The sequence below is a fragment of the Mixophyes fleayi genome, chromosome 3 (genome assembly GCF_038048845.1).
Source record: "Mixophyes fleayi isolate aMixFle1 chromosome 3, aMixFle1.hap1, whole genome shotgun sequence".
In the NCBI taxonomy this organism is placed as follows: domain Eukaryota; kingdom Metazoa; phylum Chordata; class Amphibia; order Anura; family Limnodynastidae; genus Mixophyes; species Mixophyes fleayi.
In genome coordinates this window covers 242,642,961-242,931,318 of record NC_134404.1, presented here as the reverse complement: position 1 = coordinate 242,931,318, position 288,358 = coordinate 242,642,961, and the positions used below count along the sequence as shown (strand labels likewise).

Here is a 288,358-nt window from a genome sequence, read left to right as displayed (position 1 = left end):
CGTTTGACAAGGTGGGCCACCACAACCAACGAGAAAGAACCTCAATAGTCCTACGGATTCCCGGATGGCCAGCAGAGCAGTTGTTGTGGCCTTCAATGAGAATAGATTTCCTTAAATGGACGGGGACAAATAATTTGTTGACCGGTGTCTGAACTGGAGCGATTCTCTGGAAGCGCCGGATGGTTGCTCCTAGGTCCTGGGTGAGACCAAGATGAACAGCAGTTGTAGGAATAATAGACAATGGTTCCGGAGACTGAGGATGATGGGCCAAAAAACTCCGGGACAAGGAATCGGCCTTAGTATTTTTTGAACCTGGACGGTATGTAATAATGAATTTGAATCTGGTGAAAAATAGGGCCCAGCGGGCCTGCCTAGGATTCAGAGTTTTAGCGGTCTGAATGTATTGAAGGTTTTTATGGTCCGTGAAGATGGTGATGGTATGGGTAGCTCCCTCTAACCAATGCCGCCATTCCTCCAGTGCCAACTTAATGGCCAACAATTCACGATTGCCGACATCATAATTACATTCGGCCGCTAGAAATTTTTTAGAAAAGAATGCACAAGGATGTAATTTTTTGCTCCTTGGGTCTTTTTGAGAAAGGATAGCGCCAGCACCGATGTCAGAAGCGTCCACCTCTACAATGAATGGAAGTTCCGGATCAGGATGTCTCAGCACTGGAGCAGAAATGAACGCGGCTTTGAGTGCCGAGAAACTCGCCAATGCCTCCGAAGGCCACTTCGCTGGGTTAGCTTCCTTCCGAGTGAGAGCAGTGGTAGGAGCTACTAATGAGGAAAAAGAGTCAATGAACCTACGGTAATAATTCGCGAATCCGAGGAACCTCTGAATCGCCTTCAGATTAGTCAGGAGGACCCAATCCTGGATTGCTTGAACTTTGGCAGGGTCCATGGCGAATCCTGTTGAGGAGATGATATATCCCAGGAATGACACGGTGCCCACCTCAAATTCACATTTTTCCCTTTTTGCATAAAGGTGATGTTCCTGCAATTTCAGCAGAACTTGTCGAACATGCTGACGGTGCTGAAGTAAAGACTCCGAGTAGATTAAAATATCATCCAGATACACAACTACCGTTTTACCCAGGAACTCTCGTAAAACGTCGTTGATCAGGTCCTGGAAAACCGCCGGGGCGTTGCATAACCCGAATGGCATCACGAGATATTCATAATGTCCCGACTGGGTATTGAAGGCAGTCTTCCATTCATCCCCTTTCCTGATTCGAATAAGATTGTACGCCCCTCTGAGGTCAATCTTCGAGAATATAGTGGCAGATTTTAATTGATCAAACAACACCGAAATCAATGGTAACGGATACATATTCTTAATAGTGATGTTATTCAGTCCACGGAAATCGATGCACGGTCTAAGACTGCCGTCTTTTTTTGACACGAAGAAACAACCTGCGCCTACGGGAGATTTAGAAGGACGTATGAATCCTTTTTTCAGGTTTTCCTCCACATATAGCTCCATGGCCTGAGTCTCTAGAATGGACAGGGAGTATAACCGCCCTTTGGGCAACTTGGAACCCGGGACTAAATCAATGGCGCAGTCATACTCTCGATGAGGTGGAATGGACTCAGCTTTTCTTTTGCAGAACACATCAGAGAAGTCCTGGTAGGGTACCGGCAACAAGTCTGGACTAGGCTGTAAGATTCTAAGCGGCAGGTTCAAGCAAGACGTGGAACACTCGGGACTCCAACGAGTAATCTCTCCACTTTTCCAGTTGATAAGGGGATTGTGACTGCGAAGCCAGGGATACCCCAATATCAAAGGAGCAGAGGGACAACTAATGAGATAGAAGGAGAGCTCCTCTGTATGGAGAACTCCTACAGTCAACCGAACCATTGGAGTCCTAGCGAGAATCCGTCCCCCAGGCAAGGGGTTACCATCCAAACCACATGTGGTGATGCTTGATCCTAGCCCGATATGCGGAATATCAAGCGTGTGAGCCAAATGTATATCCAGGAAATTACCAGCCGCACCACTGTCAAGAAAAGCTTTCAGGTCCATGGATCTCCCACGGAAAGTTAAACGTCCCGGGACTAATAAAGAATTTTCTGAAGAGGTAATCTGAAAACCCAAGCGCACCTCTTCACCTGCACTTAGGCTTTGGAGTTTCCCGGTTTATTGGGACATGAGCGAACTAAGTGGCCTGTCTGACCACAATACATACACAGGCCTAGTGAGCGTCTTCTGGAGCGCTCCTCCGGAGGCAAGCGGTAAGTGCCCAATTGCATGGGTTCAGAGGAATCGGGCAGAGTGTTGTTGGAGCTAGTGAAAACGTCCATTGGAACAGAGGACTCCCGTTCAGCCTTCCTCTCTCTGATCCGACGATCAATTTTTATGACAAGTTGCATCAGGTTCTCCAGCGTGTCGGATATCGGATACTGGACTAAGGAGTCCTTAATTTGCTCGGTAAGTCCTAAGCGGAATTGACTTCGCAATGCGGGGTCGTTCCAAGCGCTATCCGTGGACCATCGCCGAAACTCCGCACAATACTCTTCCGCTGAGCGACGTCCCTGCCTTAGCGTACGGAGATGAGCCTCAGCTGAGGCTACCCTGTCCGGGTCATCGTATAATAACCTCAACGCTTGAAAAAAGGCATCCACAGACTGTAAGGCTGGACTTGTGGAAGGCAAGGAGAAGGCCCAAGACTGAGGGTCGCCCTGGAGTAAGGAGATGATGATCCCTACCCTCTGTTGTTCGGAACCAGAGGAACGTGGTTTCAGACGAAAGTACAACTTGCAGCTCTCTTTGAAATTACGGAAAGCTGGCCTGCTTCCAGAGAATCGGTCAGGCAAATTCATCTTAGGCTCCAGTGTGTCACCAGCGGGAACTTGCTGGGGCTGCCGGCCTCTGGAAGCCTCTTCTTGGACTGCCAGGCGCTGGGATAAAGCCTGCACCACTTGAGAAACCGCCTGTATCTGGTTAGCCAGAATCTGGGCTGGGGACAGATTCGACTCCTCTCCGTCCATGGCCGTACGATACCAATCTTCCTGGCCGGTTATAATGTTAGGAACTCCCAAGTCAGTACAGTGAAACTCGGGAACTACTCAGAAGGCCAGGTGTTCGCTGGAGCCCCTAGTGGTGGGGACAGACTGGGCTGCGGGCCGACTGAGGGTCGAGTAGCGTATACTGACTTAAAGGAGTTTCCCAGAAGTGGAGTGATTGGTGGACTGTAGTATGAGAGAAATCCAAGGTCCAAAGGTCACAGGCACAGAAGCAATATCCAAGGGCAAGCAAAAGGGTCAAACTCACAGGCAGAGAAGCGAAATCCGAATTCCAGGCAAAAGGTCAGGGTCAGAAGAGAAGGGTCAAAGGTCCAATAACAAGCAGGGGTCAAACACGGGTGGTCAAATCTAAGGTAACAGGAACCTAAATGGATAGCACAAGCAGGCAGCAGGACTGAGGACAGAACGCTATAACCGGCAATGAGGCAGCAGACCTCATTGCCTTAAATACATAGTTGGCCCAATCAAAACTTACATGCACCCCTGCAGACTAACGAGAACATAGCACCAGACCAATCAGGGCTAATCCCTGATAGGTGCACCCAGATGCAGGCTAATGCCTGTAACTATTCACCTAATTAGCCCACAGGCTGTGTCCACTTTTGCGCATGAGCCCGGCTTCCCACAGCGCCGGGACTCAGCGCTATGTAACAGGCGTCCGGCCGTTGCCTTGGCAACGGCTGGGTAGGAAGGGGAAGTGACATCCTGGTCGTCATGGTGACGGCCGGGACACTGGAGCAGGTAGGAAGCGAGCCGCGGCGGCTGTGAGTACCGCCGCGGCTCGTGACACTTTATGTGCAGAAGTTAAGTGTGCAGAACTTGTATGTGGTTCTGAAATCAGTGTAGTGTCTGTGCCAGAAGCACATGTTAGCATACTACTTGAACCACTAACATCATCATCAAGAACAATAACAGTTAGATTTTCATTAATTTCAAGTTCACTTGTTATTGTTGAAGATCCAGCCACCTCCTTCTGACCTTCATGCTCAGACGAATGAGAGGAAATAGTAAATCCTACACTTTCAAGAGTTCTCCGATCTTCACTGGTCCTTTTCTCTCTTGCTTTTTTTTCTTTACGTTTCTGTGCGCCAGATTTATGATGATACAAATCCATGGCAAAGTTTCCCCTAAAATGAATATATATAAATATTAGGGGTATGTAGGAGGGATTGCTGCTTAGTTTCTCTCTGTCTCATCAAGACTTGGACGCGCCAAGTGAGCTACCTGGAAGCTCAATGGGGTCTTAACGAATTGCAGTATACACATGATAATGGAAGAAGCAGTCATGGGTTTGGATCGGATCTCTAAGTATACCTCTAAGCAACGCAAATATCTTATCCTTTATAATTAAACAGCTTACCTTGGTTGTGTTTGAGATAAAGTCTCTCCAGCCTTCACCGGTTCCCCCTGAAGTCACCGAGCTGTGCTCTTCGTTGTAGTTGTGGATGTCAATTCTAACCGGACAAAAAGAAATTGCATTTTTTGCATATATAAGCACCTACATACACAAAGACACAGTTGTGTCAGATTTATCTGCGTGCTGTATCTTGCGTGAATAAAGGTCTGTGCATGGTCTATCCTACCTGTTATTGCAGCTTTCACAATCTGCTGCTGGTTTCTTGTCCGGTCCCTGGAATGTTGGTGTCTGTTTGGAAAATGTATAGGTACATTAAATATACAAAAGCAGAGCAATAACTGAACACAGTACATAACACATATCACGCAGTATATGATACATGCATGATGCATCCAATCTTCCAAAAAAACCTAAAAAAAATTGCACAAAAATGGAAAAATTTCAATTATATTTTCTGTACACTACAATCAGCTGTGATGCAATCTATAAGCAACATGCATATTTTCATTACAACCTTTGATTAAGCATAACATTTACTAATCTTTGCAAAACATGATGTTTGAGGTGAGTCGCACAAACAGGTGTCTAAGGAGGCATTATATTCATTGGGGCACTTATGTATGGCAAAAATTGGAGGCGCTTATGCATGGCATAATGTGAATTGGGAGCACTTATGTGTGACATAAAATGATCTGGGGCCATTACTGTGGCATAATAAGAAGTGGGGGCACTTCTGTGTATCAGAATATGAATTGGGGGCACTTACGTGAGCATAATGTGGATGTCCTCCTCCAGTCTGCATATAACCATTTTAGTTACACTAACCTGGATTTAGCCTCTTTAGCAGGCAAAATGTTCATGTCCGCCCATCATAGCCTGACACAATAATCTACAATTCAATGGGTTTATGTGTGACCTGCTAACAATTCATGTAATAACAGATAACTCTACTAACCTCTCTCTCTCTTATTGAATCATACATGCAAACATTGCTGTTCAACCTATTTATTAATTGCTTAAAGTTATATATCATGCCTGTGCTTTATTGCAAATCAAAGCAGGATATCTGAGACAGAGTGTGTGCGCCACATTCTGTGGGGTCATCATTGTTCTGGCCAGTGACACAGCCTGCACAGCTTCTGCATTCTGTAAATGTGTGGGGCTGAGGGCACAGGAGTCTGCTCACCCTGATAATGAGAGGGTTAAGGTGAAGGTTCTGCAGACTGAGGCTGTTATTCACAGCTTTTGGCAGTTTCAAAATGGACCTTGCATTTTGCTCACTTATACACATGTACAAATCAAATAGCAAGAATATTTCCGATGTTATTCTTTTATTTAAAATTATGGCAGCTTATATATTTGATAATTTTCAGCAACATCCTCCAGTTTTACTCACCTCACATTAGCAGATGTCCCCAGCTGCAGCCTGCACTGAATGAAGGCAGCCTCGTGACTCGCGCTCCTTATAGGCGCGGTCACAGGCTGCAGTAAACAAGCAGCACCACTAAGTCACGCAAGAACACAGCAAGGCGCTCTCGCGTGATGTCATCTGATCGGCGGACCCACAAAAAAGACCGGACGGCCGGAACAATCACAATCGCAGCCGTCCCCCGTGCCGCCCCGCCCCAAACTACCCACTCTCCCCCCCAGCACAAAAAAAAAGTGTTCAAGAAAAAAAAAGACACGTCGGCAGGGCAGCCCAGGGCCCCCTGGCACACCTGGGCCCGGGTAAATAGTACCCGCCCCCACCCCTCGCGGCCACCCTGATTTTAAGTTGATGTACGCTATGCTCTTTTGATAATTTTAATAGGACCTCATATATTTCAAATTAACCTCCCCTCTTCAATGCAAGATGGTTTTAGGAAGGTGTTATTTTGATTTGCCATTTAGCATATACCTTTCTTAACGATTCAGGGCCCCCGGGCACCTTATGTGTATGACATTACTACGAATGGCCTACCTTTTGGAGGGGTGGTGTGGTTGTGAAATGCAATTAGCATTAGCATCTGTCAACCTTGTTTTTTCATCTCCTACTTGTATGTTATGTCCCCATCTGGTAAAGAAAAACAGTACAGCCAACACTGGGTCTGCACGGTGGCTTAGTGTGAAGCACTTCTGCCTTCCAGTGCTGTGGAGTTAGTGTTCTCCACATGTTAGTGTGCCTTTCCTCCCAAAATCCAAAGTCATACTAGTAGCTTCATTTACTGCTAACAAATTGACCAGTCTGTTTGTGTTACAATTTTGACATTGCAATCTCTGTTGGGATAGTAAGGCCTTCTCTGTACAGTGAAGCAGAATTAGTAGTGCTATATAATAAATGTTGCAAATGATGATGTTGTAGTAAGAAAACAAAAGACCTTAAATCTTTAAAAAAAAATTTTTGGGACATCTACATTCGTTAATGCCCTAATACCCACATGTTGCGCAAATGTACTATATTAATAAAGACACAGACGCCAATGATTGTGTTTGAACTAATATATTAACAGAAACCTATAATACCAAAAATTATATAAAAAATACAAAATAAAAACTTATTAACCATACAGGTCATCTAATATTTTTAAATCTTTTTTTTTTTTTTTTTGAATTTATGAATTTTTTTGTTATTTCGCCCGATGCGGGCATATATTTTACTCGGTGAAGGCGGCTGCCGCGACCTGATGGAAGTATATTCGGGAACTGAAAATGAAAAAAAAAAAAGCAAAAAAATTGGACTACTTGATTACCGAATGTTGAAAACACGGAGTTAGCTGAGACGTATCATGTTACATAACGTTTAAATTACAGCAATGTCTAATGGTATGCAAAATACATTAGGAGCAAGAGGCCTAAGGCTTTTTGGTTGCAGATTATATATATATATATATATATATATATATATATGTATATATCATACTTACCAACTCCCGGAAACTGGAGGGTGGGAGGGGGCGGGACGAGGCCAATTGTGTCATTTTGGGGGCCAAAATGACGTGATTGGACCCAAAATGGCGTGATTCACTAGAATCGTGTCAAATGACGCGATTCTCGGTGAGATTAGGATGCGGGAGGAATGCCAGCTCGCCCGGGAACCCGGGAGACTGACCCGAATTTCGGGAGTCTCCCGGACTTTCCGGGAGAGTTGGCAAGTATGATATATATATATATATATATATATATATATATATATATATACACACTTTTTTCTGTTGAGCCCATGTAAGAAGGAGGGTGAAGAGTTTATTTTCAATAAATACTTTGTATGGCCATCATAATGGAAATCTGTGACATTTTTAAGCCTTTCTACTTTATTTGACCATGTGTGAAATAATGTTTTTTTAAACAGTACTATGGACGTCTAGATGTTAGAAAATTATGTCAATCCTTTTATGTCAATACTTACCATCTACCAAGGCATCCGCGTCTTGGGTGTCTGCTGCCACCTCGGCTTCCTCCACTGCCTCCAACACCTCCTCCTCTTTCTCAGCCTCCACCACATCCACCCAGTCCGCTGGGGCACCACGGCTCTGACGGCCTGTTTGAATAAGTAAAACACATTAGTTTCTTCTTTCGTATTCTCCCTGTTGCACAGTTAGCTAAAGGTAGTCATATAATAATGTGAACTAACATTGAGCTCCTCTCCAAGGCTGTGATTTGCGCCTCCGTAAATAACTCCACCACCGCTGCAGTTGTACTACAGTCCTGCGACAGTGTAATTGCAGCAATATGAAGCGGCAAACCATCCAGTAGGTCCGCAGCTTCATTTCATTAGTCACATATTTTCACTGGGCATGACCTCTGCCAATACATGCAGCTCTCTACTGGCAAAAGTAGCAAACCTCATATTCCTTCTTGGCTCTACCTCTTGGTTCTGTAAGTACGTGTGGGTGTGCGGTTCTCTTTGCAAAATGTCGGCTTCTCATTTATTCCTCCTATCCAAGCAAACAGGGGGCGGCGCAATGGAAATAGTACTCCTCTATTTGCAATTACTGGCACTAGATTTATAAGTGTACTAGTTTTTGACAAAGCTGAGTTGTAAATGCAAGTGTATGAATAAAATGTAACATTTTGAGCTAACTACCAGAAAAAGCACACAGTAGTTTACTTTTCTACTATATAAATGCCTAGTGGTGTGTGTGAAAAAAAAAAAAAACAAGCTGCAGCGCCACCTGCTGGGCAGAGTTATACACTGACCTATATATTTCTTGAAGGAGAAGTGACAGTTGGGAGTGGTTGGTGGTTGCCGGGCGTGACAGTGGGGAGTTTTTAACACCTTAAGTAGCTTGATGAAGGATGTGGCGAGGAAGATGAAGGATGAGGTGATGGAGAAAAATGATGAGGTGGTGACATGTGGACAAAACCACATTAAAAAAGGGCGCTTGCGTCGGGAAGTAACGCTCTTCCCCTGAGGAGGCCTGGGCTAGGCCCAAAATGCATGACAAGAACCTTTTTAACACCTTAAGTATCTTGATTTGACTAGAATGCATGAGTATCATGCACGGGTTAACTTGTATTTAAAATATGTTTCTGAAATTTAAAACATAACTTGGTTATATGGTTTTGATAAGGTTCAAAGTAACACATTTTGGGGGCCCTAATTTGCCTCATGAATCTACTCCTCCTATCCTCATCACAAACTTACAAAAATAAATTATTTTAGGCAATACACAGGGTACAGTGGTGTTATTTACATCTATGAGACAAATGCAGAAAGACAGTGCTTTTCAACGGATATTGCTGAAATAAAAAGGGCAAAAAAAGCAATGTACATTTGGGAGTCCTTGGCGTAGAGATGGTATTTTAGGGCAAATTACCAAATTAGTACCCCAACACAAGAGATGTACATTATTAAAGTACAACATTTTGCCCAAAAAGGAGCCTTGTGACACCTCAATAGAGAAAGTGAAAGGGAGAATGTGCCAGAGGTGGGTACACTACAGGAGTGGTTAGAGAGGCAGCAAGTGACCCAGGAGAGAACTGTGTCTAGATGGACAATGGAGTGAAGGATGTGTAGGAGAAGAGGGTGTTAATCAGTGTCCAAAGCAGCTGAGAGTTACAGGCAGGGCCAGAGTGGCCATCTGGCACCTCTGGCAAATGCCAGAAGGGCCGTGTCATGGTTCAAATACAAAGTGCAGCTCAGGAGCCAGGAATGAAGTGAAAACACACAAAGTTTATTGCTGAATACTGAATATACAGGAACATGCAGGAATAAATACCGGATAGATGGCTGATGAAGGTAAGTGGTAATATGGAGAGATCCAGGCAGCATGAAACCATAAGCACAGCAGAAGAAAGGAACAACAGGATGGGACAACAGGTCAGCAGAATGTATGTTGAGATCTCAATGCAACATAATCACAGGAGCAAAGCAGGAGGAAGAATCCACAGGGTGTAACATCAATAACCAGCCCTGAATGCTGGGAGAGACAGGTATAAATGAAACACACCCAGGTGCATGGGATAATGAGTGAGGCAGTGTTAACTCCTTAGGAACTAGGAGCAGGCACAATAGCAGCACCTCTGGTGATCAGAGGTACTGCTGCTAACACATAAAATGAACACTAATAATAAAGTCTGATAGTCCAGGTTAGGAGCTGCCAGGCAAAGCAGTATGCTGCAAGCAGATCGTGACAGGCCGATGGTCATATGGGCCGGTACCGGGGGGGGGGGGGGGGGGCAGAAGAGAAAGAATGCTGTATAGTCCATAATTATTCCTAATGAATATTTATATAAACTCACAGTTTATACAAATATAATTTAGTGTTGTTAATATGTTCACTCTGTGGCATAATATGATTTGGGGGCATTACTGTATGGCAGGGGTCAGGGAACTTTTTTTACCTTTTACCCCAAAATATATTTAGATACGCTGACGATACCCCCTTGATTTGAAATAAAGGAAATCATATATTATTAATTATTAGAATTCAAAATTTCATTGAATCTATTCGAAATTCTTTGAAAGCTCCAACAACTTCAAAACTTCAGGTTTTGGAGAAATGATGTTGCTTCATTTTTGATATGAGAGCATCAATATTGGGGTATTTTGATGTCAGAATACTAATATTTTAATGTTGAGGCTGGAGGGAGGCCTAATTATAAAACATGGGTTGTATTGATTAAACACCAGGGCTGGTTGGAGTTTTCTAAATTACATGTACCCATTTTTTTTCCAAATAGGGCCTCCAACATTCCAGGATATAGACAAGCAGCAACTAAAAACACCAGCAGCCACAGGTGACGATAGTGACAAGAACAGGTAGAAGAGAGCAGGACTGTCTGCCAACTGTCCCGAATTTTGGTGATTGTCTTGTTTAATGAGATTTGGTCTGACTACAAGGACAGTTGGGAGGTATGTCCCGCTTCACATTGTTCTGCTTGTGAAGGCACAGCTGCGTGCAACTAATAGTATTGCACACAGTATTGCCTGTGCATTTGTCTAAAATGATAACCATGTTACATAATAGGGGCCCCCTGTCATAAATACCCCAGGCCCCCCGAGCGTTAATTCAGCTCTGGTTAGCAGGAGGGAGCAGATAGCTGCTCCCAGTCCCTGGATAGGACACAGCCTGCAGAGCAAGCCGAGGAGCTCTAAATCTCACAAGATTTGGTAATCTTGTGAGACTAAGAGCTTCCGTGCTCACTCTACAGAAGTTCCCACCCTGATGGATGTCAGCAGCACCAGAAGCATAAATATGTACAGTGGGCAGGGGTGTCATAATGTGCCTGGGGGAATGGCGTGATGTGGCTGGGAGGGCGTGATAAATGTAATGCATTATTATAATGTACCGTATTTGCCGGCGTATAAGACGACTGGGCGTATAAGACGACCCCCAACATTTCCACTCAAAATTATAGAGTTTGTTATATACTCGCCGTATAAGACTACCCCCTCTTCCGCACACCTTCCACACACACACTGTATTAAATCACTGGCCCCCACACACACTGTATTAAATCACTGGCCCCCGCACACGCTGTATTAAATCACTGGCCCCCACACACACTGCATTAAGTCACTGGCCCCCACACACACAATGCATGAAGTCACTGGCCCCCACACACACTGCATTAAGTCACTGGCCCCCACACACACACTGCATGAAGTCACTGGCCCCCACACACACTGCATTAAGTCACTGGCCCCCACACACACACTGCATGAAGTCACTGGCCCCCCCACACACACACACACTCATATATGCTGATCACACACACACTCATATATGCTGATCCCACACTCTGCATTGACATGACATAACATAAAACAAACATAACATAACACATACTAATAACACTTACCTTCTTCTGCTGTCACTCTCCTCTGTCCCCCTCCTGTCACTCTCATCTGTCCCTCTCTCCCTCTCTCACTTTGCCCCCCAGCCATAAAAAAAACCCCAGAAACACTTACCAATCCGCGCGGCGCCAGGACCCAGCATCCTCCTCTCTCACGCAGCCTGTCACTGATATATGACAGGCTGCGTGAGAGAGGAGGATGCTGGGTCCCGGCGCCGCGCGGATTGGTAAGTGTTTCTGTTTGGGTTTTTTTATGGCTGGCCCGCGGCACCCCTGAGACGCCTGAGTTTGGCACCCGGCGTATAAGACGACCCCCCCACTTGGAGGCATGTTTTTCAGGTCAAAAAAGTCGTCTTATACGCCGGCAAATATGGTATGTATCAATGCCCCATGTTGGCCACACCCACAACACAATGAGGTCACGCCCTTTTCGGTGCACAGTTTTTTCCTGATGGAACTAAGGTGGGCCTGTGTACTTTAAATGTCAGGGCCGATTGTTAGTCTCAGTCCGGCTCTGGTTACAGGAGAATAAGTATTGCAACAAAAAAATAATAAAATGTATTTATAGACACAATTACAGTTATCAAATAAAACAACATGATAATAAACTGAAAATAACAACTCCTTTGTAAATTAAAAATTATAAACAGATGCATGTTGGTTTAATCCCATTGGTTAGAAGTGTTGCAAGGCAGGTCATGCTGGAACCCATAATGCCTATTTTCTTTCTCTGTTTAAAATATAAGAGAAAAAGCAATCAACCTTAGTCCATTTGGAAATCATAAATTCATTGACTATATACTTTATACACACCTGTACTTTCAAGCAGTAAAATCTACAATTTGTTGCCTTAACTGTAACACAGGTCCCCCAATAACCAAAAAGGAATAACATAACTAGATACTTACAAGCTGCAAAAGGCAACTCTTCCATGTCTTGATCCTTCTGTATGAAATTAAACTTGCCAATCCTCCTTGATTACTGAATATTTTTCAGGTGAGCCAGACATGTCCCAGCTAAGGCCTGGTAGTAGATAAAGGAAAGGCTTTAGTTTGTTCTATTTTAAACAAAAAACTCTACCAATCAAGCTTCATTATTTTTCTAAGTGCTATGGCTATAAAAGTCACATCTGATAATCTCAGCAGGGGCAGAGGCAGCCATTACAGCACAATTTCAATTTTGCACATCTGATAATCTCAGCAGGGGCAGAGGTAGCCCTTTCGGCACAAGTTCGATTTTGCAGAATTCAAAGGTACACTTTTGTTGAAAGTGAGACAAAAGTTATAGTGGGAGTCTGAAGATGTCGTCATATATCTCCATCCATTCTTTCTCCTGGTGTCATCTCATGGATAGCAGATGGTTGCACAGTAGAACAACTCTGTGCCCTACCTCACACGTATTCCACACAAAGTTTAAAATTTGTGCAGATAGTGGGATATTACAGGGTAGTACTGAAGAGTATCATCACACCAAGGACATAATTGTTTCAAAGATCTACTGAATTACAATCTCAAGTCAGCTGCTGGACTCGTAAAGTTCAACTGCCATTGAGTTGAAATCTGGTATTTTATATAGAGGAAAAGAGAAAGGGAAAGCCTGGCAAATCAGATGAGGCACAAGGAGTCTGTCATTGGAATCAGTGATTCCAGATTTATATCATTAAACACACAGTGAATAGAGGTGCCACATCGAAAGATCATGACAAGGTATCTCAGAAATTAGTAAGTGAAATCATTATCCAACGGGCTCAAGCTCCGAAAAAAGCTACGCTTTTTAAAGTTTGTTAAATAGCCCCAGACCATAGTCCACATTGAAAATTATGGGGACTGCAGTCTAATGCAAAACTTAGCCTGATGCAGGCTTTAGGCTTCGTTATTGTCACGGGCACTAGGAGTCTTGCCCAGGATTTCACCAGATGACTGGGCTTACCAGAGTCGTGAAGTTCACACAACGGTCCTCTGGTAGCAGGGTGACTAGCAGAACATATAACACAGCAGATGGAGAGAGAATGCCAATCAATAATAGGAAAGTCAGTGACTTGCAGCAATCTTTGGTCAATAAATCAGCGACTAGCTGATATAGTGGAAAGGTAGATTTGAACACGGAGATCAGGATGGACGTGAGTAGATGCAGGGAGGTAGCAGGGAAGTCAGTGGTCTGGGTACAGCAAGTTGTACCACTGCTTATGGTGAAGAAGACTTGTCCAGGTGCAGGTAGGTAGCGGGAAGTCCGTGGTCTGCGTATAGCAAGTTGTACCACTGCTTATGGTGAGAAGACTTGTCTAGGTGCAGGTAGGTAGCGGGGAAGTCAGTGGTCTGCGTATAGCAAGTTGTACCACTGCTTAATAGGTGAGGAGGTGTACAAGTGTTGATGAGTGGAAGCATACAAAGATAATAGGATGCAGACACTGAGAGCACAGAGGAACTTGATCCCAATAGGTATGCAGCGTATCCAACAAAGTCTATATAACGGCATGTGTGGCGCTGCTTGGTAGAGATTTGCTCAGCACAGATATGCAGGCCAATAATGGATAGTCAATCACAGTTATACATATAACGACTGAGTAGTGCAGTTAATTCCAAACAGGTATGCAGCGTAACAATAACAGTCTATAGCGGGTATGGATACCGCTGTTGAGCGTGGAAACTTGTCCTAGCGGATATGCAGAGTAAACGAAGAAAGTCAATAACAGATAGGCATACCGCTATTCAGTAGAACAGTCTGTCCACAGGGAGATGCAGGAACAGCAGAGACGCTGGACGGCAGAGACGAGTGTAGGAACCACAGTTGAGTAGATCCGGTAATCAAAGTCCAGCTGAGGACACAGGCAGGAAACAGAAGACTGTAGCAGGTATGGAAACCAGCGATGAGTAGCACAGGGAATCCACAGGAACTGAAGACACTAGTAGTACATGGGAGATAGTAGCGGGTATGGAAACCAGCGATGAGTAGATCAGGAATCAGCAGGAAACTGAAGACACTAGTAGAACACAGGGAACACCTTCAGAGACTCACAGGGAATGAGACTCCAAGATCAGGCAATGAGGTAATGCACACAGGTGCCTTAAATAGGGAGTTGCCTGATCAACCAATTTGGATTAAAAGCAACAGTCACAAGAGTTCTTGGGAGCTGCGCATGCGCAGACCATCAGGTTGGCGGACGGCCGCGGTTCAGGATAGGTGCCGGCAGGAAGGCTAGGGAGCCAAGCACCAGCGCAGAGGCACTCACGGTCCGGTGAGTGACATTACCCCCCTTTTAAAGGTGGGCACAGAACACATGGAGCCGGGTTTGTCCGGATTCTGGGAATAGAATTTTTTCAAGAGAGCTGGGGCGTTGAGATTATCAGCCCGGATCCAGGAACGCTCCTCTGGGCCAAAGCCCTTCCAGTGCACAAGGAAACGAAGAACTCCTCGCGAAATTTTTGCGTCTAATATATGAGTGATCTCAAACTCCTCCTCTTGATGAACTTGAACTGGCCTAGGTGCTGAAGGAGGAACAGAGAAACGGTTGATGATAAGAGGCTTGAGTAATGACACATGGAAGGCGTTGGAGATACGAAGGTTCTTGGGAAGTAGAAGTTTGAAACAGACTGGATTTATCACTTGAATGATTGTCACTCACCAGACTGTGAGTGCTTCTTCCCGTGTGTTTAGGAACCGTGGCCGTCCACCATCCTGAGGGTCTGCGCATGCGCAGCCCTTTCAAAACCTTCAGTACCTGTTCCTTTAACTTAATTGGCTGATCAGGCAACACTCCCTATTTAAAGCACCTGCTGTCCATACCTCGTTGCCTGATCTTGGAGTCTCATTCCCCATGAGCCTCTGAAGGTGTTCCTGTGTTTCCTCGTGTATTCAGCGCTGCTGATTCCTGTGGTTTCCAGACCACTTCTACTCCTGTGGTTTCCAGACCACTTCAACTCTCCTATGTTTCATCGTGACTGTTAGCTGATTCCTATCCGCTGCCTCCGTGCACTACAGTCTTCAGACCACTTCAACTCTGCTGTGTTTCATCGTGACTGTTAGCTGATTCCTATCCGCTGCCTCCGTGCACTACAGTCCTCAGACTACTTCAACTCACCTGTGTTTCATCGTGACTGTTAGCTGTTTCCTATCCGCTGCCTCCGTGCACTACAGTCTTCAGCTCATCTCAACGCTCCCGTGTTTCCTCGAGACTGCTACAACTGATTCCTATCCGCTGCTCTCCGTGCTCAACAGTTCCAGCTCAGCTCTATTCTCCCGTGTTTCATCGTGGCTGCACCTGCTGGTTGCTATCCGCTACCTCCGTGTACCTGCAGAGTCCTGCTGGCTGCTACTCCTCAGTTCTACTCGTGTCTGCAGCAGCTGATCCGCTCTCCGTGCTTCTCAGTGTTCCTGCTGGTCTCTACTCGCCAGTCTGCATTGGATCTGCGCCTCACTGCTTTCATCTCGTCTAGACCATTGCTACTCTTCAGGGTCCTCCAGGAGTCCAGTTCTACATACTACTGCTTCCTGAGTATTTGTTCCCCTGCTGGTCTACCTACCTGTGCGCTGCACCTACTTGATTACCGCTTCACCCTCCAGGGACTTCGCATCCTGCCGGCCTCCAGCCGTTCAGGTATCTCTGCACTCCTGTCTGACAGCCTGCTCCTGAACCACGGTATGCATACTTCTCATTGACTGTGCTGGTGTATTGCATATCTTGCTGGACTGAGTTGTTCTCCTCTGGAGCTCACTATCCGCTGAGACTTTTGCCATCATTGACTGTGTTATCTTTTGCCCGGATAGTTTCTATGACTTTGTATTATTACAGTGCTGTTCAGTCATTACGATATTGTGCATGTCATTGTGGATCAAGTTCAAGGTGCCCGTGTATCCTCTGTATTGCAGTCTCTCCCCGTGCTCCTCCTCACTTATATATTCAGTGGTACAACTTGCTAGAGGCAGACCACTGATTCCTGTTTCCAGTGTCACCTGTTCCAGTGTCCTCTCACATAGCAGTGGTACAACTTGCTAACGCAGACCACTGACTTCCCGGATACCTTCACCTGGATCCCATTCCTTCACCCAGACAGCGGTACAACTTGCTAAACGCAGACCGCTGACTCTCATCACCTCCTCGTTTCTGTTGGACATTCCTCCTCACTATAGCAGTGGTACAACTTGCTACCGCAGACCACTGACTACCCTCACGTGTCCTTTGTCCATTCAGTTCCTCATGTATTACTACATATATATTACCAGTGCTGTTAGTCATAGACTTTCCCGAGCATCTCTATCAGCTGCTGTCTCCTGTTCCGTGATCACCCCGCTACCAGAGTACCATATTACCACCTATACTGCTCTGGTAAGCTTATCACCTGGTGATCCCTGGGTAAAGACTCCTAGTGCCCGTGACAGTAAGATCAGGCCATGACAGACCCAGATACGGAACCTACAGCCAAAGAGATGCTGCAGCATCTGGTCACCCGTGTGGAGCAACAGGATGCTCGCCAACAGCTGTTACTTCAATGCTACCAGTCGTTAGCCTCCCAAGGAACATCTGGACAGACCGTTACAGCTAATGTTGAAGCTCCTGTGCTTTCCTTCGTTTCCCCAGTGCCATCCCAGGTGTCTACAGCTCCCACGCTACACCTGCCTACTCCGTCAAAGTACGATGGAGACCCCAAAACTTGTAGGGGTTTTTTCAACCAATGCTCAGTTCATTTTGAGCTCCAACCTCAAAATTTTTCTACCCATCGTTCCAGAGTGGCCTATCTTATCTCATTGTTTTCTGGACAAGCTCTGGCTTGGGCCTCCCCTCTGTGGGAGAGAAACGATCCTGTATTACAAGATAGTGCCAAATTCATTTCTATGTTCCGAAGTGTGTTCGATGAACCAGGTCGTGTGACCTCCGCTGCTTCCAGCATTCTTCGTTTACGTCAAGGTTCTCATACAGTAGGCCAGTACGTCATTCAATTTAGGATATTAGCCTCTGAACTTCAGTGGAACACTGAAGCATTAATTGCCGCCTTCTGGCAGGGGCTCTCCGATAAAATTAAAGATACACTGACTACCCAAGAGCTTCCTACGTCATTAGAAGATTTGATCTCTCTTTGCCATCGTGTAGACATGAGGTTTCGTGAAAGAGAATCTGAGAAAACAACTTCAGTTAAAGCACCTCTTCGCTCAACCCCTCAATTTCGTCCAGCTTCACCTTCTGTGATTCCCATGGAGATAGGACGTTCCAAATTAACTTTAGAGGAGAGGAACCGAAGAGTAAAGAATAGACTTTGTATCTATTGTGCTGATTCCACACATATGCTCAGTTCTTGCCCTAAGAAATCGGGAAATGCCAGGCCCTAACTAGTTCTGGAGAGGTGAAGTTAGGGTCCCTGGAGTCCTCTCCATCTTCTACGAAATTAAAAGTCTGCGCTTTTGATGTTACGATTTCCTTTGCTACCAAATCCTTTGAGTCTCAAGCACTGATTGATTCTGAAGCAGCAGGAAATTTCATTTCTAAATCCCTAGTGAATCAATGGTCCCTACCAGTGATTACTTTGAAAACACCGATTACTGTGACTGCTATAGATGGATCACGTCTCATCAATGGTCTCATCACCCAGAGTACGTCTCCAGTAACGCTTCAGATTGGTGTGCTACACCATGAAGAGATTTCGTTTTTAATTCTTCCTGTTACGACAAGTCCGATTGTCTTAGGCCTTCCATGGCTTCAATGTCATTCTCCCCAGATTGACTGGCGCACTCCTCAAGTTACATCTTGGGGAGCTGAATGTCATCATCGTTGTCTTTCTCAAGTCATTCCTCTTAAAATACAGCAATCTTCCATCTCATCTTCCTCACCGGGACTCCCTCCTCAGTATACTTCATTTGCCGATGTTTTTGATAAAGCTCAGTCTGAACGTCTTCCTCCTCATCGTTCATGGGATTGTCCGATCGATCTTCTACCTGGCAAGACTCCTCCTAGGGGTCGGGTCTATCCACTTTCATTACCTGAAACTCAAGCTACATCTGATTACATCCAGGAGAATCTCCAGCGAGGGTTTATTCGACCTTCCACCTCTCCCGCTGGAGCCGGGTTCTTCTTCGTAAAAAAGAAGGATGGCTCACTACGCCCCTGCATAGATTTTCGTGGACTCAATGCCATTACTATTAAAAATCGGTATCCCATTCCGTTGATCACTGAGTTATTTGATCGCATCAAGGGAGCTCGGATCTTTACCAAGTTGGATCTTCGTGGTGCCTATAATTTAATTAGAATCCGGCCCGGTGACGAATGGAAGACAGCGTTCAACACCAGAGATGGGCATTATGAATATCTAGTAATGCCTTTCGGGTTGTGTAATGCCCACGCTGTTTTCCAGGGCTTCGTTAATGAGATCTTTCGGGACTTGTTATATGTATGTGTCGTTGTCTACCTGGACGACATATTGATCTTTTCACAGGACCTGCCTTCACATCACCAACATGTGGCAGAGGTCCTTTCCAGACTCCGGAAAAATTCATTATTCTGCAAACTAGAAAAATGTTCATTCGAGTTGCCCCAGATTCCATTTTTGGGGTATATTGTTTCCGGAGTTGGCCTGAAAATGGATCCAGAAAAGGTGAATGCTGTATTACATTGGCCTCAGCCAACTACTCTTCGTGCTACAAGGAGGGTACCACTGCACTAGGTATCGCTATTCCAGTATCAAAATATAATTACAAATGTTAGAATAGTTTACTGGGTGGTGCACTATTACACAAATAGCTATTATTGAAGCATGAAGAGGATAGGAAGAATTGTGTATTGGAAGGCACTCAGCGATCTACTTGTTAAAAATAAAAAACTTGTACTTTATTAATATACTTAAAATAGACCTCCTAATTGAATAGCGAAATATTAAAGTGACTAAAGTGAATTAAAATAGCAAATTAAATTGCTATGCCCTGCTACTTGTTATCAATATATATAAAGCTAATCTATATATAATAGTCACTCCTCTTCTAATTATATATGACTACCTAAGATACCATTGCAACTGAAAATGTATGCTGTGTGTACTGAGGTTATCTTTATTGGAACCAATGGTCATATGATTATAGTTGACACAATTTATAAGGTAATGAGCTTATATATTGACTCAAACCTCTGGTGATGTAAGGAACATTTTATTATATAAGTATATTCCAATGTTTATATAAGCTCACACCAAGTTGAGTATTGATATATGTTATTATTAAGTAGTATTTCTGGGGCTAAAAGGAACTCTGACTAATGTTGATTAGTTTGTATAATCTAGTAATCCTTTGTCCCTGTAATATACTACTGAACTGCTAACAAACAGGCGCTTGATATGTCTGTAGTTCTCCTGCTAATATTGATAGTGCCGTTTGTGCAGTCCTGCATACACACACCAGTGGACTGCTACCAATCAAGCACCTGATATATCTGTTAGTTCACCTACTAAATAGCGGTAGTGCCGTTTGGCAATCATACACACACACATACATTTAGATTAATAAATGACCCATACAAGGGTGAGTGATAGTTAGGTTAATACAGGTAGCAAGGAGTGAATATTTGCAGCAGCAGGGTAAACGCCAAGTAGCAGGGCATAGCAATTTAATTTGCTATTTTAATTCACTTTAGTCACTTTAATATTTCGCTATTCAATTAGGAGGTCTATTTTAAGTATATTAATAAAGTACAAGTTTTTTATTTTTAACAAGTAGATCGCTGAGTGCCTTCCAATACACAATTCTTCCTATCCTCTTCATGCTTCAATAATAGCTATTTGTGTAATAGTGCACCACCCAGTAAACTATTCTAACATTTGTAATTATATTTTGATACTGGAATAGCGATACCTAGTGCAGTGGTACCCTCCTTGTAGTAAATAGATTTTTATAGTGTGTTTATCACTATCTTTTTCCACTAGCACAGGCAGATCATTATTGGACTATTATATCCTCCTCCGACTATATACCTATTTTTAAATCATATACAATGGCATCATTCAGTATTAATCAGGAGTTGAGTCTTAGACAACAAAAGTGGTTAAGAGACACTGAAATTGATTTCCTTGATGGTAACTCTCTAGAAGGCAATGAAAACAGAAGTTGGTCTGATTATCTAATGGAATTAAAGAACTTATTATTTAAACAAACCAAGGTGCATTGGAACAAAACAATGTTTAACAACTACATCAAACAAAAAATGATTCCGAGAGGTCTAAGACCAAGACTCTATCCGGCCTTTGAATTAGCTACATTAGATTTAAAAAAAGAGTGGGAGTCGATTTTGACAAAATGTTCCACCGATTTGATAAATGTATTATTGAAACACGATAATCTATTGTTGGAACAATATACAAGTGATCTTACCAAATTAGGAGACAAATTAAAGGAGTTTGAAGGATTAGATCGCTTCAAGAAAGCGTATGAAAAAGTTAAGGAAGATCTAGATGAATATGACAAATTTATAATGGAGAAAAAACGTACAAAATTCTTACGAGATAAAAACGATTATGCCCAGAATAAAATATTTAGATGGGATGTGCGTAAGTCCATTAGACCGACTACCTCATTTAGCACCTCTGAAATAGAATCATCTGAAGGTGAGACATCTGAAACCTCTCCTGGTAATAGAGACCAATTATTTCAATCTAGAGATTTTTTAGGTCGAGGTTCAAGGGACACAGAAGTAGGGGGTCATGTACCCACAAACCGATACGAAGGGGGAGGGGCAAGATCCAAAGACAAAAAGAGGAAGCAGATGGAAGGATTAGAAGGTCTTCAAACATTTCGAAGGAACAACAGACGACAGAGATAATGGAAGACACTTTGAGAATTATAAATTTGTCAGACAAACCACTTGATATTGCACATATTCAAGTATTGAGTAAGGGTTTAACCTTCTCCCCAAATAAAACGTTCAACAGATTTGAATGGGAAAAAGACCTTGCGTTTTTTACTAGAAAACTTCTCCTTAAAAAATTCTTTGGTAATAAAGAGAGACTCAATCCTGATATGAATGATGCTACTGTACAAATACTCAGTCTAGAAACTGAGGAGGAGAGACAAGCTTTACAAACTCTGCAAGAATTAGACACCAATTCTGGTCAATGTTTATTAACAGTCACAAATACAGCAAAATTACAACTGAAAAAGAAATCTAGATTTTCTCCTGACCTGTCAATATGCCCACAAGTTAGAATATACAGGGATCTAGTATCAAGGGATCTTGACAAATTAATGGGTAAAATCAAATATTCACAATCTAAATGTAATCTCACTGTACAAGAGAGGAATGCTTTAAGGGATTTAGAATCTTGGAAGGACATAGTGATTAAACCCTCGGATAAAGGGGGGAATATTGTCCTATGGCCAATATCAATGTATAAGGCTGAGATATATCGCCAATTGGATGATCCCTTATGCTACAAAAGACTTATCTTTAACCCCACTGCCAACTTCTTGTCAATGTATATGAATTTAATAAAACGAGCTTTCAACAATGGAATAATATCGAAAATGGACTTTGATTTTCTTGAGGTAGCAAATCCAATTATTCCAACCTTATATGCTCTACCGAAAATTCATAAAAATGACAAGGTTCCACCAGGGAGACCCATAGTCTCAGGGGTTGGAAGTCTGACTGAAAAAGCCAGTCAGTTTGTAGACCAACATTTACGTGAATTTGTAACGAGTTTGCCCTCATATACAAGAGATACTTTGGATGTACTATCCAAAATTAATGATTTATCAGTTAATAGTAAAACCATGTTGGCATCCCTTGATGTGGAATCCCTGTATACAAATATATTACATCAATATGGCATCCAGGCAGTTCGACATTTTTTAGACATGAAGATCCAGAGTGAATTCAATACATTTCTGATTGAACTTCTTGATTTTGTTTTGACAAAGAACTATTTCCTATTTGAGGATAAATTCTATCTTCAGATCAGAGGGACTGCGATGGGCACATCTTGTGCACCGACGTATGCTAACATCTTTCTCGGCTGGTGGGAACAACAATTTGTATTTAATGATGAAAATGAACAATATACGAACCATATACTATTATGGCTTCGCTATATAGATGACATACTAATATTATGGGATGGTCAGGAAAATATGTTTCAGGAATTCATTGAAATTCTTAATGACAATAATCTCAATTTGAAATTGACTTCAGATATTCATAAAAACACTATAAATTTCCTTGACCTACAAATACAAATTAATAGAGAAGGTAAAATTTGTACTGATGTTTATAGGAAGTCCACAGCTACGAATAGTTTGTTACATTATACCAGCTCCCATTTTCCCCCTGTCCTTAGAGGTCTCCCTAAGGGTGAACTTCTTAGGACTAAACGTAACTGCTCAGATGACAATACTTTTCAAGTAAGATCTCAGGAATTGCAGACTAGATTAAAACGGCGGGGGTACAGTAATAAAATTATACGGAAAGCAGTACACTCGGTCCAACAAACAGATAGAGAATCATTAATATATCCATCTGTAAAAAATAAAGTTCAGGACTCTGGAGTTAGAATGATTGGATCATTCTGTAACGAATGGAAGGCTATTTCAGAGATCTTTCAGAAACACTGGAACGTATTATTATTAGATGAGGATCTAAATCAGATTTTGCCTAACAAAGTCTCCATATCTTGGAGAAGATCTAGAAATCTTAAAGACCAATTGGTACACAGCCATTTCAGTTCCCACAATAAGATTCCTAAGACAACTATAGGATTCTTTAAATGTGGCACATGTAAGGCGTGTGAATATTGTATACAAACTAAAGAATATACTGACCGCTACTCTAAAACTTGGCGAATAACTGAGTTTCTGAATTGTAACTCTATCGGTGTGATATACTGTCTAACTTGCCCGTGTGGGTTGAAATATATTGGTATGACAAGTAGGCCGTTCAAGAAACGCCTCTTAGAACACGTAAATAATATTAAAAATGCCTCTCGGGATAAAGATAAATTTAAACCTTTGACAACTGTGGCAAAACATTTTTTATTACATCATAGCAGTAACCCCAAACTATTATCAGGTTTTGCCATGGAAAAGGTCTCATTGGGAATCCGTGGTGGCAATTTTCAACAGGAACTCCTTAAACGAGAAGCAAGACAAATTTTCATGATGAATAGTTTGATCCCAAATGGACTCAATGATTCCAATAACTTTATGGTCTATTTATGAGGATAATTATAATGCTTGTTGGGTGTCTATCTTTTTATACAAGATTTGTCCATATTTTCACAAACTGTAGGTATAGTTTTATACCAATCTTTAATCACTTGAAATATTTGTCCACTTAATAGAGTAACTATATTATAGGGACCATATGTAGTCCAAATGTCTCACCTTAAATGCCCTCTTCTATGTTTTAACATGGGCTCATCTAACCGTTAATTTCACAATTTATGAATTAATTTTAATAGCTTAATTTTTATGGGCTTCATATTTATCACTTTTATTTTATTTATTTTATTTTCACTATATATCTTTTTCACTTTGATCCATTCAGATCTTGAAGGGTTTAATATGGACAAATCTCAATCTAGTTTAATCTAGAATGTATAAATACAATAAGAGTTTCACACATTACAAAATGTATGCACAGTGAATATATCAATTGAGTTAATGGGATTAAGCATTGCTGGATTATGGTATTAGCTTAGTAATTATCAATAACATACTCTACATAATCTGTGTTATCTAAACACATATGTATAATAAGCTTTAATTTTAATCCTTATATGCATAGGATCAAATACCATCACATAAACACATATGTATAATAAGCTTTAATTTTAATCCTTATATGCATAGGATCAAATATCATCACATACTTACCATATTATATGGAGATTCATTCCCTTATTTAGACTGCTGTAGTATTTTAAATTAACTGAAACAGTTCAAGAAATCTCAATTCAGTATTCACATAGTGTTTGTTTACATGCTGACAAACGGAAAACATAGATCCCCCAATCCTCTATCATTGGGAATGGCTAAACATAAATTCTATCAACAGGATAGGTTACTTTAACTATCAATCACGGAAATCATGAGACACGGAGTTTCCGCCTATTGTAGAGTGACACGTCAGAGCAGTGGGCGTGAACAGCTGCATAAATACTCTCAATCTTCCTCACTTCTGGTTGCCTTGAAAAAGCATGTAGCGAAACGCGCGTTGGCGTTTACCCTGCTGCTGCAAATATTCACTCCTTGCTACCTGTATTAACCTAACTATCACTCACCCTTGTATGGGTCATTTATTAATCTAAATGTATGTGTGTGTGTATGATTGCCAAACGGCACTACCGCTATTTAGTAGGTGAACTAACAGATATATCAGGTGCTTGATTGGTAGCAGTCCACTGGTGTGTGTATGCAGGACTGCACAAACGGCACTATCAATATTAGCAGGAGAACTACAGACATATCAAGCGCCTGTTTGTTAGCAGTTCAGTAGTATATTACAGGGACAAAGGATTACTAGATTATACAAACTAATCAACATTAGTCAGAGTTCCTTTTAGCCCCAGAAATACTACTTAATAATAACATATATCAATACTCAACTTGGTGTGAGCTTATATAAACATTGGAATATACTTATATAATAAAATGTTCCTTACATCACCAGAGGTTTGAGTCAATATATAAGCTCATTACCTTATAAATTGTGTCAACTATAATCATATGACCATTGGTTCCAATAAAGATAACCTCAGTACACACAGCATACATTTTCAGTTGCAATGGTATCTTAGGTAGTCATATATAATTAGAAGAGGAGTGACTATTATATATAGATTAGCTTTATATATATTGATAACAAGTAGCAGGGCATAGCAATTTAATTTGCTATTTTAATTCACTTTAGTCACTTTAATATTTCGCTATTCAATTAGGAGGTCTATTTTAAGTATATTAATAAAGTACAAGTTTTTTATTTTTAACAAGTAGATCGCTGAGTGCCTTCCAATACACAATTCTTCCTATCCTCTTCATGCTTCAATAATAGCTATTTGTGTAATAGTGCACCACCCAGTAAACTATTCTAACATTTGTAATTATATTTTGATACTGGAATAGCGATACCTAGTGCAGTGGTACCCTCCTTGTAGTAAATAGATTTTTATAGTGTGTTTATCACTATCTTTTTCCACTAGCACAGGCAGATCATTATTGGACTATTATATCCTCCTCCGACTATATACCTATTTTTAAATCATATACAATGGCATCATTCAGTATTAATCAGGAGTTGAGTCTTAGACAACAAAAGTGGTTAAGAGACACTGAAATTGATTTCCTTGATGGTAACTCTCTAGAAGGCAATGAAAACAGAAGTTGGTCTGATTATCTAATGGAATTAAAGAACTTATTATTTAAACAAACCAAGGTGCATTGGAACAAAACAATGTTTAACAACTACATCAAACAAAAAATGATTCCGAGAGGTCTAAGACCAAGACTCTATCCGGCCTTTGAATTAGCTACATTAGATTTAAAAAAAGAGTGGGAGTCGATTTTGACAAAATGTTCCACCGATTTGATAAATGTATTATTGAAACACGATAATCTATTGTTGGAACAATATACAAGTGATCTTACCAAATTAGGAGACAAATTAAAGGAGTTTGAAGGATTAGATCGCTTCAAGAAAGCGTATGAAAAAGTTAAGGAAGATCTAGATGAATATGACAAATTTATAATGGAGAAAAAACGTACAAAATTCTTACGAGATAAAAACGATTATGCCCAGAATAAAATATTTAGATGGGATGTGCGTAAGTCCATTAGACCGACTACCTCATTTAGCACCTCTGAAATAGAATCATCTGAAGGTGAGACATCTGAAACCTCTCCTGGTAATAGAGACCAATTATTTCAATCTAGAGATTTTTTAGGTCGAGGTTCAAGGGACACAGAAGTAGGGGGTCATGTACCCACAAACCGATACGAAGGGGGAGGGGCAAGATCCAAAGACAAAAAGAGGAAGCAGATGGAAGGATTAGAAGGTCTTCAAACATTTCGAAGGAACAACAGACGACAGAGATAATGGAAGACACTTTGAGAATTATAAATTTGTCAGACAAACCACTTGATATTGCACATATTCAAGTATTGAGTAAGGGTTTAACCTTCTCCCCAAATAAAACGTTCAACAGATTTGAATGGGAAAAAGACCTTGCGTTTTTTACTAGAAAACTTCTCCTTAAAAAATTCTTTGGTAATAAAGAGAGACTCAATCCTGATATGAATGATGCTACTGTACAAATACTCAGTCTAGAAACTGAGGAGGAGAGACAAGCTTTACAAACTCTGCAAGAATTAGACACCAATTCTGGTCAATGTTTATTAACAGTCACAAATACAGCAAAATTACAACTGAAAAAGAAATCTAGATTTTCTCCTGACCTGTCAATATGCCCACAAGTTAGAATATACAGGGATCTAGTATCAAGGGATCTTGACAAATTAATGGGTAAAATCAAATATTCACAATCTAAATGTAATCTCACTGTACAAGAGAGGAATGCTTTAAGGGATTTAGAATCTTGGAAGGACATAGTGATTAAACCCTCGGATAAAGGGGGGAATATTGTCCTATGGCCAATATCAATGTATAAGGCTGAGATATATCGCCAATTGGATGATCCCTTATGCTACAAAAGACTTATCTTTAACCCCACTGCCAACTTCTTGTCAATGTATATGAATTTAATAAAACGAGCTTTCAACAATGGAATAATATCGAAAATGGACTTTGATTTTCTTGAGGTAGCAAATCCAATTATTCCAACCTTATATGCTCTACCGAAAATTCATAAAAATGACAAGGTTCCACCAGGGAGACCCATAGTCTCAGGGGTTGGAAGTCTGACTGAAAAAGCCAGTCAGTTTGTAGACCAACATTTACGTGAATTTGTAACGAGTTTGCCCTCATATACAAGAGATACTTTGGATGTACTATCCAAAATTAATGATTTATCAGTTAATAGTAAAACCATGTTGGCATCCCTTGATGTGGAATCCCTGTATACAAATATATTACATCAATATGGCATCCAGGCAGTTCGACATTTTTTAGACATGAAGATCCAGAGTGAATTCAATACATTTCTGATTGAACTTCTTGATTTTGTTTTGACAAAGAACTATTTCCTATTTGAGGATAAATTCTATCTTCAGATCAGAGGGACTGCGATGGGCACATCTTGTGCACCGACGTATGCTAACATCTTTCTCGGCTGGTGGGAACAACAATTTGTATTTAATGATGAAAATGAACAATATACGAACCATATACTATTATGGCTTCGCTATATAGATGACATACTAATATTATGGGATGGTCAGGAAAATATGTTTCAGGAATTCATTGAAATTCTTAATGACAATAATCTCAATTTGAAATTGACTTCAGATATTCATAAAAACACTATAAATTTCCTTGACCTACAAATACAAATTAATAGAGAAGGTAAAATTTGTACTGATGTTTATAGGAAGTCCACAGCTACGAATAGTTTGTTACATTATACCAGCTCCCATTTTCCCCCTGTCCTTAGAGGTCTCCCTAAGGGTGAACTTCTTAGGACTAAACGTAACTGCTCAGATGACAATACTTTTCAAGTAAGATCTCAGGAATTGCAGACTAGATTAAAACGGCGGGGGTACAGTAATAAAATTATACGGAAAGCAGTACACTCGGTCCAACAAACAGATAGAGAATCATTAATATATCCATCTGTAAAAAATAAAGTTCAGGACTCTGGAGTTAGAATGATTGGATCATTCTGTAACGAATGGAAGGCTATTTCAGAGATCTTTCAGAAACACTGGAACGTATTATTATTAGATGAGGATCTAAATCAGATTTTGCCTAACAAAGTCTCCATATCTTGGAGAAGATCTAGAAATCTTAAAGACCAATTGGTACACAGCCATTTCAGTTCCCACAATAAGATTCCTAAGACAACTATAGGATTCTTTAAATGTGGCACATGTAAGGCGTGTGAATATTGTATACAAACTAAAGAATATACTGACCGCTACTCTAAAACTTGGCGAATAACTGAGTTTCTGAATTGTAACTCTATCGGTGTGATATACTGTCTAACTTGCCCGTGTGGGTTGAAATATATTGGTATGACAAGTAGGCCGTTCAAGAAACGCCTCTTAGAACACGTAAATAATATTAAAAATGCCTCTCGGGATAAAGATAAATTTAAACCTTTGACAACTGTGGCAAAACATTTTTTATTACATCATAGCAGTAACCCCAAACTATTATCAGGTTTTGCCATGGAAAAGGTCTCATTGGGAATCCGTGGTGGCAATTTTCAACAGGAACTCCTTAAACGAGAAGCAAGACAAATTTTCATGATGAATAGTTTGATCCCAAATGGACTCAATGATTCCAATAACTTTATGGTCTATTTATGAGGATAATTATAATGCTTGTTGGGTGTCTATCTTTTTATACAAGATTTGTCCATATTTTCACAAACTGTAGGTATAGTTTTATACCAATCTTTAATCACTTGAAATATTTGTCCACTTAATAGAGTAACTATATTATAGGGACCATATGTAGTCCAAATGTCTCACCTTAAATGCCCTCTTCTATGTTTTAACATGGGCTCATCTAACCGTTAATTTCACAATTTATGAATTAATTTTAATAGCTTAATTTTTATGGGCTTCATATTTATCACTTTTATTTTATTTATTTTATTTTCACTATATATCTTTTTCACTTTGATCCATTCAGATCTTGAAGGGTTTAATATGGACAAATCTCAATCTAGTTTAATCTAGAATGTATAAATACAATAAGAGTTTCACACATTACAAAATGTATGCACAGTGAATATATCAATTGAGTTAATGGGATTAAGCATTGCTGGATTATGGTATTAGCTTAGTAATTATCAATAACATACTCTACATAATCTGTGTTATCTAAACACATATGTATAATAAGCTTTAATTTTAATCCTTATATGCATAGGATCAAATACCATCACATAAACACATATGTATAATAAGCTTTAATTTTAATCCTTATATGCATAGGATCAAATATCATCACATACTTACCATATTATATGGAGATTCATTCCCTTATTTAGACTGCTGTAGTATTTTAAATTAACTGAAACAGTTCAAGAAATCTCAATTCAGTATTCACATAGTGTTTGTTTACATGCTGACAAACGGAAAACATAGATCCCCCAATCCTCTATCATTGGGAATGGCTAAACATAAATTCTATCAACAGGATAGGTTACTTTAACTATCAATCACGGAAATCATGAGACACGGAGTTTCCGCCTATTGTAGAGTGACACGTCAGAGCAGTGGGCGTGAACAGCTGCATAAATACTCTCAATCTTCCTCACTTCTGGTTGCCTTGAAAAAGCATGTAGCGAAACGCGCGTTGGCGTTTACCCTGCTGCTGCAAATATTCACTCCTTGCTACCTGTATTAACCTAACTATCACTCACCCTTGTATGGGTCATTTATTAATCTAAATGTATGTGTGTGTGTATGATTGCCAAACGGCACTACCGCTATTTAGTAGGTGAACTAACAGATATATCAGGTGCTTGATTGGTAGCAGTCCACTGGTGTGTGTATGCAGGACTGCACAAACGGCACTATCAATATTAGCAGGAGAACTACAGACATATCAAGCGCCTGTTTGTTAGCAGTTCAGTAGTATATTACAGGGACAAAGGATTACTAGATTATACAAACTAATCAACATTAGTCAGAGTTCCTTTTAGCCCCAGAAATACTACTTAATAATAACATATATCAATACTCAACTTGGTGTGAGCTTATATAAACATTGGAATATACTTATATAATAAAATGTTCCTTACATCACCAGAGGTTTGAGTCAATATATAAGCTCATTACCTTATAAATTGTGTCAACTATAATCATATGACCATTGGTTCCAATAAAGATAACCTCAGTACACACAGCATACATTTTCAGTTGCAATGGTATCTTAGGTAGTCATATATAATTAGAAGAGGAGTGACTATTATATATAGATTAGCTTTATATATATTGATAACAAGTAGCAGGGCATAGCAATTTAATTTGCTATTTTAATTCACTTTAGTCACTTTAATATTTCGCTATTCAATTAGGAGGTCTATTTTAAGTATATTAATAAAGTACAAGTTTTTTATTTTTAACAAGTAGATCGCTGAGTGCCTTCCAATACACAATTCTTCCTATCCTCTTCATGCTTCAATACTCTTCGTGCTATCCAGCGTTTTTTAGGTTTTGCCAATTACTATAGACGCTTCATTCAAGACTTCTCGTCCATTGCATCTCCTATTGTGGCCCTGACTCGTAAAGGGGCCAATACTAAGCAATGGTCATCCGAGGCCCTCCAAGCCTTTCAATTTCTTAAAGAGTCCTTCTCCTCTGCTCCCATTCTTCGACAGCCTGATGTGACACTTCCCTTCTTCCTAGAAGTAGATGCCTCTAATGTGGGCTTAGGAGCCATTCTCTCCCAACGCTCGGAGCAACAAAAATTCCATCCTTGTGCCTTTTACTCTCGGGGTCTCCTGCCTGCGGAGAAAAATTACACTATCGGGGACAAGGAGTTGCTGGCTATCAAAGTTGCATTAGAGGAGTGGAGATACTTATTGGAAGGAGCTCGTCACCCTGTGACGATTTTCACGGATCATAAGAACTTGTCATACCTACAGTCTGCCCAATGCTTGAATCCTCGTCAAGCAAGATGGTCTCTTTTCTTTTCCCGTTTCGAATTAATCATAACCTTCAAACCAGCTGCCAAGAACAAGAAAGCTGACGCTCTATCTCGAGCTTTTGTGACGTCCTCTGACGTTGAAGAGGTTTCCAACCATTCTATACTAGACCCCAATTGTATCTCGCTGGCTGCTTCTTCCACTAAAGTGCTACCATTTAGGAAGACCCTCGTGCCTCCTACTCTTAGGAGGAAAATCCTTTCGTGGTTCCATTCTTCTCGTTTTTCTGGACATGCTGGTGAACGCAAGACTTTTGAGATTCTCTCTCGAAGTTACTGGTGGCCCTCGATGAGGAGAGACGTCAAAGAGTTTGTTGCTTCTTGTGAATTGTGTTCTCAGTTTAAATCCTCCCGCAGAACTCCAGCGGGGTTGCTGCAACCACTACCCATTCCGTCCAAGCCCTGGACCCATATTAGTATGGACTTTGTTACTGATCTGCCATCTAGTAAAAATTGTAATACTATTTGGGTAGTGGTAGACAGATTTTCGAAGATGGCTCATTTTGTCCCTTTGTCTGGTTTGCCTTCCTCGTCTACTCTGGCTGAACATTTCGTTAAGGAAATCTTTCGTATTCATGGATGTCCGTCTGAGATTGTGTCAGATAGAGGAGTACAATTCGTTTCCAGATTCTGGCGGACCCTTTGTAAAACCTTGGGCATACGATTAGCACTCTCATCTTCTTACCATCCGCAATCAAACGGACAAACTGAACGGGTCAATCAAGATCTCGAGACCTTTATAAGGATGTTCTCATCAGCCAATCAAGACAACTGGGTAAAATTGCTTCCTTGGGCTGAATTCGCTCATAACAACATGTACCATGAGTCATCGTCCAAAACTCCATTCTTTGTGGTTTACGGTCACCATCCGTCTTTTCCGGAATTTCCTGCCCTCCCTCCCACCCAAGTTCCTGCTGTAGAGACTGTTTGTCAGACCTTCAAAAATATTTGGTCTCAGGTCAAAACCTGTTTAAAGAAGACATCTGCCAAATATAAGTCTTTCGCAGATAAGAAGAGGCGGGCTATTCCACCACCGAAAATTGGAGATCGTGTCTGGTTATCTACCAAAAATATTCGTTTGAAGGTTCCATCTATGAAATTCGCTCCCCGTTTTATTGGTCCATATAGGATCATTCAAGTGATAAATCCAGTTTGTTTCAAACTTCTACTTCCTAAGAACCTTCGTATTTCCAATGCCTTCCATGTGTCCTTGCTCAAACCTCTCATCATCAACCGTTTCTCGGCTCCTCCTTCAGCACCTCAGCCAGTTCAAGTTCATCAGGAGGAAGATTTCGAGATTACTCATGTATTGGACGCAATAATTTCGCGAGGAGTTCTCCGTTTCCTCGTTCATTGGAAGGGCTTTGGTCCTGAGGAGCGCTCATGGATCAAAGCTGAAGATCTCAACGCCCCAGCTCTTCTTAAGAAGTTTTATTCCAAAAATCCGGACAAGCCCGGTTCCAGGCGTTCTGTGCCCACCTTTAAAAGGGGGGGTACTGTCACTCACCAGACTGTGAGTGCTTCTTCCCGTGTGTTTAGGAACCGTGGCCGTCCACCATCCTGAGGGTCTGCGCATGCGCAGCCCTTTCAAAACCTTCAGTACCTGTTCCTTTAACTTAATTGGCTGATCAGGCAACACTCCCTATTTAAAGCACCTGCTGTCCATACCTCATTGCCTGATCTTGGAGTCTCATTCCCCATGAGCCTCTGAAGGTGTTCCTGTGTTTCCTTGTGTATTCAGCGCTGCTGATTCCTGTGGTTTCCAGACCATTTCTACTCCTGTGGTTTCCAGACCACTTCAACTCTCCTATGTTTCATCGTGACTGTTAACTGATTCCTATCCGCTGCCTCCGTGCACTACAGTCTTCAGACCACTTCAACTCTGCTGTGTTTCATCGTGACTGTTAGCTGATTCCTATCCGCTGCCTCCGTGCACTACAGTCTTCAGCTCATCACAACTCTCCCGTGTTTCCTCGAGACTGCTACAACTGATTCCTATCCGCTGCTCTCCGTGCTCAACAGTTCCAGCTCAGCTCTACTCTCCCGTGTTTCATCGTGGCTGCACCTGCTGTTTGCTATCCGCTACCTCCGTGTACCTGCAGAGTCCTGCTGGCTGCTACTCCTCAGTTCTACTCGTGTCTGCAGCAGCTGATCCGCTCTCCGTGCTTCTCAGTGTTCCTGCTGGTCTCTACTCGCCAGTCTGCATTGGATCTGCGCCTCACTGCTTTCATCTCGTCTAGACCATCGCTACTCTTCAGGGTCCTCCAGGAGTCCAGTTCTACATACTACTGCTTCCTGAGTATTTGTTCCCCTGCTGGTCTATCTACCTGTGCGCTGCACCTACTTGATTACCGCTTCACCCTCCAGGGACTTCGCATCCTGCCGGCCTCCAGCCGTTCAGGTATCTCTGCACCCCTGTCTGACAGCCTGCTCCTGAACCACGGTATGCATACTTCTCATTGACTGTGCTGGTGTATTGCATATCTTGCTGGACTGAGTTGTTCTCCTCTGGAGCTCACTATCCGCTGAGACTTTTGCCATCATTGACTGTGTTATCTTTTGCCCGGATAGTTTCTATGACTTTGTATTATTACAGTGCTGTTCAGTCATTACGATATTGTGCATGTCATTGTGGATCAAGTTCAAGGTGCCCGTGTATCCTCTGTATTGCAGTCTCTCCCCGTGCTCCTCCTCACTTATATATTCAGTGGTACAACTTGCTAGAGGCAGACCACTGATTCCTGTTTCCAGTGTCACCTGTTCCAGTGTCCTCTCACATAGCAGTGGTACAACTTGCTAACGCAGACCACTGACTTCCCGGATACCTTCACCTGGATCCCATTCCTTCACCCAGACAGCGGTACAACTTGCTAAACGCAGACCGCTGACTCTCATCACCTCCTCGTTTCTGTTGGACATTCCTCCTCACTATAGCAGTGGTACAACTTGCTACCGCAGACCACTGACTACCCTCACGTGTCCTTTGTCCATTCAGTTCCTCGTGTATTACTACATATAAATTACCAGTGCTGTTAGTCATAGACTTTCCCGAGCATCTCTATCAGCTGCTGTCTCCTGTTCCGTGATCACCCCGCTACCAGAGTACCATATTACCACCTATACTGCTCTGGTAAGCTTATCACCTGGTGATCCCTGGGTAAAGACTCCTAGTGCCCGTGACAATGATCCTATATGGACCAATGAAACGAGGAGCAAACTTCATAGATGGAACCTTCAAGCGAATATTTTTGGTAGAAAGCCATACACGATCTCCAATCTTTAGTGGTGGTATTCCGCCTGCCTCTTTTTATCCGCAAAGGACTTATATCTGGCAGATGTCTTTTTTAAACAGGTTTTGACCTGATACCAGATATCTTTGAAGGTCTGACAAACAGTCTCTACAGCAGGAACTTGGGTGGGAGGGAGGGCAGGAAATTCCGGGAAAGACGGATGGTGACCGTAAACCACAAAGAATGGACTTCTTGAAGATGACTCGTGATACATGTTGTTATGGGCGAATTCAGCCCATGGGAGTAAATCTACCCAGTTGTCTTGGTTGGCTGAGGAGAACATCCTAATGAAAGTTTCAAGATCTTGATTGACTCTCTCAGTCTGTCCGTTTGATTGAGGATGGTAGGAGGATGAGAGTGATAACCGAATACCCAATGTCTTACAAAGGGCTCGCCAGAATCTGGAAACGAATTGCACTCCCCTATCCGAAACAATCTCAGAAGGACATCCATGAATTCGGAAAATCTCTTTGATGAAATGATCAGCCAGAGTAGATGAAGAAGGTAAACCGGTCAAAGGAACGAAATGTGCCATTTTCGAAAATCGATCCATTTTCAACGTCTGAGGACGTCACGAATGCCCGAGACAGGGCGTCTGCTTTTTTATTTTTGGCAGCCGGTTTGAAGGTTATAATAAGTTCAAAACGGAAAAAGAAAAGAGACCATCTTGCTTGATGGGGATTCAAACATTGAGCTGACTGTAAATATGACAGGTTTTTGTGATCTGTAAAAATAGTTACAGGATGACGAGCTCCCTCCAGTAGATATCTCCATTCCTCTAATGCTGATTTTATGGCCAACAACTCCTTGTCCCCGATGGTATAATTCCTTTTCGCGGGTAGAAGACCTCGGGAATAAAAGGCACAAGGATGGAATTTTTGTTGCTCCGATCTTTGGGATAATATGGCCCCTAAGCCAACATTAGAGGCGTCTACCTCTAGGAAGAAGGGAAGCGTCACATAAGGCTGTCGAAGAACAGGAGCAGAAGAGAAGGACTCTTTGAGAGACTGAAAAGCTTAAAGGGCCTCCGAGTACCACTGTTTAGTATTAGCCCCCTTGCTGGTCAGGGCCACTATAGGAGAGGCAATGGACGAAAACCCTTGAATGAAGCGTCTGTAATAATTCGCAAATCCTAAAAAGCGTTGGATTGCTCGGAGAGTAGTTGGCTGGGGCCAACGTAATACAGCGTTCACCTTTTCTGGATCCATCTTAAGACCGACTCCGGACACAATGTATCCCAGGAATGGAATCTGGTATAACTCGAATGAACATTTCTCTAGTTTGCAAAATAAAGAATTTCTTCGGAGTCTGGAAAGGACCTCTGCCACATGTTGATGATGAGTGGGCAGATCCTGGGAAAAAATTAATATGTCGTCCAGATAGACGACGACACAGACATACAGCAAGTCCCGGAAGATCTCATTCACGAAACCCTGGAAGACAGCGGGAGCGTTACACAACCCGAAGGGCATAACAAGATATTCATAATGGCCATCCCTGGTGTTAAAAGCTGTCTTCCATTCGTCTCCGGACTTGATCCGGATTAAATTATAGGCACCTCGAAGATCCAACTTGGTAAAGATCTGGGCTCCCTTAATGCGATCGAAAAGTTCAGTAATTAACAGAATAGGGTACAGATTTTTGATGGTAATGGCATTGAGTCCACGAAAATCTATACAGGGACGTAATGATCCATCTTTCTTCTTTACGAAAAAGAACCCCGCTCCAGCGGCAGAGGTAGAAGGTCGGATAAATCCTCGCTGGAGGTTCTCCTTAATATACTCAGATGTTGCTTGAGTCTCAGGTAATGAAAGTGGATACACACGGCCCCTAGGAGGACTCTTGCCAGGTTGTAAGTCAATCGGACAATCCCATGCCCGATGAGGAGGAAGGCGTTCTGACTGAACCTTATCGAACACATCCGCAAAGGAAGCATACTGTGGAGGGAGGCCCGGTGGACATGGTGAAATAGACGGCTGCTGTATTTTGAGTGGAACAACTTGAGAGAGACAACGATGATGACATTCGGGACCCCAGGAAGTGACTTGAGGAGTGTTCCAGTCAATCTGAGGGGAATGAAGTTGAAGCCATGGAAGGCCTAGTACGATGGGACTGGTAGTAACAGGAAGGATCAATAAAGAAATTTTTTCTTGGTGTAAGGCTCCAATTTGAAGAGTCAGTGGAGACGTACTTTGAGTAATGAGACCATTAATTATACGTGATCCATCAATAGCAGTAACGGCAATGGGAACCTTTAAGGAAATCACTGGTAGAGACCATTGATTCACTAGGGAACTAGAGATAAAATTTCCAGCAGCTCCAGAATCTATAAGTGCTTGAGAGACAAAGGATTTGATAGCAAAGAAAACGGTGAAATCAAAAGCACAAACTTTCACATTCGTAGAACATGGAGAGGACTCCAGGGACCCTAACCTTACCTCTCTAGAACTGGTTAGGGCCTGGCATTTCCCGACTTCCTAGGACATGAGTTCAGCATGTGAGTAGAGTCAGCAAAATAGATACAGACTCTATTTTTCACTCTTCGTTCTCTCTCCTCAGATGTCAGTTTAGAGCGACCTAGATCCATAGGTTCTACTGGAGGTGGAGAATGACGAACTTGAGATACTGAGCGAAGAGGCGCTTTGCAGGAAGTTATTCTCTCTGAATCTCTCTCACGAAATCTCATGTCTACACGATGGCAAAGGGAAATCAAATCATCCAAGGAGGAGGGTAACTCTTGAGAGGTCAGTGTGTCTTTAATTTTATCGGAAAGCCCCTGCCAGAAGGCGGCGATCAGTGCCTCAGTGTTCCACTGAAGTTCAGAGGCAAGTATCCGAAATTGAATGACATACTGAGCCACAGTCCGAGATCCTTGGCGTAGTCGGAGGATACTGGAAGCTGCAGAGATAACACGACCAGGTTCGTCAAAAATACTTCGAAACGTAGAAATAAACAAGGCACTATCTTGCAATAAAGGGTCATTTCTTTCCCACAAAGGGGAGGCCCATGCGAGAGCCTGTCCGGAAAACAAAGAGATGAGGTAGGCCACTTTGGAACGATGAGTAGAGAAGTTATGAGGTTGAAGTTCAAAATGAACGGAGCATTGATTAAGAAAGCCCCTACAGGTTTTGGGATCTCCATCATATTTAGAAGGAGTAGGCAGGTGTAGCGTGGAAGCGATGGACACCTGGGATGGCACTGGGGAAGGAGATGGAGACACTGGAAGCTCAACGGTTGCTGCTATATTTTGCACAGGGGTTCCTTGGGAGGCTAAAGCCTGACAAAATTGCAACAACTGTTGTTGGCGAACATCTTGTTGTTCGATACGGGTGACCAGATACTGCAGCATCTCTATAGCTGTTGGTTCCTATCCTGGGTCTGTCATGGCCTGATCTTACTGTCACGGGCACTAGGAGTCTTGCCCAGGATTTCACCAGATGACTGGGCTTACCAGAGTCGTGAAGTTCACACAACGGTCCTCTGGTAGCAGGGTGACTAGCGGAACATATAACACAGCAGATGGAGAGAGAATGCCAATCAATAATAGGAAAGTCAGTGACTTGCAGCAATCTTTGGTCAATAAATCAGCGACAAGCTGATATAGTGGAAAGGTAGATTTGAACACGGAGATCAGGATGGACGTGAGTAGATGCAGGGAGGTAGCAGGGAAGTCAGTGGTCTGCGTACAGCAAGTTGTACCACTGCTTATGGTGATGAAGACTTGTCCAGGTGCAGGTAGGTAGCGGGAAAGTCAGTGGTCTGCGTATAGCAAGTTGTACCACTGTTTAATAGGCGAGGAGGTGTACAAGTGTTGATGAGTGGAAGCATACAAAGATAATAGGATGCAGGCACTGAAAGCACAGAGGAACTTGATCCCAATAGGTATGCAGCGTATCCAACAAAGTCTATATAACGGTATGTGTGGCGCTGCTTGGTAGAGATTTGCTCAGCACAGATATAATGGATAAATAAATAATGGATAGTCAATCACAGTTATGCATATAACGACTGAGTAGTGCAGTTAATTCCAAACAGGTTTGCAGCGTAACAATAACAGTCTATAGCGGGTATGGATACCGCTGTTGAGCGTGGAAACTTGTCCTAGCGGATATGCAGAGTAAACGAAGAAAGTCAATAACAGATAGGCATACCGCTATTCAGTAGAACAGTCTGTCCACAGGGAGATGCAGGAACAGCAGAGACGCTGGACGGCAGAGACGAGTGTAGGAACCACAGGTGAGTAGATCCGGTAATCAGAGTCCAGCTGAGGACACAGGCAGGAAACAGAAGACTGTAGCAGGTATGGAAACCAGCGATGAGTAGCACAGGGAATCCACAGGAACTGAAGACACTAGTAGTACACGGGAGATAGTAGCGGGTATGGAAACCAGCGATGAGTAGATCAGGAATCAGCAGGAAACTGAAGACACTAGTAGAACATAGGGAACACCTTCAGAGACTCACAGAGAATGAGACTCCAAGATCAGGCAATGAGGTAATGCACACAGGTGCCTTAAAAAGGGAGTTGCCTGATCAACCAATTTGGATTAAAAGCAACAGTCACAAGAGTTCTTGGGAGCTGCGCATGCGCAGACCATCAGGATGGCGGACGGCCGCGGTTCAGGATAGGTGCCGGCAGGAAGGCTAGAGAGCCACGCACCAGCGCAGAGGCACTCACGGTCCGGTGAGTGACAGTTATGCTTTTATTAGATAGAAAGGATACATAAAAATGCCTAAACCATGCAGAAAAAGTTGTTTCTGAATGGTTTATGGCTTAATAAATAAACCTTTTAATTGATAGCTAGTTGCTGTACCAAACAAGTATGCTGTGTTTACAAGTTGATGATCCTTTGATATAGGGAATTAGGCTACATGCCAAAAAAGTCCAGTGTGAGCAGACAAATACCCTATGATCTGCACCTTGTGGCTGGATGCTGTACCAGTTAGTGAAATCAATCCTTTCAGCTAATTATTACAAATCTATGATTTTCAACTATTTCAAATACAAAATCGACACCATTCTACAAGATATTTCCTCATGCCAAATTCCACTCAATTCACCCACCCTACCCACCTTTACCTATACTCCCCTATAACCCTTATTTCATTATCTCCAGTAACTGAAGACAAAGTCTCTGCACTAATCTCATCATCTCACCCTACAACCAGTCCCCTCGACCCTATTCCCTTACAACTTCTCCGATCCCTCTTCTCCTACTGCATGCCCAACTCTATCTATCTTCAACCTATCTCTCTCCACTGGTACATTTCCATCCTTCTTTAAACATGCACTTATCTCACCAATTCTAAATAAACCATCTCTCGATCCAGCCTCTCTTTCCAACTACCGCCCCATTTCTCTCCTCTCCTTTGCGTCCAAATTACTGGAGTGATTAGTGTACTAAAGCCTGTTTCACTATCTCTCCTCTCATTCCATTCTCGACTCTCTGCAATCAGGCTTCCGCCCCAACATTCCACTGAAACTGCTCTCACAAAAGTGATCAATTATCTACTTACTGCAAAGTCCTAGGGTTAATTCTCCATACTCATTTTCCTGGACCTCTCTGCTGCTTTTAACAGTTTATCACCCTCTTCTCCTACACACCTTTCATTCCATTGGCCTTTGTGACACAGTTCTATTCTGGTTCACTTCCTATTTTCGAACTGCTCCTTTAGTGTTTCTACCTCTAGCACATTCTCCCCTCCACTCCCACTCTGCTGGGGTTCCACAAGGCTCTGTTCTTGGCCCCTTACATTTTCATTGAACACCTCTTCTCCTGGAGCACTAACCAGCATCATCATCCTCATCATCATTTACTGATTCCGCAGCGCTGTACAGAGAACTCATTCAGTCCCTGCCCCATTGGAGCTTACAGTCTAAATTCTCTAACATACACACACACAGACAGAGAGAGAGAGAGAGAGAGAGAGAGAGACTAGGGTCAATTTTGATAGCAGCCAATTAACTTATCACTATGTTTTTGGAGTGTGGGAGGAAACTGGAGCACCCAGAGGAAACCCAAGCAAACACAGGGAGAACATACAAACTCCACAAAGATAAGGCCATGGTCAGGAATTGAACTCATGACCCCAGCGCTGTGAGGCAGAAGTGCTAACCACCTAGTTACCGTGCTGCCCAATTTCGCTCATTCAGCCTCCAACGCCTCTATGCTGTTGACACCCAAATCTATATCTCTTTCCCTGACCTCTCTCCTTCTGTATTATCTTGTGTAACCAACTGTCTTTCTGCTATCTTCAAATGGATGTCCCAACGCTGAATAAAGCTCAACATGTCCAAATAAGATACTAAAAGAGCTTAAAGGGGTGTTGGTAACACCAGTAACAAAATTATAAAATCAGTCACTAGCTACAGGAGTAATTCCAGAGGACTGGAAAAGAGCGAATGTAGTCCAACTACACAAAAGTGGAAGCAAGGAAGAGGTGAGCAATTACAGACCAGTAAGCCTTACACCTGTAGTAGGAAAATTGATAGAAACACTCTTAAAAAAAAAGACTTGTATGGAGACTATAGGAGTCCCGTATTCCACGGCAGCCACTTCCCTGCTAGTGATATGGCGTAGGTGGCATATTTGTGTTACGGAGGGAGAGGGAGCCCTGGTCCTCCTGGGCTTTAACGTTTTTTTGGGTTTTTTTATATTAGAAGTTCACAGTGCTTAGGTTTAAGTACATAAAGGTCTGGTCTCCATACTGTATAAGAAAACGTAACTTATGTTTATGGTTTTAAATTCTAACTCAATTAGGCAACTGGCTATACTTGTATCTGACTACTCCAGAGAGATGACTGTGTGGATTGCCTGTGTATTATGATTTATTGTTGTGCTCCATATCCACTATGTATCCCTTTCCCCCTGATCTATGTCTTCCCCTTCCGTTCCCGTTTTTTTTTTCTGTACCCCCAGCAAATATTTTATAAAACTCAATAAACATTTTCAGTTAAAAGAAAAAAAAAGAAAGAGTTGTAGAATATCTCAAATTCAGTAACTGACAGGATCCCAAACAACATGGATTTACTGGGGGGAGATCATGTCAAACAAATCTTATAGACTTTTTTGACAGGGTGACTAAGGTATATAGATCAAGTAGGGGCTGTAGATATAGCTTACCTAGATTTTAGCAAGGCTTTTGACACTGTCCCACATTGCAGACTGTTAAATAACCTTGAAAGGTTGGGATTGCATTCAGAGATAGTGGAATGGATAAGATCTTGTTTGCAGGATAGAAAACAGAGAGTTATAGTAAATGGAGTACATTCACAGGAGGGAAAGGTTACCAGTGGAGTACCCCAAAGATCTGTACTTGGACCAGTGCTTTTTTATATCTTTATTGGAGACATTGCAAATGGTATTGAAGGGAAAGTATGCCTTTTTGCAGATGACTCAAAGATATGCAACAGGGTAGACACGCCTGGAGGGGTAAAACAAATGATTGGTGATCTATCTAGACTAGAGGAACGGTCAAGAGAGTGGCAACTACAGTTTAATGCCAAAAGTGCAACATCATGCACTTGCGTCTTATAAACCTAAAGGCTAAATACAGTATTAATGGCACTATAATGGTAACTACTGAGGAGGAAAGAGATCTAGGAGTCACTATTTCAGGTGATTCAAAGGCAGGTAAGCAATGCAACAGAGCAATGAGAAAGGCAAGTCAGATGCTTGATTGCATAGCGAGAGGAATCGGTAGCAGAAAGAAAGAAAGAAGTAATAATGGCACTGTATAGGTCATTGGTACGGCCTCATCTGTGTTCAGTTTTGGAGGCCATATCTCCAGAAGGAAATAAATACTTTAGAAACTGTACAACGAAGGGCAACTAAAATGGTGCATGGCCTACAGCATAAAACTTACCCAGAAAGACTAAAAGAACTTAATATGTATAGTTTGGAGCAGAGAAGGGAAAGGGGGAACATGATTGAAACTTTCAAATATATCAAGGGTTTGAACAAGGTACAGGAGGGAAACATTCTTTAAAGGAAGAGAAGTACTAGAACACGAGGACATGCACTGAAACTGGAGGGAAGTAGGTTCAGAGAAAATTTGAGGATAAAGTACTTCACAGAAAGGGTAGTGGATGGATAAGTGGAATAGCAGATGTGGTAGAGGCTAATACAGTAGAACAGTTTAAAAAGGCTAGGGATAGACATAAGAATATCCTTATAAAGAATAAGGGATCAAAAAAGGTTTAAGGTTACCATAGGTTAATAAAAACAATGGTCAGACTTGATGGGCCAAGCGGTTATCTGGCGTCAAATTCTATGTTTCTGACTATTCTAGGTAGAGTTTGTGGCATGTACAGAGTGCATTAGATACACTATTACTTGTGTGTGCTATTGAGATTTAAATTATTAAGTGCAGACCTACTGATACATGCATTCTAGTTAGCATGTAACCCCATTACTTTCCCTAGCACCACTGTTTTCTTCTTTTATGGTAATGTTATTGTGACTGGATCACTTATAAATAACTTCTGGTATAAATTTATTTAAAGGAAATAGCGCAGGGCGCTTATTTATATAATTGCACATGCACTTATTTTTTATATTGTGTATATTTTGGTAAGGGAAATCTTTAATTTCTGAGACCAGGGGGAGAAAATTAGTTTTTTTCTTTTTAACCTTTCTAGAGGAAATGCCTTATTTCTGATGTATATATCTGATACAATATGCCTTTGTTTTGAAAGCCTTTTGTTTATCTTGGTGTAAGGAAATGTCTTGTTTGGGGTTTACAACTTTTTCTGGGGAATTTTTCTTTGGAGGAAATGTGTATTCTGCAACTGTTGGAAGAAAGGACTCATGCTAATCTTATGCTAATTAGACCTTTTTGATGTGTGAGGGTCATAGGAAGATTTAAGTAGACTTGCTGTCCACTGTAAGATGCAGGATATCACAGAGGTGAAGTAATACAGATGTAAGTGAGAGCTGGAAGGATACTGGATGCCCATTATCTTTATATTTCCATACAAGCATTTCAAAAATTCTCACTTATTGCTTTCACTATGGTTTATCATATTTGCCATATAATAAATGCACCGTGGTGATTTCTGCAGCTAGCTTGTGTGTGCTCAGAATTTTGTTCATAGGTATGTGTTGGTACAAGGGATCTACCATGTTGCCCCTGGTGGTCCCCAATCACATCTCCACAGAACTGTGGAAGAAGACTTGGGTGAAGGCACATCACCTGGAGAACTTTATGAGAGGCACACGCAAGTAAACACTATACACCATATTGGTGTACCACAGTCCTGAAGGGGGTGTTACATATGTGAACATTCAGGGGCAGGCTAGGCTGGGGGGCCAGTTCCATAGTTGACTACCTTGGGCTAGATTACTGGGCCACCTGCAATTTTTCCTTTAAAACGTTCCCAATATGCTGCTGAGCCAACTGGCTAAAATTTGCCAGCCCTTCCCTGTGTACATTGGCAGCAAAAGTCCTGGCTCTGTATTCAACTTCAAGTATGATGCTGAAACAAATGTATTGGGCACACAGCTACTTTGAGCTGGCAGATAACTACAAACATTAATGTTAGCTATCATTTCTTATTGCACTGATAACAAATTATATAACGTACCTATTTATTAACATTGTTCAGCTGGGACAGCAGTTCCGATAGCAGCATGTCTTAGTGAATAGCTTAAAATAAACTTTACTTTACTTACAGGTTCTAATAGCCTGTGCAGAATTTGCGATGGGAAGGAGCATGAAGCCTGCCGGGGAGGGATCCGAAGATCCCTCTCCTGCAATGCTCTCCACATAGAATAGAATGGCTAACGCCATCTTCAGATCAGAGTCAAGCTCAGAATTTGATTAGTGCATAATCGCAGTCCCCATAGACATCTTTTGGGAATTGGATTTGTGAACAATGAGCCTGGGACCGCAGTAAATATCTCCGATTAATAGCTAATGCGGTAATCTCTCTTCGAAGATTACTAAATAGACCCCACAATATCCTCTAAAATCTTTTTTTTAGACTCTACCCAGTGCTAAGTGTTCCACAACAATGGTGCTGAAATCCATTCCTCAACAGCAACCAACAGGTCATGTTTTTGGTAAGGGTGTGCACCGGCCACTATTGGTGTTTTGGGTTCTGATTAGCTTGAGGTTTTGGGTTCTGATTTGTTTTGCCATAACACCCCACGAAAGGTTTTGGTTCTGATTTAGGGTTTTGGGTTCTGATTTTTTTTTAAAAAAGCATAAAAAGTGCTAGAATCCATATTTTGTTGTTTTTTTTTCACTCCTACACTATTATTAACCTGAATAACATTCATTTCCACTAGTTTTCAGTCTATTCTGAACACCTCACAATATTGTTTTTAGTCCAAAAGGTTGCACCGAGGTAGCTGGATGTATAAGCTAAGCGACACAAGTGGGCGGCACAAACACGTGGCCCAATGTAGGTGGCTGTGTAGGCTTGAATGGCCTTTTGCTGCTCCTCCATCCTCTGCAGCATATAGAGGGTGGAGTTCAAGCGCGTCACTACCTCTTGTTTTAGTTGATGGCAGGGCAGGTTCATGCTTTTTTGATGTAGCAGGAACAATGAACGTAGTTTAATATCTGCTATTAATATTTCTGCACTGCAGGAACAGTGAACGTAGTTTAATATCTGATACTAATATTTCTGCACTGCAGGAACAGTGAACGTACTTTAATATCTGATACTAATATTTCTGCACTGCAGGAACAGTGAACGTACTTTAATATCTGATACTAATATTTCTGGACTGCCTATTGAAGTGGAATTTCGACGGGATTTGCAACCAAGGACACAATACCTCCATCAACCGTCTAAATTCCACTGCACAGATGGCGGACACCGGATGCACGTCTAACACCAACATAGCTGTTACGGCTGCAGTTATCCGCTTTGCCATAGGATGACTATAAAGGAGTGGCACTGCAGTGGCAGACAGGATGGCAGTTTGAAAAACTAGGCCCCAAAGAGCACATAATGACAAAAAAAGAGTTGCAAGATGGAATTGTCCTTGGGCCCTCCCACCCACCCTGATGTTGCTGAAAAAGGACATGCGCACTTTAACAAACCAATCATTTCAGCGAAAGGGCCTACCAAACTGTGGCTGAAATGATTGGTTTGTTTGGACCCCCACAAAACGAGCTGGCAAAGAAAAAAAAAAGGTGCAAGATGGAATTGTCCTTGGGCCCTCCCACCCACCCTTATGTTGTTCAAACAGGACATGCACACTTTAACAAACCAATCATTTCAGCGACAGGGCCTACAAAACTGTGGCTGAAATGATTGGTTTGTTTGGGCCCCCACACAAAAAAAGCTATTCATCTCTCCCTGTACAAACTAAACTGGCTCTACTGAGGCAAGATGTCGTCCTCATCCTCATCCTCTGATTCCTCGCCCCCTTCAGTGTGTACTTCCTCATCCTCACACATTATCAATTCGTCCCCGCTGGACTCCACAACCACAGGTCCCTCTATAGTCTCTGGAGGCCAGTGCTGTACTTGATTGAGGAATTGATAATTCATTTTTATGAACATCATTTTTTCAACATTTTGCGGAAGCAACCTCCTTCGCCGCTCACTGACCAGGTTCCCTCCTGCACTAAAAACTCTTTCCGAGTACACACTGGAGGGGGGACAACTCAGGTAAAATATAGCCAGTTTGTACAGGGGCTTCCAAACTGCCTTTTTTTCCTGCCAGTAAAAATAAGGACTGTCTGACATGTCTACTTGGATGGTGTCAGCAAAGTAATCCTCCACCATTTTTTAAATTGTGACAGCATCCAATGCAGCGAGAGTAGACATGTCTGCAATGGTTGGCAGGTCCTTCAGTCCGAACCAGATGTTCTCAGCATCCCCACTAGCGGGTCTTTTAGGAAAACTGAGCTTTTTCATCGCAGCCACAGGTGTTGAAGAAAATGAAGGGGGAGCTGTTGGCATGTCACGGTCCTCTTCAGAGGACAATCTCCTGACCAGCAGGTCTTTGCACCGCTGTAGACTTGTGTCCGCCGGAAACAGAGACACAACATACGCTTTAAACCGAGGATCCAGCACGTTGGCCAGAATGTATTTCTCTGACTTTAAAAGAGTGACCACGCTCGGAACCTGGCAAAGCGTACGAAGGGCTTCATCCAGAAGAGCTACATGCTTTGTTGAATCGCAATGCTTTAACAGCTCCTCCCTCACTTTCTCCAGCTGCTTTTGCAACAGCCTGATCAGGGGAATCACCTGACTCAAGCTGGCAGTGTCGGAACTGACTTCTCGTGTGGCAAGTTCAAACGGCTGGAGAACCTTGCACAACACGGAAATCGGTCTCCACTGCGCTTGACTCAGGCGCATCCCCACTCCTTTTCCTATGTCATAGGTGGCTGTGTAAGCTTGAATGGCCTTTTGCTGCTCCTCCATCCTCTGCAGTATATAGAGGGTGGAGTTCCAGCGCGTCACAACCTCGTTTGAGGTGATGACAGGGCAGGTTCAGACTTTTTTAATGTTGCTCGAGTCTGCGGTAGGCACTGGCTTCTGCCAGTGCCTACCGCAGACTCGAGCAACATTAAAAAAATTGCTGAAAGTGTCCAGCAATTTTGCGGGCCACCGCAAGCATCTCCTGCACACCCCTGTCACTCTTCAGGTAATGCTGCACCACCAAATTAATGGTGTGGGCAAAACATGGGACGTGCTGGAAATTGCCCATATGTAATGCCCGCACAATGTTACTGGCGTTGTCTGACACCACAAATCCCCAGGAGAGTCTAAGTGGGGTAAGCCACTGCGAGATTATTTTCCTCAGTTTCTCTAAGAGGTTGTCAGCGTTGTGACTCTTGTTATAACCTGTGATACACAACGTTGCCTGCCTTGGCACGAGCAGCCGTTGTGGAGATGCTGCTACTGATGCAGCTGCTGCTGCGGAAGGCGATGCATCTACCCAGTGGGCTGTCACAGTCATATAGTTTGTTTGCCCTGAACCACTTGTCCACATGTCCGTGGTTAAGTGGACAGTGGGTACAACCGCATTTTTCAGAGCACTGAGGACAGTTGTTCGTACTTCTCTGTACATCCCGTGTATCGCCTGCCTAGTGAAGTGGAATCTAGACGGGATTTGGTACCGGGGACACAATACCTCCATCAACCGTCTAAATCCCACTCCACTGATGGCAGACACCGGACGCACGTCTAACACCAACATAGCTGTTACAGCCGCAGTTATCTGCTTTGCAATAGGATGACTACTGTCGTACTTCGTGCTCATGGCAAACAACTGTTGGACGGTCAACTGTTTGGTGAAAGACGTAGTGTTCTTACGACTTCCCCTCTGGGAAGATGACCGACTACCAGCAGCAACAGCAGCAGCGGCAGTATTAGGCATACCGCTGCAGGATTCCTCGGATGAATCCCGGATTGAAGAGGACTCAGTCATGCTGGTGACATGGCCTGCAGGACTATATCTGATGGAGATCGTGGAGGAAGTTGACGAGGAGGGTGTTTGTGGTGTGTATCCAACAGGACCAAGGGATTTAGGTGTCCCTGGACTGCTGACGGTCCTAGCCACAGGTCCTGAACTAAACACTGAATTATGAAGGTTCTTCAGGTGACGTATAAGGGAGGATGTCCCTAGGTGGCCAAGATCCTTACCCCTGCTTAGTTGAGCCTTACATAAGCTACATATGGCCATACATTTGTTGTCCGGATTGGGATAAAAATAACTCCAGACTGAAGAGGTGGATTTTTTGGTCTTCTGACCAGGCATGACCATGGACAACAACTGTTTCCCCCCTGGTGCCTCATTTAAGATAACCACATCAGCATCCTCCTCATCAATATCCTCCTCCCGGTGTACAACATTCACACCTTCATTAGCCAAATCTGTAACTGGACTGTGGGTGATCCTTTCAGCATATGCAGAGGGCGTGCTGCAAATGGTGGAAGGAGCCACCTCTTCCCGTACAGTGATGGGAAGGTCAGGCTTCGCAACCACCAACACCCTTGGACTCGCCTTGGGGATTTGTGATGTAATCTGTTTAGAAGGCAGAGTTGTTTGCTGTGTTGTTGATGACAGCTTAACTCTCTTAATTTTTTTTTAAGGGGGGGGGCGGAGGAGGGCTTAGATCCTTGGGTGAAGCTGAACCACTAGTCCTGAACACGGGCCAGGGCCTAAGCCGTTCCTTGCCACTCCGTGTCGTAAATGGCATATTGACAAGTTTACGTTTCTCCTCAGATGTTTTTAATTTCCTTTTTTTGGTAATTTTAGTGAATTTTGGGTTTTTGGATTTTACATGCCCTCTACTAGGAGATTGGGCATCGGCCTTGACAGACGATGTTGATGGCATTTCATCGTCTATGTCATGACTAGTGGCAGCAGCTTCAGCATTAGGAGGAAGTGGGTCTTGATCTTTCCCTACTTTATCCTCCAAATTTTTGTACTCCATTATATGCAGCACAAGAGAGCGTACCCCTAAACCACACACACTTTGGGACTGCGGAAACAGAAAACGTAGTAATATAGATTGCAGTACCTATTTTTTGGGACTGCAGAAACAGGGAACGTAGTAATTTAGATTGCAGTACCTATTTTTTGGGACTGCAGAAACAGCGAACGTAGTAATTTAGATTGCAGTACCTATTTTTTGGGACTGCAGAAACAGTGAACATAGTAATTTAGATTGCAGTACCTATTTTTTGGGACTGCAGAAACAGTGAACGTAGTAATATAGATTGCAGTACCTATTTTTTGGGACTGCAGAAACAGTGAACGTAGTAATTTAGATTGCAGTACCTATTTTTTGGGACTGCAGAAACAGTGAACGTAGTAATTTAGATTGCAGTACCTATTTTTTGGGACTGCAGAAACAGTGAACGTAGGTAAATTTAGCAGTACTAATATTTCTGGACTGCAAGAACAGTGAACGTAGGGAAATTTAGCAGTACTAATATTTCTGGACTGCAAGAACAGTGAACGTAGGTATTGCAGTACTAATATTTCTGGACTGCAATAATATATTGCTCTAGAATTTTTTTGTATACTTTTTAAATTATTTTTTTATATATTTTTTTATTTTTGTGTAATTTTTTTTTCTTTTTTAATTTTATGATTTGTTAATAATTATAAAATTACTATGGACTTAGCAGAACAAAGCACAGGCCAAAAGCACCACTGGACTCAGCAGGACAGACACTGGCCAAAGCACCACTGGACTCAGCAGGACAGAGCACAGGACAAAAGCACCACTGGACTCAGCAGGACAGAGCACAGGACAAAAGCACCACTGGACTCAGCAGGACAGAGCACAGGACAAAAGAATAAAGCACCACTGGACTGATCACGGAGCACCACTAACCTACAACCTCCCTCTTCCCTGATCTCAGACCAAATGAAGATGGCGGCCGCAAGCCGACGCGAGACTTGAATGTCATAGCCTCGTTTCGGATTTTTTTGCCCGGGCGGAAGTACCCGAACAGTGCTCGGATCCCGTCGGATCCGCACTGTTCGGGTGGGCTTGGATTAGCGGAATCCGAGCCCGCTCATCCTTAGTTTTTAGCATGTCTGACTCATGATAATAGATTAACTCACCTGTGGATGAATAGAGAAATCCTGAAAACATGAACTTTAGGTAGTTCTTGAGGACTGAGTTTTGGCAACTCGGTTCTACAGTATCTGTATTATGTCATTATCAAATCTGTAGCTGTGTGTTTTTTTGGGACCAATTTATCAATCCTATTTTTCATTAAAATAATGGAGCAACTTTAAGGATCGTTTACATTATTAAGGCATCGTAGCAGAAATTGGAGATATCTGCTGTGGTCCCAATGTCTTCGAACACAAAAGCAGTCCCCATGGCTTTCTATGTGGACTGCTATTTTGCATGACATAACAAGTTCCAAAAATCAATTTGAAGATGGTATCAGCCATTGAAGCCTATAGGGAGAACATTACGGTAGAGGGATCTTCGGATCCCTTGCTGCAGCTTACCAGCTCTCTCCGCTCCAGTCACTATCGCAAACAGTCCCCTTTGCAATAGTGACCACAGAGCAGATAGGATATAGGTGCACTTGTGTGTTCGCAGGTACTGCAGTTTACTGGAACAACAATTTTGTTAAATAGTCATGATTTTTCATTCCTTATCATTGCAATAAGGAAGGCAACTGATCATGTAAAAACACGATGGGGCCGATTCAATTAGCAGCGATGTGCTGTGCACATTTATCATTTATGCGGTAAAACGTAATGCTTATTTTTGCTCACGTCTCTATGGGGCGCGCGCAGAAGTGAGCGGATTTTTCAGTAAAAAAAAAATCGCTGCGTAGTGTCTTGCGTCCATGCCAGAATGCTACGAAGCAATTTTTTTTTTTTACAATTGAATCTGCCACAATGATTGTTAAATATGTCCCTTATATAGCTAAATTAAGAATTTTCCAGTACGCTTGCATGTTGTAGTGCCTATCTTGGTGCCGAGGTTTCAAAGAATAAGAAAAATGGAAAAGTGATAGGAAAAAAGAAGACGTGATAAAAAAAACCTCAAGAACCAAATAGTTAATAGAGCGAAAGAATAAATAAAAATACCGAACCATAGCACTGTCGCTAAAAGATGGCTACGCAGCAGTTACTGATGTCCACACAGCCTAGGCTTATCTGCGTGTGCATAAAGAAACGAACACATTGTAATTCATAGGAAGCTGGGAAATGTAGGGATGCCTTCCTTCTCCGTGTGTGGATCTGACAGGCTGCGATGCTATTTATACGATGGGGTGGATAGAGCGTGGGTGCGAAGAACAGCGCGTTTCTATAGTGAATCAATTAACAGCAGTCAGTCAAGCGCAGAAGCTGCCATGAGCAAATCCCTGTCGGCATTTCCTTTATATTTCTTTCTCTTCATCTGTTATATAAGCATTGGTTGCGTGTAGCATCCAAAATTACTTCGTTTCTTAGCGATTTACCTCTGCCTGTCTACAATGTTCCCCCTCGGTAAGTCTTGGGTGTTTGCATGCTTTGTGTAATATACTACCATCTATTCTCTGCTTTGCATATCAGCTACACAGGAATGGTGGAGACGGGCTGCAAGAGTGAGACAGGAGCAACCGGATGCTCCTCTCCGCTTGTAGCATCCTATGGATGAAGTGAATAATATGGTAGAAATGGATGATGCTTATAATAATCCAGATAATTAGACCACTGTGTGTATATATACATATATATATATATATATATATATATATATATATATATATATATATATATATATATACATATATATATATATATATATATATATATATATATATATATATATATATATATATAAAGACCACTTTTTATTTTGCTGAAATAGCACATTATTTCAACTTAAAATACATGTCTTAATAAGAACCCTTACATTTCAAATAGGGTTAATATTCCTTTTATCGGCATAGTGTACAATAGTTACTATATAATGTAATTATAATCAGCTGTTATATTGATTTCTGCCTCCACCATAATTGTGCCAACACAGTATTTCATATCTAGGTCATTGTGCAGTTGTTACAGTTTCAAAGCCTAACACATAACAGTTCCTGCTTTATATATGTGTTTGCAGGTCATTTTCTGTGGGTAGTATGTCAGTGTTGATAGAAGAACTAGTAAGCATACGAGACTTCCATGAAAAGGATTACGTTTTGGAGTACAGTCATCCAAGCCTGTATTCTGTACAATCCACACAGACGCTTTGGTGAGTCACACAGTATTGAAAACAGTGTCATAATAATGACGTTTGGATCGATAAACCTATGTATTGCTTGTTGTTTAACTAGTTCTGGTATATTAAAAGGATTGGTGCATGGCCTGCTGATAGCCTACATGATTCCTTCCCCCACAATGGCTTCAATTAGTGGTTTTGGCAGTAGAAGACTGAACAATATTACACCTTCCAGAGTAACTGGGTAAGAAGGTAATGGAGAAATAGCTGAATTTCCTGTCCATCACAGGTCGAGGATCAGTCATATATAAACAAGCAACTTTAACTGCATTTAGAAGAAAAATATCCCAAACTTATTCATGGCAGTAAATTCAACTCAGCAGCAAGGCATTCCATTAAAAATATAGGCCATTGATCAATTTCTACCTCCTCCAAGTACATTTAAAATCAAGTAGTTTGCAGGGGAATAAATGGATTTGTGGCCCACACTAAAATCTCATCCAGCAAAACAAAATTATGTTTTTGAATATGACCAAAATACCAGGTCTAGCCTAGCTCATCAGAAAATGATCAATTTTGAACCACTCTCAAACACTGCCATCTTGTCTCTCAGAGTATTGCCCTTCCTGTTAAAAAAAATGCAACCATGCACAATAGTCACAAAGTGCCATTCACAGTGAGAACTTGCATTTGTGCAGTTTTGAAAATTACATTCACTGAGGGTTAGTTATCAACATGGCACTTTGGTAACTATGGTTTTCGCATCTTCGCACCTATCAGACACATGATTTTATTGTCAGTTTGCTCTAGGAAAAAAAACACTATTTGCTGAACAGTTGCTATTCATTTCTGCATGTTTGCACCTATTAGTGGTGTTTGTAAAGGACCATGATTAACTTTGTGTCACAATTATTATTTATTCCTAAAATAATATGATACATATATTGTATTTTTAAAATCTTGAATTCATGCTACTACACTTATGGAAGCAATGGAGGGGATTGTCTCAGTTTGCAGTAAGCACTTTAGAGATAAGCTAAGTCTCTCTACATTTTATCTATATTTCCAAAATTACAACATACGAAATACAGAAAATTAAAAATATCTGATAATTATGTTAATCAAGGATATACTTCAAGCATTACATTGGTACAAGTTAAAACATAAAAAATAATTCCTTGGATGATAGACACTGAAGTAGAATTGAATTGTCAAGTAATAGATTTAGGTAACCCTGTCCATTATACTGGAACCATTGAGCAGGTACAGTTGATTACAGGGGTTCCAATCTTGTTCATTAACTTGGCCACACAGTCAAAGTGGAAAATGAGGTTATACACTCCACTTGCAGTAAATGACAAACACTTCTTTTGATCGTGATTGGCTAGGACAGGGGTCAGGATTTTTTTTTACCTTTTAACCCCAAATATATTTAGATACGCTGACGTTACCCCCTTGATTTGAAAGTAAGGAAATCATATACTATTAATTATAGGAATTCAAAATTTTATTGAATCAATACAAAACTTCTTTGAAAGCTTCAACTTCAAAACTTCAGGTTTTGGAGAAATGATGTTGCTTCATTTTTGATACAAGAGCATCAATATTGGGGCATTTTGATGTCAGAGCAATTTGGATACAGTCTTCAGCATCCAATCGATTTCTCTGCTTTGTTTTTATGTTCGTTAGAGTGGAAAATCCTTGTTCGCAAAGGTAGGTTTTTGCAAAAGGCAGCAACTTTTTGACTGACTTCTCATGTGCAATTTTGAATGTCTGTGCAGCAGTTGACATCCAAAATATGACAAATGTGCTTTGTTTTCAAATGCAATATGTGCTTCATTATGGTAACGAAGCTCAAGAAGTGCCTCTGCCAACCCTTGAGGCTCTTCTGGTACAACAGCAATTTCACATTTAAAGGAGTCTACAATCCAACTGACAGCATGTGAATCGGCAGCATTACCCCCAGAAATTTCATTTTTACCCCATTTGGGGTAATTTACCCCTGTTCCCTGACCACTGGGCTAGGAGAAGTTAAATGGTTGTGGTCAGTCAGGTGACGCAATCTACAGCACTGAAAACCCTAACCAGTAATTCCACTAACAGTTTTTTCTTTCCCACTGTGTTTCTGCCTAAATGTTTTATTTATTCAGTTTTTTCCCATCCTCCATTGTTACTTTTTCTCTTAAATTCATAATTTTACGTAGACCCATTGTTGCCTTTCCCTTATACTTTTATTATTTTATGTATGTACCACAGAGTTTTAAGTTGAAAGTAGAAATATAGCCCCTAAATCCTATTAACATTCTACCAGCCTAGCACTGTCAAAAGCAGTGGCCGTCATAATTGCAACAGAGCTAATGTCGACACTTAACCTGCCGACATTTTCAATTTAGCCGGCAGGCTAAATGACGACACTTGCGTTGTGTAGACCGGTGGTAGTCAGCATATCGATAATGCCATCCGCATGCTCAATGACGTCATCAGCTGCAGCCGCCTTCTTGCTTCATCGTCATTGGCTGCTGTCGGGTTGAAGAGGAGTCGTCATCGGGCAGGGTCGGGAACCAGAACCTTCGGAATAGTCACGTCGGGGTGAGTCTTGTCGTTCTTCTCGGCATCGATATGCCGTACCACACCCGTGCAGACAGGATTGTCGCCAATCACAACGCCGACATTATACGGCCAATGCCACCACATCCGGCAGCTATAGCCCTGACCCGGCAGCATTGCTCTTTTAATGACAACGTTGTGATTGGCGACATTGTCAATGTCGACAATCACACTGATGTCAACCTAAGTGTCGACATTTTCATGTCTGCAGGTTAAGTGCCGAAATTAGCTCTGTTGCAATTATGTACCTTACTCGTCAAAAACAGTAATTGGCAATTGGTGCAAGTATGGGTGTGTTCAACCACTTCAGTGTTTGCTGGTCAAGTAAGCAGTAATTCAGGAGAAAATTAAGAAAAGGTTCAAATTAAGTACAGGGTTGGCCTAAATGTGATATTAGGTAAAATGTTTTTTTTAAAGGCTTATAGCACTTTCAGTCAAAATTTATTCCCTTAATAAAAGCTTTGTTCAGAAACTTTGTGTCATCGTAGTGATTCATGCATTAATATGACATAAAGATTATTTTAGTGCGGTAGTTGGAGACTGTTTTTTACTTAAATATTGGAAAATAATTAGGGCTACTAGAAGTTGCTGTTACTATTTTGATTAGAGTATGAAATAATGTTAATTATAATGAAATCAGGTGGGTATTCCATAACATTCATAGTAGATAGTAGTAGTAGTAGTAGTAGTAGTAGACTAGTTCACATCTGTGGAAGCAAGAAAAATATATTTTAAAAAGAGAGAGTAATATGATTTGGGTGTGACACAGGGTTTCTTCTTCCTAGTGGATTTTAGACCATATTTGCCAGAACACGGGGTACACTGGCCACTAATGACTGCTGAAAAATCCATCTTTCATTAGCTGACTGTACCAATGGCACCCCATGGAATAAGGCATTTTGCCTCACTGCTGAAAAGCCTAATCTTGTGCATTAATGATTGAGCTGGGGGATAAGCAGGGTTTGTCCATACATTTGCATTTGCTGAGTTTGGGGGTGAAGTAATTTGGGGGTGGGGGGGGGTTAGATTGGTCTGGGAATGGCTGCTGCAGTTGACACTGTGTATTTTTAGCTGAGCGGAGAGCAAACGATAAGGCAGCTGTCTGAGCAGTTTTAAGAGGAAGGAGTGTGATTTTCTGACATAATCAGGCTTCTAAGTATGTGCAAATCATTAGGTCTTTGGAGTGCAGACCAGAGTGTTAAAATGGTAAAACCTGAGGAAAATAGTATACTTATGTCTACAAACATCATTGTATTGATATATTTTATTTTCACATATGAAATCATTAACCAGCAAGGTATGATGCTGCTAGAAGTCATAACCTGAGAGGAAAAGTGTACTTTGTGTCATCAGGCACTGTCGTGCTGTGTAACAGAGACTGTACTGAAAATGTTATCTTCATATAAATAATAAGTAACCAGTAAGCTATGATGCTTGTAAAAGCTATATAACCTGAGAGAAAAAGTGTTCTCCAAACATTTGAAGTATTATTATGTAATACCGTAAAGATACATAACATCAAGGGGCAGCACGGTGGCTCAGTGGTTAGCATTTCTGCCTTACAGCACTGGGGTCATGAGTTCAATTCCCAACCATGGCCTTATCTGTGTGGAGTTTGTATGTTCTCCCCGTGTTTGCGTGGGTTTACTTCGGGTGCTCCGGTTTCCTCCCACACTCCAAAAACATAGTGGTAGGTTAATTGGCTGCTAACAAATTGACCTTAGTCTGTGTATCTGTGTGCGAGATAATTTAAACTGTAAGCCCCAATGGGGCAGGGACTGATGTGAGTGAGATCTCTGTACAGCACTGCGGAATTAGTGGCGCTATATAAATAAATGGTAATAATAATATTTTGCTGTAAGCGGTGGGATAAACAGTGCAACATAATTTGCTGTAATAGTTAATTATTTATTTTTTTATTTATAAGGTGCTACAGACTCCCTAGCGCCAAACAATCTTATAAATACAAATAGGACATAATATAGTAAGCAAAATTACAAATACATGAGGCAATTAAGGATGAGTAGCACATGTGAGTGTGACTAAAACTGTACTGTATACGGAATTATGGTAGAGCGAAAAGATCAGTGACCTATCCGGCCACCAAAATTTGTGTGGAGAAGAAGAAAAAACTATCTACAAGCGGTGCCAGTGAAAAACTCTCTTGGGCCTGCAACACAAGGAGACAAGTTGTGTTTGGACAGCTTTGGATTTCAATTGCTTTTTTATTTCAAGTGCATTTCGTTTAAATTGTGGAGTTACATCCAGTAAGGAGTGTTGTGCTGAGAGAGTGAGATACATTGAGTAATTAATGTGCTTATTGAAGGGAATTTGTTTTTCTGTGTGTTTATTAAATGTCTCTTTACCTCTCCCCCTGCCCTGTTAGAACTAATGGGTGTGGTTAAATTGCATTAGGTGATACAGCTGATTAACTTTGCACCTTGGCAAAACCATGTTGCATTGGTGGGGGAGGCAAATTTAAAATGTGATGGCAGATTTATAGTTGGGGTAAGGCATGTTCTAGATCAACTTTAAATTTCAGTGTAAAAATAAAGCTATCAAGTATTTGTATGCTACAAGAAAAAACAGCCAGTATTTATCTTATGTGCAAAATAATAAACTGATTTACACCCCTTGCATTGTAACATGGTTTTGTCCAGGAGAAAAAGTACTCATTTTTTTGCCTTACTTTCTTTAATGAATCAGGCCCATTGTGTTTAAAGTGTGGAGTTGTTCAGTAAGGATTTTAATCCAGGAAGGGGTTGAATCTTGTAAGGTGCTATCAAAGGTTAGTAGTAGGTTATAAGTAAATTTAGTCAAAATAAGATGAGTGATAGCAGGATTGACGATCTCATATCTCAATGAATATCTTGTCATATGTATGCACACTTGGAGCACCTCTGTGAGAAATGTGAGCAATTTGTCTCTTTGGAAGCCCAGGTAACTGATCTAAGGCAGACCATTGCGATATTAAGGGAGATTGCCAATCTGGAGCACAGTTTACCGTGCACCATTGAGGCATTAGCTGAGTCGGGGGTAGCAAAGACAGAGGAATACACAGATAGGCAGTTGGGTAACAGTTACAAGGGCTAGCAGACCGAGGAAGAGGCCAGTTCTGAATTGAGCAATCCCAGCAGATTTGCCAGATTGGATGAAGATTTTGTGGAAGGCAGTTCAGAATTGGTAGAGTTGGTACCAAAGTTACTCAAGGACCTAGGTAGATTTTGGTTGTAGGTGATTCAATTTTTAGAAAGGCAGAAAGGGCAATCTGTTACCAAGACTGAGCATGCCGAACAGTGTGTTGTCTCCTGGGTGCTCAGGCTCGACAGATTACATATCAGGTGGACAGATTGTTGGGAGAGGCTGGGAATGACCCAGCAGTTTTGGTGCATGTTGACGCGTTAGAAGAAGATGAGGTGTCCTAATAAATGATTTCAGGGACCTGGGTCACAAACTTAAGGCAAGGACATCCGATGTAGTATTTTCGTGCTAGTTCAGGAGGGCAGCGTGAGATTAGGGAGGTTATTGCATGGCTAAAAGATTGGTGTAGGAAAGAGGGTTTTGGATTCTTAGAGTACTGGGTTGATTTCTCGTTTAGATGCCATCTTTATTGTCGAGACAGATTGCACCTACATGAGGAGGGGGCTGCTGTGCTAGGGGAGAGGATGGTTAGAAGGTTGGAGGAGATTTTAAACTAGGCATCGGGGGAGGGGCAATGAACTATTGATGGGTTAGGCATTGAGGGTAATAAGGTTGAGTTTGACAACAGTCAAGAGGGTGAAGAGGGGGGAAAGGGAAGCGTAACTGATAAGGAGAGGTCCTTGTTAAAGCCAATAAGAAAACCAGTCATATCAAACCAAAAAGAATTACTAAAAGGGGGCAATAGACTTAAGTGTTTGGTTGCAGATGCAAGAAGCCTTACAGGTAAAATGGGGGAGTTAGAACTAGTTGTAATGAACGAGCAATATGATATTATAGGGTATTACTGAGACAAGGTGGGATGATACACATGACTGGGCAGTCGACTTGAAAGGATATACTCTCTTCGGGAGGAATAGGGTAAATAAGTGGGGAGGAGAAGTATGTCTTTATATTAGGCCAGTGTTTAAATCAAGTATACAGGGGGCGTGGCTTGACAACCATAATGGACTGCTGCATTATCCTAGAGCTCCGTACCACCGACTCCCTGCTACACATAGGTAAGTGACACTAGTCACTACCTACACCACATCCTTACATTCTTACACTAATTTATATTCCAACTATATTGCTGTTCAGCGCTCATGGTTCTCAGGATCCTCTTCTTTAATGTGAAGGGGCTTAATAGCCCCCAGAAATGTGAAAAACTTTTTGCTACCCTCAGGCTTCACATGGCTGACCTGGTCTTTCTGAATGAGACACAGTTTTTGCATTCCTTCCACCCCGAACTGTGCTCCAAATCGTATCCTGAAACTTTCATACATGTGACCACTCTGGATTGCGTGGGGTCGCAATCCATTTTGCTTGCCATCTTGCTTTCGAACTTTTAACCTCTCTTGAGGAAGCTCAATAATAAGTTAAGCACATTGGTTAATGTTTATGCCCCTAACCAATGACAAAACTTCTTCTTTGCTTAACTAAATTCTCTCCTCTCACAACTTTGCCAAGGGGAGCTCATTGTTGCTGGAGTCTTCAATACTGTTTTGAATAGCACTGTGGATCGTTCTGTCCCTATAACCACGGCCCCTGTTCCGTCAGGACCATGACATTCTAAATCCCTCCTCAGTCTTCCCAGCTTCTCTATATCTCTTGAAGTCAGAGTGAAAAAAACATGATTTTTCCCTAAACTTCCAATTGGCCCAGATCCACCCTATAGTTTGGTGAGACCACGCTTCTATTTCTGCTCATCTTTCTGGCCTTCTGACGTGGTGCCTCAACAACTCTCTTCTCCACAATGTGAATGTCCTAACCCAACTCCATACACGTCTGGAGGAGTATTTTGATTTCACCACCTGGATATCTCCAAATCCACCTTTTGGATGGTCCACAAAGTGGTCCAGAGGAGACGCCTGATCAGCATGGCCTCTAGGGCAAAAAATGATATCTCACTAAAATTAATGAGCTTTCCATCAAGCTCCAAGAACTAGAAGTTAGACTGAAAGCTGCCCCCGACCTTGCTTCTCTGGATGCCCTTCGTACCACTAAGTCCGAATTTGACCTCCTTCTCTCTGGACAGGTAGCCAAATGACTTAAATGGCTCTGGCAAACATTCTATGACAGGGGGAACAAGGTGGACAGAATCCTAGCATTGCAACTCTGTGCGGCCAGGACCGACAAAGATATTATTTTGATTCATGACTCACGACCTGGTGGCTATCAGAGCTGCATTTCAAAATTACTACACTAAACTTTATAATCTGCCGACCTCTTCTTCTGCTTCCATACTTCTGATCACCACCACACTGATTACTGACTTTCTCGCCAACTGTAGACTTCCTAAATTTGTCTCGTAGTGCTCTCTCTCACCTAAATGGCAAAATCTCCATTGAAAAAGTAGAAGAAACCATTAAAGCGCAGAAACTCGGCAAGTCACCTGGCCCTGACAGTTTCGCAGCTGCATATTGCAAGAAGTTTGCGGGATTGCTTGCTCCCCACCTGCATTTCTTGTACAATAGCGACCTCTGGGGTGGCCTCTTTCCCCCTGAAATGCTGGAAACCCGGATCAGGGTGATCCCTAAAGAAGGCAAGGATCCACTTAGCCTTCTTAGCCAACTGTCTGAATACCTTTCTCCCCTCTTTGATCCATTATGACCAGGTGGGCATTATACTGGGATGCCAAGTGAGGGATAATACCAGACAGGCCAAATCACTAACTCCAGGAAATCATCCACTATTATGCTCTCTCTAAACACTGAGAAAGTGTTTGACAGAATCTCTTAGACCTTCATGAAAGCGACCCTTGAGGCCTTTGACTTCGCGGTTGATTTCCTCGCAGGCATATTGGCATTGTATAACACTTCCTCTGTGAAGGTCTTGATTACCGTTACACCCTCCGACCTGGTCACCACCAATAATGATACACGACAGGGCTGCCCCCTATTCCCATTGATGTTTACCCTAATAATCGAACCCAAGGCCGTCTTTCCTATTGGACACGCTGTGCAACTGCCCAGGGGCCCCTTGTGCAAGGGGTCCCCATAGGCAGGGCTCTGAAGTAAGCACTGAAAAAAACTCAAAACAAAACAAAAAAACGTTACCTTTTTGCAATCACGTGGTGGCGATTTGGCTCCCTGCCTGTTCCTCTCCTCTATGCTGCACTCCCACTGAATGTCGAGCGTGACATCATCACACCTGGCATTTTTGGTGAGGAACACACAAAGGAGCCACGAAGGGACAGACAAATAAGCGAGGAACAAAGAAAACAGAAAAGAAGAAAAAAGAAGAGAAGAAGGTGATAGAAAGGTAAGTGAAGGTAGCACAGTATCTAATACAGGGACGGGGGGGGAGGGGGAGACCAGAAGCATGGTGAAGGGGACAAATAGGAAAATAATACAGGGCACACTAACTGATACAGGGGAGGGGGGGGAAAGAAACATGGTGAAGGGGGACAAACAGGAGTATAATGGAGGGCACAGTGTGTGAAATTGGGGAGACATGAAGGGGGACAAAAGCAGCTGATGTGGATGTAAGGGGCATATGGAGAGACAAGTTAACCCGTGCATGATACTCATGCATTCTAGTCAAATCAAGCTACTTAAGGTGTTAAAAAGGTTCTTGTCATGCATTTGGGCCATAGCCCAGGCCTCCTCAGGTGAAGAGCGTTACTTCCCGACGTAAGCGCCCTTTTTTAACGTGGTTTTGTCCACATGTCACCACCTCATCATTCTTCTCCATCACCTTATCCTTCATTTTCATCGCCACATCTATCCAGATGTCTATCCAGACACAGGGATCTCTCTCAGCTGTCCTGAGTATCACACTCCTCTCACTCTCTCACCCCCGGCAACCACCAACCACTCCCCACTGTCACCCCCGGCAACCACCAACCACTCCCAACTGTCACTTCTCCTTCAAGAAATATATATATATTTTTTTTAAATCTTTATAAACACTTTTAACAATTAACAAATTAAATTAACAAATTAAAAACATCTTAGTATACCAAATTTCAGCCCTTTCTGAATTTTTTTTTCCACACACACTAAGAATTTAGTAGGTCAGTGTATAACTCCGCCCAGCAGGTGGCGCTGCAGCTTGGTTTTATTTTTTCCACACACACAGACAGACTAACACACGCCACTAGACATTTATATTATAGATATGATGCGCATGCAAAGGGCATTTAGTTAGGTTTGATGGCATGTGGAGTGGTGTTATGGGTTTGATGGCCATTTAAGAATTTTTTTTATCCTCACTTCAACAGTTCCCTCCACAGCGATTGTGAAGTACTGTGAAGAGAATATATGTAGCTCTTTGAAACCTCCTCCCCTGGATACAGCATCAAGGTAAAAGGTAAAAGTTGTACTGATTTAGTGATTATTGTGAACATTTAGCATTATTATGTGGCTTAATCTCTGTAGTAAAGCATGTTTTTTTAATGTTTAAATACTGACATTTTTATGCAGGTAACAATAAATATAAGCTTAATTTTATCAATAATTTTATTCCTGTGAGTGGTTGTGTAGGTAGGGGCCCCAGTGCACTGCTTGTCTCAGGGGCCCATAATGTTGTTAATATGGCCCTGATCGAGCCGCAAGCTTCTCAGATTATTATCATCATCATCATCAACCTTTATTTATATAGTGCCAGCAAATTCTGTTGCGCTTTACAATTGGGAACAAACAGTAATAAAACAATAGTGGGTAATACATACAGACAGATGGGACAATGGGATTTTGAAACACAAGGGCAGGTGCAACATCATATTGCACATTGGTCCAGCTAGAATGCAAAGGTAAATAGTATTGAGTGGGCTGTGTGATCAGTCACACACCAATGTTGGGCAGAGGGTTGTTCTCTTGTGTTAGCTGTGTAAAGGCTGGTAATAGGGTAACCTAGGGAGATTAAGATGCTAGTTGAGGAATATCATACGCTTGTCTGAAGAGGTGGGTTTTAAGAGAAGGCTTGAAAGTTTGAAGACTAGAGGAAAGTCTTATTGTGCAAGGGAGGGAATTCCACAAAGTGGGTGCAGCCCGAAAAAAGTCCTGTAACTGGGAATGGCAGGATGTGATGAGAGTGTAAGAGAGACGCGGATCTTATGCGGAGGCGTCGAGTTGGGAGATATTTTGAGACAAGTGAGGAGATGTATGTCGGTGCAATTTTGGCCTTGTAGGTTAGTAGAAGTTTGTTGAAAAACAGGCAACCAATGTCGAGACAGAGTGGGTTAGAAGAGGAAGAAAGATTTGCAAGGAAAATCAAGCTAGTCGCTGCGTGCAAAATAGATTGTAGAAGTTCAAGTCTGATTTTGGGAAGGCCAGTAAGGAGGGAATTGCAATAGTCGATGCGGGAGCTGATGAGTGCATGAATTAAGGTTTATGCAGTGTCTTGTGCAAGATATGTGCGTGTTCTGGAAATGTTCTTTAGATGTATGTAACATTATTTAGATATAGAGTCAATGTGGAGAACAAAGGATAGTTGTGAGTCAAGGATTACACCTAGGCAGCGAGCTTGCAGGGTGGGATTTATGATCATGTTGTCAACAGAAATAGAAATGTCAGGCAGGAAGCTTCTGTTTTTGGGTAGGAATATTATTCAGTTTTTGAAAGATTGAGTTTGAGTTGGCGAGAAGACTTCCAAGATAAAATGGCAGAAAGACAGTCAGTAACACGAGACAACACAGATGGTGAGAGATCAGGAGAGGATAGATAGATTTGTGTATCATCCGCATAGAGATGATACTGGAATCCAAAAGAGCTTATTAGTTTTCCAATAGAAGTGGAGTAGATAGAGAATAGCAGAGGACCTAGGACTGAGCCTTGTGGTACTCCAACTGATAAAGGAAGTGGAGCAGAGGTGGATCCAGAGAAATGAACACTAAAAGAGCGATTAGATAGGTAGGATGAGAACCAGGATAGGACAGTGCCTTCAAGGCCCAAGAATTGTAGCTTTTCTATAAGAATTTTTTTTATCCCCACTTCCCCAGTCTCAAATGCACCAGAGAGATCCAGGAGAATTAGAAGAGAGTATTGGCCTTCAGTTTTTGCTGAAATCAAATCATTGACAACTTTGGTCAGCACAGTCTCTGTGGAGTGTTGAGAGTGAAAGCCTGACTGAAGAGAATCCAGTAGGTTGTTTGCTGTAAGAAAGTGTGTGAGGCGAGTGTAGACAATTCTCTCGAGCAGCTTCGAGGGGCATGAGAGCTGAGAGATGGGGTGGTAATTTGAGAGACTTTAGGTCATAATTTTGTTTTTTCAAAATAGGAGTAATCACTGCATGCTTGAATAGTGATGGAAAAATACCAGTAGAGAGAGAGAGAGAGAGAGAGAGAGAGAGATTACAGATTTTAGTTAGAAGTGGAATGAGCACAGGAGACAAGGACCTACCTATTTGTGAGGGTATGGGATAAAGAGGTCAGGAGGTAGAATAGGAAGATAAAAAGAGAGTAGAAACTTCCTCTTCATTTGTGGGATCAAATGAAGAGAGAGTGTCAGAATTGAGAGGCAGAGGAATTGAGCTGATTGCTTGTCGAGGGAGATGATACCATATCAAGTCTGATCTTATCAATTTTGTCCTTGAAATAGCAAGCAAGATCCTGGGCACTGATGGCAGTTGGAAGGTTTGGGGTGGGAGGAGGGGTTTAGAAGAGATTTAAATGTGTTAAAGAGGCGTTTGGGGTTAGAAGCCTGAGCATAGATGAGAGATTGTGAGTTTGTTTTACAGTGTCCAGAGCATTTCTATAGGAATGGTAGATAGCAGTACATGTGATGAAATCATTAGAGGTACAAGATTTACGCCAGTGACGTTCTGCTTTACGAGAAGGTTTTTGGAGAGTTTGTGTTACTTTAGTGTGCCACATTTGATAATGAAGTCTGCGCGGAGTTGCTAGAGCCAATTGATAAAGAGCAGTTGCTAGGGTTTGGTGCATTCAGATATATGTGTGTGGGTGAAGTGAGTGGGACCTGGATTAGGTGATATATCACCTGCTGATAGAAGCAGGGAGGAAGAAAGTTAGGAAAGATGATTGTAGGATGTGTGTCCTTTTATTTTCTAGTGCCAGGGTGAGGCTGTTAAAGGTATTGAATTGAAATAGGAAAAGAGTTCATGAGTGTTAACTAGGTGAGTGAAGTAATGAAGGTGCAATTTGGATAGAGGTGTGTGTTGCAGGATGGGTGAAGACCTAAAAATAATGCCATGAAAGAAGAGGAAGAAAAATAATTTGGCAAACATTGGGCTTTATGAGTGAAATAGCAAAAAATGACCGAATTAAAAGAATTACCTAGTTGCATTGTCCTGTGCAATCAGAGAAGTAGGGACCGCAGGATATCCAAAATAGGTTAAACTTGATGGACTGGTGTCTTTTTTCAACCTCATCTACTATTTAACTATGTTTAAGTATACATCAGTTATGATCTTGTAAAAGATTGTTTTTTCTACACAATACTGATCCCAGTTTTAAAAGAGATCCATATACAACAATCTTCACTTCAATTCAGCAGGAACGCTATCTTTATTAACATTTAAATTTAGCAGAAATGTTATTTTTATTGACATTCTTTGTAATTTTATTTGCATCTATGAAATTACAAATTGGGTCCATTAGTTAAAAGGCTCAAGACCACTTTGGGACTAGATGTTATCTAACAACAGAATTTTATGGAGTCTACCAAGGAGTTTAGATATTTTTATATGTGTTACCAATTTATGCTATGGACTGCAATGGTGATTTAAAGTGTTTTTTTATACTTCTGATTAAAGTTTATTTGCATTATCTCCTAGTTATTGACTTATTCTCTCCTTGTTACTGTTTGCAATGGTGATTTAATATTTCTTTAGACTTCATACAAACGTTTCTTGTCATTATATCCTGCCTTGGCATACTCACTGTTTATTTGAAACACATTTCCATTACACTTTCAGTGCGCCAAGACTTTCTCTTCTTTTTGTACAATTTTTTTCTTAGAGGAAGAAGAGATAGCTCCACCCCCTAGTCTGAGCAGCACATACAAGCCTATCTATATCAGGAGCGCATAGAGGGTCCAACACATTATATGAGGGAGACTGACAGTAGACAGACATGAGGCAATAGGTAGAGAGGACCCTTGTTGTGAGAACTTGCATTCTAATTTGGGACCATAGAATTTCTTTGATATACTTATGACCGGATGGGCTTACTTCGCCATATGGTCTATTGGGGAGAGAGGATTAAGGGATGTTCACATTTTATCTGGGTTTTTTACCATCAGTAACCGATTGTTACTGGCCACTCCTACTGTTGTCACTAGGCACCAGATAATTACCGACTGTGAAGCTAACTGTGCAATAGTTATGGGACAGTCTTGCTACCACCACTAGTCTCCTTCATAGCACCTAGCGCCTAGAATAGCTGCTACAGTGCCTCTTTGCTGTTGTTTGGCTGGTACCTTCTGACCATTTACTATTGATTAGGACAGCTGGGTACCGGGCAGAGTGTTCGCATAGAAGTGCTGGGTTGAATACAGGCCAACAGGGGAATGGATTACTGGGTAAGGACTTATCTGATCGTCACAGGATATAGCAGGCAATTGGCATCAGGCAGAATCTTCAAGCAGTGATGTTTTATTGCTTAAGGGTCCTTACAAGGACATTTACACTAGTTAAATGTGCTAGTGATGTTCCAGAAGTACAGATGGTATCAGGGGCGGATCTAGACTATTGATATACCCACACAATCAGAACAGCCGTGCAGCACACTGTCACTACTGGACGGAGCTGCACAGTGTGCAGCTGTCTGCAGCAAGCCCCTGCTAGGGGGGGCGATCGCCACTGGATGGTATACTACATCACATGGTTAAACAGAGCTCTTTTTTTACTCTTTCTGACACACATGTTGACAGGGAGTAACCCAGGCCCTTGATCCTAGCTGGCACTACAAAGTCTGAGATATTCATTCAATATTTAGCATCAGGATGTAATATTTTCTTTAAACTTGGATTTAATACAATTTAAACTTAACTAAATTCACATCAATCTGTGATTACCTGAATTACTTGCTGTTCCCTATCTCTCCAAGACACAGGATGAAAGGCTAACAGCTCCATCCTGTGTGTTCAGGCTAAAAGATGTTTTGGTCACTCACATGCAAATACTTCCTTTCTTCCTTTTATAACAAAAACAAATTTCATCCTACATATGCCTACTGCATTGGAAATCAGTGTATTTCCAATACAAAAATCAGTGCATTTGCAATGGTATGTATCGGCGCATTGTGCCACTAATTTAATTTTTACAATATGTTATTTATAAGGGATTCAGGCACAATACTCATTCATTCCATTGAATGATAGAATGAAAGTAGTGTCTCAATGCAGGTGTTAGGAGATACGACTAAAGTAGCTGAAAAGGTCAAATTAATAAAAATGATTCAGTAGGAGGTGCAGCTTCAGTGAGGGGTATCCAAGGGAGGGCTGACAAATTTTAGCTCGGGGAACAAGACTCTACACAGCAGCCCATTAGGAACATTTTAAAGGGAAAAAAATGCGGGTGGCCCCATGACCCAGCCCAAGGTAGCCCTCTATGGTACCGGCCCAGGGGGCAGATGCCCCCCAGCCCAGCCGCCCCGGGGTGTATCACTAAAGAAGGTTCAAGGGTCTATTTAGCCATAAACCTGGAGAAAACAGCTCTTTTCTTCGGACAATGGCCATCACTCATTTTATGAAGGGGTTAGCACAGGAGTAGTCAAAGATTTCTCCTGCATTAACTTACCCTTCTATGAGGGTAGCAGTTATGCTGCCCCTCATGTTAGGTCTATGTTAGCAGTTAACTAAGCAGCAATAAATATTGGTTTTCGCTGCCAACTAACGCTATATCAGGATGGCTTTAACTTACCTGTGTCTATGGGGTCCACTGAAGCCAGAATGGTGAAATCCTATGCGCATGCGTAGTTCAGATTCAGCATTCGCCGTCAGAGTTAGGTTGCCGGTGTAGACCTCAAGAACTTCATGTGGATGGGTGTCCCTGAGTAGCCCCGGCATAGTAGCAGCGGTGTTTCAATCTGCATTGTTGCAATTTGCAACAATGCTAATTGCTTGACATTGCACTAGTTCATTAAATAGACCCCTCAGTGTACTTATATTCTGAAAAAAATTTAAGGGGTCATATTATAAAGCATGCATATGCAGCCTTCCTGGCAGTAAATTATAAGAAAGAAACTGTTAATGCTTACGTGTATAGATTATTATGTGCCAGAGGAGGACTGGGCTAAAATTCTGACTTTAATGCTGATGGAGGGGATGGTGATACTTATCCTGCCCTTTTTTTGAGGAACAAGTTGTTTGCAGAGAAGTGAAACAAGCCCTTTTGAATAGATATGGAGGTAAATGTATCAAACTCTGACTTTTTCAGAGATTAAATATCATGGTAAATTGCGGGAGACAACCTGCGAGTTTAATCGCCAAGTCGCGAAATGTATTAAGCTGTGTTTTTTACTCTGATCTTCAAAATTGCTGGTCATCTCTCGCAATTTGCTGGGATTTCAAACACGCCCATGTTTAGCCTCCTCTCCCGTGTTTAGCTAACTCTCCCATGTTTAGGTTAAAATTTCCATAGACAACACACTGCTTCCTAGCTGCAAGATTAGTAAACACATCATCATCATCATCATCATCATCATTTATTTATATAGCGCCACTAATTCCGCAGCGCTGTACAGAGAACTCATTCACATCAGTCCCTGCCTCATTGGAGCTTACAGACTTAATTTCCTAACACACACACACACAGACAGACATAGAGAGAGACTAGGGTCAATTTTATAGCAGCCAAATAACCTACTAGTATGTTTTTGGAGTATGGGAGGAAACCGGAGCAACCGGAAGAAACTCACACAAACACAGGGAGAACATACAAACACATCACTGTTACACTGCCTTCCTATGAACTTGCAGGTTCCGACAGCTGTGAAAAGTAAAAAAATAGATAAATGTTGGAAAAAAAAATGCGTGGGGTCCCTCTCTCCGAGCACTATTAACCCTAGTGCTGCCAGCCTACTGCTGGTTGTGTGAAAATCGGGGGAAAATTTGCATGATTTTCAAGCAACCAGCACTAGGCAAACCAGCCGGGGTGGTTGGGACTATAGCAGGGGGACACGCAACAGGGATCCCCCTGCCATAGTGACATACTAACTCCAGACTGCTCAGCACTGGGCTGGATTTCCTAGGGAGTGAGGTCCGCAAGAAAAACAAAACATGCAGGTCCCCCCTCTAGGAATAACCAGTCCCAGTGCTGAAAGCACTAGGGCTCTTCCTACACACCTTAGTGTTGGGTGTAGGGTAATAATGACGATTAAATTTAGAAAAAAAAGACAGCATTTTGTTTTGTGGAACTACAAGTCACAGCCATGCCAGGGTGCCATAAACAGTCTGGGCATGCTGATGCTTGTATAACTACAAGCATCAGCATACTCATGGCAGCCAGGTCATGCTGGCACTTGGAGAACCATAAGTACCAGCATGGCCTGACACCCATCGCTGTCTGCGAACTGTAATTCTACAAAACGAAATGTGGTTTTAATGAGGGTGTGGTGTGTTTTTTTAACATTTTGTTTTGTAGATCTACAGGTGAAGCCAGCCATGGGTGTTAGGCCCCCTGCCGCATGTCCCCCTGCTAGAATGACAACCACCCCGACTGGTTTGCCTAGTGCTGGTTGCTTGAAAATCTGGGGGACCCCACGCAAATTTTTCTCCGATTTGCATGCAACCAGCAGTAGGCTGGCAGCACTATAGGCAGGCAGTGTAACAATGATGTGTTTAGTAATCTCTCAGCAAGGAAGCAGCGCATTGTATCTAGCGATTTTTAAAGCAAACTCGGGAGAGTTTGCTTAATCGCAGCTTCATACATTTGGAAAACTGTATATCTTGAGTGGCAAACAGTTGCGACTTTAACAATTTTTGAAATAGCGATTGTGACAGAAACAGGCAATTTTACATGAAATCTCAGGTTAGTACATTGGCAAGTTTTAACTCTCCTGAGAAAATCGCGGGATTTTCAAAATCGGAGCTTGATACATTTGGTCTTACTCCAGAACTTTAAATAAACTTTTTGTTCTTTTGCGTTTTTTCTTAGAAAAAGGCGCCAAGAGAAATATTTAGAATTTGATACTAAATAAACTCAGTCCTTTGTAAAATGGAATGGAGGAAATAATGGCATTAGGTTTTATAAAACAACAATTTTTCAAATAACAGATTTTAAAACTGATGAACCCAGGGCGGGAAGGTGTGGGCGATGGACAGAAAACCACAGATTTTACTTGTACTGCCAGTTTTTGTTATCAGCAGCTGCTCCTCTCACAGCTGCTCACACTGATTCTTTGCCCCAGCTGTCATTTAGCAGCCGGGATCCTGCTTACTGTGTTTGGCCGCTTGTTTCCCAACTGGTTTCTAAGCAGCCAGAATACTGTGCTTTGGGGGTTGGCGGTCACTTAACTGCAATAATAAGTTAAATGGGGGGGGGCCTCAACCTTCCTTCATGGAGTGTTTTTTTTGGCCCTCTTCATTTTAAGTGGCAGGGAGGGCTTAGCCTCCCTGGCAGTTATAGAGTTTGTGCTCTGCCTGTCATGTAGCCTGCTGTTTTGTTGAACATATTACCTGCTGATTATTTGTTGCCTATTCTTTTGCCTGCCCCTGGATATTCTCAGTCTGCTGCCTTAGACTCTTGGCTTTTTTCTTGACCTCCTTGCTTGTTGCCCACTTGGACCTTGTCTCGGGGTATCCCTGCTCGCTACCTGCCCTCAACCATTTGCAACTTCCCTGTTTTGTCTTTTGTATACCGACTCAATATTCCATTGCTATCTGGTATGTAAGATAAACTCTTACTACTCTGTGTATAATTCCTGGAGGCATCAGAGTACCTATGAAAATATTGCTCTCTACGGGAAATGTGGCATGCTATAGGTAAAGACCTCTCACATGCACTGTTCTAAGATTTATTTGGTTGTATCTGGTTTCTAAAGCCTGATCCCAACCGAGGAAAGGGAAAAGTATGAGCAGCCCCCTAGGCGGGAAGGGATGAGTAGAATGACCTTTCATAGGAAAATAAAACATACAACTTTGCATGTTCCGGTCTTTCTTTTTTGCACCTAGATTCCCTAGCAACACCGATAGAGCTTGCTTTCAATGTAGTTCCTAAGGTCACTTACATGCCTTCTGCCCATTGAGAACATTTTGCTTGAAAAGACCTGGAGCTTCTGGATCTGTAGCTGAATAGTGCAGAATGCTTCAAATAATTCTGTACTCCCTACTAGGAGAAACCCCAGAGCTGACACTGACTCTATTTATTTGAGTGATTATATATATGACAATCCAATGTACGCTTATAATATTAGGAGTAAATCAAGGATGTCCAGCTAACAGACAGCAACATATTGTGAAAGTTTATTTAAATTAAGTACTGTTAAAGGATTTTAGACAGTGGAGCTTGAATTACTTTAACTGGGCCTCATAAATCCTCCTGGTGCTGTGTTACTGGGAAGAACAATACAGATAATTCTCACTGGAAGCATTTGAAAAAATAAATGTAGCCCATGTTACCTTGAACTGAAGTTGGACACCTTGGACATCTCTAGTTGAAGTAATGCAGCAGCTACCTGTTGACATTTTAATGGGCAACAATAGGGCTAAGTTTCAGTATCTCATTACTGGGGGAACTCCTATTTCTTACAGCATATTTTGCTTGTGCCCAGTGAGGTGTGATCAGAGGAAAGAGATGATGACTTATAAATGTAGCAAGTCGCTAACATTTAAAACAGCATGATATCATTTAAGCAACGCACACTTTAAGGGTGTGCTTTTGAAAGTGTAATATCAAAATTTTCAGCAGTACATTTTTGTGCCACCAAATTGCATCTTGACACAATCATACTATGTATATTAGATGAGCGAAAAATATTCAGGGCATGCTAACTATACTTTGTGAATAAAATTACTATGTTCGCTCAGACTGCTGATTCGTTAATTCAAGTTCAATGACGTGCATATAAAAATTCTTAGCCGAAAAGCTAAGAGCTGAAATTGATTGACGGTTACAAGAACTCAGACCACAGATGCTGCACCATTTAATAAAAATAAAAAATATTTTACACAGGCCTCATGCCCCGCTCTCCCAAATCCTAAATCAGCCCATTACGTTGGAATTGCGAAACGTAACTTCAACGTAAGCATAATTGCGTATACTTTACATGCATTTTCTTAATTACTCTTAATTACCTTTATTACTCCTAAAACACTGTAGTCTACTTACAATTAAATAATATTAACCGTTTAACTGAATTAGCTCATTAACATGCATTATTCAATGCTATTATTATTAGTATTATTATTATCGTAGATTTGTATATCGCCACAGTGCTCCGCAACACCGTACAGTAGGGAATACAGTACATACATAAAACAGTGACATTGAAGGTAGACAAAATAAACACTGACATGAAAACAAATGGTATGAAGGACCCTGCTTATTAGAGAGCTTACACTCTAAGTTGAAGAAGGCACAGCTGAAACAAGAGGAGCGGCATAGAGTGGAGATTGGGACAGTTGTGAGGGTGCATTAGTGTGAATAGTGTTATCGGAGATAAGGTCACCTCTAAAAAAGAGGTGGGTTTTCAAAGACCATCTAAAGATTTGTGTCAGGTGCCGTCTCCGCGCTCTCCACAGGCGCCGTAGACGGACACCTTCTCTCTGTAATCCACGTCCTGTTGCCTAGCAGCAGAACTCTATCTCTGCTCACCTGTCTGCAGCCAGCATGTCTAACCGCCTAAATCTCCCTAACCCAATCAGGAGGCAGTCTCTGACACATGTCTAATGCCAGAGTATTGGTTCTTCCAGCTCCAGCATGGTTGTTCCTGTGTTACTCCTGTGTATTGACTCCTTGGCTATTGTTTGACTTCTCTTCCGGATCATCCCTTGTTCTTCGCTGCCCGCACTGGTTTTGACCCTTGGACTGTTCCTGACTACGATTTGCCTTCTCTCCGTTGTACTGTGCTCCTCTGGTTTCGACTCGGCCTGTTTGACTACTCTCCATTCACTGCACTGGTAACTATCTGGGAGAACCGCGACCTGCGCATCACACGCAGCAAAGCCCAAACCTCCTTGCGGGGGTTCCTGGTGAACACCGGTGGTGCGTTAGACTCTGCGCCTCTCAGTTTAGTTGTGCTAATACCAGTCAGTGATAGTCCTAGTGAAAGGCGTGACAGAATACTCTGGCCATGAGTGGACTGGACAAATCTTCGGCCCACGATTTATTACTGCACCTGGGTCAAAGAGTGGATAGGCAAGAATCAAATCAGGCACAATCACTGCAATGTATTCTGGGAGTGGTCTCCCGCCTGAACTCTCTTCAAGCCTCGCTACCTACTTGTCAGACGCCGTCCCTGCGCCTCCTCGTTAGGCAGGGACGGATGTCTGTCTCTTCCTGAGCGCCCCGTTGCTAAGCAACGGGGACGCGTCTTCCGGCGGTGGGGTGCGCAGGCGCGCCCATCGCTATAGCAACGGGACGCGCTTCTGGACTTCCTGTCGGCGGTCAGAGCAGCTGACCGCCACTCTGCTGCCACCAATGAGGATGGACCACTTCCTATTTATACCCTGCTCTGACACCATTAGGGTGCCAGAGCAACTAGTTTATCTAGCCTCCAGCTTTCCTGTTACTCATACAGTATCCTGCTTGTTTGACTTCTGTTACTGACCCAGCTTCCTGACCTCGCCCTTGGATTCTCCTTTTGTCTTGTCCAGCTACTCTGGTTTGACCTCGGCCTGCTGACTATTCTCTGCCTCCTGATTTGGTACCTTCTCTGCCCGTTTGGATTTGACCCTGCCTGTACGACTACGGATTTCCCTGTTACCTCGCAAGTAGCTACCTGGGAGGGCCGCGACCTGCACGTCGCTAACCGCGAAGTCCAAACTCCCTTGCGGGGGTCCCTGGTGAACACAGGCGGCGTGTTAGACTCCGCGCCTCCTTGTGTAGTAATGCCAATACTTGCAGGTACTGAAGTCACCACTGTGACACTACTCTTTCCACGACCACTTCATCCTCCACTGCCTCGGCTCCTATCATCTCTTCTAGCACCGCAGCTGCCAGAAGCCTCCGCATCCCTCCTCCTGAGAAATATGATGGCGGTCCACTGAAGTGTCATGGTTTCCTTAACCAGTGTTCTATTCAGTTTGAATTGGCTCCCAAAAATTTCTCCACGGAAAGAGCTAAAGTGGCTTATTTGATCTCCCTCCTCTCCAGGCAGGCATTAGCCTGGGCTTCTCCTCTTTGGGAACGGGATGATCCTGTGCTACGAAATTCTGTGGTTTTCATTGAGAGGTTCCGAAAAGTATTCGACGAACCCGGAAGAGTTTCTTCCGCTGCCTCCGGTCTTCTAGGATTACGCCAAGGCTCCCTTACGGCAGGACATTATGCGGTACAATTTAGGACTCTAGCAGCCGAACTCCGATGGAACGATGAAGCTCTCATCGCTACCTTCTGGCAAGGCCTTAATCATCTCATAAAGGATGATTTAGTCTCTCGTGACCTCCCTCCCAACCTGGACGACCTCATATCCCTCTGTATCAAAGTGGACATTCGCCACAGGGAACGGGCTCTCGAATGGGATCGCACTCGCCGACTCTTGGAGGAGCCCATGCAGATCGGTCGTTCCCGTCTCTCTCCAGAGGAACGTGAAAGACGAATGAGGAACCGTCTCTGTTTATATTGTGGTGAACCAGGTCATCTCTCCATTTGTCCCAAGAGGCCGGGAAAACGCCACCTCCTAGGTGATAATAGGGAGGTCAACCTGGTACCCCAGTCCCTTCCTCCCTACTCTCGGAAGGAGTCAGAGTTTTTGATGCCTGTCACCTTGGTTTCCCCCAATGGCCCATTTCCCACCTGGGCCTTTGTGAACTCGGGGGCTGCAGGGAACTTTATTTCCTCCAAGTTAGTGACCGAACTCTGTCTCGATACGATACCGTTGACCCAACATTTGATGCTCACGGCAGTTGATGGGAATAGAGTCTCCAATGGCTCAATCTCTCTCTCTACTCCCCCGCTCCAAATGGAAGTAGGAGCGCTTAATTCCGAGCTCATAAGTTTTTTTGTTCTAACGCAATCCATTAACCCTATCATCCCGGGGTTACCCTGGCTTAAACTTCATTCTCCACAATTTGATTGGCAACGAGCACAAATCATCCGCTGGAGTTCCTCCTGTAACAACAGGTGCCTGAGATCCGTTTCTCCCTCGAAATCCAAGTTGGCCTGCCTCTGTACATCTTCCCTGGTGGGTCTTCCTGAAGCTTATTCTGGTTTTTCTGATGTCTTCTCTAAAACCGCTTCTGAAATCCTTCCTCCGCAACGGCCTTGGGATTGCCCTATCGACCTCATCCCTGGAAAAAACATTCCTAGAGGCAGGGTATATCCTCTGTCCTTACCCGAGACTCAAGCCATGTCCGAGTATGTTTCCGAGAATCTCGAGAGGGGATTCATTAGGAAGTCATCTTCTCCAGCAGGGGCAGGCTTCTTTTTTGTTAAGAAGAAGGATGGCTCTCTCAGACCGTGCATTGATTACAGGAGACTTAACGCCATCACGATTAAAAATCGCTACTCTCTTCCCCTAATTTCGGTACTCTTCGATCGTATCCGAGGGGCACAAATTTTTACCAAACTGGACCTCAGAGGTGCCTACAATTTGATTAGAATTCGTAAAGGAGATGAATGGAAAACCTTGAAAAAGACCGCAATTAGGTTGAAACCCGTTGGTTTTGAACAGCTGAGTTACCAGGATTGTCGGACACACGCATGGATGGATGGTATCGATTGGGGTGAGGGATACATCCACCTTGTTGTTGCACGCGAGAACTAATCCGCTTTCCGGTACGAGCATTATGTATTTATATTTTATTTGATTGTTTATAAAAGGTAATGCACCAGATTGGTTTTATTCTTCTTATTTTTGGGTGAAAATCGCCAATGAGAAATATTTGGATCAAGTGAAACATCGCTATATCCTCTGAGGGCCTGATTATTTCTACCATTGAGTAAGCGCATACCCTATAGGGGACCTCCACAGAGTGAAAACACGGGTGTTATGTGTACCATCAATTTCTGGCACGGGCATATATTTATATAGGAGTGTTATAGATTTATCAAGATCACACTTTTGCCAACATACTTCACCATCAGATTTTTCTGTGTATTATGTTTCATACTCCAGATTATTGAACTTTGGACATTGTTCCTATATGAAATATACATCCTTCTTCCCAGTGTGTGTGAAGACAGCGCCTAATGTATGTATCGATCTATATATGTGAATGGAAAACCGCGTTCAATACCAGAGACGGCCACTATGAATACCTGGTGATGCCTTTTGGGCTCTGTAACGCCCCAGCTGTCTTTCAGGACTTTATTAACGAAATATTCAGGGATCTACTCTATCAGTCGGTGGTGATCTATTTGGATGACATCCTAATTTTTTCACAAGATCTGTCTACTCATATTCTGCATATCAAAGAAGTACTTTCTCGTTTACGTTCCAACCAGCTATACTGCAAATTAGAGAAATGCCTCTTCAATTGCTCTCAAGTACCCTTCCTGGGGTATATTGTTTCGGGTTCTGGCCTTCAGATGGATCCCAGCAAATTAGAGGCTATTCGTAATTGGCCTCAGCCTTCCGGCCTCAAAGCTACCCAGCGTTTTATTGGCTTTACAAATTACTATCGCCAATTCATCAAGGGATTTTCCACGCTAATCTCTCCCATTACTCTGCTTACTCGGAAGGGTGGCCAATCTAAATCCTGGCCTCCAGAGGCAGTTCAAGCATTCCTGGCCACTAAGGAGGCCTTTATGGTTGCTCCGGTCCTATCTCAACCCGACCAAAGTAAACAATTCTTCTTGGAAGTCGACGCATCCTCTGTTGGGATTGGAGCAGTGTTGTCTCAGAAGAATGCTGCAGGTCTTCCCGTTCCTTGTGGTTTCCTCTCCAAAAAGTTTTCGGCCAGGGAGGCTAACTACGGGATTGGCGATAAAGAGCTCCTTGCCATCAAGACCGCATTAGAGGAATGGCGCTACCTGTTGGAAGGGGCACTATTTCCCATCACAGTGTTTACTGATCATAAGAATCTTACCTACTTGCAGTCTGCTCAATGCTTGAATCCTCGCCAGGCCCGCTGGTCGCTATTCTTTAACAGATTCAACTTGATTCTATCCTTCCGCCCTGGTACCAAGAATCTGCGTGCTGAAGCACTGTCCAGAGCATTTGACTCCTCTGATGCCTCGTTACCCATGGTAGCCAAACCTATCCTCAACTCCTCCATGATTGTAGCCTTGACCAATTCGTCTTTCAAGACTCCTCCTCCTGGTCGCTTGTTTGTACAGGAACATCTGCGCACCAAACTCCTGAGATGGGCTCATAACGCCAAGTTCGCTGGTCATGCCGGGGTTAAGAAGACTGTTGCCCTTCTATCTCGTTTATACTGGTGGCCCTCTTTGTCTTTGGACATCCAGAAATACATCCGTTCTTGTGAGGTCTGCGCCCGACATAAGATTCCTAGGAGACCCCCTGCCGGTCTCCTCCATCCTCTTCCCATTCCGGACAGTCCATGGCTCAGTATCAGCATGGATTTCATTACAGACCTTCCTGCCAGTCAGGGCTTTAACACAATCTGGGTGGTGGTGGACCGCTTTTCGAAATTAGCCCACTTCATTCCCCTCAAGGGATTACCTTCTGCATCCCAGCTGGCTCTCCTGTTCATCCAAGAGATTTTTCGCCTTCACGGCTGCCCGAGGGACATCATTTCTGATCGTGGAGTCCAATTTGTCTCCCAATTCTGGAGATCCTTTTGCAAACAGCCTGGGATCAGCCTAAAATTCTCCTCCAGGTACCACCCGCAAATTAATGGGCAGACTGAATGGACCAATCAGGACCTGGAGGCATTTCTGAGGTGCTACTGTTCGGATCAACAGTCGTCCTGGAGTGAACTTTTACCCTGGGCAGAGTTTACCCATAATAACCACCAACACGAGTCCACGGGTAACTCTCCCTTCTTTACCATCTACGGGAGACATCCCATTCTCCCCACCTTCTCTGATCTTTCTGATTCCTCAGTACCTGCTGCGCAGAATATGGTACACAATTTTTCTCAAATTTGGTCCCAAGTACGTTCCAGATTATTACAAGCTTCTGACCGTTACAAACACTTTTCAGATCGGCATAGAAGGAATCTTCCTGTACTTCGGGTAGGAGACAAAGTCTGGTTAGCTACCCGCAACCTTAGATTCAAGGTTCCTACTATGAAATTAGCACCACGCTATGTTGGACCCTTTTCCATCTCTCATGTGATCAACCCTGTCACCTACAGACTTCATCTACCAGCTTCTCTTCGGATTTATAATTCCTTCCATATATCTCTGCTTAAACCACTCATTCTCAACGAATTCTCCAGCAAAACCTCTCCACCTCCTCCTGTCAAGACCATTCGTGGTGAAGAATTTCTGGTAGAACGCATTCTGGAATCTCGTATCTCTAGAGGAAGACTCCAATTTCTCATCCATTGGAAGGGCTACGGCCCAGAGGAGAGAGCTTGAGTCCATGAAGAGGATATTCACGCTCCACGTCTGTTGGCAAGATTTCTGCGGGATTCCTGCACCACCCGTAAGAAAGAAGGGGAGGGTACTGTCAGGTGCCGTCTCCACGCTCTCCACAGGCGCCATAGACGGACACCTTCTCTCCGTAATCCACGTTCTGTTGCCTAGCAGCAGAACTCTATCTCTGCTCACCTGTCTACAGCCAGCATGTCTAACCGCCTAAATCTCCCTAACCCAATCAGGAGGCACATTAGGGTATATAAGGCAGTCTCTGACACATGTCTAGTGCCAGAGTATTGGTTCTTCCAGCTCCAGCATGGTTGTTCCTGTGTTACTCCTGTGTATTGACTCCTTGGCTATTGTTTGACTTCTCTTCCGGATCATCCCTTGTTCTTTGCTGCCCGCACTGGTTTTGACCCTTGGACTGTTCCTGACTACGATTTGCCTTCTCTCCGTTGTACTGTGCTCCTCTGGTTTCGACTCGGCCTGTTTGACTACTCTCCATTCACTGCACTGGTAACTATCTGGGAGAACCGCGACCTGCGCATCACACGTAGCAAAGCCCAAACCTCCTTGCGGGGGTCCCTGATGAACACCGGTGGTGCGTTAGACTCCGCGCCTCTCAGTTTAGTTGTGCTAATACCAGTCAGTGATATTCCTAGTGAAAGGTGTGACAATTTGAAGGCAGTGGGAAAGTCTGATTTAGCGTGGTAGGGAATTCAGTAAGTGGGGAGCAGCACGGGAGATGTCATGTAAGCATGAGTGAGAAGTTGTTACCATAGAAGTGACAAGTCGAAGGTCAGAGGTTGATCTAAGAGGGCGTAAGGGAGAGTATTTTAATATGAGATTTGAGATGTATGCAGGGGTAGTGTTGTTGAGGGCTTTGTAGGTAAGGGTTAGTAATTTGAATTTGATTCTGGAGGACACAGGAAGCCAGTGTAGAGATTTGCAAAGTGGTGCAGCGGATGTGGACCGGTGAGAGAGGAAGATCAGCCTTTCAGCAGCATTTTAGAAAGATTGAAGTGTGGATATATGGATGTCAGGAATGCTAGAGCTTGTAATAGTCAAGATGGGAGATGATGAGAGAATGGATAAGAGGTTTCGTAGCATGTTGAGTAAGAAAAGGGAGTATTCTGGCAATGTTTTTAGGGTGGGAGTCGAGAGGACTGGGAGAGAGTCTGGATGTGAGGAATAAAGCAGAGGGTGGCGTCAAGTGTGATACCAAGGCAGCGGGCTTCAGAGACTGAGGAAATTGTGGTGTTATTGACAGTGAGGGAGATTTGAGGGCAGGTCACTCTGGCAGGAGGGAAGATAATAAACTCTGTTTTGGACATGTTGAGATTTATGTAGCGTTGGGACATTCCTGTGGAGATAGCAGAAAGACAGTTGGATCAACAGTGTCAAAAGCAGCAGAGGTCCAGGAGAATGAGTATAGAGAAATGACGCTTAGACTTTGCAGTAAGTAATCATTGATCACTTTCAGAAGCCTAACTGCAGAGAGTCGAGAATGGAATGAGAGGAGAGAAAGTGAGACAGACGGTTGTACACTAATCGCTCAACTAATTTGGAGGCAAGGGGGAGGAGAGACATTGGGCGATAGTTGGAGATAGAGGCTAACAATTACCCCTTTATCACATCCCTTACTATCAAATATGTCTCAATATTATTTGCATTAAATGAATAAATATAATGTTTGAATAATCAATAGAATGTTTATGGAACAACAATAAAAATTAAATAACATAAACATGTAAAATCAAACATAAAAGAGTTTTTTTTCAGTGGTTAACATAGGTTTTATTTTTTTCTTGGTTTTTTTTCTAGTTGTATAAAAAAAAATATAAAGGCAAGGGGACCATTTCCTCCTGCTCTTCATCATGTATGAGCTGGGAAAAATAAAAATGAATTACTATGTTTAAACAGCACTACATGTTAGAATCATACTTTTACTCTATGGGTTATATTAGCAGGTGTATGCTACGGACACCACTCTTACATTACAGTGTTTCTTTGTTACTGCAGTTTGGGCCCACATTTCTCTGGCTCTACAGAGTTGAGAGGTGCTACATTGCTATAAATTATCATAAATATTCATCTTATTGTTAACACAGTTCTAGGCAGAAGACTACATTTTGGAGGCACATGCAGATGTAGTTATGGTTATGTTGTTTTATGCTAGGGCGGACAGTTATTATGCCCATTAATTCTTACACCTATACACCTCCCAACCGTTCAAAGTAGGTGGGACAGTCCCAATTTGATGATTCTGTCCTGCTATCATGATCGGAGATGCTTTGTCACACGGGTGGGAAGTATTCTGTTCACTGCTACTCTTCATGGCAGAAATGAAAGGTGTTGGGAGGGCAGGAGAGGATAGGCAGCCTAGCACTTTTCGCTAGGCAAGCCCCGGGGTGTGTGACCACACCCTGATCAGGACATGTCCCCGCCCCTGTCCCAATGCCACCTACCAGAATATTGGGAGAATGCCTGTATAATAGCAGCATTTGACTAGGCAAATACAGAATCTGCAAATAAATAATTTGTGAGGCCTATACTTTTTTACAGAAACACACTAAAATATATTACTTTATTATTAAATCAAGCTACTTACATTCTTCTTTTGGGATCCTGAGATTGGCTCCCTGCCTCCTCAAGGCCCTCCAGCTGAGCCTCCTACTGCTGACCACCACAATAACGGCACTCTGAAAAAAACAAAGTTGCATATTATATTTTAATAAATATTATCATTATAAATATTCTACTCATACACACAGAGTGAGAACTTTGCTTTATTTTTTTAAGGATTGCAGGAATATTTGTATTTTTAAATTGTGATTTTGGTATAACCATTTATTGTACACCACAGATTGTGCACTGGTGGAGAAATGTTCAATCTTTTAGAAACACCACACCTCTACACTGCTTGCATATGGACTTGACATAGGAGGCGTTTTTAGAATATAGTATCTTCAGTTGTATGTGATCACCATATGAGGATAGGTGGGCACTAAAAAGTTAAAAATAGGCAGGCAAATAAGTGCTAAAAAAGACCAAAATAGGAACTATAAATTCAGTATTTATAAATAAAATAACATAAAATAACAAATGTCTTTATCAATAACAATTTTCTTTATTAAAAATAAATCAAAACCATCACAAGTCTTACCAAAATGTTCTAATACACTAAGAATTACTATGAACAGTGACATACTTGTTTAAGTTTTTAGTAGTAAATTGATGCCTTTTATCGCTTAAGATATTCTTGAATCTTGGAAAGGTCCTCTCCACCTCGATTGAAGTGAGTGGTGAGTGTTAAAGAACAGTCCCCAGCAAGAACACCTGATATTTCTCACCCCCCCTTCCCCATCTGCATCACCTTCTATTGTTCTGATGGTTGCTCCATAAGTACCAGGAATTGCATGAAGGTCAGCCTAAACACCCTGGACAATTTCCACTGCCTTCAGCAGCTAGACATCTCTTGCCTCTTAAGATGAGAAGTGGGATTTGTTGATGGATAGTCTGTCATGTTGTTTTGATTTCCCACAGCAGCTTTTGCCTTGGAAATTAAATTGGCTTCCTCCTCATTAAGAGTTTCCATTAACTAATGTTTTTGCCACATGCTTGGCAAAAGATGACATCTGTAGTAAAATTCTCGTCTCCGTTTATACACTGTTTATAGAATATTGCTTTAGAAGACTTTTCTTTTGGCATAATATGCAGTAAACTTTGTTTCAGAGCAGACAAAATACAAACAACTTAAATTGCTAATACTTTTAATCATTCAATAATACCTGTTCTGTATCCACATCACTTCAGATATATTATGCTGTCATACTAAGATATATAATGATCATTACTAGTGTTTTGTGCATTCTTTTAGTTTGGCCAATCATCTGATATACAACCGTTTGGTCAGATATAGTGTTACTGTGTATACTTACATGATGAACGACAGTCGTCCCAAAGTGCCGATTGTCGTTTCATTTCGTTGGTCATACTACTTAATAATCTCATCCCAATCACCTTCCGATCATGTAGTGTGTATGCACTCATGTTCACAATTTCCAATAGAGTTTACAGAGTCATGGGCTTTTCAGCCTGATAGTGACAGCCCCTGAGCAACATCCAGCAATGATAGAGTGACAGCTAACACAGACCCTAGAGCCAAATCCCATGTGACAGCCCTTACCCTACCAGCACCCGGAGCTAGCACAGACCCCAGAGCCGCATCCCCTATGACAGCCCCTTTCCCTTCCAGCAGCTGCAGCTAACACAGATTCCAGAACCGCATCCCCTGTGACAGCCCCTTATCCTACCAGCACCTGCAGAGCACAGACCCCTGGGCCGCATCCCCTGTGAGAGCTCTTTACCCTACCAGCACCCACAACTAGCACGGACCCCAGTGCTGCATCCCCGGTGACAACTCTTTCCCCTACCAGCACCTGCAGTGCACAGACCCTGGAGCCGCATCCCCTGTGACAGCCCGTTAACCTTCCAGCACCTGCAGAGCACAGACCCCTGGGCCGCATCCCCTGTGACAGCCCTTTGCCCTACCAGCACCCGCAGCTAGCACAGACTCCGGAGCCACATCCCCTGTGACAGCCCCTTATCCTACCAGCACCCACAGCTAGCACAGACCCCGGAGTCGCATCCCCTGTGACAGCGTCTTACCCTTCCAGCACCTGCAGCTAGCACAGACTCCAAAACCGCATCCCCTGTGACAGCTCCTTATCCTACTAGCACCCACAGCTAGCACAGACCCCAGAGCCAAATCCCATGTGACAGCCCCTTACCCCACCAGTACCCGGAACTAGTACAGACCCCGTGGCCGCATCCCTTGTTACAGCCCCTTACCCTACCAACACCCGCATTTAGCACGGATCCCAGAGCTGCATCCCCAGTGACAACTCCTTACCCTACCAGCATCTGCAGTGCACACACCCTGGAGCTGCATCCCCTGTGAAAGCCTGTTAACCTTCCAGCACCTGCAGAGCACAGACCCCTGGGCCGCATCCCCTGTGACAGCCCTTTGCCCTACCAGCACCCGCAGCTAGCACTGACCCCGAAGCCGCATCTCCTGTGACAGCCCCTTATCCTACTAGCACCCGCAGCTAGCACAGACACCAGAGCCAAATCCCATGTGACAGCCCCTTACCCTACCAGTACCCGGAACTAGTACAGACCCCGGAGTCGCATGAAAACCAAAATATCCAAAGGTGTGGGCCATCTCTCCAGGGGTTGTGCTCTGACTTTCCCGCCAAGACTCCAGTTTCAACTAGTCTATTATTTTTCAGTCAGTATCACTTTAAGTATTTATTCCCTTAACATCGCTAACTAGAGTATGCAATGTGCGATCTCTTCGGTGAAAGGACCGGACAACTGCTGATGAATAGGGGATTAAAATGATACTAAACATGCCATGTTTCCTGTAACCTGAACCTTTAATAACACTAAAGTGTATATATAATCATAATATATAAATTAATAATAAACTAAATACTATCTGCTCTTAAATCACTTGTAGAATGGAACCAATATGAATATGAATTATATAAATAACTAAATGTTAGAGTAGGAGTGTGTGCGTGCGTATTTTACCGTGCGATCGCGCTATGCCACGTGTTACGTGGCATACTGATCACAATCGCACGGCAAAACAATATTAATGAATATACTTTTGTTTATCCAATTATACGACTTTAACAGTTCCACCCTTTGATAGTATAATAAACTATCACCTTAAAGATGTTATATGCAGGATCTCAGTACCACGTTTCATTGCTTTGTAATGTAAGTCCCCCTTGGTGTATGACCACGCTGTCTGTAGATCTAAACAAGTTATCATAATAGAGAGTCTTAATCCTCAAAACAATTTTTTAATTTTTTTGTTTTATAGACCGTATACCTCTGAGGCTTGGAGATAACCTTTTTGTATGCCCTTCAAGGGTACAATAAAACATGTAGTACATTAGTTGAAAGGGTACAGAGCACAATAGAACATATATCAGTTATACAGAATACTCTACTACAGTTCTTCATATCTAACAGGTTCATTTGTCCAAAGCAGGTCTTTTAGCTCAGACAACATTTAGATAGTACATGTACATTAATAACATCATCCTATGTCTATCAATAATGTCGTATACAATCTCCTTCAGCTTGCGTTAGTATATACACTCTAATAATGTCATCAGTTCTTTTCATCAGCATTTGTGGGGCGAGCTATTGTCTGTTTGTTCTTCCCAGTCTCACAATACTCAAGTTTCTATGTACATGAAACAGTGGTCAGCTTGCCAAATATTGGGAGACTACAGACTAAGGGACCTAGGTGTCGTACTTTTCCCCTAGTGACCTCCCACCCATAATTCAGGTACCTCAGGAATATTTAGTGCAAACAGAACTAGCCGTACTCAATATAATCTCTGAGGCATGTGAGAGCACATCCAGCACAGTTTGGTCTAATACCCTACCCACCCAAGAATGATCCTTTTTAAGGATGCCTGCTCAAGTCCGAATATTACTGGACTGGCATCGCTGGATGTACCTCTCTTCAACTATGGGGTCAACGTACTTACGGACGCAATACTACTCAGACTCAGCCCCTCGCATTTTATCAAAGCTCCAAGATTTCCAAATTTTCCTTTACCCCTGAATTGAATAGAGTAATTGGCTGGACCGATTGTGCTACCAACTTCTCCTTCATCCCCTTCTCAATATCTCTACCTGAACCAGCCTCTGTCACTTGTCCACAATTGAAAGAATTGACTGCCCTGAAAAGAGAATGAGCTGAGAGAAACACAGAACAGGAAAACTACAACTTCATGCTGGACACCTGTCTTAGTCTTTGGCTCAGGTGCTACTAACTGCATTTGAGGCCTCCCAGAACAGATTCATGAGTGCACTTGGACCCTTCTTTGGGTGTTGGCCCCTCTGCAGTGGGTGAAATGGGTACCAGTGTGACTCTGCTACCCTTGAAGTCGTGATTCTGGTAGCCTACACTTGGTACCTGTCTGTCAAATAGCCTGAGCCTAAGAAATTACTGTTCCACAACTTACTCTCCCGGTCCAACGTCCTGACAGTTAGTGTAATTTTTCAGGAGACAGTGTTTTGAAAGTTCTCGGTTGTTGTTGCACTATTTACCTCTCCTCTCATGGTCTAGACCAGTCTCTCAGTTACAAACTCATCACTAGAAAAGTCATAAACATTTCAAAAGTCAACAGGTTAGGAGGCAGCTCAGGAGTGATCTTGATAGTGCGGAGGACTAGTGGCCAAAGTTACCAGCCACTTCAATCAAGTTCCAACCCTCATTCTATTCAATTCGCTGTAACTAGTACTGTTACTTTATGTTTACACTGGTTTGTGGCTAATCAAAAGTATGTAATTTGTTACCACTACTCATACATTATACATTTATTATCAATAACATGAATACCCATATCACCTATTATAACTCTAGGGCTATCACATTGAATAATAAAAGCTTTGAGTATGACACAGTAATACATTAGACACATTTCAATAAACCTTTACCCAGATATATTTCATCAGTACACCTGTGTATACTTGAGGATCCTGCAAGGTGGTAATTGGATGACGTGAATTTGTTTTACCTGAAGAAAACCCCATCTGCAGTAGGGATATGGGATGGATCTATTGGTATCATCTTCCTGACATTCTCTCAATCAAGACAGGATGTTGCCATCCTATTAGCTTGAGAAGAATCGTCTGGTGCACCCTAATATACTCTTACCAGCTTGCACATACCTTCTGTACCCAGCTTAGCCAGACCATGAGCTGCCTCTGCTAGGTCTTGAAGATACACTCTGGGAGCCACTGGTCTACCTTGTCCATCTCTCCAGGGTCCGCCAGACTCCTAACCACATCTCTTCACCTTCCAGACAGTTTATTCTTCAGGTAACACAAATCTTCATATATTAACTAATATGTGTATGCATATGTGTGTGTGTGTGTCTATTTGACAGCTATGTTCACCCTGGTGTGACAGCCATGTATAGTCGTGTGTGTATAAGTGTGGATTTTGTTAGCAGCTACTTCAGTTGGTAACTGTGTCACTGTATCAAGTCCTCTATGTAATGTCCTACTCATGTGCTGGCATTGCTATAAAAAGATTTTTCAGTCACCTCAAAGTCGCCACCTAGGCTAGAAAAATGCTGAAGACCAATGTATATCAATCGATTTTCCCTCTGTCAACTCGGATACCATTTTCAATACCCTACATTCACCTACTTGGCTAAGTGAGAAGGGCAAAGGGGTCTATCTCTATAACACTTTCTTCAAATATAACAGTATCCAGTACATGTCTGTCTAACAGTGAAAAAATATAAAACATAAAAATTTTACATTTTCTAGGGTTTCACATTATGTCGTATCTTGTGGCAAAAATCCCACTTCAATGTTCTACACAGAGATGCATATCTGTATGTCTAACCTCCAGCAATCTCCTAACCACCTTTTGTGCATACATATAAAGGCACATTTTGTACAGGAGAGAGAAAAAAACAGATATGCAATCTATAAAACATGAATCGTATTTCCACAACCGAAAAAAACTTTTCTGTTTAAAATTAGCAGCTTCTATACACATAAAAACAAAACCCCTAGCTGTTTCTGTGACTTATGTCAATCTAGTGTGTATATCCCTGAGTCCATCTTATGTCAAAAATGCCTTAGCCCCATGAATGAGACCGTGTCTAAGTCTTTTTGTATCACTATACAAGAGAAGAGAGAGAGATACTAACAGGGATGTAAAGAATGAAGAATAGGAGAGCGATGAATAATAAGAATCGAAAGATTTAAATACCAGGGTTTGAAAACAAATAGAAATGCAGAAAGGGAGATTTTACAGCAAACATGATAACTGGATTGGGCACTATGGGAAATAGCTGTATTCATTCCACTAATCCCCTTAGCTACTTGCTAAACTATGACCCCTCCCCATACTTGACTAGGGGGTCTTACATCAACCGTGAAATCCAGTGTCGTCCGTCATTTGTTCATTAAGAGCTCGGTATCACCATAACTATATACCTTTGTGACGAACTTCCTGACTTATAATAGAGAAATGAAAGATTAACTCTTAGTGACTCATACTTATCTGAAATACATAAAATGATATTTTAGAGCAAAGTATGTACATACTTCATTTTTGAATAATGACTCTCAGCCAAACAAATTATCATGAGCCACTGCAGCCTAAAACAAAGAGTGTTCCAATAATCCATTGTTAATTTGTCTTTCAAGAGTAATTTTTCTACTTCTCTATCCCACCCCCTTAATCGCTAAGTTTATATTTCTTTTGTCTACCCTTATCTGTGAGAAGAAAAGACAAGACAATTATCTTTAAACAGCAAATGAAACAAACATTTTCATTCCTTACCATCGCCAGCGATCAGGAAAGCAAACACAAGACAACATAGAACAAACAAGCACTAACAACAAAATATACTTTTAAATCAGTTTCTTCCTAAACCTGCACACTGATACTTACCACAGATTAACATTTACTTTACCTGGTTGTAGGACTACAGGTATGACCTGACTTCTAGAGTTGACTATAGTTCTTCCTCAAAATATTTGCTGCTGTGAGGTGTGCAGGTAACTGTTGAGAAACCTCTGAGACTTGTGTGCATCTTCTCTGTGGGTGTCTATGTAATTCCCCCTTAGGTGTGCCAAGTCTATTTGTTTCCGCTCTTGTCCTTTCTGTACAGCCCTTTGCTACGTATCTTTGATCTTTTCTCTTTACAGTATCTCCTTATGTGTCCCTCTTTATTGCAGTTGTAACACTTTATTGTCTTATACCCCTTTCTGTGTGTACAGTCAGCTTGTGGTGGGATACTTGCCATTATTACCCTATCACTCAGTGGTATTCTCTTTTTACATATATTTTTATCATGTTCTACGGCATGCTCTCTAATTGCATTTACCGTGTGTCCTCACCAATTACGAAAAGAGGTTTGTATCCAGGTCCTTAGATCCTCCCGGAGACCATTCATTTGTACAGCAACAACTACTTCTCGGTGTTCCACATTTTCCTTTATATCTGGTATCCTTGTGTACTTAGTCATGGCTGCTAGAGCCCTAGCAAAATAGTCAGTTGTAATCTCACTACCTTTTTGTTTGATAGTGAAAAATTTTCCCCATTCCACTAACACTGGAAAATATATGGCCAACTGTGTGATTATACGTCTAATATTGTCCTGATTATCATCCTCGGTTAAGGATTTATCCTCCTCCAACATACAATCCTTAATGAACTTTTGTATATCAGTATCGAGAGGAAGACAGGCTCTAAACACCGCTCTCCAATCTTTATTAGTAGGCTCATGTGCATTGCCTAAATGTCTAAAACATTTCTGACACTTGGCCAAATCTTTTCTAGGATCAGGGAAATCAGACATAATTGTAAACAGTTCCGTCCTAGTCCATGGAAAATGCATTGCTACATGTTTCATGGGAACTACACCATCTCTGTCCGCCTTCCCATTGGGAACTGCTGTTGTGTGGACAGGATGCAGACCTACCAAATCACTACATTCTGAACTACTTGCTGGAATTGCTGTTGCAGTATAATGAACGTCCCCCTTTCTATTAATTTCTATATTATTCTCACCGATTTCAGCCGCTGCCCCTGCAGTGAAACCGTTCCCTTTCCTTGTCCGTGTACTGCTTCCTTCACATTACTAGCATGAGCAATGGCCGAAATGAGGGTGGGTACATCTCCTTCTTCTGAAACATTACTCTTAACACGACTTAATGCAACATACAAGTTACTGGTTACAGTTTTTAAATTTTTGGTATCGGCTGTACTTACCGCCCCGACCACAAATTGGTCGGGGCGTGCTTGCGCTCAGTTCTCCACGCTTTGCAACACACGCTTCCGGAACGATTATTTCCGGTACGCTTACTTCCCCTGAGCATGCGCTTCCTTGCCACGTATACCCTTCTTGTTGCCACAATTTTAAACAGCTATCATGTTTAATTCTCGTTTTTGTTGATTTAATCAACTGCACTTTATCTTTAACATTATTTAACACCTCTGACTCAAAACTACCTATGTTTGGGAAAGGTTCCCCACACTCCCGGGTCATCTTGACACATTTGTCACAGTAGGCCGTTGCATACGCATCATATTTATTATGCATAACATACTTTGCCAAACCAACCGGCCATTCATTAGGCAGCACACAATTGGCCATCTCTACTTGGCCCCGGACGATTTCAACAGCTACCTCCCCTCAAAAATATCAATGCTTTTTCCTAGTTTGAGTACTTTACAACTGTTAGCAACCGATATCAATCAAGAATATCAGTAGTTGCAGCGTATTTCCTCCCACATCTCCCAAGTCACAATCACGGCTGAACAAAATCAACCATGTGGTCTGATCGCACCGCTTACAGATACTAACTATCAGTAAGCTTTGCGATTACTATTGGGGATGCCACGAAAACCTGTTATTTTCGCTTCGAGTATACCTGCCGTGTATACTCTGTGGCGTCTCTTTTTCCCCTGCTCTTTGTTAGAACAGAACACCACTTCACACAAAGGTCTCTATATCCTGCTCACCCTTAGAACAGAACCTTTGTTGTCAGGTCACCTTTTTACCATGCCTCATCAGACACAACTGAACCATTGCGCTATCTCTTTGCAACTGTATACAAACTTTAACAGTATACAAACTTTTATCTGTCTCCTTTCAACAGTACATAAACTCTTATCCTTTAAACAGTAAACTCTTGTCTTTATGCAAACCATTCGCATACACACACAACGTTTTGTTTTCTGCACAGAAAATAAATTTCCCCAACAATAGTAATATCTTTTCAGAGGCTTTAACAAGTGATTATACTATGCATATATAACAGACTATGAACACGACTGTTTAAACAAGTGGCAAAAATACCGGAAGTACACATACGCTATGCAATGCAATACATTTAAAACGCAAAACGACAATAAAAATAAACATTTTTCGTTCTTGTCCCTAGATTCAAGTTAGCGTTCCTTCAGATTATGCAACAACGGACATTCGGTTTCGCAACACAGAATGAACAACAGGTTTTGAACACATTGCGTTCTTTCCTGTATGTGACGCGTCAGTCCACCCTTTGTTGAGGAACCGAAATCCGTAAGCGTTGCGTACCTTCCGGTAACGTAACCTCACCGCTAAGAGCCCCCCAATTATTAAAGTAATACTATCGTTTTCAAATAAGCATTGTCTAAGCGATTGTGTTGTGTTTCCAAAGCACAAAGTAATTTATTTTAGCAGAAGCAAAATTTAGCAGTTTAATACATAATTATAATTAGGGATGTGCACCGGCGACTTTTGAGGTCTCGTGTTTTGTGTTTTGGATCCGGATTTTCGTTATTTTTGAGGTTCGGATTTGTCTCGCAAAACACTTGACGAAAGGTCTCGGTTCGGATTTAAGGTTTTGGATTCGGATTTTTTTGCAAAAAAACATAAAAAGTTTAAAAATCAAGTTTTTGGGCTTATTTTCACTCCTAGGCTATTATTAACCTCAATAACATTCAATAACAAGTATTTCCACTAATTTACAGTGTATTCTGAACACCTCACAATATAGTTATTAGTCCAAAACGTTGCAACAAGGTATCTTTCTGGACTGCGTAGAGGAGTGGGTCACCACAATATATATTAAAAATGCTGAACTTTTATGAATCGCACCAATAAATGTACCTGGACTGCGTAGAGGAGTGGGTCACCACAATATATATTAAAAACCCTGAACTTTTATGAATCGCACCAATAAATGTACCTGGACTGCGTAGAGGAGTGGGTCACCACAATATCTTAAAAACCCAGAACTTTTATGAATCGCACCAATAAATGTACCTGGACTGCCTAGAGGAGTGGGTCACCACAATATATATTAAAAACCCTGAACTTTTATGATTCGCACCAATAATTGTACCTGGACTGCGTAGAGGAGTGGGTCACCACAATATATATTAAAAACCCTGAACTTTTATGAATCGCACCAATAAATGTACCTGGACTGCGTAGAGGAGTGGGTCACCACAATATCTTAAAAACCCTGAACTTTTATGAATCGCACCAATAAATGTACCTGGACTGCGTAGAGGAGTGGGTCACCACAATATATATTAAAAACCCAGAACTTTTATGATTCGCACCAATAAATGTACCTGGACTGCGTAGAGGAGTGGGTCACCACAATATCTTAAAAACCCAGAACTTTTATGAATCGCGCCAATAAATGTACCTGGACTGCGTAGAGGAGTGGGTCACCACAATATATATTAAAAACCCTGAACTTTTATGAATCGCACCAATAAATGTACCTGGACTGCGTAGAGGAGTGGGTCACCACAATATATTAAAAACCCTGAACTTTTATGAATCGCACCAATAAATGTACCTGGACTGCCTAGAGGAGTGGGTCACCACAATATCTTAAAAACCCTGAACTTTTATGAATCGCACCAATAAATGTACCTGGACTGCGTAGAGGAGTGGGCACTGGGCACCACAATAAAATATATAAAAAACCTTCAACAGGTCTGCATTACACTACACATACGGCTGCTCCTCCATCCTCTCCATCATATACATGTTGGAGTTTTAGCGTGTGACAACCTCTTGTTTTTGATAATGTCAGTGCATTTTGAATATTTTTCAATTTGCCCCACACCACTGAATGTACTTTATCTATGATACGCATCTATCTATCTTGACTGCGTAGTGTGGTGGCCCCGGTACACAATTTGGTACCGAGGCCACAATATAATTAAAAAACCCTCCACGTGTCAGAATTCCACCAAACAAGTATCTGGACTGCATAGTGGGGTGGCCCCGGTACCCAATTTGATACCGGGGCCACAATACCTCCTCCAAACATGGTACAGACAATTCGTCATTGAGATCCCAGACAGACAGGGTCGAAGTGTTATTGTTTGACTTTGTAAACCCAAAAAACTGTCCCTGTTGCACATAGTCGTGCAATGAAGACTGACTTTTTCATTTAAAGGCACGATCTTTCAAGTGTAGTGTTTGTAAGTCTAAGTCATATTATACTTTTGGTAAAATTGGTTTATTTTGTTCCTCTTTATGGTAATTAGTAATAGAATTAAAGTATGAAATAGAATTAAAGTATGAAATAGAATTAAAGTATTAAATAGAATTAAAGTATGAAATAGAATTAAAGTATGAAATAGAGTGGTATATAGAGTTGTAGTGTGGTATAGATAGAGTGGTCCACACAATATAATAATAATAAAACCCTCAACTGGTCTGAATTCCACCAAACAAGTATCTGGACTGCATAGTGGGGTGGCCCCGGTACCCAATTTGATACCGGGGCCACAATACCTCCTCCAAACATGGTACAGACAATTCGTCATTGAGATCCCAGACAGACAGGGTCGAAGTGTTATTGTTTGACTTTGTAAACCCAAAAAACTGTCCCTGTTGCACATAGTCGTGCAATGAAGACTGACTTTTTCATTTAAAGGCACCATCTTTCAAGTGTAGTGTTTGTAAGTCTAAGTCATATTATACTTTTGGTAAAATTGGTTTATTTTGTTCCTCTTTATGGTAATTAGTAATAGAATTAAAGTATGAAATAGAATTAAAGTATGAAATAGAATTAAAGTATTAAATAGAATTAAAGTATGAAATAGAATTAAAGTATGAAATAGAGTGGTATATAGAGTTGTAGTGTGGTATAGATAGAGTGGTCCACACAATATAATAATAATAAAACCCTCAACTGGTCTGAATTCCACCAAACAAGTATCTGGACTGCGTAGTGTGGTGGCCCCGGTACACAATTTGGTACCGAGGCCACAATATAATTAAAAAATTGGGCATCAACTGTCACCGTTGTTTAATATCTGATACACCTAAATATGGACTGCACAGTGGAGTGGCCCCGGTAGTAAATTTGGTGCCGGGGCCACAATACCTCCTCCAACTTCCAAGTGTAGTGTTTATAAAGACAGACAGCGTCGAAGTGTTATTAGTTGACTTTCTTAACCCTAAAATTGTCCCTGTTGCAAATATTCGTGCAATGGACAGTTACTTTTTTATTGAAAGACTCAAGCTTTCAAGTGTAGTGTTTATAAAATATAAACAACAATACAGTAGTTTTAGAGCACGTCAATACCTCTTGTTTTAAATTATGACACGGCATTTTACTTTTGGTTTAATTTCTTGTATTTTTTTAAATTTGGTTTTACTTTTTGAACATGGCAAACGACTGTTGATTGGTCATATAATGCAAAAAAAAAAGGTCCAAGATGGAATTGTCCTTGGGCCCTCACACCCACCCTTATGTTGTTGAAATAGGACATGCACACTTTAACAAACCAATCATTTCAGCGACAGGGCCTACCAAACAACTTTGGCTGAAATGATTGGTTTGTTTGGGCCCCCACACCAAAAAAGCTATTCATCTCTCCCTGTACAGACTAAACAGGCTCTACTGAGGCAAGATGTCGTCCTCATCCTCAACCTCTGATTCCTCTCCCCCTACAGTGTGTACTTCCTCCTCATCACACATTATCAATTCGTCCCCGCTGGACTCCACAACCACAGGTCCCTCTGTACTGTCTGGAGGGCAGTGCTGTACTTCATTGAGGAATTGATTATTCATTTTTATAAACATCATTTTTTCAACGTTCTGAGGAAGCAACCTCCTTCGCCGCTCACTGACCAGGTTCCCCGCTGCACTAAAAACTCTTTCCGAGTACACACTGGAGGGGGGACAACTCAGGTAAAATAGAGCCAGTTTGTACAGGGGCTTCCAAACTGCCTTTTTTTCCTGCCAGTAACAATATGGACTGTCTGACATGTCTACTTGGATGGTGTCAGCAAAGTAATCATCCACAATTTTTTCTATTGTGACAGCATCCAATGCAGCGACAGTAGACATGTCTGCAATGGTTGGCAGGTCCTTCAGTCCGGACCAGATGTTATCAGCATCCCCGCCAGCGCCTCTTTTGGGAAAACTGAGCTTTTTCCTCGCAGCCATAGATGTGGAAGAAAATGAGGGTTGAGCTGTTGGCATGTCACGGTCCTCTTCAGAGGACAATCTCCTGACCAGCAGGTCTTTGCACCGCTGTAGACTTGTGTCCGCCGGAAACAGAGACACAACATACGCTTTAAACCGAGGATCGAGCACGGTGGCCAGAATGTATTCCTCTGACTTTAAAAGAGTGACCACCCTCGGATCCTGGCAAAGCGTACGAAGGGCTACATCCACAAGAGCTACATGCTTGGTGTAATCGCAATGGCTTACCAGCTCCTCCCTCACTTTCTCCAGCTGCTTCTGCAACAGCCTGATCAGGGGAATGACCTGACTCAAGCTGGCAGTGTCGGAACTGACTTCTCGTGTGGCAAGTTCAAATGGCTGCAGAACCTTGCACAACACGGAAATCAGTCTCCACTGCGCTTGACTGAGGCGCATCCCCACTCCTTTGCCTATGTCGTAGGTGGCTGTGTAGGCCTGAATGGCCTTTTGCTGCTCCTCCATCCTCTGCAGCATATAGAGGGTGGAGTTCCAGCGCGTCACAACCTCTTGTTTGAGGTGATGGCAGGGCAGGTTCATGCTTTTTTGATGTGCCTCTAGTCTGCGGTAGGCACTGGCTGAATGCCGAAAGTGTCCAGCAATTTTGCGCGCCACCGCAAGCATCTCCTGCACACCCCTGTCACTCTTGAGGTAATGCTGCACCACCAAATTAATGGTGTGGGCAAAACATGGGACGTGCTGGAAATTGCCCATATTTAATGCCCGCACAATGTTACTGGCATTGTCTGACACCACAAATCCCCATGAGAGTCTAAGTGGGGTAAGCCACTGGGAGATAATTTCCCTCATTTTCTCTAATATGTTGTCAGCATTGTGCCTCTTATTAAAGCCTGTAATGCACAATGTTGCCTGCCTTTGCACGAGCCGCCATTTTGTAGTTGCTGCTACTGATGCAGCTGTTGCTGTTGCTGCGGAAGGGGATGCATCTACCCAGTGGGCTGTCACAGTCATATAGTCCTTCGTTTGCCCAGAACCACTTGTCCACATGTCCGTGGTTAAGTGGACAGTGGGTACAACCGCATTTTTTAGAGCACTGAGGACACTTGATCGTACTTCTCTGTACATTTTTGGTATCGCCTGCCTAGTGAAGTGGAATCTCGACGGGATTTGGTACCGGGGACACAATACCTCCATCAACCCTCTAAATCCCACTCCACTGATGGCGGACACCGGGCGCACGTCTAACACCAACATTGCAGTTACAGCCGCAGTTATACGCTTTGCAATAGGGTGACTACTATCGTATTTTGTGGTCATGGCAAACGACTGTTGGACGGTCAATTGTTTTGTGAAAGACTTAGCGGTCTTACGACTTCCCCTCTGGGAAGATGACCGACTAACAGCAGCAACAGCAGCAGTGGCAGTAGTAGGCGTACCGCTGCAGGATTCCTCGGATGAATCCCGTATTGAGGAGGACTCAGTCTGGCTGCTGACTTGGGCTGCAGGACTGAATCTGATGGAGATTGTGGAGGAAGTTGACGAGGAGGGTGTTGCTGGTGTGTATCCAACTGGACCACGGGATTTAGGTGTCCCTGTACCGATGAGGGTCCTAGCCCCAGTTCCTGAACTAACCACTGAACTATGAAGGTTATTCAGGTGACGTATAAGGGAGGATGTTCCTAGGTGGGCAAGATCCTTACCCCTGCTTATTTGAGCTTTACATAAGCTACATATGGCCATACATTGGTTGTCTGGATTTGGATAAAAATAACTCCAGACCGAAGAGGTGCATTTTTTGGTCTTCTGACCAGGCATGACGATGGGCTTTTTCATCCTATGGACATCAGCTGTTTCCCCCCCTGGTGCCTCATTTACAATAACCACATCACCATCCTCATCATCAAGTTCCTCCACAGCGCCAGCTACATCATCAATAGCCTCCTCCCGAGCCACCTCTTCCCGTACAGTGATGGGAAGGTCAGGCTTGACAACCACCAACACCCTTGGACTCGCCTTGTGGATTTGTGATAATTTCTCTTTAGAAGGCAGAGTTGTTTGCTGTTTTGTTGCTGACAGCATAACTCTCTTCAATTTTTTGTAGGGGGGGGGGAGGAGGAGGAGGGCTAAGATCCGTGGGTGAAGCTGAACCACTAGTCATGAACACGGGCCAGGGCCTAAGCCGTTCCTTGCCACTCCGTGTCGTAAATGGCATATTGGCAACTTTACGTTTCTCCTCAGATGATTTTAAGTTTCTCTTTTTGCTACTTTTTCTTAACTTGGGCTTTTTGGATTTTACATGCCCGGTACTACGAGATTGGGCATCGGGCTTGGAAGACGACGTTGATGCCATTTCATCGTCTATGTCATGACTAGTGGCAGCAGCTTCAGCATTAGGAGGAAGTGGGTCTTGATCTTTCCCTACGTTATCCTCCAAATTTTTGGTCTCCATTATATGTAGCACAAGATACTGCAGAATGTGTGAACTTGGTAATATTGCAGTACCAATGGACTTATACTGCTGTATTGGTTTTGCAAATTTGGTTATAATAATTATTATATATTTATTTTTTTTTACATTTTTTATTTTTTTTTACTTTTTTTTTATTTTTTAAAAACTTGGGAATAATGGGGAAATAACTATGCCCTTAGAAGCACAGAGCACAGGACACAGCACCACTGGACTGAACAGGACACGGCACAGGACCCAGCAGCACTACGGAACTCAGCAGGACAGAGCACAGGACACAGCACCACTGGACTGATACTGCAGAATGTGTGAACTTTGTAATATTGCAGTACCAATGGACTTATACTGCTGGATTGGTTTTGCAAATTTGGTTATAATTATATTTTTTTTTTTTTTAATTTTTAATTGTAATTTTTTTTTAAATTTTTTTTTAATTTTTTAAAAACTTGGGAATAATGGGGAAATAACTATGCCCTTAGAAGCACAGAGCACAGGACACAGCACCACTGGACTGAACAGGACACAGCACTAGACCCAGCAGCACCACTGACCTCAGAAGGACAGAGCACAGCACACAGCACCACTGGACTGATACTGCAGAGCACAGCACAGCACAGCACAGCACAGCACAGCACAGCACAGAACTAAACAGCACAGCACAGAACTAAACAGCACAGCACGAGATCTACCAGGACAGAGGACCACCTAACACACCCTCCCTCTACCCTGATCAATGCCCGAGTGAAGATGGCGGCGACTAGCGGGGAATTTATAGGATCCGAGTATCGCGAGATCCGACAACGGGATTATGAGTCAGAGCCTCAGTTTCAGATTTGAATTTGGCGCCAATACCCGGATCTGTCTCGGATCTGACTCGGATCGGCAATGTTCGGGTGGGCTCGGATTTCAGATATCCGAGCCCGCTCATCTCTAATTATAATACAGTACAGCCAATACCAAAAAGATACATACTTACCACTCCCGCATGCGCTCGCTAAGCTGCGCTCCCACTGGTACCAGCATACAGTACTTCACTCCAGAATACTGTGGTCAGAGAATGACTGACTTGATACCCGTTAGAGCTGTATTATATACACTCAGTGTTACAGTTAAAACAATGCAGATTATGTGGCTTGCTTCTATTGGTCCAGGTATCAGGAAGGTCCAGTGTGCTTCAGGTCATAGGCCAGTTCAAACCAAAATATCAAAAGGTGGGGGTCATCTCTCCAGGGGTTATGCTCTGACTTCCCCACCAAGACTCCAGTTTCAACTAGTCTGTTAGCATTTTTCAATCAGTATCACTTTAAGTATTTAATCCCTAACATCACTAACTAGAGTATGCAATGTGCGATCTCTTCAGCGAAAGGATCAGACAACTGCTGATGAATAGGGGATTAAAATGATACTAAATATGACATGTTTCATGTAACCTGAACCTTAATAAAGTGTATATAGGACTTCCGTGGGCGGGGCATCTGGAATGGCCGCTTTTTAGTCTGGCTCTACACAGTTGCTTGATATCTTCTACCATCAGAGGATCAGATCACACCAAAAATATCAGAAACAAGCTTAGACTAAGCCCAAGAGTGTGAGGATCTGTCTGAGGTCTGTATGACAGCTGAGAGCGCATTTTTTTCCCCGGAGTCCGGCTCCAAGTGAGAGCCATGCCAGTTTCCCGCCATTCGGAAACAAAACTTCACAGGCTGAAGCAAAACCTAACACCACGGGTGCGTGGATAACAAGGAAATTTGGCGGAGAAAAAGGCTATTAGACACTAAAACAACCAAACTTACCAAGTGGCTTGGTCCCTGGAGGGTTGCAGAGAGAGAGGAGTCTGGCGCTATTCGGGTGGTGAGCAGCGAAGTGGGGAGTGGTGACAACGCCCCCCCCTTTTTTTTCTCCCCGATAAGAGTGCCGGAGATCCGACTCCCCGTGGTGGCTGACAATCTGGGACTGAGTTCGGGCGAGTCCCGCGGCAGCAGTGGAGACGGGTAACGTGAGGAACGCACAGAAGTACCCCAGCAGAGGAAAACAGAGACCAGCTTGAGAGAAGGTGCGTGTTGGGAGGAGTTGTAGAGAGCCGGGAAACCAAGCTGGAGGGTCTGGTGCGGGTGAAGGATCTCGAGAGGTAGCTGTGCCTGGAGAACGGAGGTGCAGGAGCACAGTCTCAGGGAGATCGTGAGGCGGTGTCTGGTCCACAAGTATTAACGAGGCGGCTGTACTGGAGGCGCAGTTTGCTCCCCGAGAGGAGAAGAAAGAAGAGTCTGTGTCAGCAGTTGCAGAACTATCTTCTGGTGGAGGAGTCTAGCGCCCATAACTCCCGCTAAGTAGACCCAGGGAGATAATCTTATAATAACAGCCAGAGGCATTACACATTTTTGTATTGTATACTTATACCATGGCTAGTTAACTCAGGGAAAGATCATTATAACCAGTTGTGTATACTCTTCAGAGAATTATACGATCTTATTGCAGATGTGCCTCCCTCTTGATGTAGCTCATGTAATACTAAATGCCTTATTTGAGAGAATCAATCTTATGTATGTTGGTTGAAAACACCTATTTCTGTATTAGTTCTCAAATGTGAAGGAACTTTAATGGTTAATTCTGACTAAGTTGCCATATTGAGCCGGCACTGTTCTACTGACACCTAGTGGTAACAGACGGATAGTGTCCTTAAATATTACAGTCTCAAACAGGTTACAATCTATACAAGTTGAGAATCTACTGCCACCTTGTGGCAATAGTTGCTAAACATCTTCAACCTGAAAGCCAAAAAGTTTAACACAATTCTTGTATACCTAGGGCTAGATTTACTAAGCTGCGGGTTTGAAAAAGTGGGAATGTTGCCTATAGCAACCAATCAGATTCTAGCTGTCATTTTGTAGAAGGTACTAAATAAATGAAAGATAGTATCTGATTGGTTGCTATAGGCAACATCCCCACTTTTTCAAACCCGCAGCTTAGTAAATCTAGCCCCTAGTGTTTAGTTAAATAATATAAATGTAATTTTTCATGTAACTTCTTGAAAAAAGAAGACAACGTAAATTCTCATATCTAAAAGGTAATTCAACCATATTTAGGGACTTACTCACTCAAATAAATGCAAATGTAATCTCTCTGGGAGAGAAGTAAATGTAAACTTTTACCTAAAAACTGGCAACATAGGCACACCATCTTAACGGGGGTTTCCATTTTCCAGTTACCTTGTCCATCTCATGGAAAGATACTTACATAAACAAAAAACAGGCACAAGTGCACCCAAAGCTTCCCTCTCTACAATGGGAAAGCCAAAATCACAAACTAACAAACCTGTTCCCTCTCCCCCACCCCCCACAGTATCAGATACTACCCAATCGAACGATCCTGATCCCACAGTGACTTTATCACAGGGTATCTCTCCTTCCATTTCGGCAATGGAATTCTCGGCCATATTCATGCCTCAGATTGACAAACAGTTTCAGGCTTTGCATAATACAGTTGAGAATGTCTTGTCAACTATTGCGGCTAATACAACCCGCATTGCCGAATTGGAACAACGCACTAGTGATGTAGAAGATAAAAACCAATCGCTAGAGGTCAAGGTGGATAGTCACTCCCAAACTTTACAACAACTAATGGACAAGATTGATGACCAGGAGAATAGGAACCGAAGAAACAATCTCCGGTTCATAGGTATCCCAGAGACAATTAAGGGTCAACAACTTACTCATTACTTAAGTACCTTGATTCCCCTAGCGTTAGAACTTGAGGAAACAATGGAGAAACCCCAAATTGAAAGGGCACATAGAATTGGTCAAGAAAGAGAAGGAGACAGACCTAGACCTCGCCCAGTTATAGCCAGATTTCTGGACTATAGAGCAAAAGAATCGATACTTGGGGCATATAGAAAACAGGGGTCACTGATTATTGAAGGCACAAAAATTCTAATATTCCAAGATTTTTCAGTCATAGTATCACAGAAACGCAAAGAATTTTCAGCTGTATGTAAACACCTAATAGACAGCAATAAACGCTTTGCTCTACTCTTCCCGGCCAAACTTAGGGTAGTGGAGAATGGAAAGACCCTGTTTTTTGAAGACCCAGCAGAGGCCACTAGATACTTCTTACGTAAGTCACCATCACAAGGGACACCAACTGGAGACAGAGTGTCCCCTCACCGTTGAAACATTACATATAGATTCTGGGCCACCTTAATGAATATTGTGCCTCTTCTATGTTAATAGGTTGTGTTATGTTTTACACTAATATAATAGTTACATTTCTTCTCATTTTGATTATGAATAACAAAGTTATTGAAATGTTCACGTCTTTAAGGATGAGTCCCGACTACATGTCTGGGTCTCACCCTAGCTTGTTATTGGAAAAAAGGAAAAATAGAAAATGGTGGATGAAGATTGTTCAGATAATAATGCTTATATTTTTTTCAACATGTACAGCAGGGGTGTCCAACCTTTTAGCTTCCCTGGGCCACATTGGAAGACGACGAGTTGGTTTGGGCCGCACATAAAATACACTAACACTAATGATAGCTGATCATCCAAAATAAAATAGAAAACATAGTTAACATATTAAACTTACTTGGAAATGAAGTTAGTAAGAGTTAGGAAACCTGTTGCAGAATCATGATTAAAGCAGTAGTCCCATTACCAGCTGCAATTTATCTTACCTGCATCTGCCCCTTAGTGGAGTTCGGGGAATTAAATGACAAAAACTTTTTTTTCCTCTCTTTCTGCACCCATGAATCATTTTTTTTTATTGACCAGTTTGAAATGGTCACCAATATAGGTAGCATCAGGAGGACTAATAGAAAGCTACAGAGATTTAAAGATAGGGTGGCGGGAAAAATAGCTCATGGTCGCAGCCTCCGATGAGGGTAACAGTGGGTGATAATTTCACCCTACTCAGCACTGCACATTTAAAATGGTTTAAAATATTAAAAATACAATCATCTCTTAATATTTATATTAGATACATACAGAGAACACAGCGGGTTCATAATTGCATGGTGCAGAAAGTCCAAATTCAGAGTAACAACAATAAGATACTGGATAATCTTTCACTGCTGCCAGGGCCGGATTAACCCGAGGTCTAACAACCCGGCCCGATCAATGCTGCTGAGTACTGTCAGTGCAGTCCTCCGTCCCGGCGCGCTGTAGTCTGCTTACTGAGGAGATCTCGCGAGAATTCATGAACTCTCGCGAGATCTCCTCAGTAAGGAGCTTACAGCGCGCCGGGACGGAGGACTGCACTGACAGGTAAGTGCTTGGGGGGGTCCTCGCGGGGGGCGGGGGGGCGGTGGATGGCTCACATTGGTGGCCTCGCAGGGAATGGAGGGCCCCTTAGCCCAGGGGCCTCCATTCCCTTAATCCGGCCCTGACTGCTGCTGATAGTTCGCACGGGTGACTCCTCTGTGCTGCGCTACGCAATGGATGTCGGGTGTGATAGCGTCACCCCCGACATTCACTGCGAGCACCGCACGGAGGAGGAGACCAGGGAGGGAGCCGGAGCGCCAGCTGACGTGACCGCAAGGTACGGTAAGTATTTTCTTTTTTTTTTTTTTTTTGCAGGATATTTTTTCATTAACAGCGCTGCCCCCTTGCCACAACCGCTGGGCCACATTCACAGGCGGGCTGGGCCGCATGTGGCCCGCGGGCTGCGGGTTGGACAAAATCTGACTTAAATCTGCAAATGTATGGGGGGTGCGGAGGAGACCAGAATCTCTTTAAAGGACTGGAGACACGCCTTCCCGTCATCTTAAAAACATACCAAGAAGGACTGCAGTTCGTAAGTAACCAATCCCCGGGTGGGGGGGCGAGCTGACCATGCCGTTTACACATTCTGACATAGATTCATCTCCTCGTCCTCCTCCACCCTTGAAGGTAATTTCATGGAACGTAGACGGTCTAAATACCCCTATAAAACGAAATAAAGTTATAACACACCTCAAGCGTCATAAGCCCGATATCATCTTCTTGCAGGAAACGCACTGGAAGACGGGGGATGACTCTAGCCTTAAAGATACTTGGATTGCTGAGTGCATATCAGCACCATATAAAAATAAGTCCAGGGGAGTGGCCGTGTTGTTCGGGAGGAATGTGTCCTATACCGTTTCAGACAAGATAATTGATCCAAATGGTAGATATATACTACTTGATGTTCAAATCCATGACTATAAATATACGCTCCTAAACATATACGCCCCCAATGTAAATCAAAAAGAATTTTTTCATTTTATATCTCAATTGGTCTCCTCAAGAGAAACGCCGAATTTAATAATAGGAGGTGATTTTAATGTAGTAGATGATCCAACTGTGGATAACAATCCTGTTCCCCAAAACCTCAGATCAGAAATATGGAATCAAATTTCTACTCTAAAAATGGCACATAATCTCACAGACCCATGGAGACTACTAAATCCCTCAGATCTTTCACATTTCACTCGGGAGTGCATAATTCTTTTTCCAGGCTTGATTACATACTACTAGCTGATCCCTTAATAACTGAAGTCCTTAAGACTGATATCGGCCCTATACTTATATCTGACCATGCCCCTATAACAGTAACGCTCCGTTTGCCCTTGGAAGGTCAACGGAACTCAACTTGGCGATTCCCATCCTATTTATATACCTCAGAGAATTTTAAACAGTATCTTCAATACCATTGGTTGGATTACCAAGACAATAACATCGAATATTTTGATAACCCTAAAATATTCTGGGAGGCGTCTAAAGCAGTCTTGCGAGGGAATATAATAACATATATGGCCAATCGGAAAAAAGAATCAAATAAACTCTACCAATCCCTCTCACTGACAATGCGAACCCAGCACAATGCCTATCTCTCTGATCCGAAAGATATAACGTACACTAGCTATAAACAGGCAAAACAAACATTAGAAAACTTCTTACTGACCCAGGCTCAGTCTAAAATAGACTACACGAAAAATAGGTACTATAGGTGGGGTAACAGAGCTGGTAGACTTTTGGCGAATCTCTCAAAACCCTTCAGACGTAAAAGTCACATAGTGGCTATCAAAACACCAGAATCACCACTGCCCCTCTAAAGAAATAGCGGGAGCCTTCTTAAAATACTATCAGACACTATATACAGCTACCCCATCTAATGATGCACTCCTGAGTGAAATAATGCAGGAAGCTAATTTGCCAAAGTTGTCTCTTGAACAACAGGAATTATTAAATACAGAGATTTCATCTCAAGAGATCTTGGATACTATTTCAGATCTGAAACTTCATAAATCTCCTGGCCCAGATGGATTTACGGGGGAATATTATAAACTACTGAAAGTAGAGATAGTACCGACCCTACTGGAGCTGTATTGGACTATCCACCGTCACCGCCCTCATTACCCATCTTTTAACCAGGCATACACTACTTTAATCCCTAAGCCAAATAAGGACCCTATGTCGATGTCTTCATATCGCCCTATAACTCTGCTAAACCTGGATTTTAAAATTCTTTCCCGTATAATGGCCAAGCGCCTCCAGACAATACTGCCTTCACTGTTAACTTCACACCAACTAGGCTTTGTGCACGGACGCCATTCAGTACGTGGTATTCGTACTGCAATAGCTTCAATAATTGCCTCTTCCCAAGACCCCCGCTCACCTAATATGCTTCTCAGCTTGGATGCTCATAAAGCTTTTGATACAGTGTCCTGGTCTTTCCTATCTACTGTATTAAATGAGAGGGAGTTTGGTCAAGATTTCATAGCAGTGATAAATTATTTCTATGAAACTCCATCAACATCTCTAATCATTAATACATTATTAGGAGATACATTAGTGATGTCGAGAGGCACTCGACAAGGGTGCCCGATGTCCCCGCTGTTATTTAATTTATCACTAGATCCAATGCTAAGATTGATCCAGCAGTGGCCCCGGATGGAAGGTATCTCGGTTGGCACAGAGTGCACAAAAATTACAGCATTTGCCGACGATATTCTGCTTCATATCTCAAACCCACAGTCTTGTCTGGGTCCACTGATGGAGAAAATTATGGAAATAGGGTCTGTTTCAGGATTCAAAGTAAATCTTGAAAAATCAACGGCAATATATTTGGGGAAAGAGGTCCGACGGAGCCTCAGTGGGCGCGTTCACTTGGGCTGCAGTGGGCTAATGGGTCAATACCATACTTGGGGGTCCGACTCCCGAAGAACATGGCCACTCTTTACAATCTTAATATTAGCAAATTCATAACGGACATGCAAAGGGAGTTAGAGGGTTGGGAACGACTCAATGTATCCTACTTGGGCAGAGCAAACCTCCTGAAGATGATATTGTTTCCAAGATTACTATATCCACTGCAAACATTGCCACTCCTTCTAACACAAAAAGACGCTCAAAAAATGTATTATCTGTTCCGTAAATTTATTTGGAAAAAAAAGCGCCCCAGGATTAGCCTTATTAAACTTCAACAACCCAGGTCTAATGGAGGCATAAATTTCCCGGACATAGTACAATACAGCCATGCAGCACATCTGCGATACCTGAAGGATTGGGTAATGAATCAGAGCACTTTTACCAATTTAGCAGTGGAAAAACAATTTCTTTTGGACATCCATTTAAAGGCTTTTCTCCACCTACATGACCAGGAGTTGCCTCCTCATACTCTTGAAAACCCCCTTGTTGCTTCGGTTAGGAAAATTTGGCATATTCTGAGACATAAACTTCATCTTAATCCCTATAAATCTATACATCTACCGTTTATCAAAAATCCCGCGTTTCAGAACGGCATGGTGGCTCGCCCTTTCACTGTGTGGGAAAGGGAGGGGCTGCAGACAGTAGGACAGTTCCTGAGGACTGGGAGAAGGCCACTCCGCCACGTGGAGGCACTGGAGTTGTTTCCATTTTTGGGTCCATGTGGTCTCTCTTTCATTCAGGCCCAGCATTATGTTCGAGAGGTAATATCGCTCTTCTCAGCAGTGGATTGGAATAACCCTCTTGATACTTTATTATTAGCCGTTTCCTCCAAGAGGGGAGCGATCTCGTCCAACTATGCTTTTCTGAGAACTATAATAGATCACACCAAAATAAAGTCAGTCCTGAGTGGATGGCTGCGCCATTTCCCCCAATTAACAGAGCAGGTGTTGTTGAAAGGGCTGGCCACCTCGATGAAGCTTTTCCCAGCCTCCATATATGCAGAGATGTTCCTCAACATATTCCATAGAGGCTACCTCTCACCACATCGTCGAAATATTATTCGTCTCTCAGCTGATTCTAGGTGTCCTAAATGTGGTGACTCCCAAGCAGACCTATACCATTGTTTATGGGCATGTCCTATAATCAGGGCCTTCTGGAGGTTTGCAACTGCAGATTTAGTTAATTATTTGCCACTCACTCCCGAATGGGCAGTATTGGGTATTTTGCCTTCCGATGCACGAACCTCTGTAGGAGGAAGAAGGTTGATTATGGCAATATCTGCGGCTGCTAGGAAATCGATCCTCCATATGTGGATCCAGAACGCCCCTCAAACACTCAATCTATTTAAAGAAAAGATGTATTTTCTCCTGAGAATGGACTGGCTGGAGGCTTCTCTCCAGAAGAGTACCCTAACTCGCAAATTTTTTGAGACTTGGGAAAGTTATATTGATATCCTACCCTACCAACTATGAAACCAACTTTATGAATGCTTTCACCAGACACTGTGGTATGAAACAAGGGTACTTCTTCGAGACCCCCCAATTCTTGTATGAGATGATGGGGCGAGCCTGTCCTCTCCTTCTGGTCCCTCCGCACCCTGATGAAGGGTTGGGAGCGGGGAAACTGCAATGATGCGAACGTTCCTCTCATTGAAGGGGGGTGACATATTTGTTCTCATCACAACTGTTATCCCATTATAATAATGTCATACTTCATGCTACAGTCTTGTAGTAGACTAATATCAGATATACATATCCTGGAATATATGTAGCGGGTATTGTCAAACCTCCTCAAGTAGAATCTATAAAAAGTGTAACAATATCTATGTACATGTGTGTTGATTGTATTTAAAATTGAATGCTTCTTTTTCTTTAAGAATTGAACTATATTGTATGATCTGGACATCTTCAATAAAAATGTTAAAAAAAAATAAAATAAAGTGTATATATAATCATAATATATAAACTAATAATAAACTAAATACTATCTGCTCATAAATCACTTGTAGAACGGAACCAATATGAATATGAATTATATAAATAACTAAATGTTATAGTGCGTGTGCGTGCGCGCGTATTTTACCGTGTGATCGCGCTATGCCACGTGTTACATGGCATACTGATCCCAATCGCACGGCAAAACAATATTAACCAATATACTTTCGTTCATCCAATTATACGACTTCGACATAACAGAAACATTGCACAATGCTCTGTAAATGCACCTTCAAATTCTCAAACCTGTTTTAAAGAAAAAAACTGCACTTCTCCCAAGAACAAAGAATAGTATAAAATGAAAAGAAAATGTATTGCAGCAATAAAACTTAGTATTAGCACATATATAATGTTTAGTTAGGTCAATCATTCAGGTATGTTATGTCACAATTACCTCACCTGGATTACTAAAGAAGTGACTACTTTTTATATCAGCCAACATTATTTTTTATTGCAACCTGTACACCCATGGAGGGGAATAACCAGAAACAATATTAAAGGTGAAGTTGATATTTTTCTCATATATGATGAGTTCAGTAAATATCTTCTAACATAGAACAGACAGCATAGTTTATCACCACAGAATGACGAGTTTGGTTTATCTCTGAGACTGTCATGTCTCTTTCCGTGCTCTGGAGTCATTTCATACTATTGCAGAGGAAGAGTTATACTTTGCTATTCTTTAAGCAACACTTCATCTTCGTCTAGAATTAATATGTTGGATTTGTCAGCCATTAATAACATTGTGAAGGATCCCTCCATCCTCCAGCACTGAATCTGATTCTGGAAGCTGCCAAACAGAAGTTCCCTCGTAGTCTACATACCAGGGCACTGCTAAACTGAAAAAGATGTGGGGATCACTGGAGGGACTGCGGCTGAAGCAGTGATGGGATAGAGGGGTTATAAAAAATAATTTTGTGAATGGGAAATCTCTTTAAGCGTGGGTAGAAACACACTGGTGAGGTTGCAGCACTAAAAATGCTGTGTATAATGCTTCCATGGGCAATCTGGTCAGATTACAAATCTCCTTATTTTTAGCAATAGTTGTAATGATAGTTTTAGCCAGATGGTGTTGGTACTGATAGCGGCTATGCTGGTGGTGCCCTTATCCCTGAGCCTGAAGTACAGATACAAGTTTAGGAGAAGCCTTTCCTCTGCAAGCGAAAGATAAAGAATGGGGATATATTGCTGATTCACTTTGAAGGTTTCTGGAGAGTAGTGTAACACGTTTCCATTCATCCTGAGTATTAATCCCCATCCACATCATAAACCCATCTTATTATTGCTGAATTAGGAACTGATGCATTGTAAATAACATATGGAAATGACGTGAGCATCCCCCACTCAGGTGTCTCCAGTCAGAGGATAACTGACAGCCCAGGGGGTAATCACAAAAAAGCTCACATGAAAATAACCCACAGGAAAATTGCTCACCGCTAACATAAATGCCCACAAGAAAAATGCTCACAAAAAAAATTGCTCAAACCGAAAAATACCCACATAAAAAACTCATACAGAAAAATTACCCACACGCAGAAATGCACACAAGAAAAATGCTCACACAGAAAAATACCCACACATAGTAATTTGATATTACTATATAAGTGTTACAAGCCGCGACGGCTGACTCTCTCATCTGCGTCCTGGCCGTCGCTATGACGACCGGGACGTCACTTCCGGGTCTCGTCCCAGCCATTGCCTAGCTAACGGTCGGGAAGCTGTAGGAGATAGCGCCGCGTCCCGGCAACGGAGAACAGCCGGGCGCGTGCGCAACTTATTGACTAGCCTGTGGGCTGATTATGAAATAATTCATTAGGCATAGGCTGAGGGTGATTTCAGAGCTAGGCTCTGATTGGTCACATTTAGTATTTAAGGCAGGGAGGGCTCCGTCATTTCCTGGGACATTTCGTGGTAGTATATCTGGATGAAATACTGATATATTCTCAGTCTCTCCCTCAACATCCTAACCATGTCAAACAAGTTCTACTAAAACCCAGGGAGCATCATCTTTTCGCCAAACTGGAAAAGTGCAAATTTAATGTCCAAAGAGTGTCCTTCCTCGATACGTAATCTCCCCCGATGGATTCTCTATGGATCCTAGCAAAGTCCAAGCCATCCTGTAGTGGGTACGTCCCACGAATCTGAAAGGAATCCAAAGATTTCTGGGCTTCGCGAATTACTATCGGAGATTCATTCAGGCCTTTTCTGATTTAGTGGATCCCATCACCATCTTACCCGCAAAGGGGCGGATCCCAGTAATTGGTAACCGGAGGCCATTGTATCATTCAAAGCCCTTAAGAATGCATTCACTACTGCTCCGATTCTCAAGCATCCTAATCCGCAGTTGCCATTTATTCTGGAAGTGGATGCCTCTGAAGTAGGCGCTGGTGCTTTCTTATCCCAGAAGGCCCCCTGTGATCATTAAGTGCATCCATGTGCCTTCTTTTCACGTAAGTTTTCTGTAGCCGAAGTCAATTACGATGTGGGCATTCGGGAACTTCTGGCAATCAAGTGGGCTTTCGAGGAGTGACGTCACTGGCTTGAGGGAGCGGTTCCTACAATTTCAGTCTACACTGATCATAAAATCCTGTTGTATATTGAGTCTGCCAAACGGTTAAACTCCAGACAAGCTCGATGGGTGTTATTCTTTACCCGTTTCAACTTTGTCCTAACCTACAGACCTGGCTCTAAGAATACAAAGGCGGATGCTTTGTCCAGGAGCTTTCTACCTCATCAACTACCTACTGGTGAACCACTGCCCATTATTTTGGCTTCCATCATTCACGCTGGGATGACCTAAGACTTAGGAAACACTGTGCGTCAATTTCAGAAGATAGTCCCTTCTGAAACACCTGCGGGGCGCCTTTTTGTTCCAGTGCATCTACGTAGAGCTGTCCTCTCTGAGGCCCATGAGAACAAATTGGGCGGGCATCCGGGTATCTCATAAACCCTTGAAATCCTTGCACGTTCTGTATGGTTGCCTTTCCTGTCCTCGGATGTTGAGAGCTTTGTCCGCACCTGTGAAGATTGCGCAAAAAACAAAACCTCCAGAATCTCTTCTTCAGGTCCACTTATGCCTTTGGCTACGCCTACGAAACCCTGGACACATCTGTCAATGGATTTTATTGTGGATCTGCCATATTCTTTAGGAAACAACACTATTTGGGTGGTAGTGGAACGTTTCAGTAAAATGTCCCATTTTGTTCCACTGACCAAGCTCCCTAGGGCTCAAGATCTGGCTGTGCTAATTGTACAACATGTCTTTCGTCTTCATGGCCTACCCATCGATATCATTTCGGACCGGGGCTCCCAAACTGTTGCTCAGTTCTGGAGGTCCTTCTGTAGTCTCCTTGGGATAAGCATCAGTCTCTCCTCAGTCTATCATCCTCAATCTAGTGGACAGACTGAAAGAGTGAACCAGTCGTTGGAACAATTTCTACGTTTTTACACCACAGAGTTTCAAGACAATTGGTCATCATTGCTTCCGTGGGCTGAGTTCGCATATAATAATGCATCTCATTCCTCCACCCAAACCTCTCCATTTTTCTGTAATTTCGGCTTCCATCCAAGATCCAATTCCTTGTCCTTGCTCAAATTTTCTGGCCTTCTGGAGATCCGTTCCATGGCTTCCTACCTCAAATCTGTTTGGAAAAAAGTTCACACTGCACCGTCATTGAAAGGACTGTTCATTTAAGGTGGGGCAAAAAGTCTGGTTATCCACCCGCAATATTAAGCTCAAACAGCCCTGCAAAAAACTGGGCCCTAGATTTATTGGTCCATTCTTGATCATCAAACAGGTTAATCCTGTCGCCTTCAGGCTAAAGCTCCCTCATTCACTAAGGATGCCAAACACTTTCCACTGTTATCTCCTGAAGCCTGCTATCACTGCACGCAAGTCTAGGCTCCGTTTCTTACGGAAATCTCCGCCTTTCAACTTAGAACGCCATCGGGAATTCGTGGTGGAGAAGATTCTGGACTCCAAAAAGGTCCAGGGGCAAATCCATTTCTTAGTTCAGTGGAAAGATCGTGGCCTGGAGGAACGATCCTGGATTCCGTTGAGACGTTTGCACGCCCGCAAACTCATTCAGGAATTTTTCAAACAATTCCCTGGAAAACCTGGATGTTGGGGTTCCTTGACCCCTCCTCAAGTGGGGGGGTACTGTTACAAGCCACGCCGGTGCCCAGCCGCCGCGATTCTCTCACCTGCGTCCCGGCCATCGCTATGACGACTGGGACGTCACTTCCGGGTCTTGTCTCAGCCGTTGTCTAGGCAACGGTCGGGCAACGGAGAACAGCCAGGCGCGTGCCTCCCTGCCATTTATAGCTTCCAGTTTACTGCCTGCTACCTGCTCCTGTGCTGTTGGTGAATACCTTTTGGATTGTTTTGCTGTGTTTGACCCCTGCCTGTACCTTGGATTTTGCCTGTTTTGCCTGTTACCCTGATTTGTTTTTCCTGTGCCTTGGACTCCACTATATTGCTTGTGACCCTGACCTTTGGCGTGTTTCCTGATTATCCTGCTTTCTAGTGACTCCTGACACAACTTTCGTCTGACCATTCGTTGCCATCTACGCTGCCTCCTGGCCTGCAGCTACGGTTTTGTATCACAAACTCACACTACATCTACAGATAAGTCCTGGGGGCATCTGAGTATGGGTGAGCGTATAAAGCTCTTTTTGAAAGGCGGCTGCTAAAGGTGAAGACCTCCGCCAACTAGTTCTGTGAGTTTGTGTACTGACTGTCAGCATAACAATAAGTATATATTAATTCCTTGCTATACAAAAGTGCCCTGCGTATGAAGAGGACTTTAATGTTCTCGAGTGTAAATATTTGTAAGGTAAATACAGGAAATTGTGAACAGTTTTTTATTAACAAACCTTATTGAGAATGAAAAAAATTAATAAAAGAAACCAACAATTAATTAATAATACATTTTTTAACCCATAATGAGAGAGGAGCCCCACAGAAAGCCCCACCATTAAATACTAAGGGTCTTATTCAATTGTTGAATATGCGGCGTTAAAACTATTACCGTTATTACGGTAATAGTAAGCCGGAAAAGTACTGTAATAATGGTATTAACGCGCACTATTACCGTAAGTACGGTAATAGTGCGTGGGGCGCGTTAATTTTGGCTGTAATGCCAACAATTGAATATGCCCCTAAATGTCATAAATAATAAATCAATTAAGATTCTTTATTGGAAATTTGACAGTCTTCTAAGTAATTTAGTTTAACTTTCACTTGCTCATATTGCTGCACAGAAGTGGCAACCATGTCATAGTGTGCCTCATACTTCCTCTTTTTCACCTCTAGGTGACCTACCTGGGCATTAGCCAGTGGTAATTTGTGGCAATCCAAGTCCCTCTGCAGTCCATCAAATAGAAACTACATGCTGGGATGACTGCAGTGGAATAGGGAATTAAGAGCATTGTGAAATCCCTCTCAAAAGCTTGTAGTTTTTGGTGACCGATCCAGGGCTACATCATGATGATTTCATGTTGTTATAGTAAACTGAGGATCTCTAACTGCTGCACCCTCAAAATATGTAGAAAAAATGTATATGAGCACTTCATTATAGCTCTCTTCATCTGGAAATGTGGCGGCAAGGTTATCAAAAACCCTTCTGACATCATAGATTGGAACAACAAAGACCACACTTGCCCACTTTTCATAACTCTCCTCCAAGAGATTCCCGGAGGAGAGGTCATGTGACAGGGAGTATGAAGGGGTGTTGTGGCACTATTGCATCATAAAACCCCGCCTCCATCACTTCTGGGAGGGTGCCTACTCTTCCTATTCTTGGGGAGCGCAAATAGTATTTTGCGGCCTTATTGACTGCATTATTTCCCCATTTTGGACATATTGGGGTGCTGAACCCCAAAAATGGTCCAGAATTTTGGTAAGGTCCCACATCTCCAATCGTGGGAAACAGGTTAACTGCATGGTAACAAGTGAATAAGGCTTTCCACATTCTCACTGATTGACAGGAAATATATACAGGAAAATCAGAAGCATGCAAGGTTGACAGTTGGTGAATCCATGGCATTGTTGGACCAGCCAGTATTGGCCTACATGGATGAACAGCTGGTGCAGAATGTGGGACGTATCAACACTGCTGAAAGTCCTAACCAAGCCACACAGCAATCACCATCAGGTAAATATCATATCCTGATACATGCATTAACAATTCCCAAAACTTTAATCCTTTGAAGAAAGAAATGTAGCTACACTAGTAAACATGTGTTAAAAAAAGTAATAGACTTTGATGTCATGACGTGATCATACATTGCCAAGTCAAGACTTTAAAATAATCACATAGAAACTTTATAATTTTATCAACACAACATACATACATACATACATGTAATTATTATGGACTATCCATAAGTCACTGTCACTGTATGTATTTTCAGTGATTATTGCTCAAGAAAATACACAATTATAATGGCTGCATATGTAAAGTTTCCACAAGCACAGAATGATAATTTACACTTCATGGCTCTCATCAACCCATTTAAGTTTTGGTGTAATGAAGTTTACTAGTAAACAAATGATTTTAATATTTTTCTCTTTTTTCCCATTATGTGAGTTGTAAATGGTCAGGAACCCTGTGACAGTGTTGAGGACCAGCGACAGTGAGGAAGAAGATGAAGAGCCTCCCAAAAGCACATTTCCCCTCCAATGTTCTTAAATAGTGTTGTTTGATGAGATGAATGGTGTCAGGTGTGTTAGTGAATTCCCAATCTCCCCATTATGCCTTGTGTCGTCATCACTATCATCCATCAGTTACACCTGCCCTGGAGTGGGTGCAAACCATACAACAAACCCAGTGACACAAATGACGGGTTTTGAAGATTCGGATCAGGACCGTTGGGCTTAGCTGGCTTAGTAAACAAGAAGTTGAAACTGGGCGTCTTGAGGAAGCTCCTACTCATCTCCTACCCAGCTCAGTACTGGAACCAGACATGGGACACCCAGAACTGACTTGCACACAGGCGCACAGACCTGGAACCCACTACAGGGAACTCACCACTGGAATGAACCACAGGAGACTCAGAGCTCCATCAGAATGCCCCTGTACATGGCCTACGTTAGTCCGCCCCTTCCCTCCCCCATTTCTATTCTCAAGTCATAAGTAGTCGTAAGTGTCACTTGCTTACAGACATGAATTGCATGCAATTTCGTTCATTGGTGTTGTGAGGCGACCCCCAGGGGGAGGGGTGAGGGGATGTCCGAGCGCCCAAATGCCTCAGGAGGGTACTTTGTGTACAGGGCACTCGTTTTGCTGTAAGGGAAAGGGAGAATACGGGAGGGACAGCTCCACAAGGTGAGTGCACCAAGGGAACGTCCTCGCCGCGGCTATATTCACATATGCGATTCTCCGCCGATGCCCCCTGGACTCCTGCCTGCTACCCTGTCTTCCGATCAGCACCTGCACGACAAGAAAGACAACACAACAACAGCCCTTCCCCAACACCTCTGTTACTTACCCAATCCCGAGGGAACGCTATGGACCTCACCACACCGTACCTACCTCCGACTGACCACTCTCGCGTCCTGAGACGCTGTGCCCCCTCAGGCCTACGCCCGTGGCCCGAGCCCCGGCCGTTAAGCCCGCCTTGTCCTGGGGCTCAGGACTTAGGTGCCCTTCCGGACGGATGGAGGGGTTCTAAACACCGCTCCAGGACTCTACTTCGTACCTATGTAGGAACCAAGTGTTCCCTACTCTATGTCAGGACCTAGCATCCCGCTGGATCTGGGCTGAATGCCCACTGACAACTACAAGGGCCTACTGCCCGCTCACCGTCAGGGACCTTATGTCCCTCTACCAGCAAGGACCCGGAGTCCTTGCTAAGCTACAGGGCAGCCGCCCTGCTACGCTCACGGAAGCCTATCGCTTCCCTAACCAGAGGCCTATGCCTCCCTGCACTAGAGGGCCTTGCGCCCTTCTACCGTCCTGAGCCTTGCGCTCTGCTACGCTCAGGGCCTTGCGCCCTGCGGGGGAGCCGAGCTCCTACCTATTCAGGCCTACAGCCCAAAGCTACTTAAGGGCCTTGTGCCCTGTGGGGGTGGAGCCGCACTCCTACCTGAGGGCCTCCTGCCCTGTACCCACCTAAGGGCCTCCTGCCCTGTAACAACTAGGGCTTCGTGCCCTCTAAAGACCAGGGCCTGGTGCCCTTCTAACTAACTAGGGTCTGGTGCCCTTCTAACGCACTAGGGCCTGGTGCCCTCCTAACAACTAAGGGCCTTGTGCCCTTTAAAGACTAGGGCCTTGTGCCCATTAAAGACTAGGGCCTTGTGCCCTTTAAAGACTAGGGCCTTGTGCCCTCCTAACTAATTAGGGGCCTTGTGCCCTCCTAACAACTAGGGCCTTGTGCCCTTTAAAGGAACTAGGGCCTTGTGCCTCCTAACAACTAGGGCCTTGTGCCCTTTAAAGACCAGGGCCTTGTGCCCTTGCGAACACCTACAATGGCCGCCCCTACCTGCGCCACAGGCCTAGTGCCTGAGGGTGCCCCCGGGCCTTGTGCCCGACCTAAAAGAGTATCTGATAATCACTTGCTCCACGCAGGAAACTCCGCTTGTCCCGCCGTCTTGATTGAAGTCTTCTGACGGCAGGGTAGCTCACAGCCCTTACAAGGGCTCCCTGCCGCTTCAGCCGCTGGAGCTCTGGCCGCGACATCCTCCTTCTTCTCCTCCGCCACCGGACTTACCTCGTGTCGGCGTCATTAGCCGTCGCCCCGAGCCCTGATTGGTAGTTTGAATGGCCGGAGGCGAGCCAGAGTTGGCTCGCCAATCCGGCCGCTGATTGGCCAGCAGCGGGAAGTGAGCCGTGATTGGCTCACCCGCCCGCTGCCCCCGGACCCTGTGAAGAGAGAAGGATACTCACCGCTGGACTGGTGAGCAGCTTCTTCCAGCGTCTCCTTCTCGGTCATCTCATCGCCGGAGCATCCCTCCACAGTGTTACCTCAGTTTCTGGGCAAGAGCAGTGCAGAACAACTCTATGCAAACGGACATGTGTTCAAACATGAATTGGCCCATAGTCATTGGTCATGAGTATAATAGATTCATATTTCAGTTATAAATGTTGGTTTTCCATGCATTTTAGTTTGCAAAGCTTAGAGAATAATAAGTAATTTAATCAGCCAGGCTTATCTTAACTTTATTTATATGAAAACATAATTTTCATAGAAGCCTGGCCTGACTCTTGTCATTTCCTGTCTCCATTATAAGTGCTTTATCCACCAGCTTGTTCTCCACATAGGTGCTGTCTTTCTCCCTTTAATTGTATGTGTATGGTTCTTTAGCTTCAATTTTTATTTACACACATATATAATTTTTTGTGCATCTTTTATGTTGATGCTTTAAAAATACTGGATAATGAGAACTACAGTTTGTAACGTTAAACACTTGCACACAGTTACGACGTTGAATTTGAGCTTCCTTCTGCTCCACATACCATGTGCTCTGCGTGTTAATTAAAAAAAATATCCCACCTGCTGTTAGCCCTGCTCCAACAATGTGAATATGTAAAACACTAAAAATTAATATGAAGCCAACCCCTATTAGTATTAAGCTCAGTAACAGTAAGGCACTATTTTCCCAATTTATTATTAAACCTGGTAAATAAATATTATATTTCCCAAACCTAGCCTTAAGGTTTAAGTGGTTCCTGAAAACTCACCCCTACAAGGAATAATATAATATTCCCTTCTATTTCCCTTCCCTCCACAAAATGGCAATGTTATTGTTTTCTGTACTCAATCTGTTATTGCCACCCCTAAGGCAATTTATTTCAATGCCCAGAAGGAAAGCAGATATGTAGCCACTCCATTCCATACTTCTAAACATCTAATATTCTTCTATCCCTGTACATTAATATGAGGAAGGTCCTGCATTCCTTGCTTGCGTGCTTTTGTATCCATTCCCGTATTTCTTCTTAGCGTGTAAACTCTTCCATGCAGAGCCCTATTTGTCACATGTTAAATTTTTATACAATAAATAGTGTTTGGTTTATCTTCCAGCTGTGTAGTGCTGCAGAATGTTGATACATTAAAAATTACATACAAAAGAAACAAGTGAAAATGACATTTGTGTGCACAGGGCCGTAATCCGTCTCCTTTAACTTATTGAGATTTCCACTGGTAAAAGGCCAATAATATAATTGTAAACAATGAATAAAGCAAATATTAAAATGAATTGAAAAATATTTTAATGTTACATATGTCAATTCTAATGTTTACCATTGAAGCAGAGCTATACACAATCAAAGGAATTATTTATGCATGCATTGATATATCAATTGATCAATTAGAGAACAGATAGAACATAACACCTTCTCTTGTGTGTATAGAAACTGTTCTGTCTATTACAATCAAGATTACACATTCTTATAGCACTCAGAAAGTTGCCATCATATATCTAAAATAATTGGGGCTATAAATCTGTCATGATTTTAGCTCTGCAAAGTGAATTTCAAGACACTTCCTATTACAATGTTATCAAAAATAAACTATTTCTTACCAGCGCTTCTCTTATCTACCATTTAAACATGTTCCACATATTTCCTGGAACATCACCACGTACTCATTATGTTTCTTAAACCTTATATATTATATTTGAAGCAATCTTAAAGGCACAATACACATTATTAAATGATATCTATATTTGAATTTCTCAAAAATAAAAAAATAGGTGGCTCCAAATGTCCAAACTTAAGCATTTGCCTGTTTTTTTCTATATAACCTTAATGAAAAAATATGTTATGTTCTTCAAAATGTTACGTAAAGAAGACCCATTCCATGTTAAGGGTCTATTTATCATTGATGGCAGTGGGCAGCAGTAATAAGGATCTAATTGCAGCGATACAGACAGTTGTATCTCTACTATTCAAGAACTCTTACCTGGAGATTTTTACGACCAATCTGTTATCCACAATGATTGTACCTACTACTGAAGGTCCGACCAGTTGGGTAACTCATGCATACACACGACACACAATTTACCTTCAGATATGTGCTCTTCATCTGGTCCTATAGTCGTTTAGAGAATGACAGCACAATTTGCATTCATTCATTAATTTCTGTCACACTGATTAACCACCTTGTTATAGCTATCCACATGTCATAACGAATTTCGTTAGCTTCTGTGACTCTGAAACTAAATATTCAGTCTCAGAACGAATGAACAAATTATTCCATCTACAACACTCTCTACATTTAGTCACTGGGATATGTTCATTGCCGACATCGGCTGAAAAGACCACGACTCTATAAACTCTATGGAGATCATGAACATGAGTACATACACACTGCAGAATCTGAAGGTGATTGGATCGAGATTATCAAACACACCGACAACCAAATGTAACGACAATTGGTTCTTTGGGGCGACTGTTATTCATCATGTAAGTATACATACAAACTGTCGTATATCAGCTGATTGGCCCGCTGATTACCTGAAAATCCTCCAGTTTATACCTAGCCTTAGTCATTTGTTCAAAGTGTAATTAATAGGCAGATTCAGCAGGTTAAGCTCACAAATAGCTGTCTTCCTTGTGCCTTGTGCGTAGGCAAAGTGTGTAAATTACTACTGGTCACTATAGGTTCAAATATGTGTGTGAAAATGTTCATCTAAACAGTACACTGAAGAGGATAATTACACAGTAATACTTTTTTTAAATAGGAAAAACATTTAAATTACAAGTAGTTTGTATGATTAAACATGTGCTTTGATGATAGATTTCTAACAATTAAACTAACCATATTATTAGTTTTTCATTATAGTTAATTAAATGTAAAAATTAAGAGTTTCTATAGAAAGTGTTGTTATGCCTGTTGGCAGAACATACCATTTGCCAGAGTGCCATTGTTTATGTATCTGTCACTTTATTTCCTCCCATTTATCAATACAACAGTTGGGGACAGGAACTGATCTAAAATTATTGATGGTTTGTTATAAAATCCTTGGGAACATGACATGGGTAAAAGGCAAGGAGGAAAGATATACACAACTTCCTAAGTTTGTTTATAGTCTGCAGAGATCAATAGCATAAAACTATGTGTATCATATGCATATCTATGCAAAACAGAAAACTGATTTGATTTATTGTAATTATAAAATGTCCTTCTCACAACTTTGATTTTACTCACATGTTATCTTAAACCTTATGTCTTTATCATTAGGCTCATACAATGAAGGAGATAATGTCTAACAATAGCACAACTAGCATCTCTCAAGCACGAAAAGCAGTGGAACAACTCAAGATGGAAGCTTGTATGGATAGAATAAAGGTATTTATAGTTTTTGCATTCCAAATAATTCACAGATGTATGTGCAAATAATAGTATAGTTTAATAAAAGCAACAAAAAACTCTTCATCATAATTTATATTTTAGCAAGTCTCAAAACTCTGCAGCGCTGCATAGTCAGAGTTACAAATTGTATAAAAAATAAGCTCACATAAAAAAAGTACTGATGAGTTTGAATGACATGAGACAAAGGTAGAGAGACCCTTCTTGTAAGAGCTTACTGTCTTGAGGGAGAGGGCAATTCTGAAACAATTGCAGCTACTGGACTCAGAGTGGACATAGGATTGTAGCTGATAGATCATGCAGAGGGAGTAGTATCAAGTGGGGTAGGATAGGCTATAGTGAATAGGTGGGTTTTGAGAACGCTTAGGGTAGAGAGTTCCATAAGTATGGAGTAGCATGGGAGAAGTCTTGCAGGTGGGAGTGAGAGGTGGTTACCAGAGAGTAGGAGAGGTGTAAGTCAGAGGCAGATTTAAAAGAGTGACAAGGTCAGAGATATGTGAATGGCAGGAGTTGGTGAGGGCTTTGAAGGTGAAGGTGAGAAGCTTGAACTGAATTCTGGAGAAAAATGAGATGCCTGAGTAATGTCCTGAGAGAGAAAGGAGCATATTCTGACAATATTTTGAAGGAGGATTTGACAAGACTGTGCCAGTGACTGGATGTGTAGAATGAAGCTGACGGTAGAAACAAGGATAACCGACAATGGACTTGGGGAACAGGTGAGATTGCAGTATTGCCAACCATGAGGAAGCCTAGTTTTGGGGTAGTTCATTATCTCAGTTTTCAACATGCTGATCTTTGGTAGCCTTTCGACTTCTAGTGGAAATGGCAGAGAGGCAGTTGGACATACGGGGTAAGAGAGGTAGTTTTGTGTGTTGTCTTTATATAGGTGGTATTGAAGGCTAAAGGAGCATATTATATCACCAAGACAAGAGGTATAAATAGAGAACAGCATGGGGCCAAAAACAGAGCATTGAGTAACCCCAACAGAGTTCAGGATGTGTTGGTAGTAGAGATACTAAAGGAGCGTTCAGGTAGGAGGTGAACCAGGAGACAAAAGTTCAGCGAAAACCATGGGAGTGAAAAAGCAGCAGAGAGGTAAAGGAGGATGAGTAATGAGAAGTGACCCTTTGACTTAGTTGTTAGTACATCATTGATAATTTGATTGCGGGCAGTATCAGTGGAGTGTAAATTGTGGAAGCCCTATTTTCTGATTTTTAACTTACTTTATTTGGAGTGCAAGAGATGAGGTTTGGATAATGTGTGGTGGTTGCAGCTGCCTCATCTAGGGCTCTGGTGAGTGTTATGATGTAGAAAGAAACTGTAGGATTAGGACATGACAGTGTCAAAATATTTGAGAGTAGTGGTTCAAGTTAGACTGAGAAGACTGAAAAGAGATTCAAGTCCTGGCCATGTAGGTGTCACTGTATGAGTGGGTATTATCACAGCTACACAAGGACAACAGTCAGTATTCATCTGAAATTCCATATTTTACTCCTGATGTTTCCATCTCTCCCTGGCTACAAGCTTCACACCACAAGAAGACTGTTTTGGACTCTGCTCTTACTTTCTACTCAGTTCATGAAAGTTTGTTTTATCTGTCAGTTTATTTTCCCTGCAAAATCCCCTCTGTTTAATCAGCGTTATCTACTACTTGCTCATCCACTCCCTACCTATGCTGCAGCTATTTCAGTCCCCTATCTCATCACTGTGCTTTCAGTTCTACTCAAGGCTTTGTCTACCATCACAAGTAGGAAGAAATGAAACTAAGTTTGAACCACTCTCCTTTCTCATGACTCTGCAATAACTCGGTTACTCATCACCTGTTCTTTATTACTCTCCATTCAACACTTCCACCCACTCCCCCACATGGCTCCCCATTTCATTAGTACATGTTATCCAGACATCCAGGTTTAAACTACATCTACTGCAGCTTCACTTTGCACTACTTTATATAGCAACTATGTAATTCTTTTAATTCCCTAATTTTTTGCTATTTTACTCATAAATCCCAATGCTTGCCAAATTATTTTTCTTTCTCTCCTTTCATGGCATTATATTTAGGACTATATCATCCCTCACCCATCCTGCAACACAAACCTCTGTTCACATTGCCCCTTCATTACTTCAGTCACCTCTACTTAACACTCATGAACTCTTTTTCTATTTAAATTTAATAACTTTAACAGCTTTACCCTATCGCCATAAACTAAAAGGACACACATCTTACAATCATCTTTCCTACCTTTCTTCCTCCCTGCTTCTATTAGCTGGTGATATATCACCTAATCCAGGTCCCCCTCACTTCACCCACACACATATACCTGAACGCTAAAGAATCCAGCAAACCTCAAACGCATCACCTGCCTCCCCTCTCTTCTAAAGTCCTTTAAATGTGCCCTTTGGAATGCACCCTCTGTTTGTAACAAACTTACCTCCGTATACAATCTCTTCCTCTCAAACAACCTAAACCTTCTAGCAATAACAGAAACATGGTTCACGCAATCAGGCACTGCCTCACCTGCGGCCCTTTCACAAGGTAGTCTCCATTTCACCCACACCCCCAGACCTGGAGGCAGACAAGGAGGTGGGGATGGACTACTTCTCTCCCCACAGTGCACAGTTCACAGTTGTATCAAATGTCCCATCACTCACGTTCACATCTTTTGAAGTACATGCTGTTAGGATTTTTATCCCATTCTCTATGCGTGTTGCTGTCATCTATCGCCCCCTTGGACCACACCAACAATTTCTTGAACACTTCTGTGCATGGCTCCCTCACTTCTTATCTTCTGACATCCCCACCATCATCATGGGTGATTTCAACATCCCTATTGCTAATCTACATTCCAATACTGCTTCCAAACTACTCTCTCTAACCTCCTCACTTGACCTCTCCCAGTGGATTGAATCTGCTACTCATCACATTGCCCACTGTCTTGATCTTGTTTTCTCTAGACTATGCTCAGTTTCTGATTTCCTTAACACTCCTTTCCCCCTCACGGATTATCACCTTATTAGCTACTCGCTCACCCCCAGTTCTTTACCCTCTCCAGTGTCAAACTCTTCCAAGCCTCCTCACAATCGCAGGAATATCAACTCTATTGATCTTCAACAGTTTTCCATCTCTCTTCGACACCTTCTCTCCCCAATTTCTACATTCTCCTCCCCTGATAGGGCAGTACCCCATTTTCACCAAACCCTAGCAACTGCCATTGATCAAGTGGCTCCAGCGACTCTACATACTCCACGTAGACTTCGTTGCCAACCGTGGCACACTAAAGTAGCACAAACTCTACAAACACTCTCTCGTAAAGCAGAATGTCTCTGGCATAAATCTTGTATTTCTAATGATTTCATCACATATACTGGTATCTACCAGTCCTATAGAAATGCTCTGGTGTCAGGCGCCGTCCTTGTGTCTTCACTCCTACACAGGGACGGGCTCCTGCTTCCGGTCCCTCGTTCGCATCTGGTTGCTGAGCAACCAGACGCACTTCCTCCAGGGGCTCGACAAACTGTTCGGCACATGCGCGCCCCGATGCTGAGCAACGGGGCGCTTTCCACGTCACTGCCGCCGGTAATTAGTCTCCTTCCTTCCTCTATATATTCTAGGCTCTGGCACCAGATAGGTCCCCCCTGCTCCTGCGCTTCCTGTGTTCCTGCATTCTGATTGTCTCCAGTGTTTTGACCCGGCTATTGCTCCTGACCTGCTTGTGTTTGCTCCTCTTGACTTATTCTGATTCCAGTCTTTGACCCGGATTGTTGACTACATTTACGCATTCTCCTTTTGTACCTTCTTCGTCTGTGTGGTTTGACCCGGATTGCCTGACAACTCTTCCATATACACTACACTACTTCCTGCAGCTAAGCCCAAACTCCCTTGCGGGGGCCTCTGGCGGAGACCTGGGGCACTTTAAACTTCGCACCTCTCTGCTGTGTAGCGCTAATATCAGCAAGTGACCCCTCCAGTTTCCTAGTGTGTGACAGTATACTCTGGCCAGGTCCGTAGATGGAACAGGAGAGCCTTCTGCTCGCGGTCTTCTTCACCTCGCTCGTCGAGTCGAGCAGCAAGAGGCGCATCAGGCACGGCTGCTGCAATGTGTCCATGGGGTAGTTTCAAGCCTTGATTCCCTGCAGGGATCTCTGGCACTCTCCCAAGCAGCAGTTACCACTACTACAATAACCACCTCTTTGGCCTCCGCTCCCACTATCTCCTCTTCTTCTGGGATATGGATTCCGCACTGGAGAAGTATGACAGAGACCCTAAGAGAGGGTTCTTGAACCAGTGCTATATCCACTTTGAATGCAATTCTGTAGTCTTCCCCTAGGAACGAACCAAAGTCGCATTCATAATCTCTGCTCATCAATCAGGCTCTCGCCTGGGCTTCTCCACTGTGGGATCGTAACGATCCTCTCCTGGAAAAGTTGGTCTCCTTCATTGAGATGTTCCGGAAGATTTTCGATGAACCAGGACGAGTCTCTTCTGCTGAAGCAAGCCTTCTGAATCTCCGTCAAGGTTCCTCTTTGTCACACGGCGCCCATTCGGCTTCCACAACTGAAGACCAAGACACTCACCTGTTCCTCATTAAGGCATATCTCCTCTCCTGTCGTTGGTTCTGTGCATACGCAGACCTAGAACTTTTTTGTCCTCTGCAGGTTTTCCATTGGTTCTTAGTTCTGGCTCCAAGCTTGAAAAGGCGCTTCCTCTGTTCCTTCTGGGCCTGTTGAGCAAGTTACCTGCCTGATTAAGGCTTTGGGGTATATTTACTAAATGGCGGGTTTGAAAAAGTGGAGATGTTGCTTATAGCAACCAATCAGATTCTAGCTATCATATATTTAGTGCATTCTACAAAATGAAAGCTAGAATCTGATTGGTTGCTATAGGCAACATCTCCACTTCTTCAAACCCGCAGTTTAGTAAATCTAACCCTTTGTCTGTTTCCTGTGTGTCTACTTTGGATCGTCAGTGAATCTGTTGCCTTGCTGGCTGGATTATCCACGCTACACCTGTCTCCGCTGTGTTGCTGTTCCACGGGCTTTACCGCTCAAGCTGCACCTGCCTCTGTTGTCCTGCTGGCTGGATTATCCATGCTACATCTGTCTCCGCTGTATTGCTGTTCCACGGGCTATACCACTCAAGCTGCACCTGTCTCTGCTGTGTTGCAGTTCTACGGGCTATATCGCTCCAGCTGCACCTGCCTCTGCTGTTTTGCTGTTTCACAGGCTATACCGCTCAAGCTGCACCTATCTCTGCTGTGTTGCTGTTCTATGGGCTATATCGCTCCAGCTGCACCTATCTCCATTACCGAGCTGCCTGGATCATCTACACTGCACCTGTCTCCACTGTGCTGCTATACTACGGACTATACTGCTCAAGCTGCTCTTGTCCTTATGTACATTGTTGGCTGGACTGTTCATGCTGCACTTGTCTCTGCTGTGTTGCTGTATTAAGGGCTATACCACTCAAGCTGCACTTGTCTTTGTTACCCTGCTGGCTGGACTGTCCACGCTGCACATGTCATCACTGTGCTGCCATACTGTGGTCCCAAATACCTAAGCCGCACTTGTTTCTGTCACTCTGCTAGCTGGACTGTTCATGCTACAACTACTTTCATTGTGCTATTATATTACAGGCTGTATTGCTAAACTGTACTTGTCCCTGTTACTCTGCCAGTGGAACTGTTCATGCTGCAATTACTCTCATTGTGTTGTTACATTACAAGTTCAAGTTTCTAGCCTTCATTAAATCGCTACTTGAATTGTTCATCACTGAATCTGTCTTCACTCCGCTACTTGGTTTTAGAGCTCACATTCCATCTACTTCCAGTGTGTCTGCATACATCTTAATATCTACTCCCCTGGGTTCTCGCCTGACACTCCTGGTAGGGACTGCGACCTGCGGACAGATGCCGCTAAGCCCAAATCACCTTGCGGTGATCACTAGTGAATACCATCAGTCCGTTAGACTCCGCGCCCTGCTGGGAGTAGCGCCAAGTTGGGCAGGTCCAAGAATCCAGTGTACCAAACCATGACAGTATCAACAGGCCATAATGGATTTTACCTTGGAGCCTTCGGCCAAAGACATGCTTCAACATTTGCTCACCCGGGTGGAACAACAAGACACGGGCCAGCGACAACTACTTCAGTGTTTTCAAACACTGGCCTCCAGAATAGATTCTATTTAAGTTGCTGCTTCTACACCTCCTCCTGTCATTCCGGCACCGGAACCACCTGTTCTTGAAATACCCACTAATTCCAACTCTACTCTCCGGATTGTTTCTCCCTCTAAGTTTGATGGGGACATCAAGATTTGTAGAGGTTTTCTCAACAAGTGTTCGATTCAATTCGAATTGCAACCTCAGAATTTTCCTACCCAAAAGACTAAAGTTGCTTATCTAATTTCCTTGCTTTCTGGCCAGGCCCTGGCCTGGGCTTCTCCCCTCTGGGAGCGCTGCCTTTATAGCTACATTTCGGGAAATCTTCTGTGAACCTGGTCGTGTTACTTCTGTTGCATCAAGTTTCCTTAGACTCCGCCAGGGGCCACGATCTGTGGCTCAAAATGTCATCACTTTTGGCACTTTGTCATCTGAATTGTGCTGGAATAATGACGCTCTGGTGGCTACCTTTTGGCAAGGCCTGTCCGATAAAATCAAGGACGCTCTGGCCTCCCAGGAATTACCAACTACTTTAGATGCCCTAATTTCCCTATGTAACTGTGTGGACCTTCATTTCCGCGAAAGAGCTGCTGAGAAGGATAGTTCTCGTCATCCTGTGACTAAGACAACCCCTCGCTGTTTTTCCTCAACTTCTGAGGATGAACCTATGCAACTCAGATGGTCCCGCTTGACTTTGGAGGAGCGCGACCAAAGATTTAAAAATAAACTGTGTATATTGTGCCGATCCAGGGCATATGCTTAGCAACTGTCCCAAGAAGTCGGGAAACGCCAAAGCCTAATCTGTTTCGGAGAGGTCAAATTAGGCAATATTAAATCCTCTCTTCAGCACACTTTACCTAAAGTCTGTTCTTTCCCCATTATATTGTATGGCCCTTCAGGTCCTATTCATTCATATGCCTTATTGGATTCAGGAGCTGCTGGGAATTTTATTTCTCTTTCTCTCGTGTCTCAAGGTTTCTTGGCTACATCTTCCCTAGAGCATCCTGTATCTGTTACTGCTATTGATGGATCTTGTATTTCCAACGGTCTTATTAAGATCTTCACTCAGCCTATTCTTCTGCAAATAGGAGCACTACATAAAGAGATGATATCTTTCCATGTTTTACCGTCCTCTACTAGCCCAGTCATCTTGGGGCTGCCCTGGCTCCAACAACATTTACCACAGATAGGTTGGACTACTTCCCAAATGTTATCCTGGAGTTCAAACTGTTTCCAAAATTGTCTTTCTCGTGTTCATCCCCTGGCCTCTACTAGCATTTCGTCAGAAGTCAAGTTTGATCTCCTTCCAAAGCAATATACTTCATTTTTGGACGTTTTTGATAAAACTAGTTCTGAACACCTTCCTCCTCATCGAGCTTGGGATTGCCCTATTGACCTTCAACCTGGTCAAATCCCTCCTAGAGGCTGTGTGTACCCTTTGTCATTGCCAGAGACTCTAGCCATGTCTGAATATGTTCAAGAGAATCTCCAACGAGGGTTCATCAGACCTTCTTCTTCTCCTGCCGGGGCCGGATTCTTTTTTGTTAAAAAGAAGGACGGGTCTCTCCGACCATGTATTGATTACAGAGTCCTTAACGCTATAACAATTAAGAACCGATACCCCATTCCACTCATTACTGAACTATTTGACCGTATAAAGGGGGCCAAGATATTTACCAAGTTGGACCTTAGAGGAGCCTATAATCTTATTAGAATCAAAGCAGGCGATGAATGGAAAAACAGCCATTAACACCCGCGACGCCACTATGAATATCTGGTGATGCCCTTTGGTTTGTGTAATTCTCCTGCGGTGTTTCAGAGCTTTGTTAATTAAATTTTTAGGGACCTCCTCTATGACTGTGTTGTAGTCTATCTAGATGACATCTTGATTTTTTCTCAAAACATATAGTCATATCGGCTCCATGTGGCGGAGGTCCTCTCACGACTCCGCAAGAATCAACTCTTTTGTAAACTTGAAAAATGTTTGTTTTAACAACCACAGATGTCGTTTCTTGGCTATAGTCTCTGGGACAGGACCAGAGATGGATCAGGAGAAAGTACGAGCTATAAATGAGTGGCCTCTTCCCTTGGGTCTGAAACCTGTACAGCGTTTTTTGGGATTCTCAAATTATTATAGACGCTTTATTAAAGGGTATTCTACCATTGTGGCACCCATTGTCCCTTACTCGGAAGGATGCCAATCCTAAATCCTGGTCTCCAGGGGCCCTAAAAGCCTTTGAATTTTTTAAACAAGTATTCTCTTCAGCACCCATTCTTCAGCAACCCAATACGTCTCAACCGTTTTTCCTTGAAATTGATGCCTCAAGTGTAGGAGTAGGGGCCGTTCTTTCCAAAAAATCTCATCTTAATCAGTTTCATCCTTGTGCATTTTTCTCCAGGAAATTTCTACCAGCAGAAAAGAACTACGCTATCGGAGATAAAGAGTTACATGCTATCAAAATAGCTTTGGAGGAGTGGCGTTATCTGTTAGAGGGGGCTAGATACCCTGTCACTATTTTTACAGATCATAAAAATCTTTTGCACCTACAATCTGCTCAGTGTCTAAATCCTAGACAAGCTAGATGGACTCTTTTCTTTTCCCGTTTTGACGCCCTATCTCGGGCTTTCATTGTTGATGCTAATACTGAGGAGACAACTTCTCGTCCCATCCTGGATCCCAAGTGCCTACTAACATCTACTTTGACTTCTGTCTTTTCACCACCACCCGGGAAACTTTTGTTCCAGCTAATCTTCGAAGAAAACTTCTAACATGTTTCCACTCCACTCGCTTTGCTTGTCATATTGGAGTACGTAAGACCACTGAATTGGTTTCTCAGAATTATTGGTGGCCAAGGCTGCACATTGATGTCAAGGAGTTTATTTCCTTGTGTAATACTTGTTGTGACTGATGCTGGAAGAGCTGGCCAGTCAGTTGAGAGCCAGACTGAATATATCTAAGTCTTTCCTTCTTTTCTTCAGTGTCATTTTAGAACAGACAGCATGTAGGGAGGAGGTTAGCTGTGGTGCTCTGCTCTGTAAATAGCTTTCAGGGTGACATAGATGAATATTGGGACATAGAAAGCAGTAGAATCCTGTCATATTGTAAAGCAATTCTGTAGAGAATAGTCAGCTACTATAGTTTGCTTATCAATTGCTTTTAATGTCTATCTTAAATACACGCTATATACACTAGTGGCTACTGGTCATTATTAATCCATTGCATTACATATATAACAGTACTAGGCAGTATACAGACTTAGGGCCTGATAATTAAGGAGCTTAGGCAAGAAATTGAGTAATTTTTTTTACATTTTCTGGACAAAACCATGTTGCAATGCAAGGGGTGCAGATGAGTTTATTATTTTGCACATAAGGAAAATACTGTCTGTTTTTTCATGTAGCACACAAATACTTGATAGCTTATTTGTACACTGAAATTTAAAATTGATATTTGTGTGCTACATGAAAAACAACCAGTATTTAACTTATGTGTAAAATAGAAAACTATATTGCACCCCTTGCATTACAACATGGTTTTGTCCAGAAAACTTATTCAAATTCTTGCCTAAGTTCCTTAATGAATCAGGCCCTTGGAGTTAGAGTTAGATAGATCTCATTGTGAACTAACTAGTATATATTTATTTGTTTGAGAAAAACAGTGCTGTCAGGCTATTAACAGCATAATCCCCCCCAAAAAACAGATTTCTTTCTTTTAAACTTGAATGTTTTTCCAGTAAAAGTAATCTTGTGGAAGTAAACTGGGTGTTTGCGTGTGAGATTCAGCAGCATTTGCACACCCCCAAAAAACTCTATATATTCTAATCTTTTCTATTTTTCAATTTTTGATATTTTGGAAGGGTCAGTGAAATCTATATTTAAAGAAGACTTTTTGTGAGGGTCAGCACACTTTTGCACATCCCAAAAAAATGCCAAGGGAGTGGGCTCACTCATAATTTTGCCTAAGAATACAGCCATGAATAAAGAATGGTACCAAAACATCCTCCAAGAGCAACTTCTTACAACCATCCAAGAACAGTTTGGTGACGAACAATGCCTTTTACCACATAATGGAGCTCCTTGCCATAAGGCAAAAGTGATAACTTAGTGGCTCTGGAATCAAAACATCAACATTTTGGGACCATGGCCAGGAAACGCCCCAGACCTTAAACCCATTGAGAACTTGTGGTCAATCCTCAAGAGGCAGGTGGACAAACAAAAGCCCACAAATTCTGACAAACTGCAAGCATTGATTAGGCAAGAATAGGTGGCCGTCAGTCTGTATGTTGTCCAGAAGTTGATTAACAGCATGCCAGAGTGAATTGCAGAGGTCTTCAAAAAGAAGGGTCAACACTGCAAATATTGTCTCTTTGCATAAACTTAATGTAATGTATGAGATGCTTGTAATTTTACTTCAATATACCATAGCAGCATCTGAAAAAAAGATCTAAAAACACTGAAGCAGCAAACTTTGTGGAAGATAATATTTGTGTCATTCTCAAAACTTTTGGCCTTGACTGTATATTGTAACCTTTTCTATTTTCAATACTTTCATATTTTGGAAGGGTCATTCAGTGAAATCTATATTTAAAAAAGGGAGTTTTTATTAGAGGGTTTTTTCTGGGCATTTTTGACATTCAGGAACTGCATGTAGAACATTGCAGCTGCTGAAAAAAATGTAATCTGCCATGCCACCAACTGAAGCAAGCCTATTGGATAAATGAAATAACAGTGTAAGGTAAAAAAAAACTAAAAATGGTAAAATGCTATACACACACTACATTTGAAACATTATGTAGGCATAATGGAGAGTGAAAAGGTAATAACAATTGTCATTAGATGGACAGAGGCATCAGTAGATATTTACACAGGTAGATACCCAATTGTAAAGAGCTACCTAATTTGCTTCTGCTATAAAAATAAATGAGGATGTTGACATAAAAATGTGGCCTGAACCCCTACTACAACAATTGAACGGTTAACCACACAATACATTGCCAGAGTGTTCATTGGTTGCCAAGAGCATGGCTTTCATTACCTTGTTTTACTTATATGCCCTGTGCCATAATACTGCCCTTCTGAATCAAACCAGGGTTTTGTGTATATGTATGGGGGGGGGGGAGAGGGATAAATATGGAATATATATAAATTTTATTTATATGTTATATTAGTGTCGTTCAAGAAATATGTAAAAGACACAAAGCATGACTTGACAATGCAATTGAAAGTCCACATTCAGAGCAATTAATAGGACAGATTTTGGACCTGGCAAAGAATACATGTATTTATGGAGATATGATGGATGATGATTTATGGTATCTGATGGAGTTAGAGAACTGTAAAGTATGGTTAATAATTTTTAGAATTGAATTGGATAAAGCAAATGCACCAGTGGCAGATTTATAAAATCCCCCCTAAGGAAAACAGTAGACAACTACTGACAGCGGCATTAGTAGACATTTAAAAGATGATGAGAGGGCACAATGTTAAATGGTGCAAGTAAAGATGGCATTGTCCTTTTTTTTTTATTGAATTTTTAATTGAATCAGAAATAACACATGCAATGATGGCAAAGTTTCAAAATCCTTCATTATGACAGCTTGCTGCAGACTTTGTCCAACATTAGTGAAAATTGGGACTATTGTGAAGGGATCATTAGAAAATAGACTGGAAATGTTTGAAAATGAATGGTAATGCTATAAATAGTAATATAGGTGCAAACACAGCTCAAAATGACTTTATTTTACCTGTTTTTCACAATCTTTAATTAAATCCAGATCTGTTATTGTTCGACAAAATCGGTAGCCAAGCCGAAACATGAAGTTGGGTTAGAACCGACATCGGTTTCTAAACCGAAACACGAGGGTCAGCGCACATCTCTACTAAATATACCCATATATATATATATATATATATATATATATATATATATATATATATATATAAAAGAAAAATGGAGGAGGAGGCGCACAATAGTGTAGTATATTGGTATAATATTGGGATCACACAAGAACCCACAATAGGACCGGAAACACCAGTGGAGAGGAAACTAGGAAACAAAAACTGTAATATAACATCCAATGTGTAGGTGTAGAATACAAGTTACAGCTTATTCTCAAACAAAGTCACAGTGGGTGAACTCGCAGTATTTCCATATAGTATATGTGAAACACCCAGGACACACTTATGCAGATGTATGCGTACCAGATAGCAAAACTTTTAAGCTTTGTGTACGTAGATATCCTTCATCTGGTCACAAACGGGTCACACGACTGGATACATAACTGTCAGCCTTAATCCGGGGTCTCGCTATATATATATATTGTGACAAAGTCACTGGAATAATGCTAAATCACAGGGATATTTGTCCCAGGTCTCCTGCCTTGTATAACTAACAGCAGGGAGATTGTTTAGTTCTCTGGGGAAAAGCTTCCCTGAGTATGTTTCACAGCAGACTAATTAAAAGTTGCACCTACGTGCGGAAATCCTGCGTTTACGTGATTTATTGCAGTTGCTCAAAGCCATCTATGCCAGGTGATGGTACCTGTTCCCCTGATTATGTCACAATATATATATATTGTGGCAAGAGCCCGCTACTGCAGAAGCACACGCGTACAACTTCTTCCTTTTTATGGTTCTTTATTGTCAGGATGGTAATAATGTTTTGACACCGTATACTTGCACAGCAATTATGGAGACCTTCAACGCTTACTATACATAGTCCAGCTCTCTGTCCAGATCAGCCAGCTAGCCCAGCGTTGATCTCCCTGAACAATTAAACAAGCAGGGTTTTATACCTGACACTCCTCCCACAGGCCTAGCTTGATGGACAGGTGACACACCCACCTTCTCTTTAAAAGGATACGCCCATCCCTGGCTCTGTTTAGACTATCAGACACACCCTGTCTGTTTGCTGACAAGAAGCAGCTTTTAAATCATGTAAGTAAACCAATTTTAAACTACACATATGTTTTTACCTGGTTTAATCTCCACCTAGGTACATAACTGTGCCAATGTTTTACTCTACTTCCCTGCTTTCTCTGCATATTGCCAGCTAAATGCCTCCTTTTGTTACATATCCCTCCCCCTAGCGTCTCCAAGTAGGGGGACGCGGACTTCGTGAGGAGCGCATATTTTCGTGACAACGCATCTGCATTTTTGTGTAGAATCCCAGGCCTATGTTCTACTAAGAACTTGAAAGGTTGTAGTGCCAAGAACCAGCGGGTTACCTTGGCATTTACCTCCCGGTTGTTCTGCATCCATCTTAATGGTGCATGGTATGTTATTAGGGTGAACTCTCTGCCTAGGAGATAATAGCACAGAGCTTCTGTAGCCCATTTTATGGCGAGATATTCTTTCTCCACAGTGGCATATTTTTGTTCCCTTGGAAGCAACTTACGACTTAGGTACAGGACAGAATTTTCTACTCCATTCTTCTCCTGTGACAAGACTGCACCTAAGCCAACACCAGAAGCATCAGTTTGGAGGAAGAACCTCCGGGTAAAATCCGGTGCTTGTAGAACTGGAGAGGAAAAAAGAGCTAACCGAAGATCAGACCAGGCGGTTTCTGCAGAGTCAGACCAGGTTAATCTATCTGGACAACTTTTTTTTAACATGTCCGTAAGTGGAGCAGCTCTAGTGGCGAAGTGGCTTACAAACCGCCTGTAGTAACCTACTAAGCCTAAAAAGGTTCTTAACTGTGACTTTTTCTCTGGTCTTGTCCAATTTTTGACTGTCTCCACTTTGTCTAGCTGGGGTTTTACATGCCCTCGACCAATAATGTACCCCAAATATTTGGCTTCTCTCATGGCTATGGCACATTTCTCTGGGTTAGATGTTAACCCTGCGGACCGTAATGAAGCTAAGACCGCCTCAACTTTGGCTAAATGTGATCCCCAGTCTGGGGTATAAATCACTATATCGTCCAAGTAAGCAGCTGCATAAGCTGTGTGAGGTCATAGCAATTTATTCATAGCCCTTTGGAAGGTGGCAGGTGCCCCATGCAACCCAAAGGGTAGGACTTTATATTGATAGAGACCATCCGGGGTGGAAAATGCAGTCTTTGGCTTGGCCGTGGAAGTCAGGGGAACTTGCCAATAACCCTTTGTTAGATCAAGGGTTGTTAAATAATTGCTACCAGCAAGATTTTCCACTAGTTCATCCACACGTGGCATCGAATAGGCATCAAACTCCGACATACTGTTTAGGCGCCTAAAGTCATTGCAGAACCTAATTGTCCCATTGGGTTTCGGGACAAGCACAATGGGACTATTCCATTCACTAGTGGATTCTTCAATTACATCTAACTGGAGCATTTTCTTGACCTCCTTTCTCACGTCCACCCGTCTGGCTTCTGAAATACGATATGGCTTATGCTTGACATTGACTCCTGGCGCAGTGACAATGTCGTGTTCGATTAAGGTAGTGCGCCCAGGAATGGAAGAGAAGACATCCCTGTTCCGGCGAATCATTTCTTCAGTCTGTTGTCTCTGCTGAATGGACAAGGCTGGCTCTATGGGCACTTCAGACTTTTCAATGGCTGTACTCACTACCTGTGGAGAGGTTTCCTCATCATGCCAGGGTTTAAGGAGGTTCACATGATATATTTGCTCCTCCCTTCTCCTACCTAACTGGTGGACTCTGTAATTGACAGGACCTACAGCCTCCAGAAATTCATATGGACCCTGCCAATGGGCGAAAAGTTTGCTTTCCTGGGTAGGAACCAGGACTAGGACCTTGTCCCCAGGCTTGAAAGATCAAACAACAGCACTTTTGTCATAACTTTTCTTCTGTCGTTCCTGAGCCTCTTTTACATGTTGCTGCACAATGGGCCCTATCTTTCCTAGCCTCTCATACATTTGGGACACAAATTGTACCAGATTTGGCTCCCTGGGACCTTGCTGCTCCCACCCTTCTTTTAACATATCCAAGATACCCCTGGGCTGTCTCCCAAACAATAACTCAAAGGGACTAAACCCTGTTGAAGCTTGAGGTACCTCACGGATGGCAAACATCAAATAAGGAATAAGAGTGTCCCAATCTTTTTTCTCTTGAGCCACTGCTTTTCTGAGCATGTGCTTTAATGTGCGATTAAAGCGTTCCACCAAGCCATCTGTTTGTGGATGGTATACAGAGGTGTGAAGCGCCGTAACCCCTAGCAACTGGCACATGTCCTTCATCAGTTTAGACATGAATGGAGTACCCTGGTCTGTGAGAATTTCTTTGGGTATTCCAAGCGTGTAAACATCAATACAAGTTCTTTAGCTATGGTGCTGGACTTTATGTTTCGTAGGGGAATTGCCTCTGGATACCTGGTTGCATAGTCAAGCACCACTAGTATATATTGGTGCCCACGTGCGGATATTTCCAGGGGCCCCACAAAGTCCATAGCTATCCGTTAAAAGGGAACTTGTTATTGGAATGAGAGGTGCCCTGTACATGGGTTTGGGACAGGTTCTCTGACAAATGGGACAGGACCGGCAATACTTTTTCACTGCCATGTGTACACCGGGCCAGTAAAACCTAAGCAGAACTCGTTCCCGTGTTTTATCCTCCCCTAGGTGTCCCCCACAGACATGTGTATGTGCTGCTTTTAACATTAGGGTTACATGGACCTGAGGAACCATTAGTTGTTCTACTTTTTCCCCTGTACATTAGCAACTCTATACAGGAAATTATTTTTAACAATAAAATATGGTATACCTTCTGCAGGCTGGGCGGCTTTCGCTACCCCATTTACCTCAGTCACACTTTTAAAGGCATGTTCCAAAGTGGCATCATTAAGTTGGTCTCGAGCAAAGTCCTGCAAAGGAAGCAAAATTGGTATTGCAGACCAGTCCGTATCCTCACTGACAGGCGGGGTGGGCTCATCTGTGACATCACTGACACAGTTGGATGCTTTTGTGGAACTCCTGCTGTGAATCCCAGGATGGCATTCTGGTTTGGCGGTTCCCAAAGATCGATGTCCAGATGTTGTGGATTCTTAGGCGGTTTCTTTAAGACCGGGCTTCCGACCGTTGCATCAGTTGCCGGCATGTCAGGCCGGATCCGCTCACCGAGGACATCATTAAACAGTGGAAAGTCTCGCCCCAAAATGAGTGTATATGGGAGTTTAGGTGCTATGGCAGCTACCACCATAACAGTTTTGTCTTTGAGTGTGACTGGTAGTATTGTTCTTTCATACTCCTCTGTTGTGCCATGTACGCAAAGAACTTTCACTTTGGGCAACCGAGAAGTTATGGTTTCGGGTAAAGCAGAGCTGGAAACTAATGAGAGTTCACTCCCCGAGTCAACCAAGGCCAGAACAAGGTTTTGGTTGATTAGCACAGTCACCCGGAACAAACAAGGACTTCCTGATGTGGGACTCATGGTAAAACAGCTTAGAAATGCAGGTCCAATATGTGCTACAGAACAGTCCATGGGTTCCTGTAGTTTAGGACACTCTGCCTTAAAGTGGCCTGGCTCACCACATTCAAAACACTTTAGATTAGACAGCTTTGCACCTGGCCCTCTGTCTGTAGCAGTTTTGCCATTGGGCCCTGTGGCAAGTATTGTCAAACCTGGCTTTTGGCGTGGCAGCGACTTTGGCACAAATGCAGGTTCTTTAGTCATTTGCTGTAGCGCACAAAACCTTTCTACCACGGTGGCAAGCTCTTCATAAGTTTGTGGGTCTGATTGCAGAACCCACCTTTGCAAATCGCGGTTCAGCCCCCGGATGCAGTGATCTATCGCCAGAACTTCAATAATCCGAGAAGGCGAATTCTCCTCAGGCTGCAGCCATTTCTTTAAAATTTTAGAAAGCTCAGCCACTTGCGCTCTGACTGGTTTTTGTTTATCATAGCGCCATTGGTGATAGCACTGGGCTCGGCCTGGCCCGGAAACTCCAATGCGAGCCAATATCTCAGACTTTAGACACAGAAAATCAGAGGCCCATTCCTCATCTAGATCCATATAAGCTCGCTGAGTTTCACCAGTCAGATATGGCGCCAGTCTCTCAGCCCAATCTTTAGGAGGCCATTTTTCCCTTTTTGCAAGTCTTTTGAAAGACACCAGATATGCTTCTACGTCATCAGCTGGTGACATTTTCTGGAGAACAGGACCAAGTGGTTCATTTCTGTCATGCCTCACCTGGCTTAACTCTTCTCTTAAGAGCCTTGTGTTTTCCACCTGTGCCTCGGCGACTTGTAGCATCTGAGCTTGCTGCTGTTGCTGCGCAGCGGCCACATTCACGAGGGTTCTCAGTACTTCCTCCATGTTGACGTCTGCGCGGGTTGGGTAGCGGAAACTTGCTTCCCGGAGCATCCCACTTCTGACACCACTTGTGGCAAGAGCCCGCTACTGCAGAAGCACACGCGTACAATTTCTTCCTTTTTATGGTTCTTTATTGTCAGGATGGTAATAATGTTTTGACACCGTATACTTGCACAGCAATTATGGAGACCCTCAACGCTTACTATACATAGTCCAGCTCTCTGTCCAGATCAGCCAGCTAGCCCAGCGTTGATCTCCCTGAACAATGAAACAAGCAGGGTTTTATACCTGACACTCCTCCCACAGGCCTAGCTTGATGAACAGGTGACACACCCACCTTCTCTTTAAAAGGAAATGCCCATCCCTGGCTCTGTTTAGACTATCAGACCCACCCTGTCTGTTTGCTGAGAGAAGGCAGCTTTTAAATCATGTAAGTAAACCAATTTTAAACTACACATTGTCACGACTTGCACTCTGCAGCTGCTGTCTGCAGTGACTTTATTGGATTCATTATGTATTCTACTTGTAGTACCACAGCCCACCAAAGGGGCCACTGTGCTACCTTGATCATTTTCCTTGATTACTGAGAGTTGTATCACTTGCATGAGGCCTATATTAACCTGCCTGCTTCATACGGTCTTGGCCAGATCATCAGGTCACTCCTGTGAGCATTTCCATGTGCTCAGCTCCAGTCTGCATTACCAAGTTGTCATCTACTGTCTGCATTACCAAGTTGTCGTCTACTGTCTGCATTACCAAGTTGTCAGCTACTGTCTGCATTACCAAGTTGTCAGCTTTTATCTGCTATCTGGACTCCTGCATGTTTCTCCATTGAATTCACTACTGCTGTTACCTGCTACTGGACTCCTGCATCTTCAACCATTATACCTGGTACTTATAGTTCCACGCTGCGTGTTGAAATCTACTATTGCAGTTACCTGTTGTTTCTCATCTGCACATTGAACTGTCTCGTGAATTACCTTGTCATCTGTGTTTGTTAAAAAACTCATTATAACCACTTATCCCCTCTCCGTGGTCATACCTAGGAAATCCTGACACACATATGTTTTTACCTGGTTTAATCTCCACCTAGGTACATAACTGTGCCAATGTTTTACTCTACTCCCCTGCTTTCTCTGCATATAGCCAGCTAAATGCCTCCTTTTGTTACAATATATATATATATATATATATATATATATACACATATATACTATATGGACAAAAGTATTTTGTCACAACTGTTAATTATTTAATTGAGGTGTTTCAATCAGATTGTATGAAATCAAGCACCTAGCCCAGCAGTCTCCATTTGCAAACATTTGTGATGCAATATGGGTTGTTCTGAAGAGCTCAGTGACTTTAAGCGTGGTGCTGGATATTTCACAGTCAACTGCAAGTGATATTATTAGAAAGTGGATGCATTTAGGAACAACAGCAACTAAGCCACGAAGTGGAATACCACGTTAAATCACAGAGCAGGGTCAACAACTGCTCAGGCGCTTGGTGCAAAAAAGTTGCCAACGCACTGCTGAATTCATAGCTGAAGGGTTCTGCACCTCCAGTGGCATTAATGTAATCACAAAAACTGTACGGCGGGAGCTTAATGGAATGGGTTTTCATGGCAGAGTAGCTGAATCCAAGCCTCACATCACCAAAATCAATGCCAAGCGTCAGATGGAGTGGTGTAAAGCACAACGACACTGGACCGTGGAGCAGTGGAACCGTGTTCTGTGGTGTAACGAATCACGCTTTTCTGTTTGTTAGTCAGATGGGCGAGTCTGGTTTTGGCGGATGCCGTGAAGACATTACCTGCCTGACTGCATGGTGCCAACTATGAAGTTTGGTGGAGGAGGGATAATGATATTGGGCTGTTTTTCAGGGCTTGGGCTTGGCCCCTTATCTCCAGTGTAGGGCAAACTTAATGCTTCAGCATACCAAGTAATTTTGGACAATGCTTTGCTCCCAACTTTGTGGCAATAATTTGGAGAAGACCCTTTTCTATTCCAACATGAATGTGCCCCAGTGCACAAAGGACTATAAAGACATGATTTGATGAGTTCACTACCTGACCTCATAAATGCTCTACAGAATGAATGGCCACAAATTCCCACAAGAATAATCCAACATCTTGTAGAAATCTTTCCAAGAAGAGAGTAGGGTGTTATCACTGCAAAAGGGGGACCAACTCCATATTAAAGTATATGTATTTGAATACAGTGTCATTACAGTCCCTGTTGGTGTAATGGTCAAGCGTCCGAATACTTATTACTTATACTATTTATATATATTTAAGGGTTTTTGTGTGCCTCTCAATTTTTAGCATGCAGTATATAATATATACATTATAATAAAACATAACATTTAACACGCCACCCCCACAGCCACATCACGCCACCCCCACCATCACATTGACCCTCCCACATACATAACCCCCCACACACATCATAAGTCCCCCCCCCAGACACATCATAAACCCCCTAGACACCGCACGCCACCCACTGGTGGGGGACACAAATAATTAAAAAAAAAAAAAGGTAATAATTGCCTGACTGTGTGGGGCCCGGGGTTCCCCGGCAGGTCTGGCCCCAGTATTTTGTACCTGCACCCTCCCCCCCTTTCAGCGTCCCTAAATGCACCTAGTCTGTACTGTACAGTACTAGGTGCCACCTCTGCCCAATGCCACCCCTCAATGTGCGCATGTATATTTCTCCTCCACACATTCTGTCAGCTTGCACTTCAAGCTAAAGTCCCTTGATATGAAGCTGGGTGCAAATGTGCAAGTTGAGGCATATGGTGTATCCAAAGGTAGATCTGCACTGTACAGCAGATGTGAAGGTACATTGTTATTTATATCATAGAAAGGTACTTTGTAATTTTTTTATTGTAGAGATAGTAATCTCATCATGAGATCTTGAAACAGGCTATACTTGTTGTGACAGGAAGGACCGCCTATGCCACCCTGTCTGTTGTTGATGTAAACCGGCTGGGCTTACTTTGCCACCTTTCCCTTTCGTTATCCCAAATGCGCTCTCTTGCCACACTAGGATGGGCTTACAAAGGCTGTCACCATTGGACTCCCATACCGGCATCCAGAACAGGGTTTCTTCTGGGTAACTGACGCTGCGAGTGTACTCCGTTACTGGTGTACCTGGGCTGGTACTCCTGACCTCTTACTATGGATCAGGGATGCTGTGGATGGATCCCCCCTGTCCTTTCACACTGACCAGGGCTGCAGGGTAACAGGCAGAGCGGTGGTACCGGAAAAGCTGGGTCCAACCTCAGAAACAGCCGGAGAACGGATTAGATTTAGGGTCTAATCTGCAGGTCACAGGAATACTGCAATATTGAAGATGTTTCCAAGCAGGTCTTTGAAGCAAGATGTTTATTTGCTCTCACACTGGTTGGAGGTACCAGGTGATCAGGTCAGATGAAACAAAAAGAACAAGTTTTCAATACAAGCCAGTGCCTTTTATACAGTTTAGACACAGGCTTTTTTTAGAATCAGGATGTAACCTGTTTACCAAAACATAGATTTACATGCATTGCAAAGCTAACAATATTTACACTTATCTGTGAAATTCTAGAAACACTGTGATGTCCTGCATCACATGCTGTTCACAATGTTCAGAAAGGTTTGAACACTCTGACAAAAGGCCACACAGTAACGACCCCCTGCTGGGCCTTTGGCCAGAGCAGGCATTTCCTGCTATCAGACTCCATATGCCTAATTGGAGGTTTCCACTAGCAACCTTACAACCTAAACAATGACACATCCATACAAAACACATCCCAATACACAAACGACCTCCATCCACAAAGGCTCATTGTATCAGATATATACATCAGAAATAAGGCATTTCCTTTGGAAAGGCTAAAACATAAAAACAGATTTTCTACCCTGGTCTCAAAAATAACGATTTCCTATCTCAAAGTATAAACAATATCAATAATAAGTGCATGTGCAATTATATAAATAAGCGCCCTACGCTATTTCGTTTAAATAAATTTATACCAGAAGTTATTTATCAGTGATCCATTCACACTTTTATTCTAGTGTATCCTTCAATCCCAAACTTTCTTATTTTATTTAGAAACCTTATTTATCAAAAGGTTTGAATAGAGCACATTTGCATAAACATATTGGGCCTGAGTCATTAAGGAAAGCAAAGCATAAAAAAGGAGTAACTTTGCATCTTGGCAAAACCATGTTGCATTGGAGGCGGAGGAACATTTAAAATGTGAGGACAGATTTATAGTTAGGTAGGCCAAGTCCTAGATCAGAGGTGGGCAAACCAGTCCTCAAGGTCCATCAACATTTCATGTTTTTAGGATTTCTTTAATCATGCACAGCTGAGTTAATCTATTTGGCTGGGTCAGTAATTATCCCAGCTGTTTCTACAGACAGAAATCCTAAAAACATGTAGAAACAGCTGGGATAATTACTGACCCAGCCAAATAGATTAACTCAGCTGTGCATGATTAAAGAAATCCTAAAAACATGAAATGTTGGTGGCCCTTGAGGACTGGTTTGCCCACCTCTGTCCTAGATTAACTTTACATTTCAGTGTAAATATAAAGTTATCATGTATTTGTGTGCTACATGAAAAAGCAGCCAGTAGTTTCCTTATGTGCAAAATAATAAACTAATTTACACCCGTTGCATTGTAACATGGTTTATCCAGGAGCAAACTTACTCCTTTTTTTTGTTTTGCTTTACTTTCCTTAATGTCTCAGGCCCATTTTGTCTATTATGTTTCAATGGCACAATATTTACAGAAAGTTGACTATTTGTTGATCAACAGTTCATAAAACCTAATTATAAAGTATATACAACCAGGTTTTACGGTATTGCGAACAGAGGGACGTTAAAGGAGTGTGAGGACAGCGGAGTAGTGGTCCAGTACAAGGAGAAGAAGAAATGAAAAGAGGCAGAATCTAGGACAGAAATATATCTAGACCTAAATTTCTTCAGAAAACATTGGATTACAGTTGAAATGCATAGACTAGAGCTCCAATGTTTTAAGAAATAATTTCAATGAGTGAAGGACACTAGTCATCATGTCTATTCTGTAGGTGTACCATACATACCCTTTGAAAACTTAATGCAGTGAAGGAGGATTAGGTTGGTTCCAATTTGTAGTCCAATGACAAGATGCATTGGAGATTATATTAATTTGCATTAATTTGTTCTGGTGATGCATGGTTGAGGGGATTCCAAATGGTAAGAGGAAGAATCTGGGATATCTAAAAGTAAGATTGACTAGATCAGATTCTTAATTTCTTTCCAAAAGATCTGGATCTTAGGATAGAGCCACCAGACATGAAGTTACAAGCGTTTTGCAGATTATCCCTTGCAGGTGGCAATAGAGACATCTTGATTGAATTTGTGGAGTTTCAAGAGTATATAATACCAGCAATATAAGAGTGTTTATGTATTTTCTTTCATTTTCACATAGACGGAAATAAAAGTCATGTTTTCACAGATTTCTTGCCAGTCGTCATCATTCAATATCTCTCACAGATCTGCCTCCAGTGCCATTTCGTATAGATCTTTAGAGGTTGGTCCAATTGACTTAAACTCAGGATATAAAGTGGACACAAGGCTTTTTGTAAATGCTTGTCCTAAATAGAGCAATTCAAAAGTGGAGAGTGGTCTACAAGTCATTTGCTCCCTTATATTGTCATGGAAGTGCCTCAGTTGTTCAGAATCAGTCAAAAGTTTGGACATATGTACTCCTACTGTAACGATTTTGATAACTGGTGGTATTATCTGAAGCCCAATAGCTGAGTAGATAACCAGCGAGTAATCATCCATTTGCTGGGTCGGTACACAAGAGGGCAGTCAGACATTTGCCGGGTCGGTAAACAAGCAGAGAAGTCAGACGTTTGCCAGGTCGGTACACAAGCAGGGTAGTCAGACGTTTGCCGAGTCTGTACACAAGCAGGGTAGTCATAATGCAAGGAAGTGCAGCAAGTTGCAGGAGCTAAGCAGGCAGAATACTCAAGCACATGTCTGATCCAGGAAGTGCTTATTATAGGTCCAAACAGGAGACAGGATCCAAGATGTTTTCTCCTTGATGCCATTCTGACCATCTTGGATAAGGGCAAATCTGAGGGCAAGTTCACAAATGCAGTGACCTCTAGTGGTCGGAGGAGCAAATATCAAAGTAATTCCTTACAGCAGTGGTTCCCAAACTTTTGCAGTTCTCGGCACCCTTAGAGTCTCCAAATTTTTTCCAGGCACCCTTCCAAAATAATTACTCAATTACTGAGCAGTCCTGTTTTAGAAGTAGTTGGGTCATAAAATTGTAATAAGTATTTAGGTCACGACAGAAATACTTATTTAGTTGTATGCAAAAATGCCCCTCTGCTTCCAGACATTCTGCCCCCTCTGCATCCAGGCACACTGCCCCCTCTGCATCCAAGCACACTGCCCCCTCTGCATCCAGGCACACTGCCCTCTCTCACGCTGTCCCCTCCTCTGCCCTCTCTCACGCTGTCTCCCCTCCTCTGCCCTGCTGTCCCCATCCTCTGCCCTCTGTCACGCTGTCCCCCTCCTCTGCCCTCTCTCATGCTGTCCCCTCCTCTGCCCTCTCTCACGCTGTCCCCTCCTCTGCCCTCTCTCACGATGTCTCCCCTCCTCTGCCCCGCTGTCCCCCTCCTCTGCCCTCTGTCACGCTGTCCCACTCCTCTGCCCTCTCTCATGCTGTCCCCTCCTCTGCCCTCTCTCATGCTGTCCCCTCCTCTGCCCTCTCTCACGCTGTCCCCCCTCCTCTGCCCTGCTGTCCCCCTCCTCTGCCCTGCTGTCCCCCTCCTCTGCCCTGCTGTCCCCCTCCTCTGCCCTCTCTCACGCTGTTCCCTCCTCTGCCCTCTCTCACGCTGTCCCCCTCCTCTGCTCTATGTCACACTGGCCCCCCCTCTGCCCTCTCTCACGCTGTCCCCCTCCTCTGCCCTCTGTCACCCTGTCCCCCTCCTCTGCCCTCTCACGCTGTCCCCTCCTCTGCCCTCTTTCATGCTGTCCCCTCCTCTGCCCTCTCTCACGCTGTCCCCCTCCTCTGCCCTCTCTCACGCTGTCCCCCTCCTCTGCCCTCTCTCACGCTGTCCCCTCCTCAGCCCTCTCTCACACTGTCCCCCTCCTCTGCCCCGCTGTCCCCCTTCTCTGCCCTCTGTCACGCTGTCCCCCTCCTCTGCCCTCTCTCACGCTGTCCCCCTCCTCTGCTCTCTGTCCCCCTCCTCTGCCCTCTCTCATGCTGTCCCCCTCCTCTGCTCTCTGTCCCCCTCCTCTGCCCTCTCTCACACTGTCCCCCTCCTCTGTCCCGCTGTCCCCCTCCTCTGCCCTCTGTCACGCTGTCCCCCTCCTCTGCCCTCTCTCATGCTGTCCCTCTCCTCTGCTCTCTGTCCCCCTCCTCTGCTCTCTGTCCCCCTCCTCTGCCACGCTGTCATGATCCCTCTCACTCTGCCCCGCTCCAGCCATAGAAAAAAGAAAGAACACAAAAACTTACCAATCCGCGCGGCGCCGGGACCCAGCATCCTCCTCTCTCCCGCAGCTTGTCACTGACGTCGATATTTAGTGACAGCTGCGGTTCCCGGTGAATGCTGGGTCCCGACGCCGCGCGGATTAGTACGTTTTTGATTTCTTTCTTTTTTCTATGGCTGGCCCGAGGCACCCCAGTGACAGCGCCGCGGCTTCCAGGCTCACACTTTGGGAACCGCCGCCTTCCAGTATTCACCCCTTTCAATAACTGAATCGTTCTGAATCGTGTCTTGCTGGGTTTCTCTGGGTATCTTTGATGAAATTCATGAACAATTGAGGTGCATGGACATTTCTTTCTGGTTCCCCCATGAATTGTCTTCTGGACCATATCCCTGCCATTGTATCAAATATTTGTTTATAAATATTTGTGAAATTAGTATTTTCTCTACTAGAAATGCTTCATGTTCATCAATTCGAACTGAATCCGGAGGAGGTAAGGTGCGACCAGGAAAAAGGATTTGGAATTACTGGCTTCAGTAAAGAAACATGGAAGACAGGATGAACCTTCATAGATCCTTGAGATTCAAGTCGTAAGGCAGATGAACTGAATTGTGACAAAATCTTAAAGGGATCAATATATTTTGGTCCTAGTTTAGAAGTAAGCACGCTTACTTTTAGATTTCGTGTGGAAACCCAACATCGTCTCCAATGTTTAAAACTTGTGCAGTTTTACGATGCCTGTCTGCAATTCTTTTAGAACTGTCCTGAGCATGTTGCAGTGTCTCTCCTAATACTTCAAGATTATTTTGTAGTGAGTCTAATCTAGATGTAACAGCAGGAATGAAAGAATCCTGTGTAAAATTGGGTAGTAGGTTTGGGTGATATCCCAAATTGTCATAAAAAGAACTTTGTCTTGTAGATGAGTGTTGTGAGTTGTTGTATGAAAACTCTGCCATAGGCAGAACATTAATCCAGTCATCTTGTAGTAAGTACTGTTCCAGTGTCTGGTTGGTGTGTTCTGTCTGTCTATTGGATTGGGGATGGAAGGCAGTTGAAAATGTAATATTAATATTAAGAGCACTACAAACGTGAAGTAAATTGCATCTCAGTCAGAAACTACATCATCAGGAACTCCATGTAGACGAAAAACTTCCCTGATTAGTAATTTTGCTGTTTCTTTTCTAGAAGAAAGTCCACGACAGGACACAAAGTGAGCCATCTTTGTGAGTCGATCTACAACCACCAGAATTGTAGTTATACCCTTGGATGATGGTAAATCCACAATAAAATCCATGGAGATTGAATCTCATGGACGAGAAGGGTGTAAAATTCCAAGTGGAGCAGTGCGCGGAGTCTTAAACCTGGCACAAGTGCTGCAGGATGATACAAATCTTTTAACATCCTCCGTGTATTTTGGGCACCAGAAGTAACAAGAAAATAATTCATGAGTCTTGAAAACACCCCTGTGGCCTGCCAGTCTAGAGTCATGAACAAATTGCAGTACTTTTAATCGTGCTGCTGCTGGTACATACAAGCGATGTTCATTCCATATGTTATCTTGATAGGTTAAGTGTAAATTTGTAGGGGGTTCTAAAACGATCGGATCCATTCTGTAACCCTCTTTGATGTCAGAAAATAGGTCACCAGTGCCAATAGCTCCCAGGAAATTTGACTTAGAGAGGATTATCTCTTTTGGCTCAACCTGTTGTGTGTCTTCCATATATGCTCTGGATAGAGCATCAGCTTTCCCATTTCTGGATCCAGGTCTATAAGACATAAAGTCAAAATAATTTAAGAACAAATTCCATCTGGCTTGTCGAGGAGACAGTCTTTTTGCAGACCAAACAAATTGTAGATTCCAGTGGTCAGTAAACACAGTTATTTGATGTGCAGCACCTTCAAGCAAATGTCTCAATTCAGTAAATGCAGCCACAATGTCTAATAATTCATTATTTCCTACATCATAATTCCTTTCTGAAGCAGTCATTTGACGTGAAAATAAAGTACATGGATGCAAAAGCATCTTCTCTCCTATTGTCTGTGATAATATTGCCCCTACTGCTGAATCTGAAGCATCTGCCTCAAGGGTAAAAGGGATGGGATATATTAATATAGTATCTGAAGTAAACCTTGTCTTAAGCAGAGAGAAAGTACTTTCAGTCTCTGGAGACCAATGGAAAGATGATCCCTTCTTGGTTAGTTGAATGACTGGTGTCACAATTTTGGAGAAATCTTTAATGAAACGTCTATAGAAGTTGGCAAACCCTGTGAACCTTTAAACCTCTTTAACATTTCTTGGGGCTGGCCAATCTACTATAGCCTGGCCCTTGCTAGGGTCCATTCTCAAACCTTGAGGTGAAATGATATAGCCCAAGAACTGAATCTGTGTTTGGTGTGTCGAATCTAGATCAGATTGTTCACCTGTAAGTGTCAGATTATCAGTTATGAGCTCATCAACTGGAGAGAATTAAATACACTGCATGGTTTGAGTGTACAATAAACTCTGCTTTATTAGTTACAAGTCCCTATCTATATAGCACAGATCACGTATTACAGAATACTATGCCCCAAAAGGTTTTAACCACTCATGTTCCCTTCATACAGATGTTAGTATATTCTCTCATTATCAACAGGAGAACTCCCCAGGGGGGCTGGCTTATCTCCTGTCTGGTATGTCCAAGGTTATAAGCACAGCCTTGCAAATAATGAATTACTCCTACAAAAAAGGTGCATCTAATTTGTATTTAAGCTATAACAGAACAAAATGGCTATAAGGCAACAAGATGGCGTCAGCTTAGCAAAATCACATTTCTCATTTAACATATTTTTTTATTCATTATTTGCCCTAACACTACCTATCAGAGATCACATTCTTGCTGTCGCTTTTAATGGGTACTTATACACATACACCCTTCTAGCAGAACATATGAATAGGATTGCCTAAAACTGGATACATAGAACAACCCATCCCCTACCAAGAGCAAGTCCATGATCCCTCTTCTAGCTGATAGATGGTCAATGAGTCGACACTCGTCTTGCACCCACTATATGTCCTGATGTCAGATCTTCACATTTATCAGTGAACATGAGAGGCTCTGGGGCCCCGTGTGCTTCCTTTTTGTCTTTTAACTATGGATTTTTTTAGGGAAGGAAAAAAGGAAAGTGAGGGCGAAAATACACAGTGCGTTCGGCAAGTGTTATATGTCACTTTTTTCACAATAGAAGGGATTGTCCATTGTGCTGTATATCTTCATAAGGTTAAACTTCAGTAATGAGCATGTGGATTCCAAGGAAAAGGTTCTTGGTTTCTGCACTGATCACAACTGGCAGTAGTACTGAGAGTTCCACAAGGTTCACACTCATTAGATGGGGTGTACAGTACAGCGGTTAAGCCAGATGTGGTAACTTTAATTTTTCTGGAAAAGTAACACTTAGCTTTAATACACTTTAATACACTTGCTAGTAAGCCACATCATCAGTTTTATACTAATAAAACTGATGATGTGGCTTACTAGCAAGTGCGCCACCGTGCTGCCCTACATGTTGTACTTCAAGGACTGTTACTAATCCTTATTATAATATATATATACTAATATATATATTATAATAAGGATTAGTAACAGTCCTTGAAGTACAACATGTAGGGCAGCACGGTGGCGTAGTGATTAGCACTTCTGCCTCAGCGCTGAGGTCATGAGTTCAATTCCCGACCATGGCTTTATCTGTGTGGAGTTTGTGTGTTCTCCCCGTGTTTGCGTGGGTTTCCTCCGCGTGCTCCGGTTTCCTCCCACACTCCAAAAACATACTGGTAGGTTAATTGGCTGCTATCAAAAATTGACCCTAGTCTCTCACTCTCTCTCTGTCGTCTGTGTACGTATTAGGGAATTTAGACTGTAAGCTCCAATGGGGCAGGGACTGATGTAAATGAGTCTTTGTACAGCGCTGCGGAATCAGTGGCGCTATATAAATAAATGGTGATGATGTATAAAACCTGATAACCATCCTCCTATACCCTTGAACCAATCGGCCAGGTACAGCCATGAAAGCTATCTTTCTAGATAAGCATCTCCAGTGTACTTCTTTAAAGATTTATATTTCATGTCTTCATTTTTTGTAAGTGTTCATCAAACATTTTCTCTGGATCATCTGCATCACTAGTTAAAAAGGTGCAATCCTGGGCTTCAATTTACATATTTAGGATCAGGCAGTACCCTCCAGACTAAAATGTCAGGTAGTCCAATATTAACCTATTGTCTTGTGTAAATGTAATAATGTGTTGGGCCGCAATACTCACAAATACATTTCTGTATTGGGTGTAAACCCCTACAGTCATGGGTTGCTCTTTTCTTATTTGGTTGGGTTAAACTTTCCTATTAGAATTTTTCTCATTATGTATAATGATCTCTACATTACTATTGTCATGAGTCTGGTTCTTCCAGACCTAGCTTTCCTTTCTAGACTAGTACACATCTACAGCGTACAGCAAAGGAAAATAACGTGCAATCTATATTCCTCCTAATATCAGTGAACTCCACTCTCTAGTGTCCCATGGACCTTTCAAATAACTTGTAAAATTCATTTTACTCAGACTCCCCTTGTCTGAAGATCTTGCAGTGGGATGCGTGTATTCAGGTGTCATTTCCCTGTACTTCCACTACCATGGGAGTCGTCAATAAGACCTGGAAAGGACTCTCATATCTGAGTTCAAAACTCTTAAACTCTTCCTGAAGTTCTTTTTCACGACCACCCAGTCCCCCGGTTGCAGTTTATGGGTACCTGCATCAAACTTTGGGCCTGGAATGAAAGAAATCACTTGACCATGTAGTTCAGTTTTTATAATAAAGCAACATAGTTCAACAAATCACCATGTACATGCTGTAGTTGCTATGGGACGTAACAGCCTGTTCTGTGTGGTGTGCCAAACAGTATCTGATTTGGTGCTAAACCTGTGTCTTTCCTAGGAGTGTTTCTTACTGAGATCCATGGCAGGCCTGTTTCAGCCATTATTTTCTGCATTTTCAATTGCAGAGTACCATTAAGGCGCTCCACACATCCTGAACTTTGGGGTCTGTGAGGGGTGTGAAGGACAGATATGATTCCCATGTCTTTTAACAGTTCTTGAATCCTTGCTCTGTAAAGTGTATCCCTCTGTCACTTTCAATGACCTCTGATACCCCATATCTGCAGATTACCTCACTCGTAAGTTTCATGGCTACTGCATTAGCATTTGCTTTTCTATACAGCCATGTCTCCAGCCAGTGACTAAAGAAGTCGACACAGACTAGCACATTCTCAAAGCCCGAGCATTTGGGAAGTTGTATAAAGTCTATCTGTAAAGTCTATCTGTATCCTCTTATTGGGACAGACTTACCCAGGATATTCTGTGCAAATATTTAGGGATCCTGCCACTAATGGCTGTGCTGCTTGGACAAACCCTGGTGCTATCCATAACCTGTTAGTGAGTATAACCTTAGTATCTTTCCTCAGATGTGCCAATATAGCACACTTTCTCGTGTGCTATATTGGCCATAATCATGCACTCTTAAAAACACATAACTTGAATCAATGTAAATGTTTACTCTTTGTCCTTTTGCTTATATGCATGCAAGTGTCAGGGCCTTTAATTCAGCTTCTTGTGCTGACATGTGACTCGGTAGATTCTGTTGAATCACTCTTTCTGTGTGTGTGTGTGGTTACAGCACACCCTGTATAAGAAACACCATTTATGTGGTAGCGTAAGATGTCTGCATTTGGTAGTGGTGTATCTTTAATGTCAGATAAAACCAAAGATCCTTGTCTCATTAGTTCTACACAATCATATTCAGAAAAAATTTGTGTTTGCATTTTTTTCTTCCTGTTCAAGCTGGGATGGGATTCCCCCAAATTCCTAGGGGATCCCTGATATATACAGGTACTTCTCCCATCTTTTGAAACTTGCTGCAATAAGACAGCAGGATTCAACATTTTGCACCACTTAAATGTAACGTTACAGGGAGTTAGCAGTGCTAATTAGTCTGGCTGCTGAGAAGTGTTTTGTTTGTGCTTGATTTAAAATTTCTATTACCGCATGTGGCAGCATTAGGGTTACTGGGTGCCCTAGCACAATATCTGTACTTTTTCCAAACACTATGGCCGCTGCAGCCATTGCTCATATGACTGGGTCTAATTGTGCAGAGTAGTATGCAAGTGGCCTTAGCTTGCGACCATGTATCTGTGTCAGTACTCCTTGTGCATGTGCACTTACTTTATAACAAAATAATGTGAAAGGCTTGTCATAATCTGGCAAAGTCAGTGCTGGCGCTGAAGTTACTTCAACTTAAAATTTGTTAAACATTTGGCTCTGCTCAGAGGAGAGTATTAATGGCTTGCTATCATCCAAAAGTGCTATTGCAGGAGCACAGATAAGAGGTCTTAAAGTCTTAAGGCTTTTTCATTTATGTACAAACATTGAAATCCCATCAATGCATTACCATACCCATGATACAAAGAGGTATTTACAGTATATGATGATTATAGCACAGTAAATAAGGGCACTGAATGTCTTTACAACACTGATTGACTCAAAACTATTATGAGGATAAAAGAATAAACACCTTTGTTATCTACCATAATTTGACATTACATTGCATTACTTTCTTTCAAACCATCTGATATAAAATTTGGTTAAAAAAAAACAAAAATAAACCTAAACACTATTTCATATTCAACTATGTTAGTCCATTTCTCCTTTTCTCTTTAAAAACATATTCTCACCTTCTACAACATACAGAAAAACCACCTAGTTCATGCATTTGCTATGCAAATAGCCCATAAACTCTAATATCTCTTTCCAAAACAAGGTAATCATTACTCAGTAGAGTCTACGTTCTTTAAAACCTTCATTAGTTTATACTTATGTTTGTTGTGGCTGTAGACCAAAACATATTGCAAACTTCTATTCATTGGAAGTTGGATCAATGCAATCTGGATTGCCTAAAGGGTCTCTTTTGCTGGAGACCTTCTGTGAAGAAAAAACAAAAACTTTTGCATAGAGATTAACATTTATTCACTAGGAATTACTGTAACTGTAACATGCGTGTACACCGTTATCAGGTAACCAGTAAACATTTTTGTGCATTGAACAGCTGCTAATAAGACTCTATGCGTTCCATGCCATGATTTCCTCAATAGGGCAGTCCCTAATCTCACAAACAGGGAATGTCAAAGTGACGAGACCTGGGCGTTCAAAGCCACTCCTTTCTCGTCATCTCTTAGTACAGCCCTCTTGAATGACACTAATATGTTTTCCGGGTTTACAAACATTCAATCTGTAATCTTGGTTCCAGGCATTCAGCCATTTTAAAGCAACATTGCTTCTCTTATAAATCAGAGTACTATCGTTAGACACCTCACATTGTGTCTGTAAATCACTCAACATTTTCTCAACATAATCTCCTGTTACCAAATATTCACACATATTTCAAGATTCTGTGATTTCCAGGTTGAAACTAAAAATATATATATTTAAGCAAGTCTCACTCTGACGGCATTTTATCTCATAACATTTCTTTAAAAGCATAACAAACACTCCTGATTTCTGAGAACATTTATCAGCGCCATTTTAACACAGATAAAAGCAGCTTTTAATATCTCTGCATATAAAAGCTCACTCCCACAATTCTCAACTTCATTAAAGAGAAAGCTATTTTTCTCAACTTCAGAAACAAAATTATTTTGTTCAAATACAGAAACGGCTTGTTGGATCCCAGCCAGCTTTATTCTGACACTAGTAATAATAGTGATAATGTACATTATTTACAGTCTTGTGACGGACCAAAGATTTTAAAACTTCTTTTGTATCTCTTCAAAAGCTTATCATTAAGGAATGAATGTACAACTTTTTTAACCTTGAAACGTGTCTCTTGTAAAACGGTCAAGACGGACAAACAGGGATCTTCCTCACACGCGGTAAGACAGAGATAAAATTCACATACAGAGAAAGAAAAATTAACTGTTATCTTCCAGCCTACTGCTGTGGAACTACAAGATCCAGCATTAGACTAAATACACATTAGCTTCAACATGTTACTATCAATCAGCACTCAACATATTTTTCCTCTTGAATTATTAAAGTATTCTTGAAGAACCTTTTTATCAATGTTACATACATTGTCAGATAGCAAAAAACAGAGTGCTTCTTATCTCAACACACTGAAATCTTTTACACAGAATAAGGGAGGGGCACATCTCACTCTTCAGCTGCGCAGCATCAAACATACATTTTATAATACACAACCTACTTGCTTCATTATTTTAGTCATTATATCATTTAGCTTGTGATACATTTAGCCTATCTACATATTTTGCGACTTTCCAGTTCTCTTAACTTTTCTGTGCCACCTCAAACAATCTCTTGGGGTTTGGGCTCAATACCCCTTTGTTTTTGTCACATTACCACTTCCAACACCCTTGTTTCTCCATTAACACATATCAATTTCTTCTTTGCTTATCCCCATTTTCTTGACAAAATTACTTGCAGACCTTCTACTCCCCACACATCCTAGAAATCTGTGCATCATTTCTATGGGGGGATTTCTGTCATCTATCTGCTTACTGTCTATATTCCCCTATATTGACAGTACTTTTGAGTCCCAATAGAGACTCTGGTCTAGTTTCTGTGGGTTGCCTCAATAGTGGACGTCTAATTCTGTGGACTCCTAACAGTGAATGTCCGGTTCTGTGGGCTCCGTACACTAGATGCCCCTTTTGGGCTCCATACACTAGATGCAACTTTTGGGCTCCATACACTGGATGCTCCTTTTGGACTTCTTATACTGGATGTCCGGTTCTGTGGGCTCTGTGCACTGGATGCCCCTTTTGGACTCCTTACACTGGATGTCCCTTTTGGACTCTTTACATTGGGTGTCCGTGCAAAATAGCCTGACAGTATCTGGGATGAAGGTCTGAAAACTCTTTCTAAACTTCTTGACAAAGTCCTGGGGATGGTGTATCACATGTCAAAGTCAGCAAATTGGATAAAGTCATTTCAATTAAAGTCGAGCAAACTTGGTTGTCTTTGTCTGAAAAGATGCGTACGGTACGCTACGGCGTACAAGGGCACGCTACGGCGTGAAAGGGCGTACGCATCCACTACACGTGGCAGCAACAGTAATTGGTCTTTTACCATACATTCGCACAAACACGCATACTAACAAAATAGTACACATTAATGGTAGTTGCAACACATAGTCAGTTATGTCGAAACATAGTAGTATTTATATGTTATATTAGAGTTACATGCATATTAGTGAAATACACGGAACAGGTTGAAGGAATCATATCATGAGTGTTATCATAATAAACCTCTTTACATATCCTACTGTTTGGTTCACTCTGCGAGGGAATCGCAGAGTGCATACACAAGTTATGAATGATAGGGAATTATGAACTACTTAAGACTAAGGAATCTTGGCGGGAAGAGCCGAGCATACCCCCTGGAGAGGTTACCCTCTCCTTTGGATTCCTTAGGACGAACTAGCCAATGATTGACAACCCCTTGGACTTTCCTGAGACCTGGACCAATAGATGCAAGCTATACCACCTTCATTGTATTACTGTATTTCTGTTGTTATGTGCGTATTGTCGCTAACCAATAACGATTGTCGAACCTCGAGTTGTGTTTCCAAAGCACAAAGATTTATTAGCAGATAAAAGAATAAACATGCTCAAGCGAAGTAATAGTAAATACAGCCGTTACTTATCGCAGGCGCTCTGGATCCAGTGCAGTCATTCAATCCTGAAATCTGGGGACAAGATGTCTGCCCTCTGGATCACAAGCTGCTGCTTATATACACAATCAAATACAGTAATACAATGAAGATGGTATGGCTTGCATCTATTGGTCCGGGTCTCAGGAATGCCCAAGGGGTCGTCAATCATTGGCTGGCTCATCCTAAGGAATTCAAAGGAGGGGGTCATCTCTGCAGGGGGTATGCTCTGCTCTTCCCGCCAGGATGCCTTAGTCTTAAGTAGTTCATAATTCCCTATCATTCATAACTTGCGTATGCACTCTGCGATTCCCTCGCAGAGTGAACCAAACAGTAGGATATGCAATAAGGTTCATTATGATACCATTCATGATGTTATTCCTTTAACCCGTTCCGTGTATTTCACTAATATGCATGTAACTCTGGTATAACATATAAATACTACTATATTTCGACATAACTGACTATGTGTTGCAACTACCATCAATGTGTACTATTTTATAAGTATGCGTGTTTGTGCGAATGTATGGTAAAAGACCAACTACTGTTGTTGCCACGTGTAGTGGATGCGTACGCCCTTTCACGCCGTAGCGTGCCCTTGTACGTCGATGCGTACCGTACGCATCTTTTCAGACAAAGACAACCAAGTTTGCTAGACTTTAATTGAAATGACTTTATCCAATTTACTGACTTCGACAGTTCCACCCTTTGATAGTGTAATAAACTATCACCCAATCACCGTTTCAAGTTCAGGATTGTACAATACTTCTCCACAGACCATGATCTCGGTATCTGGTACCACCCTTTCAGTCTCTTTCTCAGTGTTACTCTTATGAGACCGTTTTCCACACTTCAACACAGTAGGAACACATTTGACAACTAAACCAATTGCTAAGATGACACCCAGTATAAGGAGAAGGAGCTTACCTACACTCGCAATCATTTCCTGTACCCACTCCCCCAGACCGGAGAACCATTTTGCTGGGTTCAACCATGAGAACCAACCCGCCACCTTTACCCCGACCTCATATAACGAAGAATTATGGCTCTCATCCATCTTCCGGTCTATAACCTCTTTAGGGTCATCCGTATTATTAGTAATGTACGTGCAACATTTGACACCGAACTGGGGGGCCAGTGTCACACAGTACCCACCAGTAATAGAGGTGAGATAATTTAGTACCAGTCTATGTTGCACCAACTCTTTCTTGTACGCTTGTAGCTCCCTTCCAGTATACCTGAAAGTGTCATCATACATCTCGGTGATATTATCTATTAGTTTGGCTAGGTCTTGGATATATTTGAAGTTTAATGTTCCCCGAGCGGTCCTGGTGAGATCCAGAGCGCCCATAACTTGGAAACCAGCAGTTTCACTAATCAATTTTGTAGCTATGGGTTCCTCACCAGGAATCATATTTCTCTTGCCACGGTGTTCATACTGTGTGTGTATGTATGGTGGTGATGTAGTCTTGTGAATACCAACCATTTCTTCATGAGTAATAGTCATGATTTCAGGAACCAGTTTAGCTAAGAAACACAAGCCCTTGGAACTCGGAGTCACCCAGGAATAGGCTTTCCTTCCACAAACAAAATACACATCATCAGGGAGAACATAAGGAACAGTATGCCCATGAATTATGTCACACAGAGTTTTGATAAAACTACCCATGCCTAGTGTCTCCATCTGCTCTAGACACGTGTCGGCATTAATGACATTTTCACATTTATCTGTAGAGACTTTTCCAATGGATACCTTCTTATGTTTGGTTATACGCCCTAACTTGTGACTTCCATCAACATTCCTGCCTAGTAGTGACCTTGTGATTCTCTCTCTAAAATGAGTGTGGCGAGCCATTGTCTGATCTGATCGGTCAGCCTCCCAATTCTCCAGGCGCTTTGCATGAGATATGTTTAGGCACAGCAAAGATCTGCCTACGGAGTATTGTCGAAGCGTCAGACTAGGGGACCTAGTGTTATTGTACCTCCCTTCTATGGGCCTCCCACCCCTTAATTCGAGTACTTCGGATATGTTTAAAGGGAACGGCACTAGTCCTATGTTATGCTGCCCTTGAGGCACGTGAGAGCACACCCAACACTCGGTTTGGTTTAGTACTTTACCCACCAGGGAGTGATAATCCTCCAAAGGATGCCCGCCTATATTCAGAGTACTGGGGGACTGGCATCGTTGGATGCATCTCTCTTCAACTAGGGAGTTGCAGAACTTGCAGATACAATACTCATCAGACAATAGCCCCTCACACTGCCTCCGAGTTCCTGAGCTAGCCGACCTTTTCATAACCCCTGGACCAAGTTTGATAATGGGCTGTTAAGGATATCCTATTAACTTTTCTTCGGCCTCTATTTCATCCGTATCACTCCCAGAACTCTCCTCCGTCCTCCATCCTCCTTCACAAAAATAGAATGTCCTAGAAAAAGTAAAAACAAGGAAAATCCTGGAACAAAAGAAAAACAAAAACCGCCACTCCATCGCTGGAAAGATAGTTCTGAGGCAACGTCTCTGGTTCAGGTGTCTCAACTGCAGGCTTTAGGTCTCCCGGAACAGGCTCACAAGTGACAGCTCTATGTCGTCGGTCTGAGTCTTGTCTTGCACTTTCTCCGGATTATGGACTCTCCTGCAGTGGGTGGAATGGACCCAAGTGTCTCTCTCTGCAACCTTCAGTGATGTAGTACTGGTCAGCAGCACTTGGTACGGGCCTTCCCAACGGTCTGTTAAACAACCTGAATGTAAGAAATTGCGGATCATAACATAGTCTCCAGGTTCAACATCATGACAGTTCGTCTCTGGCATACCAGGTGACAGCATTTTTAGTTTTTGTTGTTGTTGTTTCAGCTGTCTACTCATTCTTATAAGATATTGTACAGTCACTTCATTATTACACTTTAAGTCGTCTTGTGGACTCACGATCAAATGAGGTTGTCGTCCGAACAGTATCTCAAAGGGGGACAGATTAAGAGGAGGTCTAGGAGGGGTTCGAATGCTGTGGAGGACCAACGGCAAAGCCTCAGGCCATGCCAACCCAGTTTCAGCCATTATCTTACCTAGTTTGTTCTTGATAGTACCGTTTACTCTCTCCACCTTACCACTGGCTTGTGGTCGGTAAGGGGTGTGAAGTCTGCTACTGATTCCCATGAGTTTACACATATTTTGGAAGATATCACCAGTAAAATGGGTACCCCTATCACTTTCAATGATTCTAGGGATACCGAACCTACACACAAAGTCTTATACAATTTTCTTTGCAGTGAACACAGCAGTATTAGTGGCTGCCGGATATGCTTCTACCCAACCGGAAAACACATCAATACACACTAACACATACTTTAGATTCCTGCACGATGGTAATTGGATATAGTCAATTTGTATTACCTGGAAAGGTCCGTCTGTAGGAGGGATGTGGGATGGGTTAGTTGGAATAGTTTTCCCAACATTTTTCCTCAAACAAGTAAGACATGACATTGCTTTGTTACCAGCTTGAGAGGAAAATCCGGGAGCACACCAGTATGCTCTCACCAGTTTGCACATACCTTCTTTACCCAGGTGAGTCAGGCCGTGTGCTGCTTCAGCCAGGCTTGGATAGTATGTTCGGGGAGCTACAGGCTTACCTTGTCCATCCCTCCAGAGTCCTGAGGACTCTTGACCACATCCCTTCGCCTTCCAGACCGCCTTCTCCTGCAGGGAACACAAATCTTGCATTTCAATTAGTTTCTTCGTGTCTAATGTCTGAAAAACCATCATAGTCTCGGTCGATACAGTCATAGGTTGCCCTGCTGCCCATTTAGCAGCTTCGTCTGCCCTGTTGTTGCCCAATGACACTGGGTCTTCTTCAAAGGTATGGGCTTTGCACTTTATGACGGCTACTGTTCTGGGTAACTGTATCGCTGTCAGAAGTCCTTTTATGTGTTGTGAATGTGCTACTGGTGTACCTGCTGCTGTCGTAAAGTTTCTAAGACGCCAAAGGGCCCCAAAATCGTGCACTACCCCAAAGGCGTACCTAGAGTCAGTATATATATTGGCTGATTTACCCTCTGCCAATTCACACGCTCTCCTTAGTGCTACTAGTTCCGCCACTTGGGCTGAGTGAGGTGGGCCAAGGGGTTCAGCTTCTACCACATCCTGATCGTCTACAACAGCGTAACCAGTACATAGCTCTCCCATCTCTGTCTGTCTATGACAACTTCCGTCTGTATAAAACGTAAAATCTACATTTTCTAAGGGGGTGTCACGTATGTCGGGCCTTGCAGTAAAGGTCTGATTCAGGTGTTCCATACAGTCATGCGTGTCAGTATTCTTGCCTAACTCATCATCAACCAGGGTCTCCTCACCTCCCACCCTTTGTGTCTCTTGAGACACATATGGAAGGTATGTAGCTGGATTTAAGGTGCTACATCGTTTGATGGTGATGTTTGAGGGTGCCATCAGGGCTAGTTCCCACTTTGTGAATCTAGCTGAAGAAACATGTCTGGTTTGGGCTGAATTTAACAGAGCTGATACAGCATGGGGTGTATAGATAGTTGAATTATGTCCTAATACTACGTCCTCGCTCTTACTTACCAGAAGAGCCGTTGCTGCTACACTTCTAAAACATGTTGGGAGTGATCTTGCCACATTGTCTAATTGTGCACTGTAGTATGCTACCGGTCTGCTAGCGTCACCATGTTTCTGTGCGAGGATACCTGCTGCACAACCATCAGCTTCTGTACAAAATAGCTCAAAAGGCTTTTCATAATCAGGTATTCCCAATGCAGGTGCTCTTGTCAGACTATCTTTAAGATTAAAGAATGCTTGCTCTGACTCTTCTGTCTGTACAACATGTTCTGGTTTTGAGGAAGAGACTAGCTCCTGCAATGGTAATGCCAGAATAGAAAAACCTGGGATCCAGGACCTACAGTATCCACACATCCCCAAGAAAGTACGAATCTGCTTCTGGCTCTGCGGCAGGGTCATGTGTTGTATGGCCTCAATTCTGTCGGTTGTCAGGTGTCTTAGCCCCTTAGTGAGGCAGTGTCCTAAGTATTTTACCTTAGTCTGACATGGCTGTAATTTATCCTTTGCCACCTTGTGCCCTGTTTGTGAAAGATGAAGCAACAACAATTTAGTATCATGTAAACATGACATAAAAGAATCAGAGCACAACAACAAATCATCCACATATTGAATTAGAACAGACCCATTGTGGGGTTGAAAGGATTGCAAACAGTCATGTAAGGCTTGGGAGAAAATACTGGGGCTGTCAATGAACCCCTGGGGTAGTCTGGTCCATGTGTATTGCACTCCCCTGTAGGAGAATGCAAAAAGGTATTGGCAGTCAGGGTGAAGAGGGACTGAGAAGAAAGCAGAACATAGATCAATGACAGTAAAATGACTGGCAGACGGTGGAATCTGCATGAGGATGACAGCTGGATTCGGCACTACGGTGAATTGGCTCTCAACAACTTTATTAATTCCCCTTAAGTCCTGGACTAATCTATAGCCCCTCCCCCCATTCTTCTTCACAGGGAAAATGGGACTATTTGCTGTACTGGCTGTACGAATTAAAATCCCCTGTTGTAACAGCCTCTCAATAACAGGATATACCCCTAGTTCCACCTCCGGTTTTAATGGATACTGTGGGATTTTTGGAGCTATCCTACCACTTTTTAGGTTGCCCATGACAGGGGCTACGTTTGCCATCAGTCCAGTGTCCTGTCCATCTCTGGTCCATAGGGAACCTGGTATTTCCAGCAACATCCCCTTTACTTGAGGTGGACTTTGTTCTATAACAGGAGAGTGTAACATTAACCTTTGAGGGGTGTCCAATATGTCCTGTACCTCATGTGCAACCTTCTCGGGTATATCTAGGAACACACCATCTGAAGTACAGTATATGACACATCCCATTTTACATAACAAGTCTCTCCCTAGTAAGATAGTAGGAGCCGCTGCAGCTAAGAGAAACGAATGCTTAGTATGCAGAGGGCCGATAGTAACTTCAGCGGGTTTAGTTAGAGGATAATGTAACACTTTTCCTGTCACCCCCATAGCTGGAATGGTTTTACTGGTCACCTGTAGATTGAAAGGAGAGGTTATCACAGATCGGGCCGCCCCTGTATCTACAAGAAAAGTTTGTTTCCTACCAGCTATGTCAACTATCATTGTTGGTTCTTCACTCTGACTCTCAGTTAACCTCACTGGCTGTAGACTACAGGTATGACCTGACCCCTAGCGCTGACTATTATTTTCTCGCGCAGCATTTGCTGCTATAATATGCGCGGGTAGCTGTGTGTTCTCTTGCCTATGTGTGTTTCTCCGTGGAGGATACCTATATGATTCCCCCCTTGATGTTTCTTTCCTTGCTTCTGGACAGAATCTCCTTATGTGTCCCTCTTTCTTACAGCAAAAACATACCATGACCTTTTTACTTGAGTTGTATGCTTGGTATGATTGTGGTTGTGTGTGTATTCCTTCTAAAGCCTGAATACTCACCGTCATCAACCTATCACCTTTCTCTTCTTTTTTCCTAAAGATATTTTTGTCATGTTCCACAGCAGACTCCCTAAGAGAGTCTACTGTGATACCTCTCCAGTTAGGTAATGAGGTTTGTACCCTGGTTTTTAAATTTTCCCTAAGACCATCCATTAACACTCCTACAGCTACTTCCCTGTGATGTGGATCCTCTCTTATGTCAGTTACTCCGGTAAAGTGTGTTATTGATGCTAGCGCCCTAGAAAAATAGTCTGCTGCTGTTTCACTATCCTTTTGCTTAATGGTGAAAATCTTACTCCAATTTACTACTACTGGAAAACAGATGGCTAAGTGTTTGACAATTTGTTCTATATTCTTTTGGTTAATCTCATCAGTCAAGGTGTCATCTTCCTTCAACAAACAATCTTCAATGAATTTTTGTATGTTAGTATTGGGAGGAAGACACGCCCTCAACACTACACGCCAATCCTTATTGGTTGGTTCGTGGGCATTTCCTAAGTCTTTAACAAATTTCTGACACTTAGCCAACTCTTTTCTAGGATCTGGGAATTCCGTCATAATGGAACGTAAAGGAACTACACCATCCTTGTCCGGTTTCCCATTGGGAACTGATATTGTGCAGAGTGGGAACGCACCCTCTGGTACACTGACTTCAGGGGACACTACAGGATTTGCTGGTTCTAGATTTAGAACGCTTTCACTCCTAGTGATCACGCTACTCTCACCTATCTCAGCCATTTTCTCATACTTGTGCTGAGCCTCTAGTACACTAACAGCATGGGCAATGGCTGAAATCACAGTGGGTTCATCTTCATTTTCAGATACACTTGGTTGAAACTGGCTTAAAACAGGGTACAACTTAGCAATTTTTCTATTTTCAGTTTTAACAACGGCTGTACTTACCCCTCCCGCCACATAAGGTGGCGGGGGCGCGCTTGCTCTGAGTTCGCCACGCTTCGCAACGGTTACATCCGCCTTGCGCGCGCTTTTCGTCACACCTACTTCCGGTTTGCATTCGCTGCTCTGCCACGTGTTACCTTCCATTTGCCACAATTTTAAACAATCATTATGTCTATTTCTCTTTTTCGTTGACTTAATCAACCAAACGTTATCTCTTACGTTATTTAGTACTTCTGAATAAAAACTTCCTATTGTTGGGAAAGGCCTATCACAATCTTTGGTCATCTTGACCCACGTGTCGCAATACGCAGTTGCGTATGCACCATATTTCTTGAACATAAGATACCTAGCTGACCCCAGCAGTCCTTCCTTAAGCAGCACAACATCAACCATCTCTAGCGTTTGCTTCGCACCCATTGTGAAGACAACCTATTTCTCAACGCTACGCAAAAAGACTTTTTACCTGTTCTCCTTTCAAACAGAACTTACTAGAGATTTTTATCCGTGGACGGTTTCACAGGCTACGCCCACGCACCTCCTAACCCAGAAATATCACTATGGACAACAGAAATATCAGCTCCTCGATATCCTGGCTCTCCACAAAATTCTGTTGAGTATTACTGAACTGGTAGTACCGGGGGTTTATACCCGTTTGTACCAGCGTAATTCCTCTCAACCGTTCAACCCAAGTCACAAGCACGGTTGTACAACCATGCGGTCCGATCACACCGCTTAGCAATACTATCACTAAACTTTGTGATTACTCTTGGGGAGAAAGTTTCCAAAAGCTTTTTAACTGTTCTCTTTTCAAACAGGGCTTTTGCTGCCAGTATACCTGCCTTGTATACTACCTCGGTTGCAAGCCCGCCTCGTCAAGCGGCAACCGATATCCCTGTCTTTTTGACAGTAAATCAACTTTCACTTCAAAATCATACAATCACCAAACACATACACCTTAGTTTTCTGCGCAGAAAATCAACAATATTCCCAACAATAGTGATAGTGTTTCAGAGACTTTCACAAGTGATTTATACTATGCATGTATAACTATCAAATTGAGAACGCAATGTGTTCAAAACCTGAATTTTACTCTGTGTTGTGAAACCAAATGTCCGTTTTGCATTATCTAGGGCACGCTAACTAGAACCTAGGGACAAAAGAGAAAACTGTTTCTTTTTACTGTCATTGTGCGTTTTAACTGTATTGCATTGCTTAGCGTTTGTGTATTTCCTGCTATGCGTACGCGAACTTCCGGTAGATTTTCCACGTGGTTAAACAATCGTTTTGATAGTTATTATATGTATATAGTATAATTACTTGTGAAAGCCTCTAAGACATTATTACTGTTGTTGGGAACTTTTGATTTTCTGCGCAGAAAAGATGTATAGTGTGTGATTTTGTAACGTAGATACACTGTTTATTATTCATTGTGCTCAGTTGCTGTCTGACGAGGCGGATTGCCCAACTGAAGGACGGTATACAGGGTAGGTACACCGAATGCGAAAACTGGGTTTTCGCAAAGCGCTACCAATAGATCGCAAGGTTTGCTAATAATTAGTATTGGTAGGCAGTGCGATCTAACCGCACCGTTAGTGCAAATTGGTGAAGCAGCTAAGAGGAATTATACTGGAAAGGCAGGTTGATTTTATCAATTTGTGCTCCCAGCGATAATAAACTCAACAGGAATTTGAGATAGCCGGGCTATCGAGGAACTATTTCTGTGTTAGGGATTCTTGTTCGGAACAAGAGAAAGCGAGTGGACGCGACTATTGGAAATACGTTCACAAGGGCATTAGAGATCTCTAGCGGTGATTGTAGCAACAGGTTTGAAATTGTTGGCCGGAAGGAACAGAGCATTGCGGTGTGTCTGTGTTCCGTGTAAAGTGGTGTTGTTCAACATGGGTGCTAAGCATACGTTAGAGATGGTCAGTGGACTGCCTAAGGAAGGTCCTATTGGTTCAGCGAGATTTCTCATGTGTAAGAAATATGGTGCATACGCAACTGCATATTGCGACACGTGGGTCAAGATGACCAAAGATTGTGATAGGCCTTTCCCAACAATAGGAAGTTTTAATGCAGAGGTACTAAATACTGTAAAAGATAAAGTATGGTTGATCAAGTCAACGAAAAAGAGAAATAGAAATAATGATTGTTTAAAATTGTGGCAAATGGAAGGTAACACGTAGCAGAGCAGCAAATGCACAGCGGAAGTAGGCGTGGCGAAAAGCGCGCGCACGGCGGAAGTAGCCGTTGAGAAGCGTGGCGAACTCAGCGCAAGCGCGCCCCCGCCACCTTCTGTGGCGGGAGCGGTAAGTACAGCCGTTATTAAAACTGAAAAAAGGAAAATTGCTAAATTATATCCTGTTTTAAGCCAGTTTAAAACTAGTGTATCAGAAGATGAAGATGAACCAACTGTGATTTCGGCCCTTGCCCATGCTGTTAGTGTACTAGAGGCTCAGCGTAAGTATGAGAAAATGGCTGAGATAGGTGAGAGTAGCGTGATCACTAGGAGTGAAAGCGTTCTAAATCTTGAAACAGCAAATCCTGTAGTGTCCCCTGAAGACAGTGAACCAGTGGGTGCGTACCCAGTCCGCACAATATCAGTTCCCAATGGGAAACCGGATAAGGATGGTGTAGTTCCTTTAAGAAATGTTACAATGCATTGTCCCTGGACTAGATCAGAATTACGTTCCATTATGACTGAATTCCCAGATCCTAGAAAAGAGTTGGCAAAATGTCAGAAATTTGTTAAAGACTTAGGAAATGCCCACGAACCAACCAATAAGGATCGGCGTGTAGTGTTGAGAGCGTGTCTTCCTCCCAATACTGACATACAAAAATTTATTAAAGATTGTGTGTTGGATGAAGATGACACCTTGACTGATGAGATTAACCAAGAAAATATAGAACAAATTGTCAAACATTTAGCCATCTATTTTCCAGTAGTAGTAAATTGGAGTAAGATTTTCACCATAAAACAAAAGGATAGTGAAACAGCCTCAGATTACTTTGCTAGAGCTATAGCAGCGATAACACAGTTTACTGGGATATCCAACATAGGTGAGGACCCACATCACAGAGAGGTAGCTGTAGGAGTGTTAATGGATGGCCTTAGAGAAAATTTAAAGACGAGGGTACAAACCACATTACCTAATTGGAGAGGTATCACAGTAGATTCTCTCAGGGAGTCTGCTGTGGAGCATGACAAAAACCTTGTTAGGAAGAAGGAAGAGAAAAGTAATAGGTTAATGACGGTAAGTATACAGGCTCTAGAGGGGATGCATACACGACCACCAGCATACAACCCATATAACAAGAAACCTAAAGTGATCAGATGTTTCAGGTGTAACGAAGAAGGCCATTTTGCAAGAAATTGTAAAAAAAAGCGAGACAGCATACACATATGGATAGGGAATTATATAGGTATCCTCCACGGAGAAACACACATAAGCAAGAGAACACACAGTTACCTGCGCATGTTATAGCAGCAAATGTTGCGCGGGAAAGCAATATTTAGTGCTAGGGGTCAGGTCATACCTGTAGTCTACAGCCAGTGAGGTTAACTGAGAGTCAGAGTGAAGAACCAACAATGATAGTTGACATAGCTGGTAGGAAGCAAACCTTTCTTGTAGATACAGGGGCGGCCCGATCTGTAATAACCTCTCCTTTCAATCTACAGGTGTCCAGTAAAACTATTCCAGCTATGGGGGTAACGGGAAAAGTGTTACATTATCCTCTAACTAAACCCGCTGAAGTTACTATCGGGCCTCTGCATACTAAGCATTCGTTTCTCTTGGCTGCAGCGGCTCCTACTAACTTACTAGGGAGAGACTTGCTATGTAAAATGGGATGTGTCATATACTGTACTTCAGAAGGTGTGTTCCTAGATATACCCGAGAAGGTCGCTCATGAGGTACAGGACATATTGGACACCCCTCAAAGGTTAATGTTACACTCTACTGTTATAGAACACAGTCCATCTCAAGTAAAGGGGATGTTGCTGGAAATACCAGGTTCACTATGGACCAGAGATGGACAGGACACTGGACTGATGGCAAACGTAGCCCCTGTCATGGTCAATCTAAAAAGTGGTAGGATAGCTCCAAAAATCCCACAGTATCCATTTAAACCGGAGGTGGAACTAGGGGTATATCCTGTTATTGAGAGGCTGTTACAACAAGGGATTTTAATTCGTATGGCCAGTACAGCAAATAGTCCCATTTTCCCTGTGATGAAGAATGAGGGGAGGGGCTATAGATTAGTCCAGGACTTAAGGGGAATTAATAAAGTTGTTGAGAGCCAATTCACCGTAGTGCCGAATCCAGCTGTCATCCTCATGCAGATTCCACCATCTGCCAGTCATTTTACTATCATTGATCTATGTTCTGCTTTCTTCTCAGTCCCTCTTCACCCTGACTGCCAATACCTTTTTGCATTCTCCTACAGGGGAGTGCAATACACATGGACCAGACTACCCCAGGGGTTCATTGACAGCCCCAGTATTTTCTCCCAAGCCTTACATGACTGTTTGCAATCCTTTCAACCCCACAATGGGTCTGTTCTAATTCAATATGTGGACGATTTGTTGTTGTGCTCTGATTCTATTATGTCATGTTTACATGATACTAAATTGTTGTTGCTTCATCTTTCACAAACAGGGCACAAGGTGGCAAAGGATAAATTACAGCCATGTCAGACTAAGGTCAAATACTTAGAGGACACTGCCTCACTAAGGGGCTAAGACACCTGACAACCGACAGGATTGAGGCCATACAACACATGACTCTGCCGCAGAGCTAGAAGCAGATTCGTACTTTCCTGGGGATGTGTGGATACTGTAGATCCTAGATTCCAGGTTTTTCCTATTCTGGCATTACCATTGCAGGAGCTAGTCTCTTCCTCAAAACCAGAACGTGTTGTAAACACAGAAGAGTCAGAGCAAGCGTTCTTTAATCTTAAAGACAGTCTGACTAGAGCACCTGCATTGGGAATACCTGATTATGAAAAGCCTTTTGAGCTATTTTGTACAGAAGCTGATGGTTGTGCAGCAGGTATCCTCGCACAGAAACATGGTGACGCTAGCAGACCGGTAGCATACTACAGTGCACAATTAGACAATGTGGCAAGATCACTCCCAACATGTTTTAGAAATGTAGCAGCAACGGCTCTTCTGGTAAGTAAGAGCGAGGACGTAGTATTAGGACATAATTCAACTATCTATACACCCCATGCTGTATCAACTCTGTTAAATTCAGCCCAAACCAGACATGTTTCTTCAGCTAGATTCACAAAGTGGGAACTAGCCCTGATGGCACCCTCAAACATCACCATCAAACGATGTAGCACCTTAAATCCAGCTACATACCTTCCATATGTGTCTCAAGAGACACAAAGGGTGGGAGGTGAGGAGACCCTGGTTGATGATGAGTTAGGCAAGAATACTGACACGCATGACTGTATGGAACACCTGAATCAGACCTTTACTGCAAGGCCCGACATACGTGACACCCCCTTAGAAAATGTAGATTTTACGTTTTATACAGACGGAAGTTGTCATAGACAGACAGAGATGGGAGAGCTATGTACTGGTTACGCTGTTGTAGACGATCAGGATGTGGTAGAAGCTGAACCCCTTGGCCCACCTCACTCAGCCCAAGTGGCGGAACTAGTAGCACTAAGGAGAGCGTGTGAATTGGCAGAGGGTAAATCAGCCAATATATATACTGACTCAAGGTACGCCTTCGGGGTAGTGCACGATTTTGGGGCCCTTTGGCGTCTTAGAAACTTTATGACAGCAGCAGGTACGCCAGTGGCACACTCACAACACATAAAAGGACTTCTGACAGCTATACAGTTACCTAGAACAGTAGCCGTCATAAAGTGCAAAGCCCATACCTTTGAAGAAGACCCAGTGTCATTGGGCAACAACAGGGCAGATGAAGCTGCTAAATGGGCAGCAGGGCAACCTATGACTGTATCGATCGAGACTATGATGGTTTTTCAGACATTAGACATGCAGAAATTAATTGAAATGCAAGATTTGTGTTCCCTGCAGGAAAAGGCGGTCTGGAAGGCGAAGGGATGTGGTCAAGAGTCCTCAGGACTCTGGAGGGATGGACAAGGTAAGCCTGTAGCTCCCCGAACATACTATCCAAGCCTGGCTGAAGCAGCACACGGTCTGACTCACCTGGGTAAAGAAGGTATGTGCAAACTGGTGAGAGCATACTGGTGTGCTCCCGATTTTCCTCTCAAGCTGGTAAGAAAGCAATGTCATGTCTTACTTGTTTGAGGAAAAATGTTTTGAAAACTATTCCAACTGAGCCATCCCACATCCCTCCTACAGACGGACCTTTTCAGGTAATACAAATTGACTATATCCAATTACCACCGTGCAGGAATCTAAAGTATGTGTTAGTGTGTATTGATGTGTTTTCCGGTTGGGTAGAAGCATATCCGGCAGCCACTAATACTGCTGTGTTCACTGCAAAGAAAATTGTATAAGACTTTGTGTGTAGGTTCGGTATCCCTAGAATCATTGAAAGTGATAGGGGTACCCATTTTACTGGTGATATCTTCCAAAATATGTGTAAACTCATGGGAATCGGTAGCAGACTTCACACCCCTTACTGACCACAAGCCAGTGGTAAGGTGGAGAGAGTAAACGGTACTATAAAGAACAAGTGTGGTAAGATAATGGCTGAAACTGGGTTGGCATGGCCTGAGGCTTTGCCACTGGTCCTCCATAGCATTCGAACCACTCCTAGACCTCCTCTTAATCTGTCCCCCTTTGAGATACTGTTCGGACGACAGCCTCATTTGATTGTGAGTCCACAAGACGACTTAAAGTGTAATAATGAAGTGACTGTACAATATCTTATAAGAATGAGTAGACAGCTAAAGCAACAACAACAAAAACTAAAAATGCTGTCACCTGGTATGCCAGAAACGAACTGTCATGATGTTGAACGTGGAGACTATGTTATGATCCGCAATTTCTTACGTTCAGGTTGTTTAACAGACCGTTGGGAAGGCCCGTACCAAGTGCTGCTGACCAGTACTACATCACTGAAGGTTGCAGAGAGAGACACTTGGGTCCATTCCACCCACTGCAGGAGAGTCCATAATCCGGAGAAAGTGCAAGATAAAACTAAGACCGACGACATAGATCTGTCACTTGTGAGTCTGTTCCGGGAGACCTAAAGCCTGCAGTCGATACACCTGAACCAGAGACGTTGCCCCAGAACTATCTTTCCAGCGATGGAGTGGCGGTTTTTGTTTTTCTTTTGTTCCAGGATTTTCCTTGTTTTTACTCTTTCTAGGACATTCTATTTTTGTGAAGGAGGATGGAGGACGGAGGAGAGTTCTGGTAGTGATACGGATGAGATGGAGGCAGAGGAAAAGTTATTAGGATACTCAGAGCAGCCCATTATCAAACTTGGTCCGGGGGTTATGAAAAGGTCTGCTAGCTCAGGAACTCGGAGGCAGTGTGAGGGGCTATTGTCTGATGAGTATTGTATCTGCAAGTTCTGCGACTCCCTAGTTGAAGATAGATGCATCCAACGATACCAGTCCCCCAGTACTCTGAATATAGGCGGACATCCTTTGGAGGATTATCACTCCCTGGTGGGTAAGGTGCTAAACCAAACCGAGTGTTGGGTGTGCTCTCACGTGCCGCAAGAGCAGCATAATATAGGACTAGTGCCATTACCTCTAAACATATCCGAAGTACTCGAATTGAGGGGGGGAGGCCCATAGACGGGAGGTACAATAACACTAGGTCCCCTAGTCTGATGCTTCGACAATACTCCATAGGCAGATCTTTGCTGTGCCTAAATATATCTCATGCAAAGCGTCTGGAGAATTGGGAGGCTGACCCATCAGATCAGACAATGGCTCGCCACACTCATTTTAGAGGGAGACTCACAAGGTCACCAATAGGCAGGAATGTTGATGGAAGTCACAAATTAGGGCGTATAACCAAACATAAGAAGGTATCCATTGGAAAAGTCTCTACAGATAAATGTAAAAATGTCATTAATGCCGACACATGTCTAGAGCAAATGGAGACACTAGGCATGGGTAGTTTTATCAAAACTCTGTGTGATATAATTTATGGGCATACTGTTCCTTATGTTCTCCCTGATGATATGTATTTTGTTTGTGGAAGGAAAGCCTATTCCTGGGTGACTCCGAGTTCCAAGGGTTTGTGTTTCTTAGCTAAACTGGTTCCTGAAATCATGACTATTACTCATAAAGAAATGGTTGGTATTCACAAGACTACATCACCACCATACATACACACACAGTATGAACACCGTGGAAAGAGAAATATGATTCCTGGTGAGGAACCCATAGCTACAAAATTGATTAGTGAAACTGCTGGTTTCCAAGTTATGGTTGCTCTAGACCTCACCAGGACCGCTCGGGGAACATTAAACTTTAAATATATCCTAGCTAAATTAATAGATAATATCACCGAGATGTATGATGACACTTTCAGGTATACTGGAAGGGAGCTACAAACGTACAAGAAGGAGTTGGTGCAACATAGACTGGTACTAAATTATCTCACCTCTATTACTGGTGGGTACTGTGTAACACTGGCCACCCAGTTCGGTGTCAAATGTTGCACGTACATCACTAATAACACGGATGACCCTAAAGAGGTTATAGACCGGAAGATGGATAAAATTTTACAACTGAAATGGGAATTTCGAAAGAGCCATAATTCTTCGTTATATGAGGTCGGGGAAAAGCTGGCGGGTTGGTTCTCGTGGTTGAACCCTGTGAAATGGTTCTCCGGTCTGGGGGAGTGGGTACAGGAAATGGTTGCTGGTGTAGATAAGCTCCTCCTTATACTGGGTGTCATCTTAGCAATTGGTTTAGTTGTCAAATGTGTTCCTACTGTGTTGAAGTGTGGAAAATGGTCTCATAGGAGTAACACTGAGAAAGAGACTGAAAGGGTGGTACCAGATACCGAGATCATGGTCTGTGAAGAAGTATTGTATAATTCTGAACTTGAAACGGTGATTGGGTGATAGTTTATTACACTATCAAAGGGTGGAGCTGTCGAAGTCAGCAAATTGGATAAAGTCATTTCAATTAAAGTCGAGCAAACTTGGTTGTCTTTGTCTGAAAAGATGCGTACGGTACGCTACGGCGTACAAGGGCATGCTACGGCGTGAAAGGGCGTACGCATCCACTACACGTGGCAGCAACAGTAATTGGTCTTTTACCATACATTCGCACAAACACGCATACTTATAAAATAATGCACATTAATGGTAGTTGCAACACATAGTCAGTTATGTCGAAATATAGTAGTAATAGTAGTAGTAGTAATATGTTATATTAAAGTTACATGCATATTAGTGAAATATACGGAACAGGTTGAAGGAATCATATCATGAGTGGTATCATAATAAACCTCTTTACATTTCCTACTGTTTGGCTCACTCTGCGAAGTAATCGCAGAGTGCATACACAAGTTATGAATGATAGGGAATTATGAACTACTTAAGACTAAGGAATCTTGGCGGGAAGAGCCGAGCATACCCCCTGGAGAGGTGACCCTCTCCTTTGGATTCCTTAGGATGAACTAGCCAATGATTGACAACCCCTTGGACCTTCCTGAGACCTGGACCAATAGATGCAAGCTATACCACCTTCATTGTGTTACTGTATTTCTGTGTGTATATAAGTAGCAGCTTCACATCTAGTGTTCAGACATCTTGTCCCCAGACTTCAGGATTGAATGACTGCACACTGGATCCAGAGCGCCTGCGATAAGTAACGGCTGTATTTATTATCACTTCGCTTGAACATATTATTCTACTTTTTGCGAATAAATCTTTGTGCGTTGGAAACACAAATCGAGGTTCGACAATCGTTATTGGTTAGCGACAATACGCACATAACACACACATGCACTCAAAATTCACTCATCTTTCAGAAATCTAATTACCAATACAATTATAATAAACAAATTGTTAGTAACTGTATAATTCTGAGACTTACAGATCTGTGTGCCTGATACCTTAGACGGATATAAGGTAGCTCTAAACAGAGGAGCCTGACGAGTAGAAAACTCTACTCACTTATAGTCAGAGTCCTGTGTCCAGGGCGACCTCCAGTTCTGTCTGTCCTTGGCTCAGGTCAGCAGTCTCGGTGTGGACCTCCAATGCTGGCAAATCTAAATCAGATTGTTCACCTGTAAGTGTCAGTTTATCAGTTATGAGCTCATCAGCTGGAGAGAATTAAATACACTGCATGGTTTGAGTGTACAATAAACTCTGCTTTATTAGTTACAAGTCCCTATATATATATAGCAAAAATCACGTATTACAGAAAACTACGCCCAAAAAGGATTTAACCACTCATGTTCCCTTCACACAGATGTTAGTATATTCTCTCATTATCAACAGGAGAACTCCCCAGGGGGGGGCTGGCTTATCTCCTGTCTGGTATGTCCAAGGTTATAAGCATAGCCTTGCAAATAATGAATTACTTCTACAAAACAGGTGCATCTAATTTGTATTTAAGCTATAACAGAACAAAATGGCTATAAGGCAACAAGATGGCGTCAGTTTAGCAAAATCACATTTCTCAGGTGGAATTCACTAACTTAATGTACAAGCGGTGTCTGCGTTCCAGTACATTTCTAACTTGTTGTTGATGCTGCTCTTGAGAATTTGAAAAAATTAGTATGTCATCAAGATAGATGACAACAAATTGGTCAATCGAATCTTTAAAAACATCATTCATGAAATGTTGTAATGTGGCAGGAGCATTGCACAGTCCAAAGGACATCACCGAATGTTCAAAATGTCCATATTTACATAGAAAGGCAGTCTTCCATTGATCGCCAGATCATATGCAATTAGATTATATGCTCTTCATAGATCTAAATTGGTGAAAATCCTTGCTGAGCAAAGCTTCTCCAGTAATTATGAAATAAGTGGGAGAGAGTAACAATTCTTGATTGTAGCTTTATTTAATGCTCCATAATCAATACATGGTCATAATGAACCATCCTTCTTTTGCACAAAGAAAATAGGTGCACCTGCTGGAGATGTGGAGGGATGAATAAAACCCTTTTCTAAACTTTCATCAACATAATCCTTGAGGACCTTTAACTCAGGCTCGGCTAATGGATAAGTGCATCCAAAGGGTATGGCAGCCCTCGGTAACAAATCCACCTGGCAATCATAGGGTCTGTGAGGTGGTATCTTGTCAGCATTCTTCTTACTACAAGCATCAGAAAAGTCTTTATATTGTGGGGGTAGCTGGTCCAAAACATGAGGAGGAGAATTATATAACCCCTCACCTCTTCAACAGAGGGTTCAGGTTTAGTCTCGGGTGCATAAGTCTCTTGTGAAAATGAAACTAGAGACTAGGAATAATTGTATTCAAATGCTGAGGAATATTAGAAATCACAGACTCCTGATCTGAAGAGTCTGCATCTGCTAAGGTGGCTACAGTCCTCTGAGGTCTTCTAGGACAATTTGAGACATGTCCTGGTGTCCTGGTTTGCCACAATAAAGACACAAGTTCTCTTGGTGTTGTTGCTCCCTTCTCTCATTGGAACTATGTTTGTGAAGTGTGTCTACTTGCATGGGTTCAGACTCATATTTCTTAGTGGATTTGACCTTAGAATTCCCATAATAGTTTGAAGTTGTGGGTTCCCGATAACTGGGGTACGTTCAGGTAAAGGCCCTCTTTTCTTGTCTTCTCTCAGTCGAGCATCAATGCAAATGCAATGGTTGATGAAAAGTCCAAGTTCAATGGGTGCCTCTGCTTGTGATTATTCATCTTTAATGGCCACAGAAAGACCTCACTGATTAATAGATCCTCAAAACCTTTGAGCGTCCTCTCCAAACCGAGCTGGTGGGAGAGAGAGCATCAGGGGATGGCGATGTTATAGGCACTTGTGGTGATCTGTTCTCCAACTCTGCGATATGTTCCTCATGTTGAGACAGCCTAATTAGAAATTCCTGGAAACCACTATGTGCGTCATGAACCTTTTGTGAGACAACTTGAATTTCTTGCTTAACCTGTGATTCCAGAGCTAAAAAGCCATCCTTTAGGAACTTCAGCTCTGCCTGGTATTCAATTAGCATGGTGGTTAAACTTGCCATGCACCGCTTAACAGGTATATGTTCGGTTGGTATCCATTTCAAGTCTAGAGTATCCTGTAATGATGCTGGTGGTATTATCTGAAGCCCAAAAGCCGAGTAGATAACCAGTGAGAAGTCAGACGTTTGCTGGGTCAGTGTAACGCTCTTACCTGTTCCCCGTTCCAGTGCTGTTTCTCTGTGCCGCGATCGGCACTTCCGGGTAGCGGGTCACATGACTCGGCTGCCGGGGCGGGCTGTTTGAAATTTCTCTATAAGATCTCGGCACTGACACTTGCTCAGTGTCAGTGCAACTTTGTTGCTGAGCGTCTGACTCCTGTATCCTCTCGGTGTTTTTCTCCCTGTGAATGTGTACTGCTGCTAGCTCCTCTGTGTACCGTTCCTGGCTTGTTTGATTTTGTTTGCTGTTTCTCCTGTGCGCTGTTCCTGGCCTCTCTGATTACGCTTTACTGGATCATCTGTGTACCAAACACGGCCTGTCTGACTACGCTTTGCTGGATCACCTAAGTACCGAACCTGGCTTGGCTGTCTACGCATTACTGGATCATCTGTGTACCGAACCTGGCTCGTCTGACTATACACTGTCTGACTACCCAAGTACCCGATCCTAACTGGTCAGTACCTCTATGCTTTATTTGTTGTACTAGATTCTTGCCAGCCTATTGATCCGTGTGCACCGATACATCTGACTCCTCCGTTGCTAATATCCCTATATTACTCTTCTGGGACAATTATTCTCCTGGGGACCTGTGTTATTTCCTGAGACAGTTCAAGGGGTCGTGACCTGCAAGTTCCTGGCATTGAAGTCCATCCCGCCTTGCGGCGGTTCTTGGTCAACATTGGCAAACTCATTAGACTCCACGCCCCTGGTCTACCAGTGCCAATCAGGAATAACACAGGCTTTTCACTTGCAGATCATAACAGTCGGTACACAAGAGGGTAGTCAGACATTGGCCGGGTCGGTACACAAGCAGGGTAGTCAGAGTTTTACCGGGTCGGTACACAAGCAGGGTAGTGAAACGTTTGCTGGGTCAGTACACAAGCAGGGTTCAAATCCTCCTCATTTCAGGATGACAGCAGCTTTAATAAGGAATGGAACAGTATTTTAGATGGCTGTTCCATTAACCTTATGAGATTACTTATCAAATATAGGAATACCAAGGTTGAATCTATCCAATCAGAGATTGAAAAGATCCAAGAATCTCTCTTAGCTTTTGGGACAACTAAGGGTTTTCAAGAAAGAGATAGTAAGATCAATAAAAGAATCATCGATTTTGAGAACTCCCTGATTATTCGCAAGGGTATGAAACTGAAGCGAGATAGGGAAGAACATGATAGAGATAGAGTGAGGACCTACAACAGATATCCCAGAAATCCATCTACTAACAGGAAAAATGCCTCAGTGAGGAATAATAGACAATTTCATAAGTCCAATAGGGAACACCTACCCTCCAGAGGTGACAGGTCCCCCTCTGTCATTAGTAGGGATCAATCATGTGGTGACCTACCAAGGGACAAGACATATAGGCCACCCACTTTTTTAGAAAAACTGATAAATCAAAAATCAAAATATTATGATAGTTACAGAGGAAGAAATAGTCCTAAGTATAACAGCAATACACATCAGAACCATAGAAATACAGAACGCCCACAAGTGGGGGCTTGAGAAGAAGGATTGTCATTTCAGAGGTTCTAGATACAGAGTACTAGATTCATGTGAAGAGCCTGGTGTACCTTCACGGATTAGTTCACCCCCTCCCTGAGTCCTCTTTTTTAGGAAGAGGCCACTCCTCAAGTCATCACCATCATCAAGCTACCAAGGGACTAAACCTCTCAAAAAGACTAAGAGGAAGCGAGATAGAGTATCTAGGGAAGGGACCCTTAAATCAGGCAAAAAATATACGGCTAAACTAACAGGTAGTGGAATCTTCAACTTATCTTCCAAAGTTTTAACACAATCTGAACTTAAACTTCTCCAAAGGGGTCTTAAGTTTGCCCCACCAATAAACCAAACTTATTCACCCTTTTTGTTGACCTTAATAGATACGTAAGGTCTTTTAGCAGGAAGTGCTACTTTGCTAGTAAGGCAATTGATAAGTTGGCTAATACCCCATTCATACTGCACCAAAATCCCTGGTTTTTCCCGGGGCGAGCTCAAACGACCCGGGTCTTGGTGCAGTATGATTAGTACAAGTCAAAAATCCCGGGTCTAAAAACCCTGGTCTTCAACCCGGGATTTATCGAGGGGTAATTCCCGGGTCGGACCCGGGTTGCCTGCACTATGAATGGTGCAACCCGGATTTTTCAACCCGGGTTGCACAGAAAACAAGATGATTGGCTGTCTGCCTGTCTCTGGAGGATTTAAAGCAGGAGAATACAAAGAATGTATATGAAAAGAAGGGCAGTTTACAGAAATTTTATTAATGGCTATTACATACATAAATATACCATTGGGTATACATGATTGGAGATATATAGAGAAGGCATACCATCACTATTGTACTTTTTTATATATAAATCATGCTAATAGATAGAGTATATTTCCCTTTAAAGGTTACTTGTCCTGATTAAAGTGCAGTGCTGTGTATCTATTTGGGTGTCTGATGTAGCTGATATCCCACATTACAGAGGTACAAAGTCTGGGAAATACTAGTTGTGTGAAAGGAAGCAAAGTTCAGGTTTTTCTGCCAGGATTTAAACACTGGAGCAGCATCCAATCTTCATTTTTCAGCCAATGAAAACTGCTCTGGTGATGACTCCCACAAATTGCCAGGGCACAGACTTGTGCAGTGTGAATGGGGTCAACCCTGGAAATTCCCGGGTCCGAGGTGCAGTATGAATGGTGTTTCTGAGCTGGGACGCTCCGAGCCCCTGCAAAAACCCGGCTTGAAAAACCCGGGATATTGCCGGGGCGGCAGTATGAAAGTGGTATAATGAGGCTCTACCAATCACATTAGATGCAGCCCTTTCCTGTCTAGAGTCATTGAAGGGAGAAAGTGGTGATGTAGATTCAATTACTCAAGTGAGTTTATTTGACATCAACTCCTCACCCATCTTGGAGAGGTTCAAGAAAAAAATCAAATTTTTATCCCTTACAATTTAAGGGACCACTAATAGATAGCTTTTCTAAGAAAACTATGGAAGACTTCAGAATACTATGTGAAAAATAATGAAGCCTTAAGACAACTGGAGACCCTAATTTTTACATTAAGTTAAAAGGTGACCCTACCGCAATTTACCAACAACAATTAAAAAACTTGTAAGATGATGCCCTCTCGGAGGGAGTTATTTCTAAAGATATTTTGAGCTTTATATATGCTCAATTTCCAGTGGTTCTCACTTATTATCATCTGCCTAAACTACATAAGACTCTAGTTAAGCCCCCCGGTAGACCTATCATCTCAGGCATCTCGGGTCGCTAACAAGCAACTTATCTTCTTTTGTAGACTTCCACCTTCAACCCATTGTTCCAACATTAAGGTCACATATTAAGGACACTAAAAGTTTTTTAAAGATGGTACATGGTCTGGTATGGAAACCCACTTACTATTTTTTAACCCATAATTTGGGTTCAGATGCAATAAAAGTCTTCCTAGACAGACAAGAATATCTTGATACATCTATGTGTAATTTTTTACTTTCTGCTATTAAGTTTATTTTACATCATAACTATATTTTGTTTGATTCAGTTTATTACCTCCAAATACTGGGCACGGCTATGGGGACCAGGTTTGCCCCAAGTTATGCGAATCTCTACATGGGACTTTTTAAGGAGTCCTATGTGTGGGATTCAGCATATGGGGCGAACCTGTTCCTTTACGGGCGGTATATAGATGATTTATTTTTTATTTGGGATGGTGATAACCAGTCCATCTCTCAGTTTATTTCCCATATTAACACTAACCCGTGTGGTTTACGTTTTACTAGTAATTATCATCAATCCAGGATTAATTACTCGGATATTTCCCTAAGTATCCAACAGGGCATTATTGTAACAGAAAACTTCTCCAAAGAGGTAGATACGTGTCATTTTTTACACTTTTCCAGTGGCCACTATAGACCCTGGAAAACTAACATCCCTAAAGGTCAATTCCTCACAATACAGAGAAATTGTTCCAGACAAGAAGAGTTTGAGTTTCACTCAGCAAAATTATATAAATCATTTGTGTAATTAGGCTATCCTAAACATGTTTTGGATAAGGCCTATGACGATGTCATAAAATTTGACAGATCTAGTCTCTTAGAACATCCAATTAAGCCCAAACATATGGATAAATCTCTGGTTTTTGTGACTCAGCGCAACTGTCATGAAAAGGAAATTAAGCAGATTGTTAGTAGGAACGCATCTCTTTTGGAACTTGATGACCATATTGGTCATCTTATTAAGAAAAACCAGATGACGGTTTTTAGGAGATCAAAAAATCTAAAAGAAAGATTGGCCCCCAGTTTTTATAAAGGGGATAATAAGATGCCTGTTTGCATCAAAATTCATCATGCAGAAAGATGGTTGAGCAGTGTCATGTCTATATGCAGATCATAAAGCTGTAGAATTTGTATCCTTTACATCAAGGGAAAAATTTCAGATTGAAAAAACTTTGAATTGCCAATCAACCTTTGTAATATATGCTATCAACTGTAAGTGCGGCAAACAGTATATTGGCTGCACTATTAGAACATTAGGAGTGTGGTTCCAAGAACACCACCGACATATATTGAAAAATATAAGAACTTATTCCCTGTCAGCTCATATTAACTTATGTCAAGGCAATAACCTAACTGGTATAACGGTGAGAGCTATAGAACAGGTTAATAATACAAGCAGAGGGGGTGATAGGTTCAATTTCCTTTGCAGACTTGAAGCCTATTGGATCTTCAGGTTGAAGACTTTATCACCATACGGTCTTAATGACTGCATAGAGCTTAATAACCTCTAATGAATATATATGTTTTTGCTTTTTATGTGGGTACATGTCCAATAGCCTCCCCAAGTTAAGAGGCTGTTGGACATATTTAACGCAGTATATCTTATGGTGCCTGGTTATATTACCATTATTGTTTATAATAATATTACTTTCAGTATATTCTCTGATTTAGCTCCACAACTTTGTATGTGTATAATATGTAAAGCTAGGCAGAGTTGGTTCGGGTCAGCATCGGGATGGGGGACCTCCCGGTATTGTGAGACGAGAAGTTCAATTAATTTATTTTAAATACGTTAATGGCTCTGGTAGCCATGAATACTCTTTTATTTTTATAGAGCATTTACATAAGACTTTTTATTAAACATTATATGTGAGGAACATGAGTCTTTATAATTTGATATATCGCTATTGTCCTTTTTATTAAACTATGTTTATTATAGCAATTGTGTTGTTGCTGTTGTTTCTATGTATTAATGTACTAAACTCATGTGAAAAAGGACTTATAGTTAGGACATCTTATGTAGACAGTGATCAAGAATGAATTAACCGCGGGATGTCTACCAATATAAATTACAGAAAAATCTTTTCTCCGGTGTGAAAGCACAGCAAGGTCATGTGACCATTCTAAGACTGAATGTAATTAACGGAGTAATTAGACATCTTTGAGATCACTTAAATACCTCTGATACTTTCCAAGTCACACTAGCTTCTGATGAAATGGCTGTAGAGCTGATAAATGCGTCAAGCTGGTGTACTACACAGGTTTTATCTTGTTTAGCTGTCGAGACCCTGGGGACTTTATATTACCAGCACGGATTGTCAATTATTTCATCACTAATGGATGCAATGTATGAGATTGCTCTCCACATGCCAGACTGATCAGTTGGAAGAAACATCAGGTGATATCTCAATAGTACTACTACGAGATCTGCTTACATTTACTTCTATGTTGGGACTGTGACTTATGAATATACACACGCAGCTGTGTTGGAATAATATTTCTTTAGTAAAGTATAATATCTCTGAAACGGCAATTTTGGGACATTTAAATACATCACTATAAAGGGATTTTGTGATCTATTTTTTCCCCTACTCCACAGGCTAGAATCTTTATGGACTAATGTGATATATAGTTTTTCTAGTCCCGTTTTCTGCCAACATGATTAACACCTTCACGGTTCTCATAGTGAGCATTATCTCCACTATAGCCCTTTTAATATTTAACCCCTAGAGGTTATCTATTATTAGATTTTTACAGATGTTTTTTGTGAATATTGGTATGAATCACATGTGACAGTTATGTGCGTTATTATTTAATTTTTTAATATTTGGTGTCTATGGCCATATTCACACTATATGTATTCAGTAGTATAATAAAATTTCTCTGAAGTGATTTACCTAGCGCTCCTATTTTTTCTTTTATACATTAGTCAGACATTTGCTGGGTCGGTGCACAAGCAGGGTAGTCAGACATTTGCCGGGTCGGTACACAAGAAGGGTACTCAGAATGCAAGGAAGTGCAGCAAGTTGCAGGAGCTGAGCAGGCAGATTACTCAAAAATGTCTGATCCAGAAAGTGCCAATTATAGGCCCAAACAGGAAACAGGATCTAAGATGGTTTCTCTTTGATGTCATTCTGGCCATCTTGGATAAGGGCAAATCTGAGGGCAAGTTCACGAATGCAGTGACCTCTAGTGGTCGGAAGACCAAATATCAAAGTAATTCCTTACTCCTATAATGGTTATTTTTACTATTTTCCACATCTTAGAATAACAGTAAAGTCATCAGAACTATGAAATAACACAAATGGAATTATGCAGTAGCCATCCTTTGCCAAGTTAACAGCAATACACTTTTGGTATTCTCTCAGCCAACTTTTAGCCATTTAGGATGCTTTTACAACAGTCTTGATTGAGTTTCTTTATTGGCTGAGGACTTGTTTGCTGTTCTTACTTCACTCCTTTCTGACCCGTCCCTTTGGGTTTAGGTAAGGTGACTATGGAGGCTAGGTCATGTAATGCAGCACTCCATCAATCTCCTTCTTCAGGAAATATTTCTTACAAAGCCTGAATGTGTGTTTTGGACCATTGTCCTATTAGTTAAAAAAAAAAAGAAAAGATGTTCCAACTAAGCACAAACCAGATGGATGGCGTGTTGCTGCAGAATGCTGTGGTAGCCATGCTGGTTAAGTGTGCCTTCAATTCTAAATAAATTGCCAACCTTGTCACTAGCAAAACACCACCACAGCATCACACCTCCTTCTCACATGATGGTAGCCACACATCAGGACATCATCCTCTGACCTTCTACTGGTCTGATGTCCTCTGCCTGTGTTTTTTGGCCCAAGCAAGTCTCTTCTTTTTATTTCTCTCCTTCAGTATTGGTTTCTTTGCAGCAATTCGTCCATGAAGGCCTGATGCATGCAGTTTTCTCTGAATAGTTGATGTTGAGGTATATCTGCTGTTTGAACTCAGTGAAACATTTATTTAGCCTCTACTCTTAGGTGCTGTTAATAGGCAATTTATGAGGCTAGTGACCAATAAACTTATCCTGTGCAGCACAGGTAACTCTTGGGGGTATATTTACTAAACTGCGGGATTGAAAAAGTGGAGATGTTGCCTATAGCAACCAATCAGATTCTAGGGCCTGATTCATTAAGGATCTTAACTTGAGAAGCTTCTTATTTCAGTCTCCTGGACAAAACCATGTTACAATGCAAGGTTAAGATCCTTAATGAATCAGGCCCCTAGTTATGATTGATTTAGTACAGTCTACAAAATGACAGCTAGAATTTGATTGGTTGCTATAGGCAACACAGAGCCATAACTAGGGTGGTGCGGGCGGTGCCGTCGCCCAGGGCACAAGCCCAAAGAGGGCGCAGCAGCCGCCCGCTACCTAGCTCTGTTGCCAGTAATAAGAAAAGCCTTTGACTTCCGCAGTGGAACGCATGTGCGTTCCACAGACAGGAAGTTCCAAAATACCGAACTTCCTGTCTGTGGAATGCACATGCGTTCCACTGCGAAAGTCAAAGGCACATCTTGAGTGAAAGGCTCCGCTGCGTCCTGTCTGCACTCTCCTCCAGGTTTGCAGTTTGTCCCCTCCCGTGTCTCCACATCGTCTATTAGAAATATATTCCATGTATCCATTAGCCGCTTCTGTAAAATACAGCTTAAAATGTTGCATGATTCCCTTTGGCTTCCAATTGTGTCTGCCTTCTCTACTAATCTGTTTCTGGATTCTGGAGGAGTAAATCCAGGCTCTTAATAATATAGAGGGGATTAAACAGAAGTATCACTGGAACTGTTTTACCTATGACTAATGTGAAACGCTAATATATTGTGACCGCAATTCTAATATGCAGTTGAACACACCAGAAAGTGAAGCTGTTGAATAGTCAATGTATTTTTTCATTTTTAAACTCCACAAAATAATTTCTGGACAGATGGTTCCAAATATTATTGATTAAGACAAAAGGTCAACACTGGAGGAATAACAATGCCCCTTAGAAGATGCTGGTTTCATCCAATTTAACACCAGCTGCTACTTAGCTAATTAAGTACTGTATATTCAGGATTTTCCTCATGAGGACTATGTGATGGATGGTGAATATATTTACATTTCTGCTATTTTAACTAAAATCATATTAATTTGTCTCATACTAGAATCCTCAGCAAAGTAAAGAAGCATATTAATATTATATTTGTTTGAAAGATTTAACATGATTTTAATAAGGATGAAATGATTTACAAAGATGGTTTGTGTGCATGAATTGCAGAGCACCACATGTCTAGTTACGGCACTGAGGCAACATCTCCACTTTTTCAAACCCGCAGTTTAGTAAATATACCTCTTGGTCTGCCTTTCCTGTGCTGATCCTCATGACAGCCTGTTTGGTCATAGGGCTTTATGGTTTTTGGCAGTGCACTTGAAGAAACTTTCAAAGTTGATGCAGTTTTCAAGATTTTTTCAAATAATGATGTATTGTCATTTATCTTTGCTACATTGAACTGTTCTTGCAATATTTTCGACTATTACCAGAAACAATGGCCAAATAGATTAAGACCCACCCTAACTTGTCATAACACAACTGATTGGCATTAGGGATTAAGGAGCAAAGCAATTCCACAAATTAACTTTCAAAGACAATCATTTACTATTTGTGCCTTTCAAATGATGATTTAATCATTGCTGTTCAACATTCTTCACTGCTAAATTAATACTATTTGGTGGGGCTGTATTTGAAAAAAAAATTGTATCGAAGAGAAACTCATACATAGGCAACAACTTCACTGTTTATATATTTTTATTTTCACTCAATCGTTTACACCTTGATCCATAGAACTTAAACAGTCTAAGAAATTAATTTCAAGCATTTAAGATAAGATGACTAAAATGTCTTTAAGATCATTACAAACATACTTTTAGTCAGCTGTGTTCAACCTTTTGGCTGCTACTGTAGGTACTGAAAGAAGTTCTTATGGGGAGACCTTGAATTTATCTCAGTGAAGGTAAGGAATATGGGACATCATTTATATATTTTTTACTGCCTGCCTGCTATTGCTCAAAAGCAGGCGGATTGCAACCTGGGATGAAACTGGGTTTGTTGATAAATGGAATTATTGGTCCAGGAGAATGAGGGGAGCAGTGAGTGCCATTTGTTGGCCTGGTCCTTTAGTGACAGGAAATGTGAGATTACATGGTAATGCAATACTCATTTCGGTCAGAGGGTCCTAGTGAGCCACGGGAGAAAGAAGACAGAAGCTGTCTGTGCCCATATTCTGAAAGGATGCAAACCATTCCAAATAATGCACTGAGTTGCGCCGCCATGTTATAATGCTTAAATGCCCAGGCCCCCTCTATGTACAGATTGTTGAAATATACATAACTGGACCCTAGGGCACTTTTTTTGCCCATATGAATTGGGAGGTCAAGTGCTGTAAACTAGGGGGAACATAAATTGGAAGGGTCTGGAATATGTATAAAGGTCTGGGAAGGATTTTCATCCTAAGGGCATTGAGCCACCATATCCAGGAGTTAAAATAGTGACTCCAAATATCCAAATCTGATTTTATGTAGGAAAGACGAGGAAAGTTAGCCTGGAACAATTGATGATAGTGTTTGGTGACGTGTGGGCCAGATACTTGATTTAGGATGTGTGCCACATAAGGGAAAGCTTTTTTCCAAAGATAACCCTCATTTGTAGATGTAGAAATCTAAGACCTCAGTTTTTTGGAGGATTTGTTTGTACATTTGGAAGTCATATTCTTGTATTTATTTGAAGAGAGGAGATGTCATGAGGCAAGATCTTTTACCATCAGGAAAATGTCAAACACATTAAGGGAAATTATGTGCTCACACCTCCCAACTGCAAAACCCACAATGGATTTGTTAGAACATTATTTCACTGAGGGTGGTTTGATCAATATCGCAAGTACTAGAGAGAGGGCACAGCCCGGTGTTATGAGCGTTTTGTCACTATCCAATAACGATTGTCGAATCTCGATTTGTGTTTCCAACGCACAAATATTTATTCTCAAAAAGTAGCAGAATAATCAGGCGAAATAATAGTAAGTACAGCCATTACTTATCGCAGGCGCTCTGGATCCAGTGAACAGTCTTTCAGTCCTGAAGTCTGTTGTCAAGGTGGCTGAACACTACATGAGAGCTGCTGCTTATATGCAGAGATACAGTGAAACAATGCAGATGGTATAGCTTGCTGCTATTGGTCCAGGCATCAGGAGGGTCCAGGGGGTTACACATCATAGGGTGATTCAATCTAAGGAATCCAAAAGTGGGGGTCTCTCCAGGGGATGAGCTCTGTTCTTCCCGCCAAACTGCTCTGTTCTTCCCGCCACACTCCAATTACAATCAATCCATTAGCATTTGACAGTTAATATCATATTAAAGGTTTATTCCCTAACATCAATAACTAGAGTATGCAATGTGCGATCTCTTCGCCGAATGCACCGAACAGCTGCTGATATAAAGGGGATTAATATGATATTAGACATGACACATTTCTTTTAACCTGAACCATATGTATCACTAATATGCATATAACTTATAATATTACACATAAACACTACTATATTTAGACATAAATAACTATGTGTCGCAACTACGATTAATGTGTACTATTTTAAAAATGTGCGTGTTTGTGCGAATGTATGTAAAAGCGTAAATGCTGTTGTTGCCACGTGTTGCGGCTGGGCAGACCCTTCCACACCATAGCGTGCTCTACGCATCTTTTCAGACAAAGACAACCAAGTTTGCTCGATTTTAATTGAAATGACTTTATCCAATTTGCTGACTTCGACAGCTCCACCCTTTGATAGTGTAATAAACGATCACCTAATCACCGTTTCAAGTTCAGAATTATACAATACTTCTTCACAGACCATGATCTCGGTATCTCTCACCACCCTTTCAGTCTCTTTCTCAGTGTTACTCCCAGAAGACTGTTTTCCACACTTCAACACAGTAGGAACACATTTGACACATAAACCAATTGCTAAGATGGCACCCAGTATAAGGAGAAGGAGCTTACCTACACTAGCAACCATTTCCTGTACCCACTCCCCCAGACCAGAGAACCATTTCACAGGGTTCAACCACAAGAACCAACCTGCCACCTTTTCCCCGACCTCATATAACGAAGAATTATGGTTCCTTCGAAATTCCCATTTCAGTTGCAGAATTTCATCCATCTTCCGGTCTATAACCTCCTTAGGGTCATCCGTATTATTGGTGATGTACATGCAACATTTAACACCAAACTGGGTGGCCAGTGTCACACAGTACCCGCCAGTAATAGAGGTGAGATAATTTAGTACCAGTTTATGTTGCACCAACTCTTTCTTGTACGCTTGTAGCTCCCTTCCAGTATACCTGAAAGTGTCATCATACATCTCAGTGATATTGTCTATTAACTTAGCTAGCTAAGTTAATAGACAATATCACTGAGATGTATGATGATATATTTAAAGTCTAACTTTCCCCGAGCGGTCCTGGTGAGATCTAGAGCAACCATCACTTGAAACCCAGCGGTTTCACTAATCAATTTTGTAGCTATAAGTTCCTCCCCAGGAATCATATTTCTCTTGCCACGGTGTTCATACTGTGTGTGTGTGTATGGTGATGATGTAGTCTTGTGAATACCAACCATTTCCTCATGAGTAATAGTCAAGATTTCAGGAACCAGTTTAGCTAAGAAACACAAACCCTTGGAACTCGGAGTCACCCAGGAATAAGCTTTTCTCCCACAAACAAAGTACACATCATCAGGGAGAACATAAGGAACAGTATGCCCATTAATTATATCACACAGAGTTTTGATAAAACTACCCAAGCCTAGTGTCTCCATTTGCTCAAGACACGTGTCAGCATGGATGACATTCTTACAATTATCTATAGAGACTTTTCCAAGGGATACTTTCTTATGTTTGGTTATACGCCCTAATTTGTGACTTACATCAACATTCCTGCCTATTGGTGACCTTGTAAGTCTCCTTCTAAAATGAGCGTGGCGAACCATTGTCTGATCTGATGGGTCAGCTTCCCAATTCTCCAGACGCTTTGCATGAGAGATATTTAGGCACAGCAAAGATCTGTCTACAGAGTATTGTCAAAGTGTTAGACTAGGGGACCTAGTGTTATTGTACCTCCCCTCTATGGGCCTGCCACCCCTCAATTCGAGTACTTCGGAGATATTTAAAGGGAATGGCACTAGTCCTATGTTATGCTGCCCCTGCGGCACGTGAGAGCACACCCAGTACTCGGTTTGGTTTAGGACCTTACCCACCAAGGAGTGATAATCCTCCAGAGGATGCCCGCCCACATTCAAATTACTGGTGGACTGGCATCGCTGGATGCATCTCTCTTCAACTAGGAAGTCACAGAACTTGCAGATACAATACTCATCAGACAATAGCCCCTCACACTGTCTCCGAGTTCCTGAGCTAGCAGACCTTTTCATAACCCCTGGACCAAGCTTGATAATGGGCTGCTCCGAGTATCCTAATAACTTTTCCTCTGCCTCCATCTCATCCGTATCACTACCAGAACTCTCCTCCGTCCTCCATCCTCCTTCACAAAAATAGAATGTCCTAAAAAAAGTAAAAACAAGGAAAATCCTGGAACAAAAGAAAAACAAAAACCACCACTCCATCGCTGGAAAGATAGTTCTGATGCAACGTCTCTGGTTCAAGTGTCTTGACTGCAGGCTTTAGGTCTCCCGGAACAGATTTACGAGTGACAGATCTGTGTCGTCGGTCTCAGTTTAATCTCGCACCTTCTCCGGGTTACTGACTCTCCTGCAGTGGGTGGAATGGACCCAAGTATCTCTCTTTGCAACCTTCAGTGATGTGGTACTGGTCAGCAGCACTTGGTACGGGCCTTCCCAACGGTCTGTTAAACAACCTGAACGTAAGACATTGCGGTTCATAACATAGTCCCCAGGTTCATCATCATGACAGTTCGTTTCTGGCATACCAGGTGACAGCATTTTGAGTTTTTGTTGTTGTTTCTTTCAGCTGTCTGCTCATTTTTATAAGATATTGCACAGTCACTTCATTATTACACTTTAAGTCGTCTTGCGGACTCACGATCAAATGAGGTTGTCGGCCGAACAGTATCTCAAAGGGGGACAGATTAAGAGGAGGTCTAGGAGTGGTTCGGATGCTATGGAGGACTAGTGGCAAAGCTTCAGGCCACGCCAACCCAGTTTCAGCCATTACCTTACCACACTTGTTCTTAATAGTACCATTTACTCTTTCTACCTTACCACTGGCTTGTGGTCAGTAAGGGGTGTGAAGTCTGCTACTGATTCCCATGAGTTTACACATATTTTGGAAGATATCGCCAGTAAAGTGGGTACCCCTATCACTTTCAATGATTCTAGGGATACCGAACCTACACACAAAATCTTGTACAATTTTCTTTGCAGTGAACACAGCAGTATTAGTGGCTGCTGGATAAGCTTTTACCCAAACGGAAAACACATCAATACATACTAACACATACTTTAGATTCCTGCACTGTGGTAATTGGATATAGTCAATTTGTATTACCTGAAAAGGTCCGTCTGTAGGAGGGATGTGGGATGGCTCAGTTGGAATAGTTTTCCCGACATTTTTCCTCAAACAAGTAAGACATGACATTGCTTTCTTACCAGCTTGAGAGGAAAATACAGGAGCACACCAGTATGCACTCACCAGTTTGCACATACCTTCTTTACCCAGGTGAGTCAGACCATGTGCTGCTTCAGCCAGGCTTGAATAATATGTTCGAGGAGCTACAGGCTTACCTTGTCCATCCCTCCAGAGTCCTGAGGACTCTTGACCACATCCCTTCACCTTCCAGACTGCCTTTTCCTGCAGGGAACACAAATCTTGCATTTCAATTAGTTTCTGCATGTCTAATGTCTAAAAAACCATCATAGTCTTGGTCGATACAGTCATAGGTTGCCATGCTGCCCATTAAGCAGCTTCGTCCGCCCTGTTATTGCCCAATGACACCGGGTCTTCTTCAAAGGTATGGGCTTTTCACTTTATGACGGCTACTGTTCTGGGTAACTGTATCGTTGTCAGAAGTCCTTTTATGTGTTGTGAGTGTGCCACTGGCGTACCTGCTGCTGTCGTAAAGTTTCTAAGACACCAAAAGGCCCCAAAATCATGCACTACCCCAATGGCGTACCTAGAGTCCGTATATATATTGGCTGATTTACCCTCTGCCAACTCACACGCTCTCCTTAATGCTACTAGTTCCGCCACTTGGGCTGAGTGAGGTGGGCCAAGAGCTTCTACCACATCCTTATCGTCTACAACAGCGTAACCAGTACATAGCTCTCCCATCTCTGTCTATCTATGACAACTCCCATCTGTATAAAACGTAAAATCTACATTTTCTAAGGGGGTGTCACGTATGTCGGGCCTTGCAGTAAAGGTCTGGTTCAGGTGTTCCATACAATCATACGTATTAGTACTCTTGCCAAACTCATAATCAACCAGGGTCTCCTCACCTCCCACCCTTTGTGTCTCTAGAGTCACATATGGAAGGTATGTAGCTGGATTTAAGGTGCTACATCGTTTGATGGTGATGTTTGAGGGTGCCATCAGAGCTAGTTCCCACTTTGTGAATCTAGCTGACGAAACATGTCTGGTTTGAGCTGAATTTAACAGAGCTGATACAGCATGGGGTGTATAGACAGTTGAATTATGTCCTAATACTACGTCCTCGTTCTTACTTACCAGAAGAGCAGTTGCTGCTACACTTCTGAGACATGTTGGGAGTGATCTTGCCACAGTGTCCAATTGTGCACTGTAGTATGCTACCGGTCTGCTAGCGTCACCATGTTTCTGTGTGAGGACACCTGCTGCACAACCATCAGCTTCCGTACAGTACAGCTCAAAAGGCTTTTCATAATCAGGTATTCCCAATGCAGGTGCTCTAATCAGACTATCTTTTAGATTAAAGAACGCTTGCTCTGACTCTTCTGTGTGTACCACACGTTCTGGTTTTGAGGAAGAGACTAGTTCCTGCAATGGTAATGCCAGAATAGAAAAACCTGGGATCCAGGATCTACAGTATCCATACATCCCCAGAAAGGTACGAATCTGCTTCTGGCTCTGCGGCAGAGTCATGTGTTGTATGGCCTCAATCCTGTCGGTTGTCAGGTGTCTTAGCCCCTTGGTGAGGCAGTGTCCTAAGTATTTGACCTTAGTCTGACATGGCTGTAATTTATCTTTTGCCACCTTGTGCCCTGTTTGTGAGAGATGGAGCAACAACAATTTAGTATCATGTAAACATGACATAAAAGAATCAGAGCACAGCAACAAATCGTCCACATATTGAATTAAAACAGACCCATTGTGGGGTTGAAAGGATTGCAAACAGTCATGTAAGGCTTGGGAGAAAATACTGGGGCTGTCAATGAACCCCTGGGGTAGTCTGGTCCATGTGTATTGCACTTCCCGGTAGGAGAATGCATAAAGGTATTGGCAGTCAGGGTGAAGAGGGACTGAGAAGAAAGCAGAACATAGGTCAATGACAGTAAAATGACTAGCAGACGGTGGAATCTGCATGAAGATGACAGCTGGATTCGGCACTATGGGGAATTGGCTCTCAACAACTTTATTAATTCCCCTTAAGTCCTGGACTACTCTATAGTCCCTCCCCCCACTCTTCACAGGGAAAATGGGACTATTTGCTGTGCTGGATGTACGAAGTAAAATCCCTTGTTGCAACAGCCTCTCAATAACAGGATATACCCCCAATTCCACCTCCGGTTTAAATGGATACTGTGGGATTTTTGGAACTATCCTACCACTTTTTAGATTTACCATGACAGGGGCTACGTTTGCCATTAGTCCAGTGTCCTGTCCATCTCTGGTCCATAGTGAACCTGATATTTCCAGTAACATCCCCTTTACATGAGATGGACTTTTCTACAACAGTAGAGTGTAACATTAACCTTTGAGGGGTGTCCAATATATCCTGTACCTCATGCGCGACCTTCTCTGGTATGTCTAAGAGCTCACCATCTGAAGTACAGTATATGACACATCCCATTTTACATAACAAGTCTCTCCGTAGCAAGTTAGCAAGAGCCGCTGCAGCTAAGAGAAACTAATGCTTATTATGCAGGGGCCCGATAGTAACTTCAGCGGGTTTAGCTAGAGGATAATGTAACACTCCTCCCGTTACCCCCATAGCTGGAATAGTTTTACTGGTCACCTGTAGATTAAAAGGAGAGGTTATCACAGATCTGGCCGCCCCTGTATCTACAAGAAAAGTTTGCTTCCTATCAGCTATGTCAACTATCATTGTTGGTTTATCTCTCAGACTCTCAGTTAATCTCACTGACTGTAGACTACAGGTATGACCTGACCCCTAGCGCTGACTATTGCTTTCCCGCGCAGCATTTGCTGCTGTAATATGCGCGGGCAGGTGTGAGTCTTCTAGTCTATGTGAATCCCTCCTTGGAGGATATCTATGCGACCCTTCATTAGGATTATATCTTCCCTTAGTACAATCTTTCCTCATATGTCCTTCTTCTTTGCAATTATAACATCTCAACATTCTGCGTTTCCTGTTATGTGGGTTATAGGCTGGTGGTCGTGTATGCATTTCCTCTAATGCTTGTATACTCACCGTCATCAACTTGTCACTCTTTTCTTCCTTTTTCCTAAAGATATTTTTATCATGCTCCACAGCAGACTCCCTAAGGGAATCTACCGTGATGCCTCTCCAATTAGGTAATGAGGTTTGTACACTGGTTTTTAAATTTTCCCTAAGACCATCCATTAGTACTCCTACAGCTACTTCCCTGTGATGTGGGTCCTCACCTATGTTTGATATCCCAGTGAACCGTGTTATCGCTGCTATAGCTCTACTAAAGTAATCTGATGTTGTTTCACTATCTTTTTGTTTTATGGTGAAACTCTTACTCCAATTCGCTACTACTGGAAAATAGATGGCTAAATGTTTTACAATCTGATCTATATTCTCTTAAATAATCTCATCTGTCAAGGTGTCGTCTTCCTCCAACGAACAATCTTTAATAAATTGTTGTACGTTAGTATTGGGAGGAAGACACGCCCTCAACACTACATGCCAATTCTTATCGGTTGGTTTGTGTGCATTTCCCAAGTCTTTAACAAAGTTCTGACACTTAGACAACTCTTTTCTAGGATCTGGGAATTCAGTCATAATGGAACGTAATTATGATCTATTCCAGGGACAATGCATTGTAACATTTCTTAAAAGAACTACACCATCCTTATCCGCCTTCCCATTGGGAATTGATATTGTGCGGACTGGATACGTACCGACCGGTTCACTATCTTCAGGGTTAGCTACTTCAGTACTTTGAATATTATCTCTCCTAGTGGTCACACTACTCTCACCTATCTCAGCCATTGCCCCCTTTCCATACTTACGCTGAACCTCTAACATATTAACAGCATGGGCAATGGCTGAAATTACAGTGGGTTCATCCTCTTCTTCAGGAACACTTGCTTTAAACTGACTTAAAACCGGATATAACTTAGCAATTTCCTTTTTTTTCATTTTTAATAACGGCTGTACTTACCCCCCCCCCCCCCCCCGCCACATAGGGTGGTGGGGGCACGCTTGCGCTGAGTTCTCCACGCTTCTCAACGGCTACTTCCGCTGTGCGTGCGCTTTTTGCCACGCCTACTTCCGCTGTGCATTCGCTGCTCTGCCACGTGCTGCCTTTCATTTGCCCCAATTTCAAACAATCATTATGTTTATTCCTCACTTTAACTGACTTAATCAACCATACTTTATCCTTTACAGTATTTAGTACCTCTGCATCAAAACTCCCTATTGTTGGGAAAGGCCTAACACAATCTTTGGTCATCTTGACCCACATGTCGCAATACGCAGTTGCGTATGCACTATATTTCTTACACATGAGAAATCTCGCTGAACCAATAGGCCCTTCCTCAGGCAGTACCTTGGCCATCTCTAGCGTCTGCTTACCACCCATGTTAAACAATAGGGTCCCAGTAATATCACAATATCCTGCCACAAAAATAGGGTTCCAGAAATATCACAATATCCTGCCACTAATTTCAACACTCTGCTACCCGCAATCTACCGCTAGAGATATTTTACTGGCCCGTGAACGTATTTGCTACAAGCCGCGTCCACTCGCTTCCTCTCGTATTGAACGAGGACCCCTTAATACAGAAATATCAATGCAGACTAAAGGGTTATCAGCTCCTCGAGTACCCCTGACTATCCAACAAAATCTGTTGAGTTTATTACCCCTGGCAGCATCCGGTAAAGTCAATTACCAGCCTTACCAACATAATTCCTCCCCGTTATCCCCAAGTCGCAATCACGGCTTTCCTTGCCGTGCGGTGCAATCGCAACGCTTAAAGCTTATCAGTAAGCGATTACCCTTGGGTGCACGTCGTGAAAACTCGTTTAGTTTCCGCCCCCGGTATACCTGCCTTGTATACCGTACACCAGTTGGGCACCTGCCTCGTCAGACAGCAACTGACACTCTATAGATCAAACCTCAGTGTATTTAAAGTCAACAAATCACACGACATACACCTTTTCTGCGCAGAAAATCAAAGTTCCCAACAATAGTAATAATGTCCCAGAGGTTTTCACAAGTAATTATACTATGCACATATAATAACTATCAAAACGATTGTTTAACCACGTGGCAAATCTTACCGGAATTTCACATATGCTAAGCAGGAATTACACATACGCTATGCAATACAATATATCAAAACGCAATATGACAGAAAAAGAAACAGTTTTCTCTTTTGTCCCTAGATTCAGTTAGCGCACCTTCAGATTATGCAAAACGGACATTCGGTTTCACAACACAGAGTAAAATTTAGGTTTTGAACACATTGCGTTTTTACCCGTATATGATGTGTCTCCACCCTTTGTTGAGGAACCGAAATCCGTTGGTCTTGCGTATCGTCCGGCAACAAAACCTCTGCTGCGAGCCCCCAAATTGTTATGAGCGTTTTGTCGCTATCCAATAACGATTGTCGAATCTCGATTTGTGTTTCCAACGCACAATTATTTATTCTCAAAAAGTAGCAGAATAATCAGGCAAAATAATAGTAAGTACAGCCGTTACTTATCGCAGGCGCTCTGGATCCAGTGAACAGTCTTTCAGTCCTGAAGTCTGTTGTCAAGGTGACTGAACACTACATGAGAGCTGCTGCTTATATGCAAACAGAGATACAGTGAAACAATGCAGATGGTATAGCTTGCTTCTATTGGTCCAGGCATCAGGAGGGTCCAGGGGGTTACACATCATAGGGTGATTCAATCTAAGGAATCCAAAGGTGGGGGTCTCTCCAGGGGATGAGCTCTGTTCTTCCCGCCAAACTGCTCTGTTCTTCCCGCCACACTCCAATTACAATCAATCCATTAGCATTTGACAGTTAATATCATATTAAAGGTTTATTCCCTAACATCAATAACTAGAGTATGCAATGTGCGATCTCTTCGCCAAATGCACCGAACAGCTGCTGATGTAAAGGGGATTAATATGATATTAGACATGACACATTTCTTTTAACCTGAACCATATGTATCACTAATATGCATATAACTTATAATATTACACATAAACACTACTATATTTAGACATAAATAACTATGTGTTGCAACTACGATTAATGTGTACTATTTTACAAATGTGCGTGCTTGTGCGAATGTATGTAAAAGCGTAAATGCTGTTGTTGCCACGTGTTGCGGCTGGGCATGCCCTTCCACGCCATAGCATGCTCTACGCATCTTTTCAGACAAAGACAACCAAGTTTGCTCGATTTTAATTGAAATGACTTTATCCAATTTGCTGACTTCGACACCGGTCTCATACTATTGATAACAATTCACCTCCATAACAAATAGAGGTGAATTCACCCATTGGCCAGTACTGTAGCTCTAGGAAAGCAATATAGAGCTGAACTGCCATCAAGGAATATTCCATTGAAGCCAATTGATCCAAGCAGAGTTAACATGAAAGGCCAAGAAACACAATCAAACTATTTCTCAATCTCCAATGCCAGAACTAACAAGAAACATTTATGTATATGAATAGTGGATCAGGTCAATGGCTCACCTAGTATAACCAGGAGCTTGTCGTATGACAAGGTCAGGATTAATTGAAGAAGGGAGGAGAGGATATAGTCTGTTTGCTAAAATGTTTGCATAAATTTTTAAGTCTACATTTAATAAGGATATTGGTCTATAATTTCAGCACAGGGTGGGGTCCCGACCTGTTTTCATTTTTACTACTTTACTGGCCAAAGAGGTAGCTGGATCAAAAGATGCACCGTCCATAATTTGATTAAACAAATCTGTCAGAAAAGGGACAAGTACTGTAGAAAACTTTTTGTAATATTGAGGGGTGAATCTGTCTGTACCTATTGTGGAGGAGAATATTCAATCCTTTGATCACCGTAAGGGTTAGCGTGATATCAGCATTCAGCTGTGTACATTGGTGATGGGGTGTTAAATATATAACTGTTTGCTCCACATTTAAGTTAGGCAGAGTAGGATGCCTGAGCACATATTTTCTTATTTTAATATCAAAATATACATCAGCTAAAAAGCTGTGTGAAAAAAGAGCAATTGAAAATTAATGGGGAAAATGCCCTACAATGTACTCAAAAAAAGCACCTCAGTATTTTGGGGACCAGTGCCAGCTATAGGACATCTCATCTGACGTACAACAAACATAATTTTTTTCTGTGGTTACTTCATTACTTTCCCTTTGTAAATGTCATGTTATAAGTGTTACAGATATGCTCTGCACCTTTTGCACTGAATTGCAGAGGGTGAAGGAAATGGATATCCTGCATTATAGGCATGTCAGCCTACTAAGTGTCATTATTGCAAAATCATAATTTTATAAAATAGTTTATAAATACCCCTTTATTTCTTCCTAGAAATGCTTTTCTCTAGATTTTTTCTTTCTTTTTAGACACACATTAAAAAAACTAAATTAAACCGTAACCCACTAAAATGTGCATTCATTCAATCCTTTACACTTTGATCCATAGAACTTATACAGTACTGAACTTTACCCACAAACCCCAGGGTTTTAGAAATTTATCAAGGCAACACTTTGGACCATCTGCTATCCTATTGAACACCAAAGAATCATTTACCAGCTAACCCCATTGTTGAAAGGTGGAGAACGTGGAGCCCTTTTAATATAGAAGCATACCTTTTCGGACATTCAATATTGGCAACCTCAGAAGTAGACATTTATATTTACTGGGGACAGCATCCTCATTTATTGATAGTAGACAAAGAGATTGAATCTCAAGATTTACCAATCTGTTATGTATATATATTGGATCTTTCCAATACTCCTGAATCTGAGAATGTAGTCTATTTATTAAACAGGAACCATTACCTCCTGAGTATAAGTAATGACTCCTCAAAAGGCACTGCTCCTGTTAAGTCACTGTTTCCTAGCAGCAAACTCTTTTCTGATTCAGCCCACCAAATGGATGCCTTCACTGTTTGTAGTCTACAAGTCCACTTTAATAGTTACCAATTGTAATAGGAGCCCTTTCAACTTGCTGTATTAAACATTACCAAGTATACACTTTTATGTTTGGGCCTGGAGAGTTTGCCTTATCCAACCCTGTTAATGTTCACTTTTCATGAAATGGTAATAGGAACTATTGATAATGTGGCACAAATATCCAATGAGACTAAGTAATGCATATAACTTGTATTAAACAAATATTTCTACACTCTGGTACTCAGTGGATCAGAGGTTTTTTGGTAGGCTTCTGTAAGGTATCTCCATTTTAGACACATGCCCATTCTGTCTGTGTTAATCGCCCCTGATGTGCACTGTGACTGTGCAGCCACATGCAAGTGCTAGTCAGTGTGGCCTCAGTTTTTTCTCTCTCAACCATGAAAGAGTGAACCAACTTCGGCATGCACTAGCGCTTACACAGAGCTATACTAGAATGCCCTGTTGTCTTTCAAGATTGATTCAATGATATCTTTAAGAAATTATTGGGAAAATTCATGGTAGCCTATTTAGATGATATTTTAATATTTTCCTTGAAAGGAAAAATTATTATATACTTTATAATTTTTCACTAAAAAGCAGGTTAACCACAGATGTTAATCACCAGGGGGTATGCATTTCAGATGTTAAGAGTGTCCTTTTGTCTAGTACTCCTATTGTCTTATCATGTACCACTTTTCTGGCTTCAAAGTATTCTTACACTGATCACTAACGGCTTCATAGCAGTGGGATGATTCTACACTAAGAGAAATAAGGGGCCATACAGATACTTGTCCCCAGAAACCCCTTATAGTGATGCTTCAGCCTGATGCCTTCATAAAATTTGCCTGCTGTTTCTAGGTTTATTCATGGCTATAATTCAGATAAGAGTGAGTTCATAGCCCTGAATGAACCCGGAAACACTAGAAAGTATGTAAGTGCTGGTAGGATTTCACTCTGCCACCAGGTAAGTTTTTTGGGGGATAAGCAAGAAGTGGACCAGCAAAGGGGCAAACAGATAAGTGATCACTTTTAGGGCTGGCAAGCAAGAGGAGTATGCATTCATATGCATTGTATGGCTGGCAAAGGAAAGGAGTATATTAATGTGCATTGTATGCTTGGCACTGGAGAGGGATACACACGCTGAACACAATAATTAAATAATCAATCCTCATATTCCTAGCTTGGGGCCATAGCTATATTTCAAACTTAGGTAAATAGCTATATTCCCTAGATTAGGCATATACAGTAAATAACTATATATCTACATTGGAAAAATTCTAATGGGTCCTCTAATAATTTTGTTTAAGCTTTGCTTGATAGAATTATGGTGACTACTTTTTTGACCCATGTATTCTATAATAAATACAAGTAACCATGTTACTGTGAGGTTGTCTAGTTTCAAAGTAACCCTCCAAACACTTAGATCAAAACAGTTGCTTAGAAGGAAGAAACAACTTATAAGAACCTCCTCCCTTTGTCTGCTTTTTTTTTTTTTTTTTTTTTAAAAATCATGATTCTACAGTTTAAAACCCATTTTTGTGGACTTTGGCTTCAACAAAACAATGGTCATTGTGATTGTTCTCACTTTGTGAGTGTTTGTGACTAAGGAAAAGGAAAATCTAGTAAGAGTAAAGCTGGGTACACCATTAATGCAATCTCACTTTAGATGTGATTTCTGTAACGAATTTACCACTTTTCAACTTAGCATGACGATTCGTGTGTAGACACCTACAAAATTGACTGTCACATCTGAGATCTGCATCTCTCATAACCATGTGCTGAAAAGATTTGTGACTTTGTACACACTCTACAGATATCTGCCGTCCCTGCAACAATACACAAACCTAATTTAAATAATGAGCTGCACCTCACCTCACGCAACACAAACACATATACAAACATCCAGGAAGAGGAAATAGCATCATCGCCTTTCATTGCTTTGTGTGTAGTCTACATTCGGTTAATTCCCTGCAGAACTGTACACAAAGTAGCTTTTACTGTTATATAATGAGATTGGCATATAAAAGAAAACCTTGTGCTTCTTTGCTTGTCACCATTGTGACAACGCTGCAAACAATAAACAGGAGAGAAAGAAGCTGGAACTTGTCACTCCACTCATGCAAAAAGAGGACACCCATTTAAGGAGATCCATATCTGCATAGCAGAGACTGTTTGCTTCCCTGAGATTCTGGGCTACTGGAAGGACACTGGCTGATCTCAAGTACAGCACAGCAATTTCACCACAAACTCTGGGTTTAATCATACCTCCGAGGCCATCATACCAGGTTTTCCAGGGACAAGATATGAAGGTTGGTGAAAAAAATACTCAGATTTTAAACTATTTTGTTATTAAAATTAACTGAACATATTAAAGAAAAAAATTATATATCCTATAAAAAAACAAACCCAGACTGTAAAAAACAAATATAAAAATAAATGTCACAGGTGCTCATAACGATATTGTTCAATATTTTCCAATGAGGAAGAACTTCCTGGCACTGTCGCTTGGTGTGGAAGTCCTATAGACAGGAGGGGTACTGGACCTTCTTTACAGGAGCTAATGTTGCCTGTGTGGAGAAAGCAGCAAATGGGATAGGGCAGGCCTGTAAATCTCTTGGGCGTGGCACTAGAGAACTCTGTCAACCCCTCTGTTGGCCCTATAAAGCACATCCATAATTAAAAGTTCAACCTCTGCGTCAGTATTTAAACATTTTAGTTTTTAAGCTATTGCCACACACATAAGGTCACTTTTGTCGTCTTCTTTTTCCATCAGTCTTTTGGCTGAGTCAAGTATCCTTTGTGTCATGATCTCGTTGTTGTCTGGTCTGCCTCCTGTAGCCTTGTCTTTTCCCTCCTGACAGGTTGTCGACCTGGTTTCTGGGTGGGTTGCTGGATCACTCCAGAACTTGCCTGGGTGGAAGCAGGCGACTCCACCGTATCCATCACCATATCATAAAACCTTGCCTCAACCAAAGCAGATGGCTGTGTAATTAAATCAATATATGCATCTATTGTTATGGAAATAAATATTTTCATTTTAACATTAAAAGAATCTTTCCTTTTCAGTTCCCATCGACGGTTGAGGAATGGCAAGTTATCGATAAAGAATTTGAAAAAATGTATAATTTCCCAAACTGTGGCAGGCTATAGATGGGAAACATATCATAATTATGCCACCCTCTAAAACAGGGTGGTATTTCTACAATTACAAGGGATTTTTCAACATTATCCTGATGGTCATAGTGGATGCTAAATATGAATTCATCTTCGTGGACAGTGAAAGAAATGGCAGTGTCTGATGGTGGACCATTACAACGGACACTTTTCCATGACAAGCTTAGAAACAATGCACTTAATTTGCCAACATGTACCCAAACTAAATTAGGCCTTAATTTTTTATTAGTGGCCGATGAAGCTTTTGGACTCCAAGTTCATATTTTAAAACCTTATCCCCAAAAAGGAGGATATTCTATTACAGATTATCAATTGCAAGGCGAGTAGTGAAGAATGCTTTTGGTATATTAAGAAGCAGGTTAAGGATTTTTCATGCTACCATTAATCTTCACCTTGACAAAATAGACAAGGTGTTGATTGCATGTTGTGTCCTACACAACTATAATAGGTGAAAATGCCCCAGCGTTGGCGGCACAGCTTGTACTTTGGAGCATATTTCGGAAAGTGGTAGAGATGACACCATTGGAGTCTTCTCAAATGAGAAATGTAAAAAGGCCAAGTTAAACAGGGAGGAGTATTTATAATATTTTAATGGTGAATGTACCACGTGAAGGCAGAATGACGTTATAATGTGCATTGACATTCTGTGTTATATTGAAGTATTTATTTTTACCAATAAAATATTTTAAGCAGTCATGATTGTGTGTTTACTTACTATGCTACGTGCCGGTATGTCTTTGGTTTCTTGAGGAGCAGATTATGAACTAAATTCCCCCTGGGGGAAGATGCTTATGGATGATCTGGCAATTTGTTGATCAGCCGTCAACCTCGGGAGTTCAAAGTACCACAACTTTGGAACATAGACATCTTCAGCCCCTGCCCCAGATCTTTTGGAAGCCTCCAACTTATTGAGTTATTTGCAGGACAAAGTCCACATGTTCTGTATCTTTCCTCTGACCCATTCTGCAGTTGCCTCTGGATAATGAGGAAGGCTGACTCTAACCATATCCTCGTAAGTCTTCATCCTCTTCTGCCTGTTGTAGTCCTTGGACTTGCTTAGCCACAAGCAGGGATGTCATCTGTAACCTCAAGAAAATCCTTTATGTGTTCTACATTTTTATCAGAAGACATGATGACATTTCTGAAAATAGATAAAACATGTATTGTAATATTTCCATCAACACAAACTTATATATAAACAAAGTTAGATGTAATAAAGTACTTACCTTACTATAATAGATGGATGAAATGAGGTAAAGAATTTGTGAAATCCGTTCATACTGTACAAAATGTTGAATCAAAAGTGTCCAGCAAAAACAACCGCTGTGGCTGAATGCTAATGGCGAATGAACATTTGCCCACTATGCTCCACGATGCAGCTATAACTGCCATGATTGGTTCATAACAATTTTTAACACCAACTTATGCACAAGAATCTTGTAGATAAACATAGAGGAGCCAGACTGTCTACGTGAGAAGATGGGATGATATTGGATGATGTTAAAAGAGCCAAATCATTGACTCAGACATAGGTGGAGATGATGGTCAGAGTGCTGGACCAACATGATTACGATTGCTCAATTTTTTTATTTTTTTTTTATTCTTTTTACACAGACTACTAAATTACAGAAAGGAAATTATAATGCAGAGATTGATCAAGATGCTAAGAGATAAACTAGGGGGAAGAAGCAAGTTCTTAATACAGAAACAAAGGTCAGATTTGAACAACAAGGAACAAGGTAAGTTAAAGAAAATACGAAGAAACATTGAAAAATGAATATTAAAACTTGGGAAAAGTGTGTTAACAATGTTAGTTATGATGTTAAATAATGATTAGTAATAAAGCGTTACTATTTATAGAAAGTAAAATACGTGATCAACTATATACATCAACACAGAAAAGAAAAGTGAAGCAGCTATAGCCAAAAATATAGAGATAAGAGAGGAAATCACAGACATAGGCAATGTGGAATATAAAATAAGAACCTAAAAAAGACAAATAATCATAAACAAGTAAAAATGTAATGTGTATCCTGTATCTATATGTGAATATATAACCTATATATTTCATTACAGTTAGTACCATCACTACTGCATACCTGAACAAACCCAAGAGGGTCATCAGCACAAAGTCATTTCAAGCAGTGTCCAGGTGAGCAAATGGTAGTAATCCAGTTTAGTGTTAAAAAAATATGTTGTGTCCCATTTAATCGTTAAAATGAACAAAATTTTGATTGCGTTCTTCATTTAGATAGCATCGTCATTTCAGATGAAAGCTCAGAAGAAGAAAAGGAGAGTCAAACATCAATAGTTCTCTGGCTTCCGGTGATACAACAGGTGTGGGTGAAAAGATGTCAAAGCTGCAAGAATATCTAAACGCATTGAGGGGAAACATTAATGATGTGAAAACAAAATTCTTTGAACTTGGGGAAAAATAATTCATTTGTGAAACATGCATGAGAAAATACGACTGGAATGCACTAGCCAGCACAAAAGTTAAATTCTTAATATAGTATAGTCATAGTGAAAGCATATACAGCGTTCAATCATAATGAAATTATCTATAGCATTCAATAATAGTCAAATCATATATACCATATATACCATTCAATCATAGTATAATTATATATAACATTCAATCAAAATTAAATCATACAGTTCAAATATGTGGATTTATAGACTCTTGTGTGTTTGATTAGAGTTTAGTAATTTGTTAAGCACCTCACTCCATTTCCCATGACTATACAACATTTATTTATGGTTATTTCTATATATAATATGTATATATTATGTAATACAAATTTTTAAAAATCATATAAATTAAAGGCATTCTTAAATGACCAGTTGGGGGACAGTGTTTTTCCCCAATTGCAAAGCGCTACGGAATTTGCTGGCGATATATAAATAAATGTTGATGATGATACATGATGTACGCTGTGTACAGCATGTGTACTTGAAATGGTCATATATGCGTGCCTTTTTAAAAACGTTTATATTGACATGACAAATAACTATCTGGATGCTGTATAGCTTTGATTATTGAGATCTTTATTGTGAGCAGTTCATATATGTATATACTGTTATGTATCAGTCATTGAATGCTGTATGCTTGACAAGTTTGAAAGACAGTTTATAAAAATATTTTCTCTTTTGGAAAATAAAAGTATTTTGAAAGAAAATTCTTTGGTGGAATTGCTTGATAATCCTGAAATAAGGCCCACACAGTTGACACGTGCTTTGGTAAAAATGCAGAATTTAAACAGGTGTACTGAATCTATGGACTATGTTTTTTACTGTTCATAGTAAGTTATATATTTTAGCTTCAGAGTGGAAAGCTATAATGCATATTATATATAAGATATTTACACATACATAGGACGTTAGTAAATAAATTAGACTTTATTGAGAATATATATTTGTACATGTCTTTACAATTTATGTTGTATACACTTTCATACAGGAACAAATAAATGACATATAGAGCATGGAAATAACATTTAGTATGGATTCGCTATGAAAAGACCATGTGCTTAAGTTGTACTTTTACACAACTGAACACGTGACTCAGTTTCTACTGCCAAATTCGGAGCTGAAAATAACAAAACACTATTTCCGGGAAAATATCTGATCTCACAAGTTTTGGATATCTTCTATATTTAGCCCTCCCTCCTGTTCTCAGCTCCCATGTCGAAAGGTCATTAGCTGCAATTGTGTGCACATAAAGATGGTTGGACATGGTGAAAGAAGCAATTAATGTACAGTATATTGAAATATCTGTGAATTTACTGCACAAATCTTTAGTTTATTTACAGATCAGTCTGCTGGAAGTGTGCGCTGATTAAGTGGATGAGTGTTCGGTACAAAATCAGGACGGAAGAAATGCAACATGACATTTACCCTGTCGGCATTTTCGACATTTCCATTTGCCCAACACTGAGAAAATGCAGACAGTGTGATTGCTGACAGTGACAATGCCGACATTAAATGAACAATGACTATGGGTCTGGCGGCTATACAGCCTCTGGACCTGCTGGAACTAAACAGTGTTAAAAAAAAATGAAAGCAGTAATAAAAATTAAAACTACCCCCTTCATCACCATCAACATTTATTTATATAGTGGCAGCAAATTCCGTAGCGCTATACAATTGGGAACAAACATTAATAAAACAATACTGGGTAATACATACAGACAGAGAGGTAAGAGGGCCATACTCGCAAGCTTACAATCTATGGGACAATGGGAGTTTGAAACACAAGGGCATGTGCTACATCATATTGCACATTGGACCAGCTAGAATGCAAAGGTAAAAAGTATTGAGTGGGCTGTGTGATTAGTCACACAGCAATGTTGGTCAGAGGGTTGATGTCTTATGTTAGCTGTGTAAAGGTTGGTAATAGGGTATCCTAGGGAGATTAAGATGCTGTTTGAGGAATATCATAAGTTGTCTGAAGAGGTGGGTTTTCAGAGAACGCTTGAAGGTTTGAAGACTAGAGGAAAGTCTTACTATGTGAGGGAGTGAATTCCACAAAGTGGGTGCAGCCTGAAAAAAGTCCTGTACCCAGGAACGTGAGGATGTGATGATGTGATGAGAGTGGAAGAGAGACGCGGATCTTGTACAGGACGGAGGTGTCGAGTAGGGAGATATTTTGAGACAAATGAGGAAATCTATGTCTGTGCAATTTTGTTGATGGCCTTGTATGTTAGTAGAAGAATTTAATATTGGATTCGTTGAAATACAAGCAACCAATGTAGAGTCTGACAGAGTGGCTCAGCAGAGTAAGAACGATTTGCAAGGAAAATCAATCTAGCCGCTGCGTGCAAAATAGATTGTAGGGGTTCCTGTCTGATTTTGGGAAGACTAGAAAGGAGGGAATTGCAATAATCAATGCGGGAGATGATGAGTGCATGAATTAAGGTTTTTGCAGTGTCTTGTTTGAGATATGTGCGTATTCTGGAAATGTTATCTGGATGTACATACATCTAGATAACATTTCCATGATTTAGATATAGAGTAGATGTGGGGAACAAAGGATAGTTGCGAGTCATGGATTACACCTAGGCAGCAAGCTTGCGGGGTGGAATTTATGGCCATGTTATCAACAGAAATAGAAATGTCAGGCAGGAAGCTTCTGTTTTTGGGTGGGAATATTATTAATTCAGTTTTTGAAAGATTGAGTTTAAGTTGGCGAGAAGACATCCAACATGAAATGGCAGAAAGACAGTCAGTGAGGCGAGACAACACAGATGGTGAAAGATCATGAGATGATAGATAGATTTGTGTATCATCTGCATAGAGATGATACTGAAATCCAGAGGAGCTTATTAGTTTTCCAAGAGAAGTGGTGTAGATAGAGAATAGCAGAGGACCTAGGACTGAGCCTTGTGGTACTCCAACTGATAAAGGAAGCTGAGCAGAGTTGGATCCAGAGAAATTAACACTGAAAGAGCGATTAGATAGGTAGGATGAGTGTTAGGGCTCACGCCCCAGGTATCAACTCCTAGAACCGCTTCAGAGGTCTTTGCCTATAGCAGCCGCCTTTCCCATAGACCTAGATGTTCTCTAGGTCTTGTTCTCTAGTAGTAGGAGCTGATGGTTAACACAGAGGTGGAGTGAAGATCCCAGCAAAGGTTTCAGGGTCACAGGCAACACAGCAGCGACAGAGTCCAGGCAAGAGTTCAAAAGGTCACAGGCAATTCAACAACATCAGTATCCAGGCAAAGGTCGGCAACAGAAATTTAGATATCAGGAACAGCAATACAGCAGGGAAAGTATGCTAGGAAGCAGGGACTATAACCAGCATGGAGGCTTGCCCCTTCCTGCCTTAAATACCAGTATGGACCAATGAAAAATATTTGGGCACAGGAGGGAGTAATTAGCCACCTGAGGCTATAGTTAATCCCTAATTTGCGCATGCACCCGGCTGCCCTGGATGACGTCCCTGCCATCATGACGACGGCCGGGATGCTGGGCCAGCGAGGATAGCGAGTTGCGGCAGTGCCCGGAGCCGCGGCGGCTCGTGACAGTACCCCTCCCCCCCTTGAGGAGGGGTCAAGGAATCCCGACATCCATTTAAAGAAATCAGCAAGTAATTTATCTGAATGTAGATTTCTTTGCGGCACCCAGGAACGTTCTTCAGGGCCGTACCCGTTACACTGGACTAGAAAATGAATTTGACCCTGAACTTTCTTTGAGTCCAGGATTTTCTCGACCTCAAATTCTTGATGTCCATCAACAGATATAGGCTGAGGTTTAGAGGACTGTCGGGGTCCGAATCTTTTGGAGGAAAGAACAGGTTTCAACAGAGAGCAGTGGAACGTATTGGGAATTCTTAAAAGTTCCGGAAGCTTCAGTCTGAAAAATACTGCGTTGATTTGTTTTAGGATGGGAAAAGGTCCAATAAATTTGGGCCCTAGCTTCTTGCACGGTTGACGGAATCTAATATTACGAAATCTCCAACCTTGAAGGAACAGGCAGAACGATGTAGGTCAGCGAAGACTTTGGAATTAAAGGAGGCTCGGAGTAAGGTCTGATGTACCAATCTCCAGATTCTCCTAAGCCGGGTAGCTGTAGACCTGGATTCAGATGGCCTATCGGTAGACAGAGAGGACAGCGAGTTGGCTCTGGGATGGTACCCAAGGTTGCAGTAAAAGGGAGAGTGCTGGGACGAAGAGTGGCATTCATTGTTGTAGGCAAATTCAGCCCATGGAAGAAGGTGCGCCCAGTTGTCGTGGTTTTTTTTATACATATAACCGCAAATATTGCTCTAGGGACTAATTCACCCTTTCAGTTTGTCCGTTTGACTGCAGATGGTAGGCAGATGATAGGCTGAGATTGATACCCAAAAGGGAGCAAAGAGACTTCCAGAAGGCTGCTATGAACTGTGAACCCCAGTCAGACACTATATTCTCTCGGAGACCATGGAAACAAAACATGTGTTTGATAAATAATGAGGCCAGAGAGCGTGCTGAAGGTAACTTGGTTAAAGGAATAAAATGAACCATTTTACTCAACCGATCCACGGTTACCCAGATGGTGTTGCCTCCGGAAGATGGAGGTAAGTCGACATTGAAGTCCATGGACAAGTGGGTCCTGGGTCTGACCGGGACTGGTAAGGGCAACAATAGACCAGAAGGGGATTTCCGAGAAATCTTGTTTTTGGAATGAAGATCACAAGATAATATGTATTCTTTGACGTCCGCAGGTATAGATGGCCACCAGACAGCTCAGGAGATTATTTCAATGTTCTTAGCAATACCAGGATGTCCAGAAGTCTTGTTGTCATGACACTCTGAAAGAACAGCTTTCCTGAGGTGAATAGGTACAAAAAGTTTGTCTGCTGGAGTTTCAAGAGGTGCCTGTAATTGGAATTGTAGGAGGGTTTTTCCCAGTTCTTGCGTAAAGGCAATCAGCACAGTTGAGGCAGGGACAATAGGACAAGGCTCTGAGACAGGAGTCTTGGAAGAGACAAAACTACGAGATAGGGCATCCTCCCTAAGGTTCCTTGAGCCAGGCCGGAAATGATGAAGTGGAAACGGGAGAAGAAGAGGGACCACGTGCTTGTCTGGAATTTAACCTTTTAGCTGATTCAATCTAAGACAAATTCTTATGATCGGTGTATATCGCAATAATATGTTTAGCTCCCTCAAGCCAGTGGCGCCATTCTTCCAATGCCCACTTGACGGCCAACAACTCCCCATTGCCCTCAGCAGAAGAAAATCTTCGGGACAAGTAAGCACAGGGATGAAGGCGATGGTCTTCAAGGTCTTTTTGGGATAGCACAGCTCCTACTCCTACATCCGAAGCATTGACTTTTATGATGAATGGAAGGTCTTGATTGGGATGTCTCAGAGCAGGGTTAGATACAAAAGCACGTTTCAAAGCCTCGAAGGCAGAAATTGCGACAGAATGCCAGATTTTAGGATCAGCTCCCTTGCGAGTCAGAGCCATAATAGGAGCAACAAGAATAGAAATAGAACTGATAAATTTCCTGTAGTAATTAGCGAATCCCAGGAATCTTTGGATGACCTTAAGATTCGAGGGTCGCACCCAGTCGAGAATAGCCTGTTCCTTCGTGGGGTCCATAGCGAAGCCTTCGGGGGAAATAACATATCCCAGAAATGTGACTTTGAAGACTTCAAATTCACACTTTTCCAATTTAGCTTACAGGTGATGATGGCGGTGTTTCAGAAGAACTTGTCGTACATGCTCTCAATGTTTTAATAAGCGAGAGTAAATCAATATGTCATCCAAATAGACCACTACAAAGGAGCCCAAGAATTCTCGAAGGACATCATTAATCAAATCTTGGAAGACAGCTGGAGCGTTGCTGAGGCCGAAAGGCATGACAATGTATTCCTAATGGTACTGTTGAGTATTAAAGGCCGTTTTCCATTCGTCGCCACTCCGGATATGGATCAAATTGTATGCTCTACGAAGATCTATTTTAGAGAAGATTTTAGCTCCTTTAAGTTGATCGAAGATGACCGAGATAAGTGAGAAGGGATATGTATTCTTTATGGTTATTTTATTTAACCCCCTGTAGTCAATACAAGGCCTTAGACCGCCATCCTTCTTGGCCACAAAGAAGAAGCCTGCCCCGGCAGGCGATTTAGAAGGCCTAATAAAGCCTTTCTGCAGATTCTCCTCTACATATAATTCCATGGCTTGGAATAGACAGGGCGTACAATCTTCCCTTGGGCAATCTCGAACCTGGGATGAGATCAATAGCACAGTCGTACTCCCGGTGAGGAGGGAGAATGTCTGCTTCTTTCTTCGAGAAAACGTATGAAATTCAAGATAAGGAAAAGGTAGTTGCTCGGGGCAAGTATGGGTAACCCTGAGCGGCAAGGACATACAAGAGGAAGAGCACTTAGGGTCCCATTAAGTTCTCACCCTTAATCCAGTTGACACAGGGATTATGGAGCCAAGGATAGGCCAAGATCAGAGGTACCGAGGGACAATTAATTAGGTACAGTGAGATAGTCTCGGAATGAAGGGCACCCATCTTTAACTGCAGAGGAGGAGAACGATGATGAATTTCACCGTTGTTCAGGCGATTCCCATCTAGCCCATATACAGCAATGATGGATTCAAGAGCAATGGCTGAGAAACCCAGGGACTGGGCGAAGGTGAAGTCTAAAATGTTTCCAGCAGCTCCACTGTCCACAAATGCAGGTATTAGTAGGGAATTTTTTCGAGAGAGGACTTGTAGGCCCAAGTGTACTCTCTCCGTGTTCACTTAGCCTGGCCTTTTCCCGGTTTGACGGGGCAGGTGCGGAGCAGATGGCCCTTCTCTCCACAGTATAAGCAGAGGCCCAAAGTATGTCTCCGGGTACATTCTTCGGAAGACAACCGATAGGCCCCCAGGTGCATTGGTTCAACTTGATCGCTGGAAGAAGTTTGAAATGAAACAGAAAAATAGGGCGAAGGGCTTTCCTTCTCCGCTTTCCTTTCTTTGAACCTTCGGTCGATTCGAATAGCCAGCTGCATAAGTTCCTTGAGAGATCCAGCAGTAGGATACTGGACAAGGGAATCTTTAATCTGTTCAGAGAGGCCCAAACGGAACTGGCTGCGGAGAGCTGGGTCATTCCATTCACAGTCCGAGGACCAACGCCTTAAATCAGAGCGATTTTCCTCAGCAGAACGTCGTCCTTGCTTTAAAGATCGAAGCTGCAGCAGCCACTCGATCCGGGTCATCATAAATCAAACCCAGTGCTCCAAAGAATACGTCCACAGATTGCAACTGAGGGCTGTCAGAATCCAAACTGAACGGCCAAGACTGAGGATCCCCTTGTAGAAGAGAAATAATTATCCCCACTCTCTGTTGTGGTGACCCTGACGAGAGTGGCTTTAATTTGAAAAAGAGTTTGCAACTTTCTCGCAAGTTGCGGAAGAGTCTGTGGTCTCCCAAAAGCGATCAGGTAAGTTCATTTTCGGTTCCACCACAGAAGACTGGGCGGCTTGTAAAGCTCTTGACGCCTGCTCCTGTGCGGTTTGCTGCTGAGACAGCTCTTGGACCATTTGGGACAAGGTCTGGATTTGACCTGCCAACACTTGAGCTGGGCTTGGTTCCATAGAACCAAAATTCAAGACAGTTCACTCACTACTAGTGATTTTGGGCTGGTTATAATGTTAGGACTCACGCCCTAGGTATCAACTCCTAGAACCGCTTCAGAGGTTTTCGCCTATAGCAGCCGCCTTTCCCGTAGAGCTAGATGTGCTCACAGGTACTCAGATGCCCCCTGGTCTTGTTCTCTAGTAGTAGGAGCTGGTGTTTAACATAGAGGTGGAGTGAAGGTCCCGGCAAAGGTTTCAGGGTCACAGGTAATACAGCAGCGACAGAGTCCAGGCAAGAGGTCAAAAGTTCACAGGCAATTCAGCAGCGTCTAAATCCAAGCAAAGGGGTCAAGGTCACAGGCAAAACAGCAGCGTCTAGTACTCAGATGCCCCCTGGTCTTGTTCTCTAGTAGTAGAAGCTGGTGTTTAACATAGAGGTGGAGTGAAGGTCCCGGCAAAGGTTTCAGGGTCACAGGTAATACAGCAGCGACAGAGTCCAGGCAAGAGGTCAAAAGTTCACAGGCAATTCAGCAGCGTCTAAATCCAAGCAAAGGGGTCAAGGTCACAGGCAAAACAGCAGCGTCTAGTTCCAAGCAAAGGGGTCAGGGTCAAAGGCAATTCAACAGCGTCAGTATCCAGGCAAGGGTCGGCAACAGAAATGTAGATATCAGGAACAGCAATACAGCAGGGAAAGTATGCTAGGAAGCAGGGACTATAACCAGCAGGGAGGCTTGCCCATTCCTGCCTTAAATACCAGTATAAACCAATGAATAATGTTTGGGCACAGGAGGGAGTAATTAGCCACCTGAGGCTATAGTTAATCCCTAATTCGCGCCCGGCTGCGCGGTGTTGTAGAGTAAGAGCGTCCCGGCCGTTGCCAAGCCAAACCAGAAGTGACGTCCCGGTCATCATGACGACGGCCGGGACGCTGGGCCATCGAGGAGAGTGAGTCGCGGCTGTGCCCGGAGCCACCGCGTCTCGTGTCAATGAGAACCAGGATAGGACAGTGCCTTTAAGACCTAGGGATTGTAGCATTTGTATGAGGAGACAGTGTCAAATGCACCAGAGAGATCCAGGAGAATTAGAAGAGAGTATTGACCTTCAGTTTTTGCTGTGATCAAATCATTGACAACCTTGGTCAGCGCAGTCTCTGTGGAGTGTTGAGAGCGAAAGCCTGACTATAGAGAATCCAGAAGGTTGTTTGCCGTAAGAAAGTGTATGAGGCGAGTGTAGGCAATTCTCTCGAGAATCTTGAATGGGCATGGGAGCTGAGAGATGGGGTGGTAATTTGAGAGAGAGTTTGGGTCAGAATTTTGTTTTTTCAAAATAGGAGTGTCACGACTTGCACTCTGCAGCTGCTGTCTGCAGTGACTCTATTGGATTTGTTTTGCTTTCTACTTGTAGTACCACTGCCCACCAAAGGGGCCACTGTGCTACTTTGATTATTCTCCTTGATCACTGGGAGTGGTTTCAGCTGCATGAGGCCTATTTTCACCTGTCTGCTTCAAACAGTCTGGGCCAGATCATCAGGTCACTCCTGTGAGCATTTCCATGTGCTTTGTTCCAGTCTGCATTATCAAGTTGTTTGTTCCAGTCTGCATTACCAAGTTGTTTGTTCCAGTCTGCATTACCAAGTTGTCAGTTCCAGTCTGCATTACCAAGTTGTCAGTTCCAGTCTGCATTACCAAGTTGACATCTCCAGTCTGCATTACCAAGTTGACATCTCCAGTCTGCATTACCAAGTTGACATCTCCAGTCTGCATTACCAAGTTCTGTTAAATTGTTGATCCCATTGAACTGTTGCTCTGTCTTCCCATTTCGTATATCACTGTCACAATCCGTGGTGGTTTGTTATTTGTGTTCTTAATAAAGCCACTTTAACCACTTACGCTCTCTCCGTGGTCATACCTGGGAAATCCTGACAGTATGATCTGGCCCTAATACCAAGCCTGCTGCTGCACTGCTTTCATCTCTTTTGAAAAGGATTTCCAGGGAAGTGACCTACTCCGTATTCAACATTAAGACCATGGCTGCTATTTCCTCCAAAAATTCCCTGTTCCAGTTGCTCCAAGTGGACATTCTTCAACTTCACACTCAAATAGCGCAAGTATCTTCCTTGCTGAACCAAGTGCTTAAGCAACTTCCAGTTTCCACCCCTAATACATCCTACTGTAAGGAGTCTAACTATGCTCCTAACATTTCATTACCAAATTTGTCTGCCTTTGACTCGCTGCAAGCAGTACCTCCCAATATTCCTGGAACAAATTCCAGGTTTTCAGGTGCTCCACGCCCTCACCTGACCGAAGAGGAGCGATGGCGCAGAAGGACCTACAAACTGTGTCTTTACTGTGCCAGTGATGTACATTTTTTACAGGATTGCCCGCTCCGTAGACTCCGACCATCTTCAACTTCTATGTCTAGCTCTGAGTTACAAGCTTTTGTCTCCATTCCAGACATGCTGTCTGCTTCCATAAGAACCCGGGTTCCCCAGTTCAACCCAGAGGCGGAGCTGCCCTTAAAGTTTGCTCCAGAGGGGGCGCTGCCCTTAAAGTTTGCTCCAGAGGGGGCGCTGCCCTTAAAGTCTGCTCCCAAGGGGGTGCTGCCCTTAAAGACTCCTCCAGAGGGGGCGCTGCCCTTAAAGACTCCTCCAGAGGGGGCGCTGCCCTTAAAGACTCCTCCAGAGGGGGCGCTGCCCTTACAGTCTGCTCCAGAGGGGGCCCTGTCCCTCCAGCCCACTCCAGAGTTGCCACTCTATGCGGTTCAGCCCGAGTTGCCACTCTATGCGGTTCAGCCCGAGTTGCCACTCTATGCGGTTCAGCCCGAGTTGCCACTCTATGCGGTTCAGCCCGAGTTGCCACTCTATGCGGTTCAGCCCGAGTTGCCACTCTATGCGGTTCAGCCCGAGTTGCCACTCTATGCGGTTCAGCCCGAGTTACCACTTGGTGCTGTCTGCTCTGAGGCTTCTCACAGCGCTGTCTGCTCTGAGGCTTCTCACAGCGCTGTCTGCTCTGAGGCTTCTCACAGCGCTGTCTGCTCTGAGGCTTCTCACAGCGCTGTCTGCTCTGAGGCTTCTCACAGCGCTGTCTGCTCTGAGGCTTCTCACAGCGCTGTCTGCTCTGAGGCTTCTCACAGCGCTGTCTGCTCTGAGGCTTCTCACAGCGCTGTCTGCTCTGAGGCTTCTCACAGCGCTGTCTGCTCTGAGGCTTCTCACAGCGCTGTCTGCCCCGAGACTTCTCTCAGTGCTGTCCCTGTCAAGTCTACCGCCAAATCCGGGCGCCCTGCCAAGTCATCTGCCCAGTATGGGTTGTCTTCTGCCAAGGGGGTCCTACCCAAGTCCCCAGGGATGTATGTTCAACCCGAGCTGGCCGAGTCTCATGCTAATTCGAATTCATCCTCTGTTCAAGTCTTCCAACCACCTACCTTCTATGGGGATATTCAGCAATTTCATGCTCTTATTAAGTTCTGTATATCCTATTTTCCCTCTGTATCCAACCTCCTTGATACTCAACGAAAGCAAGTGTTTTACATGTTGGCCAACTTCACAGGGGAAGCTCTGGAATGGGCAGAGCCCTTAATTGAAACCCAGGATCCCATCCTGTCTGATTTACAGCTTTTTACTGAGGCCGTGATCGAAGAATTTGCATCAGCACTTGCCAATCTCACTTCCAGTGCTTCATCTGTGCCACATGTTCTATCTCCTGCTACTCCAACTTTGAGATTATCGTTTTCTTTGCTCCATTTCCAGCAACCCTCTAAAAACCATAAAAAGAAAGTGAAGAAGAGGAAGAAGAAGAAAGATTCTCCTGGATCTCAACTCCCTTGTGGCGTGGTTTCTATACCCTTTCCGTCCTTGCATGAAGACTTCTCAAATACATGCCCAATTCTGGACTATGACTCTGACTTTTCTGACCATTTCTAGTATTTGGGCGTCTGGAATCCGCCCTTTAAGGAGGGGGTACTGTCACGACTTGCACTCTGCAGCTGCTTTCTGCAGTGACTCTATTGGATTTGTTTTGCTTTCTACTTGTAGTACCACTGCCCACCAAAGGGGCCACTGTGCTACTTTGATTATTCTCTTTGATCACTGGGAGTGGTTTCAGCTGCATGAGGCCTATTTTAAACCTGCCTGCTTCAAACAGTCTGGACCAGATCATCAGGTCACTCCTGTGAGCATTTCCATGTGCTTTGTTCCAGTCTGCATTATCAAGTTGTTTGTTCCAGTCTGCATTTCCATGTGCTTTGTTCCAGTCTGCATTACCAAGTTGTTTGTTCCAGTCTGCATTACCATGTGCTTTGTTCCAGTCTGCATTACCAAGTTGTTTGTTCCAGTCTGCATTACCAAGTTGTTTGTTCCAGTCTGCATTACCAAGTTGTCATCTCGAGTCTGCATTACCAAGTTGTTTGTTCCAGTCTGTATTACAAAGTTCTGTTAAATTGTTGATCCCATTGAACTGTTGCTCTGTCTTCCCATTTCATATATCTGTGCCACAATCCGTGGTGGTTTGTTATTTGTGTTCTTAATAAAGCCACTTTAACCACTTACGCTCTCTCAGTGGTCATACCTGGGAAATCCTGACAGGGAGTAATCACTGCATGCTTGAATAGTGATGGAAAACTACTGGTAGAGAGAGAGAGAGAAAGATTACAGATTTTAGTTAGAGGTGGAATGAGCAAAGGACCTACCACCTTTGGGGTGGGAGGATTGAGAAGAGATTTAAATGTGTTAAAAAGGCGTTTGGGGTTAGAAGTCTGAGCATAAATGAGAGATTGGAAGTATGTTTGTTTTGCAGCGTCAAAGGCATTTCTATAAGAGTGGTAGATAGCGGTATATGTGATGAAATCATTAGAGGTACAAGATTTACGCCAGGGACATTCTGCTTTATGAGAAAGTTTTTGTAGAATTCGTGTTACTGTAGTGTGCCGCGGTTGGCAACGCAGTCTACGTGGAGTCAGGGCCGCCGAGATGGGGGGGGGGGGGTACTACTTACCCGGCATGCCCTTAGTGACAATGTTTATTTTGTTTTTGTTTTGTTTTTAAACTCACCAACCCCCCCGCTCTGGGGCGGGGGGGTTGGTGAGTTGGCTCTGCCCCGTTCGTTGGTGAGGGGAGCCCGGTAGATAAAAAAAAGGGCAAACAAACAAAAACATACTCGTGTGATCGCGGCTCCGGCGTTCCTCTTCCCTCCTCCCTACTCCCTACTCTGTTCACACTGAACGTCGGGCGTGATGTCATCAAGTTACGTCCGACATTCAGTGAGTAGTGGCGCAAAGAGGAGCCTGCAAGCAGGTCAGAAGAAAGAAGTCGGAAGAGAAAAAGAGAATGAAAGAAGCCAATAGAAAGGTAAGTAAAGGAATGGAGGGGAGGAAAGCAGAAATGCACAGTGTGAGGAAAAAGGGGGAGAGAAAGGCACAGTGTGATTGAAAAAAGGGGGGCACAGTGTGATTGAAAAAAGGGGGGAAGGCACAGTGTGATTGCAAAAAGGGGGGGAAGGCACAGTGTGATTGCAAAAAGGGGGGGAAGGCAGTGTGATTGAAAAAAAGGGGGGAAGGCACAGTGTGATTGAAAAAAATGGGGGGGAAGGCACAGTGTGTTTGAAAAAAAGTGGGGGGGGGGGGAGAAAGGCATAGTGTGATTGATAATAGGGCGGGGGGCACAGTGTAATTGAAAAAAAAGGGGGGCCAGGTGAAGGTGAGAAAAGTAGCATGGAGGGCGCAGTGTGATCATAAGGGGGCACGGTGTGATTGTGATGAAGGGTCACAGTATGATCATAAGGAGGCACACCGTGGTGATTATGAAGAGGCACAGTAATGTGTGTGTGTGATGGCACAGGGGCCTTGTGGAAATGTAGTGTGTGTGAGGTAGGTGGTGGCTAATTAATGGGTGCTATTTTGTTTGTGGGACGATGGTGGGGCAATTTAATAGCGGGGACTAATAATTAAAGATGGGGTGGTTTGGGGGCTATTGAATGTGGGGGTTAGTTTGGGGAGAATGAGGTCTATTTATTAAATGTGACTATGAATTATTTAATGGCAGTGATGGTTGCGGGAAATAGCTATATTTATGAAATGTAAATACTATTGGGCTGTTTGGAGGGAGGGAAATAGGTTAATTTATTAACTGGAAATACTATTATTTTAATGTTGGAGGAAGGCTTAATTATTAGTGGGTGCTATTGATTTAACGCCGGGGCTGGTTGGAATTTTCTAAATGTACCCATAGGGCCCCGACATTCCAGGATCCAGACAAGCCACAACTAAAGAAACCAGCAGCCACAGGTGGTGAAAGTGACAAGAACAGGTAGGAGAAAGCAGGAGAGTCTGTGAAATGTTGTGACTCTAGTGGGACAATCCCAATTTTTGGTGACTATTCTGGCCAATGTAAGGGGCATGCCAAGATTGTTAACTCTTTATATACTACACTATGATGCTAGATTTCCTGAAAGTCAGGAGTGCACAACAATGCAGTTTTTTTTTCTGTAGGAGGGTGTCTTTTTCACCTGCTAGCCATGCCCCAATGATGCATAGCCACGCCCCAATTGTTTGAATACACCCACAGTCACCTTTGCTACGTGCATTTTTTTTTAAGTTGTTGCACCAGGGCCCTGAATTCCTCTTGGCAGCCCTGCGTGGAGTATGTAAAGTTGCTGGAGCCACTTGATCGAGGGCAGTTGCTAGGGTTTGGTGAAAATAATGTACTGCCCTATCAGGGGAGGAAAATGTAGAAATTGGGGAGAGAAGGTGTTGGAGAGGTGAAAAACTGTTGAAAATCAATGGACTTAATATTCCTGCGGGTGTGAGGATGCTTGGAAGAGTTTGACACTGCAGGGTAAAGAACTGGGGGTGAGCGAGTAGCTAATAAGTGGATGATCCGAGAGGGGGAAAGGAGTGTTAAGGAAATGAGAAACTTAGCATAGTGCATAGTCTAGAGAAAACATTTTCTGTCCCCCCCCAATATCGTTACCTTGGCAGCACTAGGGTTAATATGATTGGAGAGTCGGGGTGGGGGCGCACAGGTTTTGTTTGTTTTTGTGCCGGCAGCTTACGGGTTAGGTGGCTGTATTGCCACCGAGGCTGTCAGCACAAGTTTATTTTGGGAGGGGGGGGGGGTTGTTGTAACTTTTATTACTGTTTTATTTACTTTTTTAACACTGTTTTGTTCCGATGGACCTGCAGGCATTGCTACTTTAATGTATTGTCACTGCATTTTCTCTACCAGGCAAATGGAAATGTCTGCTTTTTCATGTCAGCAGGATAAGTGTCAGCATTTCTTCCATTAGAAATTTGCCTGCCATTGGTGAGAGAGTGAAGAGCAGGCAATCAGTGACTACTGGCAGTAATAGTATTTTACTAAACTAGTTAAGAGTGGACAAAAAAGCGTACTTTCTTGCTTTTAAAATCCAAGTGTTTCAATCCAAAGGCAATTGGGTGAGGGGTAGAATCACTGACATCTGAACTATTTAGTGGACAAAAATGGTGCTGCTTGACACTGAACAGCACAGCCCACTAAAAAACAGAGTTTTCTTAAAGAACCAATTGCATAAATGTTAATCATGTTTTGGATTATCTGAAGAATTGCAAGATAATACTGTTATGGATTGGAATAATATCAGGCCTAGTGGGCGGTTCCCACGAAGGCCTGGGCACGTGACTTAGCTAAGTCAGGATCATATGATGCTTAGAGAATAAGAACACAAGGCAACGAGTCTGCTTAATAAGTACTTCAATGAATATGAGCATTAGTACATATCAACACAATGCAGCAAATAGTAATGAGATGTTAGAGATAAGCGGACTGTCATATATAACATTACAATGGTTAAGCAATAACCACGGCAGTACTGCAAATCACAAGGAATATATATATATATATATATATATATATATATATATATATATATATATATATATGGGACATAAATGCAAGTATCAATAAAACACATAGAATATGTATTGCATCCACTGAGCACAGAAGGAGTCCACGGCTGACTACTAGCAGGGTTCTATGCACGACAGGATATGTAAGTTAGTCACGGCAGGGCGCGGCAATGGTTTTGTATTTGGCAGCAGTCAGTATGCAGCATGGATGGTGATAGCTGTGACAAGACATGACAAGGATAGAGACCAGCAAAGTTCTGTACACAGTAGAGATGGTGGGTAACGATGTTCAGGATACCACAGGGGTCCGGTAATTAGTAGAGATTAGCACTACAACATATATGCAATGTAAGAGTCTGATCACCGCAGAGTGTAGAAATAGCAGCATCAGCTGAATAGTCCAGAAGGTATCAAATAAGTTCTTGTACAGTAGTATAGGTGAGATGGCAGTTCAGTATGTCACAATGTTGTGAATCTGCACACTTGGCATAATAAACAAAGTCTTGTAAAATGATGCGTAAAGATACTTGTGTTAAATCTAAAATTCTGACCCAAGTCAGCCTGTGGTGTCAAGTATATCTGGAAGCGCTTCAATCAGCTGGAGAGAATTGACACAGACCAAGTTCTGTATGCAAGGAATATTCTCTAGTTTATTGATACAAAGATACAGGTTTTTATAGGCTACTGAATAAATGAATCCTACGTCATATGCATACAATAGTTTATACCACTAGTTTATGAGAAGCGCTACTGATTAACTTTCTCACGTATTCTTGAGGTGTTTACTTTTCTCCCCCTTCTAAGGACAGATGAGCCTATTATTTCTTATCTCAAGGGGAGTTGGAGATATGCTATGTGCAGCACCATGGATACAGCTCCCATACTACCAGCTGGATATGAAGCTCATTATTGTTTTCATAACTGGTTACATTCTTCAGGTGTTCTCTATTAGTTCAACTTCAAGGCCATAGGCTCACATATTGCAAAACTGCAAGTTAACAGAAAAATGAATAATCTCTTCTAGCAAATAATATTTCTATACAAGTTACAATAAAATGGCTGAACAAAGGCCTTATGAGGCCTTAACAAAAAATCATATTTAACATTTCCCATCTTTTATTCAATTTTCGACCCTTTCTCCTCCTACCTACCTAATCCTATCTATAGAACCACATTCTTAATAAGCAGGTACTTATACACATGTAGGAGGCCACATGCATAGAGTTGGTCCCCTTAGGAATCTGTCAACTCATCCCCCACTAATAAGCCTGTGATCCTCCCTGTCCTAACTTGATTTATGAGGAGATGCATTTTGGCAAATGTCCATGTCTAGAAAAGATGGTTTCTTAGAAGATGGTTTCTTAAAAGATGGTTTCTTAAAAGATAGTTAATGAGTCTATAGTAGTTCTGCAGGCCTTGCATGTCCTTTGTTCAATCTTTAGTAGTTTCTTGTTGCAAACTCTGCAGTTCTTTGGCTTTGCTAGTCCAAATAATTCATGACACTCATAGTCTGGTCAGGTTTCAGAAGTAATTTCTGTGATCATCAGAGGTTCGGGATTTTCAGTGGTTCCCTTTTTGGAGAGACAACAATCAAGTGTCAGTAACTTCTTAATCAGCCATATATTTAGTTTCATTATCACCTATACGATCAACAGGATTGCTAAACCATTTGCTACTAATGCCAATATTTCCAATATCCAACATGAATCATTACTGACAACTTTACCAATGAGGTTATGCATCTGCACAAAGACATTTTCAGAGTTTACTCTACTATGAGTGCAAATTGTTGAGCACTCCTTCCCATATGTTTCTCACAGTGGCATAGGCAATATGTCACTTAACTGTCTGTTTCATACTGGGTTAGGGAGGCCTTAATCCCTACTTCAGTCACAATTATTCTGGCAAGACATATCAATACAATGAGACAGTCATTTCTATTTATCAGAACAAGACTCCCCTGATTTGAAGACTTTGCAGTGTTATGCGTGAATCCAGGTGTCTCTTTCCTGTACTTTCACTGCCATGGGAGTCGTCAACAGGACTTGATAAGGACCCTTGTATCTGGGTTCAAGACTTCTCCTGATGTGCTTTCTCACGACCACCCAGCCCCCCAGGGTGCAGTTTATGGGTACCTGTATCAAAATTAGGGTTTGCAATGGAGGAGAATATTTGACCATGTATTTCAGTTAGTTGTTTCTATAATAAGGCAACATAATTCAACAAATCACTATATACATGGTGTAGTTGCTATAGAAAATAACAGCCTGTTCTGTTTGCTGTGCCAAACAATATCTCATATGGTGTTAAACCTGTGTCTTTCCTAGCAGTATTTTTTACTGAGTGCAGGTAAACATGAGATCCATGGCAGACCTGTTTCAGCCATTATTTTCTGCATTTTCAATTTCAGTGTACCATTAAGGCGCTCCATACATCCTGAACTTTGGGATCTGTAGGGGGTGTGATAGTTTCTGGAATCCTTGCCCCGTAAAGTGTATCCCTCTGTCACTTACAATGACCTCTGGTACACCATATCATCAGATTACCTCATTCGCAATTTTCTTGGCTAATGCTTTAGCATTTGCTTTTCTATACAGCCATGTCTCCAACCAGTGACTAAAGAAGTTGACACAGACAAGCACATTCTCAAAGCCCGAGCATTTGGGAAGTTATAAAGTCTATCTGTATCCTCTTATAGGGATCTTATGTCTGGGGTGTGCTTTTCCATAGGACAGACTTACTCGGGTTACTTTGTGCACAGACTAGGCATTCTGCCACTAACGACTGTGCTGCTTGGGCGAACCCTGGTACTATCCATAAGCTGCTAGTGAGTACAACCATAGCATCTTTTCCCAGATGCACTTTCTCGTGTGCTATATTGGCCATAATGGGATAAACTACTTTTGGCAGACACAAACGCTGACCTTTACACCACTCCTTGCACTTCTAGTGCTCCATGTATTGCCCAAGTCTTTTTCTTATTTTCTGTTGCTTGTCTTTCCATAAGTTGGAGTGTGCTCTGGTCAAACAGGGGTCAGGGGGTCACCATGTAAATAGACTCCCCCCAAGGGGTACTGGGGCTATGGCGGCTTCTCGTGCGGCCTGGTCTATTTCACTTAGCTTCGGGGGTAGTATCTCTGTGTGTGTCTTCATCTTCATCACTGTTTGGAGGACAGCTGGAATGCAGTGAACAATGCCCTGGTATGTTCATCATATTGACTGGTTTGCTTGCTGAACCCATAAGGTCCCTACTTTTCCATACAGGGCCATAATCATGCGCAATTACAAATGCATAACTTGAATCAGTGTAAATATTTACTCTTTGTCCTTTTGCATATATGCATGCAAGTGTCAGGGCCTTTAGTTCAGCTTCTTGTGCTGACATGTGACTCGGTAGAGTCTGTTGAATCACTATTTCTGTGTGTGTGGTTACAGCACACCCTGTATACGGGACAGGATCTATGTGATAGTGTGAACCATCTACAAAAAGAGTGATGTCTGCATCTGGTAATGGTTTATCTTTAATGTGAGATAAAACCAGAGATTCTTGTTTCATTAGTTCTATGCAATCATGTTCAGAAAAATTTTGTTTGCATTTTTTTTTTTTCCTTTCTTTCTGTTCAAGCTGGAATGGAATTCCCCCAAATCCCTAGGGTAACCCCAATATATACAGGTACTTCTCCCATCTTTTGAAACTTGCTGCAATAAGGCAGCAGGATTCAACATTGTGCACTGCTTAAGTGTAACGTTACTGGGAGTAAGCAGTGCTACTTCATTAGGATAGGCTTCAGTAAGGAGCATGTGGAATCCAAGGAAAAGGTTCTTGGTTTCTGAGTTCCACAAAGTTTACACTCATTAGATGGAGTGTACAGTACAACGGTTAAGACAGATGTGGTAACTTTAATTCTTCTGGAAGAGAAACACTTAGCTTAAATAACCTGTTAATAAGCCACATCATCAGTTCTATTAGTGTATATAATAATGTGTTGGGCCACAATACTCACAAACACATTCCTGCATTGGGTGTAAACCCCTGTAGTCATGGGTTGCTCTTTTCTTTATTTGGTTGGGTTAAACTTTCATATTAGAATTTTCTAATTATGTATAATGATCTATACATTACTATGGGCCTGAGTCTGGTTCTTCCAAACTTGGCTTTCCTTTCTAGTCTAGTACACATCTACAGCGCACAGCAAAGGAAAATAACGTGCAATCTATATTCCTCCTGCTAATATCAATGAACTCCCCTCTCTGGTCTCCCTTGGACCTTTAAAAAACTTAAAATACAGTTTACTCAGATTCCCCTTGTCTGAAGGTCTTAACATATATCTGTGAATATGAGAGGCTCTGGGGCCTCTTGTGCTTCCTTTTTTTTTTTTTTTTTCTTCTAATAAAAAAGGAAAGGGAGGAAGAAAATACACAGTGCGCTCGGCAAGTGTTATATGTCACTCATTTCACAATAGGAGGGAATGTCCTTTGTGCTGTATATCTTCATACTTAGTAAATCTGGCCGGTAACAAATGTTTTGCTTGTGCTTGGTTTCTGTCACAACGTACGATACCGTTAAGGTAACTGGGTGTCCTAGCACAATATCTATACTCTTTTCAAGCACTAAAGCAGAGTAGTATGCAAGTGACCTTAGCTTGCAACCATGTATTTGTGTCAGTACTCCTTGTACATGTGCACTGACTTCATAACAAAATAATGTGAAAGGCTTGTCATAATCTGGCAAAGCCAGTGCTGGCGCTGAAGTTATTTCAGCTTAAAATTGGTTAAACATTTGGTTCTGCTCAGAGGAGAGTATAAATGGCTTGCTATGATCCAGAAGTGCTAATGCAGGAGCACATACAATTGCTCTTAAAGTCTTAAATCTTTTTCATTTCTGTAAAAATATAGAATTCCCATCAATGCATTACCATACCCACAATAAAGAGAATTATTTACAGTATATGACAATTATAGCACAGTAAATAAGGGCAGTAAATGTCTTTACAAACACTGATTTACTCAAAACTGTAATGAGGATACAAATAAAAACCTTTTGCTTTCTGCACATACAGAAAAACCACCTAGTTCATGCATTTGCTATGCGAATAGCACATAAACTCTAATATCTCTTCCAAAACAAGGTAATCATTACTCAGAAGAGTTTACGTTATTTAAATCCTTCATTAGTTTATACTTATGTTTGTTGTGGTGCAAAGATGGTGCATTGGAAGTTAAATCAATGCAATCTGGATTGCCTAATGGGTCTTTGCAGCTGGAGACCTGTGAATAAAAAAACTTTTGCATAGAGATTAACATTTATTTACTAGGAATTACTGTAACTGTAACATGCGTGTATACTGTTATCAGGTAACCAGTGAACAGCTGCTAAAAGCTTAACTGTGACGCTATGCGTTCCATGCCTTGATTTCCTCAAAGGGGCAGTCCCTAATTTCACAAATAGAGAATGTCAAAGTGACGAGACCTGGGCGAGTGTTCAAAGCCACTCCTTTCTTATCATCTCTTAGTACAGCCCTTTTAAATGACACTAATTAAATTTCCGGGTTTAGAAACATTCAATCTGGAATCTTGGTTCCAAGTATTCAACCATTTTAAAAGCAGCACTGTCTCATAAATCAGAGTACTCTCGTTAGAGACAATACATTGTGTCTGTAAATCATTCAACATTTTCTCAACAAAATCTCTCTCCCGTGACCAAATATTCACAAATATTTCTAGATTCTGTGATTTTCGTGTTCAAAGTAAAAATATATTCACTTAAGTCTCGCTCACAGACGACATTTTATCTCGTAACATTTCTTTAAAGGCATAACAAACCCTCCTGATTTCTGAGAACATTCATCAGCGCCATTTTAACACAGATAAAAACAGCATGTAAGCTCACTCCCACAATTCTCAACTTCATTAAAGAGAAAGCTATATTTCTGAACTTCAGAAACAAAATTATTTTGTTCAAATACAGAAACGGCTTGTTGGATCCCAGCCAGCTTTGTTCTGACACTAGTACTTATAGTGATAATGTACATTATTTACAATCTTGTCCGTGCAATCGGACCAAACATTTTAAAACTTCTTTTGTATCTTTTTAAAAGCTTATCATTAAGCAATGAATGTACAACTTTTTCAACCTTGAAACATGTCTCTTGTAAAAAACGGACAAGACAGACAAACATTGTGATTTAAAGTAAATCAAACATCTCCCTTATAGAGCACTAAGACAGAGAACAAACAATGTGAATTATCACGGATCTCTCTCACACGCAGTAAGACGGAGACAAAACTCACATACAGAGAAAGAAAACTTAACTGACATCTTCCAGCCTACTGCTGTGGAACTACAAGTCCCAGCATTACACTAAATACAAGTTAGCTTCAACATGTTATCATCAATCAGCACTCCGGACACATTTCTTTAATTTTACATACATTGTCAAAAAACAAAAAACAGTGTGCTTCTTATCTCAACACACTGAAATCATTTACACAGAATAAGGGAGGGGCACATTTCACTTATTCAGCTGCACAGGATCAAACATACATTTATAATATACAACCTACTTGATTCATTATTCAGCTTCCGATGCATTTAGCATATCCACATATATTTCGACTTTTCAGATCTCTTAACTTTCCTGTGCCACCTCAAACAATCTCTTGGGGTTTGATCTCAATACCCCTTTGTTCTTGTCACATTACCACTTGCAACACCTTTGTTTCTCCATCCACACATATCTTTGGCTATCCCCGCTTTCTTGAAAAATTCCCTGCAGACCTTCTACTCCCCCATTTCCTTTAGTCTTTGTGCATCATATCTATGAGGGAGCTGCTGTCATTTGTTTACTATCTATATTACTCGTATTGACAGTATTCTGTTGAGTCCAAATCGGGACTCTTATCTAGTTTCTGTGGGTTGTCCTTGCACTGGACGTCCCGTTCTGTGGACTCCTTGTACTGGATGTCCGTGCTAAATAGCTTCTTTGACAGTATCTGGGACGAAGGTCTTTTGGAAATCTCTCTTACACAATTTGGGCAGATTACAGAATCTCCCTTCTTTGATATACCTCTGGGGATGGTGTCTAAAATGTTCACTCAATGTTCAAAACAATAACTCTCTAAATCCCTCTATTCCATTACATGCTTCTTTGATCAATGTCTTATGTGACTTTTATGCTTTATACATCATACATAGGTACAAACACATGCACTCAAAATTCAATCATCTTTCAAAAATCTAATCAACAATACAATTACAGTAAACAAATTGGGTTAATACTGTATTATATTAATCAGATGATACTTGAGACTCACAAATTCGCGTGTCAGGTGCCTCAGACAGACATGAGGTGACCCAGACTAGGAAGACCAACGAGTAGAAATCTACTGACCGCGGATGTTGGGGTTCAATGTGCTGGGAAACCTCCGTTGTCTGTCTTGTAGCCTGCTGGACAGCGAATCTCTGTGGCGACCTCCAAGTTGTTAAATCTAAAATTCTGACCCAAGTCAGCCTGTGGTGTCAAGTATATCTGGAAGCGCTTCAATCAGCTGGAGAGAATTGACACAGACCAAGTTCTGTATGCAAGGAATATTCTCTAGTTTATTGATACAAAGATACAGGTTTTTATAGGCTACTGAATAAATGAATCCTACGTCATATGCATACAATAGTTTATACCACTAGTTTATGAGAAGCGCTACTGATTAACTTTCTCACGTATTCTTGAGGTGTTTACTTTTCTCCCCCTTCTAAGGACAGATGAGCCTATTATTTCTTATCTCAAGGGGAGTTGGAGATATGCTATGTGCAGCACCATGGATACAGCTCCCATACTACCAGCTGGATATGAAGCTCATTATTGTTTTCATAACTGGTTACATTCTTCAGGTGTTCTCTATTAGTTCAACTTCAAGGCCATAGGCTCACATATTGCAAAACTGCAAGTTAACAGAAAAATGAATAATCTCTTCTAGCAAATAATATTTCTATACAAGTTACAATAAAATGGCTGAACAAAGGCCTTATGAGGCCTTAACAAAAAATCATATTTAACACTTGCAAACAGGAGAGTCCCAAAGATAGTGCTACCAGCACTTGGTTGATGAAGCAGGTTCACCCACAGGGAATCCAACAGAAGAGTTCAGGAGTACACAAGGGTCAGAGAATACACAGGAGTCCAGGTAGTCAGGCTAGCAAACAAGTTGCACTGACAATGAGCAGCTGTCAGTGCTGAGTTTAAATAGAGCAGGTTTGAATGACCTGCCCTGAAGGTGAGTCATGCGATCCACAGGAGAACAGAGCAGACAGGGAAAGTAGCAAACATGGACAGGATTGATACAAATACCTCCTTTCCCTATCTTATTGGATGTTCACCTTTTATGGTGACAGCAAGCAAGTAGCTCCAACTTCTAGTAGCTTTACTCCTCTTGCCAATCATGGATCAGTCTATAGATTAGAACCATCTTAGTACTTGTACTGGCGGTAGTAGTACTTTTTTTTTAGTAAAAAGGTCATGTGAGAAGAAACACTGTTTATCAGTCTCAAAGAAAACATTGTCTCTAATATGAGGATTAAGAGAAAATTTACTGATGAATGTGGTGATTTGTCTAAATAAATGAAAATAGCTATCATTCCATACACAGCCCACAGTGACAAAAATAAGCTCAGAGCAGTGGTTGAAGTGGGGGTGTATAGGATGCTATGGCTTAATGCCACTTCTCCTACGGCCTTCATTGTAAAATTATCAAATTCAATTCACTTACAATGTATTTCCATTATATTTTTGATACTGCCACTTCTAAATGTCCACTTCGACCACTGGCTCAGACCATGGCCTATTCTTGCAAGTAGTGGTCTTGCTACTGCTGTCACTTATAATAGAATGCCCATTGAAAAAGTAAGTGCCCAACATGGTTATGCTTATGCAACTTCCCATGCATCTGTTACGGTTATCAGTAAGATCAAAAACTTGTAGAACAAGGTGGAGAGGTCTTCACCTATAGCAACCGCCTTTCCGGTAGAGCTAGACGCACTCACAGGTACTCGGATGCCCCCAGGTCTTATACTCAGAGTAGTACAAGTTTCTGAAGCGTACCGTATCGCTGATTAGCGGGATATGGAAGGTGCGTAGTCAGGCAGAGGTCTTAGGTTCAAGGCTGATACCGTGGTCAGGGACAGGCAAGATATCAGGGCTGGCAGCAAACAAGTAAAGTCCGGAAACATAGCAGAGGTCAGAGGGCACAGGCAAAGAGTCAAGGTCCAGGAAACGAAGCCAAGGGTCAAACACAGGAGTCCAATAATAAAGATACAGGGCACAGGAGCTGGTCAGGAACAGAAAACTGCAGACTATAACCGGCAGGGAGGCTAAGCCCTCCCTGCTTTTTATACACAGGAAAGCCAATGAGAAACAGCCCCCACACCAGCCAGAATCAGCCCGGCAGGCTGATAATTAATGGACCCCCTGTTGCGCACACGACCGGCTGTCAAATTAGCCGGGCCACGGCAATGAAAGGAAAAAACGTCCCAGCTGTTGTCCTGGCAACCACCGGGACATGTGGGCAGAAGTGACGTTCCAGGTCGTCGTGGTGACGGCCAGGACGCCAGAGACGGACAGGAGAGAGCCGCGGTGGGCAGAAGAGCTGCTGCTCGTGACAGCATCACCTTCCAGAGACGGATTGGGATCTTAAAGTCGCTCTAGAAAAAATTCTTGAAGTGGCCTCATGTGGGTGGGACCAAATCAACTATAGGCGGGACCAACACAAAAGTGAGCTGGATTTAGAACTACTGGAATTTGATTGTAGTCACATTTAAGAAAACCTAGATGTGATGACTTAATACACAGTGGGTCATTACTAAAGCAATGCAGGAAAAAAGCTACCAGTCCTGTGTTATCAAAATACATGAATCCTTTTGCATGATCTGTCGTTGATTTATGCTTCTGTGCTCAAACTTGTTTAGTTGCCTACTAACACATCCTTCCAATATTCCCTTCATAGAAACATATATGACTTTTTAATAAGTTTAACTATTACAAAACATTGTCATAATCATATTTGATCAGTCTGCCAGAGCAGCATATGATCACCTCACTGCACTGTTGCATCTTCTGAAGTCATGAGATGCAAACTACCTGCCAAATCTCTCTCTCTAATATATAAAAATGTGTTCGGTGTTATTTAAAAAATGCATTAAATATAATCCTTATAATAAATATCCATCCAGTGTGATCACCATAAAGGTGAAATGCTTCAAGCATCGGCAAGAAAACACTTCTTTTGTAATGATTGTGTATATAAGCCATAAATGTGCCCAGTGATTGGTGGTGGTTTAAATTAATAGCATTGCAGGGAGGGTTGGCAGACAATGGCATAAGTAAAGTGGAGAGCTTTGCTGGTGATATAGTAAGTGCACTGGAGGAAGGATTAATTATTTTGTCAGTGCAAAGGGGCTGGCCATATGTTCAACAAAGTGATCTGGGAATGAGACCAGCGTAAGTTAGAAAGCAAGCAATGGAATCAATGCAAGAAACACTAAAGTAAAACCATAGCTGGAATAAGGCTCTATGGGACCTGTGGCACTTAAGAAAGGGGGAATTTTAGAAACATTTTACATTATACATTTTTTCATGGGTACATGAAATTTAGAAAACTCCAACTATCCCTGGCATTAAATCAATAGCAACCACATTTAATAATTAGGCTTCCCTCCAGCCCAAAAATCTAAATAATATTACTCACATTTGATAAATAGATCTATTTCCCTCCAACCACCCCTGATATTAAATTAATAGTATACACATTTAATAAATAAATCTATTTTCCTCTATCCAAACAGCCCCAGCAATAAATTAATAGCATTTACGTTTAATATAACTGTCACGAATACACTCCCAGCTGCCGTGACATTGGGTGTTTGTTTTTATGAGGTTGCACACGATTCCAGCCCGCAGTCTCTCTCTACAGGTTATAGACCTACTGAATCGCCCCCTGTGAGGATACCACCCTTAGTTGGGATGGAAGTTACCCTCTGTGGGATTCAACTCACTCGGGTAGACCAGAATATATATCCAAAATAAGACTTTATTACGACAGCACAACACCACAAGACGTTCACAAGTTACAGGGTAAATGGTAGCATGTATCCTCCAGCAATATTACCACTACCGTTTAGCAAAACAGTTATGGTGTCTCCTAGCCTGGGTTACTAGCTCACACCAACCCTGTCCTGGTAGGGTTCCCTCCAGCGGCACCACAATGCCTGGCCCAGAGTCCTTTTCACTGATGTCTTCTACACCAGGATCCTCCAAACTAGAATAGCTCTCCTCGCCCTATCTTATTTTCTGTATTCACAGGAAGTAGCGTCAAATGTCTCAAACCTCCCCTTTTCAGAAGGAGTCTCCCAGTCAACAATTTAGCTGCTAGACATACTGTCCCTGTTTTCTTGATTAGACAATAGAATGGCTTGACTCAATTAGCTGTTTTGGCTGGATACACTACACATGGGGTTACAATAGTACATCAAGAAATGACACTGCACGCTTACATGGAACAATAAGACTTTTGACATATTATATCAGCAGTGTTACACAATATAAGTCTGTGATACCTTTTGATACAATTACATTTATATTGATACATTTCCCCATGCTATTTCAACCAATATATTACCGTGGAGGCACATTGCATGTCATTAGAAGTTCTAACCTCATTACCTCTCAGGTTACCTGTTGACCTAGCTAATTAACATGGGCTGCCAACTAGTTAACTCAGACATTGATCTGATTACAAACCACATCTCAGCTGCACCCCATACAATAGACATTTTAGACAAATGGTAATTACATTAGATAGCACAAGCAAAATGACTGCTGTTGTTCTGATATTTTCACACAGTATGGCAATATTCTTTATATTTATACTACATACAATATCGCAGGTAATAGTATGGGCAAAATGTATCTAATAACATGAAATAATAATACACATAATACACTGATGCTCTGGTATATATACTTAGACTGGGCCAAGGATTAAAAAGTACCTTAAACCGTGAGAAACGGGTGATAAATACAAAGTTCTCAATCCAGTAGCAGCCCGTTTCCTCACACCCCCACACACTTCAGGTTTGCCACCACCTATTGAATACGGGCAATAGGACCCCAATATACTGTCCCACACTGGCACACAAGACTTCTAGCTACTACAGGCTAACAAGGCCCCCACCAGCAAACTCTTCACACCTCAAGACTGTTACGTAAATGAAAATGCAAGCACACACTAAACTTGTTAATGAAATGTATCAACAAATCACCCACGGGCATTCAAAGGGTTAACTTAGTCGAGCTATATTCTTCTTAACAGACTAATGGATTTGTTAGAGTATCAAGGACACAACTTACTAAATTTATATATTTAATATACAAAAGGTACAGGGCATTTAGGTGTAAAAAATAATTAATAAACAATATAAAACATACACAAGCAAAACTGTTTAAAATAAAAAGGGTTACATTCAGAGTATAACTACATGAGTTGCATAATCTGTGCCATGAGAAATTGGCTAGGAAGATGGACAGCTTATCAATGTGGATTGATTTTCCCAAAAGACTGACAATTTGTTGTAACTGATCTCAGCTTTATAAAAGCCCCTTTACACCTTCCCACCTCCTGGTGGTTGTGGTCTGTGATACTTGTTTCAATCACCATTTGCATGTTGTCTGATTTACTACCCAATTCTACTATGTGACCTAACTTTTCTGTGATGCGTCACACAGACCCAAGTTTATTATTAATAAATCCCCAATGAATCTTTTGATACCAGACATGCCTAAATACAGTGTATTCGTAGAGCTTACACTCATTTCCTTAATTTCTCTGTGGTGCAGAATGCTTAATTTGACATATGAGCTGCCCTTCATCATGCTATTGAGTGGTTGATCACTACTTTTATTGATTTTAAGTGGCATATTTCAAAACTGAATTATTTTTGTCTATATCACATATAGCCAAGTCAGCACATGAGCTCTTTGAACCATACACCATGCTGAGCGGTTCCTAAAAGTCTATTCAGATATCAAAACTCCATCCCAGGCTAGGATATAGGCTAGGAGCTCTTTGAAGCTGCCCCAGGTGACACTCCTATCTTCTCACACTGGAATGTGCAGAGCCATCAAATACGCATACAACAGACTTTGTCTTCACATTTTACACTTTAGTAGTTCAACTTATCAATGGATTCACGTAATATACCATATTTACGCTTATGTGATAGGTTAACCCTTATAAATAACTGTAGGTTCTATGTTCATGACAGTAACCATTTCCCACAACCATGCCTGGCATTAAATAAATAATATTTACATTTAATAACCCCACATTCAATTAATAACCCCAAACCACCCAGCATTAAATTATAGGTTCTGTCAAACCACACATTATAGCAACATACCCCCTCTTCTCACACATTATAGCAGCCCCACTTCCCTTCACACATTATAGCAGCCTCCCTCCTTTCCTTCACACATTACAGCAGACCTCCCTCACACTTTATAACAGCCCCTCTCTCCCACGCTTTCCTTCACACACATTAGCAACCTCACTCCCATTCTTCACACACTTTAGCAGTCCCCCTCCCATCCTTCACACACTTTAGCAGTCCCCCTCCCATCCTTCACACACTTTAGCAGCCCCCCTCCCATCCTTTGCACACTTTAGCAGCCCCCTCCCATTATTCACACACTTTAGCAGCCCCTCTTCCATCCTTTACATGCTTTAGCAGCCCCCTGATATCATACATAAATAAGTGATTTAAAAAAAAACCTCAAAAATTAAATTGGTATCCTCCTGAGGCCACCGGCCTACCAGGAAAAGACCAGGTAGTTTCTATGGCCATTCCGCCCCTTCCACCTTCTCACTCTGAATGTAGTTCTGTCACCTCCAAAATAGCCACATCAGTGGATGAAAAAAAACATTGCTCAGGATTCAGTGAAAACCCAATTTTTTCTTCAGCCTCAGAGTCTAATGGTGTCCATGAGTACTATATGTGAGTCTGACAGTTCAGTTTCTAACACTGTCATTATGCTATGTTTGCACTTCTACAACTGTTCAAAGGTAAATAAACACCACTGTACAAGCTGTTCATCTGGAATCCCATCTAAAATATCTAAATCAGTGCAACACCAAAGTTCATTGAAAACAAGTAGGGGAGTTTGCTGTTCAATAAGCGTGGAATATGGTAGGTAGCTGGCTAACAGAAGAAAGGGTCAGTGACCAGGGGCGGCCGGCCGGCCTACCCCCCGGCCCTTAATCTTGATAAAGAATCCATTGGATTTGAAACGCGTTGATTCAACAGGGGTGACTATCGTTTAGGACTACCGGAGGAATGATGCAGCTTTGAGAACTGACTGTCGTGTGGGTAATTGACCCCATCTTTAATATCTATCTGCTGTTTTTATTCTGCTGTGAGGTACACTCCTAGAAGCAGACCAATTTCTGCATTTTATATGTATTGGATCATTTTGTAATAAACGGTATTATGCTATGATTTTATCTTTTGTACACATGTTTTTTGCTGGAGACTACAGTACCAAAGGATCTCAGGTTCTTCACCAGTAATTTGTACCACACGTGGTTATCCAATAATCAGCCACCTAGAACACATTTAAAGACATTTAAAGACATCCTATATATCTCCATAATATGTTGAGACTGTGTGTATGTATATTGCTCTATGTATATTTTCTTATGTTACAGCTATCCATGTTAGATGCTGGCATTTTATGTATGTGAACCATTCAGCGCTGTGAGTTACCATTTTTATTGCTATACATGTTTTTGGGGAGCAGGTGGCTCCCTATATGTTAACTTGGGCTGCTTTCTGGTGATACATCAGCGCCCATTCTTGATTTTAACTTTTGTAGACCATACCCCCCGGCCCTAATAGCGGACTGACTGCCCCCCTGCCTCCCGGGCCAGCCTGCCCCTGTCAGTGACTGAACTACTACTGTTGCAGGAGGTGGGTGGTGATGGGGCTATAGATAGTGGCAAGGATAAGGTGTCAAGTAGGTTAGGACACAAATGTACAGCGCTGAAACACACACTACACTTCTACTCAACAGCAAAATAAATATCAATCTAAAAGATATGTGAAACAACATTGGTAATCTAAAAACATTGAATTCACCAACTATTTGAAAAATAAAATAAACATATATCCGTGTATGCATGCTGATAGACAATAAATCACAATTTCATAATCCTCTCATGTAACATGCCAGCATGTATTAAATATAAAAATTTCCATAGAGAGCACAAGAGTAAAAAAACTCAAAATATAGTGCAAACTATTGTGCCGCTTCAAGTGCTGACATGCGCAGACAGCTTGTGAGTTATTGCATGATGGCACTTGAAGAATAACAAGCGCCAGCATGCACAGGGGTGCAAGCACATATGCACACTTCTAGTGCTACAAGTGTGCACACTATAATTGTTGCCCCCATTATGAAATAATCAATTTTGCCCCATAACAAATAAATATTGTCCTCGCAATTAATTAATTAGTGTTGAACCCATCATGAATTAATAAATATTGCGACCAAAATGATAAAATAATTTTTGCCACCATAAATAATTATTGAATGCTGCCATCAGAGTAAATATTTCCCTAAAATCTCCCTTCTTCCTTTCTTTCTTTCTCTCTTTCTCCCTTTCTGTAATCCAATCAATAAAGGAATGATTAAAACCATAATGAAATTGATGCACTTCTCCAGAGGTGCACACAACACAAAATAGAGCAATCTCCCCAGACGGGGGGTAATATTATGGGGCCAATATTTATTCATTCATTCATGCAGCACTGCAAGTGGGACTTTAGCCTCTCGGTCTGCAGCTTGCCAGTAACTATAGAAGTGCCGGCGTGGCGGCATATTGTAAGGGAACCTCTGGAATCCAATCCAGGCCTCGCTTTCCTCTGAGGCCCATTGTCTTAATAAGAAAATGTTTGGTCATAAGGCCGGGTGGAAGCCCCTCTAGGGCCAATAGGGTCCTAGACGACCGCTTTCTTTGCTCAGTTTTTAATACTGCCCTGTGTGTGGTAATAACCCATGCACATCATTAGATGTTACTTGCTTAATGCAGGTGTCAATGGGGGTCATGCACATTTGAATGTATGCCCTTTTGCTTAGTGTAAAATATATAAATCTATACTACGCATGCCCACAATAAAGGCATATGCCAAAATCCATATGCAGAATTAGCACTTGCTGCTCCTTGCACATGGAGAGGGCTGTGCACATGCAGGCCGAGTACAGAATGACCTTGTTCACGTAATTGTGAACTGAGGCAGGCCAACATGGAGACACATATATACCAATCTGTAGCAGATGCCGAGTCGGCTTGGTACTTTCCCACTTTTTCGGAATCGAAAATGAGGCAAAAAGTAATCAGTGACATTCAGGATAGCTCCAGTGTTAAATCTCATTGCAGAAAAATACAAATAATAGTGCTTACAGGGTTGATTTAATTCTGCAGTCCAATTCTACAGTCTTATATAGGTAACACACAGAAACTAGAGCCCCATTGGTAATTCTCATTGCAGAAATACAACTACTAGTCCTTGCAGGCTTTTCTTCTAAATTTGCACAAAAAAGTGTATGGTGTTATATACACCCAAAGAGAAGAGCTCCATTGCTAATTGTCATTGCTGAAATACAAATACTAGTCCTTGCAGGCGTTTCTTCTGACTTTTGTTTTCTGCCACTGCTGTGTGCTAATGTGTCCTAGATGTGGTAGGAACTAACGTGTGTTTGAGTCATTGCTCTGTCGCTTAGCATCCAGCCAGGTCGCTGCAGTATTTGTCTGAAAGTGTATGAAAATAATAATGTGACCTGTGAGGTGGTCAAAAGTGACTGCAAATGACTTGAAATTAGTGTTATTGAGGTTAATAATAATGTAGGATCAAAAAAGAGCAAAATTATGTGATTTTAGCATATTTTAGCAATTTTTCTAAAAAAATACAAAGCCAAAACCAAAAGACACGAGGGTGGTTTTGCCAAAACCAAAACACAAACCTATTCCAGATCCAAGACCAAAACCACTTCACGGGGGTCAGTGAGCATCTCTAACAATAAGTAAGATTGTTCCTGCTGTACTATTAATGGTTGTTGTTGTTTTTTCACTGAAACCTAAAACCAAGTGCATTTTTTGCTGTCAAAATAAATGTTTAAAAAAACTTTTCTTGTTCTGGGTGCAAGTATATCTGGACGTAAGTATTCCTGAAGTAACTCTGGTGCATATGTGACTGGTGCAGAGCTGGTTGCATCTTGATATGCTTTAGACTCAATGTATGGGTGTGAATACGCTAACTTTATAAAAAACTTTTTAAAGTGTTTTTTTTTACTCATAAACATCCAACTCAGCATGAGGCCTGATATGTCTAAACAAAATATCAGAGCTAGTATCAAATAACTGGTGTAAAGGGAATATAGTACCAATATTTAAAGAGCAAGCAATACATATTTAACATTAATATACATCAAATAATGTGAATTGCTAACCTGAATAATATAAATGAAATAACTGGATAATATTCGTATCTAAATATATACAAATTTTAACACTGTACCAAGAAAAGTCATGTATCCCTTCTATCGTTTAATTAAACTGTGACTACTGTACACAATTGCGTTTTATGAAGGGAGGTGCACCCACACATATGTTAGAGTTCAAAATATACAAAAAGAAGAGAAATGTGTATACATTGGGCACTCAATGAATTATATATTTTCTATAATAATTAAGATATGCATTGCTCTTTGTTGATATACATTAAAAATTGGAGAATAAATCATATCTACTGTCATGATTCGTAACCTGCGAAATATTAAAAACAGAATTGGATTTTCTATGGAATAACTGAAATTGCTGTTAAAAGGGTAGCATGGCTACCAAGCCACTTTGCTGCTCATTCAATCATAAATATTAGTAATATATGATCATATTTCCACCTTAGAATAAAGTTTTTAATTAATTGTGTGTGTTGTGATTATTATTGTTATACATTAACATCAAGATATAATCACATAAATTTCCATCAGTTCTGACTTCCACATTGTTATTATTTGTCTTCAAATTAAGGCTAATTCATATATTTATTTATTTTATGTTTCATATATAGGAGTTTCTTATTGAGCCAGTGTTGCATATAGAGCTGCTTTACTACAATATTTATAATAGTTTGATATAGTCTAATAGTTAAGTATTGCTGCTAAATCATGGAGCAGTTACTGAACTACCTTCTCCAAAAGTTTTATGCAGCCTTATTCTCAGGTGTATCCCACTAGTAAGAAACTACATCTGATGATAACCAAACAATCTGTTTTGGAAAGCTATACCGAGTGTATATCTGTACACAGCCTGTTCTGAGAGTCATACACACACTATTATGTCATTCAGTCATTCAGCGGTATATCCCCCTAAAGTAACCGATATAATAACTGGCTTGTAAGAGGGTAAGTATATTAACTTTGTAGGTGAGTGAGTCAGCAAGTGTGGCATGTCACCGACGTACGTTTCGCTAGATGCTTTTTCAAGACAAGCCGATGGGACGAATTAACAAGCTTTTTATAGTCTTAAGCCCGCCCTCCTCATTTTATATTGTAAACATTTATTAAGCAGCGTGCATTGGTGCAGTTGTTTAATTTAAGAACCATCCAAAAGCCTGTTATATTTAATCATGGTTCAAACACATTAGGTTAGTCAAGATTGTTATATTATGATATTTACGATCAATAATACAATAATAATGCTAACACTATAATACATTTCCTGATTAGGGAGACCTCCATAAATTCCATTGAATATCAATCATTGTTCTGATTATAAATTTAATAGCAATAAAATTTAAATATGAATAGATATAAATTTATAAATTGAGTAATAATATGATTTAAATATAGGTAGATATAAATTTATATTTACTACTCTAATATAATGCAATGTTTTTAATATCAGAAATCATACGAAAAATAGTGAATCTATTTATCTGTATCAATTTTTGGTTGCTCTCTTTCACTTCATTAAACACCAGCACGAGAACTTAAAATAATAATAATAATAATAATAAACATAAGAGCTAATTATCACATTAGTTATACCGATGGCATCTTTTAGCATCAGTGGTGACCTACTGAAAAAACAAGAAAGATGGCAGAATGATATAGATATGGATTTTCTCTCAGATGTCTTTGGTACAAATAACACAATAAGAGGGTGGTCTCAATATTTGATAGAATTAAAAAATATAATGTATAAATAAAAAAACATCGGAACAATACAAAATTATGTAAGACAAAAAATGGTCCCAATAGGGCTAAGGCCAAGATGGTATCCAGCTTTCAAATTAATTAATTAAGAACTATAAAAAAAAATGGGAATCATCTTTGACTAAATGCTCCTTTAAGTTAATTAATATTTTATTAAAACATGATACTCTGCTATTAGAAAAATATACTGCAGACATAACCCAATTGAGTGCTAAGCTCAAAGACTTTGAAAGTTTGGATTAGTTTCAGAAATCTTATGATAAAATGAAACAAGAATTGGATCAATTTGAAAAACACATAGCAGAAAAGAAACTTGCCAAATTTATTCGAGATAAATAAGATAATACTCAAAATAAAGTATTTAAATGAGACATATTAAAATCAAGAAAACCCACTCTAATGTATAGTACTTTAGAAATGGAATCTTCTGAGAGTGAATACACAGATCGATCACCCAGGAATAGAGGGGAACAATCTTCGATGACAGATTTTTTAGGGAACGCTACCAAAAACCACAATGGTGGTACAAACCGATACAGAGGGGAGGACAGAAACGTAAGAAAAGAAAAGAGAAAACAGATGAAAGGTCAGGATGCCCAACCATATTTACAGAGGAACAACAGGAAACTACGTTATTAGAAGACTCATTAAGAGTCATTAATCTAACAGAAAGAATACGCAGTCCCCTACATATCCAATTATGAAGTAGAGGCCTGTTATTCTCCCCAACAAAATCCCTAGATAGGTTTGAATGGGAGAAGGACCTATCATTGCTCTCTAGGAAATTACTTCTTAAAAAATTCTTCAGTAGCCACAATGATAATCAAGGGGTTACTACTGATGCTAATAAGGGATATACAAGTGAGAATTGTTTTAATACAGAAGAACTACAAGCTCTCAGAATACTAGAAGAACTAAACTCCAATTCACAGGAGTCAGATATTACTGCCCAGGCATTTCCAAAAACTATGCCATTTCAGAAGAAATCAACCTTTACACCTGACATGTCAATATGCCCTCAAGTCAAAATCTATAGACTTAGGGCTAGATTTACTAAGCTGCGGGTTTGAAAAAGTGGGGGTGTTGCCTATAGCAACCAATCAGATTCTAGCTATCATTTTGTAGAAGGCACTAAATAAATGAAAGCTAGAATCTGATTGGTTGCTATAGGCAACATCCCCACTTTTTCAAACCCGCAGCTTAGTAAATCTAGCCCTTAGTATCCAAGGAATTGGATAATCTTTATTTACAATCTAAAAATCAAAATTATTTGAAGACCAATCTGAGCCGAGAAGAAAGCAAGAAATCCAGGGATGGAATAACACTATTGTAAAACCCTCAGATAAGGAAGGTAACATTGTACTCTGGCCACGCCAACTATACCTGAAGGAGATTTATCGACAGCTAAAAACACAGAATGCTATAAACTCTTAATTTTCAACCCCACATCTAACTTTTTACTACAGTATAATGAATTGATTGATAATACCTACTATGCAGGGGTAATTTCTAAGACTGACTTTGACTTTCTCAAAGTCACTAATCCTAAAATAGCAACTATTTACATGTTACCTAAAATTCATAAAAATGAATTTAATCCACCTGAGAGGCCGATCATCTTGGGGATGGGTAGCCTGACTAAAAAGGCAAGTAGGTATGTCGATTCTCATCTTCATCAATATGTAATAACCTTGAATTCTTATGTCAGAGACACCCCTGATGTTCTGGTAAAAAATAACAATATTATGGTCGGTCCAACAACAAAATTAGCATCCTATGAAGTTGAATCTTTATATACCAATATCTCACTTGAACAAGTTATAGGAGCAGTTTGCTACTTCCTGAACATGACACGCAAAACGGATATGAGCGAGTTTCTAATTAAACTGCTTAGATTTGTTTTGACAAAAAATTACTTTGTTTTTGAAGACAAGTTCTTCTTACAAATCAGAGGAACGGCGATGGGTACATCATGTGCTTCCACATATGCCAACCTCTTTCTGGGATGGTGGGAGAGAGCAGTAGTGTTTCATGAAAGAAATTAAAAATATACCAGTCATATCAATGTATGGCTGAGATATATAGACGATATTCTAATACTATGGGAAGGCGATGAAATTCTGTTTCATGAATTTACGGAAAATCTAAATATTAACCATATAAATTTGAAATTATCATCAGAAATCCATGATAATAAAATCAATTTCTTGGATTTAACAATTTCCAAAACATCGGAAGGAAAATTAACTACAGATATCTACTGTAAGAAAACAGCTACCAACAGCCTTTTACACTTTAATAGCTCACATTTTCCATGTGTAGTTGAAAGGAATCCCAAAAGGTGAATTATTGTGTATGCGACGCAATTGCTCTGAGGATGAGACCTATTCAAAGAGAGCTAAAGAACTTAAGGATCGATTACATCACAGAGGCTATAAGAGGAAAGTTTTTAAAAAAGCTGAAATTGCCATCAATAAAATAAATTGAAAATCACTCATTTATCCCCACCAAAATCTGAGTTGAGAGACCCTAAAATGCAAATGGTGGGTACTTTTTGAGCAGAATGGCAGGATATTATGGGAATCTTTCAGAAACATTGGAATATCTTACAAATGGATGAAGATCTGAGAATGGTACTCAAAGATAAAATTATCATAACCTGGTGGAGAGCAAAAAATCTTAACGATCATTTAGTACATAGTTTTTTGTCTCAAAAAATCATTACCAATAACAGACCAATTGGATTCTATAGATGTGGTCGCTGCAAAGCATGTCAATACATGACACAAACTAAGGAATACAATGATAAATATTCAAACAAAAATGGATTATCAGGGAATTTTTGAATTGTGATTCCCTGAGAGTCATTTATTGTTTATCATGTCCGTGCAATTTCAACTATATTGGCATGACAAGCAGACCTTTTAAGAAACGCATATTGGAACATGTAGGCAATATAAAGAATGCTGAACGAGACAGGAACAACTTTAAGCAATTCACTACAGTTGCTCGGCATGTCCTTCAACATCATAATAGAGACCCCAAATTCTTGAAGGCTTATGCCATGGAACAGGTCAACATGGGCATAAAAGGGGGTAATCTCCAACAAGAACTTCTAAAAAAATGGGAAGTCTGATACTAATGGTCTTAATGAGCACAACAATTATACTGTCTATTTATGAATGACACTAATAACCTCAATTAATAAATAGTAGGTATATTAATTATCATCGATACTATAGATTTCAATATTATCAATCATAGTCACTTCATTCTATTATTCCTGGGTTTTTTTTAACTCAAAATTTTATTATATGCAAGCATAAGTGACACATACAGAAAGAGATACAAAATTTGACTAAAACATTCAAAATACAAGTATCCACCAGTGTCTCTTTCTATAATAGAGATATGTATTACAGTAAAACAAGGTAGTAATAAACAGAGAAGGGGAGGATAAGGTTATGGACAGGGAAGTGGTGTAGGGGAGGGGGAAGGAAATGGTCGTCGAGTGGGATGAGCTACAAGGAGCATGTTCTCCTATAGGAGGGGACGCTGCCAGGTCTGTATAATCGCATTTAGGGAGTCAATAGGCCCACTGTTCTATTAGATTATGTAAGGGGGAGATTATTTGGAGGGAGAAAAAGTGTGGGACCCCAAGAATAGAGCCAGGGGGGCCAAACCTGATGGAATTTGTCTTCTTTGTCTCGTAGTAGTGAAGTGACTTTTTCCATGTTTGCGATGAACCAGACATAAGATCTCAGAGAAGAGACGCGGGGGTGCTCCGCACGCTTCCATAATTTAGCTATCAGGCATCTGGCGGCTGCCAGAACATGTGAGGCTAGTTTCGCAGAGTGAGTATCTGTCACGGTTATATACAGGAGTACAGCTAGGAGCCACGAATATGGTTAAAACACTCTGTTTATTTGCAGGAAAGTATAAATAACAGGTAATCAAGAGTAGTCATAGATACAAGGTGCAAGCTGATGCAGGAAGTAATATGAATGTTCAGAAACCAGCAGGTACACAGCTAATGCAGGGAAGCAGGAGATATGAACAGATTCCATGCAGCATGTAACCAGAGGAGCAAGGCAGGAGGAAGAATCCACAGGGTGCAACAACAGGATATGACATCAGGATATTATTATTAATTTTTATTTATAGGGCGCCACTAGGTGTCCGTAGCGCCGTACAGGGACAACCGAGATTACAATACGAGGTGAGAGAGCACAGTACAGTAAACAATAATCACAGTAACTCAGTGAGCTCAAAGCACCGCTAGAGGGGCGGAGGAGGGGAGAGGGGAAGGTCTGCCAACGACGGAGTCCAAGAGGGAAGGCACGGATGACAGGGAGACCCCTAGAGGGGAGAGAAGGGAGCGAGAGGGGACGCGGGAAAGAGGGTCCTCAAGGAGGAGGGCTAAGTAGCTGGAGAGCAGAGTTAACAGTGGTAAAGACAGGAGGAGAGAATACCCTGCTCAAAGGAGCGTACAATCTAAGGGGTGGGGTAGACAGACAGAGAGACACGGGGGAGAGATGGAGGAACGGAGGATAAGGATAAGGGGGGAGGAAGAGGCAGAAGAAAAGGTAGGACGTTAAGTGGGAGACTGGAAGGCTTTAAGAAAAAGGTGGGTTTTTAAAGCCCGTTTGAAACTGGACAGATTAGGGGAAGTTCTGATGGAGGGAGGGAGGGAGCTTGTTCCAGTGGAGGGGGGCAGCACGGGCGAAATCTTGGATACGCGCGTGGGAGGAGGTGATCAGGGGGGACAACAGGATATGACAACAATAACCAGCAATGTGTGCTGAGAGTGACAGGTATATAAGGAACACACCCAGGTGCAAGGAATAATGAGTGAGTAGTGTTAACTCCTAAAGCACAAGAAATACACAATAGCAGCACCTCTGGACATCAGAGGTACTGCTGCAAACACATAAAAAGAACAAATACAAAAAATAAAGTCCAACAGGTAGGAGCTGCCAGGCGGATCGCGACAGTATCAAGGTCCTGTACAGGATAGCAGAGCAGTATGGACCACGGATTCTTCCTAATGGGGTATTGAAGAAGGGAGGAAAGGAAACCCGCATCCCTGTCCCAGAAGGAGGAAATGACCGGGCACGACCACCAAATATGCTCAAGTCTGCCTCAGTGGCCACAATTTCTCCAGCAATCAGGAGAAGCCGACTGATACATCTTTGCAAGCCTATCGGGTGTAAGATACCACCTACAGTAGACTTTGTAGGCGTTTTCCTTAATTAGTGTGGATATGGAACTAGAGGCTACATTCAGTCTGATGGTCTCCCAGCAGTCCTCCTCCAGTGGAGGGCCCAGATCCCTCTCCCACTCCCTCTCATGTGTATTCCCAGAGGGCAGCATTTTCTCCAATAAGAGATTATACATGGAGGAAATCATACCTCATCGCAAGGGGGAGGAAAGGCATAGAGATTCAAATGGGGTGGGGAGGTGGGACGAGCTATCCGACAAGAGAGACAGGAGGAAATGCCGAACCTGTAGATATTGGTAAAAAGGTGGATGGAAGTTAGGAACTCTGGAGCAGAGAACGTCATAGGATATGGACCTTCCTCCCTCAAGGAGACTACCTGCAAATCGGATACCCGCTGTGGTCCATATTAGAGAAAAAGATCGGGACATACCCGGTGGGAAAGCAGGGTTATGCCACAGGGGTGTCTTGCAGGACTCCCAGGTCCGAACAGCAAATTCCAAGGTTGGGTAACGTTTGATTAGAGTCCTCCTAGTATCAGGAGGAATTCCCCAAAGACCAGATAGGTCAGGCAAGCAGAGGCAGGCAGCTTCCAAGTCTGCCCATGCGTGAGATGTGGGAGGTGCAAATGAAGAGACTATTGCGCTAAGCTGGGCCGCCCAGTAATAAGCCTTGAGGTCGGGAAAGCCCCTGCCTCCACGGCTCGTAGGTTTTTTAAGTAGTGCCAGTCGAAGCCTGGGGGGCCTGCCGCGTCAAACAAATTTAGATAAGTGTCGCTGCATAGAATATATTTTGGTTAAGGGTATTTTCACGGGCAATGTCTGAAAAAGGTAAAGGAGTTGAGGGAGGATAGTCATTTTTACCGCAATGATCCTGCCCAGCCACGAAATGATTAGGGCCCGCCAAGAGAATATGTCTGATTTAAGTTTAAGATAAAGAGCGGGATAATTCTCCTGATATAGGGACTAGTATGAGGTGGTGATGTAGACCCCCAGATACTTTAAATTTCTTCTTTTGCCATCTAAAGTGAAAATGGGAGGCGAGATCACAGCAATCCTGGGAAGGCAGATTGAGAAATAGGGCTTCAGATTTTGTTATGTTAATTTTATACCCGGATAGATTGCCATATCTCGTGAGAAGGCAGAACAGGTTAGGCAGGGATGTTCTTGGTTGCTGGAGCGTGAGGAGTATATCATCAGCGAAAAGAGAGAGCTTACTCTCCAGAGACCCTGTCATCACCCCCCTTATATCAGACAGACCAAAGTGCTTGAGGGTATGGGTCGTGAACTGCCAGGAGATCCTGTCGAAGGCCTTCTCGGCATCTAAGGATAAAATAATGGAGGGAGTTTTCCTAGTGTTAAGTATGTGAATAAGATCAATGGTTCTCCTTGTATTATCCCTGGCCTGCCTACCAGGGACAAACCCCACCTGGTCATAGTAAACTAACCCAGGGAGTACAGTGTTTAAGCGATTGGCAAGAATCTTGGCATATAGTTTCAGGTCATTGTTAAGCAGGGATATTGGATGGTAGCTAGCGCAATTATGGGCATCTTTTGCCTCTTTGTGGATCAGGGTTATCCGAGCCTCCAGAGATTCTTTGGGCCAAGGGTTGCCCTTCAGGATAGAATTAAAAAGTGTGGAGAGACGAGGGGCCAGGAGAGCTGCAAACTTTTTATAGTAAGCTGCCGAATACCCGTCAGGGCCAGGCGCCTTACCAGCTTTCTGAGCCTTGATAACCTGCTCTATCTCCTCCAGGAAAACGGGTTCACTAAGACGGTCTGCAGCCTGGGGGGTCAGCTTCGGAAGATGGGCGCCCTCCAGGAATTTCTCTATACACTCTGCCTGTTTCTGATGGGCCAAGGCGTTGGGGGGTTGCGGGAGGTTATACAGCTTTAAATAGTAGTTCTGAGATTCCCCCCAAATTAATTTTGGATCATAGACTAGGACCCCCGAGGAATCCCTGATGGCCATTAGATTGCAAGCTGAAATTTTAGTCCACAGCCGAGTGGCCAAGAGCTTATTCGCCTTATCGCCCTTTTCATAAAAATGCTGGTTCAGCCATTTCAGCTTGTTGGCCACTCGCTGGGAGAGGAGCAGGTTGAGCTCACTCCTTACTGATACTATCTGTTCAAATATAGTAGGGTCAGGGTTGGACTTATTTTGGACTCCCAACTGCTGGAGGGAGGTGGATAGGCGCATAGTTTCAGCTAGTCTTGCCTTCTTGGCGTTTGCTGCCAGGGCCAAGAGGTGACCTCTAATGACCGCCTTATGGGCATTCCAGAGAGTAGAAGGTGATATATCCGGAGACTCATTTATTTCAAAATATTCGGATATTAGGGATTTAAGATGGGCTACCGTGTTGCGGTCATGGAGGAGAGATTCATCGAGTCTCCAGGAGAAGGAAGAGGGGCGAAAAACTAGAGAGGAGAGGTCTGCAGAAATTGGGGCATGATCAGACCATGTAATTGAGTGAATATTAGCGTTAGTGAGCTTGAGGGTCAGATCGTGGCTGAGCAGGACCATGTCGATTTGAGAATATGTGTTGTGGACTGGGGAGTAAAAGGAATAATCTCGGGCCAAAGGGTCAGAGACTCTCCATGTGTCATACAGATTATGTAACTTTAAAAAGTCCTGCAAAGCTCTGGAGTTCCTCCCATCCCTCCCGTCAGAAAGAGCAGTTGAGGGGGCAGACCTATCTAGGTGGGGAGTAAAAACCGCATTGAAGTCTCCACCTACTATCAGTTCCCCCTTACGGACCTGAGAAAGTGTTGTTCCTAGACGTTTAAAAAATGTATGCTGGTCTTTGTTCGGGGCGTAGATATTCACTAACGTGCAAGGGAGGATATTCAATTTACCCACCAGAATAAGGAATATACCTTCCTTGTCTCTATGTGTATCTGTGAGATCAAAAACAAGATTACGAGAGAAAGGGATTGCCACCCCGCGTCTCTTCTGGGTAGAGTCACACGCATGATAGGTGAGAGGGAATCGTTTGGATTTAAGTTCCGGGTGAAGGTGTTTAATAAAATGGGTTTCCTGTAGAAATACTAGATCACCTTTAAGGGCCTGTAATGAAGCGTAAAGTTTGCCCCTCTTTTGGGGAGAGTTGAGCCCTTTAACGTTAAAAGATATCAGGCGAAGGGTCATGAGAAAGTCAGGGGAGAGGAGTCAGGAGAAGGAGATGTGTAGCAATTTGTAATTCCGACTAGCTGAAGGGGTAGATACACAGGACGACCAAGAATGGGAAAACATTGTAGGAATTTAAGGGGTGTCGGGGGAGGGTATGGGCAAGAGGGCGGATGTGGTGCAAAACATCCGTCCAAAGTGCTGGTGGGATAAGTGGAGCGGTACACTAGGTACCCGGGGACCAGCTGAGAGCAAGCAAGCTCTATGGGAGGACACCACTGGCAGTTACCAATCGAAAGAGCGACAGGCAGAGGGCTGACAGAGAGTGGGGGGAGGTGAGAACCAACCCCCCAGTGGACCCGAGGGGGAGAGGTTTGGCGGGTTAGGGCAAGTCTGTAACATATGTCCACCTAGTGGAAACTTATACAGTAACCGCAGTGCATAGTATAGCTAGAAGCAACAATGATAACAGGCAAATTTTACATATGTAAGTAGATACCAATGTACACATGGGAATAATACAAAAACAACAAAAACAAACAGGCCTGCTGATGAAAGAGGGAGAGGAATGGCATACCAAGAGGGATCCATGCAGGCATTACATTATGGTATTGAGGATGAAGCGGGTGTGAGGACCAACCTGCACTAGAGGAGAGCAGAAACAGAAAAGCAAACAAGAAAAGAGAATACATCAGCTGAACTAGAATATAAACAGTACAGTAAAAGCAAAACCGCAGTGCAATGTTTAGCTGGAGGCAGCAATGATAACAGGCAGATTTTACATATGTAAGTAGATACCAATGTAAACATGGAAATAATACAAGAGCAAAAACAAACCGGCCTGCTGATGAAAGAGGGAGAGGAGAGGCATTCCAAGAGAGATCCATGCAGGCATTGCATTATGGTATTGAGGAAGAAGCGGGTGTGAGGCCCAACCTGCAATAGAGGAGAGCAGAAACAGAGAAGCAAACAAGAAAAGAGAAAACATCAGCTGGCCCAGAGCATGTGAACATTACAGTAAAAACAAAACAGTGTTTATACATCCCAGAGTACAAGTATCTGAAGAGCCTCGACTTCTTGGGTAGCGTCCACTAGGGGAAACCAGTAGGCACACAAAAACGGCTATCATTAGCCCTGTCCCAAACACACCCACTTTGAGTGGAAGACTTCCTGAACCTTCAACTTCTTGGGCAGCATCCAATATGGGTATCCAGCAAGCAAGCGTAGACACCTATTATTAGCTCTGTCCTGGATGCACCCACTTTAAATGAGGGTCTGGAGGACCGTTGGAGAATTAGATTATGAAGAAGTAGTCTTGCGCGGAGTGGAGGATCTGAACCGTGGACCATTCGCTTCGTGGTACTCTTTGAGGTCGCGGACTAGTGTTCTGAGTGTCTGAAGTAGATGATTGGGTAGAGCCTGAAGGGGGGCCAGGAGCAAGGCCTAGTCATTGAAGAAGAGCCTGGGCCTCCGGGAGTGTGCGAGCAGAAACCTGACGTTCCTGATGCCAGATGAAGAGACAGAAGGGGAAGCCCCACCGATATCGTTGTGGTCTCGTAAAACTTGTGTTACCGGGGCTAACTCCCGACATCTAGCCAGGGTGGTTGGTGACAAGTCCTGGAAGATCTGTATATTGTGACCTTCATTTGTTATGGCGTGCAGTTTTCTGGCCCCACGTAGGATCATCTCCTTGGCGGTGTAGAAATGAAGGTGTAGTATGACATCCCTAGGCTGGTTTTGATCAGTCGACCTGGGTTTTAGGGCTCTATGGGCTCTGTCCAATTGTAAGTGTTCCTCCGGGACCTTAGGGGCCAGTTGGGAGAAAAGCTTCTTAAGATATTGGTCCAGGTGCGCGGATTCAACCGTTTCCGGAATACCCTTTAGGCGTAGGTTATTCCGCCTAGCCCGGTTGTCCAGATCTTCCTGGTGCTCCTGGACAGAGGTCAGGTCGCTGCGAAGGCGTACAATATCCTCCTCCATTCCTGTCTGGGAGGACACCACCGTCTCCAGCCCCCGTTCAACTTGATTGGTGCGATCGCCAATTGAGGTCACCTCAGCGGGTAGTGAGTGAAGGGCAGTTTGCTCCTCTGAGTGAACAGAAGACTTAAGCTCTTTCATTTCTTTAATTAGCGTTAGAAAATCCCGTCTGGTTATTAGGGATGTGTCGTCCTCGTCTGATTCAGAATCAGCAGAAGTGTGTGGCGAGTCCGTCCTTGCCCGTCGTGGGGTTGAGGTTGATTGTTTCGAAAATATTGAGGGAGACCTTTGGGGAGAGATTTCTTATTCCCCTTAGGCATGTTGGGAGAACACAGGAAGCTAGAGATTTAGGCAGGAATCATTGAAGGCACAGGATACCCAAACAGAATATTAGCGTAAAATACAGAGAACGGGCCCACGTAGGTGGGAGGGCTCACATAAAACTGGAGTTGAAAAGTGGAGTAGAAAAGATCCCCCTCCCTGCCAGCATGTGGAGGGTTATTAAATCATTGAACGTCCCAGGAGATCCGGATTGGTGTAGTTCCGCCCTGGGATCCGGTAATGATACAGGGTGAGTGGGTTAGCAACCCCAAGTGCCCTTTATAAGGAAGAAGCCTGAACCCAAGATCAGTAGAGTCCCTTTTTTCCCTTTTTTTTTTTTTAGAAGCACAGATATGTCAATGTAGACAACTGTCCACTAGGGGGCAACAGACTGTATGAAGCCTGTAGCTGCTGAGCCGTGCAGCTCAGATAGCCGACATGCAGCAGGGGGACTTCAGTGTCAGGGATCTCCAGGGACCAGCTGCTCCAGAGAGAAGGCTCAGGAAAGGCAGGTAAGTGTAATCAGTTAGGCAGCAATAGGCCCGGGGATGAACAGGTGTAGTAATGCGGAGGGGTATAGGAACTCACTGTTGGAGGGGTCCTCTGCGCCGGCCGGCAGTCAGTAGCGCCCGCAGTTCCCGCCAGGCAACCCGCTGCCTGTAAAAGTCTCCAAGTGTCAGGGGGAGCAGTCAGGAGTCCGCGTAAGGGACCAAGGTGGGAGATGCTCCGCAGGTCAGTCGTGGGAGTCAGCGGGCAGGAGAGGCCGCGGTTAAATATTCGGCTTGAACTCCAGCCCCGCGGACGTAAGAAGCCTCCAGCCGGTGCCTGTCCCCTTTGCCAAGGGCAGGAAGCGCTTTTAATCAGCACAATATCGGTCTGAGCAGGGAAACGAAGGGATTGAACCAGATCCTCAGTGCTGTTCGTCCTCTCAGAATGGCTGCCAGGCCACGCCCCTATGCTTATTTTTTAAGTCACATTTTGGGCTTATTTACTTTTATCACTGCACTTACCATGCCCCCATTTAGTGCTCTTAATAATTTTTCCTTTTCACCCCATTCATATTAATAACTGAATCATTAATCATTTTTAATGCCCTCATAAATAGATTCACTATACCTGTTGTCACTGTCATGCCCAATTTTTCGTATGATTTCTGATATTAAAAACATTGTATTATATTAGAGTAGTAAATATAAATTTATATCTACCTATATTGAAATCATATTACTACTCAATTTATAAATTTATATCTCATAATTAATATATTTCGACTTATGTATATAATAATAAATAAATATAATATACATATATTGGGGTGAAACAACATTGTGAATGAAGTTGAATGAGCTTATAATATGTAAACCAGGAGTGAATAATGAGTGGAAAAAGAAGTAAAATAAGGACCATTATACTAGGTTGAATAATTAACTGATTGGTCATTAGCGGTATAAAACGGACCCCTTGCCAGCAGTCTAGTAATTCCCATGATTAAGCCTTAGGGCGAAACGTACATCGGGCCGACGTCACGCTAAGTGATATCAGACCCGGAAGTGGGTGGAGCTGATCGCAGCATTCTGCGCTGAATCTAACCTGCCTATCATCAACATCAACATTTATTTATATAGCGACAGCAAATTCCGTAGCTCTTTACAATTGGGAACAAACATTAATAAGACAATACTGGGTAATACATACAGACAGAGAGGTAAGAGAACCCTGCTCGCAAGCTTACAATTTATAGGACAATGGGAGTTTGAAAGACAAAGGCATGTGCTATATCATATTGCACAATGGACCAGCTAGAATGCAAAGGTGAAAGTATTGAGTGTGCTGTGTGTGTTGCAATGTTGGTCAGAGGGTTGTTGTCTTGCGTTAGCAGTGTAGAGGATGGTAATAGGGTAATCTAGGGAAATTAAGATATGGTTGAGGAATATCATAACCTTGTCTGAAGAGGTGGGTTTTCAGTGAACGCTTGAAGGTTTGAAGACTAGAGGAAAGTCTTACTGTGCGTGGGTGTAACGGCACTTACCGATGTCAGCGCCGATTCTCCGCTCCGTGCTGCCGCACTTCCGGGTAGGTCCCGGCAGCAGGTCAGCTGATCTGGGCGGGGAATTCAAAATCCTATTTCAGGGCTGCTCTGACACACTGTCTGTGTCAGAGCAACGTGTTACCTCTATCTGGCTGCACTTCCTGTGCTTTGGTCTCCCTGGTGTTCTCCCTTGTTTCTTCTGATTCCTGTGTACCGAACTGGCTGTATCCAAGACCACTCTCCTGCCTTATCCCTGGTACTGCATAACGGACGGATCTCTGTGTACCAAACCGGCAATTCTGGACTACGCTTCTGCTGGGGCTGAACAGCGGATTGATTCCTGCACGCCACCAGTTTCTACTCCAGACTACTAACTTCTGAATATACGTTTAGTGATTCCAATAATCAATTTCTCTGTGGATCTGACCGTGCCTCTACATGTCCATCTCATAGAACTCTTTCCTTACATCAGTAGGCTAAACCTGGGGGCCGCGACCTGCGGTTCTCCGGCAGCAAAACCCACCCTGCCTTGCGGCGGTTCTTGGAGAAGACCGGGAGGGCCGTTAAGACTCCGCGCCCTAGGAAGGCCGGCGTAAATACTGACTAAGGTAATCTTGAAACCTAATAGTGAGAGGGAATTCCACAAAGTGGGTGCAGCCTGGAAAAAATCCTGGAACCGAGAATTATATTATTATTATTATCGTTTATTTGTAAGGCGCCACAAGGTTTCCGCAGCACCGTACATGGTACAAACAGTAGACTATACAGGGTAAGACAGTACAGAACAATAAACACAAAGTACCAGTACTTCAGAAACTCCAGGCAGGCAGATACAGTAGAGACGGAGTGGAAGAACAGGTATGAAGACAGGAGGGAAGATGGGCCCTGCTCATACGAGCTTACATCCTAAGGGAGGGTAAACAGAATCAGGTACATAAGGGAGCCAGTGAAGCAACGGGGAGAGAGAAAGGGGACAGGGGAGAACCAGAAGAGGTGAGAGGTTAAGTGGATGGTTGGTAGGCCTTAAGGAACAGGTGAGTTTTAAGAGCCCGCTTGAAGGAGCACAGATTGGGTGAGAGACGAATGGAGCGAGGGAGGTCGTTCCAGTGAAGGGGGGCAGCACGGGAGAAGTCTTGCATTCTAGAGTGGGAAGAGGTGATCAGAGTGGAGGAGAGGCGGCGATCATTGGCTGAGCGCAGGGAGTGGGCGGGAGTGTGAATGGAGAGGAGGTTAGAGATGTAAGGGGCAGTAGACTGAGAGAGAGCCTTGTAAGTGGTGGTGAGGAGTTTGAAAAGGATTCTGTAGGGGAAGGGGAGCCAGTGTAAGGAAAGACAGAGAGGGGAGGCAGAGGACGACACCGCAATAGGAGGATGTGATGAGAGTGGAAGAGAGACGTAGATCTTGTGCAGAACGGAGGTGTCGAGTAGGGAGATATTTCGAGACAAGTGAGGAAATGTATGTCGGTGCAATTTTGTTGATGGCCTTATATGTTAGTAGAATAATTTTATATTGGATTCGTTGAAATACAGGCAGCCAATGTAGAGACTGACAGAGTGGCTCAGCAGAGGAATAACGGTTTGCAAGGAAAATCAATCTAGCCTCTGCGTGGAAAATAGATTGTAGGGGTTCAAGTCTGACTTTGGGAAGACCAGTAAGGAGGGAATTGCAATAGTCAATGCGAGAGATGATGAGTGCATGAATTAATGTTTTTGCGGTGTCTTGTGTCAGATATGTGCGTATTCTGGAAATGTTCTTTAGGTGTATGTAACATGATTTAGATATAGATTTTACGACAGTTGTGAATCAATGATTACACCTAGGCAACGAGCTTGCGGGGTGGGATTTATGGTCATGTTATCAACAGAAATAGAAATGTCAGGCAGGAAGCTTCTGTTTTTGGGTGGGAATATTATTAATTCAGTTTTTGAAAGATTGAGTTTGAGTTGGCGAGACGACATCCAAGATGAAATGGCAGAAAGACAGTCAGTAACGCGAGACAACACAGATGGTGAAAGATCAGGAGAGGATAGATAGATTTGTGTATCATCCGCATAGAGGTGATGCTGAAATCCAAATGAGCTTATTAGTTTTCCAAGAGAAGTGGTGTAGATAGAGAATAGCAGAGGACCTAGGACTGAGCCTTGTGGTACTCCAACTGATAAAGGAAGTGGAGCAGAGGTGGATCCAGAGAAATTAACACTGAAAGAGCAATTAGATAGGTAAGATGAGAACCAGGACTTCAAGACCTAGGGATTGTAGCATTTATATGAGGAGAGAGTGGTCAGCAGTGTGAAATGCAGCAAAGAGATACAGGAGAATTAGAAGAGAGTAATGGTTATTATTTTTTGCTGTGATCATATCATCGACAACCTTGGTCAGCGCAGTCTCTGTGGAGTGTTGAGAGCGAAAGCCTGACTCAAGAGGATCCAATAGGTTGTTTGCTGTAAGAAAGTGTGTGAGGCGAGTGTAGGCAATTTTCTCGAGAAGCTTGGAGGGGCATGGGAGCTGGGAGATGGGGCGGTAATTTACGAGAGAGTTAGGGTCAGAAGTCTGTTTTTTTTAAAACGGGAGTAATCACTGCATGCTTGAATAGCGATGGAAAAATACCAGTAGAAAGAGAGCGATTACAGATTTTAGTTAGAGGGGGAATATCTATTTATATTTAAATTTTATTGCTATTTAATTTATAATCAGAACATTGATTGATATTCAATGGAATTTATGGAGGTCTCCCTAATCAGGAAATGTATTATAGTGTTAGCATTATTATTGAGTGTAAATATCATAATATAACAATCTTGACTAACCTAATGTGTTTGACATACCACCTGATAGGCTGACTATGCAGTCCTTTAAATCACCGCTGGCCTAACATCATAGAAAACACTAGCCCACGGGATTGCACCAATCAGAAGGTGGTTGCTAACAAACGTCTCCAAGGAAGGGTGAATATAAAAAAATGCTTGTTAATTTATCCCATCGGTTTGTCTTGAAAAAGCATCTAACGAAATGTGCGGCGGCGAGACGCCACGCTTGCTGACTCACTCACCTATTTATACAAACAAACTTAATATACTTACCCTCTTACAAGCCGGTTATTATATTGGTTACTTTAGGGGGATATACCGCTGAATGAATGACCTAATAGTGTGTGTATGACTCTCAGAACAGGCTGTGTACAGATATCCACTGGGTAAAGTTTTCCAAAACAGATTGTTTGGTTATCATCAGATGTAGTTTCTTACTAGTGGGATACACCTGAGAATAAGGCTGCATAAAACTTTTGAAAAGAAGGTAATTCAGTAACTGCTCCATAATTTAGCAGTAATACTTAACTATAAGACTATATCAAACTATTATAAATCTTGTAGTAAAGCAGCTCTATATGCAACACTGGCTCAATAAGAAACTCCTATCCTGGTCATTCCATGTCAGTTCAACTAGGGTTGTCCACAACCCATCTCAGATTTCTACGAAAATGTTTTAGTTAAGAGAGGATGTCAAAAGACCTATTTTCTCTTCTCCCAGAGAGGGAGACACAGAAAGAGTCAATCATCCTCTCTCTTTCTCTGGAAAGTTTCAGTTTTGGCCTCTCTAAAGGGAATCCCATTCACATCAGTTTCTGTTTGTTTCATTTCCTGTATGGGAGTTTTATCCCATTGCCTCAGTTTAGTTCACTTTTTTGGTATGGTGTCATGGGCACTAGGAGTCTTGCCCAGGATTTTACCAGATGACTGGTCTTACCAGAGTAGTGAAGTTCACACAACGGTCCTCTGGTAGCGGGGTGACTAGCGGAACAAATATCACAGCAGATGGAGAGAGAATGCCAATAAATAATAGGAAAGTCAGTGACTTGCAGCAATCTTTGGTCAAAGAATCAGCGACTAGCTGATATAATGGAAAGGCAGATTGGAACACGGAGATCAGGATGGACGTGAGTAGATGCAGGGAGGTAGCAGGGAAGTCAGTGGTCTGCGTACAGCAAGTTGTACCACTGCTTATGGTGAGAAGACTTGTCCAGGTGCAGGTAGGTAGCGGGGAAGTCAGTGGTCTGCGTATAGCAAGTTGTACCACTGCTTAATAGGTGAGGATGTGTACAAGTGTTGATGAGTGGAAGCATACAAAGATAATAGGATGCAGACACTGAGAACACAGAGGAACTTGATCCCAATAGGTATGCAGCGTATCCAACAAAGTCTATATAACGGTATGTGTGGCGCTGCTTGGTAGAGACTTGCTCAGCACAGATATGCAGGCCAATAATGGATAGTCAATCACAGTTATGCATATAATGACTGAGTAGTATGGTAATTCCAAACAGGTATGCAGCGTAACAATAACAGTCTATAGCGGGTATGGATACCGCTGTTGAGCGGGGAAACTTGTCCTAGCAGATATGCAGAGTAAACGTAGAAACTCAGTAACAGATAGGCATACCGCTATTCAGTAGAACAGTCTGTCCACAGGGAGATGCAGGAACAGCAGAGACGCTGGACGGCAGAGACGAGTGTAGGAACCACAGGTGAGTAGATCCGGTAATCAAAGTCCAGCTGAGGACACAAGCAGGAAATGGCAGACTGTAGCAGGTATGGAAACCAGCGATGAGTAGCACAGGGAATCCACAGGAACTGAAGACACTAGTAGTACACAGGAGATAGTAGTGGGTATGGAAACCAGCGATGAGTAGCTCAGGAATCAGCAGGAAACTGAAGACACTAGAAGAACACAGGGAACACCTTCAGAGACTCGCAGGGAATGAGACTCCAAGATCAGCCAATGAGGTAATGCACACAGGTGCCTTAAATAGGGAGTTGCCTGATCAACCAATTTGGATTAAAAGCAACAGTCACAAGAGTTCTTGGGAGCTGCGCATGCGCAGACCATCAGGATGGTGGACGGTCGCGGTTCAGGATAGGTGCCGGCAGGAAGGCTAGTGAGCCACGCACCAGCGCAGAGGCACTCACGGTCCGGTGAGTGACATATGGTTTTTAACAATGTGTAAATTATGTATGCTGTACAGCAGTAATCAAGCATCAACTTCATTATTTTTTTTCTCCACTACGAAAGAGAGTACCCGGCTGATTATTTTTGTGGTAGTAATTAATGCCTTTTTTAAACACCCTCCAAAAAATGGGATCCCTAATGTCAATTGAATCTAGAGTTTTTCATTATATTTAGAAAAACGTGCGTTTTTGCCGTAACGCAAAACATGAGGCAGATAAAGTAATTTGGTTTGGATTTTTGTATTCGGGAGGAAGAGTTAACTTAGGGGTCCAAATTTTGTGTCGATTCCTTAATAAACACCCGTGATACTTCAAATAAACTGGATAAAGAAGCCGCGATTGGTAAAATATTTAATAAATTGAAAAATCAATATTTAATCAACTAATTGTCAGACAGTCGAGATATTTGGCAGAAATAGGTCTTTTGACATCCTCTTTTAACTAAAAAAAAATTCAAAAAATTCTGAGATGGGTGGTGGACATTTCATGTTTTTTTGGGTGATCTGATGTGGAATGACCCATATATGAAACATAAAATGGAGATATATATGAATTAGCCTTAATTTGGGTTACAAATCCTAACAGCATGTACTTCAAAAGATGTGAACGTAAGTGATGGCACGTTTGGTAGAACTGTGAACGTGCACTGTGGGGAGAGAAGTAGTCCAACCCCACCGCCTTGTCTGCCTTCAGGTCCAGAGGTGTGGGTGAGATGGAGGCCACCATGTGAGGCAGTGTCTGATTACATGAGCATGTTTCTGTTATTGCCAGAAGGTTGAGGTTTTTTGAGAGGAAGAGGTCATGTATGGAGGTATGTTTGTTACAAACAGAGCTGCATTCCAGAGGGCACATTTAAAGGACTTTGGAAGAGAGGGTAAACAGATGATGTGTTTGAGGTTTGCTAAAGAGCAAACCTCAAACCTCCCCCACACTCCTTACTGTGTGTGTAAGGAGTGTGGGGGACCTGGATTAGGGGATATATCACCGGCTAATAGAAGCAAAGAGAGAGAAAGATAGGTAAGGGGATTGTAAGATTTGTGACCTTTTTTTTCTTGCGACAGGTGGAGGCTGTACTTGTTTGAGATAATAAATAGGACAACAGTTCATGGGTGTTAACTAGAGGTGAGTGGGGTAAGGCAGGTACAATGTGGACAAATGTTTATGTTGGTGGAGGGGTGAAAGATGACACAGTCCTAAAGATAATGCCTTGAAAAGAGACAGAAAAGCAATTTGTTGAACATTTTGATAAAAGAGGAAACACAAAAAGGTTAGGGAATTTTAAAGAATTACCTATTTGCAGTGTTCCGTATAGATAGACAAGTATTGCAGAAATAGACTGGCAGATGTAGCTTATTCCTGGAAATATTCAAATGTAGTCCAATGTTTGTCTAACTGTGCATTTTCATACACTTTGTGAGAAAACTCACTTAGTGCAGAAAACACACAAGCATCTCACCCCATAGACTGAAGCTAAGATGTAGTCAGTCTAATTTAGGAATACGCTACAGCTGTGCTAATTGGTCAGCTAATCAAAGGAAAAGAAAACATTTGTCAATAGGCTAGATGAGGCCAGATACTTATCATATATTAGGCATCAATAAAAGACTGTGGCCAACCTAAGTTAGAACTGATAACAATTTCCTATAACATGCTTTTTAAACACACAGTTGCAGAGATGAGATACACAAATGAATGTACCGGTAGTTCTGAATAGTAGAAGCTGGACATACCTGGAGATAAAAAGAGAAGAGAAGGAATGATGGTTAGTTGCTGTGTTGTCCAACTGTGATGGTTAGTTGCTGTGTTGTCTAACTGTGCATTTTTCAGTATATCGGATCTTGTTTCAGAAAATGCACTAAAAAGAGCCATTCATTGAGATTCACAGCAAAAAGCAAGGTCATTACTGAGTTTCGAATCGGCCCCAATCCCCCAAAAATTTAAATATAGCTAGGCACCTTTGGCGTAAAGTGCAGATTACAAACACTTTGTGCAATAGTGATGAAACAGCAGCAAAGTGGAAGGTTTCAGTAAAACATATACATGTCTATTTAGACATCCTTGCTGCTTACATTACTTCTGCATGCAATGTTGTTCTTTGTTAATAAAACTTGTCTTTATACCTTTAAAAAAAATAATAATAATCTTCCACCATTCATTGGATGTTGATAGTAGGATAAGGTGGAGATATGGCAGCGGTGTCACGAATTTTGGTCAGTTCTTTTAGAGTAGACCAGACCAGGGGGTAAATGTATCAAGGTACGATTTTTTCAGCGTTTTAAAATCACGTTAAATCGTGGCTGATTACTCACAATTTTAGTCCCCAAGTTGCCAGATGTATTAAACTGCGATTTTTACTCTGACATCGCAGCAAATCGTCAGAGATGACCAGCGATTTTTAAGATCAAACACTCCCATCTTTAGCTTTCTTTCCTGTGTTTCCTGCGTGATTAGTAAACACATCACTGTTACACTGCTCTATCTATAGAGCCGGAGGTCCGGCAGTTGTCAAATGTTTAAATATAGATAAAAGTTTTTTTTAAAAAATTGTGGGATCCCTCCGCCCGGCCACTATTAATCCTAGTGTTGCCAGCCTACTGCTGGTTGCGTGAAAATCTGAGACAAATTTTATGTGGGTTTCCCCCAATTTTCAACCAGCACTAGACAAACCAACCTGGGGTGGGTGGCACTATAGCAGGGGGACACACGACAGGGAACCCCTGCCATAATGACAACCAACCCCAGGCTGTTGAGCGGTGGGCTGGATTCAGTAGGGAGTGGGGTCCACCGAAAAAAAGAAGCGGGCCCCCCCCCTCTAGGTACACCCACCCCAGTGCTGAAAGCACTAGGGCTCTTACTACACCCCTGGGCGGTGGGTGTAGGGTAATGACGGTGAAAGTAATGTAAAAAAAATAACAGGCGCAATTTTGTTTTTTGGAACTGCAAGTCCCAGCCAGCCCGGGCTGCCATAAACTGTGTGGGCATGCTGATACTGGTATAACTACAAGCACCAGCATACCCATGGCAGACAGGGCATGCTGGCACTTGGAGAACCACAAGTGCCAACATGCCCTGACACCCAGGGCTGGCTGAAACCTGTAGTTCCACAAAAAAAATGTTTAAAAAACCACCACACCCTGCTTACAATAACACAATTTTTAGAAAAATAATAAAACCCCAATATATCAATACACACCCTCATTAATACGACATATATTTATTAAAAATAAGAAAACCCAAAAATACTCACCAAAATGAATTCTTCTTTCGTCAGGAGCTTTTAATCCAAAAATGCTTGAAAACCAAGTCCAAATAAATTCCAAAATTCCAAAGCCCCTGCTTGAAATGTCCAAAAGTATTTGTAATTCCAATGTCCTGCTTGTAAATGTCCCAAATATATTTGTAATTCCAAAGCGCCTAGAGGGGGGGGGGGGGCGGGCCCTCGTATTTTTCGGCGAACCTGACTCCCTAGGGAATCCAGCCCAGCGCTGAACAGCCTGGGGTTGGTTGTCATTATGGTAGGGGCACCCACTCCAGGCTGGTTTGCAAAGTGCTGGTTGTGTGAAAATCGGGGTGACTCCATGCAAAATTTTTCCACGTTTTTCATGCAACCAGCAGTAGGCTGGCCGCATTAGGGTTAATAGTGGCTTGGCAGAGGAACCCCATGCTTTTTTTTTATTTAACTTTTATCTATTGTTAAACATTTGACAGCTGCCGGACCTCTGGCTGTATAGACAGTGCAGTGTAACAGTGATACTAAACACGCTGCTAGGATGCAGCATGCTGTATGTAGCGGTTTTTAAAGCAAATTAAGGAGAGTTTGCTTAATCACAGCTTCATACATTTGAAACTTGTATAGCTAGAGTGGCAAACAGTCGGGACTTCGATCTCTAGTAATTTTTGAAATCGCGATTTTGGCAGAAACACATCTCTGGCGATTTTACATGAAATCTCAGCTTCATACATCAGCGAGTTTCAACTCTCCTGAGAAAATCGCTGGATTTGCAAAATCGCACCCTGATACATTTAGTCCCAGATGTCAAAATATTGTGCTGAGTCATCTGCATCATCAATGGGTGTCTTGGGAAAGCTAAGTTTTGCAAAGCACACGACAGTTTATAACACATCTAGGTAACATTGCCACACAGCATTAGCTGAAAGGAGAAGTGGTGCAAAATGGAATTGTCCTTGGGCCCTCTCACCCAACCTTATGTTGGATCTTAAAAAGGACATGCACACTTTAACAAACCAAGCACTTCAACCGCAAGGAGTGCCACTTTTGTGGCTGAAGTGCTTGGTTTGTTTGGGCCCCCACAAATCAAGCTAAAAATGGGTGTCAGGCAGCTAAGCTAACAGTGCTGTCAATGAACTCTCAGACTGCAGCGAGCTACCTGGTTGCTCTGTCGACTAGTAACGGCACAAACACATGACAGTTCATAGCACATTTAGGAAACACTGCCACACAGCAGTGGCAGAAAAAAAAACTGGTGCAAGATGGAATTGCTCTTCGGAACTCCCTCCCACCCTTATTTTGGATTGACATAATATGATTGATAGGCAGCAGAGTAGACAAGGTTGTAAAGTCGACAATATAATGACATCAATATTAGTAGGGCATCAATTGCAATGTAGACAGTATTTTTTAGGTTGACAATTCAAAGGTAGACAGTATTATCCCTAACTCTAACCCTGTCCCTATCCTTAGACCTAGACCTGTCCCTATCCTTTTCCCTGTCCCTACACCTGTCCTTAACCATATCCCTAGCCCTCTAATAATACTGTCCACATTTGAGTAATTTACCTAATCATACTGTGCACCATGTGAATTGGCGACCTAATGATACTGTTGAAACCTGAATTGTCAAATGTTACACAAGCTGATAGACCAAGCCAAAAAGGTCAAACCGAGCAAGATGGAATTGTCCTTGGGCCCTCCCACCCACCCTTATGTTGGATCTTAAATAGGACATGCATACTTTAACAAATTCCACAAGGAGTGCCACTTTTGTGGCTGTAGTGCTTGGTTTGTTTGGGCCCCCAAAAAACAAGCTAACTATTGGCTTAAAGCACCTAAGCTACTTGTGCTGTTATTAAACTCTACAGTGGCAATATGTTGTTGTCATCATCCTCAGCCTCATCCTCACCCTCATCAGTGTGTACATCATCCTCACACAATATTAATTCATCCCCGCTGGAATCCACCATTACAGAAGTCTCTGTACATTGATGTACTTGGCGATAAAGGCCTTCCTCATGGAAATTGTAGTTCATTTTGATGAACATCATCTTTTCCGCATTTTTAGGAAGTAGCCTCCTACGCCATTCATTGACAAGGTTCCCGGGTGTGCTGAAAACACTGGAGGGTGGGCAACTTAGGCATTGCAAAGTGAGTTGGTACATGGGGCTCCAAATTCCCTTTTTTTTCCTCCCAGTATGTAAAGGGACTGTCTGACGTGTCTATTTCTATGCTGTTGTTAAAATAATCCTCCACCATCCTTTGGCTGTTGATAGTAGGATCAGGTGGAGTTACGGCAGAGGTGTCACGGTTTTTGGTCAATTCTTTTAGACCAGACCTGGGGGTAAATGTATGAACCTCTGGATTCTTCAACTCCGGCGAGTTCAACATCTTCAGCGCTTAAATTTAAAGCGGCGCTGCCTTGTAAAGGGAAACTTCCCTTTACAAGGCAGCGCCGCTTTAAATTTAAGCGCTGAAGACGCTGAACTCGCCGGAGTTGAAGAATCCGGAGGTTCATACATTTACCCCCTGATGTTAGAATGTTGTGCTGAGTCATCTGCATCATCCCTGGGTCTCTTTGGAAAGCTAAGTTTTTTCCTAGCAGCAGTTGACTGAGAAACTGAACGAGGAGATGCCGTCCTGTCAATTGAGCTGTCATCTTTCTCACCAAGAGCTCCTTGCATCTCTTGAGGTCAGTTGGAAACAAAGAGAAGATATAGCTCTTAAACCTAGGATCAAGCACAATCACCAAAATGTAGTGATCAGATTTCAAGTTTTTGATAACTCTTGGATCCTGGGAAGTGAATAAAGTACTTGATTTATAAGTCCGACATACTTGGCAGAATGGCTTCAATGTTTCATTTCCTCCTTTAGTTTCTCAAGCTTTTTTTTCCAAAAGTCTAATTTAAGGGAATCGCTTGGCTCAAACTAGCAGTGTCTGAACTCACTTCACAGGTGACTACTTCAAATGGTTTCAGCACCTTGCACAACACGGAAAGTATTCTCCACTGCACCTGAGTAAAATACATTCACCCTCCTTTCCCAATGTCATGGCAGGTCGAGTAAGCGCGGATGGCTTTTTGCTATTCCTTCATTCTGAGAAGCATAGGGTGGAATTCCACCTCGTTACCACCTCTTGCTTCAGTTAGTGGCAGGGCAAATGAAATTGTTTTTGTAGCTGCTGCAATCTCCTACATGCTGTTGCAAAATGGCGGAATTGTCCAGATATTTTACGGGCCACAGACAGTTTCTCCTGCACGTTACTGTAATTTTTCAAAAAGCTCTGCACCACCAAGTTGATTGTGTGAGCAAAACAGGGAATGTGATGGAATTCATCCAGCTGTAATGCTCTCACAATATTGGTGTAGGTATCAGAAATGAAATATCCTGAGGAGAGTCCAAGTGGGATAAGCCATGTTGCAATGACATGCCTTAGTTTTTCAGCTGTATGTCTCTTAGTGAAGCTGGTGATACACAGAGTAGCCTGCCTCTGAAAAATGTGACGTAGTTGGGTAAATGCTGCTGCTGCTCCTGCTGGTGAAGGCGAACCACCAACCCAGTGGGCTGTCACAGTCATATAATCTTTAGTTTGCCCAGTTCCGCTTTTCCACATATCTGTGGTTAAGTGTACAGTGGGTAGAATGGCATTTGGTAGCCCAATTATTACATTTTTACGAACCTTCTTGTACAGGTGAGGAATAGCTTTTCTAGTAAAATGGTGTTGTGATGGAATTTGGTAATAGGGACAGAAGACCTCAAGTAACTGTCTAACACCAGCTGCATTAATAGTGGACATTGGACGCAGATCTAATACTAGCATAGTCGCAATGGCGTCTGTGATCCATTTTGCGACTGGGTGACAGCTTTTATACTTGCTTCCTCTTGCAAACGATTGTTCAACAGTCAATTGTTGTAAACTGCTAGTAGTCTTCTTCTTGGTCTGCTTCTGGGATGAAGATCCACCCCCAGCAGCAGCAGCAGTGGGACTAACGCTGAATAATTCTTCTGAGGAATCATGGATAGTGGAGGAGTCATCTAGCTGATGCTGGACTGCTTGTTGTTATTTAGCATTAGTTTGAGATTTTCCCAACAGCATGCCATGAACTCGCTTCAAATGGCGTAACATGGATGAGGTACCTAGATGGTTAAGGTCCCTACCTCTACTGACTGTGGCTTTACAAACACTAAAAATGGCTAGACAACTGTTGTCAAGATTTGGGTAAAAATAATTCCACACATAAGAGGTGGATTTTTTGGTCTCCTGCCCAGGCATGACAATGGCCTTCTTCTTATCACGTGCAAGAACTGCTTCCACTGGTGCAGGACTTACGCAAACAACCACATCCTCATCAACATTCTCATTAGCTTCGTTGTCAACTACACAAATATTCCCCTCATCCTGTTGCAATTCCAAAGTGGCATCCTCAATTTGTGAATCACTGGCTACACTTGGGCTGCTCATGCACACATCTGCAGAAATGCTGAAAGAAGGCTTCTTTTATGAGTGAAAGGTTAGGCTTACACATAGCACTCATGGATAGACACTCCTCAGGGATTTGTGTAATTTCTGAATCTGAACATACTGGTTCTTCTAATGCCTGACTGTTTTCTTCCAGCTTGGCTTTTAGATGTAAAAGTATTTGTGCACCACTTTTTGAGTCAGAATGACAAGGTCTTGTGTCATCATGACTGACTTTACAAGAAAATGGCTCACTGACAGTTGCAGAACTAGCACTCATAGAGAAAGGGGAAGGCCTGATTCTTTCCTTGCCACTGCATGTGTAGTTTCCCTGACTTGAAAATACTATGCACTTTAACATAGGCTTTAGTGGATGAGGTAGAGGGATTACAATCAGCATGACTTGTGCCAGAAGCTGCTTGGTGCTCCTGGTAATATGTGGACTGATGTGAATCCATTTTGATGACCAAGTACAAATGTGACTGTAGACTTTTAATAAAACTGCCAGCTCTATCATTAAAATTTCGGTTTCAGCACTGAAAACTGCCACCTCTCCTGTTTCTGGGTGAGCTTTGGTGCAGTACAATGTCACTGAAGACACAGACAGGTTATATATGCATTTCCAACAGAGTTGCTTTAGTTGGTAAATTATAAAAAAAAATATAGCATCGTGGCACCAGGCCAATAAAGAATTAAGTATGCAAAAAACATATTTCCAACCGTATATAGTAACTTCTAATAACCTAATAACATATAACACAAAGACTAGGGGGGGAGGGGGAAGGATAACAACATTAGGGTGTGGTGGGGGGATATTATAATGAATATCCTCATATCATTACATCCGGTTAGGTCCTGATTAACCAAACAGAATATATACAATACAAATATAAGACAATATAAGACAAAACCCACTCAACCAGCCTTACAGATCCAGTATTCAAAAGCATTTACAGGTTCAATATTCAATTGGATTGGTCTAAGGTCGCAAACTCTAGAGAATCTATAAAGTTTAACCATGGGCCCCATATGGCATAATACGTTTCAAGCGAGTCCATAGCAGAAAGGTGCATTTCATCCATAGGCCTGTAATGGTCTAATCTATTGGTCCAGTCTCGAATATTTGGTGGTGTGATTGTTCTCCATCTCACTGGAATTACTGCTTTAGCTGCTGATATCACGAATTTTAACAAGTATTTTTTAAAACAGGATATACGCATATCTGTTTTATTAAGGAGCCAATACACCGGGGTATCAGGTGTGGCTTGTCCAAGCAGCTTCCGTGAGATGCGTATCACCTGGAACCAGAAAGGTTGCAATATGGGGCAGTCTTACCAGATATGGAGTAGGGAACCAGGTCCTTGGGTGCATCGCCAACAGGTGCTGGACACGGAAGATTCTCGCTATGTGTGTCGGGCATCTATACCACCTGGTAAGAACCTTGTAATGGGTTTCTAATATTGAAACATTAGGCGAGCATGCATGAGTTGCTTGGAAGATTTTAGACCAGTCAACATCTTGTAATTCTATTCCCAAATCCTTTTCCCACTCTATAATGAATTTCAGAGGGGAACTAAAAAGATACTCAACTAAAAGCTTATAGATAGTGTGACTGGATCACTGTTAATAACTTTTGGTATTAATTTATTTAAAGGAAATAGTGCAGGCCGCTGATTTATATAAATTGCGTACTAACGTCCAACCATTGGAAGTGTTAAGTTTTGGTTGTAGGGTCCAATTGAGATCACCTTCCCTCTGCATGTTCCTCAACTTTTTCTAATACCTGTGTTATAAACAGTGGTTGAGCTTGATTAGGCAGATATAAATTGACAAAAGTGTATGTTACATAAAATAGGCAGCATTTTATCAGGAGTGCTCTTCCTTCAACAAGGCGAAATTTTTTAAAATCTGAGAAAGGGAGTCTTTTAGAGAACAAAGTGGCAACTCCTAGGGTCTTGCCCTCACTAATATTACTAAAATACGAGCTAGTATAGAAGCTATTTGAGAGCTGTGAAGCAGCTATAATGTGTTTCCTGGATAATTACTACATCTCCTCCCAGGTGTCTAATTTTTTTTTAACGCCCTTGATCTTTTCTCAGGAAGGTTGAGACCTGTGGCGTTGATTGAGACTTGTTTAAATTGGGCTGTCATGGGGGGGTCGGAGTATTCCGAAAGAGCACTTCTGATGCCTTCAAGACAGAACAAACTAATCAAAGTTTGTAGATAGAGAGTGACCTTGGCCTTTATAAGTAAGGAGAGATTTGTATGGATTAAATCTGGTAGAGAGGTTAGGGTAGGAAAGTCACAAGAGGGATGAGACATTACGGACAAAAACAGACCTAAGTACAGACAAAGACATAGCAAATAATAAATAGTCAAACCGCTCCAGGGAAATGAGTGTGGAGGGGCCGCACCCATCTCTAGGATTTCTTCCTGCGGTGGGGGGAAAAAAAGGGGTTAACGACAGTGACTAACAGAGTCATCTCATAAGTGTAGCAAAAATTGCAAAAACAATAAAACCAATAGCAATAACAATAGTAATAACAATAACACAGCAAGTCTCGTATTTAGTGGAACATCTAGAAGATTTAAACCAGGAAAGCTGACTCGCGAAGAAAGAATTTTGTAAAGCAGTATTTTTGCTTAATGTAGTTTCAAATTGAGGTCTGTGTTAGTTGCCTCAATTGTCTGTTTATGTGATCATCTCCTGACCGAAGAGAGATCGGGAGGCTATAGAATCCAATCGAAAGGTACAATTATTGTTGTCCCAGCTCTTAGTTAAGACAGAAACACTAATTTGGTAAAAGAAAAATCAAAGAGAGGGAGCCTCAATAGCATAAGTTCGATTAGGGCAACATAATCCCGTGAAAAAGCACATATAGACAGGGTAGAAGCTGATGTCCGCCACTCCAACATCTCAGCGACCAGGAAAAAACAAGTGAATATAGTCTGGTGATGAAGGGGAAGCGTAGTAAAGGAAACTAGCCAACGAGACGTCTAGTTGACACCGGGGTTTCCCAGTAAAATCGGGCATGTATTGGAAAGAAGACAAGCAGAAGGCATTACATTATGTGTCCGAGAACTCTGGGGGATCTCGACGTCTCCTCATCACGTTTCTGGGACTTCCCACCGTTTGCCAAGATTCGCTGCTAGTCGGATGTAGTCGGGCGAAATGCTGTTGCCAATCCAGAAGTGGCACCTCCTGTAAGCCCAATTGAGAGCAGAATGGATTGATATTTTGAGGTGATCTCAGGAACTCGTCTTTCCATTTTTGGAAACTTGCAAGTTGAAAGGAAAACCGCAGCGATATTTAATGTTCTTGGTACGTAATGTATTTGTCAAGTTGCCATCATAATCTATAGCGTCCAGTTTCCTAGATTTTTGGATAATTGCTTCCTTCTGTACGTAGTAATGCAGGCGACAAATCACATCTTTTGTTCGTTCAGATGGAGAACCTCGTGGTCTCAGGACCGTATGAACTCTGTTGAATTGAATATTAGTAGAAGGGTTGTTTCTGCAGTGCCTGTTATCAAGGTCATCAACTCTGCTTTGTAACAATTGAAGATATTGAGCTTGTCGAGCAACAGTATCACTGAGAAGATCATGGCATGCCACAGATTCCTCTTTGAAATCTTCTAAAGTAAAAATTCTAGTTGACAGTCGGGTTAAGTCGGCTTGTAGGATGGCAACCTCCTTCTTGACTGTATCTTTAAGTCTGGACTCCAGTAATTCGAAATCTCTCTTAGAAGGAAGTTCAGCATTTGTTGGTAAGGATTTGATCAATTGCAGGATCGCCCCAATATCTTGATTGGTACTCACAGAAAATTTGGTGGAAGTGGATTCAATTGGAGTAGCCATTTCTGCGGCCTTAGAGGCTTCTGGCGAAGACGGTGGACTATTATCTTGTTCTGGAGGAGTGACTGCAGAATGGAGATATTTCCGCTGGTCTTGACGTCTGGGTGTATCTGCAGGTTTTGCGGGAATCCGCTAGGACTGGCCTTTCTTATCTTTGCCCATTAGATAACCACACCAAGATTACCAAATAGAAAAGAGGTACGGAGGTTGAGCATAGACTTGCTGTGAACAGATGATCTGCTTTGTCACATGTCACTTCCTCCCAGTGGATGGATTACTCAGCCATCTAGCCAAGCTGCAATAAAATGTAATTGTCCTCTGTAGATAGGCAAAGTGCTATCTTTAAATACATGGTTAGGACCCGAATGAGCCGATTCACCTTGATGTGTGTGGTTTTCCCAGGCGTTATGTATAACCAGATGGATCCCAATGCACTCTCAAGCCTGCCAGCCTGATAAATTCTGTAGCATACTTAAAGCAGTGGAACTGGAAAAAAATTATGTGATATATAATAGTAGTGCCTGCACTCTTTGAAATTCACCACAAGCTGGCAGCAGAGGCTCAAATTTCGAGCTGTGAAAATCAGCAGCACTGGAAAGTCTAGCTTCGTAAGTAAATAAGGCACATAATCAGACACTGACCAGGGAAATCAGCTGATTAATAGACTCTCCCAGTGGGTCACTGAATATGTAAAGTGACTTACCGTGCAGGGGCCACTTTCAACGCAAGACAAAGGGATGCAGCAAGATGCCCTTATGGGTACTGAATCATTAAGTCTCAGCAGGCAGTCCGCTCCCACAGGCGCCACTGGTGAAAAACTCACTGGAGGCTCTCGTTCAGTGCTGGAAGTCTGGGTTGCTGCAACCGGAAGTGCGGAGTGCCGGTGACTTCCGGTTTTGCCGCCGGAGAAGTATCCACAATAGAGGAGCCTCAGCCGGAGGAAGTAGCTTTGCTTGCAATATAGGGAGTTCGCCTTTGCCAGGAGACAGGTGAGTCCAAAGAGGTGCTGGAGCGAGAGAGCCGGTGGCTATCAACCGTTGTACTGGGAGACATATTGGAGGGGCCCCAGTAGCTGACCAGAGGTCGCAGGTATAGGATTGGCTGCTGATGGCCCGTCTGGAATATGAAATCCAGGGCGTGAGACCCAGAGCTAAGTTACGGCAAACTACGTTTACCTGCCCGAGTAGGCCCTAATCAGAGTGCTGAGTTATACGGTCTCCCAAGACCCTGTACAAAAACTGTGAGTTAATGGCAACCCCAAATGACTGCTGAGCTCGCAGGTTGAATGGAGGGCTCAGAGAGTCCAACGGAGAGAAATATTTTCCCTCTTGTTGAGGAGCTCAGAGAAGCTGCAGCCAACCAGTATGGCTGCCAAAAGCCACACTCCCGTCATTGAAGACTTTTAATTACACTGCCAGCCCTACAATGTGTCTTTCAGCACTGAAAACTGCCACCTCTCCCAGGGACATCTTAACAACATTATGGGGCCCCCGGGCAAATCAGTGTGTGTGAAAAAAAAGGTGATTTATATCTGATATTCATATACGAACGGCACTATTTGAAGCAGCTCGAAATCAGAGAGTCTCCACGATCACCTCTACGCGTTTCATCCCTTAGGACTTCGTCGAAGTCCTAAGGGATGAAAGCTGTCTAAAGCTGTCTAATCTGAAGTGTTTTGAATGTGGTGAGCCAGGCCACTTTAAGGCAGAGTGTCCTAAACTACAGGAACCCATGGACTTTTCTGTAGCACATATTAGACCTGCATTTCCAAGCTGTTTTACCATAGTCCCACATCAGGAAGTCCTTGTTTGTTCCGGTTGACTGTGCTAATCAACCAAAACCTTGTTCTGGCCTTGGTTGACTCGGGGAGTGAACTCTCATTGGTTTCCAGCTCTGCTTTACCCGAAACCATAACTTCTCGGTTGCCCAAAGTGAAAGTTCTTTGCGTACATGGCACAACAGAGTTGTATGAAAGAACAATACTACCAGTCACACTCAAAGACAAAACCGTTATGGTGGTAGCTGCCATAGCACCTAAACTCCCTTATCCACTCATTTTGGGGCGAGACTTCCCACTGTTTAATGATGTCCTCGGTGAGTGGATCCAGCCGGACATGCCGGCAACTGATGCAACGGTCGGAAGCCCGGTCTTAAAGGAACCGCCTAAGAATCCACAACATCTGGACATCGATCTTTGGGAACCGCCAAACCGGAATGCCATCCTGGGAGTCACAGCAGGAGTTCCACAAAAGCATCCAACTGTGGGGAAACATGGACAGTCCAAACTAGCATTGGTCGATGATGTCGCAGATGAGCCCGCCCCGCCTGTCAGTGAGGATACGGACTGGTCCGCAATACCAATTTTGTTTCCTTTGCAGGACTTTGCTCGAGACCAACTTTATGATGCCACTTTGAAACATGCCTTTAAAAGTGTGACTGAGGTAAATGGGGTAGCGAAAGCCGCCCAGCCTGCAGAAGGTATACCATATTTTATTGTTAAAAATAATTTCCTGTATAGAGTTGCTAATGTACAGGGGAAAAAGTAGAACAATTAATGGTTCCTCAGGTCCATGTAACCCTAGTGTTAAAAGCAGCACATACACATGTCTGTGGGGGACTCCTAGGGGAGGATAAAACACGGGAACGAGTTCTGCTTAGGTTTTACTGGCCCGGTGTACACATGGCAGTGAAAAAGTATTGCCGGTCCTGTCCCATTTGTCAGAGAACCTGTCCCAAACCCATGTACAAGGCACCTCTCATTCCAATACCAATAGTACAAGTTCCCTTTGAACGGATAGCTATGGTCCTTGTGGGGCCCCTGGAAAAATCCGCACGTGGGCACCAATATATACTAGTGGTGCTTGACTATGCAACCAGGTATCCAGAGGCAATTCCCCTACGAAACATAAAGTCCAGCACCATAGCTAAAGAACTTGTATTGATGTTTACACGCTTGGGAATACCAAAAGAAATTCTCGCAGACCAGGGTACTCCATTCATGTCTAAACTGATGAAGGACATGTGCCAGTTGCTAGGGGTTACGGCGCTTCACACCTCTAGAGGTACACCATCCACAAACAGATGGCTTGGTGGAACGCTTTAACCGCACAGTAAAGCACATGCTCAAGAAAGCAGTGGCTCAAGAGAAAAAAGATTGGGACACTCTTATTCCCTATTTGATGTTTGCCATCCGTGAGGTACCTCAAGCTTCAACAGGATTTAGTCCCTTTGAGTTATTGTTTGGGAGACAGCCCAGGGATATCTTGGATATGTTAAAAGAAGGGTGGGAGCAGCAATGTCCCAGGGAACCAAATCTGGTACAATTTGTGTCCCAAATGTATGAGAGGCTAGGAAAGATAGGGCCCATTGTGCAGCAACATGTAAAAGAGGCTCAGGAACGACAGAAGAAAAGTTATGACAAAAGTGCTGTTGTTCGATCTTTCAAGCCTGGGGACAAGGTCCTAGTCCTGGTTCCTACCCAGGAAAGCAAACTTTTCGCCCATTGGCAGGGTCCATATGAAGTTCTAGAGGCTGTCAATTACAGAGTCCACCAGTTAGGTAGGAGAAGGAAGGAGCAAATATATCATGTGAACCTCCTTAAACCCTGGCATGATGAGGAAACCTCTCCTCAGGTAGTGAGTACTGCCATTGAAAAGTCTGAAGTGCCCATAGAGCCAGCATTGTCTGTTAATCAGAGACAACAGACTGAAGAAATGATTCGCCGGAACAGGGATGTCTTCTCTTCCCTCCTGGGCGCACTACCTTAATCGAACACGACATTGTCACTGCGCCAGGAGTCATTGTAAAGCAGAAGCCATATCGTATTCCAGAAGCCAGACGGGTGGATGTGAGAAAGGAGATCGAGAAGATGCTCCAGTTAGACATGATTAAAGAGTCCACTAGTGAGTGGAATAGTCCCATTGTGCTTGTTCCGAAACCCAACCCCTTGTTGGGCCCTCTGGCAAGGATTGTCAAACCTGGCTTTTGGCGTGGCAGCGGCTTTGGCACAAATGTAGGTTCTTTAGTCATTTGCTGTAGCGCACAAAACCTTTCTACCACGTTGGAAAGCTCTTCATAAGTTTGTGGGTCTGATTGCAGAACCCACCTTTGCAAATCGCGGTTCAGCCCCCGGATGCAGTGATCTATCGCCAGAACTTCAATAATCCAAGAAGGCGAATTCTCCTCAGGCTGCAGCCATTTCTTTAAAATTTTAGAAAGCTCAGCCACTTGCGCTCTGACTGGTTTTTCTTTATCATAGCGCCATTGGTGACATCACTGGGCTCGGCCTGGCCCGGAAACTCCAATGCAAGCCAATATCTCAGACTTTAGGCACGAATAATCAGAGGCCCGTTCCTCATCTAGATCCATATAAGCTCGCTGAGCTTCACCAGTCAGATATGGCGCCAGTCTCTCAGCCCAATCTTTAGGAGGCCATTTTGTCCTTTTTGCAAGTCTCTCAAAGGACACCAGATATGCTTCTATGTCATCACCTGGCGACATTTTCTGGAGAACAGGACCAGGTGGTTCATTTCTGTCATGTCTCACCTGGCTTAACTCTTCTCTTAAGAGCCTTTTGTTTTCCACCTGTGCCTCGGCGACTTGTAGCATTTGAGCTTGCTGCTGTTGCTGCGCAGCGGCCACTTTCATGAGGGTTCTCAGTACTTCCTCCATGTTGACGTCTGCGCGGGTTGGGTAGCGGAAACTTGCTTCCCGGAGCATCCCACTTCTGACACCACTTGTGGCAAGAGCCCGCTACTGGTGAAGCACACGCGTACAACTTTTTCCTTTTTATGGTTCTATATTGTCAGGATGGTAATAATTGTTTGACACCGTATACTTGCACAGCAATTATGAAGACCCTAAACGCTTACTATACATAGTCCAGCTCTCTGTCAAGAACAGCCAGCTATCCCAGCGTTGATCTCCCTGAACAATGAAACAAGCAGGGTTTTATACCTGACACTCCTCCCACAGGCCTAGCTTGATGGACAGGTTGCACACCCACCTTCTCTTTAAAAGGAAACGCCCATCCCTGGCTCTGTTTAGACTATCAGACCCACCCTGTCTGTTTGCTGAGAGGAAGCAGCTTTTAAATCATGTAAGTAAACCAATTTTAAACTACACATATGTTTTTACCTGGTTTAATCTCCACCTAGGTACATAACTGTGCCAATGTTTTACTCTACTTCCCTGCTTTCTCTGCATATTGCCAGCTAAATGCCTCCTTTTGTTACAATATATATATATATATATATATATATATATATATATGTCATATAATCAGGGGTATAGGTACTTTCTCCTTGTTGAACAGCAGCAGTAAACCACACAAGTCCAGAGGTTTCAGGATAGTCAGAACAGATCTGTTCTATAAATTTCTGCAACTGTGATTGCAATTCTACATGTATGATAGCTTCTTTAGTTATTTGATATTGCAACTCTGCATTTACTGCAGCCTTTCTTGCAAGCCTGCCTCTCTTCCAACCCCACTCTGCAGCTGCGTCTGCAACTCTGATTTTAGAGCCATCTCCCTGTCCAACTGAGCTCGCTTAGTAACCTCATTCTGCAGCTCTGTCCGTATCTCAGTCAGGTCTTTTGTCTCACTCTCCAGTTGCTTCCTGATCACAGCTAGCTCAGCTTTAGATTTCCCCAACTCTGTGGTCAGTGCGGCAGGGGCTTGCAGGTGTGTTGTCAGCGGTACGTGGATTTCCCGCAGACTGGCATTTTTTGAGAGGCGAGAGCTTGCTTTGTTTACCTCCTATTCACATTTCTGTGACACCTCTGACTTTTTCTTCTCCCTGTCTGCAGTTACCAGAGCTTTTCCACGCTCTGTCTTCAGATTATCTTGTAGCTCATTTATTTCTCTTCCCATTTGCTCCATACGCTGCTGGTATTTTAAACATTCTACTTCTGCGGCTTCAAACCTTGTTTCTGCAGTTTCTTTTTCTTGTTTTAGCATTCCTATGACTTGCTCCTGAGACTTTTCTTTTGCTTTAATAGAGCTCACTTTTTTACGGAGGGATACAAGGACTTGTTGCTGTTTCTTCTGAAACTCCAAGTCTAACTGTTGTTGTCTGAGGGCCACCTGTTGTTGCCTCTGGGTCTCCTCCATTGCCATGGCATCCTGTAACCGCTGTTGACTTAGGGCGGATTGCTGGGCCATAGCGGAGAGGTGGCCCTTAGCAGTTTTTTTAAAGTCTTTGAGCATGTTCTCCTTTTCAGGACACTGCATCACAGCTTTTTCCCAGAGTTCATACAAATGTGGATCTAGCCCTTTATCAGACATAACTGCAGCATCATGTAAAAGCGGTTGCCTAATGGCTGTCTGCTGGGCCTTAACAGTTTGTAGTAAGTCTTTATCAGAAACATCCTTCTCTTTTAACCTAGCACAATAACAAGGGTCATAATTTACCGCTACACAAACGTGCTTTAAGTTCTGATTTTTGTCTCTCTCCATATTGACACTTTGACACACCTGTATGCACTCTTTTTGGGTTGAGACAGTAGGCTTCTGCTTTTTCTTGCCCATTGTAGCTTGAGAAGCAGACAATTTTATCTTTATATGAACAAAGCACTTTCTTTATAGAAGGAGCACCTCACTTGACTTAAGATGTGTGGCACTACAACACCCAGCATATGTCTCAAACTTTTCCTTTGCAGAGCCAAAAGTTTTTGTTTGTTTTTTTTTTCTTTAACTTCTGCTAAATAGTTTTGCAAACACATGTGCATGCTTCTAGTTGTTTCGACACAAATATATTCACTTTACACTGACAAAGATTCTCAATAAACTTTTCTCTTTAAAGTCTCTTGCTCTTGGCTTATGCGCACAACCAGGCCACACCCAAATTGTGCTTTGCAGACACACACATTTCCTAGACATCAGCAACATATACTTGCTTTCCATAAATTAACAAAACTCAGTCTTTGCATTGCAGAAAACATATCCTTTTTGATCTGTGCCAATAATGTGCTCATTTTTCTGAGACATCTTGCTGCTTTTTATGGAATACCTTTGGACATTGAGATAAAATGCATCAACTGTAATGCAATGGTTGCACTAATCCATCTTTGTAAACACAGAGAATGGCTTCACAAACAAATTTGTATTGACTGCTTTAGAGCAATTAACAGACTCAGTCCATGAAACACTTGATCTCTTTGCCTTTAATCTGTCTCTTACTGGTCTTTGCATACACTTCTGTTTTTCCAACACAAATTGCCAGTTTTCACTGACATCATTTAACTCCTCTCAAATCATCATGTATGCAGCAAATCTATTTAAACAGTATTTCACAGTAGGATTTATTACTCACATCCACATGGTTCTCTGTTTCCCACTGTTGCTGTGCATAAACATTCCAATTTTTAGCTGCTTTTGTCAACATGACAAGACATGCACGTATTTCTCCACGGTGTCTGTCCCTTTTAAACTTTCCAAGCACACACACACACACACACAAAGCTGGTTCCTGCAAGTATCTCCAAAACTGCTGCTATTCTTGACATGCGCAGATCATTGCAAGCAAATTCTCCACCATATGTCGTATAATGAGGGGAATGGGTACTATCTCCTTGGTGAACAGTAGCAGTAAACCACACAAGTCCAGAGGTTTCAAGATAACAGCCTCAGTCAGTTTATTCACCAGCTTGTAAACAAAACAAAATCCTCTCCTGTTTCTGGGTGAGCTATGGCACAGTACAATATCACTGGAGCCTTTAAAGAACACTGCCAGTCCTATAATTTGCCTTTCAGCACTGAAAATTGCCAGCTCTTCTGTTATTGTGTGAGCTATGCCACCGTACAATGTCACTGGAGACTGCCAAGAGCACTGTTACCCCTTTTGTCTCTCTCTATGAAATGGCGCTGGATCTCCGTGGAGATATTGGTACTTCTAGAATCCAAAACTCGTGAGATCCTTCATCACAGCAATGACGTTTTGCTTCGTTTTCACTGCCGAGGGCGTGCGAAAGTACCGAGCCGAGCCGGCTCGGTATTTGGATCAGCGAAGTTCAGGTGGGCTCGGTTCTCCGAGAACTGAGCCCGAGCATCTCTATAAAAGATGATAACTCTAGAAGGTAAATGTATCAAGCTGTAAGTTTCCAGCAGGTTTGAAAAGTGGAGATGTTGCCTATAGCAGCAAATCAGATTCTAGTTATCATTTTGTAGAATGTATTAAATAAATGATAAATTGAATATGATTAGTTGCTATAGGCAACCTCTCCACTCATCAAACCCACCAAAAACTTTCAGATAATACATTTACCATTAGGACTAGGGGAAAAGGTATGTGGATAGAAAAAGAAGGTCTTTATAAAAGGAAGATATTCAGACTGGGTTATGTTTGTCAGTGGGGCATAGGGATCAGTATTGGGCCTAAATGAATGTTGCAGATGCCACTAAACTGTGTATGGTTATAAAGGAATATATAGTTTCAGATGCCATTAAACTGTGTAGGGTTGGAAGTGGATGGAATTTGTAGATTATAGCTTAAAGCATTTGGAAGAACCAATACTATTCCGGGAAACCTCAAAAATGGTCATTTGGTGACACATCATTAGCTACATTGCGAAAAAAAGAAAGCCAGAGCCACATGTAAGACTCTTAGAGACTTATTGTAAAAATCATTTGCAGACTATACTTTGGGCCTTTGTGTTGATACTTGGGAGTCATATAAGTGGGCTAGACAATTGTTAGAAAACTTTTTACTATCTCAAGCAAAACCATGGTTTAGACTTTTCCAAAAATAAGTATTACAAACCCTGGAAAAAAAAGTAATTATACTGTTGCAATTGCAAATCCACACACACACTCACTCTTCACAAACTCAAAATAAATGTTATCACAATTCCATGATTACTATTGTGATATTTATTGAGGAGCCTCTGTAAATAGTTTCCTACACAATCAAATTTTGAACTAGGCTAAACTCCTAAAACCCAATCCAAAACCACTATCTCAAAAGAATGTTTTAGAAAGTGTCACAATGGATGCATTAATTAATAAGATTAATGAAACAATTAAACACCTTCACTGCCATAAGGTTCCAGGCCCGATGGTCTCTCTGGAGACTACTGTAAAACCATATAACCCCAATTTTATTGGAACTATACCAAAAATTACACAGACGATTGCCACATTTCTCATCTGGTTATGAAGCCCATTTAATCTTAATCCTCAAACAAAACATGGACCCACTGCAATTAGCTTCATATAGACCAATTACGTTGTTTAACACTGATTTCAAAATTGTGGCCAAATAGGCTACAATCCATGTAGACTGGCCTTTTTATGGGTGACTTGGATTTGTCTAGGGATGACACTCGTTTACCCGTATTCGATCTGCAATCGCAGCTGTGATTACAGCATCACAACTACCTAATATTGGTAATACGTTACTTAATTTAGATACACAAAAGGCTTCGATACAGTTCTCTGGTCCCTCCTTTTTGAGGTCCTGAAACAACGAGCATTTATTTGATCAGGACTTTATACAGCTCATTAGATACTTCTATAATGATCCCTGCACAACTTTGTTGTTAGATGAGCTCAGAGGCAATAAAATTGTGATGGGTAGGGGGATTCAACAGGGATGTCCTCTGTCGCCATTGCTATGCAACTTAGCTATAGACCCACTGTTACGCATACTGGAGAATACCTCTTTGGGCCTGAGTCATTAAGGGACGCAAAATGAGAGCAGCGTACGTACGTGCACTAATGCACGTACCTGGTGGCTGCGAACGGCCAAAGTCATCAAGCTGCGTATTCTCACATACTATTCTACCCGTTTACAGGCGTACAAGCCAGCACATACTTGCATAACGTGCAGAAGCGAACGCAACGCTGTTTAGTGCATAGTAACATCATTGGTGTATCTCTCAATTGTTGAATCATGGTGCTGGTTGCAATTAACCGTAAAATATATATTCCCCTTGTTATGCTACTTTGTTTACCCTGTCAAGATGTTTTAGTTTTGATGTTTTAAATTTATTAATATTGAAATATTTTCAGTGTTCTATCAGTATATCATGTATATTTGATGTGGTTTTAAAATGTTTATATATATATATATATATATACACCGTATTTGCCGGTGTATAAGACGACCCCCAACATTTCCACTCAAAATATAGAGTTTGTTATATACTCGCCGTATAAGACTACCCCCTCTTCCACACACCTTCCACACACCAAATAAAACGTAAAGGAACATCAGATTTGATTTCAACATGTTAATTTATATTCAAATGCCTAGGACATGCAGGAAAACTGTCACAAGGCTGTATGTTATCAAACATGTACAGTAAACATAAAACAGTGCAAGTTTATTAAACGTAATTCACTAGTCAATGATAGAAGGAAGATAACAAATAGAGGGAGAGAGCAAGTGCACACTTACCCCATGGCATAATCTTTAATGCTTTTTCATTTGATTTCCAGTCCCGAACCATCTTTTCTGTTTCTCCATATTGTCTTGCAGCAGCACAATTATTATGTTCCATTGCAAAGTTTACAACTTTAAGTTTAAAACTTGCATCATATTTCTTTCTTTTTGCTGGTGCCATGATAGGGTTGATAGGGGTTTGACTGCTGGACATTTTCTATTCTGTATTGTGCTGTACAATGGTGCAGTACTGTGGTTGGCTGTTGGCTGTTTACAAAGCCTGATTGGATTGGTCCCTGCTCCCTGTCTGCCCTCCCTGTCAGCAGAACGGGCCGGTCACGCCAAAAAGGCTTGCACCCCTGTATCGCTGCTGATGCTCGGCGCAGCCACGCTGATGACCTGCCGCGGCCGCACTGGATAACGCGCGATACTGGACCCGGTGTATAAGACGACCCCCCCACTTGGAGGTATGTTTTTCAGGGCAAAAAAGTAGTCTTATACGCCAGCAAATAGGGTGTATATATATATATATATATATATATATATATATATATATATATATATATATATATATATATTATATTATATAAGCCTTTGGTGTGAGCTGGAAGGAAAAGAATATGAACAGGAATGAAGTAGTTTTTCAAATAACCTATGTTTCCAATCCAGAGATTTTCAACAAAGACTTGAACAGACTTCTTAGACTTGTCCATTGCATCCAGGAGACTCAAAAGGATCAGGATACGCCTAAATACTTTCTCAGGCAATTGTTATATGATATGTGTAAATTATAGTACGTCCTTCTTTGGTTGAAACACAAAGTACATCTCTGGTCTATTTAAGATCAGAGTTTTCAGCATAGAAAAATAGTGGAAGCTTATTATTTTGTAAATAAACAAGGATCCAATTTTATTCGTTAAGTCTCTTTTGGTGAAGGAATTTTTTTATTACTTTATTACCCTATATAACACCAATGAGGTTATGCCGCTAGCCCTGTTTTCCCTGTGTATCAGGTTGTGTCTTGGTTCTGTTTTCAGTATATGTTTTCGAAAGAGGTTATGTCATGCATAACTGTTATTTCTTTGGGGCCTTATATCCCGGATGTGAGGTGTGACCCTATTGGTTGGCCTCTTCTCCATTGGCTTTTAAACAACAGCTTGACTTAAGTGTATAATGTTAATACGTAAATTTGTTCAATGAAATCACACACATACCAGTTTTTCTTTAAACAAAAAAATTTGAATTTATAAACTAGAACAAATGTCAACTAAGAAACAATCAATAAATCAATGAAAGGTATTTAAATTTTTTTTTAGATATTTAATTATTTTTTTTTACATTTTTTTGCTTTTTCTTTATGTTTTTTATATTTTTTTTCTTGTTTTTTTAGTTCAGACAGGAGCCTCTGGCTGTGCCTTGGAGGACCCATCGACTCATCATCAGCTGCAAAAAACGAAAAGACAACCATTTAGTAAATACACTCTTAATACATTAATGTGGTGAAATGCTAGCTCTCGGTTCTTGTACCTATGCATTTTGTAAGCTCGGTATAGTGCATAAATGAATGTTACCCAAACACTGGCCCCATTCATTAAATTTTGATAATGCACGTACCTGGTGGCTGCGAACGGCCGAAGTAATTTTTATTTTTAATATTATTAGCTATGACTAGAAAGGGTCTGCAGTGCCGTACATAACATATACTGAAAACCAAACCAAGACACAACATGATACAAAGACAGGTGACAGGGTAAAGCCAAATCAGATTATCTCTGACATATAGTGAAAGGGATGGGCCATGCGCATAAGAGCTTACAACCTAAAGGGAAGGTGGAGATACAAGTAATACGAAGTATATAGTATTATATTGTTTTGGTGTATATATTAACTTTCTGGCAAATTTTGCCAAGGAGAATCTCACTCTCTAGGGTGCATTTTTAAAGCCTGCCAGCTGAGTTGGCCTGCGCACAAGACAAGAATTGGCGGGAGGCAGTGGCGGATCCAGGGGGGGGGGGGGGCGATCAGGGCGATCGCCCCCCCTAGCAGGGGCTTGCTGCTGGCGGCTGCACACTATGTGCAGGTCCGTTCGGCAGAGAGAGTTCTGCCCAACTGCTCTGATTGACACAATCAGAGCAGCCGGGCAGGACTCTCTCCCTAACTCTCTCTGCCGAACGGACCTACACATAGTGTGCACCCGTCGGCAGACTTAGGTGTCAAAAAGGGGGCGGGGTTAAATTGCCCCCGGTACAATTAAGTTCTGGATCCGCCCCTGGTGGGAGGACATTTTTCCCATTGTGGGAACTTAGGATGCCTTGTACTGTGAATGGGCAGTGAAAACTGTTTGTCATGTTCTACGTCTGTCTTGTAAAAAAAAAAAAAAAACAACTAAAGTATACGAAAATTACCAGGTAATGTACTTACTTTCCTCAACCAGCACTGGTGGTTGCTGAGAGGTGGATTGTGATTGGCTCTGGAAGAGCAGAGGTGATGCTGCCAGATCATTGGACTGCGGAAAATCCACCACCACCGCTGACTCCACCTGTGGCTGTTGGCTTCCACCTGGCACCTCCGGTGTCACCACCTGTTCATGTTGGCGGTGGTGTTGGGAGCTGCGTTGGCGTCCTGTTGGAGACCATTGATGTGTTATCTTACGTGTATTTTTGTAATTTATTCAACATATGCAGCGAATGGTAGCTTTGAATGCTAAAATGGTACTCATGTCAATAACATTAAGTTTTTGACAAAAATGTAAAAAAAAATTTAGAACATATATATAATATGAAATAATCTGAATAATAGTAAATAAGACTAACATTATGCATACGTTTAGTATGAGAATGGTCAGAAAATAGGCCTTTTCTGTCCATATTTCCTGTGAGCAGAAAATATAACAATGCCATATTATATAGTGTTTGAGGGCGACTCACTACTAAGAATTTCCGCCCTCAAATCTGCAAGAAGGTCGGGCTACCGTCTCCGCAGATCACTCCATCGGCGTTGCAACTGCAGACGCCTGCGCACGGCTCTGTATGCCTGCTGTTTTTGTTCATTTCCCACGTACCTCCCTGCGGGCTCAAAGCAACGGTCCATCGTTGCTGTCAGCACCCGCAGTTCGGTACGTGAGAATATTGCAGACCTCATTTTATATCACAAGGGCCAGTTTAATATCCTGCTTACCGATTGGTTCTCAGTGCACGTCGGTGTGTCTGCACGTCCATCGCGGAACCTTTACTAAGATGGCTGACTGACCTGTCAATCACTGCTCAGGCGTGCTTAGCGTTCTGGCACTGTCACTAGGAGTTTCTACCCAGGATTCCCCAGGTGTGATTATGCTTACCAGAGGGGCAGAGTTTATCACAGCGATCCTCTGGGCAGTATGGTGAATGGTTGGAACAGTACAACAACTTAGGATAAAGACTGTCAATGGAGAGTCAGCAACTTGCAGCTATGCAGCAGGAGAGTCAGCGACTTGCAGCTATGCAGCAGGAGAGTCAGCGACTTGCAACTATAATGCGGAGGTAGGTATAACAACTGATGTGCAGTGAAGACTCGTGCCAGTGCAGGTGGGTAGCGGGGAGAGTCAGTGGTCTGCGGATAACAAGTTGTACCACTGCTGTGATGGGAAGAGTTGTCCAGGTGCAGGTAGGAGCGGGAGCGTAAGTGGTCTGCGGATAGCAAGTTGTACCACTGCGGTGATGGGAGGACTTGTCCAGGTGCAGGTAGGTAGCGGGAGCGTCAGTGGTCTGCGGATAGCAAGTTGTACCACTGCGGTGATGGGAAGACTTGTCCAGGTGCAGGTGGGTGGCGGAATAGCGGGTAGTCTGTAGCGGCAAGTATACCACTGATGAGCAAGGGAGGCTTGTCCAAATGCAGGCAAGCAGCTGAATAGCAAATAGTCTGTGGTGGGTACGTTACCACTGATGAGCAGAGCAGGCTTGTCCAGGTGCAGGTATGCAGAGAAATGGCAAGCAGTCTATAGCGGGTACGTTTACCACAGAAGGGCAGATAAGGCTTGTCCAGGTGTAGGCATGCAGTGGAGTAGAGGTAGTCTGTAGCGGGCAAGTTTACCACGGATGAGCAGAGAGGACTTGTCCACAGCAAAACCGATCACACGAGCAGAACACAGGAAACACCTAGGAGTCTCAAGGGAATGAGTACCAAGAACAGGCAACGATACTAAGGACACAGGTGCCTTAAATAGTGAGTGGTGATTGATTCACCAATAGGATTAAAAGCAAGGTTTTAAGTTCAAGAGTCCTGCACATGCGCAATCCAGTCAAGATGGCGGACGGCCGCGGCTTAGGACAGGCGCCGGCAGGAATGAGAGAGAGCCACGTACCAGACCAGAGGCACTAACCGTCCAGTGAGTGACAGGCGCGTATGCAACTGAACGCATCACTATAAAACCGCATACTGCATGCGATAGTTCGCCCTGACAATTTATGCATGGACCCAGTTTTTGCTGTCAGGAAACATATTGCATTGGTGGATATTGAGGTAAGTAACATGGGCCTAGGTCTGCTACCTGACATAGTGTCGTAGGAAATGGAATAATTGCACTTTCTTTTTTCCTTTTTTAGTTTGTATTAACATTTGCTGCAAACCAGAACAGGAGAACCTTGCTCCATTTTGAGGTAAGTAACATGGGCCTAGGTCTGCAGGTTTTTGGTATAGTGATGGAATAAACTTATTTTATTTCCATTTGTAGACATGTCTGAACAAGACTCCAATCAGCCTTCGGTTTCATCATCTGCTGCTGCTAAAAAAATCCGCCGCCCATATTTCACCAAAAATGAAATGGACATTTTGGTAGAATTGGCTGTTGATAGGCTCCACTCCACTCCGCGTCCACTCTCTGCACCATGCAAAGCCAGAATATGGGAAGAGATAACAAATGAGGTCAATGCCGTGGCTCCAATCAGACGCAAGGTTAATGAGGTCCAGAAAAGGTAAATATTGAAGCGTACAAAAACTAGTTAAATGTGTGCAAATTTTGGGGATAATTTTATCCTGCTAATGTGTCTATTTTGCACACAGGTGGCAAGACTTTAAACGCCGCCTAAAAGATAAAATTACCGAACACAGAAGACATGCTGGAATGACAGGTGGTGGACCTCCAGCAACGCTGGAATTGACTGCATTGGAGACCAGGGCATTGGCCTGTTTGGATGCGGAGATGTTTTAAGGTGTGGGCCGCATTGACACTAGACGTAGCCCACCTGCCAGCGAGCCTATCACAGCTACAGGTATATACACACATATATAATATAAATAAATTATCTCCTAAATAATATATATTACAGTTACCCAATAATTGCCCTATACTTAAACAGATTTGCAGTTACATATAGTGAGAAGTAAAGAAGTTATATTTGAACCACCACACACAGTAAAAAAAAATATTGTATTGACAATGTATTTTTTAGAAACATGCGGACAATAAGAATTCACACAAATTTCCGAAGGACGGCATTCATTTTTTTATTATTTATTTTTTTTTTTTCTTGTAGGGGCCAATACAGCGGAAGAAATTGCAGAGGATGAGCTGGTGGAGGAGCCACGTGATGTGGAAGAGCATCAGATGAGTGAGGAGGCAGAAGTGAACGGGAATCACTGCACGCCTACTATCACACTATTCAGTCCAATACCACAGATATTGCCACAACCCTCACTCGTATGGAGCACACTTTACACAGTAGCCTCACCCGTATAGAGAACACTATGGACTTAAACCTTACCTCTATCAACACTACCCTTACCCGTCTCACTGACCTTATTGCAATGTATATCACCAATCCCCAATCACGCATATAACAGGGATCTTCTGCTACTTCTTTCTCTCCATCTCTCAGTCCCATGTATCAATCATACTACAATTCACCCGATTATCGTTCCACAAGTAGGCCTTATCGCGCGCACCCGTCTTCACATATTGAACAACTCCACTCTCAAGGTTCTATTGGTTCTAGTCTAAGACCCTAAATGCATCACCATCATTTCCAAAGCAACCCATATGTTGACATTGACCCATATTCACATTCTAATCAGCAAAACAACTATTATTTACCTCCACCTGCCCCTTCTGCCATCTCTGGCCCTTCTGCCACCCGTGCACCCCGTGCCACACAATTGTCGGCTGCTGCACAGTCACTCACTGCTGCTCCACTGGCCTCTGCTTCCTCCCCACTGTTGCCTTCTATATCACGAGTTACCAGAAGCCAGACTCAGCTTCGAACAGATGCAACCATTATCCCAGCAAAGAGGCCCCGTAAAAACAAATAATTGTATGTTTTATATGTTTTTCGTATTGTGTAAATAAATGGTATAATTATATACTTAGTAGCTATGTATGTTGTATATGGTGAAAACATAACAAAAACACTTACAAGAGAAGTAGGTGTCCAGGACATATTGCTTAAAAGACAGCATCAACTGATTCTGGAGGGCTGGGGTCAGCATCTAACACCTCCTGGACAGCAACCTCAGCCTCCTCCACCCAAGGAACCCCACTCCTAATGGCGATGTTATGGAACACCACGCACAGAGCTATGATATCACACACAGTGGTTGGAGCATACATTAGAGCACCACCAGACCGATCTAGGCACCGGAATCTGGCCTTTAAAAGACCAAATGCCCGCTCCACAACCGCTCTTGTGGCTGTATGTGCGGAGTTGTATGCCATCTCCTGCTCTGTACGTGGGTTTAATAGAGGAGCGAGGAGCCAAGGGCGAAAAAGGGTATGCGTTATCTCCTACAAGATGTGACAAGAATGAAAAAGTTACAAAATATGAGCGAGTGTCATAATTCTAGACCCAAATAACTATATGGCAACAAGACAGGCAACATGGATGACAAATAATGGCAAAAGAAGCAATTAGACACAGATATGACTTCAGAGAAGCTTACATAGCATATTCAATATATTTGTAACCAAGGTTTAAGTTTTTGAACAACTTTTCATATGGGCAGCTATCCAGGTAGGATTTTAAGGTAAACATCACAATTAAATGTACCTTTAAATGATATTGCAATGTGCCTTTGTAATATATCTACTTAGCTACCAAACTTAAGACATTACTATTTCCACTTTAAACTGCTACATACATGACGACATGTTTGTTAAATAATAAAAATACCTAATAGCCACGCATCACCATTCGGCCTTGCACCACCTTGCCTCAGTTGCAATCTTTCCCACATTCCTGATTGCCGGAAGGCAAAGGAGTCATGTGTACTCCCAGGCCACATAGCTACCAGGTTACGAATCTGGAGAGAGGCATCACATATAGCTTGGACATTTATAGAATGGAAATGCTTGCGATTTAAAAAATTAGCAGCATTTCCACCGGAGGGGACCAAGGCTACATGAGTCCCATTGACTGCCCCTATGACATGCGGGAAACCGGCTATGTTGGAAAACTGCCGTTTTATCGGCACCAGGGACTCCTCATCGAGTGGCAGATGTATGAATTGCCTTAGACGCGACACAAACGCCCCCAGAACAACCTTGAGCACACGACTGAAGGACTTCTGGGACATCCCTGAAGCGACTCCCACAGTGGTCTGAAATGACCCTGTGGCGCAAAAGTGCAATACCGCCAACAGTTTAGTCAATGGCGGTATTGCTGTTGGGCTGTTGCGCTTGGGCTCCAGGTCAATCTGCACTATGCGCAGGGTGTCCAGGATGACACAAGGCGGGAGCCGATAACGACGCACCACCTCAGCATCAGACATGCCAAAGAGGCTGACACGTGGCCTGAACACACGCTCCCTGGGTCGGCGACGATGGGTTACTTGCTGATTTTTGGGGCGGCGACGCTGGTTGCTCTCCTGTGCTGCCACATGTGCCTCGGCCATTTCTAAGAAACGCTATATTTGAAAAGAAAAGGATGTAAAAAAAATAAAATTAACTCATAGTTTGGGAAATGTCACTCCTATTTGCACAGGAAACATTTACAGTATACTTACACCAACATGTGGCTAAAATAACAAAACAAAAATTGTCAGAGGGTGAATAAGAAGTTATAGCATCTGCTTCTATGCTATGTCAGGTTGCAGACCTAGACCCATGTTACTTACCTCAAAATGGAGCAGGATTATCCTGTTCACTTGCAAACAATTGTCAATGGAAAACTAAAAAATAAAGTAAACAAAAGATAAAAATAATCTAAAAAGTACTACACAGCCCAATACAAGCAAACTATTATCTGTAACTATTATCTGAAACAAAGTATAACACCCAAAATAACAAAAAAGTCCAAGACAAATAAAACAATAAAGCAATAAAATGTTAAAACAAATCAACCAAAGAAACCATAGTAATATCTTAAAATATATCATGCAAACATACCAGTAAATGAATCAGCAGTGAACAGGGCACATCATCTACGCAGAGCTTTACAGCAGTGGTTAATTAGCTAAGAGTATGCAGGTGAGTGTCTGCATGCGTCCTGATCACATGGGCATTCCTTTGGGTAATTTGTATGTGCTCGTGGTTCAGATATGAGAGATAAACTAGACCCTTGGCAGGCGCACGCCACCACAAACGCGATCGCCTGTATGACTTGGACGTAGTTAGACGGGAACGCCCCTATGAGAAATTGACTACGTCACCACGCCCCAGAACCTCCCTGTTCATGCCCAAAACTCGTAGCTCATCGCAAATGGGTTTTGCGATTGCGCCCGTACAGTTTTTGCATTCGCGAAAGTGTACAGGCTCGGCAACCGAGCATGCGCACTAGACTTTTGCGTTCGCTACGCGCTGAAAAGGGACATACGTCCCTTGATGACTCAGGCCCTTTGCCTGTAATTATGAAAAAGATTAATACATTTGCTCAGATCTTAGGATTCATGATCAACATGGAGAAATCCATAGCTATGTTTCTTAAGACCAACTGAACTAATCTATCTTGGGGTAATGCCTTCACATTAAAGTGGGAAAAACATTACTTATAAGCTTCCTAAGAATCACGTCAATCTCTACCAACTGGTAACAACCAGTTGGAAGAGGCGTTTGGAACGTGGAAACAATTATTACTTTCCTACTTGGGAATGGTAAATTTGATTAGGATGGTATCTTTCCCCAGGCTGCTCTACTTGTTATAATCCTTGCCCATACTCAGCACAGCACAAGATGCAAACAAAATGAATTTATTATTCAGAGAATTTATCTGGAAGGAAGGTAGCCTGGGAATTAGCCTGAGCAAATTATGCCAGATGACATAACACAATATAATCATGCAATAATGCTTAGATTTCTTAAAGATTGGTTTAATAGACAATGACACTAACATCAACACAAAGTTGCTTGACTATCTCAGATACTTCTTCCACCAGCACGACCAGGACAATAGTTGAAAGATAGCACCTTGCTATAGAACACCAGGAAACACTGGCATATCTTAAGGCATATGGCTGGGTAAAATGTACAAGTGTCTATACATCTGACTTTTGTTCAAAATCTCCAGTGTGGCATAGTTGTCTATTACTTCACAATATGGAAGGTGGGGGAATTGATTCTATTCACCACTCACTCAATAAACAAATCAAATCACCTTTAACATACAAAGAGCGTAAGAAAAACATGAGACATTAAGACCCTTAACAATAGCATTTTCAGACACAACATTACATTAGTTCATTCTCGGAACGTGATTGGCATAACCCTCTCAAAAGCTTACGTCTTCTGTCTCCTTCCACCCATTGACCTATAACTCAATATTACACCTTTCTTAGAGAACCAATAGATCATTCTGAGATAGCCACTGGCTTCTCTAAATGCCTTCCACACTTCCCAACACTGACAACTTCCTGTAAGCTTTTAACAGCAAGCACCAATAATGAGCTATTCTTAAATATTTTCCTTAAAACTTACCGCACACCACACAAGATTTCTTATGAAGTATTGTAAAGTTATATCGAGACCCTACCCTCTCCATATGCAATCTCTAATCCATAATTGCCTTAAAAACACGACTTGGTGTGACCTTACAACCTCCTTTTCAGCCATAAAAGTTTGAGAGATATTGTACTTTTTATTTATCATTTTTAGAGTTACCTTATGAATTGGTTTTTACATTAGCTAGTCTTTGTGAAACAATATTGTAATTTATCAATTTGAAGGTGTAATCTTTAATGTATTAATTTGAGACGTGTAATCTGTTATGACATGATGTATTGCGCGTCAATAAAAAAAATGTTTAAAAAAAATTTGTGTAGTGTTATAACCACAGAAGAGTCAAATATGACTTTACAGAATGATTTAGACAAACTGGAATGTTTGGTAGGAAAATGCCAGGTGAAGTTTAATGTAGATAATTGTAAAGTTATTCACAAAGGTTGTGGTAATAAACAAGCTACTTACAAATTAAATGAGATACAGTTGATAAGTCAATACAAAGATTTGTCTAATGAGTTCTTCATACCTAGGACTGACAAGGTGAAATCCACTTAGACTCGAAGAAAGGTGATTTCACGCTAAGCATAGAATTGGGGTAGTAACTGTAAGAGTAGCCAGACTGTGGAATTCTTTATCAAGGAGGTGATGGCTTAATCATTAATTGGATTTAAAAATGGATTGGACACCTTTCACCCTTATTATAAGAAACAATATCCTCAGCTATAATTACTAGGATGCATTACTGGGATGCAGGATTAATCTGATTATAAGGGAGCTGTTAGGGAGGAGTATTTTTTCTACTGTTCAATTTGGCAAGTGCCAGGCTAAAGTTTTATACTGCCTTTCTCTGAATCAAAACAGCAGTAACTTTATAGGTGGAACTTAATGGACTTGTTCAGTTTTGCTAACCATGTATCAATTAAACATTTAAAATAGCAGGTGCTTCACATGTGTTATAACATTCTTCTTCTATATATTAACTAGCTGAAAGCTGATCAAAATATTCTTTTTTTTTATTTGTTTTCAGATATCAAAAGCTGCAGCAGATTTGATGGCCTATTGTGATGCTCACACTAGAGAAGACCCACTTATTCTTCCAGTGCCTGCCTCAGAAAACCCATTTAGGGAGAAGAAATTCTTTTGTACTATTCTTTAAAGTGTTTTTGTTTGTTCTGACATTATGCATGTTATTAGCATAAAGGCACTCTAATTTAAATGATAGCCTACACACCAATTCAGAGACATTACAACAAATCCAGCCTATTCAGTGGGTGTTAGGATTTCTTCTGGCAGGACCATGAACACTACAGATATTACTTAGTTCCAAAATGTCCAAAACACAATGAGACTAATTTTCAAAAGAATTGTTAATTTTCGCCCTCTCTTCTTAGATAGACATAGCAGTAATGTGGGTAGACAATCCCTTTAATACAAACATATCATGGAAATTCACTGCCCACGAATAAACAAGATGATCAATAATGAATCTTAAAATCTCAAATGTAAAACTTCATGTGACATACCTAAATATGTAAGTAACTATGCTTGTGTTACATTCCAGCTGGTATGCAACAGCAAGAATAGGGATCATTGATCAACACAAAAGAAACAAGAGCTGTAAAACATCAGTTTCTGAAAGATGTGACATTTTGTGATATAATTAACTTAACACTAACCAATGCATTTTACCTGATCAACACGTAAACAGCAAATAAATGATAATACGTGTGCCCTACAATATTCCTAGCAATATGCAAAAGTAAATTGGTGACGAGGCCCAGAGATGCCGATACATCCTTCAGAGGCCATGCTGTGCTCTTCTGATCATTCGCTGGGGTCAGTGCATGCAGGGTCTGATTAAGGGTTCAGGCAGCCCTAGGCTAATACTTGCTTATCCTCAAGTGCCCATCCAAGGATGACTCATAGTTTTCAGCCTTTACCATAAGAACACGCCAAGATTAGAAACCTTACTACATTTTTGTTTCATGTTTTTACTTTGGAGAACAACTATTGTCTAATATTTATAAATAAACTTCAGTTTATACCTCTCCCCACCATTTTGTTCCTCCCCCAAAAAAATTCCCTCCCTCTAAAAGTCTTGTGCCCTCACCTGCAGCCTAGTCAGCCTATTGGATAAACAGCCCATGGGCACATGTGCAGTGAAGCCCCAGAACTAAAAGCCCAAATTAGGCTTCACTGTACATATGCTGGGCCCACGCATGCTGAGAACTTCAGAATGCAGACCTCATTAACAGATCGACTGTTAATGAGGTCTCACTGCAGGGTCCCATAACCATTACACTTCCTTCAACGGTGGTAGTTCCACCACTGTGCCTAGTACTGACGTTGATTATGCCCACAGCAAAGCTCTGTACACCCTTCTCCTAATTTGCCACCTAGTGTATTGTTTCAGTATTCCAGCAGCAGTAAGTACCCCATGTTAAAAAAAGGATGCACTGACTCCTAACTGACCACTGCCTGGGAAATCTTTTCTTGAGTGTAAAGTGTGAACCAGTGAAGATCACTGATACACTTCAGGGGCTGCATACTGCATACCTCCAACCTTTAAAACATTACCCTTAATCTCAGCAATAAGTTAAAACAATACATTTGATCAAAGAAAGACA

At 42.2% G+C, this 288,358-nt stretch overlaps 1 protein-coding gene across 2 annotated transcripts; it reads left to right on the top strand.

Moving 5' to 3' along the window:
• The first annotated feature begins 51,309 nt into the window (after positions 1–51,309).
• GNG4 (G protein subunit gamma 4) lies at positions 51,310–287,775 on the top strand. Of its 2 annotated transcripts, XM_075203365.1 has the most exons (5): positions 51,310–51,689; positions 52,300–52,426; positions 102,898–103,015; positions 119,568–119,675; positions 286,759–287,775. In XM_075203365.1, the coding sequence occupies exons 2-5, from the start codon at positions 52,362–52,364 to the stop codon at positions 286,885–286,887; spliced, it is 420 nt and encodes a 139-aa protein (XP_075059466.1). In that variant the 5' UTR covers positions 51,310–51,689; positions 52,300–52,361; the 3' UTR covers positions 286,888–287,775. The 2 variants fall into 2 exon arrangements, with proteins under 2 accessions (XP_075059466.1, XP_075059467.1); XM_075203366.1 differs by lacking the exons at positions 51,310–51,689; positions 102,898–103,015 and having other exon boundaries at positions 52,300–52,431.
• The last annotated feature ends 583 nt before the right edge of the window (positions 287,776–288,358 follow it).

Excerpts from the sequence above, each read along its gene's own strand:
- GNG4 (XM_075203365.1), top strand. The coding sequence starts at position 52,362 with ATGAAAAGGATTACGTTTTGGAGTACAGTCATCCAAGCCTGTATTCTG. Across the intron at positions 103,016-119,567 it reads ACCAAGAAGGACTGCAGTTC|GCTCATACAATGAAGGAGAT; the intron begins GTAAGTAACCAA and ends CTTTATCATTAG. Across the intron at positions 119,676-286,758 it reads CTTGTATGGATAGAATAAAG|ATATCAAAAGCTGCAGCAGA; the intron begins GTATTTATAGTT and ends ATTTGTTTTCAG.